Source organism: Sceloporus occidentalis, unplaced genomic scaffold (assembly GCF_023333645.1).
Source record: "Sceloporus occidentalis isolate IW3139 unplaced genomic scaffold, rSceOcc1.0.p SCAF_3, whole genome shotgun sequence".
Taxonomy (NCBI): domain Eukaryota; kingdom Metazoa; phylum Chordata; class Lepidosauria; order Squamata; family Phrynosomatidae; genus Sceloporus; species Sceloporus occidentalis.
In genome coordinates, this window is record NW_028316983.1 from 80,713,124 (window position 1) to 80,973,829 (window position 260,706).

Below are 260,706 nucleotides of genomic sequence, written 5' to 3' on the forward strand. Positions count from 1 at the left end.
CAGGATGACTAGGGAAAAATAACTCTGTGGAGCAAAAAAAGTGATTTTGAGAATCTGAGCCTCAACAATAATCTAAAGAGCCATTTGAGTTATTTGTTTGTAGCTATATTCAGCTATAGTTTCCCCCATTCAGTAAGGAATTCATTAACATTTGTCAGTATCTATAATGAAATATGTGTATTAGAATTGGCTGCATGGCTTTTAAAAATGCTTCAGTGTTTTATAGAGGTTTGTCATGTTTCTAAAATGCCTTCCATAGTATGACTAGTTCTACGGCTGTCAAGAGCTACTCACAGTGTGCAGCCAAAATACACAGACTTTGAAGATCTTCCAGATTCTGGAAATCTGCAGTTTTATTCCTCAAGAGAATAATTCAACAGAATAGCTGATTCCAAATATTTCTTTTTAAAGCCAACTAATGTTTGTATTCTAATGTGCCAGATTCATTCTGGGTGTAACTTAAAGAGTTTGGGACAACCTATATCATGGTTAAATTTGGCAAACAGCTTTCTACTAACATTGCAACAGAATGCTGCACTCAGCTGTTTGGGTGTCCTTGTACTTCTGATTCTTTTAATTATCAATGGCAATGTGTTATTATTCTATAATTGAATTAAACACATATGGATCTGATTAAGTAACAGTCATTTTACACTGTTTCTGTCATGATCCATTCTATACAAAAAGTATGTTCAAGTGCACTCTAATTGCTTCCACATTGGTGGCTGTTACTATAAACAAAAAATAAATGTGTTTTTCTTATTTCTTGTACAGTTGCCACCATCAACTATCATGGGTTTTAGAATACCAGTCAATTCTCATCCCATGCAGTCATTTATTTACTTTATTATCATTATTGCTTTAAAAACACTTAACTAATACAACTGATGGACACAAACCTGCAGAAAAACACTTGGCTGATTCCACAAGTCTGATCTAATTTTGTGACTTGCATGTAAAACATCCTGATTTTCCTCTAATTTGGCAGACGGTGGAGTATTCATGTTATTAAAATAGTACTGAGTTGGTATAAAAAAAATTTTGTAGAGTTTTATTACCATTTGCGAGCCCATAGTTTATAGTGAGGTATGGCTTGGCCTTTCTCTGCGGGACAGACTCTCCCCCCACACACTTTAAGCAGAAAGTAAAAAATGTTTGTTGTTGTTGTTGTTGTTGTCATTCTTGTTGTGTGCCTTCAAGTCATTTCTGACTGATGATGACCCTTAGCTGCACCTGTCATGTGGTTTTCTTAGCAAGTTTCTTCAGAGGGAGTTTGCCATTGCCATCCTCTGAGTGCCAGCTCCAGATTTTGTGGGGCCTTTGGGCAACATGTTAAAACTTAGTAATGGGAGTTCTGTTTAGAACTAGGTGTATCTCAGAAACACCCACCTGGTAAAAGCCTGGGATTTCGAATTCAGGAAGGGACCAGCCAGAGAGCTCTATTGCCCCATGTTCCTGAATTTAACTAACATGAATTTATACTGAATTTGTCCAAAGCCCACAATACCACAGGATGCAGCCATGACAGTTAAAGTGGAATCATAGTGCTACAGCTGTGTTGTGTGAAATGACCTTGTATGGAAGAGACATACTTTGTATTAAGTGGCCTAGGAGGTCATTTATTAATTAGAAGAGTGTGCAGTGGGTTTACATGGCTGAGAGAGGATTTGAGCCCTGGTCTCTAGAATTATAGTGTCTTGCTCAAACCACTACACCAGCTCTCAAGCTGCATTTACAAATATTCTTTTTTAAAAAATTGCATTTAGACATAGTCTTAAAAACTAAACCAAAATAAGGTAATGTATTTGATCAGATGGGTCATGATGTTTTACGTAGCTTGCTCCTGAAAAAGCTCCACTTGCTGATTATCCTGTGTCTGTTGACGACACAGAAACCTTGTCGCTGGAATGTTGGATTATAGCAGGCGTAAGCAACCCAATGCCCTCCGGGTATTTTGGATGACGACTTCCATTAACCCCAGCTAGCATGGCCAGTGGTCAAAACATCTGAAGCGCATGCAGGTTGCCTGCCTCTGGATTAAAGGATCAGGTTAAGACAACTGCTTTGGCTTATTGAATTATGTATCACAAAGCAAATAATTGAAGCAGGATGTTGAACAGAACTTACAATACTGAAATAACATAAGAACTTGTATCTATTTCTCTAATTAACAACAGCTATATCTACTATCTGAACTGAATGTTGTTACAGATTACTATTCTATGTTCTTTTTTAAACAGGAGCAAAATTGGTGATCACTACAAGATTAATAAGAGAAGAAAAATATAACATATTAGAGGCAAAAATGATAAAACCTGGACTGATTCCTTGTGATTGGGTGGGCTATAAATAAATCCTTATTATTATTTTGCAGACCCCCCATAAAAATCCACAAACTCTGCCAAAAAAAGGCTTCCCAGTTTTTACTGGAGTATGGCTCAACATTTTTCGCAGAGGGAGGGCAAACAGATATGAATAGATGCAAATTTGTGCAGAAAAGTGAAGACAATTGAATGTCAGTGTGAATGTGTGAAAGTCCTGAGCAATTCACTTAATACACTTATGTGTAGACTAGTCCATAGTTTAGTAATAACTGGTGGGCCACAAATTATCTACCCCTACCTTAAATGCCATGAAAAAGCACCACCACCGTCAACTTTTTGAGATGTTGAGACTGAAAATGGTTGTTTTTATAAAAAATATATGTATGTACTCTATCCAAAACCCAGTCTTGTTTACTCTGGTAGCAGCTTTCCTATCATGACTGATCACCTGAACTTTTAACTGGAGAAGCCAGAAGCTCAGGGGTTAAACCTGAGGCATTATGTGTGAAAAAACATGTGATGGCATTTCCACAACGTTGGTGGGGGAAGTGGAAGAGTCTTTGAGTTGGAAAAGACCACATAATTTTGCCATTTCCACAAAGTTGGTGGTGGTGTGGGAGTGTAACAGTCCTTGAGTTGGAAGAGCCCACCAGTCCAGCCCCCTGCCATGCAGGAAGACACAAAGTACCCTCAACAGATGCCCATCCAGCCTCTGTTTAAAATCATCCAGAGGAGTCTCCACCACTAGTAGTGGAACTGCTAACTAGGAAGGGGCACTAAGTATCTTGCCCTTGTGTTGTTGTTGTTTTGTGTTCCTTCAACTTGTTTCTGACTTAAGACAACCTCAAGGTGAACTCTACCATGGAGTTTTCTTGGCAAGATTTGTTCAGAGTAGGTTTGCCGTTGCCTTTCCCTGTGGCTGAGAGCATGTGACTTGCCCAAGGTCACCCAGTGGGTTTCATGGCCCTGTCGCCAGAGTTGCAGTCCATCCCTCAAATCACTATACTCTTACCATGCTGTAAAATGACAGCATAACACTGCAGTGCCATTTTGACCAAACAGCCAGAGTCAATATCAGTGGATGCTGGTAGAATCCCTATGGTACAGACCCAGGAAGATGCCAGTCATGCTAACCCTGCTGGGTTTGGAAAAGGTACCCGATTTTGGACTACAGCTTCCAGAATCCTCCATCCTCTGTAGTCCAAAAAGTAACATTGCCAAACTCTGCCATCTACTGATTCTGTCTTTCCTTCCCAAATCTGAGAAATTAGATGTAGTCTTCTAAGGAATGTAGGGAAAATGCATTCTGTCAAAACAAGAAACCACTATGGAAATATACATAATAGACACCTGTTACCTAATGAGGTCTACATACAAACAATCCCTTTTCCTTTTTTATTCTATTGGCAGTAATGGGTGGGTGGAGGGGAGAATTATGTTGTCATAAAACTGCCAGTTTGCCAATGCAAACAGAAGATGTAGCATCTGCTTAGCATATCCCTGAAACATAAATTCTTATGTCTTCACTGCAGATGTTGACTCTGATCCAATGCAACCAGTCAGAATTAATTGCATTCAATTGTTCAGTGAAGAAGACAGAATTTGGGAGAGAGGGATATAATAACTCTTCCCTTCTTTTCCGGAACATCTGATCCATACTGTTGTGTTTGAGAGGGACCCAGCTGATGCCCTGAAGGGTGGGCAACATGTGTAACATCTGAGGATGCAGGATGACAGCACATGTTTTTAAAAAGTCATAATTTATATGAAATATTTTTATTAACTGGTTTAAAACTATACAGGAGCTTCAGTATGAGCTTCTTTAAAGACTGCTTACTGGAAAAAAAAACTGCTTTGAAATTGCATTAAAATTACACTAAGATAGAAACCTCTGTACACGTCATCCCTTAAGATAATGACAAATGACAGACCATTTTTGTTCTTGTTTTAAAACTATACTAAAACTTTATTAAAACTGTCATTTCACTGAATATTCTCTTTTTTAATCGCTTAACTGAACCCACATTATGAAGCTTTGATATTTGCAATAAAAAACACATTAGAAACCAGAGTAAAAATATTCTTTATTTCTACACTTTTCTTTTTTTATTTTGCAACTCCTTAAATTTCTAATCATTTATTTCCTATTGAATGTTGGCTTTCCCCCCTAGTTCATCCCTACCCCTGTTTTCAAGGTCTGAATGGTTTCTATTTTATTCTGGTTAGTGATAGGAGGAAAATGTCAATCACTTCCTTCAGAAACATGGTCCCACAACCTGGAGCTATGTGCTGTGTGTGTATTGGATGACTGGTAAGTGTTGTATGTCATTTTCAACTATTTTATACTTTCCTTTAAACCTTGCAAATGAGGCAAGTGTAGTACAAGCAGAATGTTCTGTTCTCATGTTTGATTAATTTGTAGGTTATCTACCAGTGGGTGTTCTCAATAAATTCCAGATTGAGTCATGCTGACTTGGAGTGCCACCCTGAATTGGGTCTCAAATAACCCACTTTTTGCCCATTCCGTTCATTCAGCACCAATGTAAAACACACATTTTACTCCAAAATTTGAAGAAGTGTTAGACCACTACCATTTTAGTGCAAAGTATGAAGTCCATTATATACTCACATAAAAGACTTCAATCAGCTTCAGACCCTTAAGAGGCCTCACACTTAGATAAAACATACTTAGATAACATACTGAATTAAGTTGAAAGCATTTTACTTTCTTGGAGTATCTTGGAAAACTGGTTTGAAAGTGTTTTCTTCTTCTGTTGATTAATTTCTATTTACCCCAGCGCTCTTTTTAAATGTAAAGTGAACTTATAACATTTGTTCCATGACAGAAATGCTGTGACATCTTTTTGGAGAAGTAGAAAAGAGAGGCCTCTGTGCTAAATAATGAATATAAACTCCTGTTTTATGAAAAATGAAAATTAACATTTTAAAATAACTTTTGTTTAGTTCTACATATAAGGGTCTGATTTCTACACTTACTCTTATTTCCTAATTGTTAAGAGAATAGTAATATTGTGCCGGAGAGAAAGCATGGTGTAGTGGTTTGAGCATTGGACTATGACTCTGGGAGACCAGGGTTTGAATCCTCGCTTGGCCATGAAAACCCAATATGTGACCCTGGGCAAGCCAACTCTCTCAGCTTTAGAAGATGGCAAAGGCAAACCCCCTTTGAAGAAACTTGCCAAGAAAACCCTATGATAGGTTCGCCTTCAGGTTGCCATAAACTGGAAACAACTTGAAGGCACACAACAACAACAAGTATTGTGGCAAGATTGAACTTTATGGCTAGATCCTAAATCCATCTATCAATAATTTCTGACCTTTTAAAAACATTCATATCTTTGTACCAACTAAAATGGATTCCAGTGTGTTTGAATTAAAGATGCTAGTCAATGTTTCCCTGATAATGCAATACTGTCACATAAAAACATCTATCTTACTGTAAACAACCACTAGTCAATAAATATTTTCAAAGTCATACAGTCTTACAAGCTGCGATCCTATGAGGAGACAAATGGCTTGTTTGCACAGTCTGTTTTGTAACTCACCTGTGCAGATGACACACATAGCTGAAATAGCAGGAAAATGGCCCCAAAGCATGCTCTGGGATTAACACTGGGACAAAAGAAATTAAAATTTTAAAAAATCCCTGATTGCTCTGGGTGAGGCTGGAAAAAGTGGAGTATTGAATCAATGTGCAGACTACAAACTGGTGCAGAGACAAGGAGGGGCAAGCACTATTGCTGGCCATAACTGTTCTTGTTGCCTACCCACAAATTGTTCACACAAGTATATAAATGGCCAGTGGTACCATCAACCTATCACACACCCTGTGGAGCAAAATGACAACAAACACATCCGATTACCAACAATAAAATGGATTTAATTAGAACTTTAACAAACCGGTCAGTCCAACAGGGGGCCATGGGGGGAGCGGGGGGGAAGGGGTATGTACCAAAGGTGGGTTGATGGTTGTGTTGTGCCAATGTGTCACTGGATACAATGATGCCTTTGATCCTTAATACAATCAAGTAGATGGTTGTGTGGGGTGTCCAATGGGCTCGCGGCTGCGTGGGACAAGGGAGGAGATTTGCGGCTCCTGGTGGAGCAGCTGTGTGCATGTGTTTGCAGGGAACAGAAAAAAATAATAATGGTGTGGCATGGTTTGTAGCAACAATTGCTCCATTGTGATGGGTCCATCCTTGTGGCAGAAGTGCGGACTGCACATTAGTTGTCGGCCCATTGTGGGAGTTGGCAGTGTGGCCAGTGCATTCTCCCTATGAATCAGGAAACCTTGAGGGAGAGCTGGCTTTCCCCCTCTGTATGCTTTCAACCAACATGTAAAATACAGGTGGATCAACACCCCATTTCTACACCTCCTGCAGGACTCATCTGTTTCTTTCAAGGCATCCTCTCTCATACCACCATTCAGTGCAGGATGGTGGAGGAGTGCCCTATTGTCTCTCTGTAGCTGGATTCACAATGACAAAGGCATCCTCTGGAAACTTCTTGGTGGGTCTTCTGCAGATCTGAGAAGATGATGCCATCATTGTGCATCTTTCTACAAAGACATAGCAGGACACTCCTCCACCATCCTTCCTCCACCAACCACTGAATGGCCGTGTTGAGCAGTCTGCAAGAGAAAGGTGGGCTTTGAGGCAGGAAGCAGTGTTATGCAAGGGAGGTGTTCAATTCTTTCCCACACAACAACCAAACCAAACCAAAAAAGGCATATACTGGTGAATGTCACTAACGGGGTGATAGCTTATGAGATATGTATGAATCATTACACTATACAGTATATATATTTTGGCATTTCTGTACTTCAGTTGCCCAAGTGCAGACTATCTTCTAGTAGTTGCATCTCAAAAAAAGCAAGACCGATTACTCAAGTATATGTTCATTTCCCTGGCTAATTTTCATTCCCCCAACTTTACAAAATGTGACAACCCTGCAAATACCACTCCAGTCAGGCAGATTAGATAGATGACTTGTTTCTTTTTCACTAGTCTAGGGCTATTTGCATGGGAGTTTGGTGTGACAGAGGCAAGATACTTTAACAGAGGTTTGCTATTACAGAATTTCTAGAATTGTCTGTTTCATCAATGCCTGGCTCTTTCCTTAGAAAAGGTACAGGCAATTTCCTAAACCTCCCGCCATGCCTTTACCCAAAGAAAATCTCAAATGTGGACGAAACAAGCTGTTCAAAAAGTGCTGGCAGCATGTACTGGGAAATACAGAATAGCAACACTGGCAAGATATTTTGCTTTTGGAAGTTCACAGGACTGTGGCCTTAGTTCTATACCTTCAAGCAGTTTGTTGCCGCCTGTATTGTTCAGTTGTTTGCTCTGTCAATAATAAACCAACAAATGTCATTAAGAATCAACATGGTTGGGAAATGGCAGTTAAAATTTTAAGGAATTACTTGTGAAAAACTACAAAATATTACGGTCTTTCTGACTGACTTTTGGGGACTAAACTCATTCTTTTTTCTTAAAAATATAGATGTCTCTTTAACTTCATATACTGTACAGCATCCACTAGAGGGAGATATAGGCATGGTCTATTGAAAATTTGTTTACACTCTCTTCCACTTTTATTATTTTTAAACAATAAAGTAAATAGTGTTGCTTTTGAAAACACACTCTGGAGATATAATAGTCTAGATTAAAGGTTCAAAGAAAACACTTTGTGGATTTTTATATGGATGCTGCACCAGCTTTTGCTAGTTGCTACTTACCTTGTCTAAAGAAAAAAATAATTCAATAAAATGTTAACATGGACCACAACTGGAGGTGGGTGGGTGAAGGAGGAGGAAACTGGTTTTAGTGCATGGGCCTCCCATCCTCAATGTGCATGAGTTTGCTTTCAATGGAGTTAAAAGAGTGAATCCATTCTACCCTGAATTGCATACTATTGCTCAGTATCAACAGAATTGCTCAGTATCAACAGAAGGCTGTGTGCCTTGTACCATAAATACTCATCTATAAGTCTAAAAATGTGTGCCCAAAAATTGATCCCAAAATCCCAGGTCGACTTATTTATGGGTCTCTATATAAATGTGATAGCAGCTCCTTCAGATTTCCCCATGTCCTAGGGAGAGGAATTTAACAAGAAAGAGCCAGGCAGAAAGACTCCTGGGAGATTGACTGATATTGTTGTTTGTTTAAGAGTCCCCTCTCCTGCCCATGTCTGGCTGAAATGAAAGCTGAAATGATGAAAAAAAGGATCAATGAGTCTCTCTTGCCATATGCGCACTGAAGGAGCATTCAAGTTTTACCCTCAACCTATCCACAGCTTATGGCAAAATCCATAATTTTGGCCCCAAAACCTGACCTCTATTTATATATGAGGTTGCCTTATAGCTGAGTATATATGGTATATCCCATTTTCCTGATCAAAGTCTCCAAAATTATAGACACTGTACATCAGGGTGACTGGCATGGAGACCAGCACAAAACTATTTAGCTTCATCACCATGTCAAAAAGGTATGCATCTGTTAACTTATGAGCTTGATGTAAATCAGTTTCAGAGGAGTAGTTGTGTTAGTACGTGGCAGTCAAAACAACAAACCACCTTGTAGCACCTTAAACTTAATATGACATCAGCTTCTATGGAATCTATCCCAGGAAAAGTTGTCCCATAAATCTGTTAGTCCTTATGGTGCCAAAAAGTCATTTTTATTCTAAGTCAATTATTCCACCTTCATAAATAAGATAAATTGTGTGGGAAGGTCATCAAGCGACCAGCTTTGTAAACTGCAGCACTTTGGGAAAGAATTACAAATAACTGGACAGTACAACTATACGAGCTCCAAGTCACTGACGTTAAGATTTGGCAGAATTAAGTTAGAAAATGACAATAGATTTGTTTCCAGTTTTTAATGGTTTCATGTAAAATTGAAAATATAAAACCAGCTCAGCAAAGAGAACACTTTTATATACATGAGGTCTGTGATTTTTTTAAAGAAGTCCTTTTATAGTCAAGAAAAGATCCAATGAATTAACTGTGATTAAAGGGACCAGCATTCTTAAATTGAAAACATACTTTTAAAAAATTCTTTACAAGCATATTATATAATTTAGATTTATATTTTACTAAAAGGAACTTACACATCAAGCAGGTTTAGATGCTCCTCCTTCTCCCTTAAGAGAATAATTTTCAAAGTGCCACATCAAAGGAATACATACCAATAATTATACAGTATATTCCTTTATAAAAAAAATAAGATTGGTAAATGTGAGAGTGAGTTAAATGAGCACATAAAACATTGCAGATTAAATACAGGAAACACTGTTGAACAAAAATTCTGTAAATACAAAAAGGCATAATAAGCGTGATAGAGAAGATAGACGTTCAAGCTGGGTTTAAGTGTCTGCGTAGATGGGAGGAATATGATTTAAACAGTGATCAAAAGTGCCATTTTGGAAAAATCCATTATTCTCTTCTGTTCCATTGATGACTTCTTCTTCTGATATGCACTGTGCTTCAGTAATGACCTCATACCCTGAAAATATGGCAAACACATGATACTGATTAATAGTGCAAGGTGGATAAGACAACTGGAAATTAACTAATGATGCTCATTTGTATGATTCTTTTATAAAGGCAAACTGGCTTTGAAAACCTGTGAGGGGTGCTTAATCCCTTCTCCTTTAATAATCTCCCCATTCTCTGTTAGTATGATGTATGCAGGAAAAAAAGACAGTACACTGATCTTCATTTGTAGTCTGTCCTGGTCCTGGAGTTAGGAAACTGACAGCTGCTTCATTTCATATAGAAATGTCCTACTGTGTGTGATTTTGGTTAAATATACTTTTGTTGCTCAGTTGAAATCTACATACGTAATGAATCATAATTTGCCATAAAGGTACAAATAAACTTCATATGCATGGCTTTTGTCAATGATTTCCAGTTAGGGAGTCTTGGTACCACCTTGAACATACTTGACTTCATGATTTTGGAAGCTGCAGTAAGCAATAACAACCCCTTAGCAGCTCACATTTGCAGCCACCTGTAAAGATGCAAAGCCAAGTCACTTTCTAGTTTAAAACTGGCTAGTCTGTTCAGCCATGTGTGTGGTTGCAGCAGAAATCTGAAAAGCACTTTCTGGTTGAGGGTAGAATCCTTTGGTGACTTATGCAGGTGTGACATCCTATTATGCCGACCTAAGTATTTTCATGAGTGGTATAAAAGGGGGTATCTAGTACCTACTTTTTTAGTGCCTTTTCTCTTGCGTAGTGGGAACTCTGGCACACTGTTTCAGCCAACTGGTGGGCAGAGGTGTAGAGCTTCCTTTGGCCACCATTTACCTGTCATTGTGCAGCCACAGAAATAGAAGTAGTCTTGCTTTTCCTGGACATCGCTCCTTCTTACCTAGCTATGCATCAAAACCAGACAGTGCACACACACAGCTCCATCTTGTCAGCCCCATCTGGCCACAGGGCACCATCCAGCTGCCATGTGTAGCTTAGGAATGAAGGAGCGGCCTGCACTTTCTCCAATGGAACTACACTGGTAGAGCTTTCTGCTCAGAGTCAACCAGCTTCATCCAATATTTGCAATTCTCCCTTCTACATTTCATACTTTCAAAGGCCTTATAGAAATTATTGTCAACTCTTAAATATTTTGGAAGAAAAAAAATCTGTACCTCATTATGAGGGGGTGATGAAAAGTTATTGGCTTAACCAGCTTCTCAAATTCTGAGCATAATTTTGTCACTGTAGCTTTAAAGAGTGTTATTCTGTATTATAAACTGCTACTTTGCAGGATCATAGCTCTACTTTCAGATCATTGGTAGATCTGATGATCCATCTATTTCCTGTTTCCAAACCTTAAAAAGACTTTGAAGACTTTTGAAAGGAAGGACATTTTTGAATGACTCAACAAAACTGTGAAATTTTCAACTACTGAGCTTTAGCATATCATAGAGTTCCTTTTCCTGCAGAACAAAACTCCAAAAGAAATCCATGAGTGTATGATGCAAACACTGAGTGACAAGTGCCTGTCATAGTCAACTGTGAAGAAACTGTGCGCCAACTGAACCATGACAGTTAAAGTGGTGTCAAACTGCATTATTTCTGCAGCTTTTGTCATGGTTCAATGGGTCTGTACTAATTGAGATTAAAAGATGGATTTGGCTCTTAGTAATTAATTCATGAGATTGCCATAAATTGACAGGTGACGTGAAGAAAAACATATTACATTAGTTAATTGCTTTGTTTATATACCATAACCTCAGTGTACATAGCACAGGACTATCATAAGCCCTGTAAACACCACACAAAAACCTTATTCTAAGGAGTTTACAAATGGAAATTTTCAAGAGTGAAAAGGTGAAAGAGAGAGGCACACAAAAAATAAATATGCCTATGTGTCTGTGTAGCAAATAGACAATGGCAAACAGCATGACAAACGTACATTGGTAGCATTAGAAACCATCCAATTCACTGAAAGAAAAATAACAATTCATGGGCTGTTACTAGAGTAAGCAGTAACAGAGCAGCATTTTGACATTTCTCATACTCGGCACTCCTAACTGACAAAGGCTATAATCCTGTATGGCACAGCACCATGCAGAAGTACACTACAGCTGGCCCTTTAGTAGCCCCTGGACTTTCTGTTGATGTACTTCATTCAATAGCTGGTGGAGAGGAGGAGGTATCAGAGAAACATCTGGTTGTTCCCCATAGCCATCATCTACTGAGATCTACTATGGTTCTCCAGAGGTCTCTGGAGATGATGTAATCATTCTGCAACTGGGTACAAGAACATAGCCAGATACTTCTCTGATTCTCCCCTCTCCACCAGCCACAGGGGCACTGCATCAGCTCAGTGGTAAGCTGGGGAAGGCCTTGGTTGTCATGAAGTGAGGGAGGTAATACCAACCCCTGACATGAGCACCCTCAGCAAAATTTTGCAGGTCTAATGTGGACTTCTGGCCACATCTGACTTTAACAGGTTGCCAGGCACAAACTCAAATCTGATGGCACCATAAAATTAATCTCACTAAAATTAAGGCTAACATCCAAATATTCAATGGCTCAAATTTGACCGCAGAATGTAGAGTGGAACTGCAGAGATATTTGTTCTTTTTTCGCAAGCTAAAGGTATTTACCTTTGTAAACCTTATTACTGAACTGAAATATTTCATAAAAGTTTATTTCTCAGACTATCTATCTATCTATCTATCTATCTATCTATCTATGGCTGTTTAATTTGGTGTCTTGCCATGATACTCCAATAGTTTCTTCTGAAAGTTTATTTTGCCTGTTCTTTAAAGATTACAGCAGACTGTCAATCCAAATTTGAAATCTGATGTTAAACTGAACAACAGATGTTACAGTGCTATCAAAGGGGCAACTTTAAAAAGACAGAGAAAATATAAACCTCAAAGGCAGTGAGAGTGAGAGTTAAACATCCCACTCTGAATTTTTGTGTGTGTGTGTTCTCACACATGGTACATATGTATTCTAAATACTGTATCCCCATTAATGATGTAAATCCCTGACTACTTCTTCCTTGCATGTGAGAACAAATACTTATGGCAGTCCCCCCCCCCCCCAACTGTGGGAGAAAATGAATATTCATCCATAGTTTTCTCCCCATATCTAAGTGCCCAGAGCTGTTGCAGAATAATCATTCTGAGAGAAAACCTCCAGTTTTTCATACAAAATCTATATCCTGTGCAGCAAACAGTTTCCAGAATCTTATATCACCTTTTACTTACATTATGTATACTTAGCTAATTAGTAGAGGCAGTAAGAAAACCTGTTAGTGAATTCCAAGGATGTGTATTGGAGCACCAGCAAGTGTCAGATGTGCACTGGGACTGATGCACATTGGTGCGCAATGTACACTGGCAAGCATTGGGCCCTATTATGTAGTAATGTAAAATCAATCTTCTTCTGGATAGAGATGTTATGAAATAGACCAATTCTAATGCCTGCCTAAATGTCCACTTATGGACATGTAACTCGCATATAGGAATCTGGCCAGTGTTTTGTTTTGTTTTGTTTACAAAGAAAACTCATTTTCTGCATAGAAAACAGATTTTGTACCAAAAAAAATTGATGTGTTTTTCTCAGAAGAATTCCTCTGAAGCACTTTAAAATGCTGAATAACAGTAAGAAAATGTGCAAAACGTGTGGTTTATTATTCTTTCCAAAGGGGCTTATTAATTATCAGGAAACCTGCTTTTTGATATGGAAATGAATAATTGCATTCTTTTCAGCTTTAATCCACACACAATCTGTGGATTTTCTTCCTAAAGTGATACTGCTATGCTGAGATTCAAGTTTACTTTCTGGAAGCAAAGAGAATGATCATTTCAAGCCCCATTTTTTTTCTTTTAAAGCAGTGCCCTACTTGCTTTAACTGTGTATAGAAATTTGGGGTTAATAGCTGTGTGACATTTACAGGGAAAGCTGAAAGAAGATTAAATGAAGATGGTTAAATTAATTTACCTGTTGAAGCAACAGGTGCACTGAGAATGTGATATCCATTTTGTCGCAAAGGGTTAAAGCAATCTGATTCCCCTGATACCACATCACTGTTGACAGATGAGTCCATTGCTCGGTAGCAGTCTCCATAGTGGAAACAGTTCTGTATAGAGTGAAAGGTGCCTTGATAACCTGCAAGCAGATGTAATTTAGAAAGTTATAATGATGGAAGAATGCAGTTAGTTTGTTTACTGAAAATAATGTGTCACAATAGCTAGCTCTTAAGCATTTGTAATCCAGACTTGACATCTATCTCCAGGATTTAGGTTTAATGATACTATGGGATTTATTTTTTAAGCTAGCATTAAACACAATGGCTTGGATTCAAAGGGCCTCTCATCTTTGTAAAGGTAGCTCTGGTATCATCACCCAATACTTTTAGGTAAATGGTGGAGTCACCACTAGGACTGATATGGTGTCAAATTCCAGGCTTATTTGGGGCATGTTTAGTACCCTGTTAATGATGCCAACACCATCCTGATGTCCATGTTCCTACTACTTGGAGCCTGGTGTCAACTAGATTAAGTGTTCAGTGGCATCACTCTGTACACTCTCCTTCACAGCAGACAAAGAAACATGATATAGGACATATTGCTGGTTATGTGACATGTCTAGGTTTTCCCTGGATTAAACCAGAGAACAGTGCAAGAAGACACTAACTAAGCAAATTGGTTCCCCCCCCCCCCCCCCCAGAAAATAAAAGGAAAAAAGCACAGCACTTGGTAATTACCAATATAATCTTCACTTACCTTAGCATTTACAGACATTGTGGGCTAACAGGAAAATCAAATAAACTGGACAAACTGTTGAGACTGTCTCAAAGCGTGAGGTCCAGAACAGACCAGCTACAAAAGCCGGCTTCCGGGTGGCTTGGGGGCATGGTGTTTTGAACTGCATGCCCCCAAGAAGCCCAGAAGCCGCCCAGTCAATCAGACAGGGGCGGTTTCAAGATGCTCTGGGGCCACAGAGTTTTAATGATGCATACCGCTGGAGCTTCTGGAGGTTACACTGGGGCCGCCTAAGGCGGTTCAAACCCTGCCCAAATAGGAGTGGATCTTTTCCATTCCTATTTGAACCAGCAGCAGAGGCCACTTTTGGTACTGCAGCATTTTTGCTGCAGCCCCAAGGTGTTTTCGGGGGGGGGGGGGCAGGGAGCTTCAAGCCGCCCCTTCCTGCTGGCCTGTTCCAGCCCTGAGTCTGGCAGTTATAGTAACTGTGTTATAAATTGGACTTGCTAATTTAGAAACACTTCTATAGTAAAAACAGAATTTCCACTCTGATTTATCAGCTTAATAGCACAATCCTTTATATGTTTACTCTCACAAAATCCCACTGAGTTAAATGATGGTGACTCCTAGATAAATGGATATAGACTAAAATAACATTTATTCTGCACTCGAACATTACCCAAACATTATTTTCTTGATGTGTAAATTGTATGGTGTTACTATCCATACAGTTGAATTTTCCTTACTCTACTACTGTCACCCTGAAAGCAGTTACAGTTGCTCCCAGTCTGTAGCAGACCTAGTGCAATTTGATCTTGCGCTGGTATGGCACGAGACAAGGCTAACTCATGGGCCACAGTCTCCAATATGAATATGCTCAGTCTTCAGGTTTCCCTGAGAAGGGCCTTCTTTTAATTCTATCCACTAGACAGAAGATGCAGGTGGTGACTAGCAATCCAACACTGGAAGGCTCTTCTCCAGAAAGGTCTTAGTGATTCTTGACCTGCTGCCATTTTAGTACCAGGTGAATATCTTTGTATTAGCCCTGACTTTAAAAGGCAGAAATTTGTATCAGTTTATCTATCTTTGCTATTTTTCATTATTGCTGTTATTCTATCTTTCATTGATTTATGTTTTTACACGTGGTTGTATTCTCCTGTTTTTGAAGCTGAAATGCTCTGAGAGTACTTATGTAGTACAGCGTATAACTTTATATGCATATATGTGTATATTACTGTCTAATTACATATAATGAGTAACTAAATGCGAACTTTTATTTATGGTCAGTAGAAAGTGAGACTGTGTGGAATAGCACAATGACACAATTTCTGTTCAAATAACATGATAGTCTTGTGGGAATGTAAAGATTAACCAGTTTGATTTCATGCCACCCAATTCATCAGATGCCCAAAGTGTTGCTACAGTTTGCAAATTAATATATACATGTTCAAGTGAGCGGACAATGTGGTGGTTGGGGTCAGAGAGAATCAAAATACAAAATACAATGATCGTTATTTTAAGAGAGGCCATTAGCACACAGTTGAGTGGTAATACAATTCCCGCTCCCCTGAGATGTTTCCTGTTTTAAAGTAATCACATCTACAGTTCAGCAGAAAAGACTATAAATAATAAGGGAAACTGCCGTATGAACGCTGAGAGGGTGGAATTCAAGGAGCAGGTAAGATAAAACTTGGATTATCCAATGAAAGTTTTCCTTTAAAAATGTTGTATTTTAGGAAGTTTTTTTTAAAGAAAGAACTTTCTTGAATAACAGGAAAGAAGGAGTACTCTCAGTACGAGGATTTATCTGCTAAAAGTCAAGTCCACAAAGGGCAACTCAGGAAAGTGGCTATTTAAAACAGTGTTGAGAATGATCTTCATTGTGAAATTTGACCAGCGCTGGTGGTGCAGTGGTTAAATGCCTGTACTGCAGCCACTCACTCACAAACCATAAGGTTGTGAAATCAATACTAGAAAAAGGGCTGAAGCTCAACTCAGGCTTGCATTCTTCCGAGGTCGCTAAAATGAGTACATTTCTATAATGCTTATCAGTGCACTTAAGCACTCCCTAAGTGTTTTACAAAGTGTAAGCTAAACAATCTGGGTACTCATTTTAGTGACCTCGGAAGGATGCAAGCCTGAGTTGAGCTTCAGCCCTTTTGCTGGTATTGAACTTGCAACCTTATGAGTGAGTGGCTGTAGCTTGGGCGGGTTATAGACCGCCCATTTGGGGCGGTCTGCACCCGCCCCTTTCCCCGGTGTATCAGGGCCTCAGTGTGCAGAGCGGCAGCCGCTGAGGCCCCGATCCACCGCTTTTCAGGCTGCGGGGAAGCAGCAAAACACCACTTCCCCGCAGCCTGAAAAGGGGTGTCCCTGGGGCTTCAAGCCCCAAGGACACCCCGCGGCGGCGGGGAGAAGGAGAAAGGGGCCACTTGGCCCCTTTCTCTTTTAGTCCGCTGGGCGCAGCCGTCTGAAGGCTGCGCCCGGCGGACTAAACCAGGAAGGAGCTCCGAAATGGAGCTCCTTCCTGCTCCGTGTTCAGGGTGCACTAAGCGCCCTGGCGCGGAGCAAGGACGTCACGTCCGCGCCGCCCCGTCTAGAGGCAGCGTGGCCATGACGTCCTCACGGCGGCGGACGTATGGAAGGGCCGCCGCCGTTTAGTGTGTGACGAGCACGCACTAGGGTTAGGGCGGTGCGGAAGCACCGCCCTTTTGTAACCCTAGTGCGTGCTCGTCACACACTAAAGTGCCGGTCTGTAACCGGCCTTAGGCATTTAACCACTGCGCCACTAGGGCTCCTCTTGAGATGCTATTTATGTATGACACAAGTCATTTTTTTGTTGTGAAATGTAGGTGAACACACAGTTGGAAAGCAGAGTCCTGCCCTTTAAACCATACTGCTTGACATGGTGCATCTTGCGTTTCTTTCAGCAGTCACACACACATAGAATGAAAAAAGCTGCCTATGTGCAAGCCACTTTGAGTCCCATTCAGGAGAAAAGTGAGATATAAATAAATAATACAACTGCAGATAGGATTGCACCATTTATTTGTGCTATTTTGTTAGAAGTGAGAGAAAAAAATAGCACTAAAATATCAAGAATGCTCCAGAGAAGGCAATAGTACAGTAATAGGGTTAAATGGTTTGAGAAACCCAAAGTCTCCTCTTATCTTGCTACCTATCCTGACCCTTCAGTGATATAAACTGTTACTTTGAGGGAGGTATTGCCACTTCTTCTCTTCTCTTCCCACTAGCTCCTCTCTCAGCTCATCCCTAAAATAAAGCTAGGTGTACTGCGAAGCCTAATTAAGTTTCTTATCCTGGCACAGCATTGCTGTAATACAACCTTAAGTTCATTTCTTTGCGCCAGGGGTGTCTTTGCTACCTCAATCAGGATTTCTAGCTGCTGCACACACTCTCCATTACATTTCACTGTGGATATGCTGTCAGTCAGTTTTGGATACCATTCCAAAATTCATCATTCCACTGTTGTACCATTTGTATTCTTTAAACGGGTAGAAGAGAAAAATATTTGTTCTGTTGTGGGTTTTGTTTTGTTTCATTTTGAATTTTTACATTTTGTTCTTAAGTTCTTACAGATTTGTTGGCCCCACATGCCAAAGTATCTTTCAAGATGGAACAGGGTAACAGCGGGAGCTTAAAATGAGGTTCAAATCCCATAACGATAGTGCAATTAACAACCACATGTGGTTTAGGACAAAACTCTGAATGTGGAATTTTTAAAAAGAGTTTAAACTCCTCAAGGGCTAAAATACAAACCATTTCATGGAATGATATAAAATTGGTCTCCCCTCCCCATCTGCCATTTCCTCTTTTTTTGGGGGAAAACTTTTCATAAAGAAACATTTCTATTTCTTTTAAGAAATATAGCACGTTCTGGCAGCTGCTAGAGCTGAGCTGACATTCCCCCACCCCAACAGATTTCAAGCATTCCTTCAGTTTGTCAGATTTAAATCAAATCCATGGCAGCTAATTTCCAATGAAGAATTTCCCAAACACCCTGTCGGTTTAAATGATCACTGTTAAATGTTTTATGTGGAATAAAATGTAGAAGTATAACAGTTAATAAAGGAGTCGACTCTGTTCCAAACATAACATTCAGTTACAATTTTGCTTTGAATGTGACACAGAAAAGCTGTAGTTAACCACATCACAAAGTGTGCTGGTTGCCTCTATTTCCCTCAAGCCGCAACCTAAAAATCTAAAGCATTTTTAAAACGAATGATGTAATAAGGAAATTATTGGAATATGTCTATTAAATGCCAATTCATTTATGTCATTCCACTTAAAAGTATGAGTACAAATAAGTCAAACTCGTCAAATTACATAAAATCTTTATGAAAAGACATCATGTAAGATATAAATAGCTGTGCTATTTCATTTGGTTGCCAAATTTTCAATGCATAACAATTTCCATCTGATGTTACTTTAGTTGGAGTAAGAAATTCTGTGGGGTTTTATTTTCATTCATTGTCCATGCATTCTCATCTATAACTTATCCAATGGAGATTTATTTGAGAGTTAACAATACTCAGACCAAACAGATAACAGGCCATATACCTTTTAGACCCTGCTATGGAGTTTCAGTTTTCAGATGGAGTTTATATTTTAAAAAATGGAGGATCAAACTTTTCTGCCTGTGGTCTCCCACTATGCCTTAGGGGCCACTCCAAATGAAACCAGAGCCAGGTTTGGGATGGAAACTAATAACATCACAACACCTGATGTCTGCAGATCCTTCTTCAGATGAATGTCAACTTGTTTCTCCTCCTTTCTCTCCCCATTCCCAATGTGTTTTTTGTAACATCTTGCTTGATCTATAAAGCTTGCCCACATTTGTGGTCCTTTTCGTTGCCCCAATAAAAGTATTATAATTGTTTCGTGAAAGCACAAAAGCTTCTACAATGCAATTCTATCTCTCAAATCCTACTGAGGTCAATGGGATTTTCTTTTAGGTAGCAGTTTTAATGGCATTTTTCTCAGCATTAAAGCAATACGTGACTGAGAATGACTGTTTTAAAAAACAACAACTGTAAGACACAGAAGAATTACAAAGCAAAACTTCTCTCCAGGATGATATGTGGTTTTGTTGCAGAATAAACTCAACTGATTAAACGAATTCAATACCTGCCATGTGTATTTGTTTCTGCTGTACTCTTGAGGAGGTAAATGTTCCCCCTGTTGTTTCATAGTTTGTTTATTACTGTAATGTGCTCATACATCATTTGCTGCCTATCATAAGTTTGCTTCTTCAGTTCAAATGAACCCAGTTGTTCCAAACAGAACAATCTGCTCACCTTCTACTGACATTAGCTTCTGTGTGGGGACAAACAATATGTTAAAAGAAGACTCACACCAACACTGCGAAGGGGTTGCATTTGTGATGGGCTACTAAGAGGATGTTCCTCCAAGTTGCTCGGAGCTCAAGAGGAAGTCTCCAAGCGGCCCCAACCATCACAAGACTTCCTGGAGACTGGGGAAAGATTTCATCCCAGTCCCTGGCAATTTTTGTGGGATTTTGTGATTCCACAAGATTTTGAGTAAGATTTGGCCAGCATATTAAGGCCAGCCCACATTGTGTTTGGCTACTTTGGACTGTTCAAATGACCCACTGAACATCGCATTGTTTGCTTGCACTGTATTCCCAGGCCTTGGCTGGTCACCGTCAGGGGCTGGGATGGAGTTTTCCCATGTTATTGGAGCATGGGCTTTTCACCTTCCTCGGCAGTGTGGACTTTGTAGTGTGTGTGTATGTGTGTGTGTTGTGGTATGCTTTCTGTATTTGTTATTTAGCTTCTTTTGTAGATATTTGTGTAATTTTAGCTTTGCACATCAGTGCTTCATTGTTGTTACCCACATTTAAAATATCTGTGCAGGCAGTTCCTGGATGTATGAGCACCTTACTCATGCTGCTTTGTCACAACTGGCAGTTATCAGAAAGAGGAGCAGACATCGGGCTTGATAAAAACTATGCAGGGGATACCAGAACTGACTGGGGGGGGGGGGGGGAGGTGACCTGAAGTCAGGGCAGATGTGGGTTACCTCTCCACCTCCCAAGTCAGGCTTAATCATGCCGATTTGCTGGGGCATGTGCCCTACACAGGGATTTAACAGGACAGGAGTGGGTCAAAGCCCTGCTGAACAATTGGCTAAATATGAACTAATCAGTCCCCATGTCTGTTCTATAAGAATTTGCATTTAATTATGGCAGTATTAATGATTTATGGTGGCATTTTGGATGATTTATGATGGTAATTTGGCTGTTCTATGATTGATTTATGATGGTACTTTGCTGGATTTATGATTGATTTATGACCCCTGCTTAATGCATTAAAATTGTGGCATTTGTGTAAACACATACAGTCGGCCCTCAGTATCTGCAGATCAATTCTGGACACACACACAACTTGCAGATAACAAAATCCGTGGATACTCAAGTTCCAATTGTCCCTAATGGCAGCACACTCTGCTACCATTAGGGACAACCAGGCCACTGACCCACTTCTGTTGCAGCAAACCTGGTTCTGTAAGAGATCATGCACCAAGATAAGCAGCTCCTCTTGTACCGTGGTTGCTATTGCAACAGCCCTTGCGCATCCTTTTCTGACACTAAGGACTTTAAATATGCCTGCGCCTGTTGTTGTGTGCCATGGAAGGCAAAGAGGCGGTGGTGGCCTGGAGCCAAGGCCGCCCCTTCACCTGGACAGAGGAATCTGCAGGAGGGTGTATATGAGGGGGGCAGCTTCTGCTTTTGTGCTCGTGCTGAAGCAGCTCTCACTGTGTACCAAAAAGTAGTCCCGGCCACTCTCAGGTCCTGGAAGTTACTCCTTCCTTTATGTGGGAAAAGGAAGAAAGGGGAGGGATGTAAACATGTCCCCAAGGAATGTGTTGGGGTCCATTGCCTTCACTTCTCTCTCTGAGCTGGAGACAAAGATGGGGGCAGGGAGGGGGAATCTCACCCCAGTGGGCCCCCAGACAGGCCCTGAGAAGGGAAAGAAAATGCAGCAAAGGCAGAGAAGGGGGGGGCATAGAGCCTCAAACTCATCCCAACAGGGCCCCCTTTCTGAGCCACAAAGCTCATCCACCACCCCCAAGGTCCCCCAAGGTGTTACTGCTCACCCAGGGGTAACACCCTCCAGGGATTGGGGGTCTCGAGGGCTACCCATTTTGTTCTCCCTCTCCAAAACCCTTCGAGCACTTTGGGGGCAGGGCACAGGCTTGCCACTGCAGATACTCAAATCCGCAGGTGGCAAGTCTGCGGATACCAAGGGCCCACTGTATATCAGTACCACCTCCTTGGTACTGATGCAAAGTCCACTTTATGCTTATAGTTGTTGAGTGGAATTTTTGCTGATTTATAATGAGTGCTTTTACTTTTTGAAGCTGCCTGCCACCTGTCCTAGCCTTCCTAAACAGGATGAACTGAACGTCAGTTTACCTGGCCTAAATACCCTGAAGGCACCAGATCCCATCTGATTTTGGAGGCTAAGCAGAGTCTGCTCTGCTTAGGATTTATACAGGAGACCACCAACAAATAATAGCTGCTGTAGACTATATTTCAGAAGAAGGAAGTGGCAAGACACCTCTGACTATTCCTTGCTTTGAAATTCATGGGGTTAGTATAAGTAGACAGGTGATGATACACACACAAGCATCAGCTTAAAGGAGTCTTCATATCACAAAAAAGGAAGCCTCTTAAAGCATCATTAGGACTAAAAAAAGACAAAGGAAGTATATCTCACTTTGGCGCCATCCACCAGCAAGTAGGCATGTCCCCCAAATAGCAAAGGGAAAAAGTAGGGTGTAAGAGCAGCAAATAGCAGGCAAGCCTTAAGACACAAGGTTTGGCATCCTGTTAAGTAGCTGTATAGACTTACCCATTCATAGCTGCTCAGCATTAACTTTATAATTGCAGAACTATAGCTACAACTGCAAATGCCCCCGCCCCACCTTAACAGTCAGCAGCCACACTGAGTGATAGAAGTCTGTTCTGTTTGTGATGGTGGCACCGCAGGATATTTCCAGCCCCCCCCCCCGCCACTCCATCAAGTGAAGATATAAGGGGAATCAGGGTGCATTGCAATTCCTCATTGTAACATATGTTATGGCAGAAGGGGGGCAGAATTGTACTTTGCTGCACCCTGATTGCAAGCAGAAAAGATCACTGTTGCTTGGTGTGATTGCTGGCTGTTATGGTAGGTTTGAGAGGGGGATCATGCCAGGAGAGTGTAGATACACAACCTGTGATGTAAAATCTCAGCAAATATCTAAAGCAATAAAGGCAAAACTTTATCCAAACCCTTCTTACCCTTGTGCCAGCTTAGCCATAGCTAGCAAAAAACAGTTGGCTTTAACCAATCAGAAGGATCAAATTAGTACAACCCATACATTCTGCTGAGATTATTCTCTTGTAGAAAGGATAGACATTTTTTCTAGCAAACCTAACTGAAACTATGCCGAAAGCATACATGTTGTTTCACTTTTCTTCCATATGACAGGCACAGTGAGTCAACGTGTAGGTAAATTAGTTTACTCTAGTCAGGACTAACAATAGCATTTAGTCATTTAGGCCAATTTATGTCTTTCACCCATTTTTGGTGCACCCTCAAAAACTGGCCAGATGAGAAAGGAATAGAATTCTCTAGCAGTGCTGTGTGGTCTTGTCTGAGCTCTAGAGAGCTGAAACAACCCCAAAGGACCAAATTCAGGACAGTTCTCCACCCTGAGCTCAGCTGGACTTCACTAATGTATCTTGTGTATGAATCTACATGACCATTGGTAAGACTATTACTGGTCTTGCCCAAGTCACATGGAAAGGGCATATGAAATGGAAACTGGTTCAGGTGACTTTGGAATTTCCCTTCAGCATTGCTCTTTCATGCTAGTTCAGGAACTGCATAGTCTTTTTACCAAAGGCTAAACAGATGCAGACTTCAGGTCCAAGACTAGGAAACAGCTTTCAAAACATCAAACAGTTTGGATGGTCTGCTTTTCAAACAAAGAGCTCTCTCTTGTTGAAAGGGTGACTTCTGATATGAAAAGTGAAGTACATAGAAATTTTGGCAGCACTAAACATAACACACTATACACATTTTCCACATCTGTGTTTAAGCTGCTACTGCATCTGCATGTGTCAAAACCTATCCCATGCACTTCATTTACACTATATTCTTTCATCAAGGGCGGTTGCCCTTTTTGCTTCTGTCAGTTAAAAAACAGCTAACCAGTCAATTATGGCTGTGTCAATGTTTATACTGTCCTCTTTTCATACTGGAGAAAATGTTTTTCTGATACAAGAGAATTGTAGTGCATTTCCCAGGTTGTTGCTTTAATGCAAATCAACATGGCAGCTAGAGGACATAATGCAGAAGTTTAGGGAAAATACTAAAAGATGCCCTGGACACAATTAAAGATTCTAAAAAACAAGGAGCCACTGCCAAAACTAATAGCTTCATATCATGTTCCCCTTAATACAATTTACCTTGTGTCCTAATGTCGGTAGACTGTACTGGTCCCCACTGTTGGCTGACAAAGGCTATAAATGTATGGCATAATGTTGACACCGCATATTAGCCAGAACTGTTTATGCACTAAGCTAGTGGTTTCACTTTTTTCAGGGCTGTGTAGCAGTGGTGAGGGAAAGCAGAAAAAATTGGCCAGCTCTGAACTGATTGTTTCTCTAGTGCCTTCCTCCCCACTTTGATGGTTGCTGCATCCATGTACTTTTCCTCTCTTGCCACCACTGCCTATGTCAGCCTAGTAACACTGCCACAGGGCACCAACCACATCAGCCACAACAAGTTGTAATACACCTACCTTGTCATGATTAGTTCAACCCTCTGAACAGGATGTGCACATGCATTCGACATTTATTTTATACATGGTGTAAATGTAAAAATGAAAATACAGCACGGTATTACCTTGTGGCCCTTGCTGTGTAGACTGGTTTTGAAAATGGGTGTATGATTTAGTTGCTGAGAAGTGCTGCCCATTTGGAGACTGGCTGTGTGATGATGGGGAGCCATGTTTCTGAAGCAGGGAGGGAGCAACTACAGTTTTTGATGGACTAACAAGAGGAGGACAAATATTTGGAACAATCCTAAAACAAGAAAAGAATGCAAGAAATAATCAGCTTGTGCCCACTTCATTATGATCAGATAAAACACTCCAACAACTACTGCTTTGTATAAAAATGAATGTTTTTCACTTCTGCCATTTTATTCCATAAAAATGAACATTACTTGATATGTACAGTGTACCTAGAAATCTGTCTTTTAAGTATAACAACAACAGACAACCAAACAGAACTGTACTATCAAAAAACTATCTTCAGGCAGCTGCAGTGACCAAGAGTTGTAGTGCTGAGATAAAAAACAAACAAACAGGTGAGCTGGTTATCTTTCACTAGTTTTGATTAAATTTTGCTCCATTTACTTTAGCAAGTCTTAGTTATTTTATTTTTATTCTGTAATGCTTCTGGCATAGAAACCCAGCACTGAAGTATGCTGTAACATCCTGGCCGAGTATCTGTTTATTAATATCAAAAAGCTGAGGGCTGCTTCCAACCATATAATGAATAGGACTTAAGTCTCATTTACTTTGACTGGTTGACTCTAATATGACTGAGTATAGATCCAGTCTCATGGTCCTTTTGCTGCTAGAAGACCTGAACTCTCTCAGATGCTGCCATTTATTATGCTGTGACCTTGCTTAGGTGTAGTGGATTGAATGTTGGACTATGACTCTACAGACCAGGGTTTGAATCCCAGCAGAAGCATGTAAACCCACTGGGTGACCTTGGGGACATAACATTCTCTCAGCCTCAGAGGATGTCACAATGGCAAGCCCCCTCTGAAGGAACGTGCCAAGAAAACCTCATTATAGGTTTGCCTTAGGGTTGCCATAAGTCAGAAATGACTTGAAGGCACACAAAAACAAGAAAACCTATGCATTCAGTCAGTGTGAAAATTTGTAGAGCACAGAGATAAATTTCCAATCCCATATGGCTGGAATGGAAAGGTATACCCGGAGGCCAATAAACCCTATTCTATATGAGTTTTCCTTACAATGATAGCTCTAAGGTTCCCAAAATATATTAACAGTCTGAAGAAGATCTGTGTAATGACTGTTCTTTCCTTAAACAGACCCACATAACTTTAGGTGGAGAGTGCACATGGCTGAACAACATTTGGAAACACTTCGGATCCAGTTGATCACAGAGTACAGGTCAAAATTCACTATGCAATCCATGCTCTTTTGAATATTCACAACAGGCAATATTTCTGTGTGAGAGCAATAGTAAGTGAATACTGCTCAGAATTTGTTGACTTTGAATGGCATAACCATAAACCATTGTACTCAGTACTGCATTAATACTATTTCATCCCAAATTTATCTGACAGAAATCTCAATACACTCTGAGTCAAGGGGAAAAAAATAAAGAAAAAAAAATGTGCAGAACTCTTTCGATTATTCTTCTATAAAAAAGGTTTTCATAAAATGAAAAGGCCCACACAGTATAGGGTTATGCTGTGAAATATGCAACTGTAAATCCAGTTTTAGTAGTAAGCAGCGGGGAACCCCTAAAATCCAGGAACTTTGATTACTATATCTATATAATACCTATTTGCAGGTGCAGATCTGACATATTTAGGTGTACCTGCACCTCAAGAAAGCACTCAAGACGGATCTCTTCCGGCAGGCCTTTCCAACTTAGTTACCCTCCCCAGATATAGAGATATTTGTCCCCCCATCTGTCTATTTCCCCCCGCCAATGTTTCTGCCTATTTTTTGTTTGTTCAATGTTTTTAATGTTTTTAATGTTTTAATATTATTACTGTTTAATTCTGTTTTAGTACTGGGAATGGGGGGGGGGTGGTAGGTCTAGGGTTTGATTTTTTAACTCTATTGTAATTTGTTGTATTTTATTGTTGTAACCCTCCTGGATTCTTCGTGATTGGGCGAGAAATAAATCTATTATTATTATCATCATTATTATTATTATCTTAGGAGTTCAGTCAACGTAAGGACCCTGGTCTAACTGTAGTCATGAATTTAGTGAAACTACTGGAGGTATCTGAAAATCTTTGCTGTTGTTTTCACAACACAAACATTTACTTCACAAAATTTCATCTCTAGTTTTAAAAAAATATGATTTTACCTACAGAATCTTGAGAACCTGTTTGACAACTCTTTCTTTAGGGAGCCCTGGAGATTAAATTACTAAATTACTATCTTTTACAAGACTAAAGCAAAAGTTGTTAAAATGAACTTCTGCCTGAGGTTTGGTCCAATCCACCTATTTTCAGATATTTTAGGGCTGAAGCACACATCCAGTAAGGGGCTGGGACTGTGGTGACCACACAGCCTGCTCCTGAAGTGGGTCGCCATTGTGGTCCCAAACAGGCACTGCCAGAAGGCAGATTATACCTGCTCCTTTTTGATCCGGCCCTTTGGAAGTGCCAGAGCACCTTCTGGAAACTTTGGGGTTGCACATCATCTGCATGCTTTGCCCCCACAGTGGCCAGAAGCCGCCTTATTGAATTATGGGTTGGATCTTGAATAGCCAATCTGTGAACAGAAGGGTCAGGAGGCACTACTATCTAGTAGAGATTTGTTGCTTGAGGAAAGAGATGGGGAGGTAATCTTTATCAATAGACTTTCATCTTGCAGTCCCTTGTGTTTCCTGTGATGTTGCCCCAAAGCAGTTCTTCAGGAGCTGCAGAGGTTTAAGGGATGAAGAAGGGATCATGGAAATCCCTTCCCTGCACCTTTCCTCTAGTACAGTCCGTCCTCGCCTTACGCGGGGGATCCGTTCCGGATCCCTCCGCGTAAGGCGAATTCCGCCTATGCTCGAGCCCCATTGGAAACAATGGGGCTCGTGCGCGGGTGCGCGCGGGGCGCAACGGGCGCACGCGCCCATTCAATTGAATGGGACGCGCCGCCCCTTCTGCCCCGCGTGCGCCCCGCGGCTTGAGCGCGTATGCTCAAGGCCGCGTATGGCGCGGGCGCGCTGTATGTAAGTAACTCTACTAAGGAAACCTGGATTTAGGTGATTAGGGCCCTGGAGGGGTTCCAAAAATAGGGGCTCCCTTCTCCCCATGTCACTTACTCCAGGGGCATCACATACATTAAATGAACCAATGAATGAATATGCACAGTAAAATAGACAATAGCACACAAATCTTCATGTCTGAACCCATTTCTAGCCTTGCAACTCGAGTGAAGCCAGAATGGTGAATTTTTACTCATCACTTAAGTAATACATGAAATGTTGATGATAATGGAACCATCAGGAGATTCAAGGAGAAGAGGAAACAAATTACTCATTTTCCCCTCAGCACTTGACCTCCAGCCAGGGAAGGGCCTGGAGCAATTGCAGCATTTGAACCATTGCTTATCCAGCCCTGCCACTAGGCACAATTCTAATTCTACTTTGTCCATTATAAGTAAAATGGCTGGCCTGCGCTCTGTTCTGTATCGAACCAGTGTGCTGATTATATTTTGCATTAGTCCAGTTTCCAAAACCCTTCTAACTGCGGTCTACAGAAAACATTCCATTTTAAGGCATTTTTCATGCTCCACTATCCAGTTAGTCTTTTTTAATGCTTTCCTGACAATAGAAAATACAACACAGCATGCGTAATTGATAACTACTTTGTGGGAAAATAAAACTAGAATACAGAGAAATCCATTTCTCTTTTACTTATACTTGGGGGTAAAATACAACCACAACAGAGCCATGGATGTTTCCAATATGAACACTGTCTCACTTTGTTGTTGTTTTGGAAGAAAAGCTTTGACTGTCAGATTCCTCTGTTAGACAATGGTTCCCAATATTTCTTCCATCCATCTCAGCAGGAAGGAGATCAGATCCAGAGTTCAGTCCATCTGTACTTTATCTCAAATAAATTCCTGTATTTTTTGTGATGTGGTACTTGCCCATACTTCAAACCATTTATCAAATGCTGTCAAATAGCATGTAATAAATGCTAGCTTTGAGAGTGATTATTCACTGAAAAAGTTACACAAAAGAAAGGCACCAGTATCACAAAAATGTAAAGAGATTAAGGGCTGATTCATACTTTATATCCTATCATTATCTCTACGTTGTGAGAAAAGGATGCACTCAGTATTATATTTTTCTCATACAGTCTGAACATAGGTATCGTGAACCACATTTACTACATAAGTAAACCACTCACACAAAACAACAAAATGAGCAAAAAGGCTATTGACTCTTAACATATGAATTATTTCTGACTTATTTATATCTAGATGTGTAGTTGTGTTAATTTTTTGCAGCAAAAACAACAACATAAAAAAATCAAAATGTCTTTTTGAGGACCGTGCTCCACGTCATCAAATGCATGGCACCAGGAAACACTTTGTGCCTCTGATGAAGTGGATTGTATTTGTTGAAAAATTATACTAAATAGAACTTGTTTGTCTATTAAAGTGTCAAAACAGTTATCAGCTAAGATCCTGTACCATTGGAAGTAATTACAAAAATGGACAAGTAAGTATCAGATTAATACTGCATGAGTACATATTAGTGTCAGACACTTAGTGAATGTTCATGTGTAATAAGATTTTAGGATGCTAGAGAGAATGTTAGAATTATGACATTTATCACAAAAGAATCAAAACCAATTTCTGATAACTAATGTCATCACTAGGAAAGTTAAATTCAAGGGAAATCAAGAATGATCTGTGGGAATGTAAAAATATGAAAATACAGTGGGCCCTCCATATCCGAGGACTTTCCATCTGAGGATTTAAGCATCCACGGAAGGTAAGCCTGCATTGCAGAGGAGGACAAAGACAAGGAGGAGAAGGAGGAAGAAGCAGGAGGGGCAGGAGGAAGCTGCAGTGGATGAGGAAGAGGGAGGAAGAGGAAGGAGGAAGCTGTGGCAGTGGGGAAAGCGGCGCCAGAAGAGGAGGCCCCTTGCTGCCACAGGTGAAAGCAGGCAGGGAGGGAGGGATACATGAGGTGAACTCCCATTGTCCCCAATGGCATCTGCACCACCATTGAGGACAATGGGACTTGGTATCCCTGAGGGGATCCGAAACGGATCCCCCACAGATACTGAGGACCCCTGTATATAAAAATATAAAAATAATAGCCCAGAAACAAAAGAGGGGCCTTCCCTCCATTCCAATTGCCACTGCACTGGCCTCAGAGGGAGAAGAACCAGCAGTATCTGCTGGTTTTGATAGGGTCTGGAAACCATGCCTTATGAGGAACAACTTAGAGAACTGGGTATGTTTAGCCTGGAGAAGAGAAGGTTAAGAGGTGATATGGCAGTCCTGTTTAAGTATTTGAAAGTGTGTCACATTGAGCAAGCTTGTTTTCTGCTGCTCCAGAGAACAGGATCGGGAGCAATGAATACAAACTACAGGAAAAGAGATTCCACCTAAACATTAGGAGGAACTTCTGACAGTAAGAGCTGTTCAACAGTGGAATGTGCTAGCTTGGAGTGTGGTGGAGTCTCATTCTTTGGAGGTTTTGAAACAGAGGCTGGATTGCTATCTGTCAGAGATGCTTTGATTGTGATTTCCTGCATGGCAGGGGGTTGGACTGGATGGCCCTTGTGGTCTCTTCCAATTCTTTATGATTCTAATACAATAAATAAATACATAGTTGACGATTCATAGGAAGAATTGTAGGATGTCGTTTAGTTATGTAATCTACATTTGTTGTTAGTGTGCAAGAAGGTGTGGCTAAAGCATGAGAGGACTGCATGCTAGTGTAAGTAGACAAGGTCAATGTGAAGCTTGTGACTGGGTAAACACAGTACCAGTAAAAAAAAATTAAAAAAATTGAAATGTTTTTATAAATGCTTATAATCAACACTACACAAGAAAATAAAGCGTAATCACTTGAATTATATAAAACTTCTAGACAGCTATAGAATTAGGATATTAGACCAAATGAAAAAGCAGCAAAAATCAGGAAAGAGAAAAGGTTAGCACTGATTTTCATCCCTTCCCATAATATTAAAAATGATGTGCAAAGCTCTACTAATCTGGTTTCTGGATGATGCCCAGTTTCTTGCCACGTGTTTCTTTTCTGGGTCCTGCCCTCAGGGAATTTCTGTCAACACAAGCTCAGGAAGCAGTTATACTGTTCACTTCTTAGAGAAGAAGAAAAAACTCTCCCTCTCTATCTGAAGTGTGGTGAACTTTGCTGCTATAATCAGTCCCAGGTGCCTTTGCCTCACTTCACAGAATACGCAGGATTACTCCAACAGTTTAACACTAAATCAGTCAGTGTATTTACTCTTCTGAAGAATTTTTCTTTCATTATTTTACATTATGGTAAGCAATAAGCAAACATACTTTTGGGCATAGCATGCTCTAAGCTGTCTTGGAACTCCAGCTCTGCTCTGTGATTGAAAAACTCAGCAATCCATCTTCTTAGTGAATAGTGCCTGCTTGGTTCAGGATCGAGTTGATGGCCACAGGATGGAATCCAAACTATGGTCAGAAAGACTAGAAATTGCACTTTTGCTCCTTACTCCTCCCAACAGTATGAAGAACCAGAAGCTTCCTCGCCACAGATACACTGGCTACCTGAATATGCAGCAGAGCCAAGTAGGTCCCAACATACACAGACAAACCCGACAAGGGATTGACAGAAAGAAGTTAACCAAGTATAACGGAAAACTGGTGATTTGGTCTTTGAAAAAAGAACACCAAATATTCTCCACTAGAACATAAGCAATTCACTTTTAAAGAAGTCGTTGGATGCAGCAGAACTAATACTTGAACAGCTTTTAAAAATGTGTTTTTATACAGACATTTAGTTTACTACAAACATCTGTTTGCTTTGTTCACTGCAATAAAAATGACAGTTGTTGAAGAAGAGAGACCTGACTTCTTAACTTGCTATATTAGAACACAATCACCTGAATCATCGATATGCTGGAATGGGTGAAGTCACCTCCACATCCAGACTAGACTGAGGACAGCTGAGCTCATCGCCAAAATTATCAGGCAAATTTGGACCACCAAGACTCCTATATAGCCAGGCTCCCTGAGGAATTATCAATTAGACATGTACTAAGGGATGAAGCAATGTATTTTTATCTATATATCACGGTCTTCTAAATTTTCATTTTGCAAAAATGTACCTACAATTAGGGAAAATTAATAAAGACTTGCCTGCCAATGATGAGCCACCTAAAAAAAAGTTTAAACATTTCAACACATGCAGGGAGGGTGGGAGGGAAGGAAGGAAGGGCGGATTAGCAAGCAAAGGGTCTGGTATCTCTCCTCAGCACTAACACTAACCTATTTAGAGTTACCTGGGCCACTTACACATGAAGCAGCTCTCCATCACCATCTTCAAGCCTTGAGCCCTCCGTGCCCTCCTCCTCCTCTCCATCTCCTTCCCTGCCAATAGCCCCATGCCTCCCTTTCCTGCCTTTCCCATCACAATGCCTCTGCCTTGCTCCAAGGCTGCCTCCACTGGACTTCAAACCCTCCACTCCCCTTCTTTTCTACTGTCCAGCTAATTTCAAATCCCATCTAAACATTCTGAGGGGGATGACAGAAGCATAAACTCACAGATTTTTGGAGCTAGAAGAGGCTACAGGGGGGAGCAGAGTTATTGACTTCCATGTGCACAAGTCACTTTTTTGGCAGTGCTTTATGATCACTGCTTCTGGGGAGCAGAGATATTGACTTCCATGTGCACCAGTTTCTTTTTGGACAGTGCTTCATGATCCCCTGCTTGAGGAGCAGAGTTCTTCTCCTTCTCTTCTTCATTTATTTATAGCAATAGCAAATAAAATTCTGTACTGCTTTTCAGTACACTTAAGCACTCCCTAAGCGGTTTAAAATGTGTAAGCTAATTGCCCCCAATAAGGTGGGTACTCATTTTAGCAATCTCAGAAAGATGCCAGGCTGAGTCGACCCTTGTGACTGTGAGTGAGTGGCTGCAGGACTGGCATTTAACCACTGCATCACCAGGGCTCCTGGTCATAGACCAAAATAAAAATCCGGATATAAAATACAAACACACACACACACACAACTGCTATAATTCATAAAGCATACATTATATATCAAATTTATGACCGATTAAGTTTAATTCCCAGAGGTTAACACTAATTATAATTAAAATTACTTGCATAGTTTAAGTGTAACTAGTCTAAAAAATCCTGTTTTATCTTGTAATATTACAGTACAGTACAGTTTATTCGTGGCAACCATATACAGGTAATATTTGTCTATGGGGAATAATGGCAGAGGCACAGAACCTAGTGACCATCTCTGTAATTTGTGTATCTGAATCATCAAGTGGGGAGCAGCAGAATGCCGTCTACTTCAGCCTCAGAGTGGACTGAACTGCAACACACAACAGCCAGCCGCCAGTCTTCGTCTTGGCTCCTATCATATTGTTGCTCAGCTGCTCAGTCCACCTCCTCCCTGGAATGGAGTGGCCACATAACAGGAGCAAAGACAAAGGCTGGCTGGCTGGGCTTGTGCATTGCCATTCGCTCAGATCCAGCTACAAATTGGTAGGAAGAAGCCAGTTCCCTCTCTGGTATCTCTGAGGGAAGGTTTAGGGGGTGGTGTTATTCTTAATGGTTCAATGTTCAGATTGTTGCTGCTGTTGTTGTTTTAAATCTTGAGTTAAGTCTTAGGGGGAAGTCCATGGCAATAAAAGATATCTAAAGGGGGGTCCCTTTAAAGGGAGACATCCTTTCACTTATTTGATTTGTTTACTGGACATCTTTCCATGGAAGATGACCAGCACTTCCTCACTATGGAGATCAACGCTTTCCTGAGTTATTTACCTTTACAGGCTGATGTCATTAGGAAAATGCATTTAGCATACTGATATTTTTAAATGGTTTTGGAAAAGGAATCCCTCAATAAATCAGTATTTATAGAAGGATTTCTTTTCCATAACCAATTTTTTAAAATCTCAGTATACAAACCATTGCTGATTTTTTTTATAAATTTTACATTTATACTCATACATTGTTCCTCCTTCAGACTCAAATTCAGGCACCTATCTTCCTTCTCATGTACAAACATTAAATTTTATAATGGGTTTTACACTCAAAAAATACATTCGAGTTCTGAGAAAAGGCCATATCTTGTTGGTTAGGGTTTTTCTTTTGAGGAAAGAAAGAGGGTATTAACTCTTTTGTAAGTACAGTCGGCCCGCCCCATATCCAGACTTCCCCTACACAGACTTGAGGTAAGACAGATGGGAAGCCCCATTTAGATGAATGGCATGTGTGCCTGTGGTGTGCACTTGAGCATGCACGGAATTCACTTTATGCGGGGGGGGGGGGGAGATCCTTTGTCGAAGGGAAGGTTTTTGTCTATTTTCCACTGAAATGCTAAAGTTTCTCCAGATCTATTTGATTGTTTCCCTAATTGATTACAGGATTAGTTTTCAATGTAATAAATATGTTTTTAACAGAAAAAGTACCATAGAATCATAGAACCATTTGTTTTGCAATTAATAAGCAGGATTTTATATTGTGTCAGTTTCTTACATTCTGCCACAAGCAGCCTGTCCATTATCTGGAAAGCAGTTCACTCCTAAACAACAATAAAATCTTAAATGTTGGATTCTACATCCAGTTATGGGACCTACCTAATCTTTCCACATGTTCTTTATTTTCAATTTGTCCCTAGAGTTGTGCCATGAAACTAGGATAACAAAAAATACTATACACATGGGAACTATAATATTTTTTGCACATATGAGAGCCTTGGCTCTTCAAGGAGGGAGTGAAATCTTGGTTTTGTGGAACATGACTGACTATAAGAGACTCCAGTTGTCAACCATTTGTTTTGCTCTCCTCACATTTATATTGGCACTGAGTTCAATTCCAATTTACAGCAGTATTTCCCCCCTGAATCTGTTACTTGAAACTGGATGGCTTAAGACTTAAGGCTTGAGATTCTAAAACGCTCCATAGTCGCTATGCTTCAAAATCTAACAAACATTTAACACAAAACTGCAGAATTGAAAGTAATGTACTGATATGACTTCCCACATAAAATATTACATATAAAAGCACACATATTTTTTAAACAAAATGTTGAACACAAAATTATCTTAAAAATATAAATTATACTGTTGCTAACATTCACGTACAGGCTCAAGATTCCAGGAATGCAAATGTAGCCCATCATTTGATAAATGCCACATTATAATCAAGGAAAAGTGCAGATTTAACCCAATTTTAATATCTGAGAAAAGACTAAGGCAGATAGTCTTCCTTGCTTGAGTTACTTCACTGCACAGCCAGGCCTCCATATCTATGGATTCTGCACCCACAGATTCAAGCATCCATGGCTTGAATTTTTTTTTAAAAAAAAAGCTAAAAAGCAAACCACAAATGTGCCATTTGATATTACAGTTATCATTTTGCTATGCCATATGGACTTGAACATCCATGGATTTTTGTATCAATGTGGGGAATCAAACCAGGATACCAAGAGCATGCCTTATTTGTCTTACTGATGCGTTCTGAGATATGCCTGCTCTCTATTAGTGGCACACTGTGCCATGTATTGTCTGGGTTTTTATACTTGGGATTAGTAGATGGATATTTTGCTTTGATGATGATGGCATTCTTGACCTTTTCTATCACTTCTGTCATGAAAGGTGAACCGTTTTTTACAAACGGATCTATTTATCTAGTCAAAATGAAGCCTGTTGGAATTAGCACTGAAATATTGTGGATGGTCTTTCCAGTTCACACCAGACATATAGCTGAGTTGGCAAAAGGCTAGTATACTTAGTAGTAGTATATTACTATTGTATACCGATTAGAATATACACACATACACCACACATGCATTGCTATGATTTTACTTCTAACACATACAAGTCTTAAGGGGCAGGGTTGTTTTTCCATTTTCAAGCTGCCACAAATCAAATTTTACTATCTTCACAACTGCTGAAATTAAACAGAGCTTGTCATTATTTATAGTGAGTGCTGTAAGTAATGCTAAAATAACACTTCACTACTTGAAACTCAAAAACAAAAACAAAAAGTTTGACCATGACAAGCTCCACTTTCTATATGCCAAAGTATTTCTAAATCAAACACTTCTCCTTTAATTAATATTAATATAAATTGGTATAAAATTACTTGATCCAGCATTCTGTACACTTCACACACTTCTTTACTGAACAGAAAAAAATATTATACATCTCATATATAGCCAGGGTAAATATATTTGGTAATGAAGTCAGATTTTGTTAGAACATTTTCAAGTAAATTAAATAATTTTTTGTCAAACTATTTAAATGTCTTAGCAAACCATTTGGGAAAATGGAGCACTGCACTTGTTATTGACTTTGGCAAAGACTGATATAACAAGGGCTTTTTTTTGTTTAAAAAAGGCTTTAAATCAAAATCTTAGTCTTTCTGTCAAATGCGAGCAGACTTCTTGTGCTCTGCTGCTTGTAGTTTTTGGCTTCTTTCATGCATGATGACTCAGTTGCTACAGTTTTTGATAGCGATCATTTTAGTCCGTCCCAAAGACTTAAATCCAGGAATCCAACCTTGTCATCACATTTATTCACAGTACAGAAATTCTGTATATGTACTAAAATGTAGAGGCTGAGATAGGTGATGAATGAGGCAAAACACTGCACACTTGCCAGAAGTGTAAAGCAGCTTGCATAAAGAAGAAAAGCTACAGCGTTTATTTCATTTGGGTAATGTACTTTTTTTTAATCTGAGGGAATCCAGGTGTGCTACTGACCATGCAGCAACATTTCTATATTCAAGAAGTGAGTCCCAAATAATGTGTTAAGTCAAATTATTAGATACAAGATTACTATAAGCTCTCAAAAGGAAGGCAGCTGTAAGTGGTAATGGTATTAACCCATTTCATAACAGTCCCATTTTCAGCTCTGTCCTCTGGCACAAATTGTTCTAGTGGGAACATTCAACCGGTTCTGCAGTCTGAAGATGGCCAATACATCTGTCTGTGCCATTAAGTTTCCCTGATGCCCATGCACTCCTTCTTACTTATTTTGCCTGACTTGTCAGGATGACAGCTTCATCCCTTGATTCTTATTTCTAATCATTTCTACAACTATGTTGACCAATTTATTATGGTTGCAATCCTCATTTTGGCCCTTCTCAGAATTTCAGAGGTGTGGCCCATCCCTCCAAGCTTGGTTTTTTCCAATTATGTACTTAGTTCAAGGTGGTTAACAAATTATCAAACTGAAACCCTACCCAACTGTCAAGTCCATCTTTTTCAGAGAATGGAAAAGTTACTGTTTTGGAGTTCAGTTTCCAGAGTCTCGAAGTCATCATGGCTAGTGATCAGCTGTTTGGAGAATTCTGGGAGTTATACCTCCAAAATGTAACTTTTCCATTCTCTTTATAACAAGAGACCCATTTATACCAACAGGCCCTTCTTTGCTCTAAGAGATTTGCCAAACTGATACCTGGTGGAAAGAAGCACATGCTTGGTGTTGATTCTGGAATATTTTCAAAATCTGGAGTAGATTTTCTCTTAGCCTCATAAAGTGTTTCCACAAGACTTGCTTAGGCCACAGTAACAAGTACAACAAAATGTACTGTATACGCTTGTAGATAACATGCTACTCTGAATTATAGTGTTAGTGGGAATACATCACTAATCAGTTAAATCACCATGTAATTAAATCAGATAATCTCATTTAAAAATATTTATTTAGTACAAACCATGCCTCAGACTTCACCCTTAGTTTGTAGACACTTGCATGCTAGCTAGAACCTTGTCATTTTTTAGCTTTGATGATAGGCTGTAATCGTACACAGATTTGCTTACAAAAAAGATAGATAGGATTTACACTGCTTGCTTTGCTGGACAGTAATATATTAGCATGGTATTTTGTGGCAAGTTCTCAGAATAAATAAATAAATAAAACATCTAAGAAAAAAAGGGTTTAATGCAGTTGTGAGCAAAGCCAGTAAATATTAATTTGGTCCTGACAGCTGAAGCTTACAGAGGAACACCCAATGAAAATTTAAGTCAATGAGCTTATTTCATTCCAAACAATGGATAAACCAATGAGGTCTGAATTCCCTTCTGCTCTCTGGCAAGCAAAACCTCTAGAGCAAACTCTTTCTTCTTTTTAGGAAATCTATGGATTGGCCATTCTGCAAAGGTTTCTTTGGTTTATAGATCATTGTTTGAGCAACAGATTGGAGACAAAAAATAACTGAAAATACTGGAGCAGTCCCAAGGACAACAGTTGTTATCTCATTTATCTCAACTGCACATAGCATCTCCCAGTTTTCATTTATTATTGTAAATAAAAGGATCTGTATTACTGCAATATAAGAGTAAGTAGAATACAAGTTAATTGGTTTGTGGTGCTGTCTTATCCGAAATGTGTTCATGGATGATTCTAGAATGATATATCTAAGAGCTAGAAGAATTAATCTGAATCACAAGTAATTATCTCCACCTTTTCTTTGCCTTTAAGGTCTAGTCATCATTGGAAACTAGAATCTTAAACTCTTCTTCTAAGTTTTGGGTAATGGACCGTCACCTTTGAACTCACAAGAATTCAGCTTACTCTAGTTTGTGTCCTAGTTTATACCATACAGTGCTCCAAAACATCATGGTAGGACATGTAAAAAGGAGAAAATAAAGCCATGCAGTTCCTGAGATGCTTTTATGTATTTACCACTGCTGAACAGATGGGGAGATGTAATAAAGAATGTCTCTTGTTGAGAAGAGAACATGGTAGGACCTTCCCTGTGAAGACCTGGAGGAGGATAGGATTTTATGGTTCCTGGAAGGCACTGAGGCAAGTAATATCTCCACCATTCAAGAGATACTGAATTCATGTTTCCTAGTAGCATATTCTCATAGATCCACATGAGATTTGGGGGCATGACAACACCATCATGGCCCCACTATTCTGACTGATAAGCTTTTGGAAGGGAGTTCAAAAAGAATTGCTGCTTTGCTCTTATTTTTCTATCTGTGTAGCTTTTAGGAGATGCTCAAAATTATGTTAAATAATCTTTCCTCTCCTAATGTTTCCATAACCCGCCCATCTTCATGTGTATCAATCAATTCATGAACATACTTCCTTACAGTCGCCAATGGAACACACATTTGTAGCTGGGGAAGCCCAGAAATCAGAATGAGTTTGGTTGGGGGATGGGTGAGTTGGAAAGGTTTGGCAACATCCTGCATAGTTTTCATAGTTTTAATACATACCGTTCTCTGTTATTTTCTATGGGTGATAAGTGAGGATGTGCACTGGTACACTCAAGCATATGTTGCCTTGAAGGTACATCATGAGATGATGGCAGGACACTGGGTGATGGCCCATTGTTAGTGCTGGATCCAGTGTACATTCCTAAAAAGAAAAGAGAACCCATGAAAAAGACCTAGCCTTGAAACATGCAGACCCTTTAATCTTTTCTAGATATTTCAGACCAGATGTTAGGGGTTAGATTCCTCCTATCTTTTCATTCTTTCTGCAATAACTACTTTCCTGGATAATGCTAGAAAGAGTTGCCTTATAATGGATCCATGGTATTGGCAACAAAATGTGGCAGTCTATAGAGTGCTCTTGTCTTCATAATAGTCCACACCATCCTTTGTTCCTTCTAGTGCCCTCTCCTCTAGTCAGTCAGTATTCCATGGAACTAAGCATGCTGAGTTGCACCCCTCTTTAGTACTTACATACTTTATTACTGTACAAGGAAAACTTTCCATTCAAAAATGTAAAACCAAAATGAAGAACTTAAGGAAAGTCCTGCTGGATGAGACCAACAGCTTTTTGGAGTAGCATTCTGTTGACAAAGAATGGCCAGCCAGAAGTCTATGAGAAGCCCATATACAGGGCATGAGCACAGCAGCATCCTTGCACACCAATTGGTATTTAAAGACATCATATCTCTGATACTAGATGGAGTATATAGCCATTGTTACTACTACCTATCAGAACAGGCTTATCCTTTATGAATTTGCCTAATCCCCTTTTAAAGTTACCTGCATAGGTGACTATCACTACATACGGTGGAAGAAATTCCAAGAAAGGCAGGAAGAAGGGGGCAATCCTGTGAGCAAATCAGTGTCCAGGCAGACAGACAGACAGACAGACAGACAGACAGACAGACAGACAGACAGATGGGTAATTTCAAGTAAAAAAGGTTGTGGGCAGCTACCCTCATTCCACAATAGTATGAAAGATAGCAAATCTATATATTTAAGTGTTCTTGGGTGCTATCCAAGTCTTACCATAAGACACATTCTTTCAACTCCTTCCCATATCTGATTATTCTCTCAGGGCCCTTTGATGCTGCACAATAGTGCTATCATATCTAATTGCCATGGTCCCATCCTATGAAATCCTGGGATCTGTAGTTTAAGGAAGGGCCTTTAGCATTTCCAGTGAAAGAGCTCTATTGCCTCACCAAGAGCCTGTACAGACAGCCCAAAATAAAGCTGCTATGGGTCACTTTGAAGGTATCCTGTTTAAATGATGCATGTGTCCTAAGAGGCCAGAAGCAGCGCCAAAGCCGTGCTCCAGTCCTAAGGACTGGAGCACAGCTTTGGAGCAGCTTCTGGCCTCTTAAGATGTATGTATCATTTAAACAGCATACCTCCCAAGTGACCCAAAGAAGCGTTATTCTGGCCTGTCTGTATGGGCCCCAAACTACCAACCCCAGAATTCCACAGGAGACAGCCATGGAAGTTAAAGTGGAATCATAATGCTACAATTATGTTGTGTGAAAGGGCCTTAAGCAAGATAAATTACATACCTAGTAGAGAAACACGCCGAGAAATAAGTCTACACGGAAGGCTGAGAGGAAGAAATGGAACAGAGTTGGATGCCTCTATTGTGCAATGGGGGAGATATTTTTATAGATGTTTAGCCCCATTAATATATTTTCCTGTAAATGTATATCCAACCAGTTTTAGAATATTGTCGCAGTAAGATGACAATAGCTATTTCTGTACTTTCCCCCCTCATCCACTGAAAGAATATGGGCCCAGTAATTCACATCTTTTTTAACAGGACGACCTGACGTCATTCCAGATTTGTAAAATCAGAACCACTGGCTTTCTTTCATACTGGGAATCTCATGAAATTTCATGAGATCTTTTAGTCCTAGCTTGATACTATCTATGACTTTACTTTCACATTAACTTTAGTGAATTTGGAACAGGCTGAGGTACTTGCACTTAAACATATCTCCAGATATCTGTATTTTTACAAGAAGTGTTCAAAACCACAAAACCTATCTTGTGTTATGTGAAAGCCACTCTGGGGAATATATGACAGCCTATTAGTAACAGTTGGAAAAATATTGTACTGTCACTTGTCCTCTGCAGACAGTATCACTGTATTTCATGTATATATCAGACAGCTGTGTGGTTCCACAGTGTTTCCTTTTGGCATGACTTTAGTTGCTAAATCTATGATAGCAGCATCTAGGTGACATTTTAAAAAGATGCAATGAATTATTGCTAGACATTATATAGCTGCTACTTTATTTGACACAGACTGCGCTAATTACAAATTTAGCATGAAGAAAAAGAAAAGAAAAATCCAAGGCCTAAATCCAGTCGTTAATCCCAAGTAGATACATCTTCTTGAACGTTCAGGACTTGCTCTGCATGAACAATGCAGGTGTGTGTGTGTAGGAAATGGCATATCAGCAGGATTTACAAAAGTGCTGATATACCACTTAGCAACTGAATCAAAGGGGCTGATTTTAGTTTGGACTACCATAGGGGAAGGGGGGGGCAACTTTCAAGGAGTAGAGGCCATTTTCATCACTCTTGAATCCCCAGTGAACCATATTGCCACATCAAACCAAACATGACATGACATCCAGTTTCATTGTTGCACTTTTGGGGGGAAGGCTTTCTCTGGGCTTAAGGGGAGCAAAAATACAGCATTTTGAAACAGTTTTGGGTGTTTTATGATAGTTTGGGGATGATAATCATTCAGTTGTTGTTTTTACAGAGCGGGGTCTAGAGGCCACATGTCTCTGTTTTGACATGTTCTGTTCACATTAATAGAATTACAACATTTGCCCACATCAGTTTGTTCCTATAGCTGATTTTTATATTTTGGGATGAGTGGAAGACCCATCACCAACAGAACATATCAGCTCTTCATAGAATCATACTTGGAAGAGACCCCAAGGGTCCGCCAGTCCAATTCCGTGCCATGCAGAAAGACACAAACAAAGCACTCTTGACAGATGGTCATCCAGACTCTGTTTAAAACACTCCTAAGGAGCCTTCACCACACATTGAGGCAGTATATTCTATGTCTCGGATGGGGGTGGGAGGTAAGCAGTGGATGGCCCAGGAAACCTGCCCTTCCCAGACTATTTTGCCTCCATCCCAATTCTTATTTTGATACAGGCTTGCTAATGAATTAGGTTCTAAGCCATAGAAAGTTTGAGAACCACATCAGTGGTACTGCTCTCATACTTGTTGAAGAACTTAGAAGTTAGTTAAAATTGGTTCCTTTTCTTTTTGTAAGGAAAGGCACAATGCTTTGCAAATCAATGCAGTTCTCATCAGTTTAATTGCAGTTAAACTTTTGATACCTCTGACAAATCACCAGGTTTCCCTCTCATGATCTAAACTGTAAGACATTAAAGCCAAGTGAGAAACTACTGTCTAATTTTAATAATAAACTCTTTTGCCTTGATGCAGCAGGGTGGTCTGTACACAGAAACAAATGTCTACATGTAAATCACTTTGCAAATGAGCGGTATCTGCAGCTATATAATTCATCTCCTAGATCAATGATTTGTGGGTCCTGAACTATACTTCAGGATTGCATAGAGCCATTTTTGTTTTTTCCTCTGTACAGCAATATGGACTATGTTATTTGTGAGATGTTAGTCATGAAAGGTTCACCTTAGGGTTGCCATAGGTTGGACATTACTTGAAGGCACACAACAACCACAACATTAGTGGAATGAACTGTTTTGCCTTATTATAATTATTACTATTATTATTAATATTATTTTTTGTATTCCTCCCTGTTCAGGGACACACGGCGGCTATGTTTTTAATTGCATCCTGTTTATACTTTTCATGTATAAGTTACTGGGTGGAAAAAGTGACTTGCTTTGAAAAATTGTATTTGCAGGATAAAATCTTTTTATAATTTTGAGTATGACGTTAATGTAGCACACCAAAGAATTCCACAAAAAATCAGTATGTGTTTTATTGGCTACAACAAAACATTTGATTGTATAGATCATGAAAAGCTGTGAAATACACTTAAACACATAGGAGTGCTACTATATTTGATAGTACTGAGGAGAAATCTGTACCAAGGAGAAGCAGAGTACAGTGCTCCCTTCCCTTACGCGGGGATCTGTTCCGGAACCCCCCGCCCCGGCGTAAGGGGTAAATCGCGTCTGCTCGTGCCCCACTGAAAATAAAGGGGCGCACATGTGCCGCCATGCACCATTCATTAGATTTTCCCATGGCTTCAGTGTATGCTAAAAGACGCGGAAGTGTAGTCCACGTATGGCACAGGCTCACTGTAGTTCCCAATAGGCAAATGGGGGGGGGGGGGGGGGCAAGGCTGCATCCTACCACCCTACTTGTTCAACTTATATACAGAAAATATCTTAAGAAAAGTAGAGCTAGAATCCGAAGAAAAGAGGAGTGAGGAGGAGGAGGAGTGAAAGTAAGAGGAAGGATATCAACAACCTTTTGTTGCATGGATGATACCATAATAATGGTGTAAGACATCACAGATTTGGAAGATAAAAGTGCAAAGGCAGTATTAGAGGGGAGCCTGATGCATACAGCAATGGCAGGGAGGGGCCCAACATTTGATGAACCCCAATGGATGAGGCCAGGGGCCCCAGCGGGTGGTGCATGGCACCATGATGCCACATGAGGGGCAGGGGCAGAGGCATCTTAAGGTCGGCCCGACCCCCTGTGAGTGCTCTTGGGGGCATCCCCTTGTGGTGTAAGTAGAGCTCTGGCACAACCTTGGTTGGGCTCCCACAGCCAGGAGGTGGAGAAGTTGACCCTTGAGGCGGACCTGTGGTTTTGCCCCCACTTCTCAAGTTATATGGTTTGGGTGGGGGAGCCTGGGTTTGCCTTCCACCAGAGGTCTGGCCAGGGGGCAATCCAGTCAAATGGACTTCCCAACGGGGGCAGGTGTTTCGCCCAAGGGAACGCTGGGAAGGTAGTCAGGGAATGACACCTGGCCCCAGCTGATCCCACATTAGGTCGCTCCCCCCTTTTGGTTTTTCAGGATTTGATAAATGTCATTAATTAGGTCAGTAAAGTGGCCCTTGATTAACCCAACTTCCTTGCCTGGTCTCATTATTCCATGGTGGTTCATCAAATGCTGAACATAAAGAAAACAAAAAATATGACTACAGAAGAGATACATTCAATCTAGACAATGAGGAAATGGAAATAGTTAAAGAATTCCCATACTTAAGATCAAATATTGATCACAATGATGACTGCAGTCAAGAAATAAGGAGATTGGAAATGGGAAGGGCAGCTACAAAAGAACTAGAAAAGATCCAGCAAGTCTGACTGAAATCTGCAGGCATGATGTTGCTATATTCTGCATTCAATCTGTGCAGAAATTCATGTCTCATTCACATCTCAGAAGAGCTAAGATTTTTCCTCATAAGGTTCCAGTCTGCCCTAAGAGTGATGAACAAGCTTCTCAAAATGTTACACAACTCCACTGCACATTGAGGCTTTTGTTGCTGCTGCTTACATCTTCTCATCACTAACTGATCTTCAAAATACAGCCATTTTAGAGAATTAAATGACTGCCAGCTTTCTGAGAAAAAGTCCTTATGTTGTATTCTGCGCAAGCTACTATTTGTCTGTCCTCAGGAAGATCACTGTAATGCAGTTTGAGATTTTTGTCTCCTTGGGTGAAAATCAGTTGTTTCAGACCCCATTGTATACACAAATGAGAAACGATTATCAATGTGCTGTACATAAGCAATAGAAATCCTGTTCTTCTGCTATGCATCACAGCTTAGGAGTGGGTGCCTTGGGGTTCTTAACACATTAAGCACTTCAGCTTACAAATACATGTCATCCATCAAAATCTAAATGGTTTAACCTTTAGCACTAACATCTGTTACTAAACTAGCATCACGGACCATCTGGGATAAAGGCTTTTTAGGGCTTTGCCAAATAACTGGGGGGAAATGGTGGGGGAAATTTGGAATGGGGGAGACTATTCCAGAAAATACAGAGATAGAGGAAATAGAAACAAAAGACTTCTACATTATGCTACCTTGCCTAGGAGTTCCTGAACCATCCATCTCACAACAGGAGTCATTATGGCCCATGGATTGTTAGACACTGAGGTGAGGGAGTAATACCTTTTTGGACACATCCCAAACTGAAGTAAGTCATTTGAAAGAGATTTGGACCTCATCTGAAGTAATGTGGGCCTTTCCAAAAGTGGTTCAAAACTAATTGGCTTTTTTTAAAGTTTCAGATCATTTTGCAAAAGGCAGATGTTCAGATAAAAAATGATACCATCACCATGAACTCTCCATAAAAACAGGATGCCAGGTAGTGGGGAAGTAGAAGAAGGGATGTCACTCAGTGACTAATAGCTCTAGCATCTCTGCATGAATTCAACCTGAAATTGCAGAGTACTGGTGCTCTCTAAGTGCTTTATTGTTGTGTCAAGTACTTCTCCACAATGTCCAAAATCCACAAAAAAGTGATACTTTTATTGGCTAACCAAAATGCATATATTACATCATGCAAGCTTTTGAAGCTCCACCAGCTTTTTCATCAGGCAAAAGATGTTTAAAAACTCATATAGGAGGAGAAAAGTAACAATGGTAGAATCACAGGCCTACATTTTGTATCAGATGTTGTTTCTGTTGTAGTTCAGTTGTTCTGGAGGGATCTCAATGGAGACAAAGGCCACTCCTCTTCTTGGCCATGTGAAGGCAAAGGGCAACAGAAGATAAGTAATAAAATTAATGGAGTTGAAATTTTGTTACCTGTGAATTTTGGTTGGCCAATAAAGGTATAATACAGAAGAAAAAACACAGCAAGTGCCCCCAAAATAGGAGCATACATTTTAAACACATTTTTACACTTTATACTACATTACATTGTACAAGCACTACAGTATGCACATTCTTTTAAAAAAATACTCTCAATATAGTGTCACCCATTTTCTCAACAGAGTTTCATTATCAAGGATATTTTCCTCTGACTTTCTGCTAATTTTTAGCAGAACACCAACAATAAAAAATCAACCCTAAATCTCTTTTTCATACACCATAACTCACTGATCCCTGCCCTGTGATTCCAAAAATTTGCAGCTACTTCTCTACATGTCAGCATTTTCATACAAACTACCTATAAAACCAAATGTGTGTGTATGTGAATCCTTCCCAACTTGCATAAAACTCCTACACCTATCTGTCTAAAATTTAATGAGCTTTATCCACTCAGAAGGGGACTGTATGCCTCTATGTATAAACAAGTTGTGAAAAGGTTATTAGAAGCATTCTTCATAAAGCCACTGTTCCCAGGACAAGCCCCCTAAATTGATTTGACAATTAGGAGATATCATTCATTTAGAAATGTCTACTTTTGCAAGAAAGAGCAAATTTCACCCAATTCTATCAAAAAGTAAACAAATAAAAGCTTTTGGGGAATGATTAACAATTCGATTAATTATATAATGGGCACAAAGCTAATTTTAAAACCGGAATTATATTTATTAGGGATATTGGATGAGGAAATTAAAAAAGAGGACGAAAAGGAAATATTTTATATGATCTCCCTGGCAAGGGTTTGTTTCGCTCAAAGATGGAAGAACGAGTTAATCCCATCTATTGAAGATTGATTATTAAAATTATACGAGGGTATGGGCATGGATATCTTGACTCAAGCCTTGAGGAATGAGTATGAAAACAAGTCGTTGGACAGTTGGAAAAAAGTAATAGTTTTCTTTGAAAAAGAATGGGGCAAAATCGCAACATATAATCTAAAATAGATTAGTCCCAGTCCAGGACTGGGACTCAGAGCGGCTTCACAGCAATTAAAAAACAAACAAACAAACAAAAAGTACAATTAAAACATTTAAAAAATAAATAGATAAATGACATGCATTAAACAGAATGATTAAACTAGTCCAACATTCCTGCCTGTTCTTATAGTGATTCCTTAAATGCCTGTTTGAACAGGTAGGTCTTGTATGGGCTCTGTAATCGGCGCCTGTTAACAGCCTGGCAGCAGCTCTTTGAACCAGCTGAATTTTCCAAACACTTTTCAAAGGCAGTCCTATGTAGAGCCCATTACAGTAGTCCAAACGGGATGTAACCAAGGCATGTACCACCGTGGCCAGATCTGGCTTCTCAAGGAACAGGCGCAGTTGATGCACAAGTTTTAAATGTGCGAAAGCACTCCTGGTCAGCAGAGACATGGGCCTCCAAGTTTAAAGCTGAGTCCAAGATTACCCCCAAACTGCGAACCTGTGTCTTCAGGGGGAGTGTGACCCCATCTAACACAGGCTGGATCCCTATTCCCTGATCTGCCTTCCGACTGACCAGGAGCACCTCTGTCTTGTCTGGATTAAGTTTCAACTTGTTTGCTCTCATCCAGTCCATTACTGAAGACAGGGATATATAAGCCTAAAGTGTATTCTCTTTTAAGCAACTAACTTTAGTAGAGGAACAGTAATGGATAGCCAAATTCTAACATTAAGGTTTTGACTGGTAGGAAGGAAGTCAATTTGTTGGTGTTGTTAAATTGTTAAATGTTGGTTTAGTATAATGTGTTAGGTGATAGGTGTAGGATAGAAGATGGGGGTGGGTTTTGGGTTTTGTTGTTTTTTGTTTGTTTGCTGTTTTGTTTGTTCTGCATTCTATGTAAGCATTTGCATTACTTGTTTATTGGTTTAGCGTATATGGCTTATGATTTTCTATTATATGTATGAACTATCATTTATGGATGTATGTCTTCAATGTCTGTTTTATACAATAAACATTTTATATTTAAAAAAAGTAAACAAATAACAATTTAAAAAATGGCTGTTTATCCAGTCAATGGTGACACAAGAGGTTTTGGATTCTTTGAAAGAAAAGTCTCTTTTAGATCCATAGTAAAATGAATTGTGTCCCAAGGTGTTCATAGCAAAGTGACCTGTCATCTGCTGTGTTTTCCCAACACTGGGAAATGTTAGAATCCCTCCTATTAAACTTGGATCTGCTAGAACGAGTGGCATATACAATTGGAATGAAAGTTAACTGGCAGGATCTGAGAAATTTCAATCTAAACTCACATCTTGAAAATCAAGATGGCATCAGACAGAGCTGTTAGGTACATTCTATATACAGAAGCCTCCCCCAACCACCTGCCCTCCAGATCGTTTTGGATACCCCTTTCCACTGTCTCTGAACATTTGACATACAGGCTGGAACTGATGGGTGCTGTAGTTCAAAACATCTGGAGGGTGTCAAGTGTGGGGAGGCAAGCATAAAGCAATTGCCATAATGAAAAAGAAATTGAGGCTGTTGCCTTTCCTCCTCTGCTTGTTGGTTTCCCAGAAGCTTCAATGGCTGGTCATTGACTTGACACTCACCCATTTTTATCCTGCAGGGCTCATGTTACGTTTTTAAAGCGTTTTCATAAACACTTGAGGTTTCAGTGACGCAATTCCAAAGTACAACTACATGAATAACTTCAACAACACAGAATTGTAAGGTCCATGTATTATGATTACAGAGAGTCCCCCCCCCCCCCCCCCCGCACCGATATTCTTTGATTATGGCTGAAGCACTGGCTAGCTCTGAAGTTTAGCACAAGGGACAGGAGACTTGAAAAATGATTCATCTCTCTGTGTTAGTTTTCATCCTTGACATATTTAACACATGCTGTTGCCTTAGTTTGGGGGAAAGGTTCTTGGTAATCCAAGTAATCCCAATGGCACAGCACTCTGTACCTTAACGCTGTGGTTTCTTTGAGAAAACAACCCAGCATAAACAAGTATTTTCAAGTGGAATAAAGGGAAGCATTATACAGAATATCTGACTGCACATTATTTTTGAAGCCTGTACACTGCACAGCAGTTTTGGTCCACAAAAAAATTACTAAAGTAACCTTCCAAATGGAATTCTACCACTGCTTGAGACCTACCTGTTGGTTCTAATAACTAAGTTGGGAAAATAACATATTTAGCACTTTATGTTCTATCTTATATATCTGCTGCTGGTCTGGCATCCCACCCATAATCTTCCTGTATCTATCCACAAGGTTCTGGCTAATTACTTATGAATGATTAGCTTTGTATAGTTGAATCATTTTACTTAACCCCTTAATCCTTTCCCTTAAATAAATCAACCCTAAGCACATGTAACTCCATTTGTATATAGCCATTCTTGCCCGTTTCCTCTGTTGCTCCTTTTTTCCTCCCCATTCCTCTCTGTTATCTATCCTTCTGTAGCCATTTAACTGTAACCTCTTGGGGACAGGAATCCCTCTCCGGTAGCCTATGCCTCTGAAAAGTGCTACTGTACAAATAATCATAACAATAAAGATAATGATGATTTGAGACAAGAAACTCTGCCTGTATATCATGCAAGAGGGAAAGAAAACAAGACACTATCTTATTTTATAATGAGGCCCTAAAAGATGCATATCAAAGTGATTTAATAATGCCGATATTGTTTAATAAAAACCACCAGGGTGATGCATCTCAAAACAAATTTAACTAACATGGAAAGTGATGAAAACAAAGCAATAGAATTTGTTCAGAATGAATGAATTAGACAGACACCTCAGCAACAATGATAGCATTTTCATTTTGTGCAGGTCCATCACACTCCCCATGTTTTTACAGCCTATTCATGTATTACCCCTCTCCCTGATAATAACTGATGGGGAGAAGGACCATAACTATCCTGTCCTATGTGGGCACTCTACCTAAAGGAGCAGGTGCATAGCTTGGGAGTACTCTTGTATCCATCTTTTGTTACTAGGAACTCAAGTGGAATTTATGATTCTCTGCTTTATCACACTAGGGGTCAAACAGGATTTAAACGAGAGTTAAACTAGAGAAAACCAAGAAATGTCATGTGATAAACATCAGGCATTTCCTGGTTTTCTTTAGTTTAACTCTCATTTAAATCCTGTTTGCCCCCTAGTGTGACAAAGCAGTCTGAGGGGTCATTCCCACTATGAAAAGCTTGAAATCCTGATTTGAGCTATATGCCCCTAGTTCCCACTGGAAATCGATCCCAATCCTCATTTGATCAATTCCAGTGGGAGAAATACGGAGCAAATGCAAAAAGCCTGGGTTTTTTTGGTAGTACTTTTTTTGAGGTTTTCTCCCAAAGAACTGATTCAGATGCATGTCCCATGAATGGGAACGCCAGATCAAAATTGATTCTTTCAGAGGGCAGGGACAAATGGCAGAAGGGTGTGTGTGTCCCATCCCTCCCCAGAGATGTCAGTGCTGCCTTCTTGAGTTATTTCTTTTCTCCAAAAGAGAATAAATTGAAAAATCAATAGATTGGTCAAGCAACGACTTGCACAGCCAACTAGTTGCCATTCTATCAATTTTGTGATTAATTTTTATTAAAAAAGTGTTCCCTGTCCTCCTCCTCCCCCTGGGTCCCCCAGCCTTTTCTCCATACTCCTCTCCACTCCCTCCCCCAGCCCCAGCCTTCTTGCCCCTCTTCCTTTTCCTGCAGAGTCCTCTGTTTGCCTTTCCCTCCCAGAACCTTTCCCCTCCCTCTCTTCCTTCTCCTGCAGGGTCCCTGATCCTTCCTCCTTCATCCTTCTACTGCCTCCTTCTTCCTCTTCCCCCCTCACACTCTCTCAGCCTCAGGTCACACTCTCTCAGCCTCCCCCCAATTTCCAAGACAGACTATCCAGGCTGCCTCTTATGTCAGATGACTGACAGGGGATTCTGAAGTGGAGTTGCCAGTGAGATAGACAATCATGGCAAAAAAAAAAAAAAAAAGCGACCACACTGGGGTAAGGAAAAAAACCCTTTTAATAGTGAGAACTAGGGATCTTTTTGAATTGCTTTCTAAAATGGAGCAAAGGAAAATCAAGAAGCAATTCAAACTGCCAGTGGGAATGATCCCTTATTGTTTGGGGCTAGCTTTGACTGGTCCACCAGCTGCAGCCTTTTCTGGACACAAAGAACTTAGCTGCACTAGCCCATACACTAGTAACTTCCTTATTAGATTACTGCAACATGCTCTATATGGGGCTGCCCTTGAAGACAACCGAGGAGCTGCAGCTAGGGAAAAATACAGACTGTTGACTAGAACTTCATATAAAAACAAGATAACACTTGTTTTAAAGGAATTGCACTGGTTGCCAATACACTTCCAGTCTGAATTCATGGTGATGGTAATGAAATTTAAATATTTAAACAGATGTGGACCTCAGTACTTGATACTTCTCCAAATATATAGCTGCCCAAGTTTAAGTATGTTAGAGGTGCCCTCCTCTGTGCCACATCATTTAGGGCAATATGCCAGGGGAGGACACAGAAGAGGGCCTTCTTTGCTGTGACACTTCCGTTATTGAACACCCTCCCCTTGGAGTAGTACCAACATTGCTGCTGTTCAGATGCCATGTGAAACATGGTTATTTACTAAAGCTTTTTGGGCCTAATTGGGCTTATAAAAACCCTTGCATGGACATGGTTTTGAACTTTTAAAAACTATTTTTAGCCGTTTCAATCTTTCTTTTTAATTTGTTAAATTGTTTAATACTTTTTTATTGCCTTTTATAATCATTTTTATTACTCACGCTTTTAAATTTGTCAGAATACACACTGCCTTGAGCTCTCTGGACAGAGGGCAGGACCTAAATATTTTAATAAATAAATAAAATGAATAATAATCAATTGGCTCTTCAAGACAGGTTATATTGTTTGCAAGCTGATTAGCATACTGGGGAGTCTTCCCAGAGCACTTTCTTCTTATAAACAGAATGTGTATCCATTGTGCAACTCATTTTTAGATATACAGTACTCTACCTTTTCTCTCCTTGCCATGTTGCCAAAATGTGGAAGTGTGACAGCAGTGAAAAACACAGGTACCTCTTTTGTATGGAACCCCTCGAAGAAAAATAACACAAATGGCCCCTTCTTGGGATTCCAAAAGTATGGCCTGGTACACACGGGTCAAAAGTGGTGTGCCACCACCGATACTAGGGATCGGGAGCGCACAGCAACCACACACTCCCGAACCCTAGTACGTATGAGCACTGTCATGACTGCGCGGCCCCGCCTACAAGGGCACACGTTCATGATGCAAGTGCTGCACAGCATCCATATATTGCTTGCTGTTGAGCCCCTAAGGTTCCAAACCGTTACCTCATGATAGAGTAGCATTCCAAAGTTTTCCTATGGCTCCCACTTTAACTTTAGCAAAATGTATGGCATAAATAATGAAAAGCACTATTCTGTGCCTGGATGGCTGACGATGTATGGAGAATCTATTTATAGTAAATATGGCAAATGCCTGTTTTTTCAACACAATCTGCTTGATGCCTACTCTGTGGTTCAAATGTGAATAAATAACCTGTATCATGGGGAAAATCGACATAAACATGTTGCCTGCATCAAGAACTTAAAAGAAGGCTACTGACAGCCAAAATTATTTCTGATTAGACTTTTCAAATATTGATGTATACTACCTATAACAGTGCAGGGTAACTAGTGAATGCTCTTAGCCTTATTTTGAATACAGTATGCCATTTTAAAATCTTAAGTTTCATGTCTGCATTTGCCATACTTCATTCTTTGTTTAAGGAGCTTAGCATTCTGAAATATGATGGACCAAGAGATAGTGATCTCATTCAGATCTACCTGATGAAATTTGTGACTGGCTGGGGACTTACGGCTGGGCTTCTCATGGCATATCCCATATCTTATTTGTAAGAAATACTCCCACCTGTTATTAGGTCATGTTGGCCCATTGATCGCCCACGCTTCCCATCCAAAATGTGTTGCGAAGAAGGGTGAAGCTGCTGCATGGCTAAGCATTCGCTTAATATGTCTTGTTCAGCATCAGAGCATGAGTGTAGCTATAAGGAGAGAATAACAAAAAGATTTTCATTTCATAGTGCAGAACTAAAGTGCAGCTAATTGGATGCATATGCTCCTTTGCTTATAGCCTACATATAGAAGAAGAAACAAAATGTCATTGTTTCCAGCACTGGAGTAACTGAAAATCTATTAGGTGCTTAGTGCTTCTAATTAGAGATCATTTGGGTTTTTTGAGTGCACAAATGAAGTGTGCTGATCTGAAACCAGCAGCATTTTGGTTCTCAGAAACATAATGTACCCTTGTGCTTGTCATAATTTTATGGTGTAATTTAGCTACATATTATTTCCCCCTAGCATCTTTGGTTCCTTCTCTTGAAAGGATTGCATCACTTCTGTAACTGCAATAGCTGGAAAGATATTTGATAGGGGAGGAAAAGTGTTTGCACTTATCAGATTAGAGCTGGCAAGATGGCGGGCTGTTAGTAATGTGCAAGAGGTACTGCTGATATGTCAGCTGTTTTCCATGTAAATTAATGCACTGCCAAAAGTGTCCAAAGCATGCTCTTTGCAAACCACAATGTCGATCATATTAAAAACAGCAGGAGAGAAGAATTAAGAAAGAAAAGCATTTCTAATTCTCTTTCAAACATGCTGATGTTGCCAAACTTTTGTCATAACACAAGACTCGAATTACACAAAAACAACCAGTTGATGCTGTGGCCGTTAATAAATGCTTATTGTTTTGAAGTTTACAGTTTTGCATTCTGCCTTCCCCTGGGCTCAGTTATTTTAAACTAAAAGATCTAGGCAAATCAGCTGAACGTTCTGTCCTACAGGTTTTCTTTCTCTCTCTAAATAAAGACTGAAGATTCTGCATCACAATCACCAGCTGCAGCTAATAAATATTTAAACCACTACTAAATAATACTTTATTTTATTCTGTTAAAAGAATTGTAGGGCTCCTTGATGCAATACTGCTGAAACAAAAGGTAGAAATTCCGATACATTGGAAGGAGAGGAGCCAAAATAAAAAGAACATCATCTGCACACAAATTCCAAAATCCAGCCTCTGGCATATCCACATAGGGCTGGAACAGATGATCCTGCTTGAACCTCTTGAGAGCTCCTACCAGTCCCAACAAACAAAGATAAATTAGATGGTGCAACAATGTGACTCAGTATAAATTAGCTTCCTGAGGCATAGGGATATAAATCTTTGATTATTTCATCCTCATATCTAAAGACAATTAAATACAGTAATACTCTCTTGCTGTGAGAGAAAACAAATTCTCTGCAGTATTCTCCCCATACCTGAATATCTTAGAAGTCTTGACATTTTGTGGAGGGTTTATTCTGCAAAATGGCAGTATTTTTGCAACAAAACAAAAATCACAGAACACCCATCTTTTCTGTGTAAGAAAAAGTCTTTTTCACATAAGAAACCAATTTCCTGAATAGAAAACAGGATTTAAAATAAAAAAACAAAACAAAACATAAAAATGCCATGTTTTCCTTCACAATATTTCCTCTGCAACACTTTGGGTGGATTTATATGTTTTTACATATGAAGGCAGATAGTTTGTCTTAGCGATATTCTTTATTGAGTAATTTCAGAGTATTACATAGATAAATCACATATCCATCGTGTTATTTCATCACTAACCACACATCGTTATACATTAATCGTAACCATTGAGCAATTATGAGATTAACCAGAGCAAACATCTTTCATCCTTCTTTCTTAAAGCAAAAGAATTCCCTTTATCTATTGCATTTCATATATTTTTACGTTTAACTAGAATCTTTCCTTAGCAAATAAACCTTACAAATAGTATAAATACTTGCAATAGTATCCCCCCCAGATATCCTAGTTTTCTTTATTCTAACATCATAGTTCCATATTCCATTTGTTTTCTATGAACCTCTGAAATGGCATCCATTCTTTCTGTTTTATTGAATACTCCGTGGAGTTCTCTCTATCAAATGATTCCCCACTTTCCATATCTTTAATTTCCAATAGTTTTAGTAGCCATTCATTTATGTCAGGTAAATATGTTTATTACCGTTTTGGAGGTCCTAAATAATTCAATTAGAGCTAATAAGAAAATCAGGGGGTTAAAAATTAAGGGGCACGAACATAAACTTAGAGCCTATGCAGATGACATCTGTATTACTCTGGAAGACCCACTAAATTCTATGGTTTGGGCTTTGGAAGAGCTAAATGAATTTGGAAACTTGTCAGGTATTAAGATAAATAAGGAAAAGACCTTAATGTTAACTAAGAATTTGAAAGAAAAGGAAATAAAGGAACTATCTTTAAGATCTGGTTTAAAAGCAGAAAAGAAAATAAAATATTTGGGTATCTGGCTTACGGACAGAAATACAAACCTTTTTGAGAATAACTACAAGCCTGCTTGGAGTAAGATCTCTAAGGACTTGATTAAATGGAAATCTTACGATCTATCAATTCTGGGAAGAATCGCTACCATTAAAATGGCGGTACTGCCAAAACTTATGTATTTGTTTTTAAACCTGCCGATTATTATGAACGAAAATGTATTCAAAGAATGGGAAAGATCTATATTGAATTTTGTATGGAGAGGGAAAAGAGCAAGAATACAAAAGAAATATCTTATAAGACCTAAATCTCTAGGCGGATGTGCCCTTCCTGATCTGAAGTTATATTTTAGGGCATGTTGCATGATTTGGATCCAAGATTGGATCAATTTAGAAAAAAGACAGTTACTTAATCTTGAAGCAGATAACCTGAGATTCGGATGGCATGCGTACATCTGGTATGATAAAATTAGGGTTAATAAAGATTTCCATAATCATTCTATTAGGAAGCCCCTTTTCCAAACGTGGGAAAAAATCAAAGGGAAATTCTATCGGGGAATCCCTAAATGGGTATCGGTACAGGAGGCTTTCCTGGGAAGATGGGAAGGAAACCCTAATTGGATCAGATATAAGGATGTATTAAAAAAAGAGCATATTAACAATCCAAAGCTGATCTCTAGAGTAGACCTGAATGCCATGGGAAAGCCTATTGGGTGGTTTGGATACTATCAATTGAATCAGAGATTTAAAGAAGATCTGCAAAAAGAAGGATTTGAAAAAGATCAAAATGAGCTGGATAAAGTATTAGGATCAAAAGATAAAGGTAAAATTGCGAGGCTGTATAAATTGTTTTTGAGCAGGGAGTTAGAACAGGAGGTGATAACTACACATATGCTATCATGGGCTATGAAGGCAGATAGTTTGATTAATTACTGATTCCACTTTAATGGTTTTGCATCAAGGAAGATCAAATATACAGATCCCCCCAGCTACACTTTCATCCATATTCCATTCTTTTGGGGAACTGCTTGTAGCAGTTACTTGGATCTGCATTAGGCCTCTTTTAAGTGTTCCTAAGGCATAATTTGCTGAACTGGTCCTATGGTTTAAGGGGGGGGGGGGGGGGCGGAATTCCTCTCTGACAACCAAATGATGTTTGTATTGTCCTGGACTATTTTTTGATAATTCCTAACACCAACGGTAACAGTTTATTCCCACCTCTGAGTGTGTTTCTTTTTAATTTTGAGACAATAAAGTATTATTTACTTCTGCTTGTGTTGTGTGCCTTCAAAGTTGTTTCTGACTTATGGCACCCCTAAGCAAACCTATTACAGGGTTTTCTTGGCAATTTTCATCAGAGGGGGTTTACCATTACCATCCTCTGAGTCTAAGAGAGGATGTGTAAAGTCACCCCATGGATTTTCATGGGTGAGTAGGGATTCGAACCCTGCTCTCCAGAGTCATAGCCCAATGCTCAAACCACAACACCACGCTGGCTCTCATTCTACCTTTTTAAAATTTATTATTATTATTGTAGGGTTATAGTGTATAAAGTGATTTTGTCCAGGACTATACAAACATCATTTGGTTATTTTAAAAAAACCAAGAACTACAGCAATAAATACCACAACCACCTAGCACATCTGGAGGAGCCCTATAGTGGATGAACCATTTTTTTTAAAGGAGCTAAGTCTTCCTTTACTATAGAGACAGACTAGACTACTTTAAAGACTGCAACTCCATGCTTTATAACATTGGAGCTTGACAGACCGCCCTGAAAGGGCGGGCTGGAGCTGCCCATTTTTGATCCCGAGGGAGGCCGCAGCAGCCAAATTGCACAGCCTCCCTCCACAGCAAAAAGAACCCACTGAAAGGGGGTTCTTTTTGCAGTGTGTGGTTACTGCCATGACTGCGCCATTGACACACTGTGGCATGTCAATGATGCAAGCATGGCGCCGTGACATGTGGACGCTGCAATGCACTTGCGTCATCATGGTGGTCCCCATATGGACAAGAGGCTGCTGTGATGGTGCCGCTGCGCACTAGAGTTTGGGTGCGTGCAGACGCTGCGCACTCCTGAACCCTAGAATCAGCGCCAGGATGGCACTTCCTGCCCATTTGTACCAGGCCATTGTTGTCACATGTGCAGCAGAAAAAGAATGCAGAGCCACACATTTGAAGGATGAACAGATAGAAATGATCTATTCACTGGATATATAACATGCAATAAAAGGAAGAAAGAAAAAGTTTCCTAACTCTCTGAAACTGGAGATTCACAAATAATAAAATCAACCCTGTGCTCATTGATTTCACAGTACATTCCTGGCCCATTTCAGCATGTAGGAAAATCAGAAAATGCAAGCAGTTTTGTTTATTTTCTGCTTAAGATACAGTATTTACATACGAATCAATAATGAAAATACCCTGAACTTTTTAGAATAAAAAAAAATCAAACCAATTTAAAAAAATGAGACAAATTTGACATCTAAAACAGCATGTGTGTGTTTCAGCTTCTTTTGGATTTTTATAAAACTCAGCTTCTCATGTCAATCTTGCCAAGTGTTTATAGCATTAGATGGACTAAGGATCTGAGCAGATGCCAATTGATCAGTGCAGAGTGCTTAGATCAGAAGATCAATTTTATTATATCTAAAATAATGTCAGAATAATATGTCTTAAGGTGTGTGTATAGTATAAGGTTAAAAAAAAGTGCAGTGTCTGATTTATTAGTCACGCGACACTGAAAAGCTGTGAAAGAAAAATGAATCTTCATCCAAACCAGCAGTTTAAGAAAGTATTTGCTTGTAACTACTGCCCTTCATATTGTTGGTCTTACCTTCTTACGCACCTGTTGTTCTTTGGCAGAATGAGCTTTCACATGTTTTCGGAGGGAACTTGGATCAGTGTAGCGTTTGGAGCACCCAGGAATTTGACAAGCATATGGTTTCTGTAAGCATGTGGAAAAGGAAGACAAAAAGGTAACTTGGAAAGGATGTCTGCTTTGGAAATATCTCCCTCAAGGTATGAACTATTATGTTCAGAACATAAAATGTTCAGGGATTCTTATCGATGTGTAAACATATTGTAAAGTTTCTAGTTGCATGTTCAGTTTAAAAATACTGGTTGAGCAAATGAAACTGTATACTAACAAAACTGCCAAAGAGCGGATATACTACGCTACACTTTCATCCTGAACTCAGTCCAAATGCTCAATGCACTACTGTACACATCTGGATACTTAATGTGTTTTTCTGGAATAAGGTGGATGAAACAGCAATAAGAAGTATTATCCCAGATCTCCAAAATTCCACCATGCTTGAACTTCTTACCAATGACAAAATAATATTTTACATATCTATTATCTTCTCTAATTTTGAGGCACTTCTTTTGTCCAGAGTATATAAAAGCTATGCAGCATGCATGCATAGATGTATTATTTAAAAGTATTTGTTAATTGCTGTTCTGTCTATTAAGACTCTGAAAAAAAGGATAGTAAAACAGGTTTTTAATTTTTTTAAAAGCCGAAAAACAATTTTAAAAGCCAATTAAAAACACAGTTTTAAAAACCAAAGTCAGATGGCATAATGCAGTCTGTCCATCCAGCACAAACCAGCAATAATGGAGTACTGGACACATTTTTTTTCCAAGTCTGCATTTAGTTGTATCGGAGACAGAGAAAACATTGGTTCATGCAAACATGTCTAATTAACAATTTGTAAGCCGCTCTGAGAGCCTTTTGGCTGAAGAGCAGGGTATAAGTACAGTCTGCCCTTGCCTTATGTGGGGGATCCGTTCTGGACCCCCCCCTGCGTAAGGCAAAAATGCGTATGCTCGAGTCCCATTAGATATAATGGGGCTCGTGAATGCTGTACAGCCGCATGCGTGCACCATGGGCGCACGCACAACTCTCCTGGCGGCTTCCGCGTAAGCTGGAAGCCGCCTATAACAAGCCCGCATATGGTGCAGGCTCACTGTACTCTAAATAAATAAATAAACACTACACCACCACAGGATCCCAGACCAATCCATTAGTTTGCACAATCCTAAAGACAATCTCATGGGCCAAAAGGGAAGTATAAATCGAATGTTTGGGAGTGATCTTGAACCCAATGTTGTTCCTGCAGTTTCAGGTGACTGCTATGGCCAAGAATACCTTTGCCCAGCTTTCACTGGTAACCAGTTGCAATTACTTCTAGGGAAGGTGGACTTTACCATAGCGATCTGTTACTTATACCCTACTGATTAGAGTACTGTAATGCATTGTACATGGAGCCTTCCTTGAAAAGTGTTCAAAGACTGTTTTTATTGTGTGCCTTCAAGTTGTTTCTGACTTATGATGACCCTAAGGTGAACCTATCATAGGGTTCTCTGGGGCTGAGTATGACTTGTCCAAGGTCACTCAATAGGTTTCCATGGTCAAGGGGGGAACTGAACCCTCATCTTCAGATTGTAATCCAATGCTCAAACCAGTACCATTGCTAGTGTAAAATGTAGCAGCTAGACTGTTTATTTGATATGCACTTTAGACAGCATATGTCACCAGTTTTGAGCAAACTGCACTGGGTTCCAGTTTGTTTCCAAATTCCATTGTAGGTGCCAGTTTTGACCTACAAAGCCTTAAAAAGTTGAGGTCAGGATATCTGAAAAATAGTCTTCTTCTGTACTGAGGCTGCCTGGAATCTGGGATCTTCAACAAAGGATCCATCACCTTGAGAGACTAGCTTGTACGTGAGACACAGCTTTCTCTCTAGCACTAACTTAGTTCACTTGTGAAACTCCCTCCCAAGGAAAGTCAGGTTGGCACCATCTGTGTTGAATTTCCAATGGGTAGTTACCAATGACTTTTGGTTTTAAGAGCTGGTTTTAAAAATGGCCTTCAAATACTATTTTTATATTTCTTGTTCACAATTTCAGTGGCCCTGGTGAGCAGAAGCAATTAACTGTAAATGAATAATACAGTTTATGAGCTCCAATCTATTTGAAAAACATTTTGCTCTACCTTGTATAATTGATAGACTTTATTATCCATTTTCTTTATTCCTTATCTTGTTGACAATTCTAACCTTATGAGAGATCTTGCTCTCTAATGCTCTATGCTTTTGGAATTGCACAGTGTAGGTAACTGTGCTAGGATACCAGAAGTTTATGATGGTCAAACAAGAGAACTAAAACATTTAGCTTTTCACTGGTCCATGTGCTCTATAGAAAGCTTTGCCTTCCTTTTGGATACAATTAAACAATTAAAAATAATTAAACAATAATAGTAAATCTTTCCAGTAATGGAAAGGGAGCCATCTTTTCTTTTCCTTAAAAGGTAGATTTCAACCCAGCTTTCAGTGCAGCCCCAGACCTAACCCTAACCTAATAATCTGTTATTCGATCAAACCAGCACATTCTAACAGTTCTTTGTAATTATTTACAGATTCTCCTTTCAGAAAAGATAAATGACAGATTGACCTACATTTGGAATCCCAAATCACTTCCACATGCATCCAATAAGAAATAAGCAGTCTATATAAATCCTTTTTCTTTGTAGGTGCCTCCAGAGGAATAAGTTGTCCTGCTTCTTGTACCAGCAGGAAATTTCCAAAGGAATAATAAGATCATTCACCAGCTCAAGGCTCCAAAGGCTAACCCGATATGTACCCAGAAACTTACATATGAAAGTCGATTTATTGAAAGCGCCTGGAACACACAGAGAATCGAAATTTGAAGAAGGATGATGGAAACCATTAAACAATTCCTTAGTGGAATTAACTGGGCAGAGTATTTTCCCAGCTATGGTAACGCATTATTAAGGATGGGGAAACTAGATCAGAAAAAGTCCATCCATACTAGTCCAAACCTTTTCAATCTCACTTTCACACAGGATTCAGTTACACAGCAGGCATATAAAGGGGATCAGAGTTTGCTTCCATTAACTGTGAGTCTTCTGTTACATGCATTTGGAGCACTAACACCAGAATACAGGATACATTCTAATTTCTTATATCTATGTTGTAAAAACCAAAGTGGGAAAAAAAAACACTCAGTACAGCATGCAAAGCTAGACTTCTTGGGGAAATTAATATGAACAGTTATGTAAACAAATGAATGCTAGCTTATGCAAGATGTGAATACAATAAAACTTCAATGAATGTGTGGAAAGGTAAAGTGGAACACTGATAAAATGTTGAGTTAAAATTATTACTGTACCTTTTTGCTGAATTTGAGCATATATTTCAGACAGTAACAAGAGAGATGAGGAAAGAGATAAAAAAAGAAAGAAAAAAGAGAACAGAAAGTTAAAGGGTCTCTGTGCAATGGCACCCACATAAAAGGAGACAGGAAGACAGAGGGACTTGGTTCAGTGTATACCACGAAGTCTACAAAATTATTTGCGTGACTCAAACCAGTCTGCTCCTCCCCATCATTCCACTTATATTAACATCAAGCTGTTAAACTTCAAAAAGTAGCATCCTATATGGTATATTAAGTTTCAAAAGTGCCACATTTTAGAAGTAATTACAAATTCAAATTTCTAAAGCCGACTTTCAAATAAATAAAACATTGTTATTGTAAGTGTGCCTGGGTTTGGAAAATTTGACTGACTGATTTGTTTGTTTTTGAAAGCATAATGTACATTACACATTCCTTAATGCTGCACTGTCTGAAATGTGTAGCTAGTTTAAAAGTAAATATCAATTAACCGCCAGGTTTCTGCGCCATAAACACCCAGCCAAACGTTAAACCACATATTCACCTCTTTCAAAAAGACAAAGGAAGGACTCTTGCTGTTATTCTTTATGGGCCTTGGATCAGGATTTTAAATGACCTAAAGAGTCTGCTTTGCTTTCATAGGTGGATTGTCTGGAATAGAAACTAAAATGATCTGGCCAATGCAGAAAAATTAATAGCCACCATCCAAACGCTGTTACTCCCATTTTGAGGGCTAGTATGGAAGGATACTATAAGAACCAACATAGTGTAGTGGTTTGAGCTTTGGGACTATGAGTCTGGAGACCAGGGTTCGAATCCCGGCTCAACCATGTAAACCAACTGGGTGACCTTGGGCAAGTCACACTCTTCTAACCTCAGAGAAGAGCAATGGCAAATCCCCTCTGAAAAAACGGGTCAAAAAAAGTTATGGTCACCATAAATTGGAAACGGTTTGAAGGCATACAAAAACAACAACCTCAACTACTATGGACTATCTTAATGAATGAAGCTTTTCTGTAGCACTGAAAGTACTGAAGTGTAGGAGAGAAGAATGGAGTAATATACTCCATTACTGCAATGGTAGCAAGTGAGTCCCACAATAGTGGGGCAGAGAATCTACTCTGCATTTAAACTAGGAGTGATTTAAGGCACTATTCTCATGTTGGGAACAGGATCCAGCTCTCTAGATAGCTTCTTTATCCCACACTAAAATATGGAGTAGATTTACCACCCCACTGACTTGAAAGCCACCAGCTGCTATTACATTGCTCCCAGAGGCCATATTTAGAATAATAAAATCACAGAGTTGGAAGAGAGCTCAAGGACCATTCAGTCCAACCCCTACCATGCAGGAATATACAATCAAAGTACCCCTGACAGATGGCCATCCAGCCTCTGTTTAAAAGCCTTCAAAGAAGGAGACTCCACCACACTCCAAGGGAACAGAGTTGAACAGATCCTACTATGGCGGGTTACAGACCGCCGAAAAGCAGCGGCCTATACCCGCCCCTTTCCCCGGTGTATCGGGGCCTCAGTGGCCAGAACGGCAGCCGCTGAGGCCCCGATCTGCCGCTTTCCGGGCCGTGGGGAAGCAGAAAAAGGCCGCTTCCCCGCAGCCTGGAAAGGGGTGTCCTTGGGGCTTCAAGCCCCAAGGACACCCTGCGGTGGCGGGGAGGAGGAGAAAGGGGCCGCTTGGCCCCTTTCTCCTCTGCGTCACTGGCGCAGCCATCTGAAGGCTGCGCTCAGCAACGCAAACCAGGAAGGAGCTCCGAAACAAAGCTCCTTCCTGCTCCACGCAAAGGGTGCATTAAGTGCCCTCGCGCGGAGCGATGGCGTCACGTCTGCACAGCCTCGTTTGGAGGCGGCGCGTTTGTGACGCCATCATGGCGGCCCCCATGTAGATGGGGCGCCGCCATCTTGTACGTCCTCAGGACATATTAGGCTTGGGGGCGTGAAGAAGTGACGCCCCTTTTTAAAACTAGGACGTCCTGAGGACATCCCTTATGGCCGTTTGTAATGCGCCTCTGGTAGCATAATTTCTGGTTAAAGACTTAGAGCCTTATATCATTACAAAAGTAAGACCAGAGGGAGATGGGCATGAAAGTGTGTCAAACAGAGTTTTCTAGCATGACAAAAGGCATACCTTTATGATAGCCCCCCTTGGAAAGAGAAGAGAAGTGCTACAACATCATACGGAGAGGCATGGAGAAAGACAGTACTCTCCTGTTCTGTTCCATCTTTTCTAATGTGATAAGGCTCTTAGCAAAAACATGTTCAGTATTTATGATGTCCTGTTTTATTTGGGAGTAGTGCATCCTGTTATACCTTTTAGGTAACACCTGTCTGGAAGTTTTTTAACTAAATATTCTCATATTTGTTTCTAGAAAATAAGTCAGCAACATCATCATCCTTTAGAGTAGAACAGATCAAGGACTGGCATTCTTTCAATTGGCAGACAAAGGATCATCATCCTAGTGAACAGTGGAACAGCAGAAAACTTATGCAAGAATTTTAAATTGTTTGTTACTACAGTACTTGTAACCAATTGCATTTTATTTTTGAATCACTACAACTTCGCACTTCCAATTATGGCCAAATCAGATTTTTATAGAATGTTCATATTCTCCTATTGTGATGTATCAAAGTGACAACAACCAAGATCCAGTATAATAGGAAGCAGTTTCAGGGACATAAACAGAGTTCATTAATTCAGGGGTGAGCAAATTCTGAAGGTCTGGAGGTCAGTTTTCTCTCAGATTTCTCTCGGGCTTGGTGGTCCACAGCCCCTGTCCACCAATACCCCCCCCCCCCGCCAATTATTCTTCTCTCAATTATTCGTCCCTCAATTTGTCCTCCAGAAGCTTTTGGGGCCATAATATGCCATTTAAATACAACCCCCACAGAACATTTTAGGCCAGAAAAAGGCTTTTTAAAACAGAAGTGCTGGCCCAGTCATTTCTGTTTTCTAAAACAGGCTTGGGAGGGGACAGATTGTATTTAAATAGCAAATTGTGTGACCCGGAGCTACCTAGGGCACAATTAGCTATTCTAGGCAATTTTTGGTGTGGGATGCGGGTGCTGGAGAGGCCTGGTGGGCTAAAAAGTGGTTGGGGGGGGACACTGGGGGCTGCATGGGAACTGCATTTTGTCCAGCATGTATTAGCTAAATGTCAAAATATCGATGAATTGAACTTTGGTACTCTGCTAGTGATATCCATTTACTTATGGTAACTCTTGTGATAGCATTTTTGTCTTGTAGCAAGGATAACACAACTCTTTATTGTCCCAATTATACATAGACACGCAGGGTAGCAGAACACTGGGAAGGACACTGTCAGTTAGTTCAGGATAGCAGAGCACTGGGAAGGACATTGCCAGTTAGTAGGACCTTGCTAGCTCACACTAATAGGAATCTCTCAAGTGGCCATGGTTGAGCCAAGGACCTTTCACCAGTTATAGCTGATGTGGCAGATGTAGCCAGTCTAGAATATATTCTGTCTCTGGTTATTTATGCACTGGTAATCTCCAGTTTGGGGCCTAAATATCCTAAAGGCACCCAATCCTGTCTGATATCAGAAGCTAAACAGGGTCTTTGCAGTTTTTTATGCACTGTATGATAAAGTGGATTTTTAAAAAATATATATTTAGTGTAAACTTTTCTGGAATCAATACTGACGAAGAGTGAGACATAAATACATTAATAAATAAAATAAAGCACACACAGAATGTTTGCATATATGTATTATGAATGCTTTTTCTTTCTAAAAATGCATGACAGAGAAGCATGTTAAATTTCATTCTCAGCCCTCACAGTGAAGTTTCCTAAGATGCTACATTTTCATGAAAGAAAGGAAAGGCTTCACTACAGTGTCTGCACCACATACAACACCATATAGAATAACGTCATGCTTACTGTATCCAGGTGTGTTCGTTGATGCTTAGCCCGATCGCTAGAGTTGCTGAAAGCTTTCTGGCAGCCAGGATGCTGACAAAGATAAGGCTTCTCACCCGTGTGGCTCCGCAGGTGGATCTTAAGGTTTTCAAGTCGAGAAAATGCTTTGTTGCACCCTTCAAACTACAATAAAGCCATAAAAAACCTCTGTAAAGCTTTAGTAAATAAACCACATCCTGCTATAATGAATGTAGTGTCTGAAAAAAAAATCCAAACTGGACATGCAAGAAATCAAACAGAATTCAGAACATCTGCTGACATTTATGGTTGAAACACACTTTGCTCTGCTGCTTTAATCCTTCACTTGGCATGGCATAAGCATCTGTACAACTGTATTGTTGTATTCATGGTGTTAAGTCTTCAGGATACAGTTTAAGTAAAGAAGCTTAAACATGAAGAAAGAACAAGTGTTCAGCTTATGGGGGAGGGCACTCTCTTCAACCTTACAAACACCATGAAGTATTGATATCAGAGATACTGAGAAGAATCAGACATTTGGCAGCCATGCATGAAAAAAAAGAGAGACTACAGCATTCTGAATAATGAAACAGTGTACTAGATAATAAAGATGGGAGATAAAAAGAAACATGGTTTTATATATCACCTTAGGCGAATACAAAATTCAAGAACAACCATCCACAATCATTTATTTTGTTTGTTGTTAACTGCCATCAAGGCGAACCCATGAATAAGAGCCCTCCAAGTCATCCATCATCCTCAATAGCTCTGATCACGTTTTGTAGACCCAGGGCCATGGCTTCCTTGATTGGGCTTATCCATCTCAAATACAGTCTTCCTCTTTTCCTATTGCCTTCTACCTTAGCAAGTATCATTGTCTTTTCTAGTGAGTCACGTCTTCTCATGATATGTCATGAGGAGTAGGGTAATATAGTAATCTTGACTTCTAGGGAGAGTTCATTTATTACTCCCAAATTAATATATATTGTACAAAAAACATGTCTCATGTCCAATTTTTGATTACTGCCATCTGACTGATGATGCACCCCAAGCCGAGTAAGGTTTGTACCTGCTGCCCTCAGAGCTGCTCAAACCAGATTTTACTAGGGTAGGAGTAAGGAAGTCCTATCTAAACACAAAAGTTTGGAAAGCTGCTTTTTTAAAGAAAGAAAGAAAGAAAGAAAGAAAACATTACAATAGTATTCCTTAGGCCTTCAGATAATAGCTATCTTAACCATTGCTGGGGTTCTGATATGTAACCCATTATGTCATGCATTCAGAACATATAGTGCTACCCAGTGCTTGCTTGTTTCAGAGTTATAAAATGTATTTTCCATACTCGCCAAGGGCTGAAGCCACTGACAAGTGATCTTCATTTTGGTTCTTAGAGTGTTCTTTTAAAAAAAACAACATGATGTCTTATGCAACATATAGTGGCACTGCATAATGCTATAATGTTAGACCACCTGACAAATATAATGCTACTGTTCTAGGGTAATCTACCATTATAGGTTTATTGTAACATATTACTTCCAAGCTCTGTTACCATCTTTTAGCAAACAAGACACAGCATGAAACAATGTCAAAGTCTCTGTCAATGAAAAACTGGGATGAAGTAAATATTGATGCGGAAGGATAGCTGGAGATCATTATCAGGAAACCCAATAGGTATTTGTGATGATGTGAGAGAAAACTGTGAAAGCTCAGATAGTGCTTCTAGTTCAGCTTCTCCTTCACATGATGGAGCAAGCAAAAGCAAATTGAATTTTCACAGACTTGAGCCTACTTTCTCAGATGCATTTGGCCAATGAGGTGGGGGATGATGATTGAGGCCTGTTACAGACAGCCAAAATAAAGCTGCTTCGAGTCACAGTGGAGGTATGGTGTTTCAATGATGCATGTGTCCTAAGAGTCCAGAAGTTGCACCAAAGCCACGCTCCAGCCCTAAGGACTGGAGCGTGGCTTTGGTGTGGCTTCTGGACTCTTAGGACGCATGCATCATTGAAACACCATACTTCCACTGTGACTCGAAGCAGCTTTATTTTGGCTGTCTGTAACAGGCCAAAGAGTCTTTTTAATTTTACAATACTTGATTTTTAGTAGCTATAGCTAACCCTAGAGTGGGTTTAAATTTAGAGACTTATAATGGTTATTTTCTAACAGAATAGTTAATATTTTAGTAGTTAATAAATAGGAATGCAGTGGTTTAGTGGTTAAGATGCGAATTCTGATTATCGGAAGATAGGAAGGTTGGCAGTTTGAGGCCTGAGTGCTGCATGATAGGGTGAGCTCCCATCACTAATCCCAGCTTCTGCCAACATAGCAATTCAAAAGCATGCCAGTGCAAGTAGATAAATAGGTATCACTTCAGTGGGAAGGTAATAGCATTCAGTGCAGTCATGCTGGCCACATGACCACCGGAGTAGTCCTCAGACAACGCTGGCTCTTTGGCTTAGTAAAGGAGATGAGCAATACCCCCTACAGTCGGTTATGATTAGACATTCATGTCACGGAACTACCTTTACCTTTTAGTTAATATTTTAATATTTAAAATAACCCTGGATTTTTGCATATTCCTGGAATATGGGAGAGGAATATAAAATGGAAAGTTACACTTCTATTTATACAAAATATTTGAATTATTCACAATGGCACAAGTAAATACAGGGAAAATATATGGCATTTTAATACGACATGGGTAAAATATCAGACGGAAATCCAAAACTGGCAGAAACAGCAACTCTTCTGAAATTATAAAGTACTGCCAGTAGAATTACACCTCCTAATGCCAAGTATATTTCTTTTTACACACAGCTTGGTCTTCTCTTTTTTGCTAAAAGTAATGCCTCCCAACCATACAAAAATAAGGATGGCATGGGCAAAAACTTAAGTGGAATAGACACTTAAAATTGTATAAAATCACTGGCATTTCAAATATGGGATTTTAACTTTTTTAATCCATGTGTTATTCAGGACACTACTCATACATCAATAAAAAGTTTTTAATAAAAACATGCAAAAACGATCTACACAAAATTAATGAAAACATCCAGATTATATAAACCTGGCTTGTATGTAACAAGTATTGCTGATAACTCTGGGTTATCATTTATGATCAGTATGCTTGTACACACTCCCTAACTATTCCTGCTTGGCTCCTGCTTCCAGCGGGACAAGCTAAATAAACTAAGAAAACCATCACTATTTTGTTTAGCATTATGTCCAAACTGAGCTTTCTGGATTGACAACCTCTGAACAAGTTCGAATGTGGAAGTTAGGGTTTGTTTTTGTCTTCTAATTCCTAGCTTGGCAGATGAATGCTCACATATTCAATGTGGCATTTAGCACTTTGTTACTATACTTGCTTGGGATACGTGCCTCTTGGCTTTTAGGGAGATCAGACTTGATTTGTTCTAGGACCCATTTGTTTGTCTTTTTTAGCTATCCACGGTATTCTCAGAACTCTTTTTCAGCACCACATCTAAAATGAGTTGATTTTCTTCCTGTCAGCTTTCCTCACCATCCACCTCTCACATCCATACACAGTGATGAGAAATATGATGATATGGACAATCCTAACTTTAGCATTCAGTTGTATTGTATATCTTCACACTTCAGGCTCTTGTCTAGTTCATTCACAACTGCCTTTCCCAGTCCTAATCTTCAGATTTCTTTACTACAATCACCTTTCTGATCAATAATTGATCCAAGGTATAGTTAATCTTTACCTATTCTGCATCTGTTAGTAATCAAATAAATCTACTTGTAACTAATGACTTTCCTCAATGTGACCATGGTAGTGTGGTGACCCTGATCAGGTCACAATTCATGACAACAATATAAGAAAGTAAAGAGGATACTTAGGGGAACCAGAGACACATGGGGGAGAGAGGAATTGTTCTGTTGACCCAGAAGTTACACAACTCAGGCATGTGGCAAGGCACTATACACTATGGGCCATATATTAAAGGCAGCACCGGATTGCTTTTTTTAATGGCAGAAAAGGGGAATTGCCCATCCTGGATGCCTTTAAGAGAAACTATTCACTTTTATCAATTTAGTTGCAGGATAACCTGCACTGTTTAATATTGGCCTCCTAGGTTTTCGGGTAATTACCTAAATTGATGAGTCTACCGTTTTAATTACTGTTCATTTTAATTACTGCTTTTGCTTTATCTATTCGTATTTTGTTTTATTATATTTTTTAAAATTTGTCAGTTACCTTGTGAACTTAAGAGGAAGCATGTAAATACTTTCATAAATAGCATCATCAACTTTCCTATCTTATGATGCATTCCATCAGGCAATGATCTAGTTAGTAGTAAGGAAAACAAAATAGTCTTTCTAGCTTGGATCAGTTAGAATATGGGCATCCTGATTCCATTTAGCATTTGAGCTAAAACAATCACAATTGCATACCATAATTGCATATCACAGTGAGGAGGTGTGAAGAGGTAATGATTTAAAACCAATTATTACTGAACAGCTATTCATAAACGTCTGTTTAGACTGGGTAAGAAATCCAGTATACTGAAAGCCCTTTCCACCTAAGCTGATCCTCAAATGTGTAGAAAGGTCATAAAGATACTAAATGTTTTACATGCAGGGGACAAACCTGTGGACAGATACAGCACAGGTGTAAATAAGGCTATCAGGTTTTTGCTATACTTCAAATGTCCTTTCTTATTTGGCCTGTGTGATTTGATCTCTGTGTATATTTATCTTATAGATAAATAAATATACAGCGAAGCGTTACACACGTGGACAGCCAATTTTATATAGAACAGCAATCACCCCCAAATTAAAGAAATTAATGACCTGTGCCATGGCTCAGAAATTTTATTTGGTTAGGAAATTCCTTCTTGGAATATCTGATGTCTTTCTGGATGCCAGTGAACTTTGGAAAATTTCAGCCATTCCAGACAAAAATAAATAAATAGATGGTAAAAACCTAGACTACAGTAAGTATTGGGGGGGGGGGGGTCTTTTAAAAAAGCACACGTGATATCCAGGTTTTCTTAAAATTATGGTTGAAGAAACTTGCACTTCCCTTGATGTGAAAGTGTCCATTAAAGTAAGAGCCTTGGCATTTTCTGGACTCATTTGATAATGACAGACATTGGAAAATGCAAAACTCTTTTCATAATGACAGACATTGGAAAATGCAAAACTTATATTAACTCTTCCCACTCACATTTCTGAACACTCTAAATTTGTTAGCACTTTTAATTCTATCACTTTTTTCTATCACCTTCCTTCCATCCATTTCTATAATAGTTTAAAAATGATTTAGGAAAGTGTTTTCCCCCCTGAAGTCTCTGGACTGTATCTGAGCCTCTAAAAACATGTCAACCACTATTAAAAAAATCAGCCAAAGTACACTTGAATTGTCTTCCTTTAACACTTCCAAGAAAAGGCATGACAAGCTTCATGTTAGCAGTTCTCAGGCCTTGAGGGCTCAACCGGACTGCTTTAGAGATATCACTTTTGGTATTTTCAAGAGGCTCTCTATTCTGCAGACAATGCTCTGTGCACAGGACATAGATTTTGCTGAATAAAGTCTGATGTCAATAAGGCCACTGACTAGTGGAAGAGATGAGGAAGAAATGTGATTCTCTAAAGATGCCCATAAGAGTCATAACTGTATGATCCATTGCCTTTCCAGGAAAATTCACTGGGTGTCAACATATACATAAAATGTATAAGAAATATAGAAATGTTTTTGAGTAAGTACTTGCTGAACAATTAGATTAACATGAAAAATTAAGTTGGGGTATATAAGTTAAATATGGGACATTTCAGAGAGTTTGAAAATTCTGTGTGTGTGTGCACACGCACACACATGCATATATGTTTAAGCAAAAAAGTCACAAGATAGAAGTGCTTTGTAAAGCACATCTGGCTCAGGGCCAGATAGTTGGCAGCTCTTGGGCTAGATGCTCCACTGTGTTGTTTCCAGTTCTAAGATTTGATGACAGCCATTTTGCTGCCGTTTCCTTTGGAGTAACTAATTATGCAGTCCATGGGCACAATTTTTCCCTAGCTGCTGAACATGTTGCTAGCTCTGGCTCAACTCCACTGAAAACAATACAGCAACATACCAGAGGATCAGAGAAAAGCCATGAAATACAGATGTTACAGAGAAGCCCCCTGATGTAAATGTCCCAACTCTGAATCACTGAATTATCCACACAGCCTGTTCTGCATTTTCCTCCTCTGGCATATGTTGTAAGAACACTTCTAGGCAATCATTTGAGATGGAAATGAAAGACCATACTTTCAGGACTCCAGTATCTGCACTTAACCCACAGACAAATGTACTGGTAGTTAAAATTTCTATGTCAAATTTGTAATTATTATGATTGCCACAGGCCAATGACTCTTACGGTGTTGCTCTTTTCAGTCATTACAGAAAAAGCATAATAATTTGTGAATATTTTCAAGGCACTCAGAATCCCTTCCCCTTATGCACCTTTCATTCACTATCTGCTTGAAAACTTGTTTTTGGGGGGGATTTTGTGCGATTTATTTTGTTCAACTTAGTCTTAGAAAAGCAATCTTATCATAGAGTCATACGATGACTTCACTGAATGCAATTTAGAATGAGGGCAAAGCTTCCTGAATCATGCTGACCTCACTTTGAACCAACCACCAATCATACCCTTGCTGTGATGATGCCCTAATGTCATGCTGCCACAATGTTTTGGTTATGTGATTATGTTGTTGCGTTGTGCCTTCAAGTCATTTCCGACTTATGGCAACCCCATCATGGGGTTTTCTTGACAAGATTTGTTCAGAGAGGGTTTGCCTTTGCCTTCCTCTGAAGCTAAGAGTGTGTGACTTGCCCAACCAGTCAGCCAGTGGGTTTTCATGGTTGAATCCATCCAGTGAGTTGTCAGGGCTGTGCAAGCATTTGAACTCTCATCTCCAGAATTGAAGTCTGCTGCTCAAACAGCTATACCATGCTGGCTCTAGGTGATTATGGGGTGATTATGGCGAGGAGTAAAAAGAACCTGCTTCTGGGACGTGCCTGGGGCACTATTGGCACCTTCTTGTGCACATGCGGTGCAGCATAGCACTGTTTGGACACTGCACCACATATATGTCATCATGGTGGCTCCCGTGTGGACAGGGGTGAGCCATGATGGCGCCTGGACAGCACGGTAGGGTTCGGGGGTGTGCGGACGCTCCGCTCTCCCAAGCCCTAAAATCGGCCCCAGGCCAGCTCAACATGCCAGTCTGTACAGGGCCTATGTTGCTTAGATTAAATACTGCCATTTCAGAGTGAGAGCAAAGTTTCTAGCATCACATTACCCTCATTCTGGAATGTACAGATACTTTCTTAAGTTCTCCTGAAAAACCCGTGCCATTCACAATTAATTTAAAATTATTTATCATGGAAATTATCGGCTACATTTTATAGAATATCCAGTATTTCAACAAGGACTTGATATGCAGTTTCTAAGACAAGTATAGAAACTAATCAATAAACATAGAAAAGCTTCTAGGGGTATCTCGCAGACATCTGGCATTAATCTGTCATTCCTTCATCTAACTCCCTAACACATTTTTCTCAAGCTTGACACCTGGGATAACAGTAACCATCTCTTGTGTTTGTAAAACCCAGCTGTAAATGGATTTATTATTTTTTAATTGTAGCTTGACACATTTGTCTATGACATCATGTATGCATATTTCAGAGAACCATCAAACTTCACAAACACATTTTAGCCCATGCACATTTAGCTCAATACATATAAGTGCAAGAACGATGAATAAAATCTCATCAGAAATGCTTACATCTTCAGATTAAATTTTAACATAAACATTTCACTATTATATAAAACAAATCAACTCCACTATAGTGTAATTCTACATATAAACCTTTTGCACATGCAAAAATAATTTGCATGTCATTATATACTCATACACATTTGACTAGTTCATTGAGACTGGGAGATCTAATTCTTGAACGGCTTGGGATTTCACAGCTGTCTCAGCAAACAAGATGGCTCTGTTATCAATGCTGTTACCCCTTTATACCAAAGCTCACACATTTAAAATTTTTGACACAGGAAACACTTTTTAACAAAATAGTTGGCTAACTGATTTCTACTATAGATAGAAAGATCTTGTAGCACCTTTGAGACTAACTGAGAGAAAGAAATTGGCATCATGAGCTTTCATAGAATTCAGTCTACTTTCTCAGATGCATTTGGTGAAGTGGAAGCCAGGTACAGATATATATGTGCCACTGGTGTGTGAGGATCAGTTCAAATTACAAATCCTTTGTGAATGGAAATGAAGTTGCAGGTCCAGTTTTAACAATGGTCGTTGGTGCAGAAAGATATAGGAAACTGGTTTTTGTGCATGTAGATGAAGTGGCAGACTCTGTTTTGCTATGGGACTAACCTGTGGTGAGAGGAATAGATGAATGTAGGGCACCCCCATGAGGATGGGGTCAGATAGTGTTGAAGTGTGTGTAGTGTGTCAGGAAACCACTGTCTTTGTTCAATCCATTGCTGAGGGACTGTAGTTTACGGATGAATTCCAGTTCTGCTGTTTCTCTTTCCAGTCTACCTTTGTAGTTCTTTTGTTCAATGACTGCTGTTCTGAGGTCTGAGATGGAATGCCCAGGAAGACTGAAATGTTCTTCCACCAGTTTTTTTGGGTTCCCATTCCTAATATCTGATTTATGTCCATTTATCCTCTGGCACAGGGACTGGCCTGTTTGTCAAATGTAGAGAGCTGAAGAGCATTACTGATATAGTATAGCATAGATCACATTGGAGGATAAGCATGTGAAGCCCCCCCCCCCCCAATATTGTGGATGATACCATTAGGTCTTGTGATGATGTTTCCTGGATAATAATGTCTAATTAACAAATTGTAAGCTGCTCTGATAGCCTTTTGGCTGAAGAGCGCGGTATAAATAAATAAATAAATAAATAAATAAATGTATGTGTGGGCATAGTTGGCATCTTGGTTTATGGCAAGGCTTAGTACTTGTGTCGCCATCTGTGTTGTCCTGTAGGTGAGTGCCTGTTTGAGGTTTGGAGGCTGTCTGTAAGCAAGTAAAGGTCTGCCACTAAGGCCCTTGAAAGAGTGGCATTATTGTCGAGAATAGGTTGTAGTTCATTGATGATGCGCCTGAATGGTTCCAGTTGGGAGCTGTATGTGACCACTAGTGGGGTTCTGTCATTTTCTCTCTTCCTTTTTTCAATAGATCAGTTCTGAGTACACATTCTTCCTTGTTTATTTTTTCACTTCATGTGGTGGGTACTGTAGTTTGAGGAATGCCTGCTGTAATTCCTTGAGTTTAGAATCCCTGTCTTGCAGGTCTGAGCAAATGTGATTCTGTCAGAGGGCTTGACTGTAGACTATGGAACTAGTGGTGTGTTCAAGGTGGAAGCTGGAGGCATGTAAGTATGTCTCACTGTTGTGGGTTTGCAATATACAGTGGACCCTTGTTATATGCTGGTGTTTGGTTCCAAGATCCCCCGTGTATAACAAAATCCGTGTATGCTCAAGTCCCATTAAATATAATGGCAGAGCAAAACGGTGTTCCTTGTAAAAAATGGAAAATCTAGGTTTGATCATTGAAATTTATCGTTTTTTGGAACATTTTCAAACCGTGTATGCTTGGATCCGTGTATAACAAATCCGTGTATAAGAAGGGCTGACTGTAGTGTGGCGTTTATCTATCCACTTTGTAGCTGTACTTTGGTGTCCAGAAAGCAAACTTGTTCAGTAGATAGTTCCAGGCTGAGGTTCATGGTGGGGTGGAAGTTGATGAAACTCTGGTGGAATGTCTTGAGTGAGTCCTCTCCATGAGTTGAAATTATGAAGATATCATCAATGTACCTGAGGTAAAGGAGCAGTTTCTTGGTGCAGGTGTTAAGGAAGCATTGTTCTAGGTCAGCCATGAAGATATTGGCATATTGTGACGCCATGCACGTGTCCATGGCAGTGCCATTAACTTGAAGGTATATGTTGATTGTCAGTGCTAAAAGGTCTTTCCTACAATGTACAAGTCACATTTATACTTACTTACTTACTCTATTTATACCCCGCTCTTCAGCCCTAAAGGTTCTCAAAGTGACTTACAAATACTTATTCAGACCATTTCCTGTCCTCAGGCTTAAAATCTAAAAAGACATGACACAAAAGGAGTTGGGAATGGTGGTGGAGAAGAGGATCAAGTCCAGGGATCCTTGCCATGGACGTCTAGAAAAAGCCCATTATTGGATATAAAATTATATCTCTAAGGATTCTAAGCACATCGTAGTATGCCTGCCACAAACTATCACATGTTTTTGTTTGCTTACATACCACATAATAAATGAATGGCTTTGGGATGAGAGTGAATGTCAATATATTATCAAGCACTGACTACTTTTCTCAGAATACTTAATCAGACGTATCTAGACTCATGTCTAGAATAACTGTCAGTTGTCTGGAAGGGGAAGAAACCATCAGCGAAATCAAACCATTTTAGGCCATAAGGTGGGGCACATTTTCTTCAGAAATGAGTTATGACTGTAAGAGAAGGCTTCATAGTGGCAGGGTTGTAAATAGAGTCAGTGTGCTATTAGAGAAAGCTCATTAATACACACCTCTGCTTTCGGCTACAAGATCAGCTAAACAAGCTACCTTTTATTTATAGAGCTACAAGGGAAACAGCAGGTCATATTGGCTGTTGACATCTCAGACAGCCTACAGATGGAAAACCTGAAATGTTTCATTCCCAAAACATTTATGACTATCAATAGGAAGTCTTCTGTCTGCTAAAAATATCTGAACTTCTTCTGAGCACTATGAAATGTTTTTTCTACTTTCAAAGCAATTACAAAGCTTTCAAATACCTGACAAATACTAATTGGCTAGCATTTATATACATTTTACTACTCATACATAAGGGAAAATTTGTGAGAGAGCAGTCAAAAACTGTTCTTCTCTCTCTCTCTCTCTCGCTCTTAAATAAACTTCATGCAATACGATGCCAGAGTTATTGCAGTGAAAGAACACAAGATCCCAATTCTGAAAACATAATATAACATTTTACAGAACTCACTTCCTGTAAAATCCTCATAAAATGTAGATGTCTGAAACTCTAAAGACTGGAACTAAATAAAATAATTCAAACATATTATTCAGTCATATGTCTTGGAAGCCTTCTGGATTATTGGGGGAAGAGGGATTAATGTGTAAACAACAGAATGGCAGATGTTCCTTTATCTTTATTAATTTCAACAAGAGGCACTCAAATCTTTCTTTGAACAATTTAGCAGTAGTAATATGACAGACAAACATAATCTTCTACACCCAGCAGAGAAGGCAGAAGAGTTCTTCTTCCAGCTACATGAGGCCGGACCAAGCTAATGGCAATCTATGGATTTACAAATAAAAGGAAATTCAGAATTTGTGAAGTGTACTACAGAAGTGGTGTTTTGAGTGTCAGACTAGGACTCTGGAGATCAGGGTTTGAATTCCCACCTGGCCATGGCAACCTGCTGGGTGAGCTTGGATAAGTCACACGCTCAGTTGGGAGGAAGGTAAAGACAAAACCCTTCTGAACAAACCTTACCAAGAAAGTCCCATGATAGGGTCACCATAAGTCAGAAACTCGAAGGCACACAACAACAACAACAACAACAACAAAGCAACAACAACATACAGAGGTATGTAAACCAAAAATGAATTTCATGTTTTTTGGAGTTATGATGTTCTGAAGAATACACTGATATGTAGAATAAAAGACTGCCCTTAAAAAGAAAGACATCTAGATACCCCATTGAAAGTCCATGTGCCTTTAAACACCTGGTTTAAGAATGTAACTTCAGGCAATGTGGGTTTTTTCTAAAACACTTTTTTGACCAAAATGCAATTTCAAGGAGGAACTAGATCATCTGCTGATCAGGACTGGATCAGCTGCTAAATGGGAAATCACTATCAATTCAATAGATCTACTGTGGCTGGAATTAACAACTAGGTTTAGTCCTTGTCTGAAAAACAATTTACCCCAACTTCCTGCGTCATTAAAATTCAGTTCCACAAATTTGTCAGGAACTGCCCATTCCCTTTGGTTCAGTAAACCAGTTTTCAGTATTCCAACAGCAAAACTTTATGTCAGTAAACCAGAGAAGATAACAGTATGAATTTTATCACATGGGTTTAAACTGTTCCCCAGTGCGTTCTAACGGGGGCGCACGGGAGCGCGCATGGAACGCGATGAGCACGGGATGGGGCCCAGAACGCAACTTTACCACATGGGGGAACGCCGCCACCACCGCCGCGCATTCCCATTGCATTCCAATTCAGTTCCAGAGGGCGCCATTTCTGGGGACGCTTTGAAACAGTTCCCAGAAATGGCGCCCTCTGGAACCGAATTGGAACGCGATGGGAACGCGCGGCGGTGTTCCCCTGTGCAGTAAAGTCGTGTTCTGGGCCCCATCCCGTGCTCATCGCGTTCCATGCACGCACCTGTTAGAACGCGCTGGGGAACGGTTTAAACCCCATGCGATAAAGTTCTATGACTTCTGTAGACAGAGCTATCATAATCCCTAAACACAAAATAAGCAATGCCTCGCCATGTAAACTCACAGGCTTTACTTTGATTTGTTCATAAGCCAAAACATGTCTGCACCCCTTCTAGTTTACCTACGCCTCTCATTTACTTTAGGTCCTTTCAGGTTTCCCATGGGACTGACTTTGATGGAATTCAATACAATTATCCTCCCACATGCATCCGTACATTTTCTAGCCAGGCAATTATTTTTTCCGAAAGGAAACACTACAACTCCCATCAGCTAAACTACCAAGCTTCTATTACACTCAGTTATTATCTCTAAAATTTAAATCCAACACTTTTATAGATTATATGCATTACCAATAAGAAAAGGAAAAGAATATCAGTAATCAAAAGAACAGCAACTACTTCTTATGGCAAGATCTATCAGAATCCTGACACAAATACAAGAATATTTAATGTTTTACTAAAGCCGAGGCAAATATTTCATGGAATGCATCTATGAACCTGTTAAGATCTGTTTCAAATAATCTTCAAAACTACAATAAAAAAGAAGGAAACACCGCAAACCTGATTTTTAAACCACAGAACAGATAGTTATGAATTTGATTTGTTTGTGTTTATTTGACATAATGTAAAAATGTGGTCTGAGTACTGAACTTGTGAAATCCAGGTTCAAATATATGCAGTGTCATGAAATTTAGTGGGAAGAGGAGAGCCAGGCAAGATACCATGTTGAGCTCACTGGAGGAAATGATGGGTATAAATACAGATTAAAAATAACTGTGTACACTTCTCCAAAGAAGGATTTCTCTCTTACAAAGAAATTCAAATAAGATTTCTGTGCAATATTGATTTTAAATACAGCCCAATTGACTGAAGTTAAGATTAGAAATACCACAGATCCAGTTAAGATTATACATGCATGTATGCCTATTCACAAACCCTACAAAAGTAATATATCTGAAGATGAAGAAGTCTAATTTCTAATTTTTTAACTACAAATGGAACCACATACAAAACTGTGAGTGGACAAACTGAACTTTAAAAATAAACTTTTAACTCAGTGCATAAAATGCAAATCTAAATTGAGCAATCAGATTTTAATTTATTCCAATTAAAAATTATAAATAATAAAATTAACCCTAATTGTGAATATAAAATTCAATGACTTCTTTGCTCCTGCTTCACATTCATGATTTTGTCAAAACATGGAACTTTCTAGCTGACTGTGATTTGCAGGTCTGCATGTGGATTCAGGTAATTCCTAGATATTGTTTTGATTGCTAAAAGAAAACTGAATCAAGATTAATACAAGTATCTTTGTCACACTCCCTGGCGGTGTGGGCACCTCAGGTTGGGAAACCCTGTTATAAGAAGTTAGAAAATTATTTCAGACAAATAAAGGTACTTTAGATGCATATGGGAAATAGCTATACAGATGTTTTATTAGATGTGGTAAAGCTAAGGTCTAAAATACATAAATTAGCAGATTTTAACTGTAAGATGGAAAGGTCTGAAAAAATGTAATGATTGTTTGTGAAAAATAATGTATTATTATTATTATTCTTATTATTATTATTAATTTGTTACTGCCTCTCCCATAGTTTGAGGCAGTGAACAACACCAAATCAACAACTAACAACATAGTTGTATATTCATTAAAACATAAAACTGTTTAAAAGGACAAGTAAGTCATACACATTTTAAAATTCTAAATTTAAAATTCAATATCTTAATTCATGACTTATAACTTTGGTAATTAATAGGAAGAGGTTGTTGGAAGACGTGAACTGTTATAGTGGTAGATAGGAAAGCTATGCATCATTGCTGCCTCCTTATCCACGGATTTTTTATCCACAGATTCAAGCATCCATGGCTTTAAAAAATTCAAAAAAAGTATAAAACCAAATAGCAAACCTTGATTTTCATTTTATATAAGGGACATCATTTTGCTATGCCATTATATTTAATGGGACTTGAACATCCACGGATTTTGTTATCGATGGGCTGTGTGTGTGTGTGTGTGTGTGTGTGTGTGTGAAGACACACCCAACTAAAGGTGGTGTCAGGTTTGGGTGTGCAACGCCGGTACCCTGGTGAGATCAAACTCTTTACCCAAAAAAGGCTCTGAAGCTGAATGTAAAGTTCAAAAGGGGGGAAATTTAATTTAAAGGACAAAATAAAGAGTTTTCTCCTCCCCAGCTCTAAACAAAAGGTACTTTACAGTTTCAGCAATCTTCCGGATGTCATCTTTCTGGGTCTGATGTTAGTTTGCTCTCCTCTCTCAATGGAACTGGTGCAGGGTCTTTCAGCTCCTGAATTCCTCTATTTTCTTGCTGATGGTAACTAATTTGGCTGAGTTGGTAACTGAAATGGCTAACTTGGTAACTAAATTGGCTAAAGTGTAAGAAATGCCCTTTCCGGCTGTCTGGGCCTGCTTGCCACCAAAAGACAGCTAGCTCTCTGCTTGCTCTCAGCAAAGATTGCTCCCCAACTAAAACCTCTAGCTACAGCAGAGCATGCTGGGAAAGGGCAAACCAAACCTGGAAATAATGCAGGGGAAACCTACAGCTCCTCCCACAAACTAATACAAAGAACTTTTCCTACACTAAACATACTATGGCCTGAACCAACACAAAAGAAAATGCAGGGGGAAATTCAATCAGTCCTGGCAGGACATCACAGTGTGTGTGTGTGTCCTGGAACCAAACCCCAGTGGATAACAAGGATCCACTGTATGTGCAGGAGTCGTCTTTTTTTGTTTTTGTTGTTGCTTTCTCTTTTTTTGTTTCTCATTTTTTTCTTTCTGTTTCATATGCTTTTCTTTCTCTTTTTAATTACTATAAGATTTATTGTATCTTTAAAATAAAAAATAATAAAAAGAAAGCAAGTTGAAGTTCAAGAATAGTTGCCATCTTTCTCAGCTCTGCACTTCTGAGCATGTTCTTTTAAAATAAACAGCAGCAGTTGTGCAATCTCTTCTCCCGCCATCTCCTCCCCATCAGTTTCAACAGGATTTTATAACAAAAAGTTCCCAATATATTCTAAGCAATATACCAAAGGTAAAAAAGGCAATAAAGGGAAAAGACATAGAAGAACAGGGGGGAAATCCATGGCTGATTAGCACAGGATCTTAAAAGACCAAAGTACCACATGTGTGGCATGTTCCAAAAGAAAATTAAAAGAAAATAAAAGAATCCAGAGAACCATGAAGTCCCAAAACATCTGGAGTTTTACTGAAACAAGCAAGGGGAAAACCCAACTGAAAAAATTTCACTGCAATACATTATACAATGAAGCCTGACCGAACTGAGATGAAAGCAAATCAGAGAGAGGGAAAGAGTAAGACAAACAAGGAAAATCATATTTATATTTTAAGAGAGAACTGTAATGAGTTAAAAGAATTGGATATTTTAAGAAATATCCACCCAAATTATCCAGCTGACTAAATATGAACTGTTTGATCTACAAATTCATCTCTGTAGATAACCAAGAAGATCACATGACTGGAGTGATCTATTTCACAAAGGGCCAATTGTATCACTTGCCATTCTAACATCAAAAAAGGACAATGAAAGATAGTTTACATAGATATCTCAAAATTAATCAGGGGGGAAAGGACTATAAAGTGATACATAGCTGGTTAGGACATGCACAAGGATATAGCTTCAAATATAATAATGACTGCCAGAAAAATCTGGTGAGATGCAGTCCGATAACTAAGAGATTTTGTGGGTTACTCATTTATATTTTGTAATATTCATGTAAGTTGTTTTTGTTGTTGTTAACTACCCTCAAATCGACCCCAGCTCATGGCGACCCTGTGCATGAGATGTCTCCAAGCCCCCTTATTCTCTACTGCTCTGCTTAGGTCCTGCATATTTGGGCCTTGTTTTAAGTCTATGTGGTCTGTCTCTTTCTACTACCTTCTACCTTTCCTAGCATTATTGCTTTTCTGTTACTTTTCTAATGAGTCATGCCTTCTCATGATATAGCTAAAGTATGACAGCCTCAGTTTCATCATCTTGGCTTCCAAGGAGATTGCTGGCTTCATCTGCTGTAGCACCCATCCATAAGTTTATATTTTTGGTTGCCCATGATATCCTCAGCACTCTTCTCCAATGTCACATTTCATATGACTTGATCTTCTTAGAAGTCGGTTAGTTCTTTTAATTACTCAAGCCCTTAAGGTCAATAATGTTCTGCCTACATACATTGTGGGTTTTTAAAAATCTGATTCTACAGGTGCAAAATATTTAATGTTTCTCTTCAAAATAGAATATGGAGCGTTGCCATTTCTGAAATAATTAAAAATGGTGCTTCTGGAGACAATGTTTTTTCTTTTCCTATACATAGCCAAATTCACACATATCAGAAACCCTGGGTTATCACAAACACATCTTAGTTCACCTGTTTGATGAAACAGGCTTCACTTTTCATTTATGAATCCTGACTTGTTTGGGAGAAACAACCAGAATTCTGGGCTTGGACATCACAATGGACTTTCTATTCCTGGTTGAAGCTAAAGAGCAATAAAAACACTGCATGTACATTCAAAGCATCCAGATATACCATTCTGTATGGATACGACCAATAACAGATATTGAATAAAAAGATAAATGTCAGTATAGATGGGAAGCAGTGGTTTGAATCTAAAGATCGTGCTGAGCCAACGGAAAGCAGTTCCAGTAATGAATTCCCTCCCTCATGCACAAACCTACCAAACCTCTCCAGGATTCTTCTAGAGCTGTTTTTCAAGCAATATAACAATTTCAGGAAGGAGAGATATGGGCATCCCATGTTGCCAAAAGTCTATGGACAAAAAGATATTTGGAACCGCATTACTAAATCTGGACTTTTTTCTTTTTTTACAGAATTGTTCATTCACAGTTCTTCGATGTAGGTGTGTGTGTGTGTGTGTGTATTAATATATATGACACCATAATGCTAGCAGAAAACTTCACTGGCCTGGAACAACTACTAAGGAAAATCAAGGAAGAATGTACAAAAGCAGGCCTACTTTTGAACATAAAAAAACACAAAAATAATGAGCACGGAGAATTGACATAAATTCAACCTAGACAATGAAGAAATAGAAAAAGTAAAAAAGTTCTCATATCTGGGATCAAATATTGATAGGAGTGGGGACTACAGTTAGGAAATCAAAAGAAGATTAAAAATGGGGAGGGCAGCTATGAAAGAACTAGAAAAGATCCTAAAATGCAAAGACATACAAGTGAGCACAATGTTAGAATTATACAAGCCCCTGTATTCTCTGTTACCATGTATGGATGTGAGAGCTGGACAGTTGAGAAAGAAGACAGGAAGAAGATCAATTCATTTGAGATGTGGTACAGGAGAAGAGTGCTGAGGATTCTGTGGATGGCCCAAAAGACAAACAAGTGGGCCCTAGAGCAGATCAAGCCAGAAATCTCCCTGGAAGCCAAGATGACCAAACTGAGGCTGTCGTACTTCACACACTTCATAAGAAGGCACAACTCATTGGAAAAAACAGTAATGCTAAGAAAGGTGGAGGGATGTAGAAAGAGAGTCAACCACACATAGTCAAACATGCATTCTAGACTTTAGGAGAGCAGATTTTAGTATACTTAGAGAAATACTGGGGGTCAGGAATACTAAAAGAGAAGGCAGTTCAGGATGGATGGGAGTTTCTCAAATGGGAGCTACTGAAGGCACAATTTAAAACAGTTCCAATGAGGAAGAAAAATGGAAGGTATCTCAAGAAATCAAGATGGATGACTAATGGACTTTCAACTAAACTAAGTATTAAACAGAAAAGGAAAAGCGGGGGGGGGGGGGGGAATCACCAAACAGAAATTCAAACAAATATCTAGAGAGGTTAAGAACAATAAAGAGGGCTTTTGGGGGTATGTCCGCAGCAAAAGGAAGAAGAAGGAAATGGTAGGGTCACTGCACAGAGAAGATGGCAAAATGTAAACAGGGGACAGAGAAAAGGCAGAAATACACAACACCTTCTTTGCTTCAGTTTTCTCAGAAAAGGAAATTGGTGCTCAGCCTGAGGATAATGGAGCAGAGGACAGAATGGGGGGAATTCAGCACAGAATTAAATAAAGAGCTAGTACAGGAATACCTGGTTAATCTAAATGAATATAAGCCTCCAGGACCAGATGAACTACTATCCAAGGGTATTAAAACAACTGGCAAATGTAATAACGGAGCCATTGGCAATAATCTTTGAGAACTCCTAGAGAACAGGAGAAGTCCCAGCAGACTGGAGGAGGGCAAACGTTGTCCCCATCTTCAAAAAGGGAAAAAAGGGGATCCCAACAATTATTATCCAGTTAGTCTGACATCAATACCAGGAAAGATTCTGGAGCAGATCATTAAACAGAGAGTCTGTGAACATCTAGATGGCAATTCCATAATCACAAAAAGTCAACACGGGTTTCAGAGAAAGAAGTCATGCCAGACAAATCTAATCTCTTTCTTTGATAAAATTACTAGCTTCGTAGATCAAGGGAATGCTGTGGATATAGCATATCTTGATTTCAGTAAGGCCTTTGACAAGGTTTCCCATGACATTCTTACAAACATGCTTCTAAAAGTTGGGCTAGACAAGGTAACTGTTACATGGATTTGTAATTGGTTGACCAGCTAAACCCAAAGGGTGTATTTTAAGCATTTTAATCTTTTTAAACTTGATCTTAGCATTGAATTTGTTTTAATTATTGAAGCAATTTAATTCTATTTTAATATACTATTATTGTATGTTTTTAACTGTACAGTTTTTTTTAAAATGTTGTAAGCCACCCTGAGTCCCAGCCTTGGGAGAAGGGCAGGATATAAATAATATAACAACAACGGCTCCTTTTCATCCTGGAGGGAAGTGACCAGTGGGGTCCCACAGGGTTCTGTCCTGGGTCCAGTGCTATTCAACATCTTTATCAATGACTTGGATGACAGAAATGGGGGCATACTTATCAAATTTGCAGATGACACCAAATTAGGAGGAGTAATTAATACCCCTGAGTACAGGATCAAAATTCAAAATGACCTGAATAGACTAGAAAGCTGGGCCAAAGCTAACAAAATGAAATTCAACAAGGAGAAATGTAAGGTACTGCCCTGGGGCGGGGGAGGGGGGGCAGGGGATGAAATGCACAGATATAGGATGGGGGACACCTGGCTGTACGACACTACATGTGAAAGGGATCTAGGAGTCCAAGCAGACCACAAGTTGAACACGAGTTAACAGTGCGATGTGGCAGCTAAATAAGGCCAATGCCAAGTGATATGATAGCCCTGTTTAAATCTTTAGCCTGCATCAATAGTAGTGTCTATATCAATGGAAGTAATAGTGCCACTCTGTTCTGCTTTGGTCAGGCCCCACCTGGAATACTGTGTCCAGTTTTGGGCACCACAATTCAAAAAGGATGTTGAGAAACTGGAGTGTGTCCAAAGGAGAGCACTAAAATGGTGAAGGGTCTGGAAACCATGTCCTATGAAGAACGCATTAGGGAGCTGGGAGTGTTTAGCCTGGAGAAGAACAGGTTAAGAGGTGACATGATAGCACTGTTTAAATATTTGAAAGGATGTCATATTAAGGAGGGAGCAAGCTTGTTTTCTGCTGCTCCAGAGAACAGGACCCAGAACAGTAAATGCAAGCAATGCAAATACAGGAGAAGAGATTCCACCTCAACATTAGGAGGAACTTCCTGACAATAAGGGCTGTTTGACAGTGGAACACACTCCCTCAGAGTGTAGTGGAGTCTCCCTTCTTGGAGGTCTTTAAACAGAGGCTGGATGGCCATCTGTCACGTGTGCTTTGATTGAGAGTTCCTGCATGGCAGGGGCTTGGACTGGATGGCTCTTGTGGTCTTTTCCAACTCTGATTCTATGAGAGGAAAGCCACATGCTAGATGAATGGGCTCTATTAAGGAGGTCACAGATATGACTTTGCAGAGCTAAGCAGACCAGTAGAGGACAGGGAGTCGTAGAAATGTCTTATCCATAGGATCGCAATGGGTCAAGATTGATTCAAAGGTAGTTAACAACAAAAAATATATTAAACACTGAAGCTTTTATGCAATGTTCTATTCAGCACTGGAATATAGTCCTAGCAAGTGATTCTTATTGTAGAACAGGGCCTATCTAGACATCAGTGTTTTATTGTTCTTTCCACTTAATGTTTTATTTACTTATTTATTTATATCCCACATTTTCCCCAGCCTTGGGATTCAAGGTGGCATACAGAAGTTAAAACGGATATGGATAAAAGCTCATACATCTATTCATTTCTAACTACATATTTTCCTAACAGAAACTGAATGTGTGGATCATAACTTTCTGGTGCACCGGTGATCATCCCTTGTCCTAATCATGTTTATCACAAAATGCACATTATGTACTTTGTATTATTGCATTTTATTTATTGGAATTATATCCTGTTGTTTCCTCAAAAGTGGGATTCAAAGCATCTCCTAGTAAGATCAGACAAAATGCAATTAAAAGATGAACAATTTCAAATATTAAAATACAAATAGACAAAAAGCATAACTTGAAAGAATTAAAAATACAGTTAAAACATATTAATATGCACAATCCATCAGCCACATTGTAAGAGCCCCCTTCTAAGCAAGCCTGACTCAGTGAGTGAGGAGGATGATGACAGTCTTTCTTCCCATCCCCTTCTAACTATTACATACTGTACTGCTTTGGGAGACCTCTTGGCAGCAACAAAATAAAAGTGCTTATCTGCACTTCTCATTTAGATTCAAAAGAAAATTTAAGTGGATTCTGAGATTTAAAACATGATTTGTGGTAACAATGCAAAAATATGGATTTCACTATGAACAAAAGTTTAGGACTTTGTTACTGGCTTGTCTGTCGTTTGTGACTTCAAGAGGTTTTCCAACTTAATGGTAACCTTAAGGCAACCCTATCATGGGGTTTTCTTGGCTAGCTTTGTACAGAAGGGGTTTACCATTGCCTTCCTCTGAGGCTTTGTGAGTGTGACTTTCAGTCCAAAGTCACACAGTGGGTTTCCACAGCTGAGTAGCGATTTAAATCTTGTGCATCCAGAATCCTAGTCCAACATTCAAACCACTACATTAGACTGGTTAACCTTTATTGTCTTAGGTTGCCAATAAGAATACTGTTATTTTTATGCTGTTCCTGTGGTGACTGTCCCAGCCTGACCAATTACATATGCATGTTCTCATGCCTGACATGCAGGTTTCTCTGACCCGGTGTATAGTCTCACAGTTATCTTTAGAGGGGGAGCAATTGTGGATAAGCTATTGGGAAGCTGCCCAAACTGGCTTTCCTGTGGTGTGTGATTTTCATTCTGTTCAGTATACAGTACTTACTATTCCATTCCTTTCTACTATCCATTGCCTTCTGCAGTAGTTCACAGGAACATGGAGAAGGAGTTGGGGGGGGGGGACCTATCCATCATGTCAGTTTATGAGTCAAGGAACAGTCACTCACTGTAGGCAAGCCATATTTACCATCATGTAAGAGACAGGACGGATTTACACTCTAACCTTTCAAAAAAAGCATTTGATCACTTGGCCAACAATGAGGTATTGGTCAGTGGCAATAAGTTCTGGGTACACTATCACATGGCAGAGTATTTCCATTTTATGTTCATGTTATCTGATCAGTACTAGAGGTATCTTCTTTATACTGCCTTGGCCTCAAGATTCCAAACCTTCATTTGTTTCAAAAATATCCATCATGACTCTACATGTATTAAATGATATCTAGCAATATACACAGTTGGACAACATGTCACATGTCACAGTGTGTGTTAACAGCCCTCAAATTGGCCCCGACTCATGGTGACCCTGCGGATGAGGAATCTCCAACCCCTTCCCCCATCCTCCACTACTCTGCTTAGGTCCTGTAATTTTAGGCTCATGACGTCCCTGACTGAGTCTGTCTATCTGGCATGTGGTCTTTCTCTCTTTCTGCTGTCCTCTACCTTTAATATTCTTTCTGTTTTCTTTCTTTACTGTCCAGCTCTCACATCTGTATGTAGCAATGGAGAATACAATGGCTTGGATGATTCTGACTTTAGTGCTCTGTTGTATATTTTAGGATCTTATCTATTTCTTTCATGGCTGCCCTCCCTATTCCTAGTCTTCTGATTTCTTCATGGCAATCATCGTTGTTATCAATGTTTGATCCAAAGTATGGGAACTCTTTAACTATTTCATTTCCTCATTATCTAGGTTGAATTATTTTTGGTCATTATTTTTGTTTTCTGTATATTCAGCAGTAGGGCTGCCTTTGCACTTTCTTCTTTAACCATCCTAAGTAATTGTTCCAAGTCTATGAAGTTTTCCATTTTCAGGTATGGTGTCATCCATAAATTTTAGATTGGTGACATTCCTTCCTCCTATCTTCACTCCTTCTTCTTATGAGTCTAAACCTCCTTTTATTATGATATTTTCTGCATACAAGTTAAACAAATAAGGTGATAGTATGCAGCCTTGTCTTACCCCTTTCCCAACTGGGACCGTGAAATATAATCAACTATTTCTGCCTCCCACCCACAATTTACACAAATAGTATGAGATATAAAAACAGAAAGAAAAGCAAAGTCTAGAACAAGGTTGAGGAGTGTGTAGATTTCATTGGACTACAATTCCCATCAGCCCCAGCCAGCATAGCTAATGGTTAGAAATTATGGGAACTGCATCCAGTATTCAGAAGACCAAATGTTTCCTAAACTTGATAAAAGAACATTGCCACAATAATATCTTAGGAAGAAATACATAATACAAACATAATGAATAAACAAAGGCAAAGAAAGAGAACATAGATTTATAGATGTTTTCCCCTCAGCATGCAGCTATTTGGACTCAAGAGTGTCTTGATAGATGCAAGCTGAAAGCCAAGAGAAAAAGAATTTAGAATAATTGTAAAGTTGAAGGCTTTCATGGCCAGCATTGAGTTTTTTTGTGAGTTTTTTAGGCTATGAGGCCATGTTCTAGAAGAGTTTATTCCTGATGTTTCGCCAGCAGCTGTGCCCGGTATCTTCAAAGAATGCTGGCATGGAAGAGAGAGGGGTATTTGTCAATACCAATCAGCTCTGTTCCAAGGATTCAGACAACAGTATTGGTGAACGAATAAAAGACTTCATTGCAGACCAAGGTTGCATTGGTTTGCAATAAAGTCTTTTGTTCTTTCACCAGGTCTGTTGTCTGAATCCTTGAAACAGAGCTGATTGGTACTGACAATACCCTTCTCTCTTCCATGCCAGCATTCTCTGAAGATGCCAGCCACAGCTGCTGGTGAAACGTCAGGAATAAACTCTTCTAGAACACGGCCTCATAGCCCAAAAAAACCACAAAAAATAGAATAACTGTCTTAAAACTTTAGACTATGAAATTATAAATGAGAGAAATAACATTTTTTGATCTGTGGATAAAACCCTACCAAACACATAGAGAATATTATCTTAACACAGTGTTCCAAATGGGAATCATATTTTCCATTTAAAAAGTGAAAGAGAGGAAGGGGCACTTCTTCTGGATGTTGTTCCCTAGCTTCCAACCATGGCCATGGTGATTTCTTGTGAGGAGCTACATTACATGTATGCCATATTTCAAGAGAACTGAGCCAGATGACATTCTTAGAATGCTTAAGGAACAGCGTTTCTAGGTACAGCAACGGCTGTACAAGATGTTCAAATGTGGCAGGCTTCACATTGGAAGTGTCTCACATTTCATATGCAACTCTAAAAATATCTGTTTAATTGCAAAGTTTTCCAAGATCACATTAGAGAAAAACTGGAAATGTTATCCAACGGAAATAGGTTTTAAATTGAAATGTTGAACATCAGCCCAGAAATGACAAAAAAATTAGTGTTTTTCTCTGCCCCTCTTTTCCTTGTGTCTTAAGTCTTCATAGTGTACTATGCTTTTAAAAAATTCAAACATAAAGTTACATTATTGTCATACATGATTATGTAATATTTTGGAGGGAAAAATAATTATGTGTTCATGGTACTTTTTACCTCTGTCTCACAGTCTAGCAGAAACTCATAATCCCTATTCTACCTTCCATGAAAGTTTCTGCTTCAAACTACATACAAGATGCTTTTGACATATGCATTTAATCTGCCTAGTTTAAGGAACATCCCATGGCCACCACACTAAAGAACTAAAAACGTAAATTGAAAAAAATTATATCCATATGATTAAGTAAGAGCCTTAAAGAGAACCATGTTGTTAAGTGCTTCATTGAGAAGAAAATGAAATGCAGTAAAATAGAAGCTCTTTTGGAATAAATCACTGAAGCACAAGCTTTCAATGCAAAAATTGCAGCACTTGGCTCTGTAGAGCTATCTGGAACAAATTAGCATGATGTTAAGAATAATATCAAATTAAAACATTTAGTTTTGGCTTCTAAAATTAAATGTAAAAATCAGACACCAACATTGCACTAAAGAGTTTAACTCATTATTCAATGGAAATTGACTTTTTGTCCAGATTGTTTGCAATACTTTTATTAAGTGCTTTTTTATCAGGGTAATGAGCTTTGCCCTGGCATTAGGCATTATCTTTGTGAACATTACATATGCATATGTTTAATTAAGTATTCTTGGACATCTTTGAAATTACTGTGTTATTGAAATTATGAGTGTCAAAGTCTGAGTTAGGCAAACTGCCCTGGATATGGGTAATAGTTTGTGGCCTAAGCCAGAGTTGGAAGCAAGTGAGATCCGAGCCACAATGGTAACTGATGTAGATTAGCTGAGATAATTGTTTACTCAATGAGTATATTTCTGTTTCTATTTCTGATTTTAGTTTAGTTGATGCACAGATTTAAACAGCCTTGACAAATCTAGCTCTTGGATTACATCCTCACTTTACAAAATGCTCAGTGAGCTGCGAAGTCTCTGATTCCAAACTGCTTTCAGCTGTAAATTCACTACAAAAGCTACTAATTCTTTCAGCCTTGATTGTGTCTTAAAAATAGGATGATGTAAAATAGGATAGTGGTTTAGGCTTTGATCTAAAGGAACAAGATGCAACAACTTTGCTGAAACCAAACAGGTCTAGCTCTGGCTGTTGTTTCAGTGGGAGGCAGGCTGGTAACCTTATGTATCCCATCCTGAATTTGAAAAAAATGTGAGGTATACTGTACATTTAATTAAATTAATAATTTTAATAATTAACAGGCTATTGTTAGGATTGACTCTGAGGCACTTTGATCACTCTAGATAAGCATTACATAAATACTATTTTTTTTTGGGGGGGGGGGGGAGGGGACAAATGGCCATCCAGCCTCTGTTTAAAGACCGCTACGGAAGGAGGCTCCATTACACTCCAAGGGAGTGTGTTCCACTGTCAAACAGCCCTTACTGTCAGGAAGTTCCTCCTAATGTTGAGGTGGAATCTCTTTTTCTGCAGCTTGCATCCACTGCTCCGGGTCCAAGCTAGCTCCCTCCTCAATGTGACATCCCTTCAAATATTTAAACAAGGCTATCATATCACCTCTTAACCTTCTCTTCTCCAGGCTAAACATTCCCAGCTCCCTAAGTTGTTCCTCATAGGACATGGTTTCCAGACCCTTCACCATTTTAGTCACCCTCCTTTGGACACGCTCCAGTTTCTCAATGTCATTTTTGAATTGTGGTGCCCAGAACGGCACACAATGTTCCAGGTGGGGCCTGACCAGAGCAGAATATAGTGGCACTATTACTTCCCTTGATCTCGACACTATACTTCTATTGATCCAACCTAAAATCGCATTTGCCTTGTTAGCTGCCGCATAAGACTGTTGACTCATCTTCAATTTGTGGTCTACTTGGACTCCCAGATCACATGTTGCCTCGTTCAGCCAGGTGTCACCCATCCTATACCTGTGCATTTCATTTTTCTGCTCTAAGTGCAGTACCTTATATTTTGCCATGTTGGAATTCATTTTGTTAGCTTTGGCCCAGCTTTCTAATCTATTAAGCTCATTTTCAATTTTGATCTTGTCCTCTGGGGGTATTAGCTACTCTTCCTAATTTGGTGTCATCTGCAAATTTGATAAGTATGTCTCAGTTCTTTCATCCAAGTCACTAATAAAGATGTTGAATAGCACTGGGCCCAGGACAGAGCCCTGTGGGACCCCACTGGTTACTTCTCTCCAGGATGAAAAAGAGCCATTGTTGAGCACCCTTTGGGTTCGTTCGTCCAGTCAACCAATTACAAATCCATGCAACAGTTGCTTTGTCTAGTCCACATTTCACTAGCTTGTTTGCAAGAATGTCATGGGGAACTCTGTCAGAGGCCTTATTGAAATCAATATATACTATATCCACAGCATTCCCTTCATCTACCAAGCTAGTAATTTTATCAAAAAAAGAGATTAGATTTGTCTGGCATGACTTGTTTCTCTGAAACCCGTGTTGACTTTTTGTGATTATGGCATTGGTTTCTAGATGTTCACAGACTCTCTGTTTAATGATCTGCTCTAGAATCTTTCCTTGTACAGTCCGTCCTCGCCTTACGCAGGGGATCCGTTCCGGATCCCACCGTATAAGGCGAATTCCACCTATGCTCGAGCCCCATTGGAAACAATGGGGCTCATGCACGGCGGCGCGGGAGCGCACGGGGCGCAACGGGCGCACTCGCCCATTCAATTGAATGGGACGCGCCGCCCCTTCTGCCCCGCGGCTTGAGCGCGTATGCTCAAGGTTGCGTATGGCGTGCCCGCGTATGGCGCAGGCGCACTGTATTGATGTCAGACTAACTAGATGATAATTGTTGCGATCCCCTTTTTTCCCTTTTTGAAGATGGGGATGTTTGCCCTCCTCCAGTCTGCTGGGACTACTCCTGTTCTCCAGGAGTTCTCAAAGATTATTGCCAATGGCTCCGATATTACATTTGCCAGTTCTTTTAATACGCTTGGATCAGGGGTAGGCAACCTTTTTGAGCCGGGGGCCGGGTTGCTGTCCCTCAGACAACTTGGGGGGGGGGGGGGAGGCAAAAAAATAATTAATTTTAAAAAAATTAAATAAATAAATAAACCAGGCCAAATGTAGGACAAAATTTTCAAATGGAGGACACTTTTAAAAATGGAGGACATGCAAAAAAATTGATTTTTTAAAAAATGTTAATATAAATGCATGTTTCTGAGGCTTCTATAGACAATTGCCCCTCCTTGCCACCTCGTGCAAGAGGCCAAAGGTCTCGGCAGCAATCGGCGGCAGGACCGGGCTGGGGCCAGTCCCAAGGCCTCACCGGGCCAGATTCGGCCCGCGGGCCGTAGGTTGCCTACCCCTGCCTTGGATAGTAGTTCATCTGGTCCTGGAGACTTATATTCGTTTAGATTAACCAGATATTCTTCTACTATCGCTTTACTTATTCTGTGATTAAATTCCCCTATTCTGTCCTCTGCTCCACTATCTTCAGGTTGAGCACCCTTTTCCTTTTCTGAGAACACTGAGGCAAAGAAGATGTTGAGTATTTCTGCCTTTTCTGTCCCCTATTAGTATTTTGCCATCTTCTCCACGCAGTGGCCCTAATGTTTCCTTTTTCTTCCTTTTGCTGCGGACATACCCTCAAAAAACCCTTTTGTTGTTCTTAACCTCTCTAGCAAGCCTGAGTTCATTCTGCGCTATAGCTTTTCTGACTTTACCCCTACATGTGCTCGCTATTTGTTTGAATTCCTCTTTGGTGATTACCCATTTTTCCATTTCTTATACATGTTCCGTTTAAAACTTAGCTTAGTTGAAAGTTCCTTAGTGATCCATCCTGGTTTCTTGGGATAATTCCCATTTTTCTTCCTAATTGGAACTGTTTCAAATTGGGCCTTCAGTATCTCCCTTTTGAGAAACTCCCATCTCTTTTAGTATTCCTGACCATGGGATCACCCCAAGTATTTCTCTAAGTTTACTAAAATCAGCTTTCCTAAAGTCTAGAATGTGTGTCTGACTATGTCTGGCTTCTCCTTTCCATTGTATAACAAACTCCAGGAGAACATGGTCACTTCCATCTAATCATCCCACCCCTTGCACTCTGTTATCTAGGTCATCCCTGTAGGTTAGGATCAGATCCAAAATAGCTGATCCCCTTGTTGCCTCTTCCATCTTTTGGACAATGAAATTGTCTCCAAGGCAAGTGAGGAATTTGCTAGACCTTGAGGATTTGGTAGGTTTTGTACAAATCAGGACTGTGGTACACAGACATTGATGTCCTATCATTTTATTTCAAGCCTCAGTCCAGCTTCACTTTAATGAAATGAAGGGAATAAAGTCACCAAATCAAAGACCTTGTCCAACTCAAACTGGGTTGTCTTGTCAATACATTTTCCTAAAGAAAATTTCCCCTCCAAACCCCCCCCCCCCCCAAATCTAGCTCATTTTCAAGCAAATCAAAATTAATCCAAACCTACAGCACAGTTCCATCAGCTTTCCCCTTCCAACCTGTCACATAGGCACTGTCTGTCCAGATGACGCACGTCCCAAACCCCAGTTCTGGTGCAAATGGCTAGATGATGTCCAGCACATTCTGCACCAAGGTAAAACAACCTTAAGCTGCATTTTTAAAAGATATATGTTGCTCCTGATCTTCCTGAAAGGTCTGGACTCCCTCCATTCCTGTACCACAGTCATCCTGAGCCATCTGGCATGCTTCATGCCACCATGGCTCACTTATTCTGAGATTAGAACAAAGCTCCCAGCATATGAACATTGCAGGGCGTCCTCATTCTGACCTCAGAAGTAAGTGACCTGTGGCAGTAGATGTGTTTGGTGGCCCACTGGGACACCCATGCAGACAGCCATGGGAATGGAGGGCAAGGTAATGGGGCTGGATATTCCAGGCTGCCCCTCAGTATCCTGGCCAGTACAGACAGTCTTCTTATTGTTCACTGACTCTGCCCCCAGCTTCTTTCCCCCCTTTTTTCTGACTTGCTATGTCTGTGCTCTGGCAATAGTGGTGGCAAAGAGGAAGAAAGAGTGGGAGCTTCTCCTCACCCTCTTCATTACTATCTACTGTATTATATAGGGCAGGCAGGACCAAACTCTCTTTTTTGCTATGAGTTGTTGCTGGAAGGTTAGCAATATAAATCAAGTTAGAGGGAAACTAACTCTAGTGACTCAGAAGGCAAGCTGCTATTTAGACGGTAGGCTGGGTGAGTTGGAAAAGTATTTCAATGTTTACTTTGTATCTGAGTTATCAACCCCCCCCCCCCTCATATTTCCAAGCTGAGATATATCAATCAGAAGCATCACTAGCACAGGATTCCAATTCACTCCATCTCGTACCCAAAAATCCCAGTATGCACAGATTGTGCCTGCAATCTGACACTGGGGATGCCTCCTCCATCTGTCTACTGAGAAAACTGGGACATGTTCTTGAATGTTTATTTATAAATATCCATGTTTCGGTAAACTTGATACTAGACTACTGTACAGCACTTTGCAAGGAACTGTGACCAGTCTGTAGCTGAGTGTATAAACAATGAATTCTGATTTCCAAATGAAGATGAATCTATGCAGATATATTTTCCCAAAGTTCCAGTCCCCCATAAGGTCTTTCTAGAGGGATGTGACAAGATGTCATGACACCTATGTTTTTCCCTCTGGACCCATTGTGGCCACCCTCAATGATGTATCCAGTCATCATTGCTAATGTGCGGCTGAGCCCTCCTGAGCACCACATGTTCCTCACCTTCTGCTACATGTTGGTGCTGCTCCTCACTGACACATTCATCTTCTTCACCATTTTGCATATTATAGCTTTTGATGAACTGAAGACTGACTACAAGAATCCAATAGACCACTGTAATACATTTGGCCTACTTACTCAATAATTGATCTTCTCCATGTCTGAACCCTTAATGGGTATAAAGTCTTTTACAGGGCATATGTCTGTATGTATGCATAGAGCCAGTGTGGTGTAAAGGCTTGACTATGTCTCTGCAGATCAGGTTCAATTCCCGGCTCAGCCACAGAAACCTACTAGGTGACTTTGGACAAGTAACACACTCTCAGCCCCTGAAATCCCCATGATAGGTTCCCCTTACGGTTGCCATAAGTTAAAACAACTTGAAGGCACACAACAAGTATAAGTGTATGTGTGTATATCCAAACCTCCTATTAGTGGAATTCCTCTCATAGGATGATCACATGGAGGAATGGGGGGAGAGGTGATTTTTCTTCTCGTTCTCCATCCCTACCCTGCAGCACACTGAAAATCTAATTCAAGCAGCTGGATAACCCTTCTGGAACTTGTTGAAGGTGGGTGCAGAGAAAATAGAGAACTGGGGCAGATATTGCCTTCCTCTTACTTCAACAGGAGCCTCAGCTGAAACTCATTTGCTTGAATAAGTGGCAGCAGCTCTTCCATTCATGTTTAATGATTCAGTTCACTAAACATGGGTGAATGCCTATGCAGACTCCTAGATTTCTTTTAAAAAATCAGTATCCAAGGCGTTTTCAATTGTGCAACTGTCCTCTGTGCATCCTGGGACAGCTGTTTAAAAACATCTCAGAATTTGGAACAATGTTCAGCAGAGTTTTGTTACTTTATTGTATCCCAAGTATTGCAAAATTATACCCTTCATGTGCTGTTGCAACTTAAATCATATTAACTTCCATGAGCGACTTTGCACTTTAATTGCTTTTTTGTTAATTGGCTCCAGTTTTGTTTACAATATTTTAGAGAAATGCAGGAAGAGCTGTTTTGATTATTGTTATTTTGAAGAAAAAGAAAGAAATGCCTTACAGGTTTTAATTTGCTTAGTCATAATGACCATTTACATGACCATAATGGGTTCTTTGCAAAGAAAAACAAACCTTCACATAATTCAGTAAGTAATTAGGATACTTCCCATAAGCTACTAGCAATATACTTTAAAAAAATATGTCCACCCGTCTCTTCCCCAAAAGCAAAAACTAAACTATCAACTTGCAGACTCTCCCACCTGCAGTGAATGTCTTTTAAAAGAGATACACTTTACTTTTCACAGTAAGAACGACAGACGAATACTCAAGAAGTCATTCTGTCCTGTTCTCCTTCATTGTCATACTCCAGGATGAAGTATTTGTGCCAAGGCAACCCATTCAACCAGTATCAGCTGTTTCATGTGAATGATCCAGCCATAGTTAAACATTAGCATTGCTGCCCAAAGTGATAAATCAAACCTCCCCCCTAAGAATGTATCTTCTCCTGAACAAAGCATAACATAGGGTTGTGAAGTCAGAAGACATTTAGATGTGCAAAAATGGCAGCCTTGCAAACATGTATGAGATAGGTGGCTGGTTGTAGGGTAAATATTCTTTTAAAAAATAATTCCACAAGAAAGGTTTTTAAAGTAGTCATATGTGTAGGCTGTTGCAAATTCCTTCAGAAGAAAGGTCTCTCCTCTGGATATATTCTTTTTGGATGATATGAAGAATCAGGTACATAGAGTAGATAATGATGCCATTATGAACAATGAAGAAAGTATAGTGATCAAAATAGAGCACTGGGAAGGACTGGGAGCCCCAAATTAAAATCCCGACTCACTATAAAGTTCCCTGACTAGACTGGTCACCATCTTTCAAGCTAGCCTATCTCCTAGGATTGAGGTGGTACAAGTAATATATACAACCCTGAACTTTGAAGTTATAAGTATCCTATATTTGTCTATGTTTTTTTTTCTTTCCTGGTTTGTCATAAGTTTGTTTTGTGGTTGTGCAGTTTTGTCTATACCTACCCATATATGTTGTTTTATATTGTGAAAATGATGTTCAATAAAAAAATTAAAAAGAAAAGATTTCAAGAGACGTGTGGAGAGAAAATTCATGCCAAAACGTGAATTCATACTAAATCTGCTAGTGTGAGCTATAGTAAGCCCACCAAATCAATTGTATTTACACAAGTGATTATCTACCATTTAACCATTCAATGGCTCAATTCTAGCTATGACTGGTCATTGGATTTAGGATTAAGTGTTGCACTAGAGATCAACCATAAAGACATGACAGGAGAAGCAAATATCTGGAATGTCAAAACTAGTTTACAAATAATATCTATATGCATTTTTATGTATGTGTACCTAAAAAACAATTTAACGAATGCAATCAAATGTCCAGTGGTATGACATGTATATGTTCATATGGACATAGAGAAAAAAATGCTGATGATTTTTTTATGATGTTCACAAAACTTGTAACACTCCATAGCTTGTTTTGAAACCATGACTAATCCATGATTTTCCCTCAGAATGTACCATGACAAAATCACAGCCCTTAAACATAAGAGTGTGGCCTGCAGTCATTTGGGGTTAAAGCAAACCATAAAGAACAACAGCTAAGAGGACAAATATAACCGCAAAGGATTCTGATATCAGATTACAGCATTTTTGTTTGAGCATTCTCTTCCAAAAGCCACATGGCTGAAAAATGATGTAAAAGTAAGATCATCCTCATATATGGGCAGAATGTAAATTCACATGCATTGTATGTTATGTTAAGATGAAAAACTCTCCAAACAAAAAAAAGTGCCACTACTATCACAGATGAACTTATATTTTTAGTTATAAGAACCATGAGTCGCTTAAGTGGGCGTATTTACTTCACTACCATGGGACAGATTATGAGGGCCATGTGAGAACCTGAAAGAAGCCTTTCCAACTATGCTGCCTATGATTGGTTGCCTGCCTGCTCCATAGTGGGGTCCAGGAGAACAGCATGAGCTTCTAAGAAACAGAAACAGTTCCAGCATCTAGAACACAGTACCCATCCACCTACAGCTGTAATCTGCAAATTTGAGCTCCCAGTGAGTAAGGAAACATGTTAATAGATAAGACTGAGATTTGAGGATGAAAGAAAAAGCATGCACAAAAAGCCCAGTATCTTCTGCATAAAGAGCAGAAAAGTTTGGGGCACTTTAGATTTTGGTGCCAAACTCATGATTCTACAGAAGGGTGTCTTATTGATTTAATGTGACACATAAAAGTACCAGGAAACAAGGAAAAGAAAAATACATACATAACAAATTCTAAGGCAAGATGACAAATCTGGTCCTGTATGTGGTAATGTAAGAATATGAATACTCCTATCTGCTGTACTGTTGCAACATGGAATCTAGATAGGTAGTTTGCAACTCAAGAGTCATAACTAACCTGCAGGTGGTAGTGGGTGCCTCTATTTCCTCACACCAGGCTCCACCACCAGATATGATGCCAAAAAAACAATGTTGATAGGCATAAGAAAAGGAGAAATATTCCCAATGGAATGTTTCCTACTATTTTGATCAGTTTCATAGATGCTTCTACACAGTAGCATGTGGCTCACACAAAACTGCCTATGAAAATTTTCATGTGGTCAACCACTTAAAAGATGGTTGATGTTGCTGAGTTGGGACAGCCAGGCAGATAAAAGAAAACATAGAAGGGAATGAATGTTTTAAAAGTCTGGATGAATAAGAATGTATCACAAAAGACGTGCAAAATGTTTTGCACATAATGATTACTGGCATAGGTGAAAAATCTACCTGCTACTCAGAAAACCCCAAACATTTTGCACTGCTCAGCTCTGCTTACTTGGAACATGTTACTAAAATCGGAGAACTTCTTAGCTAATCACCTCAGTCAAGTGCATAGGCAAAATTATCTAGAACAGTGATCCCCAAACTTTTTACAGCTACTTTCCCCTTTTGTGACAACCCTAGCACCTCCCCCGCCCTCCCCCCCCCCCCCCCACATGCATGTTTCTTGATATTATGTTTATTGTTCTACTGCAAATTCAGAATAACCAATCTTGGTTGCTTTCAACTTGGTCACCCTGGGAGCACAACTGAGCAGCTGGCTGAACAGCAATCAAGAAGCCACATCTCCAGCAAAGATCATTGTGGGCAAGAGGCCTCTAAGTTGCTGCTCAGTTGCTGTTCCCAAGATGACCAGGTGCAAAAGGAGACGCTTGTCCCCAGCAAGGAAGGACTCTCAATCCTTCCTCATTGGGGTGGAGAGGGGTGAAGCCTGTGTGTGCAGTTCCAAGCCATAAAAGAAATATCCTGCACCCAAACCTCAAAACTGCCACTGATACCACCAGTGAAAAATGAGCTAAGAGAGTGAGCTGGTGTGGGCAGGAGAAGAGTAGGAGACATTACCACATGAAATGATCAGCAAGGCTTCACTGTGGTTTTATGGGACCCAGAGAAGTTTCATGCAACTCATCCCCACCATGGTGCTAAAGGCTGTTGTTTGTACCAATACTTTCACTGAAGGCCCCCCTGCCACCCCCTTTCCCCTCACCATCTACCTGCTGTCCCCTTTCCCCCTCACCACTCCCCTAAATCTTTCAACTGCCCCTCCGGGAGCATACTGCCCACTTTGGGAATTTCTGATCTAGAATAACAGGTGCAATCAAAATTAAATTTCCTCTGCCTTAAGAATGATTTATTTTACAGATAGACAAGTTCCAAACTCACTGATTTTAGAAAGTTCTCAATTAATATGTTAGTTAGTTTTCTCTACTGAGAAATAATTTATGAAGGGTTGTACCTGCTTTGTGTGTAGAAACCCCACAACCTGCAAACCTGAAGTTATTGCCAGTCAATGGATCTATGCCCTGAGTCTGTATAAGACAGTGTTCTATGCTCATAATATGTTCAAAAATGCATTTTGGAATCTAGCTTGTTAGAAAATGTGCCTTGCAGCCACTTGTTTTAGTCTTCTCTTCCTGGTTGCTGAATATAGGACTGGAGCCTCTATTTATATTGTTATGCAGAAAAGAAGACATCATTAGCTTTTCCAGTAATGGAGAAACAGCACCACCTCATCTTAATGTGGTTGATATAGCCATGTTGGTCTGTAGAATCAGTATGTAGAGAGATCCTGTAGCACCTTTGAGATTAACAGAAAGAAAGAAGTTGGCAGCATGAGTTTTCATAGACTTAAGTCTTCTTCCTCAGATGCATTTGGACTACTGGTACTTGATTTTCATAAGTCTACTTAAATCAGGGGTAGGCAATCTTTTTGAGCCGGGGGCCGGGTTGCTGTCCTTCAGACAACTGGGGGGCCGAAGCCAAAAAACAAATAATTAAATATATTTTTTAAAAAATTAAATATATAAATAAACCAGGACAAATGTAGGACAACATTTTCAAATGGAAGACACTTTTTTTAAAAAAATGGAGGACACGTGAAAAAATTTGCTGATTTTTAAAAAAAATGTTAATATAAATGCATGTTTCTGAGGCTTCTATAGACAATTGCCCCCCAAAGGCCCCGGTGGCAATCGGCAGCAGGACCGGGCTGGGGCCGGTCCCAAGGCCTCGCCGGGCCGCATCCAGCCCGCAGGCCGCAGGTTGCCTACCCCTGACTTAAATCTACATATGTTTCGTAGCCATAAATCTACTTCCAAATTCATCTGAGGAAGCAGACTTAAATCGATGAAAGCTCATGCTGCCAATTTCATTCTTTCAGTTAATCTCAAAATTGCTACAAGATCATCTTAATGTGTTAGCTCTAATGGATGCCACCTCAAATGACCTCGATATTCAACAGTATTACATACTTAGAATGGACTTTGGAAGATATCTGCTCCAGACTAGAACTTCACAAGGGATCTGCAAGGTCAGTTTCTGATACATAAGGGTGTTGATCTCTGCCTAAAAATCTCCAATGAAGGAGAGCCCACCCTTGCCCAAAACACTTTACTCCAAATAGGTCTTGCTATAGGTAACTTCTAATCTTCTCCTCTACAGTTTCCACCCATTAGTTCTTGTCTGCCTTCTGAAGCAACAGTTAACAAGTCTGCTTCATCTTCTGTGCCACAATATATAGAATCATAGAATCACAGAATCACAGAGTTGGAAGAGACCGCAAGGGCCATCCAGTCCAACCCCCTGCCATGCAGGAAATCTAAATCAAAGCATCCCCGACAGATGGCCATCCAGTCTCTGTTTAAAGACCTCTAAGGAGGAAGATTTCACTACACTCCAAGGGAGTGTGTTCCACTGTCAAACAGCACTTACTGTCAGGAAGTTCCTCCTAATGTTGAAGTGGGATCTCTTTTCCTGGAGCTTGCATCCATTGCTCCGGGTCCTGTTCTCTGGAGCAGCAGAAAACAAACTAGTTCCCTCCTCAATATGACATCCCTTCAAATATTTAAACAGGGCTATCTCTTCTCCAGGCTAAACATCCCCAGCTCCCTAAGTCGTTCCTCATAGGACATAGTTTCCAGACCCTTCACCATTTTAGTCACCCTCCTTTGGACACACTCCAGTTTCTCAATGTCCTTTTTGAATTGTGGTGTCCAGAACTTCAGGTGGGGCCTGACCAGAGCAGAATATAGTGGCACTATTACTTCCCTTGATCTAGACACTATACTTCTATTGATGCAGCCTAAAATCACATTGGTCTTGTTAGCTGCTACATCACACTGTTGATTCATGTTCAATTTGTGGTCTACTTGGACTCCTAGATCCCTTTCACACGTAGTCTCATTTAGCCAGGTGTCACCCATCCTATATCTGTTCATTTCATTTTTCCGCCCTAAGTGCAATACCTTACATTTCTCTGTGTTGAAATTCATTTTGTTAGCTTTGGCCCAGCTTTCTAATCTTTTAAGGTCATTCTGACGTTTGATCCTGTCCTCAGGGGTATTAGCTACTCCTCCTAATTTGGTGTCATCTGCAAGTTTGATAAGTATACCCCCAATTCTGTCATCTAAGTCATTGATAAAGATGTTGAACAGCACTGGGCCCAGAACAGAGCCCTGTGGGACCCCACTGGTCACTTCTCTCCAGGATGAAAGCAATTTTGGGAAAATTTATTCCTGGATTCTAATACAGTACTGTTTAGACAAAGCTTCTCCCAACATTTTCTTAAAAACAAATACTTCCAAAAGATATCATTTATACCGATCACTCTAAAGGACTAAACTCCACATCAATCTTTGCTTTTGCCCTGTTTCCCACCTCTCTTTGAATCCCTAGTATTTGTTTCCAAACAATTCATTCACGTTATCTTCAATTTTTTGTTTGGAATTACGGCTGTGGCAGTTAGATCAAGCCAAGAACAATGTGTGCATTATTTGTTTCTATATGTCAGGCATGGAAAACTGGCTTTCCAGCTGTTGGTGAACTCCAAATCCCACCATTGTCTACCACTGCATATGCTGGGTGGAGTTGACAGAAGTTACTGTTCAATGACATATGGAGAGGCGCATGTTCACCAGTCCCAATACACATGGTTCTTTATCCAGTTAGGGATAAGGACAAGGAATATACTATCTACATATGTATTGCCCCAGGGGGATTTGACCATCTGAATCCAACGTACCAAACACTGCAGGATATTACACTAGTTGATCACTAGAATTTTTTTGCCACTATAACCAGAAAAATTGCTTTCCAGTAAGTAAAATGTTGACACAAATGTCCCACATGGTTATTTATCAGAACATCTAAAGTGCCAAACAAACAAACATTGGACTCATTTCTCTGCCAAGAATATCTGGCTAGTTTTAAATAATATGTTTATATTTGGGGTAAGAAATAGGAACCAGAGGGACAAAGACAAAAACACAATTGTGTAAAAAGTCTAAAGAATGCCTGTTGGACATTCAAACTCATTCTTTAATGCCCAACACTGTTTGTGCCCTTGTAAAACCAGAGAAGTGACCTGAGAAGAAATATAATAACAGATCATAAAAAGATAATGAAAACAATTTAGCACAATAAAGAAATGTCACTGTGACCGGATTTTTTGCTGCTGGACTCAACTCAACAGCTGGTAATTTAGCTGTGAAGGAACTTATTGCTGTGTATCTGTGATGTGTCAGAAATAGTTCCCAATAGAAACACACAGTATTGCAGTTTCTTTGATCTGGTATTGTGTTTGAAACTGTCTATTTTCTTGGTTACTAAGGGGACAGCAAACTTTAAAAGTCTGTACTATTTAACCTACACACTGAATTGGATTAGATCATGCTGGGTAATTTAAATAAATTCCCCCACCCCCATTTTAAACTCTGTCAAGTTTGAATACGTCAAGGATGACTCCAGGCACTATCACTCACAATACATTTGCTTAAACGTATGACTTTCTTCTTTAAACAGCTGGCCTTTCCTGATGAAACTGATAATTCTTATTTCACCTTCCCGTTGCCAAATCCCTCCTTTTTGAATGGACAGGAAAAGTCCAAAAGAGGTGTCAAGCCATTTATTATACTCGCTCCCTAGCATCTAGAGTCTGGATCACCCATTAACTGCACATTGTACAATGTTAACTAGCTTATTTTATATTTTAATCTTTCAAATGAGTGCTTTTTAGCTATTATCTAGTCATAAATAATCAGGCTCCCTGCCTTCATGGAATACAGAGATAAGCATCCCTTCCGCTTCTTGAAAAAAATAATCATTTTAGGTATTCTCCCAAGGAGCAGAAGGATACGACTTCCAAACATGAATATTACAAACATGAGGATGCTCTTCTTATAAATATATACCCATCCAACTTCCCTTTGACCTGGAAGTTCAAACTCAACTACAGATAAACAGCAGGCTTGTATGCAAGCGATAAGTGCAAGATATGTGATTTTATTCCTGTGAGACATGAGCATTTTCAATTAAAGTGCTTTTTAGATTAATACAACACACACCATTGTATTTTCCCTCCATTTCCAAATTGTGTTGTTCCAGACAAAAGGAATTACAGTGATAAAGGAAACAAAATGACTGTTCCCAGATGCTGCTGTAAAGTCAGGTTTTTCACATGGTATGTTAAACGCTTAGGCCTGGCCACCATTCCTCAGGACATTCCTGTCCTCTAGTTGCCATTAAATTATGCATTTAATTATATACCGTACATTTTACTTGCTTTTTTTAAGCGGGATTACAATAGGGATACATTAAACAGTACTGTACTACCAAATGACGAAAGCAGTTGCATGTTTTGATGAATTAGGATACTCCCCCCACACACTTTATAAGATTGAAGGATGATTGCTAACAGGTACCTTTTGCATAAGAGAACACCCCAGAGAGAGGGAAAGGGAGTGTATAAGTACTTTAATCACATTCATAAGAGCAAATTACCTAAAATATCTATATAATATCATGGCTGCTAGTATAGTGCTTAATGATTTATATTTGTAACTCACATCTTATGAGTTGCTCAGAGACGTATTTCAGTCTCAAGCCAAAACAATCCTGAAAAGTAGCTTACGTTTATAGTGATTTGCTAAAGTAACTCATCAAACTTCAAGAACATGGAGAGATCTGAACTTTTCCAATCCAACCATGACATGATTTGCAGTGCCAATTATATTTGATAATTCATTTTAAATAGGTTGCAGGTCTCCCCTGAACATTTTTACTTTTTTGGTGTTTTTTTTAAATCAAAATCAGAAGTGGACATCTGGCCATTGCTAATTTTGTGTTACTTTCTGCTGGTGGTGCTGTTGCCTGGCATTTATGGCAGTCTGTTTAGCCCCCAAGACAGTCCCAGGAGCATAAAATTCATCCTTATCTTTTTTTTTTTACCCACTGCATGGCATATTGGTCAGAAAACTGAAATAGGACTGGAGAGAGCCAGATTCAAATCCCAATTATCCTAAATGGACAACTTCAGGAAGTCATTATCTTTCAATCTAATTTTCTTTCATTGTATTTATGATTCAGCTAAAATAGAAGGAGTGAATAACATGATATAATAAAATGAATAAAAATGACATTCCCATAAAAATAAAAAGATATAAAGGAATCTTGTAGCACCTTTGAGACCAAGTAAAAGAAATTTCTTAGCATAAGCTTTTGTGGACGCCCATTTACTTCATCAGATACCTGGATAAGTTTTGATCTGCCTTCACCTGGTAGATATGACATAGATATCTGCAAGCCCTGAACTTACATTTTCAGGATTAGCATGTGAAACATTCTCAGTGTGTGGTCACTGTGAAAAAGGCAAAACCTATGATTATTCAAAGGGAAAGAAACAAAATTCATAGTATCACAATGTCTTTTCATGATCAGGAAGCTAAAGAACTTTTCTAGGCTACAATGCTAGATGGGTGGTGGAATTAGTTACTTTTTAAATAAACTAATGATATATGTGATAGAGGTTGATATGATTATGAAGGTCATTAAGAAAGTGTATCTGTCATACAATAATTTGGAGCCAATCACTACAATTAATATCTTGTTAGCTAGAAGAATGGGAACAGACAGAAGGCAGTACTTCTTTACATTGTGCATATCAATTTATGGAATTTGCTACACCAAGATGTGGTGGTGGCCAATGGCTTTAAAAGTGGATTGGATAAATACATGGAAGATAGGACTCTATCTGGATATGTGTCATTATGTTCCCTGCCTTGATCCATAGGGAGAGGTGGATAAGAAATGAAGATGGTGAAGATGAAGATGATGATGGCTCAAAGCTTGGGGAAGTTCCTTTTTTGACTGTAAGTTTCATAATAGCTGGGAGAGTCTGAGAACTGTGATCCAAACAAGTATTCCCCCTCCCCATAAACTGTGATGGTTATGCATGACACTGATTCCAAACCAGCAGGATATTACTGTATCAGTTACGGGAGAACAATGATAGGAAAGGTCTCTTGCCTTCATAGCCTGCTTCTGGCTTTCTCGAGGCATCTGACTGGCCACTGTGACAAAGAGGACTACGGACCTTTGATGTGATTCTGATGATAGAACCCACAAGGAGAAACTCCTGAGCAAAAGGAAAGGTAGGAACAAAGCTTGGGAAAGTAATCTTTTTGGATTACAGCTCCCGGAATCCACTGGTCATCATTGACAATGGGGAGTAGTAATCTCTAGTCCTCTCTTATCAACCCTGAGACGGAGCAAAATATGAGCTAAAAGTTATCCATTGCTCATTTGCTTAGTTTCAAAGCTGCAACCCTGGTCATGCTTACTTGAATTAAGGCCCATAGTAGACAGTGGGATTTATTTCTCAGTATACATGCGGAAGACCAGGCTCCATGCTTACAAGTATCTTTAAAACCAACAGGGCTACTGAAAAAAAGTGTAGCAGAATGCAGTTTACGAATAACAGCCTTGAAGCAATCTAACAAAAGTCGGTCCTACTAATTCCCACTGAAATTAAGTTAACTGAAGTTAAACATTATGCTGCATTGTACCCTTAAGCTATTAAACATAATAGACTTATTTGCACCTGCAAATTATAACCATATAAAATGGTGAGCAAAAGCTGAAAAATATGATGCTAAAGATCCCATGAAAACTTTAGAGTGAGCACAGCCATTAACCCAAGTTTCCTGGCCAAATTCCACTCGGTCCCAGTGCATAAAAACTTTCTGCGTTAAACTAGCTACTTTGTTCCACTCCAGCAGGAACCTCATTTCAGCTGCAAGTAGATGACAACATGTGTAAACTGGAAGAGAATCTCAGGAACATTCTACAAAACTATAGGTGGCATAAAAGCATGATGCTTTATATGCACAGTAGCCACTGTAAAATATCAGTGGTGGGCAACTGTGGCCTTCATATCTTTTCCCAGCCTCAAACTGCGAAGCAAATGCAAAATGTATCCAACATGTCATTAAACAGAAGTGAATCCTTTCATGCAACTGCATGTTTTGTCATGATGCTAATAAGGACTCCAAAACCCATCTGCATGGTTGCAGAAGCCTAATTCATTATGCCCTAGGTAACAGCAGGTCTTAGAAAGTACAAAGCATGCCCTCACACATAACACATGACTGGTTCTTTGGGGTTGGGAAGGAGGGTGTTATATGTCTCTCCTGCTTCTGGAACCCTTGTCCCTTTGTAGGCTTCCTCTCATGGGAAGAAAGTGCTTTCTTGCATTTTTAAAGAAGAAAATGGAAAATGAATACAGTACTTGATCAATTCTCAACAATTGTTAACTGCCATATAGTTGATCTCGACTTATGGTGATCCCATGAATGAGAAACCTCCAAGTCACTCTATCAACAAAAGCCCTGTTCAGATCTTGCAGCTACACTGAAATATACAATAAGATCATAGTCTAGAACAGAACTGCACAACTTCACAGTACGTAGGGGCTAAAATTAAAACAGGCTAACTTTGGACCACACTTTCCAAGTAAAGGTATAATTAATGAATAAACTATTTTAATTGTTAATTAATTACCATTATTAATCAGTAACATTAATTCCATGCTCCTCCTACTTAGCCCAGCCCTCTCATCAGGAGAAGGTCAAGCAACGGAGGAGCCTTGAGGGTTTAACTTTTGGCCTTTCTCCTCCTGCAGCCTGGTCTTCTCCTTGGGAGAAAGCCCAGCAACGGAGGCGGCTTGGGGGAGCCCATTAGCCCTTCCTCTTCCTTAGAAGTCGAAGTCTTCTCCTCAGGAGAAAGCCAGGTGGTGGAGAAGCCTTGAAATCCCCGTGGGCAGCCCAAAATCCTTTGGTGGGGCACAAGTGGCCCACGGGCCATATGCTGTGCAAGCCTGATGTAGAAGTTTCCTTTAGGTGAACCATCATGCGTATTTTTCTTTGAACACAACAGCAGTTCCTTAAGGTGACTGCCCTTGAAAGTCCTGTGCATTGCCAACACATCACTGAAGACAGCAAAGAAGAGTGGGCTGTTGTTTGCAAGGAGGATGCTTGAAAAGAGACAGAACAGGACAGATACCCAATATTGGCTGGGCTGCCTCAGAACTGTGTTACTGCTATGAAAAATTCTTCTACAAGGTTTCTGTTTCTTTTCTGTTTACAGCATATTTTGCTTTGCCAGTTTTGCCAGCATATCCACTGCCAGCTGCACATGGCATGCTCTACAGGAGTATTCATTATTCCCCCTCCCTCCAGCATCATCTATGATTTAATTACATGCTTGGCTCCACTCTGATTTCAACTTACATGAATAGCAGTTGATTGACAGTGACTGAAATAAAAATCATAGACTTATGTTAAATTGCCAGTTTATTTATATATTTATTTCTCTGTACAGTTAAACAATGACTTCAGTGGAGCATATGGTACAAATAATGGAATACTTAGAAGTACATAAAATCTAGGAACAACATGGATATAAACCATTTAAAAACTTTACCGTGCCTCATTAGAAAAGATATATATTTACCTAGTCTGCCCTATACTACAGGAAGTCTGTGGTAACTGGAGATTGCAGATATCTCTGAAGATCGCAGTCTTTTTAAAGCCAAGTTTATCCTTTTTTGTAATGGCATTCAAAACCACAATGATTTTTAATAGAATAAGGCATTGTATTTGTAGGACAATGAAATAAAATAAAATAAAATAAAATAGCTTCTCCATAAAAGTAAGCAATTTGTTCAGCAACAAGACGTGATAGAGAAGTGTCACAGACAAACAGCTGGAGTGTAAATACATTTAGGAACACTTAATTAATTTTGAATCAAACGTGTATAGACTTGGAAACACAGGTAAAAACATACTGCCCTTTCACAAAGAAATTAAAACAAACTTCAATGTGAGACTAACTGCCTAAGCCTGAACTCCACATCTGCAGATCTGAAACTGAAGCAAAATTCTCATAAGAAAACTCAATGTCTAAAAGGCCATTTTTTCTATATGGTCCACTTACTCCCTCAGCTACCCTAGTCAAAGATTATATAAATGCAGCAAATAATTAAATGTAAGCTTATTAGTTTTTTTATTGAATTTACATCCTGCCTTTCTCCCCAAGATAGAATTCAAGGGTTGGTACACCATTCATTAAAATACATGAATGCATCTGTGCACATGTACTGAGAAATGTGCACAGGAGAAATATAGAATCATGTGAGTTGTCCTCACTCCTGAATTTATATGTATCAACCTTAGACATCTATGCAAAGGGAGAGGTAGATCGCTTGTATATATTGCCATAAAAAAAGCTGTAACAGTGAACCATTTTCAAACACATTACAATTATGGCAAAAGCGACATTGTTATGACTTTTCATATGATGACATATGGTATATTTCATTCCCATTATGCTCTCACACAAAAAAATTTCCCTGTGAAATGGCAGTTACCACTGCAGATAGTAAATATTATAGACCACTTCTACTAAGATCTAGATCATCTGCATATGGGTTTTTAAAAATGGAAGAGGTGCTAATGCTCTGATGCTTAAAGTATGGGGTGGTGGCACAAAGCATGACTGCAATGTGCATTTCTTTAAAATGTAATGTGTGTAGCATCCCAGCTTTACCCACTGGTTTTACTACTGAAGGGTGCTTTTGTAATTTATGGGACTGTTATCCAAAGTGTTAATCCCTAGACTGGTGCTTGAGCCATTGGTTGCCGGTACCTGGCAAGTTACTGGAAAAGAAAGAAATAATTGTACCAAATGCCCACATATAGTATATTTCAGTCCTTGACAGAGCAGGGTGGCTGGGCGGGCGGGCTAATTGTCAGTCCCTCACATCAGATAGCTTAAGAAGCACTGATCTAGGGCATGCAGCTGATCTGGTTAGAGGTAGAGAACACATTTCCTTCCAGGTGCTGTTGAAATGCAACTACCATCAGTCATATCCTGTTATGAGGAAGATCAATTGCAATCCAACATCAGGAAACCCACATGCCCCTTTGTTATAGGAAGAATAATGGTGGATAAATGCAACAGGCTTTTCCTAGACTCTCTATATAGCCAGTCAATCCTTGATATCCTCATAGGAGGTCTCACTAGTAACCATGTCACAGCCCAACATGGTGAAGTTGTGCCTTTCAGACGTCATTGGAGACGTGCTCCTCTAGGTTATTGGAAAAGCAGAAATTGGTCTTGCATGAGGTATGCAGACTTACTATGTAATGGTTATCTCCCTTGCTTCATTTATACATTAGCTTTTGAGGCATTTTCAATAATGTATTTTTAAATTATTTTGAATTGTTTTACTCTTTCTTTTTTATATACTGAATATAAGTTTTGTGCTATCCTTTATATTTTATACATTTTTACAGAAGCTGTTTACAGGTTTCATTATAAGTAGTATATAAATGCTACAAATAAAACAGACAGAAATTCTCCATGAGTTTAAAGGGCATATTACAATGAAAGGGGGGAAGGGGCTTGCAAGAAAAATACACTTTGCTTGGTGCAAGCAAATCTGAAAGTGCACTGAAAGGAGCTAACTTAAGCACAGCCACAACCTGGGCATTCTGATTTATATCTCAACTCATCAGGGTCAGGTCCTTGATGTAAAACAAACAAACAAACAAAAAAAAAACCCCAAAAACCTCAACCCCCAAATAGGTGGAAGTATCCCTGAACATACAGTGAGAGCATCTGCCAGTGTGCAGTCACCCTACAACTGACTGGGTAGATAGAGTTAGAGGTAGATAGAGAACCCCTATACAGATCAGATCGGAGGAAGCTGTTCTTACACACATGCTAGAGATTCAGCATGCTTTTTTTTTAATTCTCTGAAATTAAGCACAGCTTTGGATGAAGGGACTGAGCTTTGTTTCATCTCATTCCTTCTCTTTTTTGGATTTGTTTTGAATCGAGTGGCATTTACCATGCATTGACACATCTGGCAGCAATGCAGGGTCAAAGTGTTCTATACTTGCAGTTTCATTCAGAGAAGATTCCTTAGAGAACTTAATTCCACTCACTACAGTGAGCAGTCCAGTGTTTTATATAAAGAAGATGCAGCACTATAGATGTTTTTCTCAGACTGAAGATAACAGTGCTCATTGACGAAAATTAAGCAAAACACTCAGGGCAGCTATAACTGCATGCTACTCCTACGCTTTTGGTGTCAAGTTGCAGGATGTCACTCTGACCTGCAATGATGCCAGATACAGATGGACAAAAGAATGGAGCTTAGGTTCAAATGTAAACCAAGCAGCTGATTGAAAGAAGTATGCCTGTCTGCCTGCTCAGAAGGACTAACTACTCTGTTTCACAGAAAACACATAAATATTCTCTGACATACTTTTTCAATCGTCTTATACATGTTGTATTTTTAACAGGTCCCTGTATAACCTAGAGAGCATATGAAGCTTGTAGTATACTGTATGGCAAGGCAGTTAAGAATATATTGCCTTTATAAACTATGCACTCCTTTACAAGGCTCTAGCTATAACTTCATCAGAGCACGGTAATTGGAAAGTCTGCATAATTCTGGAAGGATATGTGTTTGGTTAAAAGAACACTATTATTGCTAATTGGATACCAAGCTAACATTGTAAATCAAACCAAAATATAGGCTCCTAATTACAAACTTTAAAAAAAAAAACAAACAAACAAAAAAAAAAACAAGCACTATATGTCTTTACATTATTTTTGGCTAACAAGCAACTGAAATTATTTCAGTGCTACAAAGTCCATAAATCTTTTCTTTAGCTGCGGCTGATGAAATGTTACAGGATAAGAGTCTGTGTTCCCAAGGAAAATATCTGGTTTGGCAGCTTCATCTTCTCCACTGAAATTAAGATTGAGGGGGATATAAGTGGCTCACATTGAAACAGCACCAAATAGATCAGGTAAAAAGCTAGGCTCTAGTATTATTCAAATGAAATGTATTTACTGGTAGCTGTGTTGGCCATATAGCAAGATACAACAAATCCCAAATACACATCATGGTAATACCTTTATTAGACCAATCAAAAACCACAAAATACATTACACTAGCTTTCACTTTGTCATCTGGCATTAGTTTGCCATAATTCTCTACTAAAAACCAGGACAAATGTAGGACAAAATTTAGACCAAAATATAGGACAATTGTAGGATAAAATTTAGCCCAAAATGTAGGACATTTAAGGTCCTCCATTTTTCTTAAATGTCCTACATTTTGGTCTAAATTTTGTCCTACATTTTGTCCCGGTTTTTAGTAAAGAATTACGGCAACCCTATAGGATATTAAAAACCATACAGGAGAAGAAAGGCGATGTCAGAATCATGGACCTGCATGAGATGGTTGTTAAGCTGACCCTTATACACCAACTTCAGCTACCATATCAAACAAGATACAGGCCAATGACTCTGAGATCATCACTTTTTCACCTATATGTTTTTTTAATTTACAGGATTTTGAGCTAATGAAACTCTTCAGCCTTTAACATATACAGCAACATATTAAAGTATACCCTTAAGTAATCACAGGCATTTTTCTGTTATTTTTGTATGTTATTCTCACAGCTGGATTTAAAAAATATTATCCACCATTCTTGCCTTCTCAAACTATTCTTCTTATAGGAACAAAACAACGGCATCCTCTTTTTTCATGACATGATCTCACTTTCAGTTGTCTTAAAGACATATCATTTATTAAAACTAACATCAACCTAGCAACAGAAAACCAAACAGGAGGATTGTCTTCGCAACCACAAAACACAACCCAGGTAGATCAGGACTGCCAAGTACACCCATCTGTATTTAATTGTCCATCTCACTGAAAGGAAACTCAAATCAATTGGGGGGGGGGGGACTAAGGGGAAAGATAACATTGAACTACAAATCCTTCAAAATCCTTTTGATGTTTGCTTGGTATTTTCTGCTAGAAAATATGATTTAGTGCTTTCTAAACAATAACAACGAACACCAGGGAGTGATGCTGCCATGTGACTACCAACCTGGACAGCATCAAGGCCTGGACCATATGCTCCTGATTTAAAAACCTTATTTTCTTACTCCAGGAACTCTTCATTGTCAAGGAAAACTCAGAACCTACTCAGCATGTTTATTTTCTTACTTTTTATTTAAGAAAACTGGATTCTACTAAAAAAAGTATTTAATATCACATAGCAAAATAAACTAACCATTCCAAGCTGCCTTCTCACTTCACTTAATTCAACATGTTTCTTCAGGGTACAACTAAGGTAAGTCCTGTCAAGATGTCTATTAATGTCTCCAAAAAGTATATAAGGAGATTGAGTTTACCAAATATTCCTATGGATTCTATCCAGTCCAAATAAACTGGAACACTAGTTACACTTCAGTTTATTAGGCTGAATGAATGCATTTGATTAAACAAGACAATTAATGCATTCATTCATTTAAATTAGAACTGCCCCTTATAACACAGGGCAAAATAACATTTAAATTAATACCACTGTTTGTAACAGTTAAGGGTTTGTTCACACTTTTGCTCTGTGTGTTGGTATATTCAAAGAGTGGCCTCTGTTGCTAGAATGTGATGTAGCAGCTGGGAGCTCACAGATCTCTGTAGTGAGGTGAGAAAAATATAATAGATCATAAGAATTTATTTGTGTACTTAAATTATGGATATATTGAAAATTTGTACAGTTCTTTGAAAAATCAAAATTACTAACTTCCAATGATCATATGATTTATTTATCATTTAAATACAACAATAATATGGCTGGAACATAATGTTATTCTAAATAAAATTAGGAAATGTAATTAAGGCTGCCATCCTGTTCATATTTACCTGTGAATAAACTATATTTAATACAAGTGGGTAAAAGTTTGCCATATAAAACAATGAAATCACTCAGATCCTGCTGAAACAAAAAAGAAAAGAAAAAACGAGAGGGAATTCCCACCCATTAAAAAAAATTCCAGAAAAAAATGTTAGGCTTTGGCTGACCTCATTAGGATGGATTTTCCAAATGTCACATATGCTAATCTGGCTCCATTATGGATTTCAGTAGACTCAGTAGCTGGAGATAGTCCCTTAAACATATCTGGGGAATATCTCACCCTCCACATTGCGTTCCACAAGTCCCATGAGATCTGTGGTGAGTTGTGGCCCTCCAGCTATGTTCCACCACAACTCCCTCCATCTCCAGTGACTGACAATGGTTTGGTCTGAAAGGATGTAGAACTGAACAGTATCTGAAGAATCAGAAGTTTCCCAGCACCACCATAAATAAATACAGTGAAGGATTTCAGTCAACATCTATGAGTTTCCAGTGCCTGCTATACTCTGAGGCAGAAGTAGAGATAAGCTATTACAAGATCTAAAATGTATGTGGACATAAACAAAGAAAATGACCATGATCTATAATCTAGTTCACAATTATAAACTAACATTAACAATTCTTACAATACAATTGTGGCAGACCTCCAAGGACACTCTGAGTTAGTTCACAGCTACCTTATTGTGCTGTGAACCAGTTTTCAGAATTATCAGGTGGCTTTACATAGCTACCTAGAAAGCCATCATCATGTACCACATCACTGTCATGGCTCACCTGACGAAAAGGGCAATTTGCTTTATATCACAGCAAACAGAAATATTTGCAGTTATTTGGATAGAAATACTCGATTATATGCTGAAACACAAAACATGTTTGCTAAGCACACAATAAAACCAACATATAGAGCTCGGTGTGACAGCTGAATTCTATAAACTAATCCTTAAGTATGATGGGAAAAATGTGGCAACTCCAAGAGCAATTTTTCAACAACAGTTTGCAAAACTAGAGCGGGTTATGATTAGCATGAGTTTTCCATGCTGATAAAACACAGCTAATGAGTGCAGAAGGATCAGAAAGCTATCACTTATGTTAATCCTGTCAATCTAGAGAGCAGCAGTAGTTTTTTGCTAAACTAAATAAACTAAGAAAAAAGCAGTAATACTATGTATTCTTAAAGTGCTAGCTATTCGGGGTGGAACCTACAAATTAATGATATCGGTCATGCTGATTAGGCAGTAAAATAGCTGAAGGATTAAAAACTTGACTTTGGCAGTAGCAACAAGAATATTTAGATATCAGGGCATGTTTTAAAATCCTTTCACTGGCTGCCTATTAGCTTCCGAGCAAGATACAAGGTGTTGGTTTTAACCTTTAAGGCACTACATGGCTTGGGTCCTAACTTCTTGTGGGAGCGCCTTCTCCCATATAATCCACTCCGCACTCTTTGTTCCACTGGGAAGAATCTGCTCCAACCTAAGAGTACTAGACTTACTACAGTGACCCAGAGATTTTTCATCAGCCACTCCCAGACTCTAGAACGTCAGATTACCACCTTGGAAACCTTCAAGGCTATTAAGACAGATCTCTTCCGGCAGGCCTTCCCAGACTAGAACACTCTTGCTGACCTGCCTTCCCCCATCTTCCTTCTCTTATCTTTATGTACCCTACCTGGACTCTGCTTGAAATTTTTATCTCATTTTAGTGTATTGTATATTAATTTTTTAACTTTTCCCTCCAGTTTAATCTCTTTTTAAAACTTGATTATGTTTTTATGTGAGGAGGGAGGGTGGGGGCTTTTGGAATTTTTAATCCATCTCTTTAAATTGTACCATATATTTACTGCTGTAATCCGCTTGGCTTCCCTGAGATTAAGTGGAATAATAATAATAATAATAATGATGATGATGTTAAACTATTTTAGTTCATGTTGACTGAAAAAAAATGGGACAGCTGTGTGATGCCGATACTCACTGTAGGCTGTCTTGATTCAAACCACAAAATAGTTTAGCGGTTATGAGAACAGGCCTGGAAACATAGGCATCTGTATGCCGATGACACCCAGTTGTATCTTTCCACCCCTGACCTTTCTCCAAGGCTTGAACAGCAAGTTTCGTCTTGCCTCACAGCTGTCTCACAGTGGACGCGCCATTGACGTTTGAAGCTCAACATGTCCAAGAAGGAGCTTCTTGTCTTTCCTCCTAAGCCCACCCTTCAACACTCCTTTTCTGTCTCTGTGGACAACATTTCTATTCAACCAGTCCAGCAAGCCCGCAGTCTTGGTTTTATCTTTGACTCTTCTCTGTCGTGTATCCCTCAGATCCAGACCATAGCCAAGGCTTGTAGATTCTTTTTGTACAATATTGCTAAAATCCGACCATATCTCTCCGCCTCTAGTGCCAAGATCCTGGTCCATGCCCTAGTGGTCTCACGACTTGATTACTGTAACATCCTTCTGGCAGGGCTTCCTCTTTCTCACCTCCGTCCTTTAATTTCTGTCCAGCATTCAGCTGCACGCATTATCACATCCGCCCACCGCTGTGACCATATCTCTCCTGTGTTGGCGTCCCTTCGCTGGCTCCCCCTCCCTTTCCGCATTCAGTATAAGCTCCTGCTGTTGACATTTAAAGCCCTCCATGGACTGGCGCCTCTTTACTTATCAGACCTTATTTCTCCTCACCTTCCCACTAGGGCCCTCCGTTCTGGTAGTCGAAGTCTGCTGTCTCAGCCCAGGATTCCCTCTGCCCCATCTTGGATTCATCCCTTTTCACTCGCTGCCCCTCACTCCTGGAACCTTCTTCCCCCGCGAACAAGAGCCATCACTTCTTTAACCAGCTTCAAAACAGAGTTGAAGACCATCCTGTTCAGGGCAGCGTTCCCAGGCGTTGCATAATTGTCACTTGCTATTTGATGTTCTTTTGTTGCCTGTTTTATTGAATCATTTCCTATATTGCTATGTATTTTATATGTATTATCTTACTAGAGAGGCCCCTTCCCCACCACCACTCCCTTCTCCTTTTGTGTTGTGTCTTTTTAGATTGTAAGCCTGAGGGCAGGGAACCATCCAATTAAAAAGATTGTATGTACAGCGCTGTGTAAATTTACAGCGCTTTATAAATAAAGGTTAATAATAATAATAATAATAATAATAATAATTCCACCTATATTAATGTCTTATCTATACACATCCAATTCTTGATCAAGGTGGTTGGCATGGGAAGGTCAGCAACAAACAATGAAAGGAAAGTTCCTGCATTTAGTCTCATATACCCTTGAAAAAGTGACTGGGATTGTCAGAAAATAAATATACAATCAAACTCACAAAACAAAATTGGCCTTATTGAACCTAAATATGAGCCCTGCTACCTTCTGTGCAGAGTAATTCCAAACCAACATCCAGTTAACAAAAGGTGAGGGGATCTGTTCATCTGAAAAACTATTAACTTTATTTGACCAAGAAATATTAAGTCTATTCATCACGGCTTTTGTTTCCCATTCTGCTCATAGGTTATTTTGCTCCACACAACCTGGCTCTTGGCCTATTTAATTTTAGTAATAATAATCAAGACCAGAGTGCACAGCTCTTTGTTAACCTAGCTGGATTTAGCTATCCAACAGTACATAAAACGGCAAATTGCATTAGGACCAGGAGGTGCTGCCAGGAGCTGCCACAGTTGATTGGAACTATTACAATTCTCAGAAATGAATACTACCATCATGTGGATTAGGTCTCAGTGGATTTGAAATGGTAACTAATACATTTATTAGCTTTCACAATTGTTAAAGAGAATCTGGCAAGCAAACAGGCTTTAAGTTCGCTTTACTTTACTTGCTTTGAGAGTGATGATTCTAGAAGTCATCCAACAAGAAAATGAAGACAACATGTTTCCCATAACAGTCTGCCAATCACTAGGGGCAGTATAATGAAGATAACTTGTCTCTCCCATGATGCACTGGCATTAGCCAAAGGCAATATGGCCTTTCTTTACAACATTATTAGCGCTTGGTGATACCAGTGTAGGATACTGCATTTGATAAATACACTGTATACAGCTTGGCACCCATGTTCATAGAATCATAGAATAATAGAGTTGGAAGAGACCACAAGGGCCATCCAGTCCAACCCCCTGCCATGCAGGAAATCCAAATCAAAGCATCCCCGACAGATGGCCATCCAGCCTCTGTTTAAAGACCTCTAAGGAGGGAGATTCCACTATACTCCGAGAGAGTTTGTTCCACTGTCAAACAGCCCTTACCGTCAGGAAGTTCCTCCTGATGTTGTGGTGGAATCTCTTTTCCTGGAGCTTGCATCCATTGCTCTGGGTCCTAGTCTCTGGAGCAGCAGAAAACAAGCTTGCTCCCTCCTCAATATGACATCCCTTCAAATATTTAAACAGGGCTATCATATCACCTCTTAACCTTCTCTTCTCCAGGCTAAACATCCCCAGCTCCCTAAATCGTTCCTCATAGGGCATGGCTTCCAGACCCTTCGCCATTTTAGTCACTCTCCTTTGGACATGCTCCAGTTTCTTCACATCCTTTTTAAATTGTGGTACCCAGAACTGGACACAATATTCCAGATGGGACCTGACCAGAGCAGAATATAGTGGTACTATTACTTCCCTTGATTATTGATGCAGCCTAAAATTGCAATGCTAACAGAAAATATACCACATATAGTCGACTATAAGTCGAGGGCAGGTTTTGGGGTCAAAATTAGGGATTTTGATATGACCCATGGATAAGTCGAGGGTAAAACTTAGGTGCATGTAACAAAGGATCTAAAGCAGCGATTCCCAAATGTTGGGCATCAAGATGTTTTGGACTTCAGCTCCCAGAATGCCTGACTGTTGGCCATGCTGACTGGGGGTTCTGGGAGTTGAAGCCCCAAACACCTGGAGTACCAAAGTTTCGGAACCACTGATCTAAAGGATGAAGCAAAAGGAAACAATGCCAAAGAAACTTACAAGATTCCAGCAGGCACAACTGTCTGTGTTCATCCTAAAGGCTGGATGGATGAGAGAACAGATGGCGAGGGAGGTCAGAGCTTCCAGGACAGATTACACTCTTGCTTTTCATCAAGGAATGGTTTATTTTATCTGTTTCCTTTTTTTAATAAGAGTTAAATATAGTACTTACTTTGACCTGTAGATAAGTGAACTCAGGGTTTTTGGGTCATTTTTTTGACTAAAATTTTTAGATACATGAGTATATACAGTATTTAACACACTTTAAAAGCATAAAATTTCTAGCTAGGAACTGTTCTGTCAATTCAGCTACAGTCCAAAGATTTAAATGTGCACATTCTCATCTCTGAAAGACGTGCTAGGTACAGAGCCATCCCTGATAACAGATGACTGCTGAGGAACCCTACATATGTGAAGCTCAGATTATGTGAAACTCAAAGCCATGGACCATGTGTATGCAAATATTGATATCCACTGACCATCATGAATAAGCAAAAAGTAATCTATTGCACTTATGTATTTGCTATGGTGTCAATCAATGAAGCTGTACCAGTTTATCAGTTCACTAAATGAAAGTGAGACATTCAAATACAGATCACATTATCTCAACATTATCTGTTGTTTCTCAAAAATCTTTCTAATTATTTGTTATAATACATTGTCATAATGATGAGATATCCACAACTCTGCATTCACGCATTTATCCATCCACAGCTTGAAAATGTTCACACACACACACACACAAATCCAAAAAGCAAATCTTAATTTTCCATTTTATATAAGAAACATCATTTTACTATGTCACTGTATATAATGACACTTGAGCATCCACGGATTTTGGTATCCATGAGGGGGGAGGGGGGACTCCTAGAACCAAAGCCCAGGAGATACAAAGGACCAACTGTACAATAATTCTTCGTTAGCATAAGCTATAGGACAAAACCCATCAATGACAAATTGATTAAAATGTTGCTAAAATATCAATAATCCAGCCCAGACCTGTTTTGGACACATGTCCATCTCTTGATGACACTGGGTCACTGAGATGATTCCAATCCAACAAGCAATGTTGTTCTATAACTAAAATCCAAGATCTTCCTACTCTGATTTGAAAACTGACAAGTGATATTAATATTTTTAAAGACACAACAGCATATCAAAATTCAACCATGGTTCACTAAGCTTTAATGATGTCTTTTTAGGTCTTCCTTAGTGTAAATAGATTATATCCTTCTCTAGGTAATGAGTCCATAGTTCTACATTTGTTTGTTTGTTTGTTTGTTTGTTTTATATCCCACATTTCTCCCAGTACAGAATCCAAGGAGGCGTACACCACACTAAAAACACAATACATTTTTTAAAAAAACTTCTTAATACAAATTAAAATACAATTAAATTAATTTTTATTTTAAAACTCAAGTTAAAACAGCATTAAAATAATAAAATAAAAACCACACCGCTTTCCACATAAAAACACTGTCTGTCATCACTAAATAATAATAATAATAATAATAATAATAATAATAATAATAATTTTATTTATATTTTCCTGCCTCTCCCAGATGGATTGAGGCAGGATTACAACCTGATAAAATATACAGAGCACAACAATAAAATACAATAACAATTAGCAAATGCCTCCTTAAATAAAACCACCTTCCAGCGGAAAGAGAGCAGGGAGGGAGCCAAGTGGATCTCCTATGGAAGGGAGTTCCACAGTCTGGGAGCATTCATAGGGAAGATTTTTTCCCAAGTCCTCACCAACTGCACCTGCTGAAATGTGGGGCTGAGAGAAAGCCCTTACCTGCCAGTCTTAAAACACAAATTGGTGGGTATGAAGAAATACGGTCTTTCAAATAGTCTGGACTCAAGCCCTTTTTGGCTTTAAAAGTCAAATTCAGCATTTTAAATTCATCCTGAAAATGGACCAGTAGCTAACAAAGCTCATGATCCCTGTACCCAGCCCCGTCAACAGTCTGGCCGCTGCATTTTGGATCTGCTGAAGTTTCCGAACAGTTCCAAAGGGAGCCCCATGAAGAGTGCATTACAGTAGTTTAATGAGAAGTAATCAAGGCATGTGTCACTATAACCATATTAGACTTCTTAAGGAGCGGGCACAGTTGGCCCACTAGCTTTAACTACAAAAGCACTCCTAGTCACAATAGAAACGTGGACATCCATGTGTCAGGGATGATGGGAGTTGTTGCTCTTCACCTCAGGCTGTAACTCACCACCTTGTTAATGAAGCTGAGCTGACCAGCTTTGGTCAGTGGTTATTGCTTTCTCCCAAAGCAGCAGAGTTTTCTGAGAATAGGCTGAAGACCCTGACAATCTTCTCCAAGCCTTCTCACTCTTCTTCTTCAGATGTCTCCAAACACCATCAGGATTCTGCTGGTTCTTGTATCTTCACTCAAGACACCAACACAACTCAGTAGTCTTAGATAAAAGATCTACTTTATTCTACTATATACAGTTACTATCTCTATATGCCCAACAATCCACAATATCTCTACACTCTACCAATACTCCACAACTACCCACAAGTTACATTAGCAAAACTGGCAATTATTATAGCAAATGTTTGTTACCACCCACTAGACAATTACCACCCAGTGGGTGTGTACATTCACAATGATTGGTTGACTTTTGTTCATCCCATACTCAAGTCCAACCCATGAACATCATCTGATCACCTTGTACAAGTAACAAGTCTCAGGTGTTACCAATGTACATTCCATAATTTTGTCCTTGGCTCCCAAGACTTCTAAATTATATCATCCTTTACACCTGTGTGATTTCTTAATTGTTCATGCTTAGTCATTCTGACTCTCACATACATATTTTATTTCTATAACTGCATGTCCCATGTTGCATTTCCTTGACACCATGCTCAGATCTGAGTTCAGGAGCAAGCTGCAAACTTGAGATTTCAGGGTGAGTATGACCTCATCCAGCACAGGCTGAATTCCTATACCTGAGCTGCCTTCCAACTGCCCAGGAGAACCACTTGGTTAAATTTCAATTTGTTCACCTTCATTCAGTACATTTATTGGCACCAGACACTGGTTTAATGAAGAAACTGCAGCCATGGAATCAGTTCAAAGGAGAGAGTTATATGTCATCAACATACTGACTTGGGACTCCTACAAGAATAGATCCAAGAACAGAGCCCTTTTAAATACTACAGGGAAATTCACTGATCAACCACTGATAAAGTGATTGGAAATTGCCTTGCAGACAGGTTGCTTTCTGAGTTCCCCTCATGACAAAGTAAAACTGATTTGGCTGAGAGTTTGAACCACAGAGTTTGAAGGGGCCTCATGGACCATTGAGTCCAACTCCTAACTTAGTGCAAGATCGCCACCTAAACAGGTAGCTGTCCAGCCTCTTTTGGGAGATATCCAGAGAATGAAACCCTACCAACTCTCTAGGAAGTTGGTTCCATTGCCAAACTGCTCCTACTGTCAGGATGTTTCTTCTAATGTTCAACTGAAATATGCCTCCTGTAACTTAAAACCATTAAATGTGGGACAGCAGAGAACAGACTTTCTCCCTCCTCTCAGTGACATCCTTGAGTCACCCCTCAGTCTTCTCGTCACCAAGCTGAACATGCTCATCCCCTTCAACCATTTCTCTTATGTCTTGTTCTTCATACCTCTTATCATTCTTGTTGCCCTTCTCTAGACCTGCTCCCACTTGTCTATATCTTTCTTAAAATGAGGCACCTAAAACTGAACACAATACTTCGGATGAAGCCTGTCAAGATCAGAATGTAATCGGAGTATTACTTCCCTCAACTTGGAAACTATGCTTCTATGACATATGCTTCTATGCTATACAAGCTAAAATAATGTTCACCTTCTTTACTACAGCTGCACAATGCTGGCTCATGTTTAACTTATGAGCAACTATAATTCTAAGGTCCTTTTCACATGTAGTACTTCTGAGCCTTGTATCCCGCATATACCTGTACATTTGGTTTCTGTGGCCTAAATAATAATAATAATAGGTTTTATTTATATACCGCCCAATCACTGGGAATCCAAGCGGTTTACAATAGAGGGGATAACAGACAGTTCCCTGCCCACAGGCTTACAATCTAAAAGACACGACACAAAAGGAGAAGGGAATGGTGAGGGAGGGAGGGAAACAGGTCCAGCATTCTTCTCTCCCTCTGAGGCCTGGACCAAGGCAGATGGACCGGAGGGAGGGCTCTTCTTCTTCAGGCTAGCCTCTGATGGAACTGGGCCAGCCTTCTCTCTCCCTCAGAGGCCGAAAGATGACAGTTAGGGAGGGAGGAGCCTCTTTCTTCAGGCCAGCCCTTGATGGTACTGGGCCAGCCTTCTCTCTCACTCAGAGGCCGAAAGATGATAAATGAAGAATGTTGCATTTGTTTCTATTGAGTTTTATTTTATTAATACAGTGGACCCTTGTTATACACTGGGGTTTGATTCCAGGATCCCCCGTGGATAACAAAATCCGTGTATGCTCAAGTCCCATTAAATATAATGACATAGCAAAATGGTGTCCCTTATAAAAATGGAAAATCAAGGTTTGATATTTGAAATTTATACTTTTGGGGAACATTTTCAAACCATGTATGCTTGAATCCATGTATAAAAAATCCGTGTATAAGAAGGGCCGACTGTACATGCCCAGTTTTCTTATGTAAGGCCTGAAACAGATGGGCATGACACTGAGATGACGCAAACCCCTAGTAGCCACCTAAGGCAGTCCAAACCTGGCTGTAAAAGAGCACAAAAAAGCATTCCTTGCCAGTGGTCCAGCTGCCAGCCTCTGGACCACAGTATCTGATCACTGCAGTCCCACACAGAACAGGAAGCAACTAGTGGTGGTGCAGCCAGAGGTCGCTCCAAACTACCAGTCTGTTCAACCTCTAAGTCCTTTTGATTTTTTCCCTATCTTCCAATGTGTTAGCCACCCCTCCCATTTGCAAACTTGATAGGGATTCCCTTCACCTTGTCATCAAAGTAACTGATTAAAAAAATATTGAATGAAACATGAAAAAATGAAAAAAAAATGAAATAATGTATGATAATGGCACCACAGGCTATCAGTATGGTGGGTTGATTTTATGCTACACAAAGTACCCATACAACCCACTTCTCCCTCACTATCAGTTTTCTGAATCTCAAGACACATTTCTCCCATTTCACACTTCTTCTCACCTAGACATTACAGATATTTAGGTCAAATAAGCGGAGAACATTCAAACAGGACATGAGTAAAATGCAGGGTTCATTTCATATGACCAGTCAAGGAAACCAGTTTAATGTGGGGAAAAGGGAAATGGCATGTATAACTTCTTTAGAAGACCTATTGTGCAACAATTGTGTAGTAAAAGCATTAGGTCCCAATTCAAAAGAACAAAAATGTATTCAAATGGACTTATATGAGTTTCTGGACTCCTGCCTGCAACACCAGGTCTGGGATTTATTTAAAAGTTTTGTTATTTAATGTCAAATGAATCTGTGCTTCTAAACACAGACTACTGATGGCACGGGATGGTATAGTACAACTTGTTCTTCCCTGTTCCCAATCTCTTCTCATATTTGATATTGGCCCCTTTGTTCCAGGATAGAGAATTGAATGGGGGAGGGCAGCTGCACACATGGGTTAAAAGGAACTTAATGAATCCCAGATTATAATAGCTTACTCAGTAAAAAGCATTCCCCCATGGTTTTCCACATAAATTATGTGAACATATCATCAAAACATGATGATTTTTATTTTCATAAATAAGGCCATATGTCAGTGTTAAAACAGAAAATCTGTACTCAACTCTGATGTGGGTTACATAATACATTTTAATTGGATGTTACTTTAACGTAAACAGCTTTACATAAAACCTGCACTAAATGGAATCCCTTTTAGATTGTCAAATATTAGTTGTTAACAAAAGTTGATGTATGTAACATTTGCACTGCAAATAATCAGCTACAAGCTTTGGATTCTGGGACAGAGTTGACAAACATGATCACTAAATCAGCATTGGCAACCAGAAATTCAATCCTGATGACCAGCAAGTTGTTGTGTGTGCCTTCAAGTTCTTTCTGACTTACGGCAAACCTCTCACAGGTATTTTTTTTTTGGTAAGATTTGTTCAGAGGGGGCTTGCCTTTGCCATCTTCTGAGACTGAGAAATGTAATTTACCCAAGCTTACCCAGTGGGTTTCCATGGCTGAGTGAGAATTCAAACCATGTTCTCCATAGTAGTAGTCCAATGCTCAAACCACTGCCCCATGCTGGCTCTACCAGCAAGCTGGTTGTTGTTGTGTGCCTTCAAGTTGTTTCTGACTTATGATGACCTTAAGGTTTTCACAGGTTTTCTTGGCAAGTTTCTTCAGAGGGGGTTTGCCATTGCCATCATCTGAGGCTGACAGAGTGTAACTTGCCCAAAGTCACCCAGTGGGTTTCATTCTCCAGAGTCAGAATTCAAAGCTCAAACCCTGCTGGCTCAGCCACCTACACTGTATATTCAACAGCAGGAGGATCAACTGTTAACAGGAAGGCAGAGTCACTTTCAAAATGGCACCAGAACGTATCTCAGGGTGCAATGCAAATTTACCTCATGGGTTGCAGGGGAATGTACGTAAAATATATTTACATACACAGTGCTTATTTTTTCACTTCCCCAGGGACAAAAAGATCATTTGCTAGGCAGATGGTTCAAAGGGGAATTAGGCAGTTTGACAGTGGAGCATGGAAGCCAAGTGTCTGTTCGCTACTGAGCCCAGCCAAATTGTACAGACACTGTTCTGCATGCGTCCAGCATCTTGCTGACAAGTTAAATTATTGTAACTTTTTTATTTCATCCAAGTTCATCAAGGCAGGATTGAGAGTTGAACATAGCCCAAACAGAAAGACTATTTCAAGAGAACTTTGATTTGGCCTCTAATACTCAATTTGCACACACATTTGCCGAGGGATTCGTTTTTACAACCAGTTTACTGCTAAAACTACTTCTAGAAATATGGTTACCAGTGTAATGTTTGCACTTCCTCCTTGGTACATCTGTATTAGATTTAAGCTGTACTGCTAAAATACTTTCATATAGAAGTAAATCCCACTGAAATCAACACAACCTAGGTTCATGTAATCTACTTAGAATTAAGGCTTAATTAAATCTGAAAGAATCTGAGACAGTTATACATATCAGGCACCACAGTGTGGAAAGGAGAAATCTGACAAGTTCAGATCACATTCATTCTTTATAAACTGGGATATATGGATAGAGTCAAGCTTTCAAATGAAGTGGCCACTATCCTCTTGCTAGCAGAGAGATGACATCATGTTTCAGTGTTAGCATGTATTAAACCTCAGTGCAACTATGCATGGACACTTCAGCATATGCACTTACAGTACAAACACAGGGGAATGGTAAACAGAATTAGGAGCTTTTGGGATAGAGGGAAGCATGCAAATACAGCTTGCTTTTTGGGTCTGGAAAACTCACAATATTGTAACCATGTTTTTTTGTGTTGGGTTTTTTTGTTTGTTTGTTTGTTTGTTTTTTGGTAACTGTTTCCAGAGAGGTAGCCATGTTAGTCTTTTGCAGCAAAACAGTTTTGTGGCATCATACAGATGTATAAGATGAAGTAGGCTGGACACCATGAAAGTTTATGTGAAATATTTTTTACAAGTCTTTAAGGTGCCACAAAACTCTTTCATGGCATTTCTTGATTCTGTAAGTTCTGCTCCACTGGCCACTGGATCTCCATTGACTCACTTGTCAACCACATCTCCCTTAAACAGTTTTCCAACACCACCAGAGCTCAGAAGATAGCGTTGCCTTGCAGATCCAGCTATAAAGGTACTGCTGCCCCATGGCAGGAACTGAGCATATGTCCCAACATTAAAGAGGAAAAGATTATAGCCTGACACCAGTAGAAAACTGCAGTTAGCCTTTTGTATTCACAGATTATTTATTGACGGATTCAAGGCTTGAATATATATAAATTCCAAAAAACAAACTTTTAATTCACCATTTTTATAAGGGACACCATTTTATTATTGTATGAACCTGAGCATCCATTATTGTATGAACCTGAGCATCTATGGGGGGTCCTGGTACCAAACGCCAGTGTATACCAAGAGCCCACTGTATAATGCTGTGGGCTATTGGACAGACTAGAACAGGCTCTGGCTATAGGAATGACCATGTAACAAACAAATTAGCACTCTTTATTTAGGATTACCTCTTAGAACAGGAACTGGACCACCAACACAGCCCTTAGTGGCACTTTGTTGCAAATCTTTTCCAGTTGCACACTGTCATACATCATTATGGCTTTTTATAATGACAGCAGTGTAAATCAGCAGACCAAATTTGCCTCTAATGTTCTGTGTTCATCTACCAAAACGAGCTTCAATCCAAACTGGGAGGCAACAATAAACATATTTACAAAGAAATCAATATTTCCCCCTTCTCCTGATTTATTTGTGTTTCACCAAATACTGTCTAGGTCAGAATGAAAAGAGGACAATAATTCATAGTGGCAAAGCCACAGAATTTCCTCTAAAAGCTAAATTAGATTTATATTTCTAATTTCTAATTTAGAATAGCATAAACAAACCCATTTACCGTCGTTTCAGTTACAATCAGCACAGTAAAAATGCCTTACAAATTATAAGGCTGTGAAATAATATTATATCCCTGTAAACCAATTAACTCGTGGTAATTGAAGTAGATCTTGACTGGGAGGCAGCTAGATTGATGCAAGTATTGTTTCTAATGGTTCCAAAAATACTGAGGCAACTTATTTACAAGGTATAATGAAGAATAGGCAGACTGGTGGGTGTTTTAGTTGGATTTTACATGGTATCACAAATGGCCAGTGAGAATGACAAACCAATAAGACTGATAGTCAATTTTCCCACAGAATGACAACTAATGGTCAAACCCAATGCTATACATGCCATCCGTAATAAGGATGAGAGTATGTGACTCATAAGAAAAGATGGTAATGCTTGGTAAAGTAGAAGGCAGGGGGAAAAGAGGAAAACTGCATTTTAGGTAGATGGACTCAGTCAAAGAAGCCATAGCCCAGGGTCTGTAAAATCTTAGCAGGGCTGTTAATAACAAGGTGCCTTGGAGGTCTCTCACTCATAGCATGCCATACATTGGAGCCAACTTGGTGGCACCAATGAACCACTGCTGCTATTTGTTCTGCAGTAGATGTTTCCATGTTTGCAGTAAATGTTTCCATGGAAAATGCAAATAGAAAAATAGTATGAGAAAAAGGGTTTAAAATATCACTCTGAATAGAATGGCCCCAAGTACATACATATACTTTCAAAAGTACATGGCAAATCCTAATGACGTATATCCTATATCATATTTGGATTGATTCTTTCAGCTTGGTAAGTGATGTGTCAAAAAAACCAGGAAGGTGTTTCATCACCCATAGATTCAAATGACTACAAAAGTTGAGACAGGGTTTATCTGAGCTTAGAACAGGGACAGAGTCAGGAACCCTGGAACCGTTTTGATTTGGGGGAGATCAACTTTGGCAGACAAGTTATAAATTTTGCCTACTTGAAGGTAATTTCTAATTATTTTTCCCGTCCATTATCACTGAAGCTTCCTTAAACAAACACAATGGGCACTAAGAAATGCCCTATATGTGTGTTCAATGTAGCTTACTCCCAAGTAAATGTGAAGAGAACAGACTGCAGGCAGATTTAATTATTCATTCCTGGGAGAGCTCAACTACAATAGCTGTCTTGGTATTTCTTAGTGGTTGATCATTTAGCAGCCTCTGATTATTTCCAAAAAGGCTTAACTATGTAAGTGTCTTAGTAGTCCAATTCTGCCAGCCATGAGCCTTCGAGTCTCCCAACTCTCCTATTCTGAGGTCCATGAACAGAGTGCAGCCTAACCAATGGTGAGGCTGAGCTCACACTGGACACTGCTAATTTTGAGCCAGAGATTCTGAAAGCCAGGCAATGTTCCCATCATGCACTAATCAATGTCAGCAAATACAGAGTAGTCACCACGCGAATGCCAACAAAATAAATTGGATCATGTGATAAAATTTAGCTTGCACTAAGTCTCCAAGTCACACTTACTTTCTCATTTGAGCAAAAAGTTCAATTTGTTTGCTGCTACTTCCTGTCAGTACATCCAGCTTCAACTTGTTCTTTGAATCTTTTCTCTCTGGTTTGGGGAGAGCTGGATATCACCCACTCTGAGAAACTCTTCGTATTACTTAGAAGCCTTTTCATGTGAATATTTTATTGATTATTTTATTGATGTAATCCCGCCTCAATCCTTGGGAGAGGTGGGAAATAGAAATAAACATTATTATTATTATTATTATTATTATTATTATTATTATTATTATTAATGTTCTAATGCAAGCAACAATCTTATATTACAGTCAAAGGTGGAGCATGTTGCATAAATTCTACTGACTCTTACCTTTCTACCTTTCTACAGAGTGTATACCCAGGAACAGTGGTTATAAACACAGTGGAAACATGGTAAAAAACAAAATGTGAATTATCCATGCAAACACAGAGGTGAACGATAACACAAATGTCTATAGATTGAATAGGAACCTCCTCCAACTTGGTGACCTTCAGATGTGTTAGGCTACAACACTCATGATCCTCAGCCTGTATGGTCATTAGTCACCTTAGCTAGGGGTGATAGCTGTTGAAAACCAATGCATCCAGAGGGCACAATGGTTGGAAAGTCTACTATCGAGGTTGTTTATTTGCGAAAAAATGTTACATGAACATCAATCTCACTGCTGTGTGCCTTCAAGTAATTTCCAACTTTTGGCGACCCTATGGCAAACCTATTATACGGTTCTCTTGGAAAGATTTGTTCAGAGCAGGCTTGCCTTGGCTTCATCTGAGGCTGAGAGTGTGTGATTTGCCATACATCACCAAGTTAGTTTCTATGGATGAGTGAGGATTCAATCCTTGATTTCCAGAATCTTAATTTAATACTCAAACCACTACATCAAGCTGGCTCTGAGCCAAATCTATGTCCCCATTAAAACCTCCATTATTATTTGTTAATACAAAAGCATTTTTCATTCATCTTTTTAAAAAGGCATTTTAAAACAGGTATTTACAACAATATTGACAAGCAAGTAAAGTCAAGATACTTACCCAATACGTTTTGTAAGTAACAATTGCACATACAGGTCAGTCAACATCTTGGGGTCAACTGTAAGAAGGGGTTTGAACAACAGTGCAGTATTGTGAAAATTTGAGCCCTTCCCCAACAGTACACTTGGCAATTTCACAAGCATAGCAATGATTCAGCTGGCAGATCTCAGTGGATTATTGTGGCCAATTTGGAAAAACACTCCTAATGAGTTCTCCTTTCCAGAAACCAACATAAATTTGGAAGGAGATTATTAAACTGAAGGAAAGTACAACACAAGCTTGAACAGCATTTCTAGAAGAACTGTTTGAATTAAGCTATTAGTGTTAGTTTACAAGGCTTAATAATACAGATAAAAAGTAATACCAAGACAAAGGATATTGGCAATTATGCTTCAATTTAAGAGGACATTTTATTTCACAAATGTTTATACAGGTCCATTGTACAAATAAACTTTGTGAAAAACTAACTTTGCAAATTTATGGGACTGCATGTGTATTATCATGTTTTCTATATAATGGATTTATACAATCTATGCAAATTATTCTATACAACAGTATCTGGCTTATTCTCAAGCATGGGAAGTACTGCAGCGTGTGCAGGCACAACTGACTTCCCTTCTGATTGAGACCAAACTGTAAAATAACTCTGTAGTGATTGGCTTTGTTATCAATGCCATCTCCAGGCTTTCTTATCACTCGGTCCACCATCAGAAATATTGGGTTGAATCCAGAATCCGCTTTCCACTAGAAGAATGGCTTTGAGTGCAAAAGATCCCTCTAGCCAGTTCTGGGGATCGTTTCTCTGCTACAGCTCATCCCATGGATCAGAGCCTCCTGACCATGTGTGTACCATTGTCATGAGTTTGCAGTGTCCACATGGGAAGGAACAGTCAGGGACGTAGCCAAGGGGGGGGTTCTTGGGGTCCGGACCCCCCCTTCCATTAGAAAAATGAATGGTGCGTGCTCCTGCACCGCCGCGCCCAAGCCCCATTATAATGGTGGCACTTAGTCTGAAACCCCCCCTCCCCTTCCTAAAGTCCTGGCTACGTCCCTGCAACAGTGAAATCAAGTAAATACTGTATGCCTAAACCTGGCCTGAAACTAATGCTTGCATGTCACTCTTTGTACCTTCATTGTAAAATATCAAAGTAATTGGGGGGGGGGGGATGCTTCAGTACCAGGGGGCAGATTTCACAAGATGTACAACTGATATCCTTGCCAGTACAAGGGTGATACAAAAATGAAATGAATGCACATTGCAAATGTGGTGTTGCTGTGATCCTTCAAGTCATTTCTGACTTATAGCGACCCTAAGGCAAACCTATCTTGAGGCTTTCTTGGCAAGATTTCTTCAGAGAGGGTATGCTACTGTCTTTCTCTGAGGGTAAGAGAGTGTGACTTGCCCAAAGTCACCAAGTGAATTTTCATGCCAAAGCAGGGATTTACCGGTAAGTTCTTTTCTCCAGAGTCACAGTCCAGCACTCAGACCACTACATCAGACTTTTTCTACATAGCAAATACAGTACAATTAAATCATATTTATTTATCCCACCTTCCAGTCCCCAAAACCTTCAAGATGGCTAATGGTTGAAAACAGTACTTCTCAGGCTGATGTGAAGGAATATTGTTATTTATTTTCCAGTGTGCCATGGTCCAGTTATATATTTGGCTCCACTGAGAAGCAATTTTCACAAGATATGCTAGCATGAAGTTGTTTTCAAATTGATTTCCTAAAGGAATTTGAAAAAAAAATCCTCTCTGTTATGTATGTAGGATGAAATCATCTAGGATCAAGGTGCCAGTGGCCTGGAGTCTGCATCCAAAGATCTTGATTTTGTCCTGTAAACCCGTAACACCCAAATGGTATGTGTCATACTTGTTCCAAAATCTCATTTGACGGGGAAGGGGCCTAGAGATCTACCCTGTCTACCTGCAAATTAGCTGCATATTCTTTAAGATGGAAGAGAAAAAACAATACTTCACTTTTGATAATGCTTAAGGGTTTATTTCTTTCCTTTTTTATTAACATGTTTATAACAATGAAATTGTTCAATACCAGCCTGGGGCCCCGGGTCAAAACAGCTTGGCATCCTTCCGTAGATCGCTAAAATGAATACCCAGCTTGTTGGGGACAATTAGCTTACACTTTGTAAACTACTTAGTACATTGGTGAGTGGTATAGAAATGCACTTGCTATTCCTGAAATGACATTAGACAATTTGACTATTTAAAATAATTTAAAATACAGACTTCTTCCTTTTTATTTTTATGCAAGTGCCTGTATCTAATTGAGGAGCCCAGGCTTTGAGAGTTTTGCTAGAGCAAATCAGAAGCAATCATACCTATGTGTGTATACAGAAAAGAGCTCAAGCACTTTCCTCTCTCTTCTCTTCTACCACTCCCATGTGGTCAAAAGAATGAAGCAGTATTTGTTTCATTTTGCCTGGCTTATCATGATTATTTATAAGCCATGAATTGTGATTTAAAAGCATGCACCTCCAGTTTGCTGAATGAAACAGGCTTGTAGTTGGCTTATTTAAGAACCGGTAGAATTTATTTTAAACTATAATTCCTGGTTTGCACATAATCACAAGCAAATAATCAGGCAAAGTGAAACTGCATCCCAACGACAGGAAGATGCAGGCATACCCTCAAATTGCATTAATTTGGCAGGGGCTTTCCTGATTAATCCTTTGTCATCCTACTTTTTCAGATGCTTTTAAAATGCCCCAGTTTCCACCCCCTTTCCTTCTTTGTCCTCACCTCACTTTGATTGCTGCAAATTAAGGATCTTATCCCATGTCTTAATAAATCAACTTGCCTCCACCCAGCTTAAATCTTAATTCGGGCAGCATCCGATATTATCACAAGGTTTTTGCCGCCTAGGTCCATCCCCACTTCCAGGAGCACTCCTCGCAGCTCTTTTCAGATCTAGGAGTTTTCTGAGTTAAGAAAATGGCTGCCAGAGTGCACCTGGAAACGAGGATGGATTCGGGCTGTATTCGGGCATCAAATTAGGCAGCATAGGACACTTTGACTTTCTCATATTTTGTTGTGTTACAAGTTGAAAATGTAATGGATTTAATTGGCATTGTTACCAATAAATATACAGTGGTACCTCGGGATACGAAATACCCAGGTTACGAAATTTTCGGGATACGAAAAAATCCCATTGGAAAACATTGTTCCGGGTTACGAAAGTTTTTTCGGGTTACGAAAAAACTTTTGGTGCTTTTCGGCGCGATTTCACACGGAATCGCGGCTTTTCCCCATTAGCGCCTATGGGAATTCGGCTTGCGAAAGCCTTTCGGGTTACGAAATTGACAGCGGAACGAATTAATTTCGTAACCCGAGGCACCACTGTACACAAAATATTCAACAGTATGAAAGGCACTAAATATCTTTACTCTGATACAAAAAATAATTAAACAAGAACAAACTGGCACTGGTCCATTTCATAAATATTCACCCAGAGCCAATGCTTGGAAGAAACACCTTTGGCAGCAATTACAGCTGCAAGTCTTCTTAGCTAAGTTCTATCAGTTTTGTATATCTGAATCCTGGAATTTTTGCCCATTCTTCTTGGCAACATTTTCCCAGTGCTGTCAGATTGGATGGGGGCCAGTGACTAACAGCCACATTCAGGTCTTGCCAGATTTTCAATCAGATTGAGCTCAAGCCTTTGACTGAGCCACTCTAAGGGATTCAGGCTCTTATTTTTAAATCCTAATAGTTGTTGCTTTGCCTGTTATTGTCCTGCTAGAAGGTGAACCGATGGGCCAGATCCAGGACCCTTGCAGGTTGAAATAGGTTTTCCCCTAGAATTGTCCTGTATTCAGCTCCATCCATCTTATTTTCAATCCTAGGCAGTTTCCTAGTTCCTGCTGAGGAAAAACATCCCTACAACATTATGCTGCCACTCCAGGGATGGCATTCTGAGAAGATTAAGCTATTGGCTTTGAGGCACATACAGTATTTTGTGGAAAGACAAAAAAAGTCCAGTTTTTGTCTCATCAGAGCAGAGCACTTTTCCCTATGCATTTGCTGTGTCTCCCACATTCGTTTTTGTTCAAAACAGACTTTTGTGTGAGATTGTTTCAGCAATTACTTTCTTGTCACCCCTCTTCCACAAAGCCCAGCTCTGTGTAGTGTCAGGGTGATAGTTGACCCATGGAGATTTGTCTCCATCTCAGCAGTAGACCTCTCCAGTTCCTTTAGGTTGCTTCTCTAATAATGCTCTCTTCATCCAGTCACTGAGATTTTGTGGACAGTCTTTTTCATTTTGTAATAATGGATTTAAGGTGCTCTGAAAGATGTCTGTCATTTAGGATAATTTTTTATAACCCTGAATAGTATTTCGGCATAGAGTTGTTTTGATAACTTTTTAGCGTTCATACTGCAGTTTGTTTAATTATATGTCCTCTGGCAAACTCTGGGTCTTTCCAGAAACAGGCATATTTAATCTGAGTCGAAGCGGCTCTGGAATTGAACACATAGATAGAAGGAAGGGGGCATGTTACAAGTCTGTATAATTCCTAGAAAAATAAAGCTTGGAGAATGATCCCATGTATTGTCTGAAGCAGCAACAGATATACAACATGAAGCTGCCCATCATATGTTTTGTCTCTAATTTCTTTAGCATTTGGAATGTAATATATTCCTCTAGAGAACATATTAAGATAAAGTAATGATTTCCTTTAACATGACGATGCTCTATTTGGCTTCTCTACCTACTCTTTTTCTTTAAACCCTAATAATTTTTATGTTTTCATTTTAAGCATGATAGGACTGAATCTTACATTCAATTTCCTACATTTAATTCCTATTCAACATAGGAAAAATCCATCTTCTTGCAAAATGTTTCTGGATTCTGTTCTACAGCTATAGATTACAGAGGTAGAATAGTGTACATTTGGGTTGTTTTTGTTTTGAATTTTGAGTAACAAATTATTAATTGTCTGCTTTGTACCCAATTTCTCATCTTCCTTAGAGACTTATCCCTCTTGATGTTTTAATTTTATTTCCTAAGCCATTTACTGTATATGGAATAATGATATTAAGAGGGGAGAAACCAAAATAGAAATTTTGAACAGACAAAACCAAAGTAAAATGCACCTGACAGAACTGTCTCCTGGAGGACTCTACATAGCAGATCTAGATAAAGTGTGGCCTTCCAGATGCTGTTGGCCTCCAGCTCTCATCAGGCCTAGCCAGCATATTCAGTTGTGAGGAATGCTGGGATCTGTAGCTCAACATCTGGAAGGAAGCACTTTGTCATCTTTGCTGTATTGTACATGTGAAATAACAGTATAGACAGATCTCCATATCCATGAATTCTGCATCCACATATTTAATCATCCAGGGCTTAAAGGTATTTTAAAAAGCAAAACTTGATTTTGCAATTTTATATAAGAGACACCACTGTATATAATGGGAGATTATATATAATGGGACATGAGCATCCATGGATTTTGTATCCACAGGAGGTCCTGCAACCAAACCTCAGCAGATACCATGAGTGATGTACAGGACATCAAGAATCTTCAAAGCAGCTCTGTACTGGGCAGTCTACAACCGGTATTACTCCAGGCTGAATTAAAGATGCCAGATGATACTTAAAATCTAAATAGTTTGGGATTTTGATATGTGAAGGAGCACATCTCCATGAATATGCCTGGTCTGTTGATGGGGTTGTTCTCTGCCTTCCACCAGCGGGAGCAATACATTTGAGGAAGGACTTGGAAAGGGGCCTTCTAATTTGTGTCAACCCATTTCTAAAATGTCCTCTCCTTGGAGGCCCAATTGGTGCCAACATTGGCTTCTTTCTGGTGCCAAGTTAAAATCTGAGTCCTAATTGATTTCTTCCAAAACGTACATGTAGATGGTTTTGAATTGTTTTAAACTATTAACTTTTTCAATACACTTTAGTCCTTAAAAATTATTTTTATCACTTTAAATTTTAAACAGTTTCTTCAGAGAAACTGATTTCTGGGGGAGGAGATATTTCAGAGGATGGGGAAATCTCAAAGAAAAGAAGTAACTCTCCTTATGTACTAGAGAAAGAGCCTCTGAATCTGGACCAATGACAAGGCTTTAGTGTGAAGAAAAGTCTAAATACAGTTGGCCCTTCTTATACACAGATATTTTATACACGATTCAAGCATCCATGGCTTGAAAATGTTCCAAAAAAGCATAAATTTCAAATATCAAACCTTGATTTTCCATTTTTATAAGGGACACCATTTTGCTATGTCATTAAATTTAATGGGACATGAGCATCCATGGATTTTGTTATCCACGGGGGATCTTGGAACCAAACCCTAGTGTATAACAAGGGTCCACCATACTTTCATGGCTCTTTGACTATTGGTACCTTTGGGACAATTTAAATACATAAGCTGCTGCCACACTGCAAAAATAATCCAGTTTGGCACTGCTTTAACTGTCATGGCTCCATGCTATAAAATCTTGGGATTTGTAGTTTGTTGTGGCACCAGAGCTCCACAAGAGAAGGCGAAATATCTCACAAACCTAGCACTGAGCCATGGCAGTTAAAGCAGTGTCAAACTGCATTAATTGTGCAGTGTAGATGCAGCCATAGAAATCTATTCTACTTTGGTCAAGGCTGTACAGGGCTAAAAGTCTATATGTACAGTTATTAGAGGCAAAGCTTTTTCTTTATTTCCTGTTCTCAAATACCAAATGCATTATCATTAGAACATGATTCAAGTCATAAACAAAAGTATTGTGCACGTTCCCAACTATCACAAAAATCAGAAATTAGGATAACAATCTCTTTCATAATCAACATTAAAATTGGCTTACAATAGTCAGGAAATTTTTAGTTTGCAGTTTGTTTGCTAGTTTGTCTATTTAAACTAGCACTCTATTCTATGTTTTCAATTTTTTCATATATTTTAGTACACTTGATGGCAAGGAAAGACAGCATTAAAACAATTATAACATTTTCAGTACAGTATCTGAATCCAAACCACACAATATAAAACACAACGTTAGTGGTCTATTTTGTCTAAGGTGGCTAGGCTTCACATTAGATTCTTGTATTCCAAATAATTTATGGGCATCGTACCATGGATTGAAAATGAGCACGAGTCGGTTTCCATGAAAAAAATGTGGTTTTGTTTAAGTTACAATGGATGCTTTCACAAATTGTACTTGGAAAAATGAACTTTAAAGCTTAGAGCATGTTGCTTAAACATAAACTTTTAAAACCTCCATTTTGGTAAGGAAACACACTGAGGCAAACTAAAGGATCAACAATAACCATTTACATGAGTGATTTTCACATGCCATGAAACCAGCTGTGGCTGGGAAAAGTTCATACTGGGCTCCAGTGCCAAATGGCATAATGAATTATTGCTGCAATGCTAGAGGCTTCTGAAGAACATAAACCGGGTCAATCCTTCCAGGAGTTGCTGATATCATATCAGTGGGACAGTGAATCTGCTCAGGGCTTCAGCCTGACCTTTAAGGCAGCCATCCAAGCTTCTGAATATATTTTGGGGGACAGAGGTCAGCATTTTGAACAGTTCCTTTATATGGGCTATAACCTAGAAAACTATTGATAGCCCCACTAGCATGGGAACAGCTAGCGCTGAGTCCTGCCTCTGACTTGTCACCTTCCAGTGAAAATGTATAAAGACAGATGTCTTTATATGGCTCGTCTGAGTAGCCAATGCAGCCTAATTGCCGAGTCCAGGGGAGGGCATGAGAAGTAGAAGAAGGACGTCATGGCTGCCTTTAAGCCTATTGTGAGAGGGCAGCCACTCTTGCTGGCTATGCCACTCTTACTGGCTGTGGAGTTTATCACACTAGCAAGAACCTGTGGGAAAACGGGGTTTAAATGGGAGTTAAATTTGAGAAAACCTGGAAATGCATGAAGTTTATCACATGACGTTGCTGTCAACATGAAATAATGCGAAGTTAAACCAAAGTTAAACTGGAGAAAAACGGCAGCTTTTTACTTTTGGAAAGTTCCGAAAGTTAAAAGGTGGTGTTTTTCTCTGGTTTAACTTTGCATTATTCCATAGAATCATAGAGTTGGAAGAGACCACAAGGGCCATCCAGTCCAACCCTCCTGCCATGCAGGAACTCTCAATCAAAGCATACCCGATAAGTGGCCATCCAGCCTCTGCTTAAAGACCACCAAGGAAGGAGACTCCACCACTCTCCAAGGGAGTGTGTTCCACTGTCGAACAGCCCTTCGCTTTAGCAGCAATTCGGTATGATAAACTTCCCTAATTTGCAGGTTCTGATTAAATTTGAATTTAATTTAACTCTCTCTTGTTTTTCCACGGGATCTTGCTAGTGTGATAAAGCTCAGTTGCATGGGACTGGAAGGAAAAAGGTATATTTTACTAACTAAATATACTGCTACTGATATATTTGCCTCAAACAGACAGGCCAAAAAATACGGTTTCAGGCCGTTTTGGCGACATGGCATTTAGATGACGCATGACCAGGAAGTGGCCAGAAGCCATGACATGGCTGTTCTAAGGCAGGAAAAGATGGACTGAAAGAAGCGGAAATAACCCGCACTAGCTGGGAATACGCACCTTTGATCCTGCATATAAATGCCGCGGCACAAGGCCATCCCAAAGAAACGCTCTATCCTTACCCTAATCCTAATGCGACATATAAGTGCACCAGCACGTGTGCACATTTAAAAAGGACAGAGCTGGTGGTTGAGGTGGCAATGCAAAAAAGATAAATTACCTCCAATGGATGTAATTATAACATACACAAACCAGACAGTCAAGAGGGGGCACAGGGTGAAGGAGGAGTGAAGGGGGCATGTAAAGGGAGCATGACTGTGCACTGCCAGTATCTTACTGGGAACACCTCTGTTCCAGTGCCCTGGAGGGTCATAGGTGAGACTGTGTGGCCAATCCAATGGGATGGATTCTGGGCAGAAGGCAGTCACCGGTGGTGTGTTCCTGTGATGGTGCACATGGATGATGGTGGTGGGAATTAAAAATAATTACTCAGCAGTGTGGCTTGACACCGTGCCATGCGTTCATGGCGTGTGCATGAGGGCCACCTTGGGAACAGTGCATTCAGCAGGGTCTGGGCCTACTCTTGGAAGAAGCAGCTTTGGGCTGCTCCTTCCTGCCCATCTGCTTTGTTCCCAAGTTACCTTCCTACCTGGCAGTTATTTTCTCTCAGAGTCCTGTTGGAGAGCACCTTCCCAGAAATGACCTTCCCTTTGATTTTCTGGCTTTTTATCTGATGTCATTCTTCTAGAGGTGTCACATTCTGATTTATCAGCATCATCTTCTAAATCCAAATCTTTCACTCAGTTTGGATCCCCTTATCCAGATTAGCATAATGATCTGGTTATTTTTCAATTCCAATCCTAGAGAATTTAGATGGATGTGAAACACTGATTCTGTGCTTACCACTAAAAACAGCAGCCACACACTTTCCTCAGAAACTCCTTGTGAAGTAAAATGTTTAACCATTCTGGGAGTTTCTGTGCTTAGTAAATGGCAGCTATTGAACTGAAGCAGGTTCAGGACAAAGCAGCTTCTAATGTGGAGAATTCTGAATGGCTGGCCAGGAATACGTAATCCATACCGAAAATGAAAATTTTCCATAGACATCAATATGAAAACTTTTTAGTAAGTAGTGTGAAAGCTGTTCCAGTGAGGATGGCTCTTCCCTGAAATCACACCCAAGAGGTTTCAGTTCATGATTGATCCTTTTCAATTTTGCTTTTCTCTTTTTCATCCTAACTCCTACTTATCATTTGCTGTACTCTTCTAACCAAACAAATCTTTTCTTTCTTGTCTTCCTTAGTGCTTTCTTTGTATGATCTGGACAGAGTTCACTCTTTTAAACTTCCTTCAAAAGCCAGCATTTCAAATCTTCAAATAATTCTTTAATTTCCCACCCTCTTAAGCAAGAGCCAAATACACTAAAATGTGTGATGGAGACTTGCCATCGCAAAATGGAACCCCTATAGTTCCGGACATGAAAGTCAGATGGTGGCTCTTCTATTTAATGAAGAAATTCCTATAGCATTCTAATTAATACTAATTCCATCATGTCTTAAAAAAGGAATATATTCAGACAAGAGCATCTCATCCCGAGAGCTGAGGCAATGACAGGGTAAGTGGTGGAAAAGCCAAAGGCCATGATTAAGAGAGTTCCCCACTCTCCTCCTCCTCCTTTTCCTCCTCCCTCAGGCAGAAGTGACTGCTCCAAGTGCACACCTTCTTTCTCTTTCTCTCTAGTAGAGAAAAAGTTTGGGAATTGGAGGAGGAAGGATCTTCAAGTCTCACACTCCCCCAGCAACTTGCATGCTCCCCTTGCCGTGCCAAGGGTTCCCACCCACCGTTTGAGAACCACTGTCATAGGGTTTCTTAGGCAAGGAATACTCAGAAGTGGTTTTGTCAGTTCCTTCCTTTGAAATATGGCCTACACACCTAGTTTTGTTTGGTGGTCTCCCATCCAATTACTAATCAGAGCTGACTCTGTTTAGCTTCCAAGATCAGATGTGATCTGGTGCCACCATGGTATTTAGGCCATCAACCATAACCTGAGACATTGAGATTCAGTGTGGTGTTGAACTATGACTCTGGAGATCAGGGTTCAAAGCTCAGCTCAGCCATGGACACCTACTGGGTGGCCTTGGGCAAGTCATATGCTCTCAGCCTCAGGGGAAGGCAATGACAAACCTCCTCTAAACAAACCTTGCCAAGAAAACCCCATGATAGGTTTTCCTTAGGGTCGCTATAAGTTGGGAATGACTTGAAGGCACACAACAACAAACCATAACCTGGTTCAAAATCAGACTAAGATAAACAAGTAGGTAGACAGAGACAGGCAGAAAAATATACACCACATCCAGACACAACAAGTGCTAAGATACCAGTACATATTCCAGTTCTTTGCCCATGACAGGTATATTCCAGACTGGCCAGTCTAATACAGTGGGTAGAATCCCTACCTATTGCAATGAGACATTTACTAATGTCTTTATCTACTCAGCCAATCCTCCCTGTAACCAAGTCAGGAAAGACAGCAGTCAAATTGGGAATTTGAAAAATATTTCTCTATCAGAGTGATTAATAGTAATGGGATTAGAACAGTATAACCAGCCACCCATGCTTCTACACACAATGTACAGAACATATAGACCTCAGGACAGCGATCATTGAACAAAAGAACTACAAAGGTAGATTGGAAAGAGAAACAGCAGAACTGGAATTCATCTACAAACTACAGTCCCTCAACAATGGATTTAACAAAGATAATGGTTTCTTAACACACTATACACACTTCAACACTATCTGACCCCATCCTCATGGAGGTGCCCTACATTCATCTATTCCCCTCACTACACGCTAGTCCCATTGCATAACTGGATCTGCCACTTCATCTACATGCACAAAGACCAGTTTCCTATATCTTTCTGCACTAATTAGCTTACTTGCTGTTCACCGCTATGATCTTTGGAATAGCGGTATATAAATAAAACATATTATTATTATTATTATTATTATTATTATTATTATTATTAATGACCATTGTTAAAATTGTGTTCCATACACAAAGGATTTGTAATTTGTATTGACAGCCTCTCCTCACATACCAATGGCATATATATGTCTGTACCTGGCTTCCACTCCACCAAATGAATCTGAGGAAGTAGACTAAAGTCTACGAAAGCTCATGGTGCCAATTTCTTTCTTTCAGTTAGTCTCAAAGATGCTACGTAATGGACAGAACAGTTTTTAAAAAGAAAAATCTCCTTTCATGAAATACATTTTAAAAGTTTACTCATGAATTCATTCACGTGAACAGAAATACTGCCTTGGCTTGGGATGAAAAGGAAGAAGTTACTTGAAATCAATTGCTTCAGTTACTAAAGGAGAGAGAAAGCAGCCTCCAGCTGCTCCTCTTTAGGACTAGTAGAGACAAAGGAAATAATGCTGTGAAGAGAAACCAAGCAGCAAAAACATGCAAACAGAAATGGTAGGTCACAGTGGAGCACAGCCTCTAAGTCTTTTCTAGATGGGTATGCAAGGTTGCACTCTCTAACTAAGAACAAGTGTGGCAGATGCCACCTGGCCAAGTATCCTGTCCACATCATTATACAAAAAGAAAAGTATTCTGTATAACTGGAAAAGTGGAGGCCAAAGTTACAGTCACTGGACGTGGACGAGCTGTGACATCAAAGTGAGCACAGCAATTCTATTTGAAAAGTGTAATATAAATTAGCCATAACTTGCTACTGAGTGATAAATTGTTCTCATAAGCCACAAAGTACTTAAGCTGCTGATTCCCCAGAAAACAAAGTTCACTGGATCAGAGACAATGGTGGCAGAGAAGAACAGTTTCCTGACAGCCATGACTGTCACAGAACAGGTCTTCAAATGGGCTCCTGTTGCCATTTGGTTGAACTCATGCTGAGTGTTGTTGTTGTTATTATTATTATTATTATTATTATTAAGCTTTATTTATATAGCGCTGTAAATTTACACAGCACTGTACATAAAATCATTTAATTAGATGGTTCCCTGCCTTCAAGCTTACAATCTAAGAAGACACGACACAGAAGGAGAAGGGAATGGTTGAGGGGAAGGGGATCAGGTCCAGCATTCTTCTCTACCTCTGAGGCCTGGACCATGGCAGATGGACAGATGGAGGGCTCTGTATCTTAAGGATAGGCCTGATGGTTTCATCGTTTTAGTAAAAGCAAGCAAATTCCAGGTAAAGTAATGAGCATGTGGCTGTGAGATGTTCAGAGAACACTGCTGTCCCTAGGTATAGAGGAGAACAGAACATGTTAAGAGCACTTTTCATCACTACAGCCAGCACACACTTGATTGCATGTATCTGTTTTCCGTGTTTCTAAACCTTTCATTAGAAAGGTTTATCAGCAACTGATGGCTGAGTATATTGACTGCTAGGACCTAACAAGTTGGTATGAAGGTGAGACACAAATTATGGACATCTTGTAAAGAGCTGCATGGGAAGCCAAAAGTGGAATGAAGCAGTGGAAGGCGGGGGCAGTACAGACCACTGCGAAACGGTGGTCTGCATTCACCCGTTTTTACTTTGGAGGGACGGTGCAGTCCCCAAACCGCATGGCTTTGGTGAGGCTTCCGAATTTTTAGGAGGCATGCATCATTTAAACAGCATACCTCCAAAATGACCCGAAGCAGCTTTATTTTGGCCTGTCTGTATGAGCCCTAACTGAGCATTTTAACACATAAGCAGAACCTATAATGGTTACCTTGGCGGGTTACAGACTGCCATTTGGGACGTCCTTAGGACGTCCCAGTTTAAAAAAGGGGCGTCTCTACTCTGCCCGTAACAAATGGCGGCAGCCGTTCCACATAGCCGCCGCCATTTTGACGTCTTGGACACCTAGCGTCCAGACGTGTCGCGGCAGAAGTGATGCTGCGAAAGCGTGCCTTGTGCTTTGCGGCGCCACTTCCGGGGCCCAGGAAGGAGCGTGATTTCCGTGCTCCTTCCTCGCAGCGTCCGGGAGTCCCGCGGTTTAGAAGCTGCGGCTCCCGGACACTGCAAGCGGCGCCACCAGCAGACCGCCGCAATTCGGCGGTCTGTAACGCGCCCTTTTCTTTTATCCTAGCCTATAAAAAGCCCTGCTCTGGTTTTGTGCTAAAACCCTATCAAGGACCTATATTTCTTGTTATTTGCTATCAAGTTTGCTGCAACTTACAGAGACCCTATGAATGAGAAACCTCCATGAGCTGAACTCATCAACAGTCCTGCTCAAGTCTTGCAAACTCAGGCCTGTGGCATCACTGATATAATCAACCCATCTATAATGCGGGCATCCCCTTATCCTACTGCCTATCACTTTACCAAGTGTAACCGCCCATTCCATTGAGTCAGATTATTATTATTATTAATATGCTTTATTTATATAGCACTGTAGATTTACACATATGTCAAAAGCGTGATAACCTCAGTTTAGTCCTTTTGGCTACTATTGAGATTCACATGATTAGTTTGCTCCTAGACCTATTTATCTGTATTTTTGGCAGTCTGTTGTATCTACAGAATTCTCCCTCACAGAGCTATACAGAACCTTTTATCTAACCAGACAACTTACTAACACATATGTTGAACCTCTGTGCTGTCATCAAGATCCAACAGAAAACACTCAAGCATAGTTCTGTTATTATGCAAACCAGTACAGTGGATCCTTGTTATACGCTGGAGTTTGGTTCCAAGATCCCCCATAGATAACAAAATCCGTGGATGCTCAAGTCCCATTAAATATAATGTGATAGCAAAATTGTGTCTCTTATAAAAATTGGAAAATCAGGGTTTGATATTTGAAATGTATACTTTTTTTGAACATTGTCGAACTGTGGATGCTTGAATCCGTGTATAAGAAGAGACAACTGTACATTACAAAATACATTACTACAGTACTTGTTTTTTGTGCAAGGCTAGGATTGGGCTACAACTCAGAAGACCAATTCCCTGCTAGATCATGGAAACCCACTGGGTGGCCTTTGACAAGTCACACACTCTCAACTTCCAAGGAAGGCAAAGACAACCACCTTCTGAATAAATCTTGCCAAGAAAGAATAAGTTTAGGGACAACATAAGTTGGAAATGACTTGAAGGCATGCACCAACCAACAAGGGGGCTGTGGAAAGACAATTTTTCCATGTTTTAATGCTTCCAACTGTTGTTAATTTTTGGAACCAAACTTTTTTGATTCAGGATGTAAACCAAGTCATAGTCCTCCAAGGTCCTACAGAGGACCAATGCAACAATCCTAAACAGTAGTAGTAGTAGTAGTAGTAGTAGTTGCAGGGGGGCAGACTGCTTCTCCTGTTCCCTTATCTGTTGGAGTTCCCCAGGGCTCCGTTCTGGGTCCCATTCTGTTTTCTCTCTACACACTGTCCTTAGGAAAACTCATTAGCTCTCTTGGCTTTTCCTACCATCTGTATGCCGATGACACCCAGCTGTATCTTTCCGCCCCTGACCTTTCTCCAAGGCTTGAACAGCAAGTTTCGTCTTGTCTCACAGCTGTCTCGCAGTGGATGTGCCATCGGCGTTTGAAGCTCAACATGTCCAAGACAGAGCTTCTTGTCTTTCCTCCTAAGCCCACCCTTCAACTCTCCTTTTCTGTCTCTGTGGACAACATTTCTATTCAACCAGTCCAGCAAGCCCACAGTCTTGGTTTTATCTTTGACTCTTCTCTGTTGTGTATCCCTCAGATCCAGACCACAGCTAAGGCTTGTAGATTCTTCTTATACAACATTACCAAAATCCAACCATATCTTTCCACTTCTACTGCCAAGATCCTGGTCCATGCCCTAGTGGTCTCACGACTTGATTACTGTAACATCCTCCTGGCTGGGCTTCCTCTTTCTCACCTCCGTCCTTTAATCTCTGTCCAGCATTCAGCTGCACGCATTATCACTTCCACCCACCGCTCTGACCACATCTCTCCTGTGTTGGCATCCCTTCACTGGCTCCCCCTCCCTTTCCGCATTCAGTATAAGCTCCTGCTGTCGACATTTAAAACCCTCCATGGACTGGCCCCTCCTTACTTATCAGACCTTCTTTCTCCTCACCTTCCCACCAGGGCCCTCTGTTCTGGTAGTCAAGGTCTGCTGTCTCAGCCCAGGATTTCCTCTGCCCCATCCCGGATTCGCCCCTTTTCACTTGCTGCCCCTCACTCCTGGAACCTTCTTTTCCCACAAGCAAGAGCCATCACTTCTTTAACCAGCTTCAAAACGGAGTTGAAAACCATCCTGTTCAGAGAAGCCTTCCCAGGCATTGCATAATTGTCGCTTACTATTTGATGTTCTTTTGGTGCCTGTTTATCAAACCATTTCCTGTATTGCTATGTACTGTATATGCATTATCCTACTTGAGAGTATGTATTTTCCCTGGAATATGATTAACCATCCATTATGAAGCCAAGCCCTCCCTCCAGTCCATCTGCCTTGGTCCAGGCCTTGGAGGTAGAGAGGAACTGCTGGACCTCTTACCCTTTCCCTCCACCACTCCCTTCTCCTTCTGTGTCATGTCTTTTTAGATTGCAAGCCCGAGGGCAGGGAACCGTCTAACTAAAAAGATTGCATGTACAGCGCTGTGTAAATTTACAGCGCTTCATAAATAAAGGTTAATAATAATAATAATAATAATAATAATAATAATAATAAACTCAGGAAGCTGCCTTTTTGGAAAGTAATCCTTATTCTGAGCAATCCCTGGTTAGTCAACATTGATTTTTATATTCCAGAGAATAATTTAGTTTGCATATAGTGGTTAACAGAACAAGAGATTAGAAATACTTGGAAGAAAATCCATCATCCAAAATGTTTTGTTTTCTAAGAGACTTCCTGCCCACCATTTAAAAATCTTGATCAACTCCCTATTTTAACATTTACCTATGTACTGCAAGGGTACCAACACATTTCATAGAAGTAATCACTTGCAGACCCAGTAGGCACTCTCAGTTAACACAAATGAAAGATTTATTGTTGGGATGATGAAACAAAGAGCAAGTTGTGCAAACTTTACAGAGTGGGATTATGAGAACATGCTTTTTCCATTTCCCATTTTCAAATGCCTTTGGGTGCACTTTCAAAAGAAAGACCAAGATATGTTATTCAGCCAAGCAAGTTGCATGGCATCTGAACACAGGAACCTCGTTGTGGAAACACTATCTGTACACACAGCAAGAATAATACAAGAACAGAGAGGGGAGACTGCAACATTTTGCTAAGCAGGTCTAACACCTCAAAACATGTATTGGTTTAGGTTTTTTTTAATATTAGCATAAACAAAGAATTATAAAGGGTGCACACTAATATAATTATTAACTGTATTTTCCTACATCTTAATTTTAATTAAGACAAAATCTAATTCACTAAAGCAAAGCATTTTCAAAACATATGTATTTCTAATCCAATATTCAATTATGAGAAACCACTTCTGTACTGAAGTTGTGATAGTGAATCCATTCCTAAAACAAATTGTTCTCTGTCAATTTCTTTGTCCCTCTTATTTATAAAACTTTAATTAATACAGCGCGCCTGCGCCATACGCGGCCTTGAGCATACGTGCTCAAACCGCGGGGCGCGTGCGGGGCGGCACGTCCCATTCAATTGAATGGGAGTGCGTGCCCGTTGCGCCCCGTGCGCGCCCGCGCCGCCGCACACAAGCCCCATTATTTCCAATGGGGCTCGAGCATAGGCGGAATTCGCCTTACGCGGAGGGATCCGGAACGGATCCCCTGCGTAAGGCGAGGACGGACTGTAATTCTTCAGTTGGATAGAAGCACTGAGAGTAGGAGATTTTTAAAACACCCAATAAATTCTGCAATAAAAGTTCATAATTCCGTACTGGTTATCATAAAAAAAAGCCATACAAATATTTCTGGTCCCAGCATTAATCTGTTAATAATCAGTTCTGTGATTAGCAAAATGATGTCAGATTCCAATGTGATTAACTGTGTCATGTGTATGACTGCTCTCAAACACATAGAAGTCTGCATGGTCATTGATATAATTTCAATATTTAAATTTATTTGCTTTTTAAGTCATCTTTCCAGAATTATATATCAAGGGGGGGTAGCTTCCCTGAAGGAAACAAATACTGAAAATTATCATACAGCATTACACAAGATTTTAGATGGTTTTGATTCAAATCTATTGTGAACCATGAATCTATATATTTCAGCATTTCTCTTTCATACCTCCCTTTCCCCATCTGTATTTCATACGTTGCTATAGGTCTTAACTAGTCAAGATTTAAAAAATATTTTGAGTTGCAAAGCTATCTTAAGTGAAACTATTGGGCCTAGTGAAATGACCCACTTTCAGGTTTTCATGTAATCTTGTCCCGTGCAATAGAAACTGTTATCTAACAAAGGGACAAGAAAAATGCAGTTCTTAGCCCCATTTTTGTAGCTGCCCAATCCCCTAGGATATCTCCAAAGCTCTCGCACTGCTCCCAATAAAAGAAATTTTAAATTTTCAACATTTGAGTATTTTTTTCACCTGAAAATCACTCCAAAACCCTTAAACCTTAACCCAAATGAAGTGACTACAATCCCTCAAACCCGCCTGAACACTGGCTGAAAATTGGCCTTCATAGGAACCAGAAATGGCGAGACACTGCTTCATCTTTACTGGTTTCACATCATTATAGCCTACCTATGCAGGGACAGAAACCAGTTCCTTGTGCAACTTTCCACCCCAATCTGTTACCAAGACATTTTGTCTTTCTCATCCATCAAGATCTTTCAACAGAGTAGTGTTAAAAAAACAACCATGTGCCTCTATTTATCCACAAAGTGGGACAGTTGTTTTGAAACCAACATCTGAACTACATACATATGTTTATTTTTTTCAAACCATAATGAAGTTGCTCAGAGGACTGACATCAGTGCTTGCTTGAGCTAATGAAAACAATCAAATTTCTGCTGAGAGATTTAAAGTCTCTTTCATCCAATTAATTCACGTTGCTCAAACATTCTAATGCAAGCCTATACAAACTCATTCAAGACAATCTGCTTGTTTCAAATATCACAAAAATCTACTAAGAAGGAGAAATTTAAAAGGCAAACATAAACTTTTACAACATTGACATCTTAATGTTAGTTCTCCTTTCAAACCAGAGCTGACTTACACCTTTTTCCCCAGACCATAAATTCATATTAAAGAACAGCAGATATCCCATTAAACTAATTTATCTAGCCCTTGGCAAAACACCTTGAGAGATTATGGGAATTGTAATCCACTAGTTGAGGGATTGTGGTAATTGTAGTACAACACATCTGGAAAGAACTAAGTTGGGGAAGTCTGGCCTATCACCCAGTTAAATCAAGTCACATAAACAAAAAATTGAACCACGTTATGAAAGAAATCTTAAGTGATGAGGGGAAGGGACTAAGAAATGAAGTCCTCAAGCAAGGTAAGTAGCACACAAATCAAATGAGAGCAGGAAAAAATATCAGAATGTTATAAAGGATTTAAAGACAAAAACAGATTAAAGCAGATATGAAAAAGAGTGGAACATACAGTAATGAGATTTGCATAGTAAAGAGTACGCAAAAAACACCAAGATGAGATATAATTCAAACATTTGGTGCGTTGATTAACTGCTTCATATTGTCAAAACAAAAGGTTGGTGTATCTACAAGGCTGGTTCTCTAAGGCGGGATACAAACCGCCGCTTTGCGGCGGTCTCCCACCGGCGCCATTTGCTCCGCGCGGGACCTGCAGCAGCCAAACCGCGCGGCTCCCGCGCGGAGCAAAAAAGAATCTCCATTTCGGAGCTTCTTTTTGCGGCGCCTTTATGACCATGTGGAAGGGGCGCCGCCATCTTGTACATATTCTATACGTACTAGGGTTAGGGGGGTGCGGAAGCACCGTCCCTTCCTAACCCTAGTACGTATAGAATACGTACTATATGGCGGTTTGTATCCCGCCTAAAAGATTAATATTGTTTAGATCAGTTTGTCATCTCCCTCTAGCAGATTTCAGCATACACAGCATCAGTCTATGAATCATTCCTCAACCAAAAGCATGATCTACAAATAGCTTCCCTATCATGTAACTTGTTTTTAAGGGAATAGACTGGAGCCTTTTGAAATGCAAATGCTGTCTTTCTAGGTGGGCTTTTGCTATTATTGCTGTGTTTTAACTGTGTTTTGAGACGTTATGACAAATTTATTTTGTCATTTATTCTGTTTATTTCCTTAAATTTTACTGTAAGCCTCCCTAGATCTTATTTTTGGAAGAAAGGCAGGATGTCAGTCCAACAGACAAATAAACAACTTCTGAGTAAATATCTGTTCATATTTATTATTAAATTTATATCGCACATCCTCCCAAAACAAACAACAAAAAACGATTTGTTAAAAATATCACAAAGACACATCTGCAATAAATATCATCACAGTTCAAGTAACCATAGAGATAGACAAATGAAAATGTGCAGTGGCTTAGATGGCCATTAAAAACCCAAAAAGTCTAAGAAGATAAAAGGTGCTTTGACTGATGTCCACAAGACAACAAATGTAGAAGGCCCACTCACAAGTAATTAAAATAGGGGTGCAGCTAGACTTAAGCTTTAGATGATGACCTCAGTGGCTGGGTAGATAGGTAGAGGAAAGGCAGACTCATAGGCAAAATAATCCTACAGGTTTCTAATCCACATGGAGATTTAAAAGCAAACATCAGAAGTTAGACTTGAACATGGTAATGAAAAGCAAGCCACTTCAACTACTTCAACCCAAACAGTTTATGACCCCTTCCACATATTACCAGTTTGAAGCCTCAGATCTGTACTCTAAACTAAGTGCACTTGTCAAGAAATATAAGAAGGTAAACCCACGAAGAAGTGACTGAACACTCCAGGCAAGACATTGTCAGAACACAGATAGCATTGACCACACTATCACTGCCTGGAAGGGATTGCAGTTGGGGCACCAATCTCTGATGGATAAAAACACTCCAAGCCATTAATAGCCGGAAAGAACCGAAAGGAAGAAACCCTTAAAGTGAGAAAGAAAAAACCCTTAAAATGAACAAAATTTGGCTACCAGTCCTGAGGAATAGCAAAATGAGGACTCAGCAAATGCAAATGGGAAACCACTCAGAGTCAGGGGCTTTCCCAGCAGATAATGATCACCAATTAGCAGACACTAATCCTCTTTTGCATTAGCCTCTAGCCTGAGGCCTGCCAACAGCAACAGAACAATTTTTATTATTATTATTAACCTTTATTTATGAAGCGCTGTAAATTTACACAGCGCTGTACATGCAATCAATCCCTCGGGCTTACAATCTAAAAAGACATGACACAGAAGGAGAAGGGAGTGGTGGAGGGAAAGGGTAAGAGGTCCAGCAGTTCCTCTCTACCTCCGAGGCCTGGACCAAGGCAGATGGACTGGAGGGAGGGCTTGCAAATCATTCCTGCATTCCCAGGCTCACACAGTGTGTGTGTGTATGTGTGCGCACACACACACACACACACACCAACTTCTCCAGGAAAGCATTCTCTGAAGATGCCAGCCACAGATGCTGGCGAAACATCAGGAAGAAACTCTTCTAGAACATAGCCTGAAAAACCCACAAAAAACATTAATAGCCCTTTGCAATTGCCAAAGCTGACCCCATGGTGATTACTTTGCAAATGTGATCCCTTCAGGGCAAGGAGGCACATGTTTCAGCCTGCATGAGGGCTCCAGAAATGTGATGTGACCTCAGTGCTCCACTTACTGCTGTCATATCTCACCCAGTGGGCAATACTGCTTCTGTTTCACAAAAGGTCTAGTGACAAAATAGAAGTGGGATTTAACTCTGTCCCTTTGGAAGGGGAACACAGATAAATCTGTGGCCGCTAAAATGAGTACCCAGCTTGTTGGAGGCAATTAGCTTACAGTTGTAAACCACTTAGTTTGGTATGAAGCTGTATATAAATGAAGCTGTTTGTTTTTTTAAATCTGGGCCTCGCTGGGATTGATGGGAGCTGCAGTCCAACAATATTAGGACAGTCACAAGTTCTTCAACTCAATATTAAGGCAACCAAAATGAGGCCTGAAACCACTTGGAATGCATTCAGATAATCAGTCACATCCAGATTTTGTCTTTATACTTAATAATCTTAGCAAACACATCAGAACATACATTTAATGTTCCTTTACATGGGAACATTAGCTGTAATTAGCCTTGAACCAGGCAAAGAAGTGGCAGAAAAGCAGTTTTTCATCAATACAAATATTGCCACAGAATAGGATCAAGATAAACCTACATTCAGTCACATTGGTATCAAGCCTTTTGCCACATACATCTAGGGCAGAGGTTCTTAAACTGTGGGCCATGAACCCTCAGGATGATGCCCCCTAGGTCTGCTCCAGGCCTGAAGAAAGGCAAGTGGCAAGGAGAGAAGCAGCTGCCATTGCCATTGTTCCCGATGGAGGCAGTAGCCCAGTTAGGCACATCCAATGCATGAGAGCAGTGGGTAAAAGTGCAGGAGGTGGTGGTAGCAGCTCCTACCTGCCTGGGCAATGGCAGCCGCTGCTGCTGTTGCTACTAATACCACCATTGCTCCATGCCAGGGCCCAGGAGCACTGTCTAATGCTTGAGACATGATTCCTCTCATGTCACAGCTATCACTGAGAAGATAGAGGACATGAAGCTGCACAATGGCATCATCCTCATGGTGCTCCTGCTCAGCTGCATCTGCACACTCTTCTTGCTTTCCTAGTATGCTCTACTTTCTTGTTTTGGAGTAAATTAGATCCCTGTGAAAAAAACAAACACAAAACATCCCACTTGTTTCCCCAGATGAGATCCACCATGTTGCCTTCCCTGTAGAACCTGTGGCCTTCCTGATGTTGTTGGACTCCAACAACTCTAGTCAATGTAGTTGTAGAAAGTAGCAATTGACTTTCTCCCCCTCCACACACCTTTTTCTCTGTTCCTTTTTTCCAATTTTAGATTTCCACAGTCAGATTGGTCTCTCTGAAACAGGCACTTTTGTTTCTCCCCACCCTGGTTTCAGTGCTTGGCAGTCCATACTATTGTTAATAGTTCCCTAACATTTTAGGGTTTTTAAATCTTGAGTTAAGCTATTTAACTGCTGATCTAGGGCAGGGGTAGGCAACCTGCGGCCCGGCGAGGCCTTGGGACCGGCCCCAGCCCAGTCCTGCCGCCGATTGCCGCCGGGGCCTTTGGCGTCTCGCGCGAGGGGCATGGTGGGGCAATTGTCTATAGAAGCCTCAGAAACATGCATTTATCTTAACATTTTTTAAAAAATCAGCAAATTTTTTCGTGTGTCCTCCATTTTTTATTTAAAAAGTGCCCTCCATTTGAAAATTTTGTCCTACATTTGTCCCAGTTTATTTATTTAATTAATTTTTTTTAAAAAAAAATTAATTATTTATTTTCTGGCTTCGGCCCCCCCAGTTGTCTGAGGGACAGCAACCCGGCCCCCGGCTCAAAAGGGTTGCCTACCCCTGATCTAGGGCATCAACAGGAGTGTCAGCCTTACAATTCAAAAACATATCAAATTCCATCTTTGGTAAAGACAATATAACCATCAACTTGCTGATTCATTTAAGTTCTGCTCTTTGGTAGGCTGACTGGATTCAAGGAAGCTCCTATACTAGGATAATTTTAAAAGGGCCTTACAGAACCGTCCAACAGGAGTCATGTTTTTACACTGTTTTACTAAGAAATTAGATATTGATCCATCACAAATTAGTAACTTATCTACCATTGTGAATTAATTATGTAGATAGCCAGATATAAATGAATAAAAATCCACTGGTTAACCAAATGGCGTTCTTTTTACAACACCATTATTTTCATTCAGTGACTTGGAGTTGAAGGCTGCATTTAAAAACAAAAACAAAAACAAAAACAAACACTGTTAACTATGGCACCAGCACTGTAATTTTATTTAAGCACATAACACAGAAGATAAAGGTGGGTATCTGAACATTCAGATTAAGATGACGCACACTGATGGAGAAGAAAACTCCCCCACTTTCTGGCTGAAATAACACATTCACATTTGCAAGCAGGATCTTAAATATTATTGAACAATACTGAGATCACTATTCATTATTACTCAAAATGACAGTGGGACAAAAAGATAATATGAGAAATCCTCTTGTTTTGTTTTTATTTTCTAAATAGAAAACATTTAAGCTAGCTAATTTTTGCTCTCAGACAATCAAAATTCCAATTGTCTGGGACATCAAATCTAAAAAAGCATGAAATTAATCTTCAAAAGTTCAGATCTTAGAGACATTGCATCATTATTTTTGTTGGATATATTTTTGATCATAATGCAGATGAGCACCAAATTTAATAAAACTAAAATAACAAAAGTTAAGTATGAAACATAACAGGATATTGCAAAGAGATTAGGTAGTTTCCTCAGACTACTTACATAGCCCAAAGTATAAAGAGAGCAAGACCAGAAACAAAACAAAACAAAAGGCAAACCCACACAAATGAAAAGACATGATGTAGAGAAGGAATCAATTAATTAGAATATTTAAGAGAAAATAAAAACAGTACTCATACAGATTTTGGCACCAAAACACAAGAGGGGACCCAAAAATATCAGTAATTCTTTTACAGCCGATAGAATTCTGCTTTTCTACTGTCTGTTGCTGAGAAGGGAAGCATACTGGCTAAATTTAAACCAGCTGTAATGATGAGTGTTACAGTTGGACTGAAGGGAAGCTTACCTCATGAAAGTATACTGTGGAAACTGCTGTTGGAAAGATAATAAAAGGATTAACTGCCATTTTAGTGGACCATTTACTTTTCAATCAAAATGTCTCATGTACTTCCTGTTCTCAAGTAGCTTGAATTCCAAAATTCCTTTGTCTATTACACTACATAGTAGCAAAGCCTGTCATAAGAAATTAATAATTTTACATGGACAGGAGCTTTTATGCATATGGACAGGGAACTACTTGTTGCCAGTCTGCCTTGAACACGCTCAATGCATATTTAGCCAACAAAGTGTTACTGAACAGACTGGAAAGATACCCAGGCTCAAAAAAAGCAAAAAATGTGCTTTGGAAGGGTACTGGAAGCAACAGGAGAAGAAATCTCTTACTGGTGGGGTGGGAGTGAAAGGGCTGCAAAACGCCAGATGGGTTGTTGAGTCTTACTGATCCAAGCTTTTTAAACACATACACACCAACCTCTGCAAAATATTTTTAAATGGACATAAGTGTGCAAAATAATTTAAAGTCATACGGTACAACACACACACAATATATATACATATGTAGTACAGTAATAATATTTTACTCTATAAATAAATAGATTCCTAGTTGATACTCATTTCAAGAAAGCAAGTTCAGAGCTTAAAAATTTGATTTTGTATAATTCTGTAACTAATGCTGAAAGAAAGATGCTATTAACAGCCCAGAGTGATAGCTTACTTAAGTGGTGACCTCAGGATCTTAAAAATGCTTTGCTTTTTTCAAATATTTAACTCCCACTTTTCTTTTCTAAACAAATGATCTTACCACAAACTCTTCCACAGTCAGCACAAAACTGTACACTCGCTTTTGTAATGGCAGGTCCCCAGTTATTATTGGAATAGAAAGCATACTCAAAATACTGAACTGAAATTATTCATTATTCAATACAGATTAACACAATGACTTAACGATAATAATCTCAAAGCATTCCTTAACATAAATTACGAGAACTGGTTTGTGTGAAACATCTGACAGCAAAGGTAACATTAGAAAACTGCCATACAAAAGCTGTCAAAGGCACAGTTCAAAGAATATGTGGAGAGTATTTCTTGCTGTTGCTAGATTTCTGTATCACATCTTTCATCAGTATAAAAAAACCCTAACCAAGCCTCTTCAGTTGGAAAATAAGCTTTTAAATAGGAAGAGAAAAGGAGGAAAATAACCTTTTTAAAATGAGTCTACAATATTATACATCCTAACTTGTCAGGTTACTCCAGATATTTTAACAGTTTTGAATTTCTAACACAAATAATAAATTGTCTTTTTTAAAAAACACAAATAAACTGAATGTTTATTAAATGGTTAGACCTTTTCTAACTCTATACAATTATTGGTGCTATTTAATATATTAATTAGGTATTATTTTTGCAATTAACAACTCTCTAAATCTTTTCTGTTCACATATCTGGAAAGCAATATGATTTATAAGGAAAACTGTGTGTTTTATTTTATTGTTACTGTTTTATTCCTGGCCACAAACATTATTCACCAAGGAAAGCTCAGTGGAAATATTATTCACCAAGGAAAACTAAGCGGAAATATTTGCACATCAAATTACTAGGGTTAAAGGATTGTTAAGAATATGTACCTGCTGTCTTCATATTTCACAATATGAGGTAACAAACCCAGAAAGAGTGCCTATGATAAGGAAGCAAAAAAACAAACCCACAGATTATATATATATATATATATATATGTGTGTGTGTGTGTGTGTGTGTGTGTGTGTGTGTGTACAGAGGAAAGCAGATCCAGAATGATAATTCTTACTGCTGTATATTGGCTTACTAGTGGATACCCATCAATACAATGGCACTTTCTGCTGCTGCCCATTCCCCTATAGAACTACGCAATACCTAAAAACCTGCCCCAGAAAGTTCCCCAGCCTTTTCAAAGAAGCTTTGAAGATGCACAATGTACTGAAGAGGAGAGGATGAATTTCCCCCTTCCCAGTTCCACTGAAGGCACCAGTTTTGTTAGCTGAATGACGTCACCAAGTTCTGCCTGCTATTTTACTTCTTCATATAATCCTTTCACACCTGGGTACACCAGAAATAGAGGTAAGACTGTGATGTCACAGGAACATATTGTATATTGTCTTAATGAAGTATAAGCAGACCTACAGGATTTCTTATCCCAAGATTCTGTTCAATAGGCACTGGACCAACAGTGCTACCTTACTTGCTGTAAGGTTACCATATGTCCCTTGGGTTTAAAATATTCAGAGAGTATGCCTCTAACTTCTGAAGCCACAATATGTAGTTAGTGTTCCTTTTTGCAGAATGCATGTTGAGTGTACTCTAGTGAATACACACCATAATCTCTGAAGAGCTCTGTCTTGCTGACGTTTTGATGAGGCAACCCAATCTACTGGTGTGGTTATTCCTTTGTAAGCAATACTTTTGGGGTTGCAAACAAAAGTTTCATATTTCACAGCTGGGTTTGGAAGCTCTGACCAATCTTGCCTCGTTGTTATCTATTCTATTCGGGTTTCATATTATGGATGCTTTCAGCATGTGGAAAGCCAACTGCTAGTCATTAGCTTTTATTTTAATTGCCCACATTACTGTGATAATACAAAGAGACAATATTGCTCCTGAAATGTCTTCTTTGGGAGTATTATGTACCTGAAACTGCTTGATCTGAAAAGAAAAATTTCATTGGTCACCTCAAAATTCTTGATGCATCTGTTTTTTTTAACATAAAATGAAATCCACCCTCAAAGTTATATTACATGCTCAATTTTAATTGTTAATAACTCTAGGATTCTCTTCTTTTTCTGTAACCTATCATTTCAAAGGCTTTTCCTCTGTTGGGATACTGTTCAAAAAGCAGAACGAAAAGAATTTTCATTAAACGTGTTTCATGTTTCTTGATTTAAAATGTTGCCTGAGGCACAATACCCCCTCCCCATTTTACATCAGATTGCTGCAGGTTACTTTGATCATCATATTAATGTTTCAGGGGCTACTTCAAAAATAAACCACTGCATTAAATGTTAAGCTTTTTGATGAGGACAACAAAACATGATTCATTGACATTACCTTTATAACTCAGGAACTTCCTCTCAGAAATAACATTATTCATTCCATCCCTCTCCCAACAATTCTCCCTCAGACGCATCACAGACCAACAATATAATGTACTGGATGTATACCCAAAGAGAATAAAGAGTGCAAATAATTCAGTGTATGTTTCCAGGTCAGTTCTATTTAGAAATATAACACAATACATTAATAGGAAAACAGAATAACAGATCTGAAGAATATCTTTTAAAAGGAAATATTTTTTTTAAAGAAGGGGAAAGTGTACAGACCTAAGCATATTTCTAATCAAATAAATACACTCCATACTTACCATACACTTGTTTGGTTTTTCGCCAGAATGAACTCTCATATGGATCAACAGTTTATAACGGGCATTGAAAGGCTTATATCGACGAACACAACCAGTCCAGAAGCAAGTGAAGTCCTCTCCTTTTCGTTGATCAATATGTGTCTTTTCTATGTGCCGGACCAGTTCATCTTGTTGATCATAGGCAGCGCTACAGTCAATCCACCGACAGGCCTGTTTTCCATTGTTGGTCTCTTGTTCATCTCTCTCGCTCATTTGAAGAGACTTTGGAGACATAGGATGTAAATGGGAGAGTGTCCCTTGACTTTGGCTTCGCTGCTGGTGTAAATGATAAGGTGGTGGCAGCTCTTGGTGATGCTGAAAAGTATCTGAGGCAGAAGAATATTCATCAAGTGGTTCTTGCTTTAAAAAATTCAACTTCTGGTTGCTAAGTGAAGTCTCTTGCTGAGGAACACTAGCACTGTTCATGATAAGACAGAGGCTTGCATTTTCTCCCAAATGCTGCATTGGCGGATGATCGCGGTCCGATCGAATGATTTCAGAGGGAACAGGTACAAGGCATACAGAAGGTGAAGGAAGATGGCAGTGGTTGCCAGGTTGAGAGCGAGACTGGGGGCGAGAGGGTTTTTGTGCACTGTGGAGAGTGATCTCTCCAGGAGAAGAAGAAATGCCAGTTGAATTAGTTCGCAGTCCATTCACGCAGGTAACCAGTGACGTCTGTGATGCGTGGATGATAGTTGTAATATCAATCCCATCAGCAGAAGACGGCAGCATGGAGAGGCATCTCTTTTTCAGGTTGCTTGTCTGGTGCCTGCTCGAATGCTGAGGGCTGCTGAGTGACACTGAGCTCAGGGAGGAGCAATGTTCATTATTAAACAAGTATGATGAAAGTGAATTTGTAAAGCCATTGTTCATTAGGTCTATTTCAGGATGGAGGTTGCCCGGGCCTCTCAGTTCCATTCCTTCAGTAATACCTCTGTATGCGGAAACCTCAGAAAGGCGTTTATAACTGCTTGGGTACTCTTGTTTTATATGCTGAGTAGTGTGGCTTCCATTCATGCATGGAGTGGTAGGGTCTGCAGAGTCTTGAAAGGAAGGAGGCCTGTAACACAGTTTCATTCATCATCACTAAATGGAAAGGCACTGTACAATTTTCATGCAAGATGCTATTTTTACTAAGATCCTTTGTTAGACATTATTTTAATTCATGTAGACATTCTCTTCTTGTCTTTCATAATAAAAACATTTCAAAAAAGGCTTTTTCTGCTATACTAGTTTTATTCACACAGCTGTTTTCAAAATGACATTGTTGTTGTTTTGCCTTCAAGCTGTTTTACCTTCTGACTTATTGGCGACCCCAAGAAAAATCTATCATAGGGTTTTCTTGGGAAGATTTCTTCAGAGAAGGTTTATCATTGCCTTCCTCTGAAGCTGAGAGAATGTGACTTGCCCAATGTCACCCAGTGATTTATATAGTCAAGTGGGGATTTGAACCCTGGTCTCCCAGAGTCCAAGTCCAACACCCAACTCACTACTCTACACTGGTTCTCAAAATGGCATGCCCCATTTCAATGTCTCTGTGGCTTACATGGGAAATACTGTAAAAGCAAATTATAACTTATTAGCAATATCCACATTTTTCAAATTCTACACAGTGTAACAAAATTACATGAATTAAGAACTCTTGGAATGATACTAATATGTCTGGGGGGAAAGCAGACTATACTTACAAGTTATTTAGAGCTATATTTATTTCCCATTTGAAAATAATATGATAATGCTTAACATGACCATTTTTTATCTGACCAGCCTGTTCAATATCTACCTGCAGAAAATATACAGTATACTGCAGAGCATTCAAACATGGCATTCTTCAAGCTAATGTGACATCGTACGCATGTTCTACCAACTCAAGACTCTGCTACCTCATTCTCCTTCATAAGTAAAAGAACTACAGGATAAAATTCAGTTACATATTTTAGATGCATGAGAATAGAAGAAAGACAAACATGAGCCTTCAAGTCCAAGATGGCTAACAAATCTGATACCAAGGGTATTTATTCAAATTCTCCCTCCACACATCAGTTGATACACAGACACAAAAATCCCTAATTAACCCCAACAGACACACATGTAAAGACACACCTACAGACTTCAAATAAGGAATGAACTGAGTTCTACACATGGCTAAAAAGCACAGAAATTAGGAAAATGGCTGAAACTTTTGAGAATGTAAATTGAAAAGAACTCTCTCAGGCATCTTCCATACATATGTGTATTACATTTTTGCACAATACTGAAAAAGATATAGTACATATCAGTAGCATGGGATAGTATACACTTATTTTAAAGATATTTCTACCTCAGCTGCATGCCACCTTTCTAAGGAATGTTATTTATTCTAAAATGCCAAAATGTTGCCTTCTCATAAAATCACACTGGTCTCAGATGCAGGTCTGGAAAGATTTTGCCCTCTCTTTGTGGTAGGTTTACATTTCAATATCTTATGAATCATTAGAGATAGTTTTAGCATTTTCATTCCCACTGGAAACTTTCTTTTTTTCCCACTGAATCTCCACATTCAAACCTTTCATCTCTAGAATGAAGACTTGTAAAAAGTTATATTTCAAATAATGTTTAGTACTCGCTATAATTTATTATTTATAATATATTAATCCTTTACACTTCATCTGATAGTAACCAACACACCTGGCTTTTACAGGTGGAACAGTAAATACACATTTATTAACACATCTTAAAAGCTTGTCTATAAAATATGAGGCATACCAGTAAAATGAAGAATGATGTAGTATAAAATCTTTTCCTGACAAGCATTTGGAACAACCAACACAGGTTAACTCATGGCTTTACAATGCATTTTAAATTCCAACCCAACTTTTTCACAGTATTTAAATCTGTTACTAGATTTTTAAAATTGCCTCATTTCTGAATAAAGCTTTTTAAGTTAGTGGTGGGTAAGCAGCAGCCCTTTAAGTTCTTCACAGCTCTCACATTCATCTGGAAACAGCAATATTCAAGCCCTAAAACATCAGGGATGCAAACAGCTTGGGCCTCAAATTTTAATGGCCTCCAAAATCAGGGCTGCAAACAGAAATGGGCCATGCACAAAAAGGTAGCCAAGGTAGTCCTATTTAATTAATTAACGTTTATAAATAAGCAGCTCTTCCTGGGATACATTTTTCAACCCACAGCTTCAGAATAAAGCCTAGTCTTACTATATCAAACTTGGATATTATATGAATATTTTCATATATCAGATTGAGATACTACATGTACTATATACATCATGAGTCTGAGTAAGGACTTCCATTGTCAAATTGAAGCCTCCAAGACCTGTTATGTGGATAGTAATGACAATTCCATTTTGGCGATGTATACAAACCTCTATTCTAGGTAATAGAGCTGGGGTTGTGTGTGTGTGTGTGTGTGTGTGTGTGTGTGTGGTATATTAATAGCTGTTAACCCAATTGGAATTGATCAAATTGCATTTCATTTATGCTATCTGGTTTGTAATCATTAAAACCATGAACATGGCTGAACTCTCAATGACTCCAACTGAATACCAATTCAAACTGGTGGTAAGGCCTTTCCAGAGGCACAGCTGTCTTTGAGCAAAATGATGGCATCATGAACTGGGCACTTTTGGCAATGTCCTCTATCATAGATACAAAACTCAGCAGCAATGGTTAAACTGGTATTTTTGCTATCACAGTAGCATCTGAGGCTCCAGATATTAGAATTTAGTAACTTTTTTACTGCCTTCAGCGCATTCCTAGAAGACAAAGTTGAATACAACCCATGGCCAATATATGGAGCACAAATGAACCTACTGGCATTTGATGGATCTCCAGAAAATTAGCCTGGTGATAACAAAGTAGTTACTATTTGAATTGCAAAATGAAATGGGGCTGGATGGATTGGATTCACACAAAAATGAATGGTTAAACAATCTATTTCTCCATAAGACTGAGAAATGTTGGTTTCTAATAATTCTACCACAAATATAACTTGTAATCAATTGTTTTGAAGCAATACATTCTGGATACATTTAGTATGATTTTGTCTGCATTTTATTTAGGATGCTTCTTTTCTTTTAGATAAAAATCTACACACCAACACAAGTACACACACAAGTAAAAAATGTACACACTACTAATGTAGTGTGTACAACTTAAACACCTATGGTCCAAGGCAATAGAGATGAGGATGGTGAGCAGATACCCTCTTAATACAATACCATTGTACAGTGCACCCATGTCATACGAGGGCACACTATACGCGGATTTGAGCATACACTCAAAACTGTATAGAGCTGCGTAGGAGCGCACGGAGCGGCGCGTCCCATTGGAATGAATGGGGAGTGCGCCCGTGGCGCGTATGTGCCGCCATGTCGCCGCATGCATCTTGGATCCACGGCCTTGGAAATCCTCAGCAGGGCGACCTCCACTATTTTTAATGGAGCGTGCCCCCGGGCACAAGGCCTATTCAAGCCTATGGGGCTTGAATATGCACGAACCTCTGTTTTCGCGGAGGGATCCGGAACAGATCCCTCGCAAAATTAGAGGGCCAACTGTATATATGTATATTTAATGGTATTGTATTACACACACACACACAACTGAAGTTCCTAGATTAAAACATGATTAAATGAGTGTCTTCTGCTACATCATCTTTAGAGCACACATTTCCTGCTGCTTCTGCAAATGTATCCAACAACAGAATGATCTCTGAACCCAATAATGGATAATCTGAAAAACAGCCAATATTAGCTGTTTAAAGGGGCCAATTGCAGTGAAGAAACTATTCAGATTTCTACAGAAGAACATACGTATTGCATTTATCTGTTTTGAATAGTGGAAAATGTGCTGTACAATTCTGAAAGCCTTCAGATAAGATACTGGAGTGAGTGAAAACTAATGGCTCTCTTTGGAATACAGCTCTCAAACAGGTTAAGAAGAAAAGGAAGAGGACAACGTTTTTAATATAATAGGGGAAAACAGGTTATTTTATTTGTAACAGCCAATTATCTAGGACATTCTTCTTGCTGATGGGAAAGATAACACAAGATTTATTAGTGGTGCCATTGTGGTGGTTGTTGTCTGCCTTCGAGTCATTTCCAACATTTGGCAACCCTAAGGAGAATTTATCACAGTGTTTTCTTGGCAAGATTTGTTCAGAGGGGGAGCTTTTGCCTTCCTATGCAGCTGCGAGAGTGTGACTTGCGTTTCCATGGCTAAGCAGGCATTCAAACCCTGAACTGCAGCATCCTAGTCCAATGTCCAAACCACTACACCACACCACACTAGCTCCTATCTTTGTAATTACAATTCCAGAAATTAAAGATAAATGACAAATTCTGTGGCTCAAACAAGCAGGATACTCTATAATCGTAGTTCTTCTTTCTCCATTGCCTAATAGTCACACAGTTCTTGGTGGAATATAACTGTAATGGAAGTTAAGCATAACAGGCATCACATGCTCAAAAACATCTGAAGGAGGACATTGTCTTTATTTGGTTTGCAAAGAATTTGCACTATGAACTTTTTAATAGTGTTACAAAGAAAAAGTCTTGGTATGAAAACAAGTACAGACTTAGAAATGGCTTTTGACCAGGGCTGGCACAAGTCATTTTGCAGCTTGAGACAAGAGTCCCCACTCACCCAAGTAATAATAACAAAAGCTAGCCAAGTAACTTTGGCACATGAAGCATAAAATGCCTACAGAAAACAAAAACAAAAAAACCTTCCTCCCACCCTTAGTAATTAAAAATACATAATAACTACAGAAAATAACCAACAATTTGTTGCCTTTCCATGACATTCAAAATCTGCTAATATACCTAATGATAAATCCATCCAACTGTACTTTCGACTGATGACTAAATATAGGATGCTCATGCTGCATGCTGAACTGGCACATATTTGCAAATTCTGCAGTCTGAAATATCAAATTAAGAAACAAGGAAAGCCAAATTTTCAGTACAAATTATTGGAAAAAGTACATGTGATGGAAGCTGATTCATGAAGGAAGCTGATCCAGGACTAAATCAGATATGTAAAGCAGTATTTGCTAAGGAATACTGAAAGTTTCCCTAATATTTAATCTTGCACTCAGCAACATAATTGTTTTCCTCTCATTGTCAGAGAATGGCATTTAACATGGATCTCTATATTATCTTTCTTTCTTACTCTACACTAGGATGGGCATTTGTAGCAGGGTTGGAGGCTACTTTTTCCTGCCAGGGGGCTTTACTTCCTGATCTTCAGCATGAAAACAGTCCAAAATCTATCTTCAAAGTGACCAGACACCAAATTCTGTTTTTAATGTGTGTGTGTTTTTTTGTGCTGATTTTGGCCTGATTTTCAGAGTTTTAATGGTATGAGGTAGTGAGGATGAATATTCTGGGAAGCATTATGGTTGTTTGAGTGTTTATCTTTGATCCAGAAAAAAATTAAAGGACTTTAAAAAATTTAGAACTCAAAATTTTAGAATTATTTTTTTAACTTTTAATGGATTTTTAAAATCTTCTTGAAAAAGAAGATTTGGGGTTGCATGCAGCCTGCAGACCATACTTTCCCCACCCTGGCTGCAGATAGCACCAATTTGAATGAGAACAAACATGCACAGCCAGCAGAAATTAACCTTTATCCTTGGGGAGAGTTAAATTAAAAAAAAAAAAAAGACAGTGGCAGTTTTCAACCAGAAGTGGGAATCATGCCACCCCTGAGGCTGACTGCAACTCCCAGCATTCCTAATAACTGATTATGGTTCCTGATGAGGACATAGGAAGTGCAGTTCAGCAACATCTGGAAGTTCTTATGATTTCCATCCCTAGTTTAAATCAACCCCACCTGCACATGTAAGACAAATATGGATTTGAGTTATGCATGCTTCTTCTAGCATATGAAACTTGCATACAAATGGACCAGAAACTTGACTGGGGTGGATGGGACAGGGACGTAGCCAAGGGGGGGGGGGTCTTGGGGTCCAGACCCCCCCCCCTTCGATTAGAAAAATGAATGGTGTGTGCTGCTGCGCTGCTGCAGCACCCAAGCCCCATTATAATGGTGGCACTTGGTCTGGACCCCCCCCCTTTCCTAAAATCCTAGCTATGTCCCTGGATGGGAAGAGCTATTGTTATACATGGAAAAGTGACAAGCAAAATACAGTTTCAGCATTGTCCTGCCACTACATAGGTCTAGGCTCAAACTTGCCCAAAGTCACCATTTGGCTGCAGCTTTTTAAAAAAAATTAAATATTTTAATTACATTTTATGAATAGCATAACATCAATATTAAGCAATTTTTTAAAAAGCCACACATTAAACCTTTCCAAAACCAAAAATTAATTAATAGAAGATTAAACAAACAACAAACACATTACATGAGAGTCACATCTATTAAATATCAATAAAGTTCATTCACATTAAGCATTTATGACGTCAGCATTATCATCTAAATATGTCGTTCCACGGCTTTGATGTTTTTTCTGGGCCTTTTGATTACTAATAACATCAATAAATCCATGTAAGTTTGCAAAGAATGACTCTTTTGCATTGAAATACAAGAGTCTGCCATGGTAACATATTGTTACATTCTATAATAGTGCTTATATTCTGCATTTTCTCCACAACTAGGGTCCTAGGCAGCTTACAGACTTAATTCGAAATCAGGTACAAATAAAAACCCCACCTAGGGTGTTTCCATAGCTAAACAGGGAATCTAGCCTGGATCTCCAGAGCCATCTCAGACCACAACACCACACTAACTCTCTGGGAACTGAACACAAAATGAGCAACTACACTAAGCTACTATAATACAAAAATATTTAACCGCTCCTACCTGCCTTCAGTAGATTTTGATCTAGTTGAGACAGGCTGAAATGAAGGAGGCAGATTAAACAGTCAGATGTTTGCAAGGCAAATCTGTGGGTAGAGCCTTGAAAATACCCAAAAGAAAGTGAGAGGACATCACAGGGAGACACTCTTGATGAACATCCAGAAACATAAAATTCTGGGGTGCCTGAACAAGTGAGTGAGCAAAACACTGATATCTCGCCTATGTTCTTCCAGTTACTGAGAAAATTATAAAACCTGCAGACCTTAGGCCAAGCTTTAGGAATAAAGGGAATTACCTCAGTCACCTGCTGCTTTATATCACAATAGTGTCTCTCTCATATTCTGTGGCATTTAATCCTGTGTTGTTCTGGGAATCTTCCCTGAGACAAAGTTGTAAGGAGTTCATATTTCGTAAGAGAGTACTATGATCCCCTGTATAGAGGCATCTGTCATTTCCTCATTATGGATTTTTCAAACAGCTCCTGAAAAGATCTAAGCAGGGTCTTCTCTTCCTTCTTTTGTGTGCTCCAACCCCAATTATCTTTGCATCATAATTGTCTTCAGTGACAGAATAAAACCAGCTTGTTAGCAGTAAGCACCATGTGGATTCATAATAAGGTCAAGATGGAGTTAACAAACATATATAATAAAATCAAAACAGCAAAATTTCCATGACTGAGCTAGAGTTCTTGTTTCTACAATGCTGTGTTGATGGAAATTTGGATTGGATGATTCAATTTAGACAAAGAATATTTATTAATAAAAATATCTCAAATAAAAGCTACAAAGCTGAAGGGATCTTTTTTTTCTGTTCAGATTTTCTAAAAAAAACCAAAATTGTTTCACTGCTTTGCAAAAAAAGCAGATTGTTGACAAGCAAACCCTTCCTCCAATGGAACAGTAAGGGAACAATTTCTCACCCCTTCCTCCCTCTGATGATTACTCAAAATCTGTTCCAGAGTTGAGGAATCTCCCACAGGTATGTGGGGTGAAGGGCTGCAAAAGTGAGGAGAAAACTGAAGAGAGAGAATGTAAGTCCACTTACCTAATATTTCATTTCAGCCAGTGTAATTACTTTCCTGAATGGCAGGGGTTCTAGATGGCCCTCGTGGTCCCTTCCAAGTCTATGATTCTATTGTGAAGCAGACAACTAAATCCAGTGTTGATCCTATTTAGAGCAGAGCCACTGAGATGAACCGAAGTCAAGAGAGCCAGTGTGGTGTTGTGCAATGCTGGATTCAGGGGATTTGGCCGCTTGGCCATGGAGGCCAGTTGGGTGACCTTGAGTGAGTCACATGCTCTCAGCCCCAGAAAACCCCATGATATGGTTGCCTTTGGTTTACCATAAGACAGAAACTACTTGAACTCAAACAGCAACAACAACAGGTCACAACTAACTTTAGCCCTGTTGATTACAATAGCTCTACAAAAGTAGGACTTTGGGTTTAGACAATACTTTTAACTTGTGGCAAGTTATTGCATTTGGGCAATTTCCACAGGAAAGAAGAAACCCTTAAAGTGAACAAAGTCTTGAAAAATAGCAAAATCAAGGCCCAGCAAATACAAATGAAAACCACCCAGGGTGAGGGGGATTCCCAGCAGACAATGGATCATTAAGTTAATGGACACTCTGTAGGCCTTGCCATTTAACAAGAGAACGATATTAACATTCAAATCACCTCCTCTCTACCAACAGTATATATACCCCACTCTCTTCCATGCAAGCATTCTCTGAAGATGCCAGCCACAGCTGCTGGAGAAAGGTCAGGAATAAACTCTTCTAGAACATAGTCTAAAATACCCACAAAAAATATGGATGTTGGCCATGAAAGTCTTTGACTTCGCAATATTTTACTGAAATCAATTGCCTTCCTAAGCAGATGTGAATTGTTTAATTAACTTGCCAAGATCACTCTGTCCTTAAAAGATTCGCCATAACTGGTATATACTGTATATACCCCATTCTCTTCCATGCCAGCATTCTCTGAAGAGGCCAGTCACAGCTGCTGGCAAAACATCAGGAATAAACTTTTCTAGAACACAGCCTCATAGCCCTAAAAATCCACAAAAAACTATCAGTAAAATATTATTTTTGGAATAAATTAAACACTGAACTTTAAACATTTCTACAATTAATAAAGACAAACAAAGAAATAGAAATCTACTGATAATACAACAGAAGTAAAGCATATGTATAAAAAAAAATTAAAGAGATGCAGTAGCCAAATATTATCTTGTTATTTCCTTTTGGAATGCCAAGATTACCTACTCCTGGCTGAGATTTAAAGCCAGATGAAGAAGTTTTTTCATATGACTATTTTTAAATGAGGTTTCCATCTCTCCCCAATCACTAAGTAAGACTACTAGTTTTGCTTTAATGTGCTTTTTCAACTGTTGCTTCCGACCATTAATGTACAGTTGACCTCCCCCCCAAAATATCCATGGATTCTTTATCCATGGATTCAACAATCCATGACTTGAAAATATTTTTTAAATATATAAACTCCCAAAGGGAAACCTTGATTTTGGCATTTAAAAGGGGGGGGGGGCATTTTACTACACCATTGTATTTAATGAGACAAGCTTCCATGGATTTTGGTATCCATGGCAAATACTGGAACCAAACTCCAGCCAAGGGCCCACTGCATCCTGCTTTGCTGACATAAGTATGTTGTTCCTATATGTCTGCTCTAAACCATTTCAATGGCCAAATATTGAGGCAATGGACAGCTTTCTAGGGATTACAGCTAGTGAAGAAATAATTCATAAATTGAAATCTTAACTATTTTTTTTTCTTCATTGGTTCTGCAATCTGCATCTTGCAAGACAGTCTGCCTATAAATTTGGCCAGATTTCTGGATTTTTCATACCATTGTATACCTTCCTCAGTCATCCAAATTGTACACCTAAGCCTGAAGCTTAAGGTTAAGCCACCAATTCTGACAATTGGAAGATTGGAAATTGACAATTCGAGGCTCAAGTGCTGCATGATGGGGTGAGCTACTGTCACTAGTCCCAGCTTCTGCCAATCTAGCAGTTCAGAAGGTTGCAATGCAAGTAGATAAATAGGTACCACTTTGGTGGGAAGGTAACAGCATTTGGTACAGTCATGCTGGCCACATGACCAGCACAGTAGTCTTCGGGCAATGCTGGCTCTTCGGCTTAGTAACAGAGATGAGCGCTGCCCCCTACAATTGGTTATGACTAGACATTCATGTCAAGGGATTGCCTTTACCTTTACCTTTTAAGCCTGAAGCAAAGCTCTAGTGAATGGAAAAGCTTGCCATGTTTCTAAATTCTTTTCAGTGGTCCAATAATAACCAACTCACAATACTGTGTGTGTGTGTGTGTGTGTGTGTGTAACTTTCATATTCAAGTCTCAGAATCAAATATCAATTATGTGTTTTATTGAAATTATATTGTTTGCATATAACCCAATATCCATTAACTAGAGTGATTGAAAAACATCAGGCAATGTTCACTTTCCCAACTTTGTATATAATCTAATCATCATCTATGCATGAGAACACTACATGTTTGGCAGAGAGAGAAAGAGAAAAAGAGGGAGGGAAAACAAACAAACAGTATCTGTGACTGGTTAACCTTACTTTTTGGCACATTAAATCATACCAGAGGTTGTGTTTCTGGAGAAAACTGATTAGGACATGCAAAGGGATGTTGTACTACCTTTGAGGCTAACTGAGGGAGAAGTTTGTAGCATATATAAGCTTTCGTAGATTTCATTTCATGTATCTGATTAATGGTCTACAAAAGCTTAAGGGACAAAACTTCACTCTGAGTCTGCTAGAAGATCTCTTTGTTCACTGGTCCAAACTAACACAGTTATATCTTTGAATACTGATTAAGACATAGTTTGATAACCACTTCAAATATTTGAATGGCAATCACATATACAATAGGGCAAAATTGTTTGCAATTGCTCTAGAACACAGAACCCAAATCAATGGGTTCTAATTAAAAGAATGGCATAACATAAGGAAAAACTACCTGATAATACCTGCCACTTCTAGACAATAGGAAAACTCACTTCAGAAAGTAGTGAAATCTTCTTTATTAAAGCTTCGTAAACAGAGGCTGAGTAACCACAGTTGGCCCTCCATATCCACATATTCTTTAGCCACTGATTCCATCATCCATGGCTTGAAAATGTTTTAAAAATACATCAATTCCATAATGCAAACCTTAATTTTGCCATTTTATATAAGGGAATCATTTTACCATTATGTATAATGGGACTTGAGCATCTATGGATTTTTGGTACCCATGGGAAATCCTGGAACCAAATCTCAGCAGATATCAAGGGCACACTGTATTAGAATCACTGCAGCCTATAGGTTTCATGCATTCACAAAGAACCGGATGAAATAACTGCTGGAATCCTTTTCTCTCAGACTGTAGAGTAATCAGATTCGGAAGCAGCGTTTTTCCTTAAATTCTCAAAAGCTGAACAGAAATTGAGTACGTGCTTGAGGTGTGTTCCCTGACAAGTTCAAACTGATGAAAGCAGATGAATGCAACTACTGATTCATTCTGAAGATGGAATTTTCAGAACTATGACAACTTTTAAAATGACAGAACATATAAGGCAATAAAAGGTGAAAGCAATACCTCGTGTCTGAGCGAGATAAATTCAGCTGACTAACATGTAGGAGTCTCTCACAAGGCAATGGGTGGTCTCGAGTAAGTGAGTTTCCTGAGTGGATGTGCAGGTTCTGTCGACACACAGGCCCCATGCTATTTGACATGTCCATGTCCATCATGTTACTCTTCTCAGATATCAAATTACAGTGATTGTAGACACCATTCACTGTTAAAGAAAAGGGAGATGGGAGAGAAAAACATAATAATAAGCTCTTCAACAAGACTGCTGCTTTATCTCCTTCATTCCTCTCAGCATGTTCCATTCTCTGTTGGTAAACAGCCTCATGAAATCAGGGGAGAATGCAAAGAATGTCAAATTAATCAAGATTTAGTCTCAAAGGAATTATCCACTATGATTTATTGTAATTGCGGGATTCTTTCCAAATCATATTATATCTAAGAAAATGGTAACATTTCAGATAGATTTTTCTTTTGCTGGAGGAAAGGTAATAGTACAACCTCTCCCTCCCCATACTATAATTTCTTGGAGTGGGGAAAACGTCTATGTGGAGTTGGAGAAAGGAAGTGAATCTTTGCCTAAAAGCCTTGGAAAGTCCAAGACATCAATGTTTTACCAGCTTTTAAATTGAGATTAAAATAAATTGAGGTCCAGTCCCATTTTGCTCAATGTCTTCCTTCCATACTAATCAATATAAGATCAAAGTTTTGTAAAACAAACAATTAAACAAAATGGTTCAGACTCTGTGGATCCATTTCTGATAGAACTCTTAACTTAGTCAACCACAGAAGCAAGTAAAATGTAAAATGAGGAACAATAAGACAGTAATAAATTGTTATGTGGCATGGGAAAAATGTAGTACACAATTAAATGTGCTTCAGATCTCTTGCCTTTAAGTAATATAATTAAAATCAGTAGGAGTTCAGAAATTCTTCTTGTGTGTTAGACTGAAGCCTTTCTGTTAACTTCTTTTACACTTAGACATTTTGAGAAACAGCCCCTACTCAGTGCTGAAAGCAACAAGACTGTCAACTCGGATGAAACAAATGACTGCCCTTTCCATGCTACACATAATGGGGAGGTAAGTCTGCAACCCACCAAATCATCCCAGTGGATGGCATACTAATTCAGAGGGATAAAGAAAGTTCTGAGGATGAGCCCAAAAAGAATGCTCTAACAGCTGTATCTATTCTAAAATCAAAACATTATTAGTATCTGAGCGTGACAAATATAGCAAGTGTAATTTAAAACTAATCACACTAATAAAATAATAGTTTAGAAATTTATTCTTCATTAAAGTAGTTTTCAACAAGCAATTGTGTCAAAACATGAATCTAATCCTAACTATGTTTGTTGATTTATGGTGGCCCCATAAATTTCATAGGGTTTTCTTAGGCAAGTAATGCTCAGATATGGTTTTGCCTGTTTCTGCCTCTGAAATATAGTTCATTGGTGTTCTCCCATCCAAGTACTAACCAGAGCTGATCCTGCATAGCTTCCAAGATCAGATGGTATCTGGTGCCTTTAGGATATTTAGGCCATATTTGTCCTAACTAAAAAGTAATAATTCTGGCCTGGTACAGGCAGCCAAAAGTGCCGCAGTGGAGCCGATTTTAGTGCTCTGGAGGGCTGGGCATCCATACGCAGCTAGCCTTTCCAGCGAAGCCCGTGTGCCATCTTACCAGCGCCCCTCCCAAACGAGCCATGCGACGATGACATGTGGGTGCACCATTGCATGTACACACCACTCATGACTGCTCCAGTGTTCCTGAATCATTTGGGAAGCAGCCATTTCCCATCAACACAAAGTTTCTGTTAATGGGGAATGGTTGTTCCCCAAATGATTCAGGGATGCTGAGGCGAGTGGACAATTTCAAACACACGAGCTTCCTAAACATTTTACTGCCGTTTTACCAGTACTTACCCCACAGTAAGCACTGATATGAAAATCTTTATTGGCAAAGCACATTCATGGAAGCCCCTCATACATGCTTTGTTTCACCCCCTCCACCCCATGGCCTCCTGTTAGTCTAGCCAGTTTGTCTTTGTTTTTAATACATACATTGCATTATTGCCATGTTTGTCATAATTTTACTGATGTGATTGGTCGATGGTGCAACTGGCCACTCATGTGCCTGTACGCTTGACAAAAGGGTGCATTATCCAGACCGCTTCCATAAGCCACCTGGGCATTCCCACACTCCTGTCATGCTGTTTATACACCATTGCAATAATGGACACTTTCCATGTTAGAGCGGAGCAAAGGGAGTTATTTTGCTCCAATTTTCACCACAGAGCATGGCCTTGTCCCAGTTTCTCCCCATTTTGGCCTTGTGCATTGTGTAAACAGCCAAGGCTCGAAACAGGGTGAAATTGTTGTTTTTTGTCCGTGTGAAAAACCCTTAGACAAGGAAAACTAGATGAAAAAAAGAGAAAAAAGAAATGTACTACATTAAACACAAAATTATGTGTATATAGACACCCAGCACCTTCATCATATAAAACACAAACTAATACAATTTCAAAGACAACACTGATGGAATGGGGAAGGAACACTAAAACTCCCCCCCCCCCATCAACTAGTATATACATATTTCAGAGAACAAAACCCACACTTGGCAGTATGACATCTGAAAACCACTGGAAAACAGCAAGCAAGATAAAACATTTCTTTAAAAAAGACTTGAGAGGATTCTCTATACTAGCTTAGGAAATATTTTCTCCCCTTCAGCACCACCAGCCCACAACCATCCAACCATGTCAGAAATGAAAAAACAGTTTTTACCACAAATAAAAATGTATGGCAGAAAATAATACATTGCATCTTTGTTAATTCAGAGGACCAAACAACTCCATTGTAAAAAATGCCTATCATGGAATAAGTTCATCTTGTGTATTTACTACTGATAAGCCAAATCTACAAATATGTATTTGATGTGGAAAATGTTATCCACTCAGAAAAATCTTATTTGATTAGTCAAATATATTTCGACTGTGTAATCAAAAAATTATACGCAACGGTATTTGTTTTGCAGGGAATATTGCTTTCAGTTAATAAATAATGTATATTTATTCCCCTGGGTGAGAGCAAAGGGGGAAATTTCTAAAATGAAGCCAATTAATTGTCTACAAACACAATATGAACATAGGCCTGGATGAATCACAAAAATGGATTTTACATAAGAAATACAAGCACAGTGGCTTGTTCATATAACACTAATCCAAGGGTAGGGAATCTTTTTCAGTTCAGGTCTGTATTTCAATTTGAGAATAGTACCAGGGTCTCATTCCAGAACTGGGATAAGCTACAGGGACCACAGACAGAGTAGGTGGAATGAAAGCAGAGTGGGCAGGGCCAAGTGTAATTCTTACAAATATGGACATTTTCCCACCAAACATACTAATGGCAACTCATTCCTATGAATTTCTATTCAGGAATCAGTCCCAGAGCAACAGCTTTCAGGCTCGCAAAGTGCAATTCAAGTCTCATTCACTCCCCACTCCTCTTCCATCTACCCACACACCAAGGGAATTTTGCCACAGTAAACTTTCTACAGATGATGGCTTGGTTTAATGTCTGTGAATTTGACTTTTTTCACTAACAAGAATGTATTTCATTAAACCATTGTCTGGCTGGTACATAACTCTAAACCAAGACTCTGTGATGCTAAAAATAAACAAAGTACTTCTCCCAGCTCTGCAAGAAGAGAGGGGATTTAGAAGACGGACACTTCACTTGGGATCCTTCTTCCTGATGGGAAGGTGTAGCGAACTGTATGTGTCCCTGAATTTCATCATTCATTCAGAGTATTTATACTCTGGGGATTCTTCTGCCCGAGAGGCTTACAAATTGTTAATTAGACAGTACCCTGCCCTCTGACTTAGAATTTTAAAAATACGACCAAAAGAAAGAAAGAAAGAAAGAAAGAAAAATATGAAGAAGGAATGGCAGTAGGAAAGGGGATCAAGTCCAGAAGATACTGCTGGTTCTCTCCATCCAAGGCCAGGGCAATGGCAGATGGAATGGAGGGAGGGCTCCAAGATTCCTCACCTTGGCAATACTGCTGGGAGTTACAGTTCAACAACATCTGGAAGGCTACACAATTGTCACCTTTACACTAAACTAGTTTTGCATTACATGAGAATGCATGCCATTCAACCTGCAAATCACATAGAGGCTGCTTGTTGAAATGCACTTTCAAATCACCTCTGATTTATGGAAATCCTATCATGAGGTTATCTTACCGAGATTTATTCATATGTTTCCCACTGCCTTTCTTTAAGGTTAAGAAAGTACAGTTTACGAATGGTCATCCAGTAGGTTTCAGTGGTTGAGTAGTGGGTATTCAAATCCTGGTCTCCCAGAATTCCAGTTCAAGACACCACACTGGCTCTACTCATACATCATTCACACTTTAATAATGAATCCTGCACAAGAGTTTTTAAAAGCATGTTTTCATGTAACAAACGCAAAAGCAGAATAGTATAATGTTTGCATTCCCGAATTTACTATGATTTACTATGGTGAAACTCAGCCATTCAAATGAGTCTGACTAATTCACAATCCACAGCACTTTGAATTTTGTGATTACAGTTCAGATGTTGTTTTAATACTCAAGTTCAAAATATAAAATGGGAAGCACTTAAAAGTACAAATCGGCCCTAAACATTTGTGGCTTTGACTTTGTTGGATCTGATTATTTGCAAATTTGATAAATATGTTCTCTCTAGGAATCTCTAAGTCCTCCAATGTGACTCTGTGGTCATCTTCCGTTGGAGGCTGACCACAGAATCACACCAGAGGACTTAGAGATTCCTAGGGAGGTGTTCCCTGGGGTTTTAAAAAAGTTTTTTATTATTATTATTTCTGGTTTTTCCACTTTCATGAGGATTCTGTGCCTCTAACCCCAGTGAATGTGGACGACCCACTATATGCCAGACATACAGTTATAAGCTTAACTGGGACAACAAATGGGACAGACTATGACCCAAAACACAAGGGTCAAATAAGGCAGCTTCCGGCTGTTTGGGGGTGTGGCATTTAGAGGATGGATGCCCCCAAAGTGGCCGGAAGCTGCGCCAAGGCCACTCCAGGCTGGTAAAAGCTGGCTCTTTAAGGAGTGGCTTAAATTCACTCCTGCCAGCAACCTGCTTGGGATTGCAGTGGCAACCTACTTCGGGAGTGGGCTGTCCTGGCCTGATCGTGGCTGGAGAAGCTTCTGGCTGCTCCTTCCAGACCATGTACTTCAGGTCTATAAGTATTCAGGCCTTTATCTCCTCTGGCCCCAAGCAGCTCTCTCCCAGGAGAAAGGACAAGGACAATTAATCTTGAACTTTCAGGAAAATAGGGGAATTGTGAGCAAAAATATTCAAAACTCTTGCCTCCTGAGGCTACTTTTAATTATTTATATATATATATATATATATATATATATATATATTTGTATGCAATGATGTGAATTTCAGACCGACACTTGTATTATAGTCATGTCTCCTCATGACGTCTTATTTCCCAAGGTTGATTCCTTGTGGTGTATAAGAGGTTCTGTTGTTTCTGGTAAAAACAGCCACTGGAACTTGAGATAAGACTAAATGGAAAGGGCCAATGGTTTCAAAAAAGATTTCCTGTAGTACTTTAGAATTTTACCTAATTAAAAACAATGAATAAATAGCTGTAATGACACATAAAATTGCAGTGATTCACATTCAAAACAAAGATAGATTTGAAATATTTGCCTAGCATACTTAACTATCCCCAGAGTATTTTGTGGCTTTTGTGGCGTCTGCCAAACTAGGTCATTTGCTTATTCTTACTGCGTGGAGACATCATACAGAATGCACCTATGACATGTCTAATGAAAATAACATTTTTACTGGCAACTAGCAGTGCAGTATCCTTTCAGAAACAGACTTTTCAATAGCACACGATTTTATTTATCACAGTAAGACTGAGCATTTGTAAACAGAATCAAGAAAATCCTCCTTATCAACTAGAAAGATATGTGAAATGGTATCATTTTCAGCTTGACACCTTTTTAAACTGAAAAGATAAAACTTCAAGAGGTTAAATTTCACTTGTCTTTGTATATCCACAGCAAGAAAGGTTGGCACAGGGATCCTGAATTCTAATGAAAAATTCTAATTTTTAACCAGATTTGTACACAGCCAAGAGCCTATTTATATGGTTCTGTGAGAGGTGGAATGCTATGTAAGTACAACCATTTAATTCCACCTGTCTGTTACAAAAAAACACTTATAGACTGTACTGCAGATACATGAAATCTTGCTGGCATGAACCCACTTATAATTATCTACTTATTAGTTCCCAGTTCAGTGCTAAACTGTTAACAAGATACAACCTGTATCTTTAAAAAGAGACACATTTTATTGTGAGAAACATGGGGAATCTGATTCTTGCTATCCCAAACTATACACAGTGCATTTTAGTATAGCTAAACATTCAGATAAAGACCATTGTTACAGCAGTGATGGCTAGCAGCTTTCATGTCAATATGTTGGATTTTAGTCTGAATTAAAAGTTAATTCATTTCAGATATGGTGCTGGAGAAAGGGGCTGAGGATATCGTGGATGGCCAAAAAGACAAACAATTGGGTCCTACAACAAAACAAGCCTGAACTCTCCCTGAAAGCCAAGATGACTAAACTGAGGCTGTCATACTTCGGCCACATCATAAGAAGGGGTGACTCATTAGAAAAGACTATAATGCTAGGGAAGGTAGAAGGCAGCAAAAAGAGAGGAAGACCACATGCCAGATGACTAGATTCAGTCCGAGAGACCATGGGTCTGAGCCTACAGGAGTTGAGCAGAGAGGAAAAGGACAGGAGGGCTTGGAGATATCTCATTCACAAGTTCGCCATGAGTCAAGATCAACTCGAAGGCAGCTAACTACTTTTTAATAATAGCTAACCCTCTTAATAGACAATTCGGTTCTATCTATCTCAAAGTTCCTGGCAAAGCAAAGCACACAAGTAGGAATAATGTAATATAGTAGTTACATTTCATCTCATCTTTGGATGAGACTGAAGTTATTCTGAATGTTTATGGACAATGCAATTGTTCATGTCATCCTAATTTTAGCGTGCACTAACTTTCTGGCAGTAAGCAGCTAGGCATTATTGTATTCTAATGGTGAGTGTTATTGTTTTTATTATATTTTCATGAAGCCTCTTCATTAACTGTTCTGGAAAGATATACACAACAAATTTTAAAATAAGTAAATAAGATACATGTTGATCACCATCTATTCCCAAGCATCTTAACAAGGATTTATAACAGCACACAAGATGCATCTTTCACTCTTCCTGTGCATGCTAAAAAGGTACTCCTGAGGGCTGTAACAGGAAGTGGGAATGGCGGAAACTGAGCAAGTGCACTTTGCCCAAGTTCCTGCAGCTATGAGGAGCATCATGAGAAGAATTCCACCTGTGCTATTCTTGATTCAAATCTTAAAACTGCTGAGGACAACACATTTCCAATTTATGTGTCTAAAATATCTTTGATATTACGGTAATTATTTACACAGCAAATTATCCCAAATCTTTTTTTAAACACATGTACATTGGAACACTAGTTAGTAAAAAAAAAAAAAGAAAAGAAAGGGAAAAAGGGATAAGATGAAATGAATTCACAGTACTTAGAAAAATAAACAGGACATGGAACTATGTGTGCATGTGTTATCTCAGACCAGTGGCTACAGTCTTGTTGAACAAAAATGAACTGTTGACAGAAAGAGGCCACAGATGACTATCACTAACCATACAGAAAAATCACATGGACTCAGTTATCATGGTGCAAGGAAAACAAGTAATGGGTTCATTCCAGAGCAAGGATGAGGGGGAAAAAGCTGGGGTATGTGAGGACTATGTCATCCCCTAAAAGCATACAAACACAGAAAGTAGAGGAAATTAACTTCTTTGTTGTCATATTGCCTTTCTGGTCAGATTCTTACACTGAGCAGAAGAGAGAAGGCAATAGTCCGGCTTTGAAATTATTGCCAAAAAATGGTAGGAACAAAACTTGGATGCTACTTCTAGTGGAACAGATATGCAATTGTTTTCTTGCTGGTATATGCATATTGGCAAGAAGAGGGGGTGGTTCATTAACTTAAGCAGAGTGATTGGAAACAATGTTGCAGGCATATATTTTGAGAAAATAACAGAATTCTCCTCACAACTCCTGGATTCCAATATTTAGGCTAGAAGGACATGAACTGTTGCTGACATCCAGTGGCTGCTTGTAATTCACTACTGTGTCAGTTCTTTCTTGTGGAATGATCACCATATGGAGGGGGCTTGAACCCTATCCTCTTACACAGTTAAAAGATAGATCTGCCTGCTCTCAACCTTTAGGACCTACCTTTGGACCTAAAGCAACAGGGGGAAGCTGCAAAGGTTCTAGGACTGTAATTGTCCTGTTCTTCCTACTATGAGCCACACTCACCCATTTCTCTGAATCTGGAAATGACTGGATTGAAAAGAAGATGGTATTGGCCCAAAACATGTTCAAGAAGGAAATACTCTTGAAATGGAGAAATACAGCCTTACAGATCTCTGGAGACAAAGTTTTCCTTTTTCCACCACCCCCAAATGATGGAGTTTAGAGGAGCTCAGGGAATTTGTGGCCACACTGGGGAATTTGACAGGTCTTCAATGGGAGACCTGCCGACCTAAACCAAGTGTGGTGTAATATGATTGCTTCTGCAAGCATCCTGCTGCTACAGCCAGCTGCATAAGATATTGATCTGCTGACACAACAGACTTCAGTTTGGGAGATCAGTACCACCTTTCTGTCATTTTCTGGTAGGTGCTCCAGGAAGGGCATAATCTTCTTCCACAGGCACTGCTGGTACATGCCCATCCAAGTTTCATAGTCTGCAATTCTTACTGAGAGTGCTGCAGTTGTACCGAATTTTCATGCCATTGTATCCAACATCTTCCCTTTTATGTCAGTGGGATTAGGATCTCTGAGATGATTTCAACAAGGCAACAGGCAGCATTCATTATGAAAGAGTTCAGATTGGGAATGTTGAAGACGTAGCCTCAATCGGTATCCTCCATCCTGATTTTCTGTCTTCTGAAAGATTGGTGGAATCATGGATCGGATCGTCCAAGACTTACATATTGCTTCTAGCAAGGAAGGAAAAAGCTCAAGCTGCTTGATATCAAGTTCAAGAGGCTTACATCTGGAACACCTGGTCAGCAAAAGGTTGTGTATAATCTGTCACTGACAGAGGCTTTGGATCGTCCACAGCAGGGACCAACAAAGTTGATCGTACTTCAGAAGATGTAAAATGGATTCTGAGTTTCCTTGCTCATCTGACAAGCTGTATGGCTTCAACATGGGAGTTATGGGCAAAGTGCGGACTCCAGGGGTAAAACTTTTCCCAAAAGACACTTCCCTCCCCACAATAAAAAACATTTTTTTTCTATTCCAGAATGCCCCAAAATGCACTTAAATGCCCATAAATGCTCTCTATGGGGTGTGGAAGACATTTTCACTATCTTTTAGTATCTTGAGCAAATTAGGCCCAAGAGAAGCCTTTTTTAAAACAGGAAGTGAATCAGAAGTAGATTCCACTCACTTCCTATGAATAAAAATACTTCTGCTAGGCATTAAATGGTCCAGGAAGGCCAAAAATGTGGTAAAATGCCCTCTGTACACTGTCATAGAGCTTTATCACACTAGCAAGATCCTATGGACAAATGGGAGTTAAACGAGATTTAAATTAAATTTGAATTTAAACAAAACTTGCAAAGTCAGGGAGTTTATCACACCGAATTCCTTACAAAACAAAATAACGTGAAGTTAAACCGCAGTTAAAGTGGAGAAAACTGGCAGCTTTTTACTTTCAGATTATTCTGAAAGTAAAAAGCTCCCGGTTTTCTCCTCTTTAACTTAGGGTTGCCATAAGTCAGGACCTCCAAACCGGGACAAATGTAGGACAAATGTAGGACAATATTTTCAAATGTAGGACACGTTTTATACAAAATGGAGGACATGTGAAAAAATTGATGATTTTTTTTAAAAATGTTAATATAAATGCATGTTTCTTAGGCATGATCAAAATGGAGGACATTTGGGCATTATTCCTAGACAGATGGCAGAAATGTATTTCCCTTTCTGGCCACCCCGCTCCCCCATTCCAAAACACACACACAGCACATTTGGGCATTTGCAAACTGACTCACACAGCTAGGTCTTTGCATAACAACAACAACAACAATAATGAAGATGATGATGATGATGATGATGATAATCATGGAAGGTCCCTTTGCAAACTGACTCACACAGCTAGGTCTTTGCATAATAATAACAACAACAACAATAATAGGTCCCTTTGCAAACTGACTCCAGGCCCGTAGCTTGGCCTTTAGGGGCCCTGGGGCAGAAAGTACATTTGGGCCCCCTATGTTTTTTAATGTCTCGAGTCCTACTGCGCACCGTGGGCACCATCTTGGCACACCACTGTTTACATGGGGTGTGTGTTGATGACGTGACTCATGCGGCTCCTTTGGAGTAGGGTTGCCATAATTCTCTACCACCAAACCAGGGAAAATGTAGGGAAAATATAATTATAATTATTATCCCACCTCTCTTATGGATCAAGGCGGGTTCCATAAAATAATCCTTAACAGTTACATCAAACGAAAATCATAAAATCACAATGCCCAACCCAAAATTTCTAGGACAATATTTAGACCAAAGTGTAGGTCAAATGCTGGACAAAATTTACCCAAAAAGTGGGGCATTCAATAAAAATGGAGGCCATAACCAACTAAAAGCTAAAAATATTAACATTTTTTTAAAAAAATTAATATAAATCCTTATGTTATAGAGATCTTGTTGCATCTGTGAGACTAAATGCATCTGAGGAAGCAGGCTTTGGGAAAGCAATGCTGCCAACTTCTTTCTTTCAGATAATAATAATAATAAGAATAAGAATAATAAGAATACAATTCAAAGACAGATTTTGGATCACCTGTGAGACTAAATACATCTGAGGAAGCAGGCTTTGGGAAAGCTCATGCTGCCAACTTCTTTCTTTCAAATAATAATAAAACTGAATTCAAAGACATGGAGATTTTGGATCACCTCTGAGGTTAAATGCATCTCAGGAAGTGCAGCAGGAGGCATTGGTGGAGGAGGCCCAGGGTGCAATCCCTTGCTTGGGCATTAAAAAACCCCACTGGGCTAGTCACACTCTCTCAGTCTTAAGGGAAGGTGAAGGCAAACCCCCTCTGAAAACCTTTGAGATAGTCACACACTCTCAGCCTCAGAAGAAAGCAAAGGTAAACCCTCTCTGAACAAACCTCCCAAGAAAACCCCTTGAAGGTGCATGCACACACACACACACTCTTGCACACACCCAAGTCACACTGTCTCAGCCTCAGAGGAAGGCAATGGCAAAGCTTGCCACTAAAACCACCTGATGATGAAATGACAACACAGGAGGTGCCTGACACTTGGGAAGAGCCTCCCCAGGGGTCTTGTTGGAGGGAGCCATCTTGGGGCAAAGTGGGGGGGGGAGAAGAGCAGGGCCCCAACAGACGGAAGGGCTCTGGGCCTCCTCTGGCCAGGGGCGGAAGGCAGTGGCACCCACCCAAGGCAAGCCCCAGAAAGCCCTCCACACTACAGCACACACACATACACACACACACACACACACACACACACACACTGGGAGGACGAGGACGAGGAAGAAGAGAAGTGAGAAAAGAAGGAGAAAGGAGGGGAAGAAGGAGTGGACCAAGAAAATCCCAGGATAGGGTTGCCTTGGTCCAAAACGACTTGAAGGCAAACAACAACAACAACAACAACAACAACAACGGAATGAATTGCTGGAGCTTGGCTTCAAGAGATGCCATCTCCCTCCCTGCCTGCTGCTGCATGTTTTTTAGGCAACCCTACCTTTGGCTGGGGGCCCTGGGGCAGAGCTCTCTTGCCCTCCCCTAAGGGGCTGGGGGAGGGGAGGGATGCCGAACGTTTTCGGCATCCCTCCCCTCCCCCAGCCCCTTTGGTCCTCTCCTCTGCTGCCTCGGTGGGCTCAGTCCCTGGCCAGCCCACATGGCCGCAGGAAGTAAACAGAGGCGAGACTCCTGAAGCAGGGAAAGGACTGTTCTGCTATTGGCCAGCCTGCCAGCCAATAGGAGGAGCTCCAGCCTCCGACAGACAGAGCCCAACAGGCAGCCAAGGCACAGTAACAAAGAGCAGCCAAGGCAAGAGCAGCCAAGGCACGGTAACAAAGCCCAGGAGCGGGGGAAGACCCGGGAGAAACGCCAAACCGTACCGTGACCGTGCAGAACAGTCCAAAAACGGGAAATGCACGCCCCCCACCGGGTTATGGCAACCTTACTTTAACTGCAGTTTAACTTCGCGTTATTTCACATTAACTGCAACGACGTGTGATAAACTTAGGCCATTTACGGGTTTTCTTCGCGTTAAATCCCGTTTAAATCCTGTTTGCCTGCAGGATCTCACTAGTGTGATAAACTCCATAGCTGAAGTGAGCAATGCTAGTTGAGAAATAAGTTGTATGTCTCCTACTGAAGAAGCAAGTACAGATAGAATAGTAGTCTGAACCTGTCTCAGAGATTGCAAGTCTAGCTGCTCTTGGTGTTTTAGACATGGAAGAAATCTGAGCTGGAATCGTACGGTATAGTCATGGTAGTAATGGTGCACAATCTCTGGATTATCACATCAATACATGAGGTGGATGCATTCATGCTCACTGATCCTTTGAAAGGCCAGCTTATGCTGTGATCTTGAACCCCTGTGGTTTTTCTGAATGGTGCCTGGTTTTCACCTATCAGACCAGCAATCTTGTTGGCTTTTTTCCACAATGGGATTTTTATTCTAGAGAAGGTTTCGCTGGGCTTGTGAGGTAAACACTTGGCAATAATCACAGATGGTGGTACTATCCTTCCTTCCACCTGCCCGATAAAAAAAAAGGAGGCACAGAAAGCGGAAATCTGTCTGGGGAATTTTCCCATGGCATAAGGAATCTCTTTTAAGGCTGGCATCAAACACTAGGCCAAGGTTAAGCAACTGTGCAGGTGGCAGGGGCCACTTTTCACCCTGTGTCCACCTGTTGGGCCACACTAGTGCATGTTTTTAGCTTATTTTCAGCTGATTTGGGGGACATTGGGGGGGGCTGGGGGAAGCAAATTACTGCAACTTGGGCACATTTTGAACAGTTTTAATCCTCTCCCCCAATTATCCCAAAATCATAGTGATTTTTTAAAAAAATGCTGGTTCTGGGGACTTTGAGGGCTGCATGTAGATGTACATGCTGACATCACTTAGAACAATGAACTGTTAAATGCACATTTGCCAATTTATAGTACTTTTTATTTTAAAATAGTATAAATACTTTTTAAAAATAAATAAAACTCCAGTATACTGAATGTCAAACACTGACATGAAGAACAACAGCTAAATTCAAGACAAAGGAAGCAATCTAAAGAAGAAAACAGATGAAGCTGATTAACTGGAGGTATTATGAAGCCACAAATCAAAGGACAGATTAATAAAAAGCTATTGATTAAAGACAGGCAAGGGAAGCTAAAAAAAAGGTAACTCAATATTTTCTCCATTGCTCAAAACTACATTAGTAGGACAATATCCAAACAGTGAATCTTCATGTTTTGCCAATCTGTATCATTCCTACCACTGAAGAAAGAGTCCTGAAAAATCAGAGGCTCTTATTTCTCCTTTTGCTGAATCTTCACAGGTTTAATAAGTAAATCTATGTTCATGTATGGACATAAATGTTTTAAATATGTTTTAGTGTTTTTAACTGTTTTTAATACATGTTGAGTCTCCCTTATCATTTTGGATTTTGGAGTTTTCCAGTTTCCAGAATATTTGCATATACATAATGGTATATCTTGGAGATGGTACTCAAGTCCAAACATGAAAATTCATTTATGTTTATTATTATTATTATTAACCTTTATTTATAATTTATTTATTTATATTTATGCACATAGACTGAAGGTATTTTTAAAATAATTCTGTTCATGAAACAAAGTTTGTGTCTACTGAACCATCAGAAAGCAAAGGTTTCACTATTTCACTCTCCCATGTGCACAGTTTTGGATTTTGGAATATTTCAGATTTTGGAATTCCAGATATGGGAAACTCAACCTGTAATCTTTTTAAAATAACATTGTTGTTTAATTCTTTTTTTAACCTCTGTAAGCTATTTTTTGTCTTACTTTTTTATTATTGTATGATGCCTTGAATTCCATCTTGAGAGAAAGATGGGATATAAATTTAATACATAAATAAATTAATATGCTGGTATGTTTACACAGACATAACCTCTATTGTGTTTAATAGTGTTTACTCTCTAGTAACTGTGTTTAGGACTGCAGCTTTAGTTCCAAGTTCTATACATAACACAGTTATGCAGAAACAAAAATTTGCGTAAGCTCATTTTTAGAATAATTTTCCAAAGAACCAATATATTAGGTTTAGAGATGGGAAGGCTCTCCTCCTCCTCCCCATCCCTCAAAATGGAAAAAGTCACAATATTTTTATAATTTTTTTCTGAAGCCCATGATCCCAGAAAAAATAGGAGGGGAATAGAACATCTTTAGAATTCAGAATACTTTAGAATTAAGAATAAAATATTTAAAACCAAGTGTTCATATTTTATATTTCCACAGTATTTCTAAACTCACATAGCAGGTAAATGTGTATACTACATATACGCCATTGCAGTTCCTGGTCCTGTTTTCCTTGCTGAGCCAAGTTATACATAATGCATTTTATATTCCTAAAATAATAAAGTGATTTGCTTCCCTTCTCCCCCTTTTTTAAAAATTCAATTCTTCCCCTCCCCCAAGTTTTCTTCCATCAATGGCTTCAACATTTCTGGAACTTTTACATTTCTAGCCACATTGAAAAGAAGTTCACATCTTCCCAATGCAGTGGAAGGAACTAAGAAGAAACTTTTAAAGAACTGTGACTGAAATCCACAGTATGTCTTTGCAATAAAGCAGAGTGCTATGCAGACAAATGCTGCATCTGCATGACAGAAATAATCCAATTTGACACCACTTTAATTTCCCTGGCTCAATGCTATGGAATAATGAGAACTGTAGTTTGTTGTATCACCAGAGCTCTCTGACAGAGATGGCCAGATGTGTTAAAGAACTAGAATTCCCAGAATTCTATAGCATTGAGCTGTAGCATTTAAAGTGCTGTCTAACTGGACTATAGCTGCAGTGCAACTTCTTTCACAGTTAGTCTCACAAGTGCTACAAGATTCCTTTGCAGAGTGTTATGTACTAACTGTTAAATATCTTTATATGATAACAAGACCCATTCTTTCCGAGAGAGAGAGAGAATAGAATTCCTTTTATAAAGACACGTTTCTTCCAAGTAGTACCATGGCATATACAGTAGGTCTTTGATTAAAAACTATACTGAGAAAACCAAGGTTTATAGGAAAGTTCCAACCTTGGTAGGAGTGGTATACTGTCACATGAGCTTTTGCACTTTTGAAGCCATTAGAGAAAATACTAGGTTTACATAATACAGTGCAACTGTTAAAATAAATGTACCAAAGCAAACATTTGCATTCAGGAATGTTATATGGATGCAGAAATCTCCATAGACATTAGTACCATAAAAATATCTAGTAGCTTCAGGAAAATAGAATGCTTCTCTGATGTGTATCAAGGGCCTATCCTAAACACCAAATTTCTGATATTTCAGCAGAAGAAAGGGCAGCAAGTCTCAGCCAGAAATATCTTAAAGCAACCATGAAAACTTCTTTTCAGTAAATTGAAACCCAATAACCCAAATCCTAGTACTCAAAAAGGCATCACAAACTTTTCAAAACTCTCCAGGCTACCCAAAACCTAAATGATATCACAATAAAAGCACTGAAACACTGGAGAAATACTTTTGCAACGACTGACTAAATCAACCACTAGAATACAGGGTTTATCTCAAGGTGCATCTCTTGATCCAACCAGCTCAGTATTATCTACGTTCACCAAATCTCAAAGAGTTTCAGACAAGCATGGTTACTTCATTATTATTTATCACCTAGGGTTGCTAGAGACTGAACCTGGGATCTTTCACATCTGCTCAGTCAAGGAGCCATGGTCCTTTCCCATTATCTCTGACACAACAGTAACAAGCAATGGGATGAAAATCTCAACTTTCAAACTAATCACCATAATAATGGAGTATTTTCTCCGGTGGTACAGTACAAAAAAAATGCAAAATCTTACCCTGGTATTCTTCCCTCCTCAAAATGGGAATGCATCATATGCAGCCTTTTTGTTGATAACTCTGAAAGGCATGTAGGCTTGGCAGAGAATAGAGAAATATAGGTCAAGTGTAGGATGGCAAAAAGTAATAGCAGAGGCAGGATGGTTTTACTGGATACAAAAACTGGTAGTTTTTACTGATTTAGAGTAATGCAGTGATGTTTTGCAATTTACAACCCCCTACATATTTCAAAACATTATTAGATGTACCCCGGCAAAGTTTTTATTTATCTTTCTCACTTGAAATACATGTATGTCATATTTAAAACTACCACAGTAAGCCACTGCCCAGAAAGCCAAAATAAGGTAAAATAAGCTTGGCAAAATAATAGCTAAACTACATCTCTCTCTGGCTTTTCTTAGCGAACGAAGATTCAGGAAGGACTCATCCCGCTCTTTCTACAAGTGCGTTGATGACTAAAAAGACCCGAGATAAACAAGTCCGGTTGCAGAAAGCACAGCAAAAAGTCTCCTTGGGTGATGTTTCCGGGTTGTGGTTCTTTCTGCTTTGTCGTTTCTCTTCAAGACTTGTTCAGCGTGAGCTTTCAAAAAAGGCAAACTATATAAGCTATAGTAAAAGGCTTAACAAAGGCCCTCCAGTGAGATGATACCACTGATTTGAGTGAAAGCAAGCAATACTATAATAAAAATTGCTCTGAATGATTTTGATTTACATTATTTCATAAGATACAGCAGGGACTGGAAAAGCTGGAAAGCAATAATGAGCCTTATAGAAACTGTTGCTCAACTACACTGTATTGCTTTTTTGCTTGTTTGTTTTAAATTATAGATAACACTTTCTTCCAACAATGGATTTCAGGGCATACCTGTATAAACAAAAATTAAACAGTCAAAATAACAACAGCATAACCTCTAATTCAATATAATAAAATGGAGATGAATAAACACTAAAAACAGAAATGTAAATGTTAAAACCATAGAGCAAATAATAAAGGGTTTAAACTAGCACAGAAAATAACAAACGGTTTAAACTAGCACAGAAAATAACAGCGTTGGTGTAAGATATGCCTCCCACAGAAGGTTATTCCTGAACTAGTGTACCATTAGATATAAAGTGGATTCTTGGTAAATGAAACATGTGCTTCTAGATCAGCGGTTCTCAACCTGTGGGTTGTGATCCTTTTGAGGGTTGAACGACCCTTTCACAGGGGTTGCCTAAGACCATCGGAAAACACATATTTCCGATGTTCTCAGGAACCAAGACACAGCTTCTCTATCCGGGGGTCACTACAACATGAGGAACTGTATTAAAAGGTCATGGCATTAGGAAGGTTGAGGACCACTGTTCTAGATGAAATACAGATAAGGACCAGCTCTGATTTTCTTAATGTGTGTTTAGACTGATATGTAAGGAGATGCACCTTCAAATATTTGAACACCATACTGTTTAAGGTTGTAAAAATAAGCATCATCACCTTAATTTTGACTTTGTCGTCAATAGGCAATGTATTTTCTTCAGACCAGAGATACACAATAGAGGAGAGGGTCAGTTTTCCCCTCCAGACTTGACTGTAGGCCACCCCATCCACAGAAAGCACCCACTTTATAGTCCATCTCCAAATGGTGGACAGAGGGATGTCACATCATTTCGTGCTGCTATTTTGAGAGTGACAACAGAGGAAAACATGGGAATCTTAGGGTAGAGGAGGGTTATGGGGTTGTATCAGTGGGCTTGAGGTGTTTATACATGTTTTCATGTGCAGGAGTTTTGTATTATTTTAAGGCAAAATTTGCTCTTTTTTAAAATGGGGGTATTGAGGGCCTAGTAGGGGGCTGCAAAAGTGAGGTCCAGGGGGCTCATGTGGTCCATGGGACAAACTCTGTCCACCCCTTGACCCTTACAAACAAGACAAAATCCTAACAGTTCAACTCTGTCTAGCTGCTACTTCTGAACCATTTGCAAAGGTAACACTATTTATAACACAGTACAATAACCCACCTTTCCAGAAGATGGATCACCATAGCCAGCCTACAAAGCTGTCTCTGCAGTTCCAATACAAGTAAAATGAATGCAATATTATAGCATCATAGGTAACTAAAAGATAAAATAAAAGGACAGGAAATCATTCCGGGAAATCAGTATGTTTTGCCTCTCACTTAACAAAGAGCAACTGAGGTCATTTTGTGGACAAACAACCTAATTTGATCATTCAGAAACATGACATAGCAATTCAGCCTGCCCCAGTCATTTCAATATCTTGAAAGATTGCAAGGACATCGTCAAAACTGAAAGGAGAGACAACAGAGTAGTCAAACAAGCTGAAAAATACTGTTGATCAGAGTCCAAACCAAGTCCAGATCACTATCCAAAGAGAAGTCGAAGCCAAACGTGGTCAAAAAAATGAAGCAAAGAGAAGGAAGGAGCGATTTTCAAGCGAGGTTCCAATGCTGCTCACGCGGCAGACAAAAGGAACTGAGAAAGGAGGGGAAGACACCGAGCCTATATAGAGGGTGGGCAAAGCTACCGCCAAAAAGTCTTCCCTAGCAATTCCAGTAGGATCCAAAATTGCTGCGCAGGCACAGAATAACCCATTTGTGTGCTTCACAGAGATCACGAAAAAGAAGAGCTTAACTTGAACAAAATATGTTTTCTAAATTCAGTACATACCTCCCTCAGAATACATCACATAAATTCCCATTCAGTTCTGATTATCAGATCACCAAATGAATGGAATCATGGAATCATAGAGTTGCAAGAGACCATAAGGGCTAACCAGATCAACAAATGATAGTACAATACCACATTGAACACACTCAGTCTTGTCTGATTCTGGAAGATAAGCAGGACAAAGCTTAGTACTTGGATGGGGGATTGCCCAAGAATTTCAGGGATCATGCAGGATTCTTTTATAGAACTATAAAAGAATCCTGCATGAAACCCTGGAAAACCATTACCAGTTAGTACTGGGCTAGATGGCGCAGATGTCTCACTCAGTGTAAGGCACTTTGGCGGGTTACAGACTGCTGAAAAGCGGCGGTCTGCTGCCGCCGCCAGTTGCAGCATCTGGGAACCGCAGCAGGCAAACGGTGCGGTTCCCGGACGCTGCAAAGAAGGAGTGCGAAAATCGTGCTCCTTCCTGGGCCCCGGATGTGACGCCGCGAGGTGCTAGTCGCGCACTCGCGGCGTCATATCCAGGGCGCGACGTGCAGATGCAGAGCGTCCGCTACGTAAAGATGGCGGCCCCCATGTGGATGGGCGGCACCATCTCTTACACGCTCCATGTGTACTAGGGGCCGTGAGGAAGAGACTGCTCTTCCTAACCCTAGTATGTGCTGAGCGTATGCTTTTATGCCCGTCTGTAACGGGCCTCCGTTATGTTATAAAATGTTTTTATCTTTTTTCTCTAGACCACTTAGCACATGTAAACATTTGTAAACTGGAATGGGGTAAAGGCTGAAATTATAAATTTAATTTCTCTTGTAGCTCATTATAATTCTAAGCAAGGTTGCATTATTCCTTACCTCTGAGAAAAATGTCTTAGCACTGATAACAGAGTGGCATAAAACTAGAGGGGGAGAGGCCTCTGAAAATGCCTTGTGGAAAAAAAATTAAAGGCTTCTTGAAACCATTACACACAGACACACATACAAATTAATGTTGTTCCCATTCATTGTATTGCTTTTTAAATATGATTGTTATGCCCTTGTTGGTAAAAAATGATTCTTTATACGTAACATTACTTTTCTCACATTGCTTCCAAACACAAATGGAGGGAGGACATTCCCCCACATTGTGCACTGAGTAATTTCAGGATTTGAATTTGGAGTTGTTTTACAAAGAAAAAGAATTCAGAGCATTTCATGATCCCCTACATTGATTGAAATCTCATTTAGCACATTCAAATTATATTTACAAAAGATATAAAATGAATACATATGAATATTCATTCACGCAGCATGAATATTTTTTAAAAAATTCCAATTGCCAAAAACAGTTAAGATGAACCATTGGGGGAGTTCAAAAGCACATTTAATATTGTTTAATGTTAACATTCAAGCACATTCAATCTTTACTTGGAAATTATCATGAGGAAAAAAAGAAATTGAAAATACAGTGGATCCTTGTTATACGCTGGGGTTTGGTTCCAAGATCTCCCGTGTATAACAAAATCCGTGTATGCTCAAGTCCCATTACATATAATGACATAGCAAAATGGTGTCCCTTATAAAAAATGGAAAATCAAGGTAAATTTATACTTTTTTGTAACATTTTCAAACCGTGTATGCTTAAATCCATGTATAAAAAATCAGTGTATAAGAAGGGCCGACTGTACTAAGCACACTAAGGCCCCATTCCCACTGGCTTATAATGCAGATCAAGACTTGAATTATGGGGGCATTGTTCCCATCTGAGCGCGCATTCCATCCTCATTGCATTGATTTCATTCCTATTGGAATTCGGATCTAATCCCCATGTAATCGATATTTCCTGGAAAAACCCGAATCAGTGGCGGATAAATCAGATTAATTGGACTGTAGTTTTTTGGAGGTTTTTCCTGCACCTCCCGAGTCTGATTTGGGGCAAGGGGCAAGGATGTCTGATTCAGGAACTGGGGGATGAGAGGAACAGTGCTCAAGGGGCTCGTCTGGGGGTGTCATCTGCTTGTTCTCTTTCCTGCATTACTGGTGCCATTCTCCCCCCCCCCCCCCCCGTTCACGTAGCCTTTCCCCCAGTGGAGTAGGAAGCAGGGTAAGGCGATCGCATGTGTAGACAATTTTTTTTTTAAAATTAAGCTTTCGATCACCTAGGTGCTCTGTCAGGTGTCCAAACATAGCAAATTGCTACATTGACCTCCAAACGCAGTAAACACATTATGCCCCTCTGTAACCTCCTCCCTGCTCCACATTCATAGATCGACGTGTGAGGAGAGCCATTGAACACAATTTTTAACTATTTTTTTACATGCCTGCTCTAATGCCCCCCCCCCCAGACAGCCCAGGGAGCAATGGGGGAGGGAAAGGGACTTGGAGGAATAGAGGCTCCCTTTCCCCTTTCCCAGAGGAACTCTGGGAAGACACAGAAGAGCCTGGGACCCAAAGGGATTTGGGGCAAATAGAGGCTCCTTCTCTCTTTCCCAGAGGAACTATGGAAAGACACAGAAAAGCCTGGGACGCAAAGGGATTTGAGGGGAATAGAGGCTCCCTTTTCCCTTTGCTGGAGGGGAAACGCGCCTAAGCGATTGACTGGCTGTGACATCAAGCACTTAGGCGCTTGATTAAGAGCTGCTTTTTAAAAAATGAGGTTCCAGAAGGGCAATGGAAACGGGGAGCAAAAAAGTCCGTTTCAAATTACAACCAAGAAAATTTCAATGGGAACAAGAACATGGGTCAAAAAACCCCAAGTCCGTTTGCACCCTTTCATAATGGGAACGAGGGATCAGATTCGAATACGACTTGGGAAAAAAATCCCAGTCAGAATTGCAGCAATATAAGCCATTCCCCCCCCCCCCCCTCGTGGGAATGGGGCCTAATTTTAGCATTATATAGAATAATTTGGTTTAGCTCCATTACACTGAGAGTGGAAACTGTTCTGCCCTTCAGCATGGACAATACTGAAGAATGCTGGGCAGTTAAAGTGGAATCAAGTGCTACATATCCTTCAACTGTCCCAATTCAATAGTGACATTCTTGATTAATCCTCTGTCATCCTGCTTTTCCAGTTGCTTTTTAAAATGGCCCACTCTTTCTCCTCCACCTGCTTTTCTCCTTTGTCCTCTACTTATTTCAATTGCTGCAAACTGAGTTCAAAGTGCAAAAGTGGTTTGCACTCAATTAAATTAGTGGAGGAAAGAGGAGATGAAGGATGACATCATGTCCTTCCCAGTAAGACAAGCAAAAAAAAAAAAAAAAAGAAAGCAAACTGCTTCAGCCTCTCCTTACAATCTTAACCACCATCTGATGTCATATGACAAGTGTCCTGGTTTTCATCTCTATGAAATGTTGGAGGGTATGGTGCTATAAAAAGAAAGGGTCCCATCTCTTGTCATTTTGGACTGACAGAAAATAATTTTTGCCATGATGAGTTTTGTACTTGAACAAGTTAAAACAATTATCTCAGAAAAAGCATAATGAATATAAAGAGTCTTTCTTAGTGCTGTGCATTTTTTTCCTCCGTGAGTTGCCCCTGTGCCAGTTTTTTATGAGCTTGGATGGGCTTTAGGATTTATTTTTTATGAACACCAGTTGAAGCTCAACAGAAGCCAATGCTTCTTAATGTCTCCACTCAATTCTGGAAAAGATACTTTATGGATAAAAGTGACATTCGCTGAATGTTTTTGAAATGCTCGTAAGTCTAAGCCAGAATTTCCATTATAAAACCTCAGCACTGAATCTGTTACCTTTAGCTGTGATCTGTCATGTTTTGTAATGAAATCAAGCATACTGTATGCATCAACTCTGGATATGAAGATTCTAAAACCAGGCCAGACACTGTAGGAAAAATGTCAACATTCTTCATCAATAACAAGCACTCACAAAGCACAAAGAATAAACTTTGGAGCTGGGGACAAGGAATCAAGGGATGGTCTAAATGTAGTATTCCTAATTATTTGCACCTTTGTACCAAGTAGTACATATGGGAGCCAGTGTGATGTATTGGTTTGGATACTGGACTATAACTTGGGAGAACAGGATTCAAATCCCCATAGAAACTCACTGAATAACCTTGAGCATGTCACACTCCCTCAGACTCAGAGGAAGGCAAGGGCAAACCTCCTCTGAACAAATGTTGCCAAAAAAACCCCTCTGTGATAGGTTCACCTTCAGGTTGCCATAAGTCAAAAAGGACTTCATGGCACATGACAAGATTTGGCTCATAAAATGGATCTTGCTCATAGTAAATAAAGGAGACTATGAAATGACTTGAAGGCATACAACAATAGCATCAGCAGTAACAACGTAGTAGTAGTAGTAGTAGTAGTAGTAGTAGTGGTCCCAAAGAATTACTGTACTGGAATTTTGGAATTACCCTATTTGTGAACCAACAGAATTCTGGGCTGTGGTTTATTGCATAAAGTGCCTACAGAGGCTTCTTGCAACTAGGGGTCACAACAGCACAGAGAGTAGGCAAGAACAGGGCTCCTGGTTTGATCAAGCTTCACAAAAATCCAATATCTTTGTTGTTTGGTTTGCAATTTATTAGGAATCAAGGACATTTACATTCTACTTAGTCATTTCCTAAATGCTAATAACAGTAAGTAGTAGTCATCATAGTAATCATTATCAAGCCCATTTTAATATCAGATGACAATTTAAGAGGTTTGCATCCTACGCCTATCTTCAATAAGTCAGATTTTCTAGGAATATGGAACCTCAGCAGTAGTAGACAAACAGTATCAAGGATAGTACAAACACTTGCTGCAAAAGGTATGGTATTATTTCTTCCTATTTCAGGCAAAAACTCTTAAGAACATGAAGAAATAGTTCTTCCTTAACATCAGTGACTCCTCCTGGAACAGGGAAGATTTCTTTCATCTTTAATTCATTTCAGATGCCTATTAAATTCCAGCACAACATTTCTTATTCTGATGCATTATCAAGCAGAATCAATGATCCATGCAATACTCTGAACAAAGACAGAATGTTCATTTCCCATGACTACCTCATGATAGCCAGCTTTTTGTTAAAAGTGCCATTTTCAAAACATACTGGAAAATAAATTAGCTTTTTGTTTTTCCAAGTTTTCTAAACCTCTGGCACAAAACATATTTAAAGTTGGGGAGAAGAACTACTTTCTTTTCCCATTATGGGCAAACTTTGGGTAACAGAGCCTCTGACAAAGAAGTGCCTTTTTACAACATTTAAAGCTTACTCTTTCTCTTCTGTCTAGGTGGGCTTTTTTAAAATAGCACTGGCATTAAAATGATGGTGAAGGCAGGATGCAGAAACAGTGACTGCAATAAAGGCTAAGATGGAAAAGAACTGAATTCTCTTGCAACCAATCCTATTCTCACTGCTTATGGCAGGCAAGGGAAACAGCAGCTGCCTCCAAAATCCCTTACTGAGCAAATCTCAACAGAAAAACTGAAAGAAAGGGAAGAGTATGTAAGCCTGTCACACCAGCTCTCTCCATCATGTTAAAAATAATCTATAGGTTTGGCCACCAAAATGGAAACCATGAGAAAACTGGAGGCATTTTGGAAAAAGTCTTCATGTAGTACCTAAATGGTTAAAAAGATTTTGATTTGCAGTATTTATGAAGGTTTTACGTCCTTAACTGAGGTTCACCTGAAGGTTTTTTTCCAATAAAGAGCAGTTCTAAGCCCAATTAGTAATATCCAGGCTTTCTGTCTAGCCATATCAGGCATACCAATTAACTGATGGCAAGCTAGTCATGTAAACCAGCATCTACACACTTATAATCTGCTGGATCAGGAGTTCTGTGCATAAATTAAGACTGTGCAGTCAAATGTGTGTCAGAAACGATATCCAAGTATGGATACAATTCATCTACATTGTATTCCCTTTAATGGGATTTTCATTTGAATGCACATAAACATTCAATTTAGGAACAACCTAATATCTTTTAAAACGAAAGCTCAAGTTGGATCAAGAAGATAGCATCCAGATGACCTTTTGGCTGAGTTCTGTGGTTGTGTGAGGATGTGTAGCTGTTGTGGAAAAAAAACCAAAGTTAACCAGATAATCATGTGCTATCAATACTCAGAAGCTATATTCATTAAAAGGAGCTACTTTGGCCAACTGCTCTTGGTTACTTGACCTGTGTCCAGAAGCTGGAAGCAAGGAGAGGATGGAATAAATGTGCAGTTAAAAAAATCATGCCCTTGGGGTTGGAATGAAAAACCAAATAATAATAGAATCCATGCCACAATGAAGGGTATGATATATAATAATAATAATAATTTGTTTTATTTATATACCACTATTCCAAAGATCATAGTGGTGAACAGCAAGTAAGCTAATTAGCAAGTAAGCTAATTTGCCCCCGACAGTCTGGGTATTCATTTTAGCGACCTTGGAAGGATGCAAGCCTGAGTCGAGCTTGGGCCCTTTTGCTGGTCTTGAACTCGCAACCTTGTGGTTTTGAGTGAATGGCTGCAGTACAGGCATTTAACCACTGCGCCACCAGGCCACTATAGGAGGCTCTAGGGCAGTGGTTCCCAACCTTCCTAATGCTGCAACCCTTTAATACAGTTCCTCATGTTGTGGTGACCCAAACCCATGAAATTATTTTCATTGCTACTTCATAACTGTAATTAAATAGTTGTTTTCCAATGATCTTAGGTGACCCCCATGAAAGGGTCATTCGACCCCCAAAGGGGTCCCAACCCACAGGTTGGGAACCACTGCTCTAGGGAGAGACAGATCACTTCAGCAGCTGGCAAAACTGATGACAAGCATGCATCTACTAAGAAAATCTGGAAAAGTAAACTGAGAAAAATGGGGAAGGTTGGAAATGTATCCAAATACTTAGCATCATCAACTATCATTTGAAGCAAATAATATTGGGTCGATTTGATAACTCCAGATGTTCTCCTTTCTGTTACATGGGGGCATCTTTTTGTATCTAGAAAGAGAATCTGGACTAAAATTTCTAGTTTTAAACTTGGGGCAAATATAGAAAGTTTACATTACACAGGTAATGCCCAGAAATTGTCACAAATTATTTATAGGCTCAGTGCACAGCAACAGCATGACTGGTCATTAGTCCATTTCTATCCTCCAGTCATGAACACAAAGTTACCACAGGATAGTATAAGAAACATTATCATGCTAAAAACACATACATTGTTTTCTATGGATTCGTTCTATGGATGAAAAGTAAATTGTTAACTACGTAGTCCCCAGAAATGTGGTAAATGTGCTCCGTGATTAAAAAAAAAAGCAGGTTCGATATCACTCTGATGTCTTTCAAACGGGAAATAAACTGAGTAATATGGGATCATCATTAGTGTATGTCCATTCCATACATAAACAAAATGGAACTGGGCTGATAGATAGGAATGCTATCTCCAGAATTTGATAAATGTAATCATCCATCAAGGTGTAATAGCCATCTTGTTTAGTAATTAATTAGTAGAAAGGCTTTTTTTAAAAAAAACCTAGGAAGCTTTACCTTGGGCTGACTTGGGTGTATCTTTAAAATATCTTACAGTTTCTTTTGTCACAAATTACAAAGTTATTATCATGTTCACTACTTTGTGATTCCCATAGTGGTAGAATTCAAAGATATAGTAATGTTAGTCTCTGGAATCAATATGTACAGAGATCTTGTAGCACCTTTGAAACTAATAAAAGAAACAAGTTAGCAGCATGCACTTTTGTAGACCTAAGTCAACTTCCATAATGCATCTGAGGAAGTAGACTTAAGTCTACAAAAGCTCATGCTGCCAACTTTCAGTTAGTCTCTTTCTTTCAGTTAGTCTCAAAGTTACTACAAGATCACTCTATGTTGTGATTCCCAGTTTAGCTAGAGAAAATGAAATTTTGGCACTAGTTAAAGTACTTCCTTAGGTATAATAAATTATTCTACTCAACACATATACATCTGTTGCAGAAATATTCACTAATCTGTGAAAATGTTGACACTCCTTATTATATTATATGTGTTAACAATAGTGAATATATAAAACCAGAACAGAGTAATTTATGTTCCTGGTGTATCTATTGGCAATAATACTTACACTATTTTAATGAATTTGCTGGTAAACCTATAGTTTCATTTCTGTTCTGCATTACCAGTATTATAGTATGTCAAATAAATCATTGTAATGAAGTTTGATGAATAAAGATTTTGATGGTGGTGTACCATAATTATAAACATCAGCAGTATGGGTTTTTTGAATCATGAAAGGAAAAGCACTTTAACGATGGCTTAGAAAAACTCCTTGATTAAAATTACTTTTGGCATTTCAGGCAGTGGAAATCTTCTACTATAGCTTTGACCTTTACTCTTCAAAAATGCTTCTTTTCATTAGTAAATTGCAATATCTTTAATCATCTAATATTAAAGACACTAAGAATCAGTATACCATGCAACTAGAGGTCTGATTTATGTATGTACATTTCAAGGAATCCATACTTCAATCTGCACTATAAAGACAGTCAACTACTAAAGAAAAAAGAAAACTATACCATCCCAATAGGCATTTCCCACTTTCATATGGAAAGAATCAAAAGGCTCAAGAAATAAAATATCTGCTGGAACAGACATCATATTATCAAGACTATAAACTGTGATTTATATTTAGGTTTCTTCTTGATGGAAGGATAATAAATTTAAAACTCAGGCTGGATCAGGTGCAGTTCTCAATATGAATCGGAAATCATCAGTCACCACTTCCACAGTGTTTTCACATATTATATCAAGCACACCATGGTTAGTTCACAGAGAAAAAGCTTTGCATCTATCAACATGTTATCCTGAACCATAAGCATCTTGGTACAAAAATATGACAGATAACAAATCTAGATCTCATAATGAGGACAGATGTGAAAATCTGCTACTTAAAATCTAGAGATCAGTATATTTCCCTAAGCATTCTTGAGGATGAACAACCTTTAAATTTTATTTCCTCTGTTCCTACACACACACACACACACACACACACACACACACACACACACGTACCGTATGAATAATTATTATTTTCAGATGGGTGGAACAGCTTCGTTCAAAGCCCTAGACATCATGTTATGCTATGAATTCTCTTCCTGTTATAGCCATAAAGGAAATCATTCCTTTTTTACTGTTATTGAATGCCATTTTCTTTTACACCATAAATGTTTATCATTCATTTAAAAAGAACTAAATAATATGACAAACATTACATTCAAACACCTTGAATTTCCCCATTTCCACTAGGCTATATTTCAAAGGAAAGAACTGTCAAAACCACCTCTACGTACTCCTTGCTTAAGAAATGCCTACGAATTTCATGGGGTGACCACAAGCCAAGAAGTGACTTGAAGGTACGTGTGTGTATGCAAGCACATATACACACACATGGTCACTTGCTAGATTCCTATCATCAGTACTTCCCTAGTTATTAATTTTACAGGGCTGCATGACCACATATAAAATTTTAACCACTGTTTGTGTAGGATCAGCAAAGCAATAGCTTTCTTGTAATAAAGATGTGTCACATCCATAAAATTAATTAATAGCCAGCCATCAAGAATATACAATAATATCAGAGAAATTTGTGGACAGTTCCTCCTAAAGCATTAGGAAAGGAACATGATGTCTAAATAAAATTGTCAAGTACTCTACAAAGCTTTTGTTCATTTCCACTACCCTGTATTACATCACATTATGGCAGCCAACAAACATTAAGCTGTCATCTATTATTCCAGGGCTTTATCAGCTGTCTCTGCAAGCCAACTGACTTCCAAAATATACAAATAAATCACACCGCTTCTCCATAATCCAATTAAGAAACATGATTGCAAGAATATAATTACTTTGTTTATAGATTGCATCTTTGTTGCTATTACTCTATTAGATCAAGACTGAAAGTTACCAGGACAATACAAGGTACAATTATTAAATCAAGTTCTGAACGATTTGGCTCTAATGAACACGTCATGCTCAAAGTTTTCCATGGAGTTTGAAATGAAGATAGTTTGAACCACAGAACCATTGCAAAGGAAGTGACAACAATTACATGAACACATCAAATGATTCTGTAGCAAACCTGTCTGCATCACTGGATAACCATGTCATCACCCCACATCTCTCTTACTTTTCTTACAATACCCAAATCTCTATAAATTGATGAAATCAATCAGGATTTACCCCTCAATAGCTTTACTTGTTTTTAGAAACACTTTACACAGCACAAAACTGGGTATGCACTGCTTAACAACCCAGATCTGTGAACAATCTATCACCACTACAGTTTCCAAAAAATGAAGTGCATCAGCTGTTTATAATAAATGCCTTACACAAAAGTATTCATTCTGCACATGGAAAGAAAAAGAACTTTTAAGACCCACTTTGTTGAACACTATATAACTTCAGTGGCTATGGGCAAGAATATGGAAGTTGTTTGGTTCTATTAAAGAAAGGAAACAAGGGTTCTTATTTTCAAATAAATTCAATAAAAACTATTAAGCAGTTGGCCACAAAATGCTTTGGGATTTTATGTACATAATATCCCCCTGCCAAACTGATACTAATGGGACTGCTTTTTCCCCTCTTGCCTTTAAATAAATACAGTTAATGGCATAATTTCCAACCAGGTTTCACAAATGCTTGGGAGTTGCCTATCCCAGCACCTTCATATAGTTCACTGGCAAAGTGCATTAGAAAGCTATCAGGCAGCATTATTCACATTTCTTCTATGCTCAGGAAAAAAAAGATTTACAGGGAAGAGGGGGGGAAATAGCCTACTGCAACTGTGCCCAATACGGTGCCCTGTAGATGTGGCCGACTGCAATTCTCATCATTGTCTACCAGCTTGATGTGGTGTAAAGAATTCTGGTCAACATATCTGCAGGTTGGGAAAGGTTGGCTTACAACATGCCTATGTTGAAGACAATGGCTGCATCTGGACTGCAGAAATAATCCAGTTTAGTATCACTTTAACTGCCAAGGCTCTATGCTAAGGAATTCTGGGAACTATAGTTTTGTGAGAGATTTAGCCTTCTCTGTCAGAGACTGCAAAAAACTATACACCCCAGAATTCTACAGCATTGAGCCATGGCAGTTAAAGCGGTGTCAAACTAGATTATTTCTGCAGTGCGGATGTAGCCAGAGTGAAATATGGCACCAAAGAGTAACAATGGCCTGTTACAGACTGCCAAAATAAAGCTGCTTCGGGTCTCTTTGGAGGTATGCTATTTAAATGATGCATGGGTCCTAAGAGTCCAGAGGTCACACCAAAGCCACACTCCATTCCTAAGCACCGGAGTGCAGCTTTTCGTGCAGCTTCCGGATTCTTAGGATGCATGCATCATTTAAACAGCATAACTCCAAAGAGACCCGAAGCAGCTTTATTTTGGCAGTCTGTAACAGGCCAATGAGTGCCTTTCTGCTCACATAATTGCTCTTCTGGATCATATCCATACTCTCAGTTTGCTGTTGTTCTGTGCCTTCAAGTCATTTACGATTTATGGTGACTCTAAAGTGAACCTATTATGGTGGTTTCTTCACATCCCCTGAGGCTGAGAGCATGTGATGTGCCCAAGGTCACCCAGTGACTTGCACAAGGTCACCCACTCTGAAGATGCCAGCCACAGATGCAGGCAAAACATCAGGAATAAATTCTTCTAGAATATGGCCACATAGCTAAAAAAAAAAAAAAAACATTAAAAACTATGCCACCCAGTGGGTTTTATGGCTGAACTGAGAATCAAACCCTTGTCTCCAGAGTTCAACACTCAAACCACTAAGTCGCACTGGCTCACCTATAATTTCAATATTGTTACCTTTTTTCAGAATCAGAGCAAATTCCAATGGAAGGTGGCATACACATGTATCGTTTCTTCAAAGGTTATAACAGCCTATCCACTCACTTTAGGGAGCTTCTTGTTGGTGAATTCCAAAATAACTCAAAGAAGAATACCTCCCTTTTAAGACATAAACCTCGACCACCTTAATAGCTACATTCGAATTAGGAGCATGCTAACAATGTCAGACAGAGAAAGAGAGCCTTTGCTGAACAGACTGCTATCCACAACGTAGCTTACTAATGCATGTTGTTTCAACCCACATCTCTGTATGTACTTTAAGTGTGGTTTGGCAAACTGTTTCCTAGTTGCATAAAGCCTGTTTATTAACATATTTTTTTCTTTAGGAATTCAAGCCTTTACCTTCTATGATACATTATAACTTTAAACATGCCAACAGGAGGTTTCTCTCAACTAAACCCATGGTAATTGTGTGATGCCACAAATGGTAGGTTGTACATCTCATCCACTGGGAGAAATAATGTTTTTTATGAAAACAAGACATCCCTTTAAAAATTAAGCCCATTAATTGTAAAGGGCTGCTGAAAGGAGGGAGAGTCACAAAAAGAAATATCAGCAAACACCCATTGAATTTTTTTTATTGCCATGTCACTAACATTTGTAACCTTCCATTCCTTCTTGACTTCTAGGAACGGATTATTTGTTTAAGAAGCAAAACCTCATAAGGACACAAAAGAATACAATATTCTCTAAACAACTGAGGAAAATATTGATACAATTTCTTGTAGTCTGTGGTAGCTTTTAAAAACACAGGTGGGAGAAGACTGACCAGTCTTTCTTTCTTATGTCTATGGTATTACAGTGGGCCCTTGGTATCCACTGAAGTTTGGTTTCAGGACCCCCATGAATACCGACATCCGTGGATGCTCCAGCCCTATTAAATACAATTGATAGTAAAATTGTGTCCCTTATATAAAATGGTTTGCTTTTTGGAATTTATTTTAAAAAATTGAGTATTTTCAAGCTGTGAATGCTTGAATCTATGGATACAGAGGGCTAATTGTAGTATGTTCTCCACATTGCAAAGATGAGCCTCCTCCTGATGTTGCTGAACACAGTCCCTATGATTTCTCACTACTGGCTATGAGGACTAAGGCTGCTAGGAGTTGTAGTCCAACAATATCTAGAGAGCCACAGTTGTCCATTCACTGGACCCTCCTCATGTTTCTCTTTCTTTTGTCTTCTGCTTTGATTCTAGTAGCCAAAACAAACACTTTCTCAACTCTATCCTTAAGGTTCATGCCTCTCTCATGTCTCTAGAAATCAGATTTCTAACTTAGGCCCAATACAGATGGGCAAAAAGCGGTGTCCTGGGGCCAATTTAAGGGCTCGAGAGAGTGGCGCGTCCCCGCACTCCCAGGCCCTACTGCCTCTCCCGGTGCCATTTTGGTGCGTGCGCCTTCAGATGGCACACGGACCAATCACATGCATTGTGTGCCATGTCCAAATGGCACAGTGCACAACGGACGTCACTGCACCGCACCAGGGAGCTAATGGCACCCTTGGCAACGGCAGAAAAAGAAGCCGTGTTTTGCAGCTCCTTTTTCTGAGCGCATTGTTGCCACAATGTATGGTTGCCACGGCAATGATGTGGGGGATAAAAGGGCGGCCTATGTCCATCCCTTTCCCCCCATCTGTCCAGCCCCTTAGTTCTGTCCTATTTGTTCTTTTTATGTCCCTTGACACTAACGCTTCTCTAACCATGCTATTCCTTGTCAACATCCATAATCCTATTTTTTATTTCTACCTTGATCAATTAACATACATCCTTGTCACATATTGAACAAGTCTCCATGTGATTCTCCCCCCCCCCCCCCCATGCTGCTCTCCCAAAATCGTTTTCAGGGATGCATCAATCAGAAATCTGTAGTGTAGAAATGAAGAAATGAAATGCTACGTAGCTTTATTTTCAGAGACTACTTACTGAACAGATAGTTCATAGAAATACCCTTTACTTCACTGTTTGGCTGTTTCTTAACAAAAAATTAGTAGTAACTAAGAACCAGTGTGGTGCAGTGGTTTGAGTATTGTACTAGGACTGTGATGGTGAACCTATGGCACGCATGCCCGAAGTGGCACACGATGCCATTTTGCCTGACACTTGGCGGGGAGAGAAGGAACAGGTGACCATGCACACTTTGGTCTACTTCCTGGAGCTTTTATGGCCCCCAGCTGTCTCTCCGAGACAGTTGGAGGCCGGGAAAAGTGCGAGGGGATCTTTCCTGGCCTTCAGTTGTTCTGTGCATATGTGGTAGTGCAGCTGGGCCAAGGACTCAGGTGAGACCACAATGCTGAAATGAAATACAGTGGGCCCTTGATATTTGTTGGAGTTTGGCTTCAGGCCTCTCTATGGATATCAAAACCCATGGGTGCTCAAGTCCCATTAAATACAATGATGTAGTAAAATGCGTCCCTTATATTATTATTATTGTTATTATTAACCTTTATTTATAAAGCACTGTAAATTTACACAGCGCTGTACATACAATCTTTTTAATTGGACATTTATATAAAATGGCAAAAATCAAAGTTTGCTTTTTGAAATGTACATTTTGATTATTTTCAAGCTATGGATGGTTGAATCTGTGAATAAGGAATCTGTGCATATGGAGGGTTGAATGTACAATTTTTTAAATGAAAAAACCTGAAAAATCACTTAGCTGTAAAATAACATGTTTTACTCATTAAAATTTAGTGGGTTTTCACCATAGTTCAGGAAAGATATGAAAAGTATTCATAGGAGGCCTGATTTAAATCTATCTGCTCTGATCATATATACCAGAAATAAATCCACACTTTGCAATTGAAATATTTAGGTTGCAATCCTATGATCAAGAAGCACCAGCAAAATCAAAGGCTCTTTAGCACAATGGGATTGTGTTATTAATCTCACTTTTATACACTCCAAAAGGTCTCGCACATTATAAAACATTTCTATAAATCCAGTAAATAGTAAGTAAATCATCCAGCTAGTGCAACAGAGATAAAGAGGTTGAAGCAATAAGCCAGACAGTACACAAAAGTAAATGCCAGCATAACCTCAACCCATCTTTCAGTATACCATAAAGTTGTGTTAACTGCTCTGAGCTTGCAAATGACCATTCCAGGATTGCATTAAGAAGAAAAATCCAGTACTTATTCATTCCTGGTTTTACATATGAAAAGTGCTAACATTTGCATTCCTAAATGCATATAATGTAGATAGACACAACAAATTCCACGGGACCTGGGTCTTCTTGACAAATTCCTGCATGGAGAAAAATGTGCTTTCCTGATATAGAATGAGAAATACCGTATTCTGAAGATCTTTATCTTGTAATGTTAAAACAAAGGGCTAGATGATGTGGAGATGTGAATAAGCTAAACTACTCACTTTGGCTTTAAGATGTCAGACTGCAAACAAAAATGAGGAAAGGTACTCCCACTTTATGTGCAGAATTAACACCTTTCATTCTGAGGCCTAAAAGACAGCAAACAAGAGAAACATTTCTATGGCCTTCATACACAGCCATCCATTTTCTGACTAATGGCAACAGCTGTAATCTGTTTTCTATTTGTGGTGCCAGCTTTATTTAGCTTGTGCAAAACACAGCCAGCAATTTCTCTGGTAAACAAATAAACTATAAACCAGTGGCCCAAAGAATCTTGGAAATTTTGCTGAAATCAAAGAGCCTTGCTCTTTGAGAACCAGAGTCTTTCACATTTTTGAAAAATAATTCTACAGATGTAGTCTACAGGTGGATACAGCATATCCTGTCATCTAGCAATCAAGCCACCACTGTTCTATTGACCTGGTCACAGCTAACAAAAAAGAGAGTCAGTTGCTCTAAAAATTAATTTGATTCCTTTGTGCTGTCTTCAAACGTTTCATAATGAAAAACAATAGGATTAAAAACATACAGGAAAAAATCTTAAAGCAAAAGAATTAATCAGCATTAAGGTGAGCCAGGACAAAACAAATCCATGAGCATTATGTAAGAAACATGGAGACAATAATATAAGACTAAGGAAACCCAGCTTCAAATCTCCCCTCAGCCACTGGTGAACCCTCACCAGTTGACTCCTGGTGCGGAGGGATAGACTTCTGAGGGGGGGGGGCCTTCCGGTGCCAGGACTACCTATTTCCGGGGCCGGAGGATCACCCGCATGGCCCAGAGGAGCACATAACCAGTGCTCAGCAGGAAGCCTGTTATTCATCTTTTTTGAGGAGAGGATGTTGTTCAGCAGACCTAAATCAAGGGAGCTCAATAATTAGATTAGAAGGGTAATGCTTCAGAGAAAGAAAAACTATAAGAATATTTATGGGAGCAGTTATACTTACCACTTGAAACCTTAAAAGTGGCCTCTGGCCTCTGTATCTGGACACTCTGATGTAATGGTTAAGAGTGGTTGACTAGGATTTGGGAGACCCAAGTTTAGAACCAAATGAGCCTATGAAACACGTAGGTGCCCTGGAGCCAGTTGATCTTTCTCAGTCTGACCTATCTCACAGGGCACCAGCAAACTCCTTGGGGTGAGGGTGAAGACAACCTACAGTGGCAAAGTGAGGGAACCATACCTCAGTTCAGACCCCACACTGCCTGTGTCATAGGGCTGTTGTGAGCTTGAGCTGTGAGGGAACAGAAACATATATGCTGCCTTGAAGTGACAGAAGAGAAACACACAAAAACAGGGATAATACTAATGAGAGCCAACATGGTAGTGGTTTGAGTATTGGATTAGGACTCTGGAAGACTATAGTCTGAATTCTCACTTAGTGATGGAAACCCAGTAGGTGACCTTGAGCAAGTCATACTCTCTTAGTTTCCATGGAAAGCAGTGGCAAAACTCCACTGAACAAATTCTGCCAAGAAAACCCCATGATAGGTTTATCATAAGATGGAAATGACTTGAAGGTACACAACTACAACGCATGTACAACATATTTCACCTAAACTGTGAATACAATCCTAAATGGCTTGAAAAGCACCAAGTGATGGATCTAATGGCTCATCCCCAAGCCTGTTATCTTACGTTGGAGAGAGCAGAAGAACCAGCTGATTTAAAGCTGTCTCTCCCCTGCCCTGGGAATGTAATTTTGCATTTTTGCACTTTCAGCTTCTGGTGGTTTTTGTCCATGAGTGCAGTAGAGGCCCTATACCAGTAAAGGGCCTCTTCACTGCCAGACAGGTACTTCCACCAGATTGTAACTTCCTCCAGCTATCACGGGGTTATGGTTGTTCACACTGTATATATCTGTGAAGCCATTACCAGATGTGCCAGAGATGGCATGCTAAGCCATTTTTTGTGGCACGTGGAAGGTGGGGAAGAGGAAGAACAGGCGCGTGACCATTCCTCATCCTTTCCTGATGTCCCAGGTCTTCAGCTGTCTCCAGAGAGGCAGCTGAAGGCCCGGAGGGCGGGGGAAGAGGACGAACAGGTTTATCCCTCATCCTCCCCCCCGGGCCTTCAGCTGTCTCCAGAGAGGCAGCTGAAGGCCCAGGAGGGAAGGGGGAAGAAGTCTTACCCCAGAAGTCCTGCCCCTGCAGGAGAGAAGTCCCACCCCCAGTAGGCGCAAGTCCAGCCCCAGGAGTCCCATTCCCCCTCCCCCAGAAGTCCTGCCCCCGGCACCAGGTAACACCCAGTGCCAGAAGGCCTTTTAGTTCAGGCACTCGGTCCCTAAAAGGTTTGCCATCACTGGTGTGTGTGTGTGTATGTATGTATGTGTGTGTATGTGTGTATATATATACGCACACACACACTCCACTTTCTTCCATGCCAGCATTCTCTGAAGATGCCAGCCACAGATGCTGGCAAAACATCAAGAATAAACTCTTTCTGAACACTTCCAGAACACTGCCACACAACCCGAACCCCCCCCCAAATAGTTTTTGCTTTTAAAAAAATATTTTGTTTCTGAGATAAATCAAAAGCTACTGCTTTGCAATTCTAAACTCAGCATGATGAAATTAATGTGAAGCCATTACCAAAGCAAAGAAAATGTTCAGCATAGAAGAATTAAGCCCCTCCCTCAGTTTCATCTCTTAAGAATTGCTCTTAAGGGTACTGATGTTTGCTGTTAAGATATTAATTTGCAACACAAATCCAGCAGCCAAATACACGTCATTAGGAACGATAGTAAAGAAAGTTCTGATGTGATTGGTGCAGTGTAATAACACCTCTTGGGAAATAAATATAATTCCAGGGACTGCTTGGATTATTGCTGTATCCTGGCTTGCACTCCACTAATGAGAATATATAAAATAGAATGACAGTCTGAATGGGGAGAATGTAGTGAGCTGATAACAGTGTTTGGTTATTTCACTCATTTAAGAAATGAAGAGAATACACTGCATTTTTTTTTACCTTCTGCATTTCTCTTAGGCCGGCATAATGCCAATCCCATAATAATGGTTTTCAAGAAATGCTCCTGACAAACAAAGATTCTCCTTTTGCCAGATCTCAGTATTTACAAGCAAGTCCAAATCTGTGAGAAAATTCAATTGAACGCAGATGGCAGGAAATTCCTTCAAAATGACAGTGGCCAAATGCAAACCACAAGACATGAAAATAACCCAGCATACTAGACATGAAGGACATAGCTTATAGATTTTTTCCTCATGCAATTCATAATCTGTGATTGATTACTGGGAAGACGGGCTGCAGATTTATTGGACTTCTGTAGAACAAGTATTCCATTTGCAACAATTAAACCATACGTGGTTGAGAAATGGATCAGAAAAGCAGAGAAGAGGTTTTGGCACTAAAGAATACAAATCTAGGTAGACAGTAAGTTCACTGCAGTGGAAGAATGTACTGTACAGCCGTGTACTTTTACTTCATCTGCTGCAATGCATGAAAACTGCTGTTAAATTCTGTGGATTGGATTTTTTAAAAATGTCTAGTAATTAAATTGTGTAAACTACCGGGAGAAAGCACATGCATCTCCAGCTTCAATTTTTTAATAAACCAAGCTAGATTTATTGTGAGCCAGAACAGATGAGCAGGAAAAAGCAGCTCAATCTTGGATTTTCTAAAAGCGGGCTGAAACCCCACTGTTCGTGTGGACAGCTCCCAAGATAGGCCGAATACCAATGGGCTGGCTGCACCATGCGGTGTCAAGCTGTGTTGTGTGTGTGTGTTTGTTTTGTTTTTTTGCTCACCACCATGCATGTTCACCATCTCACAAACACACCGCCTGAAACTTCTAATTAACTCCCTTTTCCCACTCTGATGTCATTCCATTGGCCAGTTGCCTGTATGATCAGCCACACAGTTGCATATGTGATGTGCTGTTTGTACACTCCCTTGGGCTTTTAAAATGGAATAAAGCTCAATAATTGTTTAGGATCAAAGATATCTATTGGCCCTTCTGAGAATCCAGTGCCACTGGCAGCTGTCCAGCTTTAACAATGCAAACAAACCCTGCATATTGATGCCACTCTTTGTCACTGGAATAATAAAGTTTCTTTTATAATGCTAGACTCCTAATAAATTCAAATACCACCCTACTCAAATACAGATATATTCTGTTAACCTTATCCAATATGGCATTTTCTGATTTTGACACCAAGCTACCCTGCATGACAAATACAGGACAGTTATTATCCCATCACTGACAGGTAATGATTTTAAAATTTCTTATTCATAATTCTTCTTGGAACTTTCTTCATTTTTTGTTCCCACTCATGTTTACTTTGACTCTTCTATTCTCAAATTAATTTGGGGGGGGGGCAGCTGCTGTCCCCCATCCCCATAAAATGGGAAGTACATAAGCACTTGATATAAGTGAGTATTAAATATATTAGTTGAGAAACAACATCTGAAAAATTAGGTGTGTTTATCTTCACCACATAAAATAAATGTCCATGTAAATCAGCACTAAAACGGAGTCAGGTGAAGTCAACAACAGGTGAAAATTAAACAGGAATTCAAATACAATTGTAATTGTGGATTGTCATATTGTGAATAAATCTCATGTTCAGATACCCTCTTTTTCCTTTCATACAAGTCAGTTTTCTTTCTCATTCACAATTTAGCAGCAAACCACTATTTGCTCTTAGTTTAGATATTAGTTTGCTCTCAGTTTAGATGTTATGGCAATATTATTTGCTGCTAAATCAGTAAGAGGTAAAATCAGAGTAGATAATGAGCAGATGTAGCTGTCTAAGCTGAGTTCAGAAAAGGAAGAGGCACTAGCATATTGCAAATATATGTTGAATAATGGAGTTTACCCCCCCCCCAAAAAAAGAAGATAATCAATCTGTGCTTCATAGATTACAGCAAATCCCTTAGCGTTGTAGATAATAAAAACTATGGAAGAAATGAGCATGCCACAACATTTGATTGTTTTCATGTGTAACCTATACTCAGGACAAGAGAGCACTGTCAGGACAGAATATGGAGAAGCGGAATAGCTTCCAATTGGCAAGGGGGGTCAGGCAAAGCTGCATTTTATTACTTTTTAATTTGTATGTTGAATGTATCATAAGTGAAACTGGATTAGATGCTGAGGAGGAGGTGTGAAAATTGGAGAAAGGAACATTAACAATTTAAGATATGCAGGTGACATCATACTACTGGCAGAAAACAGCAAAGACTTGGAGCAACTATTGAGGAAAGTCAAGGAAGAAAATGAAAAAGCAGGGTTACAGTTGGACAGTATGAAAAAAATAATGATCACAGATTGTTTATATAATTTTAAAGTGGGAAATGAAGACATTGAAATAGTGAAAGATTCTGTATACCTTAATTCAGTCATTAACCAAAATGGAGACTAGTCAAGAAATCAAAAGATGACTAGGATTTGGAAAAGCAGCTATGAAGACACTAGACAAGATCTTCAAGTGTCAAGATGTATCATTGAATACCACAGTAATAATTGTGCATGCCATCATATTTCTATGTGTGGTTGTGAAAGCTGACAGAGAGAATCAACTGATTTGAAATTCTGCAAATACCACGGACTGTCAAAAACAGAATAAATGGGTCCGCGGATGGTAAGTCTGCGGATACCAAGGGCCAACTGTACTTTGAACATATCATAAGAAGACATGACTCATTTAAAAAGGTAATTATGCTTGGTAAGGCAGTTAGAAAAGAGAAAGACTGCATTACAGTGATTAGACTAAATCAAGGCAATCATAGTCCTGAGTCTGCGGAATCTGAGCAGACCTGTTGATTACAGGCTATCTTGGAGGTCTTTCATTTATAGGGTCACTATAAATCATAGCTGACTTGATGGCTATTAACAATATCAACAAATCTGAACCAATGGTGGTTGGTGACTACAATATAACTGGAGCAAAGAATTTGCTGTTGAAGGTGGTGAACTAATTTTGGGATGAGGTTTTGTACCTGGAGCTCCCTTGAAATCTGGATACGACCTTAAGCAGATTCATTGACATGGAGACCACCAGCTAACACTAATATGAAAAATAGGCGCATTAATTTAGTGTCAAATTATGGTCATTATATCTAAGCTCCTCCTTACCGTGTTCCTTGTTCATGCCAGTGTTACAAAAATTAACATGTGCTTAGGTTTTCATGTAACAAATGGCTATTGAGAATGTAACCATTAAATGGTTACTGAGGTGACCAAGAATATTAAATGTGTACAGTAGACAGACAGCATGGCCAGAGAAAACAAGAAAATGAATTCTGATTAGTCCTCTCATATTTTATTCTTCTCCCAACCCAAAATTAGAAGAGAGTGTGTCATAATATATTATACATATACCAAGAGATTACTATAAACTATGAATTATAAAATAAGTAATGAATAATCCTTATTGCTTTCGATTTTGTCTTCACACTCATTAAAGCTTTCATTTATGTCTCCTGCATTTTCTTTGGCCTTCTTGCCACACTATGTAAAGCATGTTCTTCTCTTTTTACCAGTGTGGGAGAGGGAATGTAATAAGATATATAGACACATTTCATACACACAGAGAACCATTTTAGGAGAGTTTTCATGCATTTAACAAAGTCGGCTCTAGCACATGAAAGCTTATGCCACAATAAATATTAGTGTAAGGACTGTTTTCACATTACACCATAGAGAAACAATTATGAAGGATACAAGCAGCAGGCTACTTTATCCACTTGATAATATATCAGCTGTAGACAGCTGCTGAATGAGTGTAATGATTTGAATTCCCCCTAGTGGCTCTAAGAAGAAAATGTAAATTATTATTTTCTGTTTGTTTATACTATACTTTTGTTAAAGGTGAAGAACTACAGCCTCTTACAATCAACACAGACTTCATCACTAAGAATCTTGACTAAAGTACTCTTGAACAATTATACTGAAGGCAATAGAGTAATGCTGAATAGCACTGCTGGTTTTTTACCTTCTCCTAAATGTCAATTTGGGGGGGGGGGGGAGATCTCAGGGCATAAATTCTTGGTTATTGGTTCTGATCCTCATTCAAACTTCCAAAACCATTCCTTTCCATCATTTTTAAAAACAATAATAGTTAAGGACTGAATGACTGAGTCTGAATCTATGTTTTATACAAACACAAGTTATAATTCACTAATAGAGACATGCACAAAATCACGTTTTGGCTTGAAAATCTATCTCAACACTGACAATAAACAGTGCATGACTGTAAATGTTTTAAATATATGTGTGTTTTAATTATTTTGTGGGTTTTATTTTTATACCCGATTACCTGAAACACTACATAAATCAGAGAGAAGAAACTTTAATGCACAGTAAGTATAAGAAGAGGGCATGGCTGTTCTACCATTAAAGATGGCCTAGAGTGCTGTAAAGCCTCCACCTTTTTCTCCACAATCCACAATCAACCCCAGTGCTAAAACTCCCATATTTAGATTAGATGTGACTGAGAATTCCACTGGTGAAGCACTAGACACTGTGATATGCAGGGAAACACATGAAACATTTAATTTCCTCTAGCTCTTATTTATTAGACAAAAGGATGAGGCAGGAAAAAGAAACAAGAGGCTTAATATTCACAAGTGCAGAATCCCAAAACTGGTGGAAACTTCTCATTTCACAAGTTAAAGATTTCAGCTCTGATCGATCTAGCAACAGCAGCAGATGATTTTAGAAAGAATCCAGAAAGCAGTTTAACCAAAACAAGGCCAACTAGTAAGAAACAGTATAATGTATTTTACTATGCACTGACTTGAAATTAATTTCACTGTTATTATTATTGTTATTATTTAAATTGTTTACATGATTGATACTCTTGTTGAAAGTGAAGAAACAGATATTGCTCAATTTGAATATGTATCCAAAAAAGGAAACTAAACCCTTATTTTTCTTTAACATTTACATGGGTTTGATTGGGTTGGTGAAAAGAATGCCATGTGCTAGACACAAACATGCTATGTGTTGGGCTGCTACAAAAGGGAAGCTGGTCGCTGTGGTATAGATATAAAAATGACAGCAACTATACTATATTCCTTTTTTTAATCTTAATTTCACATGTTAATTTATCATTAATTGCCATTTGCCATACTTCTTTATACCAAATGTGTATTTGCAGATCTCCCAGAACTCTCTATTTTTTGCTATAATTAGTCTTGCTGCTGTCAGTAAATTTTTAATTAAGTCCTTCATAGCCTGGGTGCAGTTGATCTTATCATATATAGACCATAATGCTATTTTTGGGCATATTTCTAACTCAATTTCTGTTATCTCTTTTATCTCTTTTAATACTAATTGCCGAAATTTCTTTACAGATTTATAACCCCACCACATATGAATATGGGAAACAATTTCTTGACAATCAAAGATAAAATCATTTGAAAAATTTTATGATAGAAATTTAAAAACAATAAAAATCATCTAGCTAAAACAGTATAAAATGGTATAAAACATACAAAAGGTTTTTTTTAAAAAAATATCTAAAATGCACATCTTGTGCTAAAACTAAAGTAACTTCCTTTCCTTTCCTCTTCTTTCTCTTGGCGTGCTAAAGGCATCTGATCAGTTAGAATGAGGATGCCTTTTCAAATTACTGCAAAAAAAATGAATCTGGGTTTTCACTTCACCTCTGGTCTAAGGCAGTGAAAATGGTGCTGGCGATGCAGGAAAGAAAACAAGCGGGTGACACCCCCAGGCCAGCCCCTTGAGCACTGCTCCTCCCATCCCCAAGTTCCCAAATCAGACATCATTTTGTTCCCATTCATATGCCGCAAATCAGACTCGGGAGGCACAGGAAAACTCGCTTAAAAAGCACTGTTAAATTAAACCGCTTTTCAACCACTGATTCGGGTTTTTTCAGAATAATTCGATCACATGGGAGTCAGATTCGAATTCCAATGGGAACAATATCGGAGCAATGTGGATCGAATGCATGCTCAAATGGGAACAATGCACCCATGATTCGCGTCCTGATCCGCGTTATAATCCAGTGAAGATACTACTGGGGGGGGGGGGGGTAAAAACAGGCAAATTGTTCTTACCTTCCTTTTTTTCTGCAGCTGCTCAATGAGGCATCTCCAATAGAGACCCAAATACATTAACAATAATCTTAATCTAACTATTAAAAACTGGTGGAATATGGTATGGTAGCTAGAATTAATGAAAAAATTAATTTATATTCCAACAATATCACAAGTACCAAGAGCCAAAGATGTATTTTAAGAAATCCCGTTCCTTTTATTCAATATATTATTGAGCATTAAAAGTCTGAAGATGCACCAGAAATACAATCCACATCCTGAAGAGGAATTTACTGAATTTAGGTAGGCTTTCTGAAGTGACCCTTGACTTTACCTTGAGAATTGTTAATACATTAATTCATCTGAATGAATTAAGAATAATGGAAATAATGGAATATTGATTATTGTCATCTGTCACAATGAAACTGAAGATCTACTTTAACTCTCTTTTTGTACTAGTTATCTGGTTATTAATGCTTGTATGAATTATCAAAGTTAATATTGCCAATTATTGTATCTGCTCCTCTGTTATTAAATATTTTTAATAGGAAGTAGTAAACAAGTAACAGAAAAACACATGGACTAAATTATATACTGAGTATTGCTGTACAAAAACTAGTAAGATTAATACAATGCAACAACAAAACGAGCATCCTTAAATATACAGTACTGTATTCACCAAAGTTAATAAAGAAAATGCCCAGTGTCTTAATGGAGAGACAATTAAATCCTCTGTTGATTATGTTCAGTGCATCTTGGAAGAAAGAACTTTACAAACCTAGCATTTCCTCTTGTTCTGAGATGTCAGCTGTATTGTATGGCACCTCAATTTAAAGTATCATCTTCCCACCCTCTTATCTGTTATCTTGCTCTTTAGTATTAGACAGAGTCCCACAGCATCTCACCCACAGGCATCTCATTTTCCTCTGTAGTACATTTTCCAAGGCATTTGAGGGCTTCAGCATTGAATGCGATGTGCCACACACTTCAGCTCCCTCATAAATTATAAACCACTACAAAGGATTAAAATACTCTGCCTTTTCCTTAATGTTTGCTCTTAGTAAATGAATACATTACATTACCCTGCATTTGACATACTGATCTGTAACTACATGCTAATAACTGAAGCTCAAGAAGACATCATATCATGAGTCATGTGTCCTAATAATTTCCTTGAGAAAGCCAGCATGGTGTTGGAAACCCACTGGGTGATCTTGGGCAAGTCACACACTCTCACCTCACACACACACAGTCCCACCCCCCCCACCCCTTTGAACAAATCTTGCCAAGAAATTCCTGTGAAATGTTCACCCTAGGATCACCATAAATCAGAAACAACTTGAAGGACCACAACAACAAGAATTGTAATTACCTTTTTAAAAACCAGGTTAACTACCTTCCTCTCAGGAAAACAGACTAGAGAGGCCGACCCGTCTCTGAACACACAGGACCAAGCTAGAGAAGACTATCAATCTCCAGGAACATTGAAGTGAACTAATTATTGAATATGCATAAGAATTTAATTCATTTACCTTGCCTGGTATTCTGTAAATAACCACAGGCATTCCTAATTATCACTGCAGAAATAAAGAGACCCCAATATGTAGGGCATGTGCAAAGACTAAAGTGGCAATGCACAAATCATTAGAGAGTCCCTGACAGCCAGCAAAATAGTTTACACATATTCATCACTAAGAAACTAAGAGCACGATCATATGTCTACTCAGAGTTTTAAAAAGATCTTAGTCTTGGCCTCAAGAATGTGAGGTAGAGAGAGTTGCAATCTTTGGGTAATAACATTATAGAAATGACAGAACTACTTCTTGGATCAACAGTAATGTGGATCTTTACAGAAGATTTATATATCTTGGCTGTGACATAGCTTTACTATCATGAAGCAGTCCTGTTACATTTGAATTATGTTGTATCCCTTTTGAAGATAAGCAGTTTCATAATGGATGTGAGAGGCAGCTGTGGAGCACCTTTTCATTTGGTCCCAAGACAAGCAGTAAGTCATGCCATGATGCAGGATGACTGCTTTGTTGTTTAGCCAACACTGCAAAGCATTTTGTGTCCTTACCAGTTGGCACCAGTAAGCAACGACCAAAGAAGGAGGAGGGTAGTTTTATGGTGCGGTAGCAGTCACTTTTGTCTACACTAATGTGTATTTGGAACCAATGCCATACCATCACAGTATTTGATCAAAACAAAGGCCTGGACCATACAGAAATATGTGCAATAGTGTACTATGTTTACAGAGAGATGTATATTGACCTTAATAAGTATGAACCATTGAAACTGGTTGACTGATCGCACTACATTCTTAAAGTGCTGCCATTCCACTTTAACTGCTCTGGCTGTCTCCTGTTGCATTCTGGGATTTGCAGTTTAGATAGAATATTCAACCAGAGAAGTCCTAGGCCTCACTGAACTACAAACTCCAGAATGCAATAGGAAGCAGCTAAAGCAGTTAAAGTGGAATAGCAACACTTTAAGAGTGTAGTGCAATAATCTCCTAAAACTAGGACATCTTCCCTTCTTGGAAATCACATAGATAGAAAGGCTGGGAAACATAGCATTCAATACTATGAAGAAAATTTATTTGCATATGCATATTTAAAACAATGCTTTTCAAAAATAATGTTTATTGTTTATAATGTTCATTAGTCCACACTGTGCCAATACATAGTGCTTTGTAGAATAACATAGAATAAGCGAGTTCCCAACCCAAAGATCCTACAACAGGTTGAATCTCCCTTATCTGAAATGCTTGGCACCATAAATATTTTGGATTTTTTTCAGATTTCAGAATACCTGTATTTGCATATACATGCTCAATAAGATATGTTACAGATGGGATCCAAGTCTAAATGCATTCATGTTTCATATATCTTATACACATAGTCTGAAGGTAATTTTATACAATATTTCTAATTATTGTGTGAAAGAAGCAAAATTTGTGTACACTTAACCATCAGAAAGCAAAGATGTCACTATTACAGCCACTTCTGAAAGAAGGGTTTGGTTTTTTGGAGTATTTCAGAATTTGGGCTAAGACTCAACCTGTATAATCTACAAGACTTTTTCTGGGCGCCCTAATATTTAAACACTGGTGAAGGATATCGGAGATGAAAACTAAGAGAAAATAGCAAAACATGCACCATGCCCTAGTGGTGCAGTGGTTAAATGCCTGTACTGTAGCCATTCACTCAAAACCATAAGGTTGCAAGTTCAAGACCAGCAAAAGGGCTCAAGCTTGCCTCCTTCCAAGATCGCTAAAATGAGTACCCAGACTGTTGGGGGCAAATTAGCTTACACTTGTAAACCACTTAGACACTGCTTAGGCAGTATGAAGCGGTATATAAATGAAGCTTGTTTTGTTTTGTTTTGCACCAGCACTGGGGACAACAGGGGATGTCCCTAATGGCAGCGCAGCCATGTGCATGCACTGCAACTGAAGTCCCATTGTCCCTAATTATGGCACGGCCGCATGCTAGCGCCACCATTGGGGACAATGGAACTTGAGCATCCATGGATTTTTGAATTTTTAATCAGAGAGAGAGGGGGATGGGATATTAATAAATACAGTCGGCCCATGGATGACTAGGGCCGACGGTATTTATTAATATCCCATCTTTTTCTCAGATTGTGACTCAAAGTGGCTTACAAATTGAAAAAACAATTAATCAGAAAATAATGAAAAAACAAGTTAAATCATATATTACACACAAACCAGCAGAGTGGTACACTGTATAAGACAGACTTTATATAATTACTCATCAAATGCCTATGAGGATAGAAAAATCTTTGCTTGTATGCAAAAAGAAATACAGTCCTTCAAATTCAAATTTGTTTTAATCTATTACATAGGTTAATATATTTTAGGTTCTACATTATCTTTTAATTGTTTTTAAATAATTTAAATTAAATGATTTAAATAATTTAATGGTGCACTCGTGACATAAGCAACTTATGTCACAATGGTGGCCCCATATGGCTAGGAGACTGCCATTACACCAACTCCGTGAGGTGCTAAGGTTAGGGACCGTGTGGTTGGTGTGTAGTCCCTAACCCTAGAATCGCCGCCTGGACACCGTTTCTTGGCAGTATGTACTGAGCCTGAGTTAAGATTAGGATTTTACTGATCTTTAAAATCTTTAACAGTTAAAAAAAACTGTCAGATATTAAATCTCTATGCAAGTATTTGAGGAGGACAATCACATGCCCTGAGTTATTCTTCTTTCTCATTAAGTATCTTGTTCATCCTATCTCCAAGTTAAACAAAATCAAATGAATTAAGACTTTTTCAAGCAAGACAAAAGGAGAGGAAATACCACAGTTCTTCATTTATAAGTATTCTTGGGGCTCTTTTTTGGCACATGTAATGCAAGGCAGTTCTGCAGCAAGGGGAATTGCTTGTTTAGAGTCTAATCAGAATTTGTTTTTTTGACTAAACAGATTATGACATGGGCATAAACAAAATGTAGTTAATTTTGGGCTCTGCTCCTTTAACTAGACAGGTCTCCCAGGGCTTGGATCCTTCAGTGATGCTCTTTGACCTAGCACTGTGTTTTGATTCAGGCTGCACATCTCTTCTCTCCAGATTTAAATTCTTCTTTCACTCCTGAAAAGACACTTCAGAACAGGGTGTCCTGCCTGTCTCTGTCGCACATCACCTCTTATCCAACTTACAGCTTGAAATGAAGAGGAGCTTTGGGAAGGAAGAGGTGGTTCCAGCTTCCTTACCTATTAAGCCTTGCAGAGGCAGTTCATCATGCCTTAACTAGACCATCTTTCTCTTTCCTCTCTTCTACTGTTCCCCCCACCAATCCAGGACATTCACCTTGCCTCATCACTTTAGATCCTGTGATGAACTGTCCTGACTGTAAAAGACATATGCTGCCCATTATGGTTATGTGCTACCTCCAGGATGAGTTTCTGAATTCAATTTACTAAGGAGCAGTAATGGGGAAATCCACTGTTCTCATGCTCCATTTGCTTACTTTCCATTGGCATGTTTAGGTACTATAGGAAATATGATATTTAATTAGAAACAACTTTAGTCTGATCTAGCAAGGCTGGCCTTATATTCATGATACCTTTCAAACTGCTTGCTAAAATTGCCTCTCAGACTGCTTGGTCTTTATGGCTTTTACTCACCAGTACTAAAAAGAGATTATCTAGAGCAGTGCTTCTCACACTATTTGATGTGGGAGCCTGGCAACTGTTTTTTCCAAAGTGCCAGGGATCACCACCTTGTTTGGACCCACTGGCTATGGAGATTATCAACACTGGCAAAAATAACAGGAACATAGCAGTATGATCTCATCAATATTGCGCAATAACGTGAACATTATCACACGATGATGTGCAACATCACGATTATCCTGTGATTATCCCATGAATAAAGAAGAATACTAGCACCGCTTTGTATTCACTGCGATTTTCTGTGAATAAAAAGCAGCGCTAGAATTCCTCTTTATTAATGGGATAATCACAGGATAATCGTGATGTTGCACAACATCATGTGATAATCTTCGTGTTATTGTACAATATGGACAGGATCATACCACTATACTCCCATCTTTTTTGCCAGTGTGATAATTTCTGTTTTATTTCTTTCCTGGAAACCTGGCAGAGACTGGAAGTGAATGGTTCAGGGACCAACACTGGTCCAGAGACCACTATTTAGAGTAGTACAGCACACCCGATTTATACATGGCTGTGCTTTATGTTGCTTTCAGCATACGCTGAAAGCCACGCCGAAAGAAGGTTCTGCGTTCTGCTGGTCTCAGAAGGGATAATGGCATGCATGCTCATGGTGCACTCTCTGCACCACCGTGCACCACTGCATGCATGAGCCCCATTCATTCCAATGGAGCTCGAGCATACGCAGAATTCCCTTTATGCGGGGGGGGGGGTCCGGAACAAATCCCCGCAAAAGGGAAGGGACCACTGTATTGATCTAGGGAATCTATGTCCAAAGTAGGGATCACATAGTTCTCCTTATGTTATTGGATTGCAAATCTCGGCAGTCTTACCCAGTATGGTCAGTAGTGAAGAATCCTGGGAGTTGCAGCCCAACAAAATTTGAAGGGCTGCATGATTGTCAGTCCTGACCTATACAGTAACCTATACTAGAAATAAAGATTTCCAGGGTCACCCCATAAAGGCAGCTGACCCTGAAGATAAGTGGTGACATGCAGGCCTGACTGTATCTGAACTTAAGGTAGGCCTGATTCTGCATCACATATTTCTATATCTGGCCAGTAAGGCAACTTGGGGATATCTGTTCAGTGTTGGAGACATTTTTCTTGACTGTCCTTTTAGAATTTGCTTCTTACCAGTGTCTAAATGTTGCCAAACTTCCCTATCTCCCATGGCCTTGGCTTTTTACATTCTATTACTGTCATCTTCCGGCCTGAGAGGGAGTGATCAGGCAGGCCCAGCTCCACCAGGGCTAGCCTGAAGAAAGAGGCTCCTCCCTCCATGACTGTCCTCTTGCGGCCTGAGAGGGAGTGATCAGGCAAGCCCAGCTCCATCAGGGCTAACCTGAAGAAAGAGGCTCCTCCCTCCTTAACTGTCATCTCTGGCCTCCTATTCCCCTCCAGCTATGCTCTGACTGTGTGGGGGAGAGGCTTGCGTACACTAATGAAGTTGTGAGCTATACTGGCGGTGGTATAATAGCCACCGGTAGGGCCTCCCATGCCAGACAGGTCACAGCTGAAGAGTCTGACCAAAAGAGCTAAAGGGCAGGATGGGCTCTCTAGCCTTATGGCAACCATCCTAGGAGAAGGAAAACTCTAATCCCAAACCCGGGCAGATGGTGCTCGTCTAACCCTGTAAGGTCAACCATCTAAGAGAAAGAAACTCTAATCAAACCTATGACCCGAGGACCTCGCTGCCAATGTCCATGCTTGTCAAGGCCTCAGCAGTCGAACCTCTGGTTTAAAGGGTGAGGCCAGTTCTGTGCACGCTGTGCTCCACCAGAAAAATCCATTGCACAGGCTCGAAGGATACATCCAACATCGTCAACGCACTTGTAGAAAGCATGGATGAGTCCTTCCTGAATCTTTGTTCACGAAATAAAGCCAAAGACAGTAAGCATATCTAGATATTGTGGGTATGAATCAGAACTGTAACAATAATTTGTGTGTACCAGGGCCAATTTCAGAGAGGTATGACTACATAAATGTCACTCATTCTCAGTAACCCTCACAAAGGAAAATTTCCTTTCCAGACTGGCTTGTGCAGTTGTGGGATAAATCAGCTAATCAGCAATGACTTCTCATAGTTTGCTTTGCAACTAGAAAAAGCTTGGACAGAATGAAATGGAACTATTATTTCTGTAGTGCTCATATTGGAATTTATTATATAAAGTATTACTGCTTCTACAAACACATCTACTTTATGTTTTGTGTATCCAAACTTGTTTGCTTTGGATGCACTGATGAGCATGAAAAGCACAGCCAGGGGCTCAAGACATAAAGCATTGTGCTTGTATGACAGAGATGATTTACAGAGTTGTGTTATTTATTACATAAAGGGGAACTTCTCTGCTATGCTGATGTCTTGAAAAAAACTCAGGCCCATTCCACACTTTTCTTTTGTACCTGCTGCTATACTGCTTTCACATTAAGCGAGCAGTTCAGCACCTTCTTAAGCAATTGTATACAGCTGCAAAGTCATGTATAATCTCCAAAACAACCAACAAACCCCAACATTTGGGATTATGTATAAATTTACTCAGAAACTGCAGGAGGCAAGCAATCCTAATTTTAATAAAGATGGTATGTCACATGGCTTACATTTATTTCCTGTGTATAAACCCTTCAAATGTCTGATCCAATTTCAGTCAAGTATGGTTGTTTATATTTTTTTCAGACTAATACATACAAACACAACTTATATATGCTATTCAACATACAGTATAAAGCCATTTTTTCATTAGGCACTGAGCTTTCTGCATAGTCTGTTTCACTCCAACTGTTCCACAAACATATCAATGATAGACTAAAAATTATAATCACCATGCATTACATATTTACTGATTTTACTGTGCTGCTTTGTATTATGTTCTTTTTTGTTACCTTTATTTGGAACAACAAAACAAGGAGTTTCAATTATAATTTTCAGATGACCCTCAGCATCATGCAGCAAAGTTTATGAAATTTATGAAGAGGTGGAGCACAGAAAGACTATCTATGAACAATGCATATAGATCAGTGATGGTGAGCCTTTTACAGACCGAGTGCCCAAACTGCAACCCAGACTCCCCTTATTTATTGCAAAGTGCCACATCCCTCTGGCTTTCTAGTAAGAAACTCTGGCAAACTCTGTGCTAGGGCAACAGCATGTGTGCCCACAGAGAGGGCTCTGAGTGCCACCTCTGGCACACATGCCATAGGTTCGCCATCACTGAATTATAGATAATTCACTAAAGTAGAAATATTCCTATTATTTTGGACTGTTTGGCTCAAACAGATGCCTCCAAATCTAATTCACGATTTACATTTAGGGTAACTATGGCGGGGTACAGACCGCTGAGAAGAGGCGCCTCCTCGGCGCCTCTCTCTGCTGTGCAGCTGTGCCGCAGCATACAAATTGTGTGGCGCAGCTACGCAGCAGAAAAGGAGCTCCAAAAAGTGGCTCCTTTTTGCTGCGCCACAAAGCGCCAAAGATGGAAGCTGCGCAGCTGCGACGTAACGGTTATGCGCGCCATGTGTAAGGTGCTGCGTAATGGCGGAGTGTGCACGACGTGCTAGGGTTGCAGGGCGTGTGCACGCGCCGCCCCAAGGCAACTCTAGCACGTTGTGGACACGCCGCAAAGGGCCCGTCTGGAGAGGGCCATTTATCATCAACATTTGTCACCAAAAGTTAACTGGCAGGCCTTTTCATATTTGTAGAGCTCAGTTTTCTCCAATTTTACCGTACTCTGAAGAAGAAAAAATAGCACTGAAAAGAACAAAAGCAGTAACACAACAGTTCCATAAGGGCCAAAGACTCATCACTGAAGAACAAGTAAAAAAGAGGTAATTCAAATACTGTGTTCCTGTGATAAATTGGGGCCATAATTAACAATAAAAAGCAAATGTGGTGTCAGAGGGTGGAAGAGGGAGATCAGTCGGGTTGGGATCCCACCGTAGAGAGCGACACCCTTGAGGACCTTGGAGAAACCCGGCGGGAAGAAGGAGGGGCGGTTAAGGGAGACACAGCTGAACCGCGGGGGGAATTGGAAGAGGGGGCGGAGTCAAGGGATAGAAAAGGGGAGCCACGTGGGGAAGAGGGGAGGAAGGAGGTGGAAGAAAAGTTGCTGGAAAGGCCACACACGTGGGAAGAAACGGGCTACGAGGCTGGAATTGAGGCGAGGGTGAGTGAAGCATTGGCGGCCGAGATTAACCGGCGACACTTCAGGGGCCCAGGTAGAAGTCTGGAGGGACGTCTCTTAGGGCAAAGTTGGTGGCCTCCACATCCCACGGGCTTGGACCCTGAACCTTACATAGCACGCCCGGTGTTTCATCCAGGGCCACGCCTTCTCTGGGATATCCGTGGAAGGAGTGCCTCAACAGCCCGGAAAGCCTCAGGCTCGGCGCGAGGCAATTAACACCCACGAGAGTACTGAGTTGGGAGAACAATAAAGCCCAAGGGGTGAAGTAACCCTGCGCTACAATTTACCTCGCAGGAGGACTTTGAGTTCATTCTTTTGTTAATGAGAAGGCAGTGAAGAAACTTGCCCATTATTGTTGCCTTCGGGCCTGTTCTAGTTGTGTTTATTAAAGTTGTTGCAGCATCCTCGCGGCTTTTGGTCTTTTCATCCATGGAACCAATGGGACCCCCACCTCCTCCCCCAGAGGGAACTCGGGGCCCGGCGACATGTGGCCATTCTAAAAAATAATTCTAAAAATTCCAAAAGGAATTATTAATGTAATATTGTTATTGGTCTTCCCTCAAATGACACAAAATAGTGTGTAAGCTCGAAGGCTTTCATGGCCAGCATCCATAGTTTTTTGTTAGTTTATTCCTGACGTTTCGCCAGCATCTGTGGCTGGCATCTTTCTCTGAAGATGCCCGCCACAGATACTGGCTAAAATTCAGGAATGAACACTTCTAGAACATGGCTACATAGCCTGAAAAACCCACAAAAAACTATAGTGTCTAAGCTGTTTAGTTCTACAGAACTTTTCATCCAACTAAATCGTGGTTTAGTATGGTGTGGTCCTCCAGATGTTACAGTATAGCAACATCCAGTATTCCCCTGCACTGGTTATGTCATGAAATTCCCAGATAAATGATAATCCTTTTTCCCAGCTCAATCGTCATTGTAATGTTCACTCAGTGATTTCCAAACTTTGATCATCCAGATGTTATGGACCTCAACTCCCAGAATTTCTGATGTTAGCTAAGCTGACTGGGGCTTCTGGAAGTTGAAGTCCAAAACACCTGGAGGACCAAAGTTTGGGAATCACTGCCTACACACACTACTGCAACCCAACCCTAAAAACTGTTGTGTGCATTATTTCAGTCTATGCTGTTGTGTTCCTTCATCTTGTTTCCAAGTTTATAGAGACCTTAAAGTGAAACTATCATGGGATTTTCTTGGCAACATTTCTTCAGACAGTGTGCCTTTGCCATCCTCTGGAGCTGAGAGGGTGTGACTTGTCCAAGGTCACCCATTGAGTTTCCATGACTAAGTGGAGATTTGAACTCTAGTCTCTAGAACAGGGGTAGGCAACCTTTTTGAGCCGGGGGCCGGGTTGCTGTCCCTCAGACAACTGGGGGGGCCGAAGCCAAAAAATAAATAATTAAATATTTTTTAAAATAAATAAATAAATAAATAAATAAACCAGGACAAATGTAGGACAAAATTTTCAAATGTAGGACATTTTTTTGTGGAAAAAGTGGAGGACACACGAAAAAATTTGCTGATTTTTTAAAAAATGTTAATATAGATGCATGTTTCTGAGGCTTCTATAGAAATTGCCCCCCTTGCCCGCCACTTGCCCCCCCTTGCCCGCCTCCTCCTAATAGGCCAAAGGCCCCACGCCCTCACACGAGAGGCCAAAGGCTCTGGCAGCAATCGGCGGCAGGACCAAGCTGGCACCAGTCCCAAGGCCTTGCTGGGCCGCATCCGGCCCGCGGGCCGTAGGTTGCCTACCCCTGCTCTAGAGTCATAGTCCAATGCTCAAACCACTACACCATGCTGGCTAACATGGGTACTGCATTTTAAAAAAATGTAATGTCTTTCACTCACAATGATTCCAAACTTACAGCTACTTAAATAATACAAAATGTATTTTGTTATGCCTAGGAAAAGTGAAATTCTTACGTTTTAGAGGGACTGTTTTTGCTGGTGGCAATGTTGGCAGTTCCTTATCCTCCTTTTTCCTTTTTAAAGATTACTTTTCTGCTGTTACCTATGTCCTTTCCTCAGGAATTTTTCCCAAACAACTTTAGGAGAAAGATAAGTTCAATCTGTTAAATATTGCCTTTCTCTGGGGCTTAGAAAGTGTGCCTTACCCAAGGTCACCCAATGGGTTTCTGTGTCTGAGTAAGGATTCCAACTTTGGTCTCCAGAGTCACAGTGCAATACTCAAACGTCTACAGCACACTGGCACTCAGTCTATGCTTCTAGTCTATGCCAGCATTCAACTAGCCCAAACAACTACAACTTCAACAAAAGCCAGTTTAATACCTGAGTTAAGGCTATTTCATGTTGACTAAAGCTCCACAAAGTCAGAAATCCAGAAGCTAAAGTTAATACAAATGCAAATAATTTATTATAGCATACAGACAGCACAAAATAATAAAACTTTTACAAAAATTACATTGCATTGCATCCACTGAAAACATTATATTCTAGCATATTGTATGAATACATATATACATATAAACGTCAAGGATAAAATCCAGAGACGTGCACCTAAATGGATTTAACAGTATACTAAATATATGGGTATAACAAAAATAATTGACTATCTACTATCTAAATATCTCCGGAAGGAGTTATATGATATCTCACTTTAGATTTAGTATGTATATTAATTATGACACAATCTGTATCATGTAAAAAGTGATTGCCCTACAAGGCTGGGGACTGATTTGTTCTAAAGTTAATATCTTAACAAAAATGCCCTGCAAACATTAATAATACACTGTTTCTCAAATTGTCCCTTTTTACAACTTACCCATTCTTTTACATTTCTCCTTTGTCTTTAAGACTCAAATTAGGATATGGGGAGGTCGGGAGGATGATGTGTTTGAGACCACAAAGATTACCCATGTTGCCTAATACTGCTTTATGAATCATCTGAGACTTACTATATTGCTAGAAGAATCCAGCCAAGATTGCATTGCTACATTATGAGTTGTCTCATGAGTGTTTGTTGCTTACATCAGTAGTCTAGTTTTTGCTGACATGCCTACCCACTCCTAAACACTAATATGAAGATTTTAAATTTGAATTTAAATGCTACTGAAAGTGAAAGTATTTGCTGACAAAGTCCCTTTAAAGGCCAACTACTTTAAGGTGATATAATGTATTACAACAAAACAAAACAAAGATTTTGAAGGATTTTGATAATCTTGCAAGACTCTTTTCAGAATATCAGTTAGCTTTAAAATGAATTTTGTCTGGTTGTAGAATTGCCTCCCCAGAACAGGAAGATGCATCTTGCCTTCCTCCCTGCTTTCTTTTTGCAGATGAAGACATTTTTATTCAGGTAGGCCTTTTGAATTTTAATTATGGAGCAGTAGCATGTGTGTAAAGTGATGTGCTATATTTTTAAATCTTTATTGGAAATTATGTTCTAGCAATAGCAATATCAACAGCATGTACTTTTCTATATTGCTTATCAGTGAACCCAGAACTCTCTGTAAGTAGGCTTGCCATATCCTGGGAACTGGCGGGACTGTCCCGCTTTCTCCTCCTCCTCTTATTTTTATCTTGTTTTTCCTATTCTTATTCTTTCTCCTCCTTATTTTCTTCTTTCTCCTTCTCCATCATTTTTCTTCTCCCCCTTCCTCCTCTGCTGCTGTTGTTGTGTGCCTTCAGCTCCTTTGCAACTTATGGCAACCCTAAACAGTTTCCTTGGCACGTTTCTTCAGGGGGGTTGCGTAAAGGCTGAGAGAGTGTGACTTGCTGCCCAAAGTCCCTCAGTGGGTTTCCATGGCCGAGCTGGGATTTGAACCCTGGTCTCCCATTGTCCTAGGCCACTACACCATGCTGAACCCTCCACTGCACTTAAAGATACAGTACTCAGTTATTCTTTGTTATTGTTTACCTTCAAGTTGTTTTCCACTGTATGAAGACCCTAAAGCAAACCTATCCTGGGGTTTGCTTGGCAAGGTTTGTTCAGAGGAGGTTTGCCATGGCTTTCTGCAGAGGAGGCTGAGAGAGTGTGACTTGCTTGAGGTCACCCAATAGGCAGGGAGATGAACCCTGGTCTCCAGAGACCTAGTCCACCACACAAAGCTACATCCCAAACTTCTATCCAGGACCAGGAAGAATGTCCTCCATTTTGAGCATGCCTGAAAAGCATGCATTTATTTATATTAATGCTTTTTTGAATTTATTAATTTTTTGTTTTTTAGTTGTTTGTGTCCTCCATTTACAAAAATATGTCCGACATTTGGAGCTAAATTTTATCCTACATTTGTCCTGGTTTGGAGGTTGACAGTTATGGCAACCCTATCTGTAAGCTAATTGTCCCCAACAAGCTGGGTACTCATTTTATTGACCTACAAAAAGATGGAAGGATGCGTGGCCCTTGGAGCCCTGCCTGGGATTGAACTCACAACCTTGTGGTTGCAGGACTGGCATTTAACCACTGCAACACCAGGGCTCCCTAAATATGTTTTAAGTTATTTTAACTCTTTTAGTCGTGTTTTTAATAATACTGTAAATTAAATCTTCTTCAGATTTTATAAATTAATATTTTAGCTTAATCTTTTTAAACTACTGTAATTTACTGTAAATTGCCTTGAATCCCATTTTGGGAGAAAGGCAGAAATAAATAAATAAATAAATAAATAAATAAATAAATAAATAAATAAATCTGCTTCATGGAGTAGACTTTTCCACATCAGCATATAATACAAAAAACACATCTGTGAATCATCAGAATTTGCTGGACTTTGAGTCTCATCATTGCACTATTGGCTATGTTGGCAAAGGCTGATGGGAATTGCATTACAACAGACATGTGGCGGACTATAGCTGCTCACCCCAATATAGTATCTTAACTAAATCCTATTTGAGACAGTTGAAAAGTTTGTGAAGGAGGCCTTAGTTTTATTGCAACAGCCTAGAACATTCTTCAGCAGAATGATTGTGGCCTTCTTTCCTTTGAGGAGCACACAGCCTATAAAATGTGTCAACAAAAAGTGAATGCCCCTCAGAATTATAAGAAAAGTTTCATTTGAAACTGAAGAATATAGATTTTTTTACCGTATATATTTAATGAATAGGAAGTTTGTTTAACTTCAGGTAGTTTACAAAGTTAAAAAGAAAATAATAAATATGAAAACATTTAAAAGGGTCAGATAAAAGCTTGCATAAAAGTCCACATTTAAAAGTTTAACAACTCTAGAGAATTAGCATGGCACATTCACTAACAGTGGCAACAGAAAAGGAAATGTTATCATTGAGATCAATAGATCAAATGTTCATTTCCAGAAAGAATCAATGGTGACCTCCACATTTATCATCAGTACCAATATGTTAGCAACTTTAAATGGAAAATTTATAGCAATATATTAAGAACTTAGTATTTGTTGTATCTCCAACACCCATAATTTGGAGGCATGTCACAATCTGAATCACATAGGATATATCTCAGGGCCCCAATTTAGTACTTGCTATGATCCACATAGGGAGTTATGACAGGGCGTTTTGCAAAGAAATACGCATTAATTCCAACCAAAACATTCAATAAGTCAAATCCATACAAAACTTTGTAAAGTTAGATGTTTCTGATGTATTTAAAATAATACAGAAAAGTAACACATCAATAAATCTCCTGAAATGTTGAATTTTGAAACTTTTCTTGAAAACATTACATAGCAGTTTTCCACACTTGCATATTTATAGAACATCAAGTGTAAAGAATTTGGCCCAAGAAACTGATGTCTCAGGGGCAAAACATGGCATGATATCACTGATGTAATTGGAAACTACATGATTTAAAAATATAGCAAGAATTGGGGCCTAGTTCAGATAAGGAAGGTAGGTGGTTCTGCCTCCCAATCCAAATCAGCGGCCCCTTGCCTGTAATTTGCATTTGAAGGAATTTTTCCATTGGCACAAACTAGAATTTTCCTCCCACTGCAAACAGCAGGCACAGACGGTCCATTTCAGGTTACAACTGCAGCAGGGGGGCAAGGAGTTAAAGGGGCCTGCAGCCGCTCCTTTTAGTACCAGATTGGGGCTGGAGCAACTGCATTCTGTGGCCCCGATCTCACCTTTCCAAGGTGCAAAAAGGAGCCACAAAAAGCAGCTTCTTTCTGCACTGCAGAAAGGGCGCCATATCCGCCTGCACCATGGATTTTTTGTGCTCCTTTGGTGCTGCGCCATCTAGATGCAGCACCAGAGGAGAGCCGTGACACCACCACACTGGCTTGGAGGACGCCACACCCCAACTCCACCCACAGGCCGGCGTTATTGGCCAGTCTGTACAGCCCCGAAGTTCCTTACCGCATATCATATGCATACATGCACATAAGGTAATCTTGTGAATAATACCACTTCTAGATTGGCCTGCAGAAAACCAGTGAATACATTGCTTGGAAGTTTAGATTTGAATCACAACCATTTCTGTCTAGTTCACTAACTTTTTCACACATCATGTTCCACAAATACGCAAACCTGGAAAACTACCATGGAATTTTTTTTTCAATGAAAGTTTCAAATTATTACCTTTCAGGAGCAAAAAACCCCCCACCTAGATTGGCTGCAGTGTAACTACTGTATATAATTTTAGACACATAAGAAAGATCTGACTTTACAATATTTTTACATGAGTACTGCTATAACCAAATGTAACATTTAATCCAAAACAGCCCATCTTAATTTTTTTTGTGGGTTTTTCAAGCAATGTGGCCATGTTCTAGAAAATTTTCTTCCTGATGTTTCGCCAGCATCTGTGGCTGGCATCTTCAGAGAATGCTTTGCTTGGAAAAAGTTGGGTCTATATATACTTTGTGAGCCTGGGAAAGCAGGAGTGATTTGTATGTGTATTGTTCTGTGCTGTTGGCCGGCCTGAGGCTGGGAGGCTAATGCAAAAGAGGATTAATGTCTGCTAATTGGTGATCATTATTTGCTGGGAAAGCCCCTGACTCTGAATGGTTTCCCATTTGCATTTGCTGAGTCCTTATTTTGCTATTCTTCAGGACTGGTAGCCAAATTTTGTTCACTTTAAGGTTTTTTTCTTTCTGGTTGAAATTGTCCAGGTGTTTGTGGATTTCAATGGCTTCCCTGTGCATCCTGACATGGTAGTGGTTGGCATGGTCCAGAATTTCAGTGTTTTCAAACAGTATTTTATGCCCATGATGGTTTGTGGCATGTTCTGCTACTGCTGATTTTTCTGACTGGCCCAGTCTGCAGTGTCTCTCGTGTTCCTTGTTTCTTGTTTGCACACTGCGTTTGAAATTCATTGAAATCCACAAACATCCGGATAATTTCAACCGGGAAGAGGAAACCCTTAAAGTGAACAAAAGATTAATGGGCTGCTGCTGTGGATTACCTATTAGGCAATAACTTCAATACAGTCATCACTAAAATTACAGATGTTAGTGAACTGTCTTGTAAGGTGTCAACGTACAACTACAGCAGATCACAGTCTTGTACAGCAACAAATTACTAGTGGGAAACCATTACTCATTCCAAATTGGACAAGTTTTGTACAAGTTTCTAGTAGTGGTTTTTTGCTAAGATACCATAAAATAGAAAGTAAAGGTTTCTAGTGAGCAACTGCTTTGAACCACTTTGATCTCGAGGAAAAGCAGTATAAAAATAAACAGTTTATTATTATTTATTAACTGCTGCATCAGACAATCAATGTAATCTTAAATCTTAAATCTGATTGAACTTTTGCAAACGTGTCAGACAGATGCACAAAACTATTAATACTACACAAAACCAGACGCATTTAGATTAAATCTTGTTCTAGTTACAAAATAAAGCATATTATATATGAATAGTCTTACACACTAATATGAATAGTGTTGCTTTAAACACTACATGGTGACAAATGCACACTTCCCAGAGCAAATGAATCCAGCAAGAGGTCACAACTAAACTCTCTAGTTCATTCTGCTGTTGCTGTACGCCTTCAAGTTGTTTCCAACTTCTGGTGACCCTAAGGTAAACCTATCGTGGGATTTTCTTGGCAAGATTTCTTGAGGGGGGTGTCATTGCCATTCTCTGAAGCTGAGAGAGTATGGCTTGCCAAATGTCATCCAGTGGGTATTCATGGCTGAGCCGAGATTTGAAGCCTTCAGAGTCCAAGTCCAACGCTCAAACCACTAATCACACTGGCTCTCTGGTTCATGAGCATGTACATGGCTGAAAATGCACATTTGTTGTATGAACACACAGTTTTATGTTTATGATTCACAAAGTGGCCACCTAACAGTTATTTTATTCTCCACTTGCCATTTACGCTTTATTTTAGGAATGCATGTTCTACAAAACCTGTTGATTCCCTGTTTGTTGTTTCTCTTGCTGAGGTTCTGCACACCCAAACAGCTAAACATAATTTCAGGTCCTCAACTTCCTTTTTCATAGGTCTCTTGGCATTACATAATGTCTGCCTTTTTTCTTTTTTAAAGAACATATTTCATAGGGGCATAAGCTGTGGCAACGCCATGTCCAAGATAACAGCTGTAAGCAAAATGTATTTTTGTGAGCCACAGAGTTCCTTGAGACATGACCTAAATGGTCTAGGTGGGCACATCCAATGGACTTTTTTCTCCATTTCCATCCAAACCTACACCCTAACCCACTAAATCAGCTTCACAACCTGCTTCTGAAAAGACTCCAGCTTTCCAAACATAGTCTAGTATGCAAGACCGAAAACTGATGACAGAGAAACATAAGCCCAGCTCCCTTGTAGGTACAAGGGAACAGAGATGCAACTTGTCTCAACTGGCCATAATCCATGGAAACTAATCTATTTCTAACTGAATGGCAGCAATTCATTTATTTGGCTACTAACTCATATCTCCATAGGATTCCTATTGATTTCACATTCAACTTTCCAGTCAGGCCCATACTGAATTAGCTTCAGAAATGCTGCCACACTGAGTGCTCCAAAACTACCCACATGAACTCAAAACTACTGAACATCAACATTACATTTGAAACACACAGCTATTCTTGCTTATTACCATTATTATGCATACATTCTTAACCACCTTCATGTAAAGTAGCAGGTAATCCACATTTGTTTGAGGAAGAGGACACTCAAATATTGTCCTGATCTTATGGTTGCATAAAGAAGTTATTTACAAGATACTTTAGTCAATTTGCTTGCTTTTTTAACAATGTATAGTTGATGGGCAGGACTGGAACTGAGGGGAAAAAGAAACCACATCCCACATTGAGTTTGGTAGGGTGCGCATTGATTCTTTTTATGCAGTATAATCTCTGGCGCCACAAAAAAACCTGCAGAATCACAAATGATAGTGGAACATAGGAAATGAGTATACGAACCAAAATGAATAATGGCTCCACCGTACCCTTATCAGCTCTCAAACAGTCTACCTTCAGCTTTGAATTCTGGACTGGGTATTGGTGATCCCTACTGTGTACTAGTGCTGAAAGCAAAGTACCTTTGATAAGTCATGAGCCCAAATGCAAGTGATGGGCTGAGGCAGTACTTCTCAAATAGTGGGGTGGGCCCCCCAGGGGGGGGGCGAGGCTCCGTAAAGGGGGGCGCGAGGCTCAGGATACAGTGTTATGCAGAGCTGTACTTATAACAATTTTATAGACAAATGATACTATTTACAGTCGCGCGGGGGGCGCGAAATGTTTTCTTCTTCCTAGGGGGGGCATGACAGAAAATAATTGAGAAGCACTGGGCTGAGGGAACAATTTTAAGCTCTCCTGGCAGACTAGACAGAGAACTTCTCTTCCATATCTGCCTGGGAGAACCTGCCCCCAAGTTAACGAAGCTGTCCTCTGTCCAGGCCTTTCCAAAAACCCAAGAGAAAGAAGTTGGCATTTAACTGAGAAAATGGCTCTTTTCTTTTGCTCTTTGCCCTTTGAGGCCAAGGACAGGCTACCTGGTAAGTATGGTGATCTTGTATGTCCTTCATAAATGTCAATATAGAATTAAATCAAGTCTATTAAATATGTTCTTTCACAATAACTGCAGTCCAAGACTGCCACAATTTGTTACGGCAGACTTTTTCAAGCAATCTTTTTCTACAAACCTCTTTTCATAATATATTAGACAAATTATTAAATAAAAGAAGCCACACTTATTAACCTTCATCCACATAAATTAAAAACTTGCTTTGAGTGAATTCTGTTGTATTTTCTAACTCCATAAGAATTATGTGTTTCAGAGGATAAAATTTGTTCCATATAGGAGCAGGTAAATTGAATGATATCCAGCAATACTCACACAGAACCAAAAAAACAAAAAAACAAACAAACCACAAACTTACACTAGATATAACATTTGATTTTAAGAAGATGATAGACCCCCTTTTCTTTAAAAAATGTAACTTAACTTATTATTTTGTGTTCTTAAATACCTACTGTTATTGCTATCTGAAAACATATTTTCAGGAGGACCCATCTTTAATGGTATTGAGGAGTAATTTTCTGCCTGCAGAGGCAAATGTCCTCTTAAAAAAGGCAATTCTTTGTGCCAGTGTATAAACAATCAATGCTATAGGCCAGTGATGGCGAATCTTTTAGAGACCGAGTACCTACATTCAGTGACATTCCTGCACCAGGAGTGGGACTTTTGGGGGGGCAAGACTTCCGCCTTCTGGGGATGGGACTTCCAGGGGAAAAAAACAAGGCACACTCTCTCAGCCTCAGGCTAGCAATAGCATCCCACCCACCCACCCACCCCCGACAAAACTTGCAAAGAAAACTCCATGATTTTTCTTTCACCATAAATCAGAAACTACTGGAAGGGACCACACACACAAATCACACTCTCTCAGCCTCAGATAATTGCATTGGAAATCCCCCTCTGATGAAGCTTGCCCCCTTATAATTTCACTTTAGGGTCACCAGGAACTGGCACTCGGAAGGGAAGGAGGATGCTTTGGATCCATAAGTTGGAAACAAATTGGAGGCACACAACAACAAGCATACTAAAGCACAGGAGGTACAGCACAATAACAAGAACAAAGAGAGCCAGCAGTTTGAGCATGAGACTCTGAAGACCAGGGCTTGAATCCCACCTTGGCCATGAAACCCACTGGGAGAACCTGGTCAAGTCATAATCTCTCAGCCTCAGAGAAAGGCAATGGCAAACCTCCTCTGATTAAAATTGCCTAGAAAACCCCATGATAAGGTTGCCAGAAATGACTTGAAGGCACACAACACACACACATTCAAGTCATACTCTCAGCCTCAGAGGATGGCAATGGCAAACCTTCTCTGATGAAATGTGCCAAGAGAACTCCGTGGAAGGGTCACCAGAAACAACTTGAAGGTACACAAGACACATACTCACCCAGGTCTGAGAGGAGGAGGAGGAGGTGCTGCCGGGGGTGGGGAGCTTCCGGCCAGAAGGGGTAGGACTTCCAGCCAGAAAGAGATGGGATGTCAACCCAGAAGGGCTGCATGCTGCCCCTTCTTGTTGCAGCTCAGATTTCCATGGGAGAGCCAGGCTGTGGCAAGGAGCCGGCCCAGCCATGCATGCCTACCCCCCATCCTTGCTATGGCCGCCGTGTGCTCTCAATGATGGCTTTGCGTGCCAGAGAGGGCACGCATGCAACGGGTTGGCCAACACAGCTATAGGCTTTATAAGATGATTTTTCATATACAATGCATCATCTGATGGTCCTCTTATCTGCTTATCTATTATAGAAACAACAGTGTTTGCAGTATATGACTTATTCTATTAAATAGTGCCAATGTATGTTAGGCCTTACTCAGCAGAGCATCTCCCAAATTCTAAAAAACCCTGTCTCCATAACACTTCATTCAGTGCAGAAATATTGTGCAAGTTGCATTATAACCACAACGTTACCAAACTGGTGGGTTTTTAAATACACTTTCTAGCCAGTTAAATGTCTCCCTTCAGAGTATAAAATGTCATAGCAGTGTAACATCACCACACTTCCTTACATCAAGTCCAGATTACAAAGTGGTATGGGACATTTTATGTCTCAGTACATTACACTGTATCTCAATAGGAAAAGGCAGCAGCTGAGTTCAGACAATCTTTCCTCTAGCTGTTTTCAGTTTAAAAAAAAAACTGTACATGGCAGGTGGCTAAAATTTGAAGATACTGCTGTTCAGATAACATTGTCATAGAAGGCCTACATTGTATGGCTACTTCAGTTTGAAGCATGCAAAAATATATTTTTACATATCAGGGCTAAGCTGTGGCTTCTATGCTAGTCACAAAGGGCGGTTAGGGTTAAAAACTGTTTTTTGGATTTTTTAAAATTTTCCTAACCCAGTGTTTTAATTCTGGTTTTAACAAGCCTTATTGTTTTAGCCCCTAATTACTAGACATGCTATGTCTTTATTTATACGTGCACATAGCTGACTACAGCATTACCTGCTAGCCTATATATTACTAAGGTCTGCATTCTTTTCTGCTTATGTGGAGACTGACATCATGTCCCAACACAGCTTAAACACTAACTGGCATCAGCACAAGAAGAGCTGATCAGTAACATTTTCCTGCAATATGACAAGCTCCTGCTGCATAGGGAGCAAGATAAAACAATCAACTCTCCTGATTTACTGCTATTACTATCAATACAAAATCCACAGCAAGACTTCCATTACATGGTGTTTTCTATCCAAACACTTCCACAGGTTTGCAGAGCCATTCCACATCCAAAAAAATGTACCAGCAGGGATGCATAAAATACAAAATATGTCTGAGTTTGTATTTTGACTATTTCTAAGAAAAATGCTTCAAGCAATTACAGTGACAAATAGAAGAGGGAAGGGAGGGAAAGAAACTACAGTACTATACTATTTCAAGCCAACATTTCATGCCGTAGTGACTTTATAGGCTTTCTTCTTCAGGCCATTCTTCCATTTTCCTGGATTTTTTCATTTTTCCAAAGGAAATGAACTAAACATATAACAGGACAAGTAGGTTATAAATAATAGTGACTGTAATTTCAAACCACAGATACCTTCTGCCAGCTGCAATATCTTTCTCTAGGTTACACATGACAATCAGAAAGAGGGCATAATCACAATAGTAGCTTTAATGATCCAGATATGCTTTATGATCAACAGTTAAGTGTCCTGCCACTATATCTGTCAACTGCCCATTATTTTATTTGTCCAAATATGCAGTTACAATTAACATCAGGGTATTAATATAGAAGAACCATTTTAATGGCTTGCTCAGATCTAACAACCACAGAAGTATATCTCTGGTTTAAGAATGAAATACATTACTCTGTAATCCAAGTGAGTGTCCCTGACTGTATTGCTATCATCATGCAGAAATATTTTTTGTTATGTAGCCAAGTTGCTTGTAGCAAAGCATGAAGGCCCAAAATTATATTCCATTCCATTATATTCTTTGCCTCACCAGCCATTTGTGCTGGTATGAAACAGGGAGCAAGAGGAATAGAAAAAATGATCTCTCCATGTGCAAGTCAGAATGGGATGAGACCCCACACCTTTCCGTCATAATTCAAAGAAAGTTGCTGCTAACTTTCATCACAGCCATTAAAATCTTGCAATCTGCAAAATTTTGGTACAGGTTTACATTTTCACAGAATGTCAGTACAACCTTACGTTTTAAAATCAATATTAAAATTTAATATTGGATAGAGAATGATGTCGCAGGACTACTTCAGCAGTCAGTGTTTATTTAACGCAACATACTGCAGACGTCTGTCACTTGATAATATTTCTATATTAGCTGTCCATTATATGGACAGAAAAGCTTGAAAATTATAAGACTGTTTTCTAAGGGTGAAAGTCCTGTCTAGACAATATTTCTCCTCACCTTTCTTTACCCATATCAAGATCATTAGTAGGTCATCTCACTTATCCTCCATCTTCCTCAACTTCTACAGAATGTAGCACTTTGACAAATCCTGCTCGGCAATAATGTTTGGTGCAGTGAGCAATGTGGGCAGGAGAAACATTCACAAGTCTGAGTCCTGTTCCTGTCAGGCTAATAGAAAATGAAGTCATGATGAGATCACAAATTATTGTTAAAGAACTCTTGTGGCTCTGAGAGACAGATAGTAGTTTAAGCTCCCTCTTATGTCAGCAAACACATTTCTACCAGATATAGGAAAAGAGGCTTAGTGGCTTGCTTGAGTAAACCATTACATGATACCTACTCAAGCACTTCAGTCCATTTTATCCTGGTACACTGGAAAACATGGTCCCCATGCACTGTCATGTACTAAATAGTCACAGGTTGTGCCACTGTGCGCTGTATGGTAATCAATTTGCCACAAGCAAAAGAATGGTACTTGCATCATCATCACTGTATTCTTAGCCAAAATACCAACCAAACTACTTCTGTGAAAGGTATTTAACTCATCTTAAAGTAATATTAATATAAAAAGGAAGACCATGTGCTAGATGAATAGCCTTTATTAGGGAGGTCACAGGTATGAATTTACAGGACCTAAGCAGAGCAGTGGAGATAGACAATCTTGGGGATGTCTAATCCACGTGGTCACCATGAGTTGGGATCGACTTGAAGGCAGTTAATATTGAAATGGCAAATCCTGCCTATATCAGACCATGTGGGCTTCTATGCTCATTTATACACAAGAAATTATTGCTTTATCTTTAAGAGTTATTTTGGCATCAGAATAGTGCTTATAAATAACTTTCTTCCTTTGTAATATGAGTGAACAAATTATGTGACTTTACATTCTAAATTAAAAGGAAAATCTGATCTTTTTTTTAATCACATCAAGCACCGTGCAGCTGGAGAGCATGGATACTGGGAGAGGAAGATGCACAAAAATGAAACCATCAAAGGATATGAAGCCAAGCAAAGTTTATATCCCAGAATCCAAGCAATAATGAAAGGATCCACAGGAAATAATCTATCTTAATTCAAAATTGCACAGAAAGGTAGGGCTATCCCTGTTATTGGTATGCTAAAGATTATTTTTAAAATTTCATTAATTTACAAAACTGCTGAGATTACTCTTACTTTGGCAGTGCATTTGATCAATCAGAAATGACGGCTTCCTTTCCAAAACCGCATTATGTTTGCCCACCTCTAGTCAAACTGTCAAAGATGGAGGGAAATGAGCTGTGCTAAAGAATCTCGGCTATGTTTTCAAAATGAACTCTTGGATGGCTATTTTAAAACACATTAAGGCATGCTGTGATTACTGTCAGTCACAGAAAGACAGTTACATATTAACTGTTGAATAGATTTGCTGTTATAGTCTATGCTGGAATGTTACACAACTCAACTAGCAAAAGCCATGACAAAAACCAGCTTAAACACCAAGTCTCTTGCTCAGGGGTAGGCAACCCCCGATCTGCAGGCCGCATCTGGCCCGCCGAGACGGCAGGACCGGCCCCAGCTGGTCAGAGGACACCTCAGGCCTGGCAAAGCCCCGAGGAAAGGAGCAGGGGCCGCGCGCCTGTTGCTCCTGCCCCTCACGGGCCCTTACTGGTCCCCAGCTGTCTCTGAGAGGCAGCTGGTGGCCAAGGAAGGGCAGGAGGAGCAGGCGCGCACCTGTCACCCCCCTCCCCCAATCCCCCCCCCACTTCTAGCTGTCTCTCAGACAGCTGGAGGTCAGGAAAGGGAGCAGAGAAAGCCCCGCCCCCGGAGGGTGGAAGCTCCACCCCTGGCATGCGGCCCCACCCCTGGAGGGTGGAAGCTCCCCCCCCCGCTTCGGCCCCCCAATTGTCTGAGGTACAGCAACCCGGCCCCCGGATCAAAAAGGTTGCCTACCCCTGCTCTTGCTTATTACAGTTAGTCCTCCGTATCCACAGATTCTCTGTCTACAGATTCAACCATCCACTGCTTGAAAATATTAAAATAATATACGAATTCTAAAAAACAAATAAACCATGATTCTGCCATTTTATATAAAGGACACCATTTTACTACACCGTTCTATTTAATGGAACTTGAGCATCCACAGATTTTGATATCCACAGAGGGTCCTGAAACCAAATGCCAGTGGATACCAAGGGCTCACTGTAGTACCAAAGCAAACTGAAATATAACAGTGAGCGAGTATTGAAAATTTTCTTCTGTCAGTCTTTGCAGACTGCAGATAGGTATTACATGAATTTTCATCTTTAACCATTACATACCCTCCACTCATCCTGGTTTGACAAGGACAGTCCCACTTTTAAAATGCCTCAGTTTCTTACACCTCCCACTTTCTCCATTCATCCATGACTTACTTCAAACTGTTGCGAAGCGACTTGAAAGTGCAAAAATAGTGAGCTTTCAATTAATTCAACGTGAGAGAGAAAAGAGTAAGTGTTGGAGGGTTACCTTGCCTAGTGGCCTCATTGGTATTTTTTTCATGCTTTCCTAAACTAATTATGTAAATTCCAGAGTTTTTTTGTTTAATTTTATGTGTCTTTCCCCATAACGCCTGCTCTCTTGTTGCCTGGCCACACCTTTTGACCACATTTAGATGTTAGTCTGCTATATGCATCCCCATTTTCATCAGTGAAATTTTGAAGGTTATGCCATTATTGTTAACTGGCAGATACATAGGAATTTATCACATTAGCGAGATCCGGTGGGGAAACCAGAGTTAAACAAGATTTAAAGCAAAGAAAACCTGAAAGTGCCCAAAGTTTATCACACAACATCGCAGTCAACGTGAAATAATGTAAAGTTAAGCCAAACAAAAAGCAGAGAAAACCAGCAGCTTTAAACTTTCAGAACAACCCGCAAGTAAAAAGCTGCCGGTTTTCTCTGCTTTGCATTTGGATTAACTTCACATTATTTCACTTGGGCAGTCCCTAGTGTGATAAACTCTCTGAATTTGCAAGTTTTGTTTAAATTCGAATCTCATTTAATTCCCGTTTCCCTGCCGTTTTGCCGAGGGATCTCGCTAGTGTGATAAGGGCCACCGTTGGGTTTATCAGCTGGGTTGTTTGGTATATTCCTTCACCCGAGAACTCAACAATAACTGAAACAAGAGCACAACTATAAGAATAATTTGAAAGTTGTTATTACAAATTGCAAATGTTTCCAGATGACTGCCAAATTCAGCGCTACAGCTGCATGAAATAAGCATCCTATGCAACTGAATGCTTTCAGGATGAAAAGTTATGCTAGGAAAATTTCACTTTCTCACGTGACTACTGCTTAGGAATAGTCTACATGAAAGTGTACTATGAAAACTGGCATGCATTTTTGCACATTCACATTAACAGGTAATTGTATTCATTTCCTTGCCCAAATTCACATCTATTCACCCTCCCTCTGCCAAAAATGCACAGCCATCTGAATGCATGCAAAGCAGATGGACAGCAACTTGTGTGATAATGCACATTTTTGCAAATTTCAACTAATTTTCCATTAAATACCGTGACACCTTTTGCCAATAAGTTTAAGGAGCCCCCCCCCCTGCCACTGCAAAAAGCCCAAATTCTTGCAAATCACATGGGGCCTGATCACATTCTATCCAACTCGAATGAAGAGTACTGTATTTTGAGCAGTTAGACATTTAGACTTTGTTAAGTTTCTACACCATCTTCTGTTCCACATTAAGCCCCCAAAGCAGTAAACTGTCCCCCCCAAAAGACAAAATCATCAAACATATATATTAGAAAAAATATCATAAAATATGAAACAACAGACACAAACAACAGTGGATAAGCCAGAATTCAAAGATATAGCAGTATTAGACTGGAGAAGCAGTATGTAGAGAGATCCTATAGCACCTTTGAGACTAACTAAAAAGAAATTGACAGCATGAGCTTTTGTTGACTTAAGTCTACTTCCTCAGATCCATTTGGATTACTCTATGAAAGCTCATGCTGCCAATGTTTTTCTTTAGTTAGCCTCAAAGGTGCTACAAGATCTCTCTACATGAAGAGCATAGGCTAGTGAAACAGTAATCATCTCAGAAGCTGTTCAAACAGGAAGTCATGGCCTGCTAGTAGGAGGGCATCAAACCGGAAATTCCTTAAAAACATGGTTCCAGAGCCCACACAAGTACTTTAAAAAGTCCTTTCCTATAGAATGTTAACAAAAAAGGGCCATATATGCCAGCAGGATGTAGACAAGGGTCTATGATAAAAAAAAATTATTCAATAGGTTCATGCTGGAAAAGACAGTACAGTGGGCCATTGGTATCCACTGGAGTATGGTTCCAGGAAGCCCCATGGATACCAAAATCTGTAGATGCTCAAGTCCCATTATATACAGTGGTGTATCAAAATAGTATCTCTTATATAAAATGGAAAAATCGAGGTTTGCTTTTTTGAATTTTTGTGTGTGTGAGAGAATATTTTAGAACTGTGGTTGGCTGAATATGTGAATGCAGAATCCATAAATATGGAGGGCTGACTGTACTTCCAGTACCACAGCCATAAACTATTTAGAGCTTTAAAGGGCTTACATAGTACTTTGAACATAACTCAGCAGTGAAAGCATGCAAGAGAACCCACAGAGGCAAACAGATTAGGTGATATTTTCTGTAATTGTGATCTATCCATGATTTGTTCCCAGTCTACCACCGCCATGTACTACAGTTCTGATCTGAACAGAAGCCAACATACCAAGCAGCACATGTGTGTCTGTTTAGCAGTACAGGGACAACTTGTGTTGTTCAGATATAGCAGTTACAGATAAACAAACATGGCTGCTATGACTAAAGAATGCAAGTCCCTATGAAACAATAATTTATCAAACATATTGACCATTCTGAGCAGGTTCCATTTTGAGGAACCTAGGGGGAAAGTGGGAAATGTGTGAGAATGAACTGACTACCTTGAAGCTGTAATGGGATCTGTAGGAGACATGCTGCATTTTAGAGAAGGAGAAAAGAACAGTGTGATAATGGAGAGAGGAAGAATTCTCTCCCACCAGAAAACACTTTACACTCTCCAGGCCGAGTAAGATAATAGTGCTATATCCGATTCATACCTGAAAGGAGTGCACTACAATTGTGACAGAAAATCAAGTTTAAAAATCAGGATACTGCTGGGGAGAACAATAGGAATGAATGCTTTTAATCCTCATTTGGGTTCTCATGAATACTGAATGCTACCAACAAATACTGTTAGTAAATATAATAATAATAATAATAATAATAATAATAATGATAAATTTATTTATATACCGCCTTTCCAAAAAGATCAAAGCGGGTTACAAAATTACATACAAATACATAATACATAAACGATTTACATAAGCAAATAAATAAAATACCTAAACAATACATAACCTATACAAACTAAAATGCCATCCCTCATCCCTTAACTAAAATACACCATCATTAAAAATTAAACAATATTACACAAACAAAACAATATTAAATAAATTCAAATAACAAACATAACATAGTACCAAGATAAAAAACAAAAGAAAAAATATGAATAATACAAAATAGAGTACAAGGCATAATAACATATAATCAACTAACAATAATCGACTCTAGGAAGAAAAAAAATGATAACAAGTACATAAAATACATAAACAATTTACATAAGCAAATGCATAATAATACATAACCTACAGAAACTATTAGAGATGAGTGAAAAGACAACTATGATGTCAATGTGGTGGAACTGGTATGAGTTTGAGAGATGAGAGCCTCAGAATTAATTGAATGCAATGAATGTTCAAACCACTTTTACCACACTTAAAATGTTACCTTTCGCTGCATTAGTCATTGCATCCAATTCTGGCATTCTTCTTCCTAGGCTTGAATTATAGAGTAATCACATTTTAAATGTTTTATCTATCTTCAGTCTAACTTTTCTATTTGATTGGGAGCATATGACTTAAACAAAAAAAAGCCAGTTTATGTAGTCAGTATCTTCAGATAATCAAGTAACATCTTATATACTGTATATACTCATAAGTCTAAAAGTTTAAGTCAAAAAGTTGACCCAAAAAATCCTAATTCGATTTATCCATAAATACCGTATGTTAACTCTTATCAAAAAAGGAATCATCCCCTGGTGAAAGGCAAGAGTGTATTCTCTTCTGGAAGCACTGACCCCACTGTACTCTATCATCCATTCAGACTTTAGTGTGAGCACAAACAGTTATGTCTGCTGGAATTTTGTAAGTTATTTGTCATAATTTTGCTCCGCTTCATCCTTTAGATCCTTTGTAACATGCTCCTAAGTTTTACACTTGACTTATCCATAAGTATCCATATCAAAATCCATCATTTTGATCCCAAACCTGCCTTCAACTTATACATGAGGTTGACGTATAGTCAAGTATATACAGTAAAACAAAAAAGTGGTTGAGCAAAATCTTTTAAAGGGAATCCTATTTGCATTTTTAGTGCACAAGGATTAAACAATTATCCAGAGAACACAAAATTAAGAAATCTGGCTAAACCAAACTTTTGCCATGTAATTAGTTTAAAGTGTACTTTATCTGACCTTAGTATAGAGCAGAGCTTCATCTATAAATATATTCTCTCTTTTTTATTTCAATAAAGCCTATATTTTGAATGATATACCCTTCTGGTTTCTTATAATGAAAGGCTTCTTAAATATATTAGCATTTACTCTATATTTTGTCTGTAATATTCTGTCTAGCTATGAAGCTTACTCATTGCCCAAAGCTACTAAAGCAAGTGACCTAGTGTTTCCGTAATAAAGATGAAGAGAATCAGAAATCCTTAATGTCAAATTGGGTAATATTGCATATCACTAACACAGTGTGTGTCACCAACAATCTGTGCTTGTGTGAGCATCCAGGTCTTGCTGCAATGCACAGAAGCAGCTAAAATTGTTTTGTTTTGTTTTTAAAAACAGGTTGATCTATTCTATCTATTTTCTAGCAAAAAAATAGAGGACTGCCCACAAAGAATTATAAGGCTGGGCTCTTGGGTAGAACCTTGTAATTAACAAAGCCTTCCCACAAAATAGTAACCATGTTTAAGATCATCCATGAATTTGTTTAAGAGCATCCATGAGTTTAAGAGCATTCATTCATGAATCTCAGTGACTTAATCTGATAGTTGTTTATCCTAGTCTCAAATAAGAGATATGATGTTGGTAAAATAGCCTTCCTGTTTACCCATGTGGTGCAATATAGGCATTTGTGCAAGTTACCATCTCTCAGCCTAAACCATCTCCCAGGATTATTATGAAGGAAAAATAAATATCCCATTAGGGGGAAAGTGGGATACCAGGTTAACTTTGGTAGGGGGCAGCTTGGCATAGCTTGGGTGTTAGACTACAACTCTGGAGACCAGGGTTCAATTCCCCGTTGGGCCATGAAACCCATTGGGTGACCTTGAGTAGGTCACATTCTCTCAGCCTCAGGGAAAGAACCTCCTTTGAAGAAATCTTGCCAAAAATACCCTATGATAGGTTCACCCTAGGGTTGTCATAAGTCAGAAAAAACTTGAAAGCACATAGCAACAACAATAAAGGGGAATATTAGTCCTAATGGCAGGAAGGAAGAGTACAGTCATGGGAAGGAGTCTGGTTCATATGGAGCATCAAGATATATGATTCTATAAATTACCTTTTTCCTCCTCTTCTCATTCTGATCCTCGTTTCTGACAAGCCACAGACTTCTTGGTTGTAGCAACCATCTTACAAAAGTCTCTTTCTCCCCCTTTTTGATTATTTTCAGACAGATTTTTAATGAGTTTTTAACTGTGTTAACTTTACTGACTACATTTTTGTAGTGGTTTTCATGTCTACCTGTTTGTTCTACCTAGTTTGCATTTTACTGTCTTTAATCTGCTTGGGAGTCAATATGGAGGCTAGGAGGTTGCACATATATAAATATTTCTATAAATATTTCATTATTTCATAAGATAGGGACATATTAGGGCAGGTTAATACTCACAATTTTATATCAGGAACAAAGTTCAATTTAAACTGATTTATGTTTATGATGCCACTGAAAATCTTCAAACAAGCTATAAATTATGCTAATGATAGGACATGAGAGAAGGATAGGCTCCAGTCAGCTTCCAGTAAGATAAATGGGAGGGACCGTGGGAACCATATAATGGTTACAACCCCAAGAAGTGTAGGGCATGAAAAGTACTGGACTTAGCTCAAATCCCAGTTCAGTCTGGGATTCTGACTAGGTAGCCTTAAGCAAGTCATAATATCTCCAGCAATGCAAGAATGAATAAAACAAGGATTATAAAAGCACTTTGCACATAGAAAGGAAATGAAATGATAAATTAGGCTATGAGATTTGTTAGAATACATGTGTATGCGGGGGCAGTTGCCTAGTCACATAGTGAAAAGGAAAAAAACAGATAAAACCTGGTGTTAATGTGAGGATGGAGAACTGACTTGAAAACTCTGGGTGGAGGAAGAAATAAATGTCACATTTTGTATGTGAACAGGAAATATCTCTTCTGAACACTACTGCTGAAAGTGGGAGAATATCCACTATTATGTAATATATAAAATACTGTGAACTAGTACAATGCATTGGATACATACCAAACACTGCTATGCTCAAAGATAATAAGCAGGGTGGTGACGTAGCCTGCAACCACATAATACATGAGCTGTTTTAATTTAACTCCACATTTCTTGTTTTCACTTCATATAGTGTGCTGACGAATATCAAACTATGGAGTTTATCACACGAGGCAGAACTGGAAGTATAAATGGCGATTAACCCCTGATATTCATGCAGTTGCACTAATGGTTTTCACACGACGTTATGTTCAAAGTGATAATATCCCATGAATAACCCGTTATTATCGCACAATTGCACTAATGGTTTTCACACAACCTCGAGGTGAAACATGATTAAAGTGCCATTAACCTGTGAATAACCAGGCAAGACACAGCAGCAAATCATTCACAGGATTTTCCCATTAATTACTTTTTGCTGTTTATTGCCTGGTTATTCCCTGGTTATTCACAGGATAATGACTCTGGTGTTAATCTCATTTTAATCACATTTTAATGTCAGTTGTGCAATTTTCTCAGGTTAATCACTGTTTAAAGTCCCAATTTCCCATGTGATAAACTACTATCACTTTTTATGTATATTTGTCTTGATAAATCTTCTGTGCTTTCATTTATAAAGCAAATTTCCAGTTCATTCCCAAAGATGAGAGGGCAAACCTGTTGGCCAAGGTTCGTAGGATTTCTGCACAGCAGGGGCTAAATCCATGAAGGCACTAACAGCTGTTAGCATTACCAAATAATTAAAATTAACTCCAACAGATCACAGTGTGCAGGGAGGGGAACTTTAATCCTTTATTCTGCAGGTATATATGGTACTTGCACCATGGAAGGAATTATTGATCCTTTCCTCCCAATAGTAACCATTTTAATGGCTTGGTGGGGTTTCTAATTTTTCGCCTTCCAGAGCAAAAGTGGGAACCCTTTTTCTACTCAATGACCAAATTCAATTTCAGATAAATTCTCAGGGAAGGAGGAGCATTCCAGTGGGGCACAGGGCCAAAAACAAAAATGCAAGGCCAAAAATACCAGTGTATTTTCTCTTAAAGCTTTTGCTGCTGGTAACTGTCACCCTTTCTGAGGAGGAAAAATCCATATAGAAGCTAGGATACCTCTAGGATAAGGAAGTGGGGTAACTGTCTAGAACTTGAGGGCCAGACTGGGGCTCCAGAAGGAACAGATTTGACTCCAAGTTTAAGGTTCACAAACCCTAACTTAGGCCCGGGACAGACAGGCAGGAAGCGCCGTCACAGGGCCAATTCTAGGGCTCGGGAGCGTGCAGCAACCACAATTGCCACCATTTGTAACACTGTTCACTTTATAGGGACTGTACTCTTGAGAATATATAACTAGAGTGATTACTTCTATCAAAATATATGCATTGTGACTTAATTCTTTCTAATTCACTCCTGGCAAACAATGGAGTTTACAACAATTTTATTAAATAACAAAAAAACAGTATTGTGGCGGTAACTGGCCTTTATTTAGCTGTTTTCAAAAATGTCAATTCAGAATGCTGATTTTTTTTTAAAAAATAGATACAATAATTGCTCAAAAGTACATATTTAAAACGTAACAGTAGCAGCATGGGCTGTTCTGTGCATCCAAATATAGTTACTACTCTCTATGGTTCAGCTTACTTTTTCTCAAAAGGATATTATGGCTTAAATCTAATGACTAATTCCAAATAGACCCATTAAATCAGTGGGAACCTGATGGATTAATATATATATAACTTCCATTTATTCAATGGGTCCTCTCTAACTGAGACCAGCAATTAGATTTGGGCCTTAAAATAAATCACCCTAGAGCAGAAATGTAATATTACTCAACATATATTTCGACTTACTTAAATAAGCATGAAAATTAGTCTGAATAACTGCAGGGACAATGTATTTAGAACATGAGCAGCCAAAGTATACAGTCATATGAAGTACCCTGAAGACTGTTTTTCCAGTCCTTGACCCCGCCAAACCCTGCAGCCTGGAATTTTTTTAAAAAAAAGATAAATTGCCTTCAAGGTAACAACTGCCTTCAGGGCAACAACTCACTTTCTAAATACAACTTGGCTATGTTTAAAAGGGATATTTGCCTTGGTACTATTTTCTTGGTTTTAACAACTATCTATATATCAGACACTCATGTGTGTCCTGGGGATATTAACAATAATAATAATAATAATAAGTTTCATTTATAGACCGCTATTCTGCAATGATCATAGCGGTGTACAGTAAAAATTGCAATACAATACAAAAAATTGCAAGGCCTCTCTCCCCCTCAAGATGGTGGTCAGGAGGAGGGCTCTTAGTCTTTCCAGGCCAGGCCTTGTCTCTCCTCCTCAAGATGGTGGTCGGGGGGAGGGCTCTTAGTCTTTCCAGGCCAGGCCTCGTCTCTCCCCCTCAAGATGGTATTCTTTCCTGTTGTCCTATATTCAGAACCTTGAAAACTCACTAAAGAAGAGAATTAATTTTGCTGCTGTTGTTGTTGTTAACTACCCTCAAGTCAATCTCAACTCATGGCACTCCATGGATGAGACATTTTCAAGATCCCCTGTCTTCCACTATGCTGCTCTGGTCCTGAAGGCTCAGGTCCATGGCCTTCCTGATCAATCTAACCAACTGATGGTGAGTGGTCTTCCTCTCTTTCTTCTGCCTTCTACCTTTCCCAGCATCACTGTCTTTTCTAATGAATCATGCCTTCTCATAATGTGGCCAAACTACAACAGTCTTAATTTAGTCATCCTGGCATCCAGGGAGAATTCAAGCTTGATCCGTGCTGGAATCCACAGTATTCTCAGCACTCAGTTAATTTTCTTTCTCTCAGCTTTCTTCAGTGTCTAGCTCTCACACCCATACATGGTGACGGGGAATACAATGGCCTCTGCTATCCTCACTTTAGTGTTCAGAATAATACCTTTGCACTTTAGGATCTTGACCAGTTCTTTCACAGTCCTAGTCTGCTGATTTCTTGACAGTCTCTGTTTTGGTCCATATTTGATCCAAGGTATGGGAACCTTTTGACTATTTCAATTTTCTCATTATCTAGGATGAATTTTTGTAGATCTTCTGTAACCATTATTTTTGTTTTCTTAATGTTCAGCATTAAACCTGCCTGGTCTTAATGAAAAATGAATATTTACCATACAGATATTTTAACTCCAATGAGGAAAAGATTAAACACTTGATAGTGTTAGTACCTGGTAAACGTGACATCGAACATTTCTGTTCCCAGCATTTTTTATTGAGCGGTTATAGGTGCTCATGCATTTCAATAGCCTCTGTACTTTGAGAGATAGAAGCATAAAAGGTGTCTGGGGTGTTATAACAGAGCATTTGAACTGTACAATTTGAAACTCTGAAAAACTTTCCACTTTAAAAAACTTAGGTGAACCACAGGCAAGCTATGCCCTCACAGCCTCTGTAACCTTACCCTTTTTACAATAAGGGTATGGAGATAATACAAATGTATCTTATCCTTACAGAGCTTTTTTAAAACATAGAAAGAATGGAAAAACAATAAAATGCTCTAATATTCTAATATTTCATCAAAGTGCAAGAATAACAAGCACATTTTTTTTAAAAAAAACAAGTTCTCAATTTATAAAGAAGGAAGGTTAGAGCGTTTTGACATTTTCTTCACAGTCATCCAATCCTCTCCTTTCAAATGTAATTCTTCTAATGAAGTGGAAGTAGCCTCAAGTTAGTTCAGTGGTTTCTAGTCACAATGTCTATTAACAGTAGTAGAGCCAGTCTGTCTCTGTATATCAGTTGCTCATGCCCTTTTTGCAAATTTGCCTGTTATGCCGGGACCAGACACGGCATTATGGGTTGTAAAATTGGTCACAACTTCAATGCAGATATCACAATCACAAAACATACAGCTATACAATATATACAGAACAATAAGCGGGAAGGGACATGGGAGTTGATGGATCAGCTAATGCTCTAGATTAAGCTGGAAACCTGCATACATCAGTTAAACCTCTTTGCGTGGCATTCAGAATTAGCTAATAAATACATCATGTCTAAAATCTAGGCTGGGGGTATGGTCACCTGCATCTACCCAGACTGCAAGCCCCCCTTCTTCTTCTCTCTGTCCTCCCATTGTTAACTTCCCCTTCACCCAATTGAACAAGTGCACAATGTCCCCTCCTTCCCTACATATCCAGCACAGGTTAGGGCTAGCCTAGCTTGGCACCCTCTCCCTCAATTCCATACTCTTAAAAATGTTGGAACAGCAGGTAGGCAATGGGGTCCAAGCCAACTGCACATCTGTTGGGGGAGAGGTGTACCACTATACGACACAGTATCCTTAAAGGTTCGGCAAAATCTGGTAAGTGCCACAACTTTGTCCACACGATGATGTTCACAGGGAGTCAGCATTGCCTACTAAGCTCCAACCACAGATTTCAAATGAGATTCAGCATGAAAACTGTGCCCAGTAATACAGGAAGCCTTGCAACAGCAATGCCCTTGTGAGGCTTCATGGCCAGCTCTGCAGCAACTCAGAGCAAATGTGACTGCTCCCCATGTGTCAGGGTAAGTACAGCATCTAATTGGCCACTGGAGAAACTGAATACTGGACTAGATAGATAAACCCATACCGTTATCTGTGCCTGTTAAGAGATCCCTTTCTAAGGGACTGAGCAGACAGGCAGGGAGAAGGGGCTTGATTCTGGCTTTTCTGAAAGTGAGTCAAAAGTGAGGGAGTACTGAATAGGGTGAAAGAGGACACAAGCAAATCTTTTGATATTTCAGCCTCTGAAGCTCAGATATGATGATCTGAACCAGCTCTATGGAGTACAGTGGGCCCTTAGTATCTGCTGGATTTGGTTTCAGGACTCTCCATGGATACAAAAATCCATGGATGCTCAAGGGAGATAATGATGAAGATGATGATGATGATTACAACTGAGTCAGTGCTTGGTTCTTCCCCACAAAAAATCCATAGGAACTTATATGAAGCTTTCATTGACTTAAAAACAGTATTTGTTTCAGTGTCAATCTTTGGGAAACATAGCCTCAACATATATAGGTATGTTTTCTCCTACACATAAGTCCTTGTTTCTATGCAACAACACAAGGCTGAAGACAAGATATAGTAGAGTCTCGGTTAACCAACCTTCGGTTAACCGACACTCCGGATTATCCAACGTCCCATGCTTCTTCGTGAAAAGAAGCATGAGACATCAGATTGGGGACAAAAGTCCCTCGGCTCGCCTCCCCTTGCGGCCGGAAGTCCCGCCCCTTTCCCCTCAGCAGCCTCCCTGATTGGTTGGGAGGCTGGGAAGGGGCGGGACTTTCAGCTGCCTACAAGCCCCAGGGGGCTTTGCGGCCAGAAGTCCCGCCCCTTCCCACCCTCCCAACCATTTAGGGAGGCCGCCGAGGGGAGAAGAGCGGGACTTCAAGCCGCGAGGCCCGCTGAGGCTTACAGTCCCGTCCCCTTCTCCCCGCGGTTGCCTGGCAGCCCCGGGGAGAAGAGGAGGAGGCAGCCCCCACCCGTCCCTTTCCCCTCGGCTGCACCCGCAGGAAGGAAGGGAGAGGAGGCGGCCCCCACCTGTCCCTTCCTCCCCACGGGTGCTGCACCCATGGGAAGGGAGAGGAGGCGGCCCCGCCTCCATCCCCTTCTCTCCGCAGGTGCCTGTGCCAGTGCTGGCACTCGCAGGGAGAAGGGAAAGGAGGGAGCCCCACCCCCTTCCCTTTTCACCACGCGGTGCCTGCTCCAGCGCCGGCACCCACGGGGAGAAGGGGAGGGGGGAAGTCTGGATTATCCAACATATTCAGTTATACGACTACAAGCCGGTCCCGTTTATGTCGGATAATCAAGACTCTACTGTACATGGTGCATCTTGCAGTCCCAGTGTTGTTTACATGTGCCAAAGGGGTCAAGTAAGGATGCATTATGGTCCTTCTTATGTTTAATTTGTTATTATGTTTCTTCAAGTCATTTCCAACTCATGGTGAACCTATCATGGCCTTTGCCTTTCTCTGAGGCTAAGAGAGTGACTTACCCAGATTTTCATGGCTAAGCAGGGATTCAAACTTTGTTCTCCAGTCACAGTCCAATACTCAAACCACTACACCATGCTGCTCATTTAATTTGTACATCAATGATATTGTTGATTTCTTATATCCAATGTTTCAGGCTCCACATAAATATAAATATATAAATAAGACTGCTATTCAATTGTATGCAGACAATGCAAGTAATTTTATCATGAACTAAAGATGAATTAAGGAGATTACTAGTAGCATTTTCTCAATACTGTAAAAGAGAACATCTTCCAGTGACAAAACTAACGTGACAGCTTTTTCCAGATGTTATAAACCTCCAGATGTTATAACCTGAACGAGCACATCATAGAATATGTAAAAATTATTCAAATATCTGGGAACAATATTCCAGTCTTCTGGAACATGATCAGCATAGCTACAGTATGTGGCAGAAAAAAGCCATGAGAGGTTTTAGAGTCTTACTGTGCTTTTTTGAAATGAAGGAGTGTGACCTTATTCCCATGCTGCTTTAAGTTTTTAAAGCTAAGCCATAGCTCAAGTGCTTTTTGGTCCACAAATTCAGACTGATGACAATTTAAAGCCACTGTAAGTTTATGCAGTCTGAATTTTTAAAATAATTTTTGTCACTACCAAACAGTATTCCAAATGCTACTTGATGGGTTGTACCTGGCATTACTTCTGTTTATGTGCAGGTTTGGCTGAGAACATGTATTCACCAGTTGCAGCTTTGTTTAGCTCAAATGTATCCGTTCCCTAGTTCAGACACATTCATAAAACTAGCTGGCTGAAAACTGTTAATAGGAGGTTAAATGTAATTGGTTTTTCACCTCAACAATGATGATTAGACATAAGAAAAGCTAAGACGTACTGAAACAACAGTTGCTAGATATTGAAAACCAAATCATTTGTCCATAATGACAAAACTTTACCCTTGGTTTCACCATAGCTCATCCAGATTTTTTTTTATTCCATGTCCTTTTATTTACATACCCAAAATACAGATAGCTTTCTCAAGTGCATGCTTGAATGTATGTATCCCTCAATGATATTTGAAAGCTGATAAGACAGACTTCTGTTTCAGAGCAGGTACATGTATGCAGAGATGAAAATGCTGAAACTATGCCCCACCTTTTGTTAATTTGTTCCTATTACTAATGTCTCAGTAAAACACTCAGCCAATTATTAGGTGAATTTTGTCCAAAAGAACCATCCTTTAGTGTTCACACTGAAACTGCATAATTGCTAACAACTGCTATTAAATTATAGAATACATGCAGTCCTGAGTTTAAAACTACACTTTCCCCCCCCCCCCCCCCACAATAAATTGGGTGATTTTATATGTATGCCAAAGTCCTTCAGTCATATTGTTTCTATCTGTTTTAGTAGCAGAGTTATATTTTTGATATACAAGATTTAGGGCTGGAACACACCGATCCCCCAAGCTGGCTTGGAGGCATGACAATTAGACTTCAGACGCCCCCAAGACATCTTAAAGCTGCCTGGCTGCCCAGATACCAGAGCGTCATGAAACCTCCACGGGGCCATGGCAGGACAGGAAAAGCTGGCCGAAAAAGAAGCGGATCTTTGTCAATCTTTTTTTGGCTGGCTTCAAAGCATATTGGGGCTGCAGCGTTATTTGCTGTGGCCCCAATCTGTCTTCGGAAGCGGCAACTTCAAGCTGCCCCTTCCACCCATCTGTTTCGCCTTCCCCCTCGGTGTCAGTATTAGTATACTTTTATGCTGCTTATATTTAGTTGATGGTATAAAAATATTTGTTAAAACTGAAATCTCCAAGATTAATTCTGTGACTAGCTTTTTTTCTTTTCCTTGTTCTTCTCCGTTGGATCTCTCATGCTACTGGTTTCATGTCCAGGGTACATGTACAAATCAACCATTCATATAATCTCAAACCACAACAGCACAAATCCAGAGAAAGGATTTATGTCTCATGAAAATCAATAGGACAAGTTAGTTACAATGAATTTATGTCTCATTCGCATAACTAACCTTGACTGAACTGGGGGCGAATACTTTTCAGGTGAAACATTTTAGATTTTCAGCTGCTAGTCCTTCAAGTAAGCAACAGCCTCAAGCGTCTTCTGCAGCTAAGAGCACCTTTTTCCATTTCTGGTGATATGCAGGCTTCAGCCTTAACTAGAGGTAGCTTGTACACATAGGTGATAACCTCTTGTAGATCTGACTTTTAAAAAGCTTCAGAAACGGCAGTTGGTCTGGAATATAGCTATAAAAGTCTTAGCTGAGCATTGTGAGCATATTATACCTTTACTTTGAGGACTTCATTGGCTCCCAGTTTGTTTACAGACCGAATTTAAAGTACCAGTCTTAACCTTTAAAGCACCAAACAGCTTGGGACCACATTACCTGTAAGAACACCTTTGCTCATATGTGTGTATGTGCGTGTATCGAACTCTCATTTTAGTTTTTTAATTGTTTTATATTGTATTTTAATGTTATGTTTGATTTGTGAGCTGTCCAGTGAACGTGTAAATAATAAGTTCTCAATAGAAATTGGAGGCCCTATTTCAGAAATAAAAATAGACAAAACAAGGTTTCGTTCCATCTTGGGACTTCTCAAATTAAGAGGAGATTCTGAAAGAATGTTGGAAATTATGTGAGAATGTCCATTAAAAAACAAACAAAAAAAAACCAAATACAAACAAATTAGAAATACAGTCACCCCTCTGTTTTCATGGACTTTGAATCCGTGTCCCTTGCCCGTTCGCAGGTGACAGAGGGGGCCACACCGCCACTGAAGCCAATGGGGCTTGAATTTTCTGGTTTTGCGGGGGAGTCCGGAACGCACGAAAAGGAGGGGTTACTATATACTTCTCAAGAGGATATCATTAAGGCTGCAAATCAAAATAATCTTTACAGGAGAGTAAGCCCCACAGAACACAGTGGGAACTGCTTCTGTGTAAACATGCATGTGATTAGATAAACTGAAGTGTATTTCTGAACAATACAGACTCTCACAACACATCAAGGAAGACAGTCACAGGACTACAGTGGACAGGGATCAGTCTAAAAATCAATCTGCCACAAAAAGGCAAGCAATTGATTTTCTTCCATTCCATAGGAATGCTTATTAGCCTTATTTTCCAGACAAAGCCACATTTTATAACCAGGTATTTTGCCTGTAAATGGTAAATCAAAAGCCAATGTGTCTAATTCTGTGTAAACTTTCCAATCAAGGCTGCACCCTTTTCTATTAACCTGCCCTTTAAAATATGCTCTTTTATCAGGTTTTAATGTCCAATGCAGTTTAATCAGAAACATATGCCTCATAAATATCATCTGTCATGTTCCATTAGTTTCATGCAGAAAAAGTACAAGTCAATAAACAAAGGTTGTGCCATAAATCTGCCTTGAACACATTATACCACAAATAAGAAAATAAAAACATGTGTGTCCTTTGACCTGAAACATCTTAAGAAATGGGAACACTAAGTATTGTTTTATACCTTCAGAAATGTTTTAAATGTTCACAATTAATTGCGTACCTAAGCAATTTTGATTTACATAATGTTGATATGTAGCTGGTGATTAAACAAGAGCCATGCCTGTAAGGCACCTGTTAAATCGTATCATTGCTTCTGGGGCTGATATTGATAGGAACTTCACAATGAAAACCAGTTTCCTCCACCAGGCAACTGTACTATAAAAGCCCCTCATAACTTGGAAAATCCGTTATGTATAGCAATTAAGGGAGAGTGGTGGAAGGAGTTAACTGTATTAACTTGAAAAACATTTTGCAGCCATTACTGCTTGACAGGAGCAGACAGGGCAGTGTTACAGACACTATAAGATAGTAACACTCTATCCCCATAGAGCTGGTTCAGATTATCATATCTTAGCTTCACAGACTGAAATATCAAAAGATTTGCTTCTGTTTTTTTCATCCCATTCAGTACTCCTTTCATGCAAGCTACAAGTAAACTAGGAAGTCTCCAATTAACTAAAGAATTTCTCATTTCATCTAAAGCTGGAAGCTATTATTATCAGTCAGAGTCAGGGAAGTTACTTTTAAAAAAGGAATAAAATGGCATGCTTAAGTCATTTATAACTGAACAGTGATAGCATGATACCTTAGATCCCAGAGCATTACCCTATGGAGATTATCAGACGGGAGGCAATGACAGGAGAAGGACAGGAGCAAAGCACGATGCTCTCCTCCTTGTGTGACTGAATGTATCAAACAATGTCACGATTATCCTGTGATTATCCCATCAATGAAGAGCAACTGTCCCATCATTTACCTCAGTTTCTTAATAATGGAATAACCCATTAATTGTGAAGTGATGAGGCAGTTCCTCTTCACTGACGGGATAATCACGGGATTCAAAATGCAGCTTGCAAAATGCAGCCAAAGATGATTTTTTACCAGCTTCCAACTTTTCTTATGAGTCCACTTTGGTAGCCAAAGTTACAGATTTATGGGCTTTTTAAATATTCTGTGGTAGTTGGTGAGACAAGCTTATCTTTTCCCTCTTTTCTCTCTGTTGTGGCATTCATGGATGTACAATAAGAGGGCATCTACTGTTTGCGTTACCTGGTATAGTCAGTCACACATAGACCCAATAGAATCGGCTAGAGAAGAAAATTGCTCTTTCCCAGCTCATACATCATTTCTGCAAACATGCTGCTGCAACCTGACACTGAAAGTCTGTGTTGTTCAAGCCTTTTTGGCATTGAATATGTTTTAATTATTGTAGTAATTAAATCCTATATTAATGTATTGTTTTTGTATGTTTTTAACTGTATGGTGTTTTTTAATGTTGTAAGCCACCCTGACTCTCAGTCTTGGAAGAAGGGCGGGATATAAATAAATATAATAATAATAATAATAATAATAATAATAATAATAATAATAATTCACCATTCTCACAACGCTTTTGTTCCAAAATAAAAAAACAAAACATCATCTAGATTCTAGATGGAGGAGGATTAGGCAGGCATAAAAAGGCTTTGTAAAAAAATGAATTTCTTTATCAGAAGCTTTGTTAAGTGTGCCTGTTTTTATAAAATAAATCAAATCAACTGCTATGTTCACAAATAAAGCAAAAGCACCCATTTGATTTTTTGACATCATGACTGTAATCAGTCTTACAAAGAATAAACACCTCTTGATATATGAAATGGACCAAGCTGTTTGCTGAGGTAATGTTTCTGCAAGTTTCATGGCCAAGAAAGTCAGTAAAAGGTACATTAAAACAAGCTGGTTGGCCCAAACTCAATTTTTTATTACTTCCTAATAATCTTAACATTTGGTGATAAGGAAGAAACTAACTATCAAAGAAAGGCCCCAAAAATCAAGAAATGTGTTTCACAGAAACCATAAGAAATCAACAGCTTGCCACATGATCAGCACCTTCCCTGAGGGAAGTACCTAGGACTGAAAGCATTTATGAAGCACACCTGATCTTTTCATCCACTGTATCATAATTCTTCCATTGTTTTTGCATCCATTTACAAATAAGCATCAGTCAGAGATGCATAAAGAATTCACAAGAGGGTCTGTTGCAGCCTCTCCCAACCTGCTGAATTTCAGATGTCTTATCAGCACCAGTCACCATGGACAATGGTCAGAAATGATGGGAGCTGCAATCAAATACATAGAAGACATCAGGGTGGAAAAGGCCAACCTAATGCAGTATTTCAGAGGGGGAAAATTATAACTCTATTGTACCTCAATTATTACTTCCAATTATTACATTGGAAGTCTTGTACAGTATTTGTACTTTCAGCATGCTCCTAATACTATTTTGAATGTGATCTGTTCTGGTATTAATTCTTCTAAACACTCTCCAGTCTAATGTATTATGGACTCCTCTCTTTCTCACCCATTACAATCAAATTTGTCTTTGAAGTGAGCCTATTAAGATAATATAATTTCACTCAGCTATTCTGTATTTCCTTACTACACCGCTTTACACCCCCTTTGTGTCTAACTGGGCTGTTTCTTAATGCATTGCAGGAAATTAGAAAGCTAGACAACATGAAGTGTTGCAAATCTGTCAAACTGTGGGGTTTTTTTATCTTTATTAAAATAACATTTATATTGATTTTACATTTTCCTGGAGATGACAAAAAAGTAAAATCAAACCTACCGGGAGAGCTTTCAGACCTTTGATTCACTGAGTAGTCAACAGAACAACCTCAGAAGGAGCTTAGCAGGATTCTTGGAATGTCTTAAAAATGTGTGACTAACTCAGCTTCTAAAGAGGTTATTCGGGAGTTAGCTTTTTGGTCGCTCCACAGAAAGAAAACACATGAGTAAATTGCAGGCTATAATCTAAGCGGCATGCTAAAAAAGTCATTGTAGCAATCACCGAGCAATCAAGAATGAAACACCATCTTTGCAATTCAGAGTTAGTGGGAAAATCAGCTAAAATTAATTACTTGGGAAAACAAAGGAGACAGGAAAGAATATTCACAGCCTCTTACCTAAGAAGTCTGTAGTTTTACTCCCATGGAATTGGTCCCAATCTATTTCTGGACCGAGAGCAGGCTCACCCAACTCCATACAACCACTCTGGAGTATATACTTTCATAGGCAGGCACAACCAATGAAACATTGGGGAGAGGTGCAGAACCAGAAGAATTGCCTATCTGGAACTAGCAATAGGGACTGCTTAACAGGAGGGCAATCCCATTGAAAATCAGGTTTCTGGAGCTGTGTTTTGTAGACCACTGAAAAAAAGATCATCCATGACAGCTCCCCATCCTATCTCTTGAAGTAAAATTAGGTATTTGTCATGTAGTGTAACATCATCATATGGTTTTCTCCAGGAAACTCACATCATCACAGACATCACAGGAAATGATATCAAGAGAGACAAGTAATTCATATGACATAATGAAATGGTATAATGTTGAGGAATTAAGTATGATGTACATTAGCATCCCTGTAGCATGTCCTCATTCACAAAATTCATTCAGCTGTTGCAGCAGGCATGGACAAAGTACAGCCTGCATGCAGCTCATCAGGGCAACCTATCCCTCCCTCACATGTACCAACATACCCCAAAGAATATGAAGAGATCAGTGGCTTCATCCCCATCGTCCATTTCTCACTGATGTCAATCATAATATTTCAACAGGAGCAAAACCAAAGTCATTTTGGTGTCTCTGTTCCCACTGCAACAGTGGTGGGAGTTTCATAATATCCTCAAAGCAAAATTCTCTTTCCCTTTGAAGACAACAATAGGAACTCCCTTAGATTTAAAATGGAAGTTGTCCAGAAAAGTCCAAAAATAACAAACCTACAGCTTTAGCACTCAGGATTTATATATTTAGGAATTAAGATTACCAAAGAAATAAGTTATACCTTGTAACTACAACCAGATCACTAAATGGATGAAATCTAAAACCACCATGGAAAACATGTAAGTTATCTTTAAGGCAGGATTGCTCTTTTTAAAATGTTCCTGCTCCCATGCCTTCCCTTTCTCTTCCCAGCAATTTTCCTCCGTCAAAAAATAAAAAATTGAGTGACAATAATTAACAGTGCCACTTTTGGAAATAAAAGACTTTTAGATTTGCAAAACATGGTTAGGCACGTCACTTCTAAAAATTGGAGTCTTGCTATTCCAGACACTGAAATTTACTTTACAACCTTCCAGTTAAATCAACTTGACCAAATTATACAATAGGATGCTACACAAGGCTATCAAAGAGACTGGAAAGATTAGGTGCCAAGATTTGTTTCCATGTCTTCCAGATCATCAAAGACATCTGTAGGAATCGATTTCCAGTCTCATTGATAGCCTTTTGCAAAATGTTTGATAATATAAGATGTCAATGTAAGATGGTTAGGTGCCAAAATTAGTTTCTTTACCCCATCTTTGTTAAAAATGACAAACCCAAAACAATGGAAGATTTAATTGTTTTCAGCAGTACCAAGTAAATGCTTTCGTATCCAAACTGACACATCTAGGAGAAGGCCCAAGACCACTAACCCTTTGGAAAAACGTGCCTGTATGTTTTAGGCACTTTATTTATTTACTTGTTTATTTAGAGTGTTTACATGCCCCTCCTCAGCCAAAACAGTTCTCAGAACAGCTTACAAATTATTAATTTGGCAGTTCCTTACCATCAGGATTATAACTTAACTAAGACATAAAGGTAAAGGTAATCCCTTGACATAAATGTCTAGTTGTAACTGACTGTAGGGGCCGTTGCTCATCTCCGTTTCTAAGCTGAAGAGCCAGCGTTGTCCAAGGACTACTCTGGCAGTCATGTGGCCAGCATGACTGCACCAAATGCTATTACCTTCCCACTGAGAAGTGGTACCTATTTATCTACTTGTATTTGCATGCTTTTGAACTGTTAAGTTGGCAGAAGCTGGGACTAGTGATGGGAGTTCACCCCATCATGCGGCACGTGGGCCTCAAACTCCCAATCTTGCAATCAACAAAGTCAGCAGCGTCTTAACCACTTGAGCCATTGCATCTGGCATACACACAAGGAAAAGGAAATGGCAGTCAGAAAAGAGATTAAGGGGCTAAACACACTGACTTGAAGCGCCGGCATGGGGTGGCGTGGGGGTGTGGCGTTTGGATGCCATGCACCCAACTAAACAGCAGGGGCATTACGGTGCAGTGTTTAGGCATGTTGCACCAAAGGAGCGCCGAAAAGCCGCCGCCGCAGCACCAAGAGCATTTTGCCATTCTTTTTAGTGTGGAAGATACTTATGAAAAAGGATTTAATCACAAAGGTTGTATCCACACTGCAGAAATAATCCAACCTCTCACCATACTCTAAAACCATTAAAATACATTTATATAATGCATTCTTTAAAATATACCAATTAAAAAGTCATTATTTAAAACTGGATAGGCCTGCCAGAAAATATACATCTTTAGTGCTGATTTAAACACAGTCAGCATTTTCAGTTGTTGTATCTCCTCTGGCAGTTCATCCCGTAATCTGGGGGCAGCAAACGAAAAAGTCCTCTGGGAAAACATTGCCAGTCTAGTCCTGTCCAGTTGGAGCAAACATTTCCCAGAGGACCTGAGTGTAGAGGGCGAACTGTACGTCTGATCATTTTTGGCATGAAATGCTGAATGTAATTTCCAAAAGTACAATCAGGAGATAAAATACTGGTCATGTCTACTGCTGCTCTGTTTAACAGATAAGAAATTCTTGAAACATAAAGATTTACAGTAATTGCATTATTTATTGTAGTTGCTAGATCTGTAATTTCCAAGTATTGGAAAATAGGAGATTTTCTATAAATAGTTGGTAGAGGAAGGTATATAACAACTGGTTAATGGAAAAACATCCTCATAATATAAAATCTTATAGAGAACAAATCAGATAGGATACATTACATTGAAAAGTGATTTCCTTTTATTGAATGTGTAAACAAAAACTAGCAACAACTGAGACCATTCCGACAACATGTTGACCTCTGGAAAGAGGTCTTACAAGACATTACATCTCACCACCCCAGCAATAATACCATCCTTTTTTCATCTTAGTATTGTTATGAACTCACGGCTGTTTCATCAGAGTGCTTGATTTGGTTTGTATTTCTTACTGACTGTATCCATGAGTTGTTTGATTGTCAATTTTATTTTTATTATTTTTCTATAAAATAAAATTCAAAGAAGAAAAATCATCATCATCATCATCATTAT

At 39.4% G+C, this 260,706-nt stretch overlaps 1 protein-coding gene across 2 annotated transcripts; it reads right to left on the reverse strand.

Annotated features, from left to right (window-relative positions):
- Nucleotides 1-9,231: 9,231 nt before the first annotated feature.
- On the reverse strand, nucleotides 9,232-182,064 carry GLIS1 (GLIS family zinc finger 1). 2 transcript variants are annotated; one of them, XM_089515191.1, is made up of 10 exons: nucleotides 182,034-182,064; nucleotides 170,113-170,311; nucleotides 157,629-158,727; nucleotides 65,065-65,226; nucleotides 57,790-57,900; nucleotides 52,522-52,654; nucleotides 38,813-38,954; nucleotides 24,514-24,692; nucleotides 13,809-13,976; nucleotides 9,232-9,850 (listed from the first exon to the last, which is right to left on the reverse strand). In XM_089515191.1, the coding sequence occupies exons 2-10, from the start codon at nucleotides 170,262-170,264 to the stop codon at nucleotides 9,711-9,713; spliced, it is 2,286 nt and encodes a 761-aa protein (XP_089371317.1). In that variant the 5' UTR covers nucleotides 170,265-170,311; nucleotides 182,034-182,064; the 3' UTR covers nucleotides 9,232-9,710. The 2 variants fall into 2 exon arrangements, with proteins under 2 accessions (XP_089371317.1, XP_089371318.1); XM_089515192.1 differs by lacking the exons at nucleotides 170,113-170,311; nucleotides 182,034-182,064 and adding exons at nucleotides 163,486-163,583; nucleotides 165,488-165,512.
- Nucleotides 182,065-260,706: the final 78,642 nt, after the last annotated feature.

Coding starts and splice junctions, on each gene's coding strand:
- GLIS1 (XM_089515191.1), bottom strand. CDS start 170,264: ATGATGGACATGGACATGTCAAATAGCATGGGGCCTGTGTGTCGACAG. Junction 38,955..52,521: donor CCAACATGACCTAATAACAG/GTGGGAGTATTT, acceptor TTTTCTTTTTAG/GAATGTACACTGGATCCAGC. Junction 13,977..24,513: donor TACACAGCAAGGGCCACAAG/GTAATACCGTGC, acceptor ATCTGCTTGCAG/GTTATCAAGGCACCTTTCAC.